The sequence below is a fragment of the Pleurodeles waltl genome, chromosome 3_1 (assembly GCF_031143425.1).
Source record: "Pleurodeles waltl isolate 20211129_DDA chromosome 3_1, aPleWal1.hap1.20221129, whole genome shotgun sequence".
In the NCBI taxonomy this organism is placed as follows: Eukaryota; Metazoa; Chordata; class Amphibia; order Caudata; family Salamandridae; genus Pleurodeles; species Pleurodeles waltl.
Window position 1 is genome coordinate 1,303,873,180 of NC_090440.1, and position 288,358 is coordinate 1,304,161,537.

Here is a 288,358-nt window from a genome sequence, read left to right on the forward strand (position 1 = left end):
ACCTGCACAAAATGGATCCAGTGAGCCACTAACACAGTTTAACATATCCACATATTTCTTGCTCTGTGATGACAACAAAGGGGTAAAGCACATATGATAGCCTCAATGCTTACACCTAAGAGATCCTAAATTACCAAAATTATGCATGCACTGACAATATGCAAATACTAATGCCCAGAGTCCTTCCGATTTAGCATCATACCTATGACACTCAAAGATGTAGAACCTCAGTGCAACACACTGAATGTTAGTATGCATGAAATGAAAGTAATAAGTATTTGTGGTCCTGCGTCAAAAGATAAATGGTGTTGAAAGGCACCCTCAGATATTTAGAGTCAATTAGTACCTCTGCCCCTGAGAGACCTCACATGCATTGTGTGAGTGTAGCCACCCATGACATCAATTGTACAGCATACACACATATCACTAATTAGGAGCAAGAGCACACACCCAGAAACAAAGCTATACATTCCCAGGATAAGAGGAAATGTTAGACTTATGATATTCACACTTAGCAAGTAGTCTGCCAAAGTCTTATGCATGAAGTGCCATACTATGCAAGTACTCAATCCCTAGAATGATTGAGATTATCCAGGCAGGTGGGGACCACATTCATGATTTCCAAACAGCTAACACATATAACCTATTAGTGCAATGGTGCAAGGGTGAGTGCACAAGAGGCAGGCACCACTGTGTGTTTCAGCACAGCCAGGAATGGGTAATCTGGAGTGACAGAACCATCCATACTATACATGCAACATCTTGTACACACCCAGTACAACAGCAGGTGACTGTGTTGGGCAGTGCGTCAATTCACATGAAGAGGACCACTCACAGTGCCTAAAGAATGGTGAAGAGCACTTAAGGGTGATAAAGAATGTCTCTTATCCATAGGCCTCACACAAAGTAACATATCAACAAACAATGAGGTGAATAGCTGCATCATGTACTTAATGCACTCTAAGCATGAATGACAATTCTTAAACATGACATGATTATGAAGTTGTGAAAGTAGTAACATATTTATATAATAAAATATTATCCTTATCAAATAAAACAATATATCCTACACTAAATTACAATATCTAATCTAAGCCTAAACTACCTTAATTTACCTATCCTACACTTATTTACACAATCTATTCTAAGCCTAACCTACCATAATCTACCTATCCTACACCTACTACCTTACCCCTACCTTAAAACTTATCTTATCTTAAACTAGCCTATTAATTTACCACAGATGACATCTTATGCTTCAACCCCCCACCACACTTAACCCACAAACACTGGCACAATACTAACATCAACTACATCTAAACATAAACTACCTATACATACTAACCTAAACAATTATGTATTATTTTGGTATTTTTTTGCTTTATATATTTTTAACATATCCTACACATCAACTCCCTACCCATCAAAATCCTGATAAAAATAGTAAAGTAGTAAAATATATTAAAACATCTAAAAGAGGAAACCTACCTACACCAAAAATATCCTAAACACTAACTCTATGCCTAACTAATCAAAATATTAACTAAATCTTCCCCCCCAAAAAATAGTCCAAAACAAAAGTCATACAAGTTGTGGGATCAGGACCAGGACCTCCACAATTGTGTGCTGCCATTTGTGCAGACTGGCCTCTTCCTCTTGATTTCATCAAGGTTTCAGGTTATTTTTTTGTAAGTTCCCACAAGATAATGGGGCATATTTACAAGAAAGTGGTGGATCACCTATGATGTGCCACTTTCCTTGCACTCCCCCATGTCACCAAAGTAGCACTGTATGAACATTATGGTACAACATGGCACAGATTAGCACAAAAGTGCCAACACTTTGATGATATTGTGGTGCATTGGTCCAACAGCATCAAAAATGAGTGCGCTAGTCCAGCAATGAGTCGAGAAGCCCATTGGAAACAGTGGAAGCAACACTTTACAGGCGTTAAAAATGACAGGAAAAATGGCACATTGAAATCTCATAAATTTTACTGCAGCATTTCTCTGGACCTCCTAATAGGAACGCCCCCCTTGCATAGATTATGCTTGGCGCAGGCATAATGTGGCGCAAAGGAATACAAAGTTGCTCCACTTTCTAAATCTGGTGCAGGGAAAAAGACTCTTTGACGCCGCCTTGGCATTATAAAAAAAGACGCTGCAAGGAGGAGCAGGGCTTATAAATATGCCACAAAGCACTTAAACAGGGAGCCACTTCTATTCCTGACCCATGTGGTTGCCTTCTGTGTTGCTGCAGATGTAGCTGCTGGGACCTGGGCTGTGGTGCCCTGTCACTGGCTTGCACCCCGCTGTGGTTGGTGTTGTTGGGGTGGTTCTGGCTGCTGATGCTCTTCTTGTTTGAAGGACATTCCATGACCCCAGGACTTGGCCTGTCTGTAGTATTATTGCATTTTTCTGTAACCTTTCGCAACAAATTTCATATGACGGTACCAGTCTCTGTGCATTTCAAAGGTCTTGAGATCGTCTGCCATCATGTTATCTAGGGTGGCACTGGAAAAACCTTTTTAGCATAAGCTGAACATGTACATGATGCGTGTGAAAATCGTTCTATATTATGAAACAATCATATGTACCTTACCAGACCAACTCACAAAATTTAAATGGATATATTCCCAATATACTGTCACTACGTGGACATCCCTGACTTGAGCAAGGAAAACATAGGTCCTCATTACAACATTGGCGGTAAGTGCCGCTTACCGCCATGCTGACTGCCGCCAACATACCGTGACTGCGGTGGTATACTGCTACCCGTATTATCATCCACACATAGAAATCCACCACTATACAGGCACACACACAAGTCCGCCAGCCAAAAGGTCAGTGATAAAATGGCGGTAGCAAAACCCACACCGTTACGCCAACAGATATACGCCCACAGCATAATGACCCACGAATTACCACAGCGGTCAATCAACCACAGTAAACCATTGGCGGTACACACCGCCGCGCTCAAAATACACACACGCTAACAAAACAACACCACATTGGACAATTCAAAATACACACACCTGACACGCATACACACACCACACCGATACACCCACACCAATATAAAACACACACACTACCCACAAACCTTTATGACCCAAAGATTTTGGCAACTGAGAGACAAGCCAGGAGCAACCACTGAATCTGAGCCACAAAACACCATCACCCCACAGCCCCGCACACATACCACTCACATTACATCCATGGCACCACAAAGACACCCAGGTTCTCAGAGGAGGAGCTAAGGGTCACGGTGGAGGAAATCGTCATAGGTAGAGCCACAGCTATTCGGATCACAGGTGCAACAGACATCTATTGCAAGGAAGATGGAGCTATGTCAGAGAGTCGAGGACAGGGTCAAGGCTGTGGGACAGCACCCAAAAACAAGGGATAACATCAGAAGGAGGTGGAACAACCAATGGGGGAAGGTATGTTCTGTGGTAGCAAGGCACCAGATAGCAGTACAGAGGACTGGCGGGGTACCACCACCCATCCCCCACAACTAACAACATGGGTGTAAACATCTGGACAGTGCACGTGACTGGGTGTGGTTTGTGGGCTGGGCCAGACTCTATATAAGGGAGCCAGCCCAGCTCCACATGCTCACTATTCAGAGGTCCCGGTGCAGAGCAGCAGCAACTTCCTGAGCTCATGTTCCGGAGGCCTACCTTGATGTTCCAGGCCTGCCCCGCATTATATTGGTGATCCTTGAGCAGGTTGGTAAGGCAGAGGTCGGGCTGGGCCCCCGACCCCGTTCTCAAAGACTCTTGAGTTTTGGGCCTACTTGTGAAACTTTCAGAGTACGCGATTCATTGCTCTCATGTAAAACTTGGTGTTCAGATCGGCAACAGCTTGCGCGATCATTTAATGGCATTTGCATATTCTTGTTCGAATCCGCAGTGTGTGCGATTCATTGCTCTCATGTAAAACTTGGTGTTCAGATCGGCAACAGCTTGCGCGATCATTTAATGGCATTTGCATATTCTTGTTCGAATCAGCAGTGTGTGCGATTCATTTCCCGCATGTATAACTTGGTGTTCAGATCGGCAACAGCTTGCGCGATCATTTCATGGCATTTGCTTATTCTTGTTATAATCGGCAGTGTGCGTGATTCATTTCCCGCATGTAAAACTTGGGCCCATGGTTATACTTTTTTAGCGCTGCATTTGTGCCGCTTTTTGACGCAAAAACGGCGCAAACGTACAAAATACAATTGTATTTTGTAAGTTTGCGCCGTTTTTGTGTTGAAAAGCAGCACTAATGCAGCACTAAAAAAGTATAAATATGGGTCTTGGTGTTCAGATCGGCAACAACTTCCGCGATCATATCATGGCATTTGCATATTCTTGTTCGAATCGGCAGTGTGCGCGATTCATTTCCCGCATGTAAAACTTGGTGTTCAGATCGGCAACAGCTTGCGTGATCATTTCATGGCATTTGCATATTCTTGTTCTAATCAGCAGTGTGCGCGATTCATTTCCCGCATGTTAAACTTAGTGTTCAGATCGGCAACAGCTTGCGCGATCATTTCATGGCATTTGCATATTCTTGTTCGAATCGGCAGTGTGCGCAATGCATTTCCCGCATGTAAAACTTGGTATTCAGATCGGCAACAGCTTGCACGGTCATTTCCTGGCATTTGCATATTCTTGTTCGAATCGGCAGTGTGCGCAATTCATTTCCTGCATGTAAAACTTGATGTTCAGATCTGCAACAGTGTGCGCGATCATTTCATGGCATTCGCATATTCTTGCTAGAATCAACAGTGTGCGCAATTCATTTCCATCATGTAAAACTTGATGTTCAGATCGGCAATAGTGTGCGCGATCATTTCGTGCAATTCAAACTTTGATGTGTAGTGTTTGTTGACGTGCACACATTTATCCTGGGCTTTTGGATTTTCTGTGAAGATGCTAAATTCAAAATGTGACATTCTTTGTGCATATTAAGTCCCTAGTACAATTCCTATTGTTTTCCAGGGAATGTTTCAGATTGCCTTTTGTCCTCATGTAAAGACGCAATGTTTGTTCTGAAACATTATTCTTGAAGGTTCTTGTATTCCTAGACAGTATGTGACATTTCATGAAAAGCTCATATGAAACATTGTATTAACCATTCTTGATTTTTTCCAGGTACCCAGAGTTCTTGAGGTCTAGTTATAGTCACTTCTTAGGTTATCCATGGTTACAGTATGCGAATGCTTAGAACCATAGTCTAGTGAAAGTCAATGTGATTATATCTTGATATTGTGTTGTTTAACCTTTTGCTTCCTACAGGTCTCCTTCTCAGCTGTTCCCTACCTAATCCCTTTTTCCCCCACTTGGACTCTCTCAGGCTCTGTGATATTTCTATCAGAGTTTTGGAGCTGTCTAGTGGTGGACATGTTGAGAACGTGCCCAGGGCCAGAGGATCTGGTCTCCCTGACAAAGGGAGGAGCAAGTCTTGGTGATCATGCATCCTGAGGGACTGGCAGGAGTAGCAAGAGGACTAGATTCGGGTAAGTCAAATCTTTACTACTTTATCCCCTACCCTAACTGCATGCCATCACAAACAACAACCCCTGCCCTCACCCCCACCACCTCACATATACCCCACCATCACAACCCACCCATACCAATACCAAGTCCTGCATACAACACCAATGCATGGACCCCCATCACAGACCTGCATGTACACCCATCACCACAGCATGCACACTAGTGACAATCACTTAGCCAAACCTAGCACAACCCACACAAGCCAAAGCTGATTTGCTAATAACAACCATAAAGGGAAACATATCCATGCACAAGATGACACACGCAGATACACTAACACTGCATTTACATCCCCACAGGACGCCCACTCAACGTCAACAGAGAGGAGGTGCCAGCAAAGAGCCAAAGTGCATTGCCAAGACCCCCGCCAGGAAATAAGACTCTCCTGATTGCCACCCTCTGTCCCACTCTGTCACCGTGTCCACCTTGAACTGCCATTGATCCCCTTCCTATGCCCCCTTGGACAATGCCCCTGTGATACAAATAGACTGGACTCTACCCTGGACTTTCCTCCATCAGCAATCCAGCCCATTGCAATATCCCCTACACTTATTATCACAGAAATAAACACCCTTGGAACAAAATCAAATATGGAGTCCGGCAACTGTTTGTTAAATGTATTAGTTTCACAAACTGTAAACATTGCAATTCAAATGTACTGTAATAATTACATAGGTGTGACCTGTAGTGGGCAGCAGTAAACACACCAGGAGCCAGAGTGGGGCACAAAGATCTCAAAATAGAGATGCCAAAGGGTACAGTAAGTGGCCATAGAAATAGGGAAATCAGGCTGCCATGTTCAATGTCAAACACAAACTGCAATGGAAGGTGAAGTTACAGTGTCTTACCTGTGTGTCACCGGAAGTACTGTTGAATTAGTGTAGTTCTGTTGTCCACATCTTCTTCCTCTGCCTCCTCTTCGTCACTGTCCACAGGCTCCACCACCGCCACATGACCATCCCCAGGCTCATCCTCCTGCAGAAAAGGCACCTGGCGTCTCAAGGCCAGGTTGTGCAACATGCAGCATGCAATGATGATTTGGCACACCTTCTTAGGTGAGTAGTACAGGGATACACCTGTCAGATGGAGGCACCGGAATCTGGCCTTCAGGAGGCCAATGGTCCTCTCAGTGATCCTCGTTGTTCTCCCATGTGCCTCATTGTAACATTCCTCTGCCCTCACTGGGGTCATTAGTCATGAGAGGTTGGGGTAACCAGAGTCACCTGCAAATATTCGAGGGATACCTGTTAGCCACACATTCACCCTTAGGGCCCAACCCACACTCATATACCTACATCAACTGGGTGGGGACCATGGGCTCACTTGTTAGCCACACCCGGTGCCTCTGGAGTTGAGACATCATATATGGGATGCTGCTGTTCCTCAAGATAAAGGTATCATGCACAGAGCCAGGATACTTGGCATTGACATGGAAGATGTACTGGTCCGCCAAACACACCATCTGCACATTCAGAGAGTGAAAGCTTTTCCTATTTCTGAACACTTGTTCATTTCTCCGGCGGGGGGGGGACAAATGCAATATGTGTACCATTAATGGCACCAATGATGTTGGGGATATGTCCCAGTGCATAAAAGTCAGCCTTCACTGTGGCCAAATCCTCCACCTGGGGGAATATGATGTAGCTGTGCATGTGTTCCAGCAGGGCAGACAACACTCTGGTCAGCATGTTTGAGAACATAGGCTGTGACATCCCTGATGCCATGGCCACTGTAGTTTGGAAGGAACCACTTGCCATGAAATGGAGCACCGACAGGACCTGCACTAGAGGGGGTGAATTCCTGTGGGGTGTCAGATAGCTGAAATCAGGTCTGGCTCCAGTTGGGCCCCCAGTTCTTGGATTGTGGCCCTATCAAGTCTGTAGGTCAGATAATGTGCCTGTCCTCATTGTCGCCAGGTCCACCAGAGGTCTGTACACAGGGGGATGTCTCCATCTCCTATTCTTCCTCAGCGGTTAAACTATTGGGGGAAAAACGGTGAGCAGAACGTCATATTTACACATATGTCAAAATTAATATGCAATTTTTGCTTTACAGAAACAGTATGTGTACTCGTAAGTCAGTTGATGTGCCAATGTCTGCTGTGACACAGTTAGGTGCCATGGCCTGTGCCCCCCTAAAATGGCGGCTGCCTGACCTGTGAGGAGAGACAAGTGGAAATTAGGTAATTCTGCTGGCGTTGTGCGCCATTGCGGTCGGCGGTCAATGACTGCCGCGCAACACCGCATTGGTTATCATTGGGCCCTATGGGTTCCAGGAGCCAATGGCGATGTACGCTGGTGGTGACGGTCCACACTGCCGCGGACTTGACCGCCATTTTCTATCTGTGCACTCACTTGCTACCTGACCTTCAACAGGAGATTACCTACACAGCAAGTGCTGCTGTGACCTGTGTCTGGAAGCGACAATGGCTCCAGTGTCTGGGGAAAGGGCCCCTGCCGTCACTTCGGAGGAGTTGGAGAAACTGGTGGATGGGGTCCTACCCCAGTACACTTTACTCTATGGTCCTCCAGACAAACGGGTAAGTACACTGTGAGCATGATGGGTGGGGCATAAATGTATGGATTGATCTGTGTGTAAGCCTCATGTAGGGTGGGGTCTGAGTAGTCCTGGTCAGAATGCTGCATGTATGGTGGTCAATGTATGTGCGTAAGGGGATGGGGGATATGCTGGGCCATGAGTATAACAGTCAGGACGGTATGACTAATAGCTCTATCTGCTGTATTTTTTCTGCAGGCCAGCACCCATCAGAAAAAGGGTATTTGGCGTGCCATCGCCAAGGAGGTGTGGACCCTGGGGGCCTTTGACAGGCAGAGCACCCACTGCAGCGAACGGTGGGGGGACCTGCACCGCTGAGCAAGGAAGATGGCGGAGGGAGGAAGGAGTGGAAGGAGTGCCTGTTGTACCCTGATCCCCCTGATGTTCCGCATCCTGGCGGTGGCCTATCCGGAGTTGGATGGGCGCTTGAAGGCATCACAGCAGCCACAAGCAGGTGAGTACAGATTCAGAATCAGGACTTTGCGCACTTTAAGGTTTTTCCTGGGTGGGGGATGTGGGCTGTGGGTGCCCCTAGGCCAGGGCGATCATGGCAGGGTATGTTCATTGATGGGCAAGCTCAGATGCACTCCAACCCCAATAATGTTAGTGGGATTCTACTACTGGGCAGGGGCCTGCGGGTTTCAGGTGTGCAGCTAATGGCGTTAGGCATTGTACCCCATGGGCTAGTGACTAGCATTGTAACAGGTAGTGCATGGGCTAGTGCATAGGGCTGTTCCCTGTGAGTTGTGTACGCCAACGGTAGTGTTGTTGCTGGCATTGACCAAGTGTATACTCTGTCTCTCCCCCCCTTTTTGTTTTGTCACCCTGGGCTTGTGTGCATTAGCATCATCTGTCGGAGGAGCAGAGGCACCGGCGATGAAGGGAGCTGCATCCCACATGGGCCTGGAGGCCGAATCCACCGACGGTGAGGGCACGAGTGGGACGGAGGGCAAGGGGAGCACCATGATGGAGACAGGAGGGGACACTACCGACAGCGACACCTCCTCTGATGGCAGCTCCATGGAGGTGGCGGACACCTCTGTGGCCACCCCAACTACAGGTACAGCCGCCACCCCCGAACCAGCACTGCCCTCCCAGCAGCCCCTCAGCGTGTTTCCCGTGCCCTCTCACCCAGGAGGGTGGGCATCTCCTTCGTCCCAGGCACCTCAGACCCTGCCCCAGTCAGCCCTGCTGCCCTCAGTGAGGAGGCTATTGACCTCCTGAGATCCCTCTCTGTTGGGCAGTCAACCATACTGAATGCCATCCAAGGTGTAGCAGGGCATTTGCAACAAACAAATGCATACCTGGAGAGCATTTACTCTGGCGTGGCAGCCCAACAGAGAGCATTCCTGGCTCTGGCCAACGCACTGATGGCAGCCATTGTCCCTGTCTCCAGCCTCCCCCCTCCAACTTCCTCTACTCAGTCCCAATCCTCTCAACCCCAGCCTATCCCAAGCACACCTTCAGACCAGCAATCACCCAACTCAACACACAGAAGTGGGTAAGGCAAACACAAGCACCACACTTCATCTCACAGGCACGCACACAAGCACCATCCACATGCAGACACACCAACATTCACTGCCTCCACTGTGTCGTCCTCCTCCTCGTCATCCACCTCCCTCCCAGTAGTGTCTCCACTCACACCTGCATGCACTACATCCTCATCCACTACCTCCATCACCAGCACGCCTATCACTACATGTCCCTCACTGGCAGTCACCACCCCTACATCCATGAACACGTCCCCTGTGTCCTCTCCCACTGTGTCTGTGACCCCTCCTCCCAAAGTACACAAACGCAAGCACACAGACACCCAACAACCATCCACCTCACAACAGCATCCAGCCCATGCACCTGCACCCAAACATAGCAGACTGACACCTCCTACAACCACTCCCTCTTCCTCCACTCCCAAACCTTCACCCTCTTCTCTCCCCAGTGTCCCTAAGAAGCTTTTCATCGCCACCCTTGACCTATTCCCTCCCCCGTCCTTCACTTTGGGCCAGGGTGGCTAGAACCCAGCCCAGCACCTTAGCCACCCAGTCCATGGCCACTGTGGTTTCTGCAGCTACTGCAGGTGTGAGAGGCTCAGAGGAGGCACCTGTCATCCCAGCCAGTGTGCCAGCACCACCTGCCAAGGCCAAGAAGGGTCCGCCACCTAGCAAGGGCAAGAAGGGGACACCAACCAGCAAGGGGAAGGAGGCACCACCAGCCAGCAAGGGCAAGAAAAAGACACCAGCTGGCAGAAGCAAGGAGGCACCACCATCTGCTAAGGGCAGGAAAGGGCACACAACACCAGCCATGGCACTTCAGCCATCCGAGGCTGCAGGTGAAGGCCTGGAGGCAACCACCACCACTGCCAGCACTACCACCTGCACCCCGGCCAGCACCGCCACCTGCACCGCGGCCACCAGCACCACTGCCAGCAGCAGCAGCCCCAGTGGGCAGCCATCCGAGGTTGCAGGTGAAGGCCTGGAGGCTACCACTAACACTTCCAGCAACGCCACCTGCTGCACAACTGGCATCCACTGAACAGCCGTCACCGCCGGCGAGCAGAGTGTAGAGGTTACTACATGGACTGCAGTGCGTCCTGGCCCCACAACACCTGTCGGTGTGACACAGGTGAGAGACTGTGACCTTACCTCATCCTGGATGAAGCACACTGGGCAACAGGCCCCCTCCAGAATCAGTGTAAGAAGGCAACCACTCAGCCCCTCCTTGGCAGGATGAAGCACACTAGGCACCAAGCCCCCTCCAGAACCAGTGGAAGAAGGCATCCACTCAGCCCCTTCTTTGCAGTATGAAGCACACTGGGCACCAGGCCCCTTCCATAACCATTGGAAGAAGTCATCAACACAGCCCCTCCTTGGCAGGATGAAGCACACTGGGCACCAGGCCCCCTCCAGAACCAGTGGAAGAAAACATCCACTAGACTGTAGCTTTGCACTCCCCAGGACCAAGCAGTGGGAAACCCACCCACTAGAGAGACTGTGGCTTTGCACTCCCCAGGACCAAGCAGTGGGCAACCCACCCACTAGAGAGACTGTGCCTTTGCACTCCCCAGGACCAAGCAGTGGACATGGAGCCCCCTCCAGGCCAGTGGCGTTGTACCATCTTCCGGCTGAGGTGCTCCCCCATTCCCCGTCCCTCTGAGGTCCCTGTGTGTTTTCGACCTGATGCCCCTGCAGTGTTCTCTCTGTATTGAGGCAGGAGTGTGGCCTTGGCCTATGTGTTGTGGCCCAGTGGACCACGGACAATTGATACAGTGGGCATTGTCCTTCCTTTTGAATGTATTGTAAATATTGTACATACTGTTTATTGATTTAAGTACGTATTTTTCTAAAACTGTACTATTACACTCATTTTATTCCATTCCTTTTGTCCTTGCATTATTCCTGAGGGTTATGGGGTGTATATGTAATATTGTTGCATCTGTTTGTGTGTATGGTGTTGGGGGTGGGGGTGTTGCGTGTTGCGTGTGTGTCACTCTCTTCCCCCCCCTCCCTTGTGTGCTAGGTGCAGTACTCACCGTGGTCGTCTTCGCCGGCGTTCGTGTTCCTGGTATATGAGAAGGTACACCAGCATTGGGAAGAAGTGCAGCTCGGGCTCCATGGCGTTGTGGTTCTTCGTTGAGTGTCGAGAGGTGCGTCATTTCCCTTCAGTGTACTGTTTCTGCCGTGCTTTTGATGGCATTGGTTCCGCCCCGGAAAAGGTGTCGGATAAGTGTGTTGTAATGCAGTGGGCAGTACATTGTTTTCCACCTGGCTGTTGGCAGTTACCGCCGCGGTGTTTGTTGCTACCACCGTGGCGGTTGGAGTGTTAAAGTGGCTGTCTGTGTTGGCGGTTTCCGCCGTGGTCATGATTCCATTTTTGTTACCGCTGGCCTGTTGGCGGTATTACCGCTGCTTTATCACCGACTGCCAGGGTTGTAATGAGGGCTATAGTCTGTTGCTATCTGTATAGGTATACATTACGTAAATATGTTCACAATAAGATTACACCTGATCATATCTAACAATGGTTTATACTCATGATGATGTTTAGATTTTATATTGGACACATAGGCCCTCATTATGACATTTGCTGTAAATCCTACTTACTGCCACGCTGACGGCTGCCAACTTACTGCCGCGGTGGCAGATATCCGTTCACCATATTATGACACATACACACTAATCCGTCAGTATTCAGCCACATACACAAATCCACCACACCAAAGGTCAGTGATAAACTGGCGGTATCAAAACCTACACCGTTACAACAACAGAGCGCCCACCACATTATGAGCCACAAATCACCACAACGGGCATTCAACGGTGGTAAACCATGGGCGGTACATACCGCCGCGCTCACAATGGACACCCATATACAAAACAACACCACATTGGACAATTCAAACAACACACCTGACACTCATATACACACCACACCCACACCACTATAAAACACACACCCACATTACCCACAACCCTTTACAAACAACAATTACTGGCAGGAGATTGACACCAAGTCCACTGACACAACTAGAGCCACACACTATTCACACCTATACACCACTAACGCACTACACATCACACACCCCGAAATATCACCCAACACACCCTCACCAACACACCTCACAGAACACCCATGGCACCACAAAGACACCCCCGTTTCACAGAGGAGGAGCTAAGGGTCATGGTGGAGGAAATTGTCAGGGTAGAGCCACAGCTATTTGGAGCACAGGTGCAGCAGATATCAATAGCTGGGAAGATGGAGCTCTGGAGGAGAATCGTGGACAGGGTAATGCGAACGGGACAGCACCCAAAAACCAGGAATGACATCAGGAAGAGGTGGAACGACCTATGGTGGAAGGTACGTTCCATTGTAGCTAGACCCCAGCTTGCAGTACAGAGGACTGGTGGGGGCCCCCCACCTCCTCCCCCTCAACTCACAACATGGAGGAGCAAGTTTTGGCAATACTGCATCCTGAGGGCCTGGCCAGAGTCAGAGGAGGACTGGACTCTGGTAAGTCAACTCTCTACTACTATCATCCCCCTACCTGCATGCCATCACATATCCTCACCTTCACATCTCACTCATCCCAATGCCAAGCCCTGCATGCCATACCAATGCATGGACACCCCTCACAGCCCTGCATGGACACTCATCACTAAAGTATGCACACCACAGAGAACTAACCGGCCCACCATACACTAACAAACACAAGTGAAAGGTGCCAGGGCAAATCCAAACAAAGAGGGGAAGCCACGAATGTACAATATGTCAGAGACAGAAACCATAACACATCATTTACATCCCCACAGGTACCCCAGCCAATGTCAGAGGAGAGGAGGTGCCAGCACTATCCAGTCCCCCAACAGAAGAGGCCCACAGTGATGACAGTAACTCAGGTCTTCAGGATCTGGATGACCTACCTGGCCCATCAGGGACCACTGGAGAGACAGTTACCCAGGCCCAGACACACACCACCACAGAGCCTCCCCGATCAGGAAACATCACCACAGCACCCACCCAGCGTACCCATCCCTCTGTCCCCAGGACACGTCAATCAGCAGTGTGTCCACCTCTACAAGGACCCCAGGGCACATCTTGCCCCCAAGACAATCAGGGACCTGGGGTCAGTAGCAGTGGGCACACTGTTCAAGGGACAGAGGCATAGGCCAACAGGGAAACTGGGACGACTGCTTTGAGCCAGGGGGAGGACAGGCCCAGGGAACCAACTCTTCAGGAGGCTCTTGCAAAGTTCCTGGGAGCCTATCAACATTCCCAGGACACAATGGGCCAGATCCTGGACAATTTGCAGGAGAACAGGCAGCTGTAGGAGGGAGAGTACCAGGGGGTTAGGGAGGACTTGCGGGCCATCAACAACACTCTGATCTCCATTGCTGGGGTGCTGGCAGACATGGCCAACATTATGAGGGAGGCAGTCTCACACCAGCGGGCCCCTGCCACTAGCCAGACATCTGAACAGCCTTCCACATCCGCTGCCTCTAGTGGCCAGGAGGCCCTGCCAAGGGATGAACAGACCACCAGCACCCCTCCCCCTGCGGAAGGTGAACCAACCCCAACACGTTCCCTGTGATCCAGACAGAAGCCAGAGACACTTGCCAAGACCCCCACCAGGAAATGAGACTCCCGGTTGTCACCTTTGTGTCCTACTCTGTCACCCTGTCACCCTTGAACTGCCATCGCTCCCCTTCCTATGTCCCCATGGACAATGCACCTGTGCTACAAATAGACTGGAACACTACCCTGGACTTTCCTCCATCATCACCCCATCCCATTGCACTTGCCCCTCCATATATAAGCACTTCAATAAACACCCTTTGAAAAAAAAACATTTTGGAGTATGTCATGTATATCAAATATGTATTCATTGTAACAGGTACAAACATTGCAAATCAACTGTACAAAGAATGAGCATAGATTAATGACCTGTAGCTGGCTGTAGTGATCACACCAGGAGTATATATCAGGTCACCAACATCTGCAAAATGAATTGCCAGTGGGAACAGTAAGTGGGCATAGAAGTTGCAAATATCAGCATGCCATTGGCACACAAATTAAAACAAAAGTAATTAAATTGTAAAGTAACACTGTCCTACCTGTGTGTGTTATTGGAAGTATTGTCGGATAACATTTGTTCTGTTGTCCTCATCCTCTGCCTCCTCATCCTCACTGTCCACATGGTCTACTGCTGCCACACGGGTATCTCCAGCCTCCTCCTCCCACAGGAATGGGACATGGCACCTGAAGGCCAGGTTATGCAACCTGCAGCATGCCACCAGTATCTGGCAGACCTTCTTTGGTGAGTAGCACATGGATCCACTTGTTAGATGGAGGTATCGGAACATGGCCTTCAGGAGGCCAAAGGTCCTATCAATTATCCTTCTGGTTCGCCTATGTGCCTCAATATAACGTTCTTCTGCCCTTGTCCTGGCATTCCTCACAGGGGTCAGCAGCCATGATAAGTTGGGTAACCAGAGTCACCTGCAAATATTGAGGGACACGATTTAGCCACACACCATCCTATATGGCCCACACCATACCCATACACCAACATATACTGGGTGGGACCCATGGCTCACTTATTAGCCCACACCCTGTGCCTCTGTAGTTGGCCCATCACATTTGGGATGCTGCTATTCCTCAGGACAAAGGCATCATGCACCGACCCAGGATACTTAGCCTTGACGCAAGAGATGTACTGGTCCGCAAAGCACACAATCTGAACATTCATAGAGTGGAAACTCTCATGATTCCTGAACACCTGTTCATTCTGGCAGGGGGGGGGGCACAAATGCAATATGTGTTCCATCAATCACCCCAATTATGTTGGGGATATGTCCCATTGCATAAAACATGGCCTTCACAGTGCCCAAATCCTCAACCTGGGGGAAAACAATGTAGCTGCACATGTGTTTTATCAGGGCAGACAACACTCTTGTCAGCACTATTGAGAACATTGGCTGTGACATTCCTGCTGCCAAGCCCACTGTAACTTGGAAAGAATCAGTTGCCAGGAAATGGAGTACAGATAGCAACTGCACAAGGGGGGTGGATCCCAGTGGGGTGACGGATAGCAGATATCAGGTCATGCTCCAATTGGGCACACAGGTCAGTGATTGTGGCCCTGTCCAGTCTATAGGTGAGTATTATGTGCCTATCCTCCAGTGTAGCCAAGTCCACCAGGGGTCTGTACACGGGGGTAAGTCACCATCTCATATTCATCCGCAGCAATAGGTATCTAAGGGACACAAGAGTGAGGAGCCGGTCACAAACAGAACAATGGAACCAGAACAGAAATTTGCATCCTGTAAACATGAAATGGGTCATTGTGATTTGTCCAATATGTGCTAATACCTCCTGTGATGCAGCATTATTCCCGGCCCTGCCCCCTCCCCCCTGAAATGGCATCTCCCTGTCCTGTGTGGAGGGACAGGTGGAAGTGAGGAATTTCTGCTGACGTTGTGCGTCATTGCAGGAGTCGGTCGGGAACCGCCGTGCAACTCCTCATAGGCTAACATTGGGCCCTATGGGTTACAGTGGCCATTGGTGATCTACGCCAGCGGTGACGGTATGCATCACCTCGGACATGACTGCCATTTTCTATCTGATTCCTCACTTTTTAGCTGACCTTCCATAGAAGAGGACCTACACTGCATGTGCTGCTGTGACCTGTGTCTGGAACCTACCATGGCCCATGTGACCGGGAAAAGGGCCCATGCCTTCACTTCGGAGGAGTTGGAGAGACTGGTGGATGGGGTCCTATCCCAGTACGGACTGCTGTATGGGCCTCCAGACCAACAGGTGAGTACACTGTGAGCACGATGTATGTGGCATGAATGAATGGAGTTGTGTGTGTGATGGCCTTGTGTAAGGGGGTGGATGGATGTCCTCTTGGTGGCGTACAGGTTGTGTGCTGGGCCATGTGTGTGTAAATTGTGATGTGAAGGGGCATGGTGGGCCATATGTGTAACAGGCAGGACTGTTTGTCTAATTCTATTTTCCTGTGTGTATTGCCTCTGCAGGTCAGCACCTATCAAAAGACGGGTATAAAGGCTTGCCATCGCCAAGGAGGTGGGGACCCTAGTGGTCTATGGCAGGCGGAGCACCCACTGTCGCAAACGGTGGGAGGACCTGAGACGCTGGACACAGAAGACAGCGGAGGCCCAGATGGGGATGGCCTCCCAAAGAGGAAGGGGTGCCCGTCGAGCCTGACCCCCTTGGTGGCCAGCATACTGGCGGTGGCCTGTCCAGAGCTGGATGGGCACCTGAGGGCAACACAGCAGCCACAAAGGGGTGTGTACAATGCCCATCATTACAACTTACACATGGTAGAGTGGTATCCGGTTGGGGGATGTGTGTCAGTCGGTGCCCCTAGGCCGGGCCTCACATTGCAGCATAGGTCCCCTGGTGGCTAGGGTGCAGAAGGGCAAATTTAGCTACCTAGCTCATAGGCATCCACTACTGGTCAGGGCTGCGTGAGTCCCAGGTGTGGTGCATTTGGCGGTGGGTGCTCCTCCCCATGCCTTGGAGGCATGCTATTTCTTTGGTAGTGCAATGCATATTGCTTAGGCCTGTTCGCTGTGTGTGATGGTGCTGTGTACGCCAACGGTGGTGTTGGTGCAGCCACTGACCCAGTGTATCCTTTGTCTCTCTCCCCCCGTTCTTGTTTTGTCATCCTGTGGAGGAGCAGAGGCACCGGCGAAGGAGGGAGCTGCATCCCACAGGACCCAGAAGGCACAGTCCACTGACGCTGAGGGCACCAGTGGGACGGAGGGCGATGGGAGCACCACGGCAGAGACTGGAGGGGACAGTTCAGACACAGATACCTCCTCCGAGGGAAGCTTCCCGGTTGTGGCGGACACTTTTGTGACTACCCCAGCTAGAGGTACATCTGCCACCCCGTACCAGCACTGCCGTCCCAGCAGCCCCTCATCAAGTTGCCCGTGCCCGCTCACCCAGGAGGGTGGGCACCTCCTTCGCCCCAGGCACCTCAGGCCCTGTCCCAGTTAGCCCTGCTGCCCTCAGTGAGGAGGCTATTGACCTCCTGAGATCCATCTCTGTAGAGCAGTCAACCATTGTGAATGCCATCCAGGGTCTGGCAGCCCAGATGCAACATTCTAATGCATTCCTGGAGGGCATTCACACTGGATTGGCGGCCCAACAGAGATCGATCCAGGCTCTGGCCTCCTCTCTGATGCAGCGATTGTCCCTGTTTCTAAAGTCCCCTTCTAACTTCCACTGCCCAGTCCCACTCCCCTCAACCCCAACCTATCCCAAGTACACATACAGAGGAGCATGCACACAAGACAACACCCAAGAGTGTCACAGGCAAACAAAAGCACCACACTTCATCCCTCAGGCACTCACACAAACACCAACATCCACTGTCTCCCCCTACCACCTTCCTCCCAGCCACGTCCACACACACACCTTCATGCACTACATCATCATCCTCTACCAGCATCATCACCACACCAAGCAAAATACACACCTCACTGGCAGACCTCCACATCATCCATGCACTCGTCCCCTGTGTCCTCTCCCACTGTGTCTGTCCCCCCTCCTAAAGTACACAAACAGCATACAGCCCATACACCTGCACCCAGAAGCCGCAGACAGACACCCCCAACAACCACGCCCTCATCCTCCACTCCCATTCCTTCTACCTCTTCCCGCCCCAATGTCCCTAATCCACCATTGCCCTCTTTCCTACCCCTCCTCCTGTCCTGCACATATGGGCAAGGTATCAGGAACCCAGCCAAGCACCTCAGCCACACAGTCCACGGGCACAGTCCTAATCGCACCCCCTCGTGGTGGAAAGGGAACCAGGCCACATGTAATGAAGCGGAAGGAGCCTGCACCAGCCAGCCTCAAGGGGAGGGAGAAGCCGTCAAGAAGGGCAAGGAGCCTGCACCTGCCACAAAAAAGGCCAAGGATTCTGCCCAGCAGGCAGGAAAATCAAGGAACCTGCACCAGCAGGCAGGAAGATCAAGGTGCCTGCCCCAGCTGACAGGAAGGGCAAGGAGCCTGCACTAGCAGGCAGGAAGATCAAGGAGCCTGCACCAGCAGGCAGGAAGGGCAAGGAGCCTTGACCAGGAACTGTGACGGAGCCCCTAACAAAAACAATGGTTGTGCAGCCATCCGAGGTTGCAGGGGATGGGCAGGAGCCTCCCCCCGTCCAAGGTTGCAGGAGATGTGCAGGAGCCTTCCCCCACCAGGAGCACCACCACTGAGCAGCCGTCTGAGGTTGCAGGAAATGTGCAGGAGCCTTCCCCCACCTGCAGCACCACCACTATGCAGCTGTCCGAGGTTGCAGGGGTTGTGCAGGAGCCTCCCTCCCCCAGCAGCAACACCACTGTGCAGCCGTCTGAGGTTGCAGGGGATGTGCAGGAGCCTCCCCCCACCAGCACCACCACCACTGTGCAGCCTTGCGAGGTTGCAGGGGATGGGCAGGAGCCTCCCCTCACCACAGCACCTCCACTGTGCATCCATCACTGCCGGCGGACAATATGTAATCCTGCGTCCATGGGCTGCTGTGTGGCCTGTCCACTCCAGAACCAGTGGGTATTACACCCACCTTAGAGACTGTGGCCCATCACTCTCCAGGATCAAGCACAGGGCACATTGCCCCCTCCAGAACCAGTGGGTATGACACCCACCTTAGAGACTGTGGCCTATCACTCCCCAGGATCAAGCACAGGGCACGTTGCTCCCTCCAGAACCAGTGGGTATGACACCCACCTTAGAGATTGTGGCCCATCACTCCCCAGGATCAAGCACAGGGCACGTTCCCACCTCCAGAACCAGTGGTCTTGTTATATCTCCCGGCTGAGGTGCCCCCCCATCCCCCGTCCCCCTGAGGTGCCTGCCTATTTACCGACTGATGCCCCTGCAGTGTTCTCACTGTGTTGAAGCAGGTGACATGTGTGGCCTTGGATTTCGGCCTGTGGCCATTTGGCCTACGAAAATTGAGGACTGGGCTGTGTCCCTTTTTCTGTATATATGTATATATCTATTATCTTGCCTAACTTACTATTTCTACTTTGTTGATCTTATTACAAACACTTTTGCAAAATCGTTTTGTCCTTGCATTATTCAGCCGAGTTACGGGTTCATATTGTTTTTTAATGCATCTGGTTGTGTGTATGGTGTGTGTGTTGGGTGTGTGTTGTGTGTGTGTGTGTCACTGTCATTTTCCTCCTCCCCTCCCTTGTGTGCTAGGTGGCTGTACTTGCAATCGTCGTCTTCGCCGGCGTTGGTGTTCGTGGTGGGGCAGAACATAGAATAACATCAGGAACACATGCAGTTCTGGTTCCATGGTGGCGTGGTTCTTCCCTGTGTCTCCAATGGTGAGTCCTTTCTCTTCTGAGCTCAGTTTTCGTCAGGCTTTTGATGTCGTTGGTACCACCCCGGAAAAGGTGGCAGAATATCTGGTCATAATATGGTGGGCGGAACATTGACTTCTGCCTGGATATTGGCAGCTCCCGCCGTGGTGACTTGTTTTCACTCTGGTGGTCAGAGTGGTACATTGGCTGTCTTTCGGAGATCTTTCCGCCATGGTCATAATTTGGCAGTAAGTACCGCCAGCCTGTTGGCGGTATTACCGCCACTTTATCACCGGCCGCCAGGGTCGTAATGAAGGCCATAGTCCTGAGCATGTATATTGTGTTGAGGGATTGCATCATGCAAGTGGGCAGGGACTTTTACATACACATGTTAAAGTGGTTAAGGTGATATAATCCAGGTTAAGTGCCTCAATGTTGCATACCCCATCTGGAGTCACACAAGGCAGCTTGAATTGATGATTTCACTTAGTCAGTGTCAGGTAGCCCATACACGGATATGTGTTTGTCATTTGTCCCCTGCAAAACATTACTGGGATAGCTTTCAATTATGTACCCTCAAGCAAATGTTGAGAAATGAGAATGGTGGCTTCTGGTTGACACTTGCAGCCTAAAACATGCTGATTCATAGTTAAACATGTTTCAGTAAACAGATCACCCCAAGTCTGCATTTGGCTGCACGCAACATGATTTAGACAATGTTTCTCAGTACTGTGTGTATACATGCCGGAACACGCATCTGACCAAGAGCATTTTTGCATATAACACTGGCCCCCTTGAACCATGACTCTGAGGGAGGCTCAGGTATCCCTGAGGCTGCATTACAACAGCCACACCTCATGGTAGGCAAAGAAATAGATGATCTAAGCGTGTGGACTGTTGAGGGTGTTCCTCCTTCCCTCGCCTCCTTTGCTGAGTGTCCGAAGCCAGCTCCTGTGCCTCCCGTGGGGCTGGACGAGGACCGGGCAGCCTACAGAGTGCTAGGGCCTAATACCTCGTGATGATCCGCGGGCTCGATTACAACCTCAGCTGCAGGCACCAAAAAAAGGACTGTGGGTGCAGCCCTGCATGCAGCGTCATACTAGTTCGAATACGGACCATCCCTCCCTCATCCCCCCTGCTTTCCCCCAGGCCGACGGATCGGCAAAAGGCAAAATGGGGAACATGACTTACACCCACCCCCCCCCCCCCCCTAACGGGGAGCACTTTATTTTCCGGGGGTAGGTCACTGGATGGTACTAGCCCCCCCCACAAAAAAGGACACACAACAACAGTAACAGCAAGGCCACTACAACTTAGAGGGATGAGAAAGTCCACGAAGGTGACGTGCGCCACCTGCCACTTGCGAGAAGCCCCCTAGGGGACCAGGATACGGCTCAGTAGGGGGCCGGGGGGCGCTAACAGGTGTGTCTGTCTTGACGGAGATAGAGTGGGGAGTCCATTACTCTACGGACTGCGCATACCCCATACACGGGGTGGCAGAACATTTACAACCGCTGCCCTCATTGGATTTAGCTGTGACTGTGGACCACATCCTACATCTGCCCCGACGTCCCAATCCCTGGAGGCCTGCTCTGCATCCTCAAACGTGGACAGCGACCCTAGTGGGGAACCCTGCTGACTGAGTAACAACCCCTGGACCTGCACCATGGAACGGGGCCGCAAGTAGGCCCGGCACCACACAGCGCCACTGCACATTGCCACGGTGGGGCCTTGGAGGTAATCTGGGTCCCCCCTCTGCTTGGTGATGCTCACCGGCAAAACGACAGGTAAACATACCCGGCAACTACTGTTCTCAGAAGCTATCTCCCTACCTCCACCTATGGCTTCACCTGTGGCCCTTGTGGTTCCCAGCCCTGCGGCTGTCTCATCTGACGCACGCTCAGACACTGCCACGGAGTGCATACTCCAGGAAATCACTGCAGTAGGCTGGCGCCTGGAAGCCATGGACTCAAAGATCACGGCCTCAAACTCGATACGGTCGGACATAGCCAGCTTCCAAGATAAGGTCAGGAACCCAGACCATCGCCTCACAGATGTTGAAGGTCAACTTGCAATGCTTTCGGAATGGGATTCAGAGCTACAATTCCTTTGTGCTAAAATTACGGACCTAGAAGATAGGAGCTGGAGGGATAAACCCGTTTTTTGGAATACCGGAATGCAAGGAGGGCACAGATGTCAGAACCTATCTCAGGAAGCTTTACCTGAACTCACAGGCCTCATCTTCTCCCCGATACTAGAGTTCCAAAGGGCCCACAGACTTGGTCCCCCTGTAAAGCTGACTCGGGAACAGTGTCAGCCAGTAATTTTAGGAGGGAGGGGGGTGGGTGGGAAGCGCACTCATATTCATTCACACAGGCACGCACATCCATTCACAACACTCATCAACATTCAAACATACATACATGCACGCACCAAACATCCATTTAAAAAACACACACACTTACCTTCAGCTTGGAGGTCCCAGGAGGGTTGGGACTGCTGCCTTCCCTTTCTGGCTCAGCCAGTGAGGGAAGGCAGCAGTCCCAACTTTGTCACAGAGTAGGATGGGGTCAGTGAGACTTCTGACCCACCCCACTCTGTGACGAGGTGTCACTGATTGACACTCGCTCAGGAAGCGCCCAGGTTAGAGTCAATGGGTGATGCTTCCCCTCATCACCGAGAGGGAGGGCCTGGAGGCACCTTTGCTGAGCTGAGGAGGTCATGCCCAAAAGAGCTGTGACCTGTTCAGCCCAGCAAAGTTCAGCTCAGGTAGCCCAGAGTCTGAGCATATCATGCACATCCAGCTTTTCGCTGTCTGAGCTGAACATGAAGAGTGTCTGTCAGACTGACCTTTGTTCAGCGTGACAGACACTCTTCATAAAGGATGGACCACGGCTGCTCGAGAAAGCCCCACCCCATCATCGCATGCTTCTTACGCCATGAGCAAGCATGCCAGGTTATAGCTGCTGCCAGAACCCACGGTCCGTACACTGTAGAGGGGCATGAAATCCTCATGGCTGCAGATTTTTCACATAAAACCAATGAGAAACAGAAAGCGTTTCTGGCCCTCTGACCACAACTGACAAACATGAATATCAAATGCTGCCTTTTTGAGCCGGTTCGCATGTGGATCACACATGATGGCAGATCCAGAGACTTCTTCGACCCGGCGGAACTGTATTCTTTTCTGGACAGCCTCGCCACCCAGCCCATGGACCATGCATCTACACATTTGCTGTCAAGTCCTCCTGTTCTGGAGGACTGTTCCTCATACTCCGACCTTAACAGACAAAACACCAATCCTGCACAGCAGAAAAGAGGCAGGACATATGACCACCCACAGAGATCCCAGGGTGGACGGGATCATGCCTTTCAAGCCGTGATTGCTCTCATGGGACCTGAGTAGAGACAAATCCAGATCTCCCTTGAAAAAAACACACCCTGTTGATTGACTGGTGGACGCAATAGGGAACTATGGAAACAGCTGGGGTTTCTCGCATGGACGCCAGGGATGCACATTCACCAGATGGCTAAGTATCCTGCATACATCTCTTAGTTGATATTGATATTGATTTTTTACAAGGATAATGTTATTGTTACTGTTCTTACCTCTATGTACATGGTAGACATGCAGCGAGACTTTCACAATTTAGTCTGTTTATTTGATGGCATAACCACTATGATACTGCTCTTATGGTGGCTGTGTACGCAACTACTGTTTTCCAAGGTATGCATAATAATATTCGTGGAGATGTTGTAATGTTGTTTCGAATTTGTTTGATATGCAAGGTTCTGTCACTGTGTGCGTTCAGGTGCTGATCTCACTGCATTATGTTGCCTGTCTCTATGTCCCACCCGAACATAAGACGTGTGGGGTCATTCCATAAGAACAAGACCTTGGGCTACGATACTCCCCTATATCTAAACATTGTTATACAGCCTTAGGAGCTTACACAAATAGGTATACAGGCGGGTATGCTCCCACCACAGCTCCCCGACCAGGCGATCACCCTAATCTTACATTCTAACTTGAGCCCGTGGCTGTGTCCATGCACATCCGTGATTCGCTAATATCATACGAGGCTCAGCCATACTGGCTGACCCCATTAGTGGCCATCCCAACACTACCTCCCTAGCATGGCAAGGCCCCTCATAGTCCCCTTCCCGGTTGGATCCTTTGGGATTCTTATGAGTCTTGCTGCTATCGCTGCATGTCCCCCCCAGCAAGAGTCCAAGCAGTGACGTAGGGCAGAGGGTCAAAGCTGACGTTGATGCTGATACTTATGTCATTGTCAGTGCCATTGGCAACGCTGTCGGAATCAGTTTTCATGGCCCTCCGCCGGGAGGCACGGATATCAAGTATGCTTCTCCATCATAACCGCATCCCTATTTCAGTACACTATCTCCTGACAATCTCTCTCTCCATCCCAGCGCCAGCCCAGAAGAGACACAATCCACTGGGGTGCCCACATCGCCCACCCCCCCTTCTATCCTTCCTGCCCAGCCATCAGGGGATTGTGGGCCCCCTCCTTTTCAGTAACCTTCCCTTCTCCCCTCCCACCCCCATAGATATCCCTTGATCACTCCAGATATAGAGGTTTGTTTTGTTTTACTCTTGCTGCTTTTTCATCGGCTGCCCCTCCCTTCCCCCGTGCGCGTGCCTGGCCAGCGGGCTACACAGGTTCCGACCAGTAGTTTAACAGGACTTAGAAGCTGCGAGGTATTTGCCTCGGTCTCCAATTACCCCAGATCTAATTCTTCTTGTGATAGTTTTACCTCTCCTCTCCTCCTCTGTCCCTTTTCTTCTTTTGCCTTGTCTTACTTCTCCTTCTTTATTCTACCCTATTCTGCTTTCTCTACTCCTTCTACCCTTTCTGTTCCCCCCCTTCTCCTCTTTGATTGGTCAGCCCTTTTTCTTACCCGACCGGGGGTTCCCGTTCTCCCTCCCCCAGCATTTCCCTGTGCTTTGACCTTCCTACCGTACCCACCACTCATAGTTGCATTGGTGGGGTAGGGGATCACTGATGACAGTGACCCAACATGCCCGACTCTAGAATGGGGTCTACCCTTCCACTGACGGTCCTTTCCGGGAATGTGCATGGCCTCACACACTTCATCAACAGAAAGAAAGTTTTGACATACTTACAATCCAAACGAGCGGACATTGCCCTTTTGCAAGAAACACACCTTTTGCAAGAAACGACTGGGTGGGTCGTGTGCTCTTTAGTGGGGCCTCGCTGGCACAGCTTGGAGAATCCGGCCCCAGGAGAAAATGCGGGGTGGCGATCCTTACCCTCAGGTCTTTACAATTTAAGGTACTCATGACATGGACCGACCTGGACGTCTGGTACGTCCTCTCCAAACTCAGACTGGGTGCTCATACCATTTGCGTTGGTTCTATGTATGCCCCTACGGGTTTCAAACGCCTCTTCTTCCTTTCTCTCAATCGTCTTCTAACAGAGATTGGGGCGTTGCAATATCTACATGGTGGAAACTGGAATGTGGCACATGATGCTGTTCTTCATCGCACAAGCAGACTAGATGTAGACAACAATGAGGACAGAGTGCTGCTTGGGGATGTACGTTTGTTACCATAGTTTGGTAGATTATTGGCGTCTCTCCCATCCGCTTCACTGTGACTACACCTATGTCTCACCGGTCCATGGGATGCAATCTAGACTGGACTATTTCCTCACTACTCATAGACTGGTTCCATTGATCAGAGAGTCCCAGATACTGGCGGCTGCACTGTCAGACCACTCCCCGGTTTTACTGGCAGTAGATCTGGGCTTAGCTACCCCTGGACGCAAGCCATGGTGTCTGAACACCTTGCGATACTGTACGCCACAAGGGAAATAAAACAACCTAGTTCCCACATCGCTACTTACCTGACCAATAACAAAGGTTCGGTCTCTTCTCCACAAACCCCGTGGGCTGCGGCGAAAGCGACGATAAAGGGCCAGCTCATGAGCGATGCTGCCATTGGTAACGCTCAGAGATGTTCTTGCAAGCAAGCCTTAGAAGAACGTATAGCAATGTGCACCCGCAAATATACTGCAACACCCTCCCTCCCCATTCGCCACCGTCTTGACCTGGCCAAAATGGAACTGAATGCTCTTTATAACTCCCAGGCAGAATATGCGTTGCAGCAGATGAAAGGACGACATTATGAACACGGGGAAAAGGCAGGGCAACTATTGGCTGCCCAGCTTCGTCAGCGAGAAGCATCGCTGGCCATACCAGCCATATGAGACACTGACAACATGATTCTTACTCACCCCCAGGCAATCGCCAACATGTTAGGGTGATTTAATCAGACCCTCTATACTTCCGAAATGGAAGAGGATTGCAATAAACTGACTGCGTTCTTCGAGAAAGCATGTATTCTTAGACTTACGGAGGAAGGCAGGGGACTTTTGGAAGGAGAGATAAGTAAAACAGAGGTAGTGCAGGCTATTGCTAAACTTCCATACCATAAGGCCCCGGGGACAGTGGGTTTTTGGAGTAATTCAATAGATGGACAGGAGCAGAGACGGTGGACATCCTCTATGAAGCATTTTGCGGGGCGGGACACACGGGTTCTCTGAGCCCTATTACCTATAGGGCATCTATAGCAGTCTTACCTAAGCCAGGGAAGGACCCTCTCCTATGTGGCATCTACCGCCCCATCTCCCTCCTCAACAGGGATATCAAGATAATGGCAGGAATCCTGGTGGCCCGCCTTAAGAAAGTTATACCATCCCTTATCCATCCACACAAGTGGGTTTTGTACCCAGCCGCCCCTCCAGGAACCATCTACGTACCCTGTTGCATACCCTCTGGGCTGGCCAAGACTCATGGAAGGAGGTCCTCGCCCTCTCCCTGGATACTGAAAAGGCATTTGTATATCCTTGGAATGCTGCCCTTACAAGTACCTCTGCCTACACTCAGAGAGATGGATAGATGCATATGTGCCTTTGTATGGGGGTCAGTGTGGCCCAGGTTATCCAAGGCCACACTCCTAGCGCATTGTGATTGCAGGGGGTTGGGACTACCCTCGGTAGAACACTATGCCTTAGTATTACATCTCTCACAATTTGTTTTTCTACTCCCGGACCTATTGGACCCGCCGTTGTGGGTTAAAGCCGAATGCACGCTCTCTCACTCCCCACCTGGCCTCAACATGCTCTATGGTGCAGGAACTGCCCTACCCCGACCCGCCAGTCTCATGATCCAAGCCATGTTGAATTTTTGGAAAAAGGCACATCACTTGTTAGGGGTAGATTCACAGATCTAAGATCATGCTCCCCTGTGGGGGAATGCAAGTTTGTTAATGGGGGGAAAAACAGTTAACTGGGAGGAATGGCGGATTAAGGGCCTCTTATATATTGATCAACTTCTAGGCGCCGGGAATCTGAAGTAGTTTGAAGCCCTTGGGGAAGAATTTGACCTACCCGCCCATCATTTGTGGCGTTTCCTCCAGTTTCAACAATGCCTCCACCACTGCATTGGGACTTGTCCATGGATGCTTCACGGCTCCCCAGTGCTCAGTTATCTCGAAACCTGGAGCTCCTTCCACAGAGTCGTGTCTGGCATGCATACCATGCTAGACCGTCATTTATTCTCACTGCCCCTCTTAGTCGCTCTCAAAGCTAAGTGGCAGGCGCGCCTGCAGATGGAATATGAACTTGACGAGTGGGCTGACCTCTTCGAGGCAAGAGACCGGGGGGCCCGTGAGGCTCGCCTGAAATTATGTCTTTTCAAAACACTGCATGAATGGTACTGGACACCCCAGAAGCTTAGGGCTGCAGAGATGCTGCCCCATGCGATTTGCTGGAGTCCTCATCCCCGCTGTGATCTGTTTCATATACTTAATGATTGCCCAACCATCCAACCTTACTGGAAGGCACTGGGGGACAGACTACCAGACGTTTTACCGCTAGCACCCTCTCTTACCCGTCCCTTCCTCCTCTTGCATGACACAGGCGATATCCAAGGTCTCTCTCGCCTGCAACTATGCCTTTTGCACACAGCATTGGCAACAGCCAAATTCTGTATCCTCCGACACTGGCGTGTAGCAACACCTCTCACCCATGATGAGTGGCTTTCAGCCATGTACCAAACTGCCTCAGACGAGCAACTTATTTACAGCCTACAAGACAAGACAGATGTATTCCTCCAGACCTGGGCCCCTTTCCTTACTACCCCGGACAATTGATCGTTCATACTACTCCCCGATAATGGGTATAACCTTCAAATTTGAACACGTCTACACCTCCCTTCCCTCCCTCCTAGCTAGAATGTACACTCCTCCCTTCCAACACACTCACACCTGGGCCAAACAGGATCCCTCTTTCTTTGGACACTGACCTTCCTCCTTTCCCCCGCCTTCCTCCTTCATGATCATTTACTTTACCACATCTGATCGTATTCATTGATGTCACACCTCACCTCCCTCCCTCCTTCATACCTATGCCCCCTCCCCCACTCCCCCCTCCCCCTGCTCCCCCCCTCGGGTATCTTTGTTCTCACTGTTATTAGTGTTGTTACGGTTCCTATAATTTTTATTTACTGCTATTACGGTTTCTTAGATTGCTATTATCGTTATAGTCATTACTATTCTTCTTATCGTCATTGTCTATTTTTGTTATGATTGATGTGGCTGCTCCCCTTCTCTATTCTTCTTCTTTGTTCCCTTCCCCCTTCTATCCCCCTCTCCCTCCTTTTGTCCCCTCCTCTCCTCTTCCCCTTCTAATGCCTCTTTCTTCATTCCCACTCCTGCCTCTATGCTCCTTTCTCATGCTATGTTTCATGCCATCCCTTTTTATTTATTACCCCCCACATTTCCGTACTCACTCTGCCCTTCTATCTATATCCGATCTCTGCAGGTATCCTCTTTCACTTCCCACTTTGAGAGTTGGAGTCCCTCTCGATGACCAGGCACTCTACCTGACCCACCCCCCTTGCTACACCCTTGCCTCCTCTTCTTAACCTTCCCCACTGCCCTGATGCAGGCTTCGGCCCGTTGATAGCTCGGCAGGTAAGTGAAGGAAATATCCATTGCTTCCTCAATAGGCTCCTCCCTCACATGGATTTTCCTCATAGCTGTCCTTTGGTGGCCGTTGCTAGGGAAAAAAGCGGATATATTGTGCTGGACTTTGCTTTCACATATGGTACTAAGATTGCAGCACTGTATTCATGTACGGGTCTTTTTTGATGTTTTTTTATGTTTATCTTTGGGATTGCTTGCCCCATTGTATGGCTCTGTAAGATGCTTCTTTTGTTTACCAAATAAAGAATTGCAAAGTAAAAAAAGATTTATATATCCACATGATAATGTACAAACACATGAACATACACACATGTAGCCATGTAGTGTGTTGTCTGTCATGGATCATTTACATATGGAAGATTTATTTTTTACCATCTCAAAAACCAATTTTGCAAATATCCAAAACTAAATAGATTAATTTGTGATGATTAGACTGATAACACTCACATGTTTTAACAAATATGCATTGTATCTGGCATATTGCTACAGGGACAGGTGTGTTGCCAACAAACCTATGAGGTGCAACACAGTAGGTATGTTTGCCCCCCTTTTTGGTCAGTCAAACATATATATGTTTAACTGGGGAGATCTAAAGTATGCAACATTTCCGAGCTACGTATGCTGCATGTTAATGGAACACATGTGCCATATTCAAGAACTGTGTGACTCTGATACCACCATAACTACCTTTACATGCTTACTAACAGTGTCTGTGTGAACATATTGCACACCATCTGTACCTGTGTTGAACACACTCTTGGACATATGGAATAGACCCCTAGCTACATATACTTAGCAACACGCATTTTACTGTGCTACTGTATACGTTGAAACTTAATTGTATAGCTAAGTGCTATTTTTTTCGTACCAGTTAATGTGTTTATGTTGAACACATGCAGATTCTGCAATAGGTGATGGTTAATGTGCCCAAGTGCCCAAAGCCTCATAATTATAGAGGTGCAAACATTAACAAAAATGTGAACATGCTTAAATTGTGTGCGCTTGCTTATATACTCCCTACATTTACAATGGAATCCTTCCTTGTTCATTCACATTTAATCTGTGGGCAGGTTCTATTGTGTTTCACATACTGACAGCAAATCTATAGTAGGTGATCAGTGTAGGAGGCTGGCCTGGTTTGTAGTGGGGACCCAGGGTACTAACACCTTACACCAGGTCCAGTTATCCCTTGTTAGTGAATGTAGCAGTGTTCTAGCAGCTTAGGCTGATAGAGGTAGCTATAGCAGAGCAGCTTAGGCTGAACTAGGAGACATGCAAAGCTCATGCAATACCACTTATAGTTACACAGTACTTATACACAAGTAAAGACAATACTCTGTGTTACCAAAAATAAAGGTATTTATTTGGGTGACACAGTACCAAAAATATCTTAGAGACAATACTCCTTCTGGAGGTAAATCTTATACACAATATATACACTAGACACCAAAATTAGACAAGTAAATGGTCATAGAACAATGCAAACAGTAGGAAATCCTATAGAATGCAATGGGAGAAAATAGGTCTAGGGGCAACAAACACCCTATACTAAAAAAGTGGAATGTGAATCACAAATTCCCCCCTAGACAGGTGTAGTGTGTGCAGAATCCCTGGGAGAGTAAGAATACAGTAAAGGTAAGTAAATTACCCTCCACAGAGCCCAGAAAAGCAGGAGTAAAATACTGCAAGTTTCCTAGGACACACTACACCTCATTTTATGGATTTTGCAGCAGCCAACCAAGTCTGCAAAGAACAACTGCTGGAATATTGGACCCGAAGACCTGCAAAGGAAGGGGACCAAGTCCAGAAGCTGAAAGGTGTACCAGGAAGGACAGGAGCCCCTGCCAACCCAGAAGAGGGTGCAAAAGAAGAGTCCCTGGTTAGTCGAAGACTGCAGAAATGCACCCTAGGAAGACGCCAGCAGGTTCCTGCATAATGCAAAAAATGTCCCAGGGCGTGAAAATCATTGCAGATGAGATTTCGTGTTGGAAGGCATCAACCAGCCTTGGCTACGATAAAAGTGAATTTTTTGTCAAAATGGCACTGGATGGATCCAGGGCGGGCCTGTGGGCCTCAATTCTGTGTGAAGAGGAAGAGGGGGCTCTCAGCCCTTTAGAGAGCCCTCAGGATGCCAGCCAGCACCCCCAGAAGGCACAGGATCTTGTTTCAAAGGAGGTGCAAAATGTGGTTGATGCAGCACAACAAAAGAAGGTCCCATGCCGCTGAAGAACAACTCAGTGAGTTGAGTGTCACAGGGTGGAGTGCTGGGGACCTGGGCCAAGCTGTGCATGAAGGAATTTTGCAAAGAGTGCACAGAGGCCTCGGGAGGTGAAGAAGACACAGTACACAGGGTACCGTCGTTCTTGGGGAAGGCAAGGTCTTACCTCCTCCAAATTGCGTCATCAGGACCTCAGGACAGTCTATGTTGATGATGTCCACCTTCTCTGTCCTTAGGAGCAAGCTCGTTGTTGTGAGAGGAGTTCCAGTGTACCAGTCGTCGTCTTGGAAGGTGCCTGCTTGGAGCAGGGGAGTGACTCAGTCATTCCACTGGAGATTTCTTCGGTTCTTCTGGTGTAGGATGAAGACAGGGAGTCCCCAGAGGGTGCACACCATGGAAACTGTTGCAGTTGCTGACTTGGAGCTAAGGTTGCTGAAGAAAAGTGTCTCTTGTAAACACTTTGTTGCAGTTACAGCGTTTCTTGGAGCAGGCTGCGGTTGATCGGAGATCAGAAGAGGCTGAAGTTGTTGCAGAGGATTCCTGAAGGAAACTTGCAAGGAGAATCTGAAGAGAACCCACAGGAGAGACCCAAGATAGCCCTGACAGGCGGATTGGCTACCTTATCAGGTATGGACCTATCAGGAGGGGTCTCTGATGTCACCTGCTGGCACTGGCCACTCTGAGCCCTCCAGAGTGGCCCAACACCTTGCAAAGCAAGATGGCTGAAGTCTGGGACACACTGGAGGAGCTCTGGGCACCACCCCTGGGGTGGTGATGGACAGGGGATTGGTCACTCCCCTTTCCTTTGTCCAGTTTCCCACCACAGCAGGGGAGAAGGGGTCCCTCAACCGGTGTAGACTGGTTTATGCATGGAGGGCACCATCTGTGCCCTTCAAAGCATTTCCAGAGACTGCGGGAGGCTACCGCTCCCCAGCCTGTAACACCTATTTCCAAAGGGAGAGGGTGTAACACCCTGCTCTCAGAGGAAATGCTTTGTTCTGCCTTCATGGGACTGGGCTGCCCAGACCCCAGGAGGGCAGAACCCTGTCTGTGAGGTGGCAGCAGATGTAGCTGCAATACAAGCCTCAGAGAGGCTGGTTTGGCAGTACTGGGGGGTCCATGGTGGAGCCCCCAGGATGCATGGAATCGGCTCCCCAATACCAGATTTGGTTACCATTGTGAAGCTACATATAGGTATTGACCTATATGTAGTGCACGCGTGTAATGGCGTCCCCGCCTTCACAAAGTTCGGGAAAATGGCCCTGAACTATGTGGGGGCACCTTTGCTAGTGCAAGGGTGCCCTCACACTTAGGGGGTTATTCTAACTTTGGAGGAGTGTTAATCCGTCCCAAAAGTGACGGTAAAGTGACTGATATACCACCAGCCGTATTACGAGTTCCATAGGATATAATGGACTCGTAATACGGCTGGTGGTAAATCCGTCACTTTTGGGACGGATTAACACCTCCTCCAAAGTTAGAATAACCCCCTTAGTAACTTTGCCCCTAACCTTCAGAAAGTGAAGGTTAGACATATAGGTGACTTATACGTTACATAAGTGCAGTGAAAATGGCTGTGAAATAGTGTGTGCACTATTTCACGCAGGCTGCAATGGCAGTCCTGAGTAAGGGTTTGTCTGAGCTCCTTATGGGTGGCAAAAGAAATGCTGCAGCCCATATGAATCTCCTGGAACCCCAATGCCTTGGGTACCTAGGTACCGTATACTAAGGACTTATAAGGGGGTCCAGTGTGCCAATTGAAATTGGTAAATGAAGTCACTGGCCTACAGTGACAAATTTAAAAGCAGAGAGAGCATAAGCACTGAGGTTCTGGTTAGCAGAGCCTCAGTGACACAGTTAGGCACTACACAGGCATACACATTAGGCCACAGACTATGAGCACTGGGGTCCTGGCTAGCAGGATCCCAGTGAAACAGGCAAAACACACTGACATACAGGTTTTTATCTATGAGCACTGGGGTCCTGGCTAGCAGGATCCCAGTGACACAGTAAAAACACACTGACACACAGTCCAAAAGTGGGCGTAACCATGCTGGAAAGAAGCCTTTTTCTCACAATCAGGACCTCCCAAAACACATCACAATGTTACATGTCACTTAGATCACACTCAGATTAACAAATACGACATACATGTACTCATGACACTGACCAGTAGCATTGGAGTCATGGAACGAGTCTATCTCTCCTCGGGTGAATGGTCTATGTCCCCCTAGAAAACATGATTTGGAAAATAGCATTGTAAGTGATGCTTTAACATATGCTTATAAGTACATCTTATAAACTATGCTAGTCCCGTTTTTCATATTTACAAACCATCTTAAAGAAAAATATCGGATTATGCCAAAATCATTGGACGCAGCTAGTCAGCATGGAGGCCTGAACTGGCTGGAGGATGTAGTTCAGATGTATCCACTATCACATGCCTGAAGCATGCCTCAGGCATATGATGCATTTAGTTATGCTGGGCAGCATCATGCTAGACTACATTGTACTATGACACCTAGCTGCACTGCTCTAGTCTACGTAAAAGTGAAAGGGCAGGAATGTGCCACATGAATAGCATACAGCACATTCCTTTTCTTTACCCGTGTAAATTTCGGCAGACTAGCGCCAATGCAGGCACACTTGCACCATTGTACAGTGCCGCAAGCCTTTCTGCTGCACTGCCCTTCACCAATTTGAAAGGGCTGAAATGCACTGTATTTACAAGATACGGTTCAATTCTGTCCTTCCCCCCTGCGCTGATGCACAAATTGCTGTCTAGGACCAACCCAGGCACTTTTGCACCATGGTGCAAGGGTATCTGTGTTGCTGGTAGGATTGTGTTGGTGCAGGAAGGGGCACCTTGCTGCACAAAAACAATCCTGGGAGGCTTTTTCCTATTTCTACGTGTGCTGCAGAATGCAGCACACGTAGACAGAGGCAAGAACAAGAAGGAATAAAGATAAATTTCCTTGTTGCGCCTCCCAGCCATGGAGCAGCATAGTAAGCCAATGCAGCAGTTTGCACAGCCTTGCCTTACTCCATACCTATGAGGCCGTTCTAAGCCATGCAAAGTGGCACAGTGTGGACTCATAGATGTGGGTGAGAGGTTTGCGCCATTGCTGCATCACTAAAAGTGATACAATGGCCACACAAGGCTCTCATAATTATGTCCCAAAGTTCACTTCATTTCATTCCTTCCCTTATATCCTCACATTTTGAATTACATCTTGGATGTTGCAATCAGTAATAATACATTGAAAAACGATATACAGTCCATGTGTATGTTTTGAATTAATTAAATACCTACATCACAAACATCAGAAGGAAGATCACACATATCGACAGGTCCCCCAATTTCCAGTCCAGGGAGGTCAATTAGATCGGCCTCTCATGCCACCACATCATCCCACCTATGTTTCCTCTATCTGGAGGTCCGATGTACCTTAAGAGTTTTCGGGTTATGCCAGTGGACACGCTCCCACCTATCTTTTTAATCTTTTGCAGGGCATCCCCGGCTCACCCTGCCCCCAAATACAACCATCCTGGGAAGGTAGTACATCACTTACCAGATAAGTCCTCCCAACTCCTGCTCAGTAAAGTTGTCCCCTTCCCAGACATGTCTTTATCCCTCCCAGAAATATTATACAAAAAAGAATAAATATCCTGACTACTGTAACTACACCTACAAGATTATACCCCAAAAAGACAGATTCCCAATAATACAGTGACAATAACTATACAAAACTATACAAAATGACATGATACAATATAGACACAGAGCACACACAGACAGGACCAAACATCCACCAGTCTTAAAGCCACTCTCAAACACTACCAGCACCCAGCTCGGACTAAGGTGGTCATTACAACCCTGGCGGACGGTGTTAAAGCGGCGGTAAGACCGGCAACAGGCCGGTGGTAAAAAAATTGCAATTACGACTGTGGCAGAAACTGCCAACAAAGACAGCCACTTTAACACTCCGACCGCCACGGCGGTACAAACAAACATCGCAGCAGTCACCACCAACAGACAGGTGGAGGACAAAGTACTGCCCACAGTATCACAACCTACCAATCAGCCACCTTTTCTGGGGCAGATTCACTGCGGACAAAAACACGGCGGAAACAGGACTTCGAAGGGAAAACGCTCACCTCTACACACCCCATGAGCAATCCGGATGCCATGGAACCAGAGCTGCAGATCCTGCCAGCCCTTATCTTCTTGCTCCTCTACCAGGAGCACGAACGCTGGCGGCGAAGACAACGGTGAGTACTGCACCTACAACACAGGGGAGGGGAGAGGGAAAAAATAGGGACACACACACGCAACACACAACACCCCCACCCCCACCCTCACCCACGACAACACACACACTAATACAGCATGATACATTATAGTTACACCCTCCAACCCCCCCCGGAAGAATGCAAAGACAAAAGAAAATGAGTGTAACCATTGTAATATATTAAAATCAAGTACGCAAAAATATATATATACACTATAAACAAAATATACACCAAGTTTAGTACTCCAGGTAGTGCTCCAATGAAGTCCGTGGAACACTGGGCCCACACGGTATGGGCGAGGCCCACATAAGATCCCCAACCATGACGGAGAGAACACTGCAGGGGCATCGTAGAGCAAGAAAACAGGCACCTCAGGGGGAGGAAAAGGGGGGGACCTCAGCCGCTTGAGTGCACGACGCCAAATCCACGAGAGGGCCACATGCCCACTGTTCCATCCTGGGGAGTGCAAAGCCACAGTGTCGCAAGTCTCTACAGTGGGTGGGTTGCCCACTGTTCCATCCTGGGGAGTGCAAAGCCACAGTCTCTCAAGTCTGTACAGTGGGTGGTTTGCCCACTGTTCCATCCTGGGGAGTGCAAAGCCACAGTCTCTTGAGTCTCTACAGTGGGTGGTTTGCCCACTGTCCATCCTGGGGAGTGCAAAGCCACAGTCTCTCAAGTCTCAACAGTGGGTGGTTTGCCCACTGTTCCATCCTGGGGAGTGCAAAGCCACAGTCTCTTGAGTCTCTACAGTGGGTGGTTTGCCCACTGTTCCATCCTGGGGAGTGCAAAGGTGGCCGGTGCACTCCAGATTCCGGTGACTACAGGCACCACTGGTCACGGAGATGTTGTGGCTGAGGTGCTAGGTTGGGACCTGGAGAGTCGGGCCCTAGGAGGCGGACGGGGTGGGGGAGGTGTGGGAAAGAGGTCAAGGTTGGACAGGAAAAGTTTTTGGGAAACACTGGGATGGGTAGCTGGAGGGGGTTTGGGAGTGGAGGAAGAGGTTGTGGTTGTAGGAGGTGTTGGTTTGGTGACTTTGGGTGAAGGTGCATGCGTTGGAGGCTGTCGTGAGGTGGATGGCTGTTGGGTGGGTGTGTGCCTGCGTTTGTGTATCTTGGGAGGTGGCGTCACAGACACACTGGGAGAGGACACAGGGGAAGTGTGAATGGCACGTGAGCGGGGTGTGGTGGCGTGTGTGCTGGTGATGGCAGTAGTGGCTGTAGATGTAGTGCATGCAGGTGTGAGTGGAGACGAGACTGGGAGGGAGGAGGGAGACGAGGAGGAGGGGGACACAGTGGAGGCAATGGATGTTGGTATGTCTGCATGTGTGTGATGCTTGCGTGAGTGCCTGTGGGATGTGTGGTGCTTATGTTTGCCTGAGCTTCCTTTGTGTGTTGAGGTGTGTGCATGCTGGTCTGAAAGTATGCTTGGGATAGGCTGAGGTACAGGGGATTGAGTCTGGGTGGAGGAAGTTGGAGGGGGGAGGCTAGAGACAGGGACAATGGCTGCCATCAGTGCTGAGGTCAGAGTCTGAAAAGCTCGCTGAAGGGCCGCCTGACCAGAATGAATGCGCTCCAGGAATGCATTTGTTTGTTGCAACTGCCTTTCAACACCCTGGATGGCATTCAAAATGGTAGACTGCCCAACAGTGAGGGACCTGAGGAGGTCAATGGCCTCCTCACTGAGGGCAGCAGGGGTGACTGGGGCAGGGCCTGAGGTGGCTGGGGCGAAGGTCATGCCCACCCTCCTGGGTCAGCGGGCACAGGGCAAAGGCTGAGGGGCTGCTGGGAGGGCGGTGCTAGTAGGGGGGGTGGCAGCTGTACCTGTAGATGCGGGGGGCACAGATGTTGCCGCCACCACAAGAGAGCTCCCATCAGAGGACGAGTCCGTGTCCTCCTAAACTCGCCCTGGCCTAGGGAAACCCACAGCCCACCTCCCCACCCAGACACCTCCACTGCATGCAAAATCAGCAGAATGCGAGTTTACTCACCCCCTTGTGGCTGCTGTGATGGTCCCAAGTGCCCATCCAACTCCGGGTATGCCACTGCCAGGATCCGGAACATCAGGGGGGGTCTGGTGCCACGGGCACCCCTCCCACGTTGGGAGGCCATCCCCAGCTGGGCCTCCGCCGTCTTCTTGCTCCAGCGGCGAATGTCCTCCCATCTTTTACGGCAGTGGGTGCTCCATCTGTGGTAGACCCCCAGGGTCCGGACGTCCTAGGCGATGGCACACGAAATATCTATTTTCTGGTGGGCGCTGACCTACATGAATTGCACAGGGGGAAAAGAAAAGTTATTACCAACTGTGCCGTCACAGTCATTGGCCCCCATCCCTAACCTTGCCATGTTGAACAGATAGAAAATGGCGGTCACGTCCGTGGCGGTGCATACCGTCACCGCCGGCGTACATGGTCATTGGCTCCTGGGACCCATAGGGTCCAATGTTAACCAATGCAGGATTGCGCTGCGATGTTCGACCGCCTACCGCGACAGTGTACAACGCCAGCGCAGTTACCTCACATCCCATTGTCCCACTTTACAGGTCAGGCAGCCGCCACTTCAGGGGCCCACATGGCTTAATTTTTAACTGCGTCACACATACCTAGGCCTAGCCTCAACACACACACAGGCCAAATATCGGATTATGAATCGTGTTCGGTGTAAGCTGTGTTTACGTACCTCTGAGTTGTTTGACTCTGTGCTCGCTGTTGTCCTTCATAGGCACCGTCCGCTGGGACATGTGAGGAGATGGCGGCATCCTCCGGTGTACAGACCGCTGGTGGACCTGTCGACAATGGAGGAAAGACATGTGATCATCACCTACAGGCTTGACCGTGCCACAATCTAGGAACTGTGTGCCCAGTTGGAGCCAGACCTGATGTCAGCTATCTGTCATCCCACAGGAATCCCCCCTCAAGTGCAGGTGCGGTCAGTACTCCATTTCCTTGCAAGTGGGTCATTTCAAACAACAGTGGCCATAGCATCAGGGATGTCCCAGCCTATGTTTTCAAACGTGTTGTCCAGATTGTAGTCTGCCCTGCTGAAACACATGCGGAGCTACATCGTTTTCCCTCAGGTGGAGGTTTTGCTTACAGTGAAAGGAGACTTCTATGCCCTGGGACATATCCCCAACATCATAGGTGCCATTGATGGGACACATGTCCCTCCCCGCAGGAGTGAAGAGGTGTGCAGAAACCGGAAGAGTTTTCATTCCATGAATGTGCAGATGGTGTGTTTGGGAGACCAGTACATCTCCCATGTTAATGCCAAATTCCCTGGCTCAGTGCATGGCGCTTACATCCTGCAGAATAGCAGCATTCCTTATGTGATGGGTCAACTCCAGAGGCACCGTGTGTGGCTATTAGGTGAGCACCTGGAAGCCAGTCAGTGGGAATGGTTGTCTGAGTCTAGGGATATCCCTACAGGTTAGTGTGTGTCTAACAGTTGTCCCTTGCCATTTGCAGGTGACTCTGGTTACCCCAACCTGTCATGGCTACTGACCCCAGTGAGGAATCCCAGGACAAGGGCAGAGGAATGCTACAATGAGGCCCATGGGCGAACTCTGCAGATAATAGAGCGGACCTTCGGCCTCCTGAAGGCCAGGTTCAGGTGCCTACATATGACAGGTGGATCCCTATTCTACTCACCAAAGAAGGTGTGCCAGATCATCGTGGCCTGCTGTATGCCTCACAACTTAGCTTTGCGACGACAGGTGCCTTTTCTGCAGGAGGATGGTCCAGATGGCGGTGTTGTTGTAGCTGTGGAGCCTGTGGACAGTGAAGACGAGGAAGCAGAAGAAGAGGACATGGACAACAGGAACTCGGTGATCCAGCAATATTTCCAGTGAGACACAGGTAAGAATACAAACCTGCCTACTACATGTACTTTCACACTACTACCTCTCTACTGTCTGTTGTTTTCACCCAGTGTATGGTCACTGAGTTGTCACTTTCCCTTACAATTTCACAGATGTGGGTCCCACTGTGTGACATCTGCTTTGATTCCTCATGGACCACAGCTGAGTGACATAGGTATGTTGACATTACAATTGAAATAGCATTTTGCCACAGTAATTGCTAATACACTATTCCGAAATCACAGACTTACTCCAGATTGTTTTGTGCTTCAAGGGTGTTTATTTAAGTGTTCAATATTGGAGGGAGTTGCAAAACGGTGAGGGTTGATGGTGGAGGAATGTCCATGGCAGAGTCCAGTCTATTAGTCTCACAGGTACATTGCCCAAATGGGCATAGGAAGTGGAGCTGGGGCAGTTTAAGGATGGATAGGGTGACAAAGTGGGACAGAAGGATGACATTCAGGGTGGTCTCATTTCTTGGCGCGGGTCTTGGCATCGTTCTCTGTCTTTGTCCTGGATCTCAGGGACCATTTGCGGGATGGTTCTCACTCTGCAGGGTGTGGGGTGCTGGTGTGGTGGTCCTGTGGCGGGTCCTCCTGTCCACTAGTGCCGGCAGAGGTGGTGGGCAGTTCATCGTCCATGCTAGTGTCAGGGGCCTCTTGTTGTGCCACGGTGTCCCTCCTGGTGTTGAGTACTTCCTTCAGCACCCCTACGATGGTGCCCAGGGTGGAATTGATGGTTTTGAGTTCCTCCCTGAAGCCCAAATACTGTTCCTCCTGCAGGCGCTGGGTCTCCTGAAACTTGGCCAGTACCGTTGCCATTGTCTCCTTGGAGTGGTGGTAGGCTCACACGATGGAGGAGAGGGCCTCGTGGAGAGTGGGGTCCCTGGGCCTGTCCTCCCCCTGTCACACAGCAGCCCCGCAGTTCCCCTGTGTTTTCTGAACCTTTGTCCCCTGGACCGTGTGCCCACTACCACTGCCCCCAGGTTCCCTGTTGTTGTTGGGGTGGTGGGTTAGCCTGGGTTCCCTGTAGTGGTGGACACACTGCTGATTGACGTGTCCTGGGGACAGTGGTATGGCCCGCTGGGTGGGTGCTGTGCTTGTGTTTCCAGAGGGGGGAAGCTCTGTGGTGGCCTGTAACTGTGTGAGGGGAACCGACTGTCCAGAGGTCCCCGATGGGCCGGGCTGGTCATCTAGATCAAGTTGGACAGAGCTGCTGTCATCACTGTGGGCCTCTTCCGTTGGTGGTGTGGACATGTGTGGACCCTCCTGTCCGGTGACGTTGGGTAGGGGTCCTGCAGGGGTATAAAAGGATGTTTATTACATCTGTGTGTGCCATGGTGTGCAATGGGTGGGTGTCCGTGTACCCCAGTGCTTGCATTCCTGTGTAGGACCTTGTGTGATGATGGTTTAGGGGGGCGTATGGGTATGTGCAGTGGCCATGCTTTGGTGATGGGTGTCCATGCTTTGTTGTTGCATGCAGGGCTTGGTGTTGGGATGTGTGGGTTGTGATAGTGGAACATTTGTGAGGAGTAGGAGTGATGGGGGTGAGGGTGGGGGTATGTGATGGAATGCAGTTAGGGTGGGGGATGTAATAGTTAAGATTTGACTTACCAGAGTCCATTCCTCCATCTACTTCTTCGAGGCCCTCAGGATGCAGAATCGCCAAGACCTGCTCCTCCCATGTTGCTAGTTGTGGGGGAGGAGGTGGGGGTGTGCTGAACCGCAAGGTGGTGTCTTGAGACCACGGAACGCACCTTCCCCGTATGTCGTTCCACCTCTTCCTGATGTCATCCCTATTTCTTGGGTGCTGTCCCACTGCGTTGACCCTGTCCACGATTCTTCGCCATTGCTCCATCTTCCTAGCAATGGAGGTGATCCGAATAGCTGTGGCTCTACCCGGACGATTTCCTCCACCATGACCCTGAGCTCCTCCTCCGAGAACCTTGGGTGTCTTTGCCGTGCCATGGGGTGGTGTGGGTGATGTGTGGGGTGGTGTGTGTGGTGATAGGTGGGGTGATATTAGTGGTGTGTTGTGTGAGGTGCATGGAAGTTCTGTGGGTGATGGTATTGTGTGCCTGTGGATGCTTGGTAGTTGTTTGTGGTGTCTCTCTCTGGCCTTCGTTCGGGTTTTTTGGTCGTAGGGGTTTGTGGGTGATGTGGGTGTGTGTTTTATATTGTAATGGGTGTGTGGGAGTGGTGTGTGTATGTGTATCAGGTGTGTGTATTTGGAATTGTCCAATGTGGTTGTGTTTTGTAAATGTGTGCGTGGATTCGTGTGTCGTGATAGTGTGGGCGTATTTCTGTTGGCGTGACGGTGGAAGTTTTGTTTTTGACAGTTTATCACTGACCGTTGGTGCGGCGGACTTGTGTGGGTATCTGAATTTTGGCAGATTCCGTGCTGTGGGTCATAATAGCTGTGGCGGAGTTCCACGGCGGTGTGTTGGCGGTCTTCTGCACGGCGGTAAGCGGCTTTTACCGCCAATGTTGTAATGAGGGCCTAAGAGAGTAAGAGAAAGTGAAAGTAACTTCACAATTCCTAGTATGCAGCTTGGCACACACAACGGGGCATATGTACAAGCCCCTTGAGCCACCTTAGCACTGCCATAGTGTAATTTTTTTGTTTGATGGGAAGGCAGCGGTAAGGTGGCTTTTCTGCTGCGCCATATTTACAAAGTGGTGTGATGCTTGCATTGCACCACTTTGTGACCCCTTGCACCATATTATGCCTGGCTCAGGCATAAAATACTCAAGGGGGCATTCCGGCACAGGGAGTTCCAACAAAATGTCACAGTGAGTTTTGCAGCATATCACTGAGCCATTTGTTTCAGCATTTTTAACACCTGTGCAGAGCAGGTGTTAAAATGAAGAACCTATTATATTCAATGGTCCTCCCGATGCTTTGTTGCACTAGCATCAAAATTATTGTCGCTAGTGTAGCAAAGTGCCACAATAGTATCAAAAATGTTGACTCTATTGTGCTAACAACCACCATGGTTCTCCATATTGTAAATATGGTGCAACCATGGTGTCGTTAGGTGCCAGTAGGAGGTGCAAGGAAACTGGCACATCATCTATGATGCACCACTTTCTTGTAAGTATGCCCCATTGTGTAATTTCCTGGCTGAGTTCCCGCCTGTTCTTGACAAATGCGTTGTTTCATCTGGCACAGCGGTACTGAAATAACTACTGTATGAGGAACCCACAGTGCCCTGGCACTTATGCTGTTATGTACATGCATTGGCCTTTATCCACAGATTACAACCGAAGCAACTGGTGAAATGCGCCATGCAACAATAGCAACACATGGTTCCTGACCCATGCTACTGGCCTAATTTTGGGGATCTAATGTAGATGACAGAGAAAAAGAAGATATTGCAGCTCGTGCACACTTTCATTGAGCCTACAGTTATAGCAAACAGGTTCAACGGTTGGTTATGTGTGACATTTCACTGGTCATAGTGTGCTTATGTGTGACATAAAACCATCTTACATGTGACATCTTGAGTGACAATTTATTGTAAGTGTAACAACATAATTATTGTAATGTATTAAGGCATTTACTAAATTATCTTCATTTAGTGGTTTGAATGAGGCTTGGGGTGACCGATAGTTGCAGTGATGCTGCAGTTATATAATGTATGCGCTAATACATTGTTTTGAATGGTACTTCGCATAGCTATGGACTGACTGGGTTGTTACCACTTGACAGGTCTGTGTGACAGAGGGCAGTATTAAGGTGGTGATTATTGCTGGGTCAGCTGGTGTAGGCGTGAAAAGTGTCATTAATACAGAGTGACACAATGTTTTGCAAATCACTGCATTGGCTCTTTCTGCATGAGAGATACACTCCTTGAACTTTGCATAGGGGTACCCATGAACACACAATGGTTACATATTCATTCTCAAACATAGCAAACCAGGTAAAGTGGGAAATGTTTTACATTAAGTAATACATCCCCAGGAGTGAAATTACAAAGACTTGGACCACAAATCTCCTAGGCATTTTATTTCTGTTTGTGAGCTGCCTTCTGCATCACACATAGATGGTGGAATTTGGCTCACATTATATTTTCCTTAGCAAGAAGATGCCCCTTCATGCAAAATCCTGCATGTGATATTTGCATCCCGGCTCTATGGTACAAGTGTGCCTGCTGAGGCAGTAGCCAGGCAAAACAGCAGTGGGACAGGGGAGAAGGCATGATTGTTTTGTATTCAGTTAGGAATAGCTTATTACTTGCAATGTCCTTTCACACAAAGCCATGCATTAGGGAGAATATCAGTGCTGCGCTGTGTGGCTATGCACACTCTCTGTCCCTCTGTTTACTATCACAGGCTATAAGGGGAACTCTACTGTGATCCACGTGTCGGACATAAACAAACATCATGACGTGCAGCACACACACTCAGTCAGCTCAAAATGTTTGGATCTATACTGCCTAGGAGCTGTGCTTGAGTGTCAGAGGTGAACACACTCTTTCAGCACACACTCTCAGAATGTGCACACTGTTCCACATTCCTTGATGTCTATTGTGTATGTCTTGCACAGGCACATCTGTTCTGCACAGTGTTACCATGCACACGTCGTTTCATATACATGCAGTTGAGCAAGCGTGAGTGTGCCATACTGTAACACAACTTTTGAATAGGTGTGTAAGCCATTAGGCCTCACTGCAATGAACCAGGGACACATGGTATGGTACACTACTGATGTTCAATGTGCACCATTATGCCAATCACACATGATCTCTGTCTCACTCCTGCCACAGGCAGTTTCAGCATATGTACTCTGAGGGCCAGGGTTTGTGTGGGTCTCATGGTCCATGAATACAGCATTCCCTGGCACAGCCCTATGTAATGGCCCACTCTAAAATGCAATTTTCCCATTGGGATGTTACAAGATTAGTGGTCTCCTCAACTTTGCACTTATACACTCAGAGCAGATGTAAACTACTCTAGCCATGCAGGGGTAAATGTTAATCCTATTTCCGCCATCAAACCAATAATAAATGTGTGTGTGTGTAACCATATGTTTTTGACAGACTGTTTCACATGGGCATATCACACTCTTGGCATTTCTGTATTCTTCAGGTGCTATAATGTTTAATAAACACATCTCTATTATCATACCTCCCTGGGTAATTACTCACAATGTAAATTCATCTGCTCGTATTGGTGTGTCACAGGATTTCGACTCTCATCACCTGACTGTGCAAGGCTTGTGAGTTGTGTTTACTGATACCTGTGGCCTGCAGTGGTCAATAACAATTAGGTTAGAAACTGAGTCACATGTGCGGTGTTGTGAGGTTCCCAGACATGCATGTATGCATTCTGTAATAACTCAATTACATCTTATAAATATCATACTTGTCCTTTGTCCATTACAACTGTCACTCATGATTTGTGAAGGTATGTGCTACAACAATTGCTCCTGCAAAGTGCTGCCATTGTGCATTCTACTACACTGGTGAGACACACTATGCTGGATTGATTGTTTCAGGTATGGACCTATTTTGTGGTTTGTGTTCCAACACTCACAGAGTGCCATTGAAACACACTTTGCTGCTGCAGAATACAGCAAGACTGCTAGCTGTGCAGCACAACACTGCTCAAGTTTGTGAGGACAGGAATGACAAATTTTAGTGTGGATATTTGGCATGCCTGAACTGTCCCATTACTGCAGTGCACTGCATCACATGCCATTTCTGTATAAGGGATCTGAATGAGAGGATCCTGGTCTCTTGTTGCTCAACCGCTCTGACAATATGATTGTTGTCTGTTGAGGCCTAATTCAAGTAGAGATGTGAGTGAGGTAATGTTTGCAATGACTGTGACATAATATTTCAAACACAAAGATTGTGTATATACATTTATTTACTTTTTGCACAAATCCGTTCATATCTGAGATTTAGTCCATCCAGTAAAATAAAATGTACACAAAGAAATTATGCACAATGTGGTCTCGTCCCCACCTACCAGCCATTGTGGGTTCTCATCCACATCCTCCTTCATTGTTTCCTGCTCCTTATGGTCTACGCACCATGGGACATTTATCTGTACAGAAATGTATGTAGGATGCATCATACAAGGAGTATTTTGCACACCATAGTGTGGGAGTACAGCAATCTCCCCCCTGACATGTTCAAGGAGTGGAAGCAAGACACCAGCACACCAAACATGTGTTCGACAATGCCCCTGGTCTTGGCCAATGCCTGGTTGTACTGCTGTTCCCCCTCTCTTTGGGGAAATCCAATTGGGGTGATGACCCATGGCTGCAGTCCATATCCTTGGTCATCTGAAATTAGAAAAAAAAATCAGTCAGTGATTATGGTGATTGTTTCACCCACATTCCTTTATATGTCTGTTATGTGTACCAGTATTTGACAATATTTATTACATATACATTTGCCTATTTTAATACACGTCTCTTCCAGTTCTCTATGTCATTGCACAATATGCGCATGCCCTGATACTCCAGACATTTCCACATGCAGACATTAATATTTATGCAGTAGCTTGCTGCGATCTATTTTTTCAGAGGTTCATTACCACCCTAGGTTATGTGCACTAGGAATAGCTATGAATTAGGTTATGTGCACTCACTGCATGTGCAAAGTGGTAGTAGGTTAATTTGATATTTGCCCTTTTGGTCATCCATAAGTAGGCTGTGACAGTGTCAACCTGTTTTGCACTCACACATACATATATCTGTGGCACCACTGATGTTGTTTCTGCACTACCTGACGATGACTCAGCCTTTGAATTGTTCACTTACTTTGGCATGTGATTTTGGTGCATACATGTGGTGCATTCCAAGCATGTTCCATTGATAGTTGCACAATTTATTGTCAGCCTTCAGCTGTTGCTTTTCTTCAGTCAGTTTGTCATGGTGCACTGGGATTGACACATAGGTATCACAATGTGGGGCATCTCTATGTAGGATACACTGATGTTGTAACAAATCTCTGCCTGCCACAGACCTGGACACAATACGTTGGTCTTCACATGGATGTGTTTTACAGTAACTTGTAGGGGATTGGGTACCGGTATACCATGATTCTGTTATCATTGCTGTGACAAATGAATATTGAGATTAGCATACTGAGTACTGTGGTGCCTTGTCCAGGTTGCATTATATTCTATGTTTATGACTGATGTATGTCATGTTTGCCACCATTGTGTTAGACTTTGCGAGCTTCACATTGCTGGATTCATATGCTTTTCATTTGGGCAACTTACAACACGGAACAGGTGGGTTATCACATTGGATACATGTGTCAATGTGGCTGCAAATCTATGTGTATGTCTGTAAGTAGACTGTCAGTATGGCTGAGACATATGTGTGTTTTGTACTGTTGGTGCCACATTGTTATCAAGTATTGACTTGTACACATTTCTGGGGCCTACACTGACATAGCATGCTGCACATGGCCTTTCAAAAGACTGTGTTGCTTCTGACACTTGCATCAATATACAAGTATGCTGCCATGTGTGACACACTTAGGGCCTCACTACGACCTTGGCAGTCTTTTCATAAGACAACTGCGGTGACGGCTGCCAAAATACTGCCATGTTGGCTGTCATCCAACCACCATATTAAGAGTCACATAGTGAACACCGACCAAAAACAGCCACAAATCCGACACCACCGGCACACTGCAGGGTGGGAAACAGGTGGTTTTACCACTAGCACCACCAGCCAGACAATTTTCCACCCACCAGATTATGACCCACAATTCACCACAGTGGTTCTTCCATGGCAGATAACCATTGGCAGTCCGAACTGCTGAGCTCAAAATTTCAACTCAGACAGAACACAACACCATATTGGACAGTTCGAATACCCCACACCTGACACACATATACACAACAGACACACCTACTCACAGAACTGTATAACCCACCCCCACACAACCCACAATCCTTTGCGACAAAAAACACATACACAGACAGCAAGGACTCACAAACTCATTACTTAGCGCATATACACCATAGGAATGTATACACTTCACACTCAGTACACACCACACACCACACAACTGCACAGTCAACACTATACATACATCCCAACTTCACACAAGCACCACATCCAACCACCACTCACACTCAAACATCCCCACCCCACCAAGCACCCTACACTTCACCCTGACACATTCAACACCCACCCCCAAACACAGTCACCATGTCCCATCAAAAGCACCCATGCTTCACATATGATGAGTTTAGGGTCATGGTCGATGAAATTGTCAGGGTAGAGCCACAACTGTTTGGAGCACAGGTACAGCAAACATCCATTGCCAGGAAAATTGAGTTATGGCAGAGAATAGTTGACAGGGTCAACTGAGTGGGCAACCATCCATGTACAAGAGAGGGCATCAGAAAAAGGTGGAACGACCTATAGGGGAAGGTGCGTTCCATGACATCGAGACACCAAATTGCCGCGCTGAAGACTGGCGGTGGGCCCCCGCGTCCTCCCCCAGAGTTCAAATTGTGAGAGGAGAAGGTCTTGGATATTCTGCATCCAGAGAGCCTGACTGGAATACCCAGAGGACTGGATTCAAATAAGTAACTAACACTTCCCTGGCACTAAATTGTATGGTCCAGCATGCCTCCTCACCACCCACTCACTCCCCAATACACCCTATCTTCCACTACACCTCCCATATAATCACCTAATGGCCCCCTCCTGCATGTCACAGCACCACCCAGCCCTAATTCCCACACAGTCCCTGCCAAGTGCACAGATAGCACTGCCAATCACAATCACTGCAACTCCCACAATACACCTGCCCATCTCCATCAAAACCTGCAATGTGCACCTCACATCACATCTCTTGCATGTATGACTATTGCACCAGCAACACTAACTGGATCCTTCGACTGAGGACCACTACATGGCAATGATAGTAAGGCTATGTCACAACACAATGCCAAACAATGCCAAACACAGACACAGCACTGTCACTAATCCAGATCAACTCCCCAGAAACGGGCTGAACATGGGTTGTAGGTAAGAAGGGATACGCCATGCACAACATGCACAGACAGGACATGCAATCTTGCATACACATGGTAGGAGGCTGGCATGGCTTATAGTGGGTACCAATGGTACTTACACCTTGTGCCAGGTCCATTTATCCTTTATTAGTAGATAAGTAGTGTTCTAGCAGCTTAGGCTGATAGAGGTAGCGATAGCAGAGCAGCTTAGAATGAACTAGGAGACATGCAAAGCTCCTACTATACCACTTATATCATATACATAATATATCATAAGAAAGACAATACTCAGGGTTACTAAAAATAAAGGTACTTTATTTTAGTGACAATGTGTCAAAAATATCTCAGAGGATATACTCCCTTAGGAGGTAAGTAAAATACACAAAATATACACACAAACCAAAATCAGGTAAGTAATACAGTCAGAAAGTAGTGCAAACACTGTAGAATACAATAGGATGCAATAGGGGTAGGGGCAACACAAACCATACACTAAGAAAGTGAAATGCGAACCACAAATTGATCCCGAGGCTAGTGTAGTGTGCAGAGGGTCACTGGGAGTGTAAGAAAACACTAAGGGTGTCCAAGACACCCCACCCCAAGTCCCTGGAAAGTAGGAGTAAAGTACTACTATTTCCCCAGAAACACACCAAAGTCATGATAGAGGATTTTGCAAAGACCACAACAGACTGCAAAGCACTGAAGACGGATTCCTGGATCTGAGGACCTGCAAAGGAAGGGGACCAAGTCCAAGAGTCGCGAAATTGTCCAGGGGAGGCAGGAGCCCACTAAACCCTGGATGAAGGTGCAAAATGGCTGCCTCCAGATGGAAGAAGCTGAAGATTCTGCAACAACAAAAAGAGCTAGGAAGTTCTCCTTCATGCAGAAGATGTCCCACGGAGTGCTGGAGGATGCAGAGTTGTTTCCTTGGCAAAATACCACAAACAAGCCTTGCTATCTGCAAGAGTCACAGTTGAAGAAAAAGGGAGCTGCCTGGGCCCAGAAAGGACCAGGATGTCGCCACTTGGGAGAGGAGACAGAGGGGGCCCTCAGCAACATTGAGAGCCCACACACAAGAAGGTAGCACCCGCAGAGGTCCTTGAACATGGGATCAAGAAGTCTGAACATGGCAGTCATCTCAACACTGCAAAAGAGGGTCCCACGACACCGGAGATCAACTCAGGGAGCTGAGCATCACAGGACAGAGTGCTGGGACCTAGGCTTGGCTGTGCATGCAGGATTTTGTGGAAATGTGCACAGAAGCCCTTGTAGCTGCAGTTCATGTGGTGCACAGGATTACTGTCTGGAAAGGGGGGGCAAGGACTTACTACCTCCAAATTTGGACAGTTGGACCACTGGACAGTCTGGGTCACTTGGGTCCTCCACCTGTGTTCCAGGGGCCATGCTCGTCAGGATGAGAGGGGTCCCAGAGTACCATTGACGTTGAAGTTTGGTGCCAGAAGATTTCTTCGTGGCTTCCAGTGCAGGATAAAGGCAGGCAGCCCCCAAAGTATGCACCACCAGGAAACAGTTGAGAAAGCTGGCAGGATTAGGCACTACAATGTTGCTGGTAGTCTTCTTGCTACTTTGTTGCAGTTTTGCAGGTGTCCTGGAACAGTCAGAAGTCGAAGAGAGAGGGGCTTAGGAACTCTGGTAAATTCTTGCAAGTTATCTGAGGAAAAGCCCACTGGGGAGACCCTAAATAGCCCTCAGAGAAGGATTGGCCACCTAGTCAGGTAAGCACCTATCAGAAGGGGTCTCTGACGTCCCCTGCTGGCACTGGCCACTCAGAGCTGTCCATTGTGCCCTCACACCTCTGCATCCAAGATGGCAGAGGTTTGGGACACACTGGAGGAGCTCTGGGCATCACCCCTGGGGTGGTAATGGACAGGGGAGTGGTCACTCCCCTTTCTTTTGTCCAGTTTCGCGCCAGAGCACCAAACCAGTGTAGACTGGCTTATGCAAGGAGGGCACCATCTGTGCCCTTCAAAACATTTCCAGAGGCTCTGAGAGGCTACCCCTCCCCAGCCTTTAACACCTATTTCCAAAGGAGGAGGGTGTAACACCCTCTCTCAGAGGAAATTCTTTGTTCTGCCTTCCTAGAACTGGGCTACCCAGACCCCAGGAGGGCAGAACCCTGTCTGTGGGGTGGCAGCAGCAGTAGCTGCAGAGAAAACCTCAGAGAGCTGGTTTGGCAGTACCCAGTGTCCATAGTGGAGCCCCGGGGGTGTATGGAATTGGCACCCCAATACCAGATTTGGTAGACATGTTACATGGCCATATTCAGAGGACCTAAATGTAGTGCACACGTGTAATGGTATCCCCGCACTCACAAAGTCCGGGGAAATGGCCCTGAACTATGTGGGGGAGCCTTTGCTAGTGCAAGGGAGCCTTCACACTTAGTAACTTTGCACCAGACCTTCAGCAAGTGAAGGTTAGACATATAGGTGACTTATAAGTTACCTAAGTGCAGTGAAAATGGCTGTGAAATAATGTGTGCGTTATTTCACTCAGGCTGCAGTGGCAGTCCTGTGTAAAGGTTTGTCTGAGCTCCCTATGGGTGGCAAAAGAAATGCTGCAGCCCATAGGGATCTCCTGGAACCCCAATACCCTGGGTACCATGGTATCATATACTAGGGAATTATAAGGGTGTTCCAGTGTACCAATTGTAATTGGTAAAAGTGGTCACTAGCCTATAGTGACAAATTTCAAGGCAGAGAGAGCATAAGCACTGAGGTTTTAATTAGCAGAGCCTCAGTGACACAGTTAGTAACTACACAGGTATACACATTCAGGCCACAAACTATGAGCTCTGGGGTCCTGGCTAGCAGGATCCCAGTGAGACTGGCAAAAACAAACTGACATACTTGTAAAAATGGGGGTAACATGCCAGGCAAGATGGTACTTTCCTTTACACATATATACCCTCCTCCCACTTGGACACTGTGCTCCAATGTACAGCCATGCCCACTCACAACTAGCAAGCCACACGCTAACAGGCCACACCTGTCATGTGAACCATCACACAGGAACAGAACTCACCCACCGACCTAAAGTTAACAAGTCTGACTGACAACAACCCCTATGGAGCATGGAACATATGTAACAATCCAACATCAACAACCTGTGTTAGCAGCGCTGCACCTGTCATTGCCATTGCTGGGAATCAAGTCAAGCCATTGTATGCATCAGACAAAGACACAACCATTCACACCTCCACCATTTAACCCTCCCTCACTTCATCCACGGCTACCCCTGTCAGTGCCACCATGGAGAAGATACCAGAGACTGCCAGCCCTCCTCAGGACGAAGGCCCCAGTAAGGACAACACTGATGGATGTCTGGACAGTGACAACCTACATTGCTTATCTAGGACCCTTGTTCAGTCTACCCCACCCTGCCCACATCAACCTCCCCCCATCCTGTGGGACCAACATCACAACGAAGCCTTTGTTCCCAAACAAGTGTCCCATGGAGTGTTCAAGCAGTAGTGTGCCCCAAAGTACATGGACCTGAGTCGACCCCTCACACCCCAGACAATGAAAGTCCTGATGACACTGGGAGTGGGCACACTGTGCCAGGGGCACAGGCACATGGGGGCAGGGGGCATGGGAGGGAACCTGTGGGCCAGAAGAATGAGCACCCAAGACAGTCACCTGACCAGGAAGCCATCTCCCAGGACCTGGGAGCATACCATCCATCCCAGGACTGGATAGGCCAGATCATCAACATGTTGAGGGAAAACCACAAGCTGCAGAGGGGATACCACCAGGAGGTCATGCAGCAGTGGCAGGCCCAGAGTGCCAACATGGCCTCCATTGCAAGGGTCTTCAAGGACATCAACACCACCCTGTGTGCTTCCCTCACCCACCAGCAGGCCCCTTTCACTAGCCACATCACATCTGAGTCCTCAACATCTGCGGCAGCTAGTGGAATGTAGGCCCTCCCAGGGGAACCACAGGCCACAGGCACTCCTTCCTCTGTAGCTGAAGAACCCTCTGCAAATATGCACGTCCACCCAGATATCCGGCTGCAGCAGATGCCAAGACAAAACCGACTGCCAGGAAGTGACCCTCTCCTGATTTGTTATCCCTTGTGTGCCACTGAGAGACTCTGTTGACTGTTGAATAACATTTCTCCATTTTCCCATGGCCCTTGGACAATGGACCTGTGCTACCTACAGCTGTGCCATCTACTCTGATGATTTCAACCACCATGACCCCACTCATCCCCTGTGTGACAATTAATGCACAATAAACACTGTAGATCACAGCAAATGCATACCTATCTTTGTACATATAAAAAGTCTGTTCAGAAATATGTCATGTTGGTATGCCCCCTAAACCAACAGGCAGTGTAATGGACAGCAGAGGGAGGCATTCTCTGCAGGAGACACAGAACAACAGACATGTTGAAGGCCAGATGTGAGGGAGTCACTTGTCTAGCCACACACCAGAGCATATCTACTGATCCAACCTACAAAAACACCATGACAGAGACTTCCATCAGGATAGTAGGCATGGTAGCACACAAAGCACATATGCAGTTCATAGTTGTCACGTCCAGTGTGGATTGCCAACTAAACAGGGCACAACAGATGTCACTTCTACATCACCTGCCTCAGGGAATACATCATAAAACACTATAGCTAGCATCTGTCATGGGCTAATCTCTACTCGGTAATCAGTTACCAAAGGTTAATGAACACAAATGCCTCAAGCTAAATGTAGGTGAGGCAAAGCTTCACAGTACATAGGGGCATATTTATACTTGATTTGCGCCAAATTTGCGTCATTTATTATTTAAGCAAATTTGGTGCAAAATTAACTCCATAGTTACACTTTGGTGCTAAACCCGTCTAGGACCAAATTTATGGAGTTAAAGTCATTTTATGGACGTGGAAACCTACTTTGTGTCAATGAAATGCAAAGTAGGCATTCCCGTGCAAAAAATGGCTCTATGGCTTTAGCGCCATATTGATCCCCCGTGCTAAAATCACGCACGGGAGGGAGGAGGGGTCAAAAAATTGTGCCAAGCTTGCTTTGCACCATTATTTAATGCCTGGGTCAGGGCAGGCATTAGGGGACCTGTTGGCCTATTTCCATGGTGGAACACCATGGAATAAGCCCATAGGTGCCCTCCCAGGCCCCAGGGACACCCCCACTTACACCAGAGGGACAGCGGAGGAAGGGGGACCCCCATCCCAGGTAAGTACAGGTGAGTATTTTAATAATTTATTAAAGTGCCATTGGGGGCCCTGAAATGGGCCCCTACATGGCACTGGGTGCAGCGGCCATGCCCAGGGGACCCTGGTCCCCTGTGCTGGCCACTGGGGTGGTGGGCATGACTCCTGTATTTTCTAAGATGGTATTGCATCAGAAAATGACTCTAGGCAGGTTAGAGTCATTTTTTTTTCACTCTAACCTGCCTAATGTCGTTTTTTGGTGAAAAACCCCCTTCTTCCATAACGCCAGCCCCACCCGACTAACGTTATTTTTGTAATGCTAGCCTACCCTTTGCACCGGCTTGCACCATTCCATAAATATTGTGCCCGGCTGGTGCACAGAAATAGCGCAAGCCTGTGCTAAACATTTTAGTGCAAAACTGCATTAGTGCAGTTTTGCACCAAAAAGTATAAATCAGCGTCATAGTTACTTGCTGGATGACATGAGAACAGGAGAAAGCTGGACACTTAGCACAAAACAGGCCTGTTCATAGGAGATGTGATACTTGCAACCTGCATAAAGTACATGTTAGAGAATAGACATTGTAGCTCTGCACCTTTCATGCAATCAGTCACCTCCCACAACACACACATAGGGATAGGAACACATTACACCACCACTGATGATTCTAATCAGGAGGACCATTGACCCCAAACAGTGTGGAAATACAACACTTGCGAGTACACACACAACAAACCTGTATGTTACTGGAAGTTCTGAATGATGAACTCTGTTCTACAGTCAGCTGAACCTCATCTGCTTCCTCATCAATTTCCATGTCTGCATCACCAGCCACTGGTCCAGCTGCCTCCTCCTTATCAGCTAGTAATGGTGTCTGATATCTCAGGGCTACATTTTGGAGCATGCAACAGGGAGCTATGATCTGGCATGCCTCTTGGGGAGAGTAGAGGAGGGTACCTCCAGAGAAGTCCAGGCGGTAGGCCAAATGTCTTTGCAATTACATCCCTCGTCCTGCCATGGGAACGGAGTTCCATTCGTGGCAAGTTACCTCACTGGTGTCTACAGCCAGGGAAGGTTAGGCTAGCCAGAGTCACCTGTGTGCACAGAGGTGGGACCTGTTACAATACAGGTACAGACACAGGGAAAATTGTGATGACAGGTGCCAAAACAGAAACACTCATCCAAATGCATACATACCAATGAGCCAGGCTCTTTCTCTCTGTAGCAGTGCCACCATGTGTGGGTCTTTGCTATTCCTCAGAATGAAGGAGTCGTGCACTGATCCTGGAAACATGACTGTCACTTGGGAGATGTACTGGTCTGCCACACACACCACCTTAACACTGATGGAGTGGTAGTTTTCCCTGCTTCTAAACACCTGTTCATTGGCACCAGGAGAACCAAAGCTATAAGGGTGCCATCTATGGCCCCTATCACATGAGGGATGTGTCCCATCTCATAGAAGTCTGCCTTCACATAGGCCAAATCCGCATGTTGGGGGAACCTGATGTAGCTGTCCAAGTGTTTCAAGAAAGAACACAAAATATCTTTCAAAACAAGACTGAACATGGGCTGTGACATCCCTGCTGCCAAGCCCACTGTATTCTGAAAGGAGCCTGTGGCAAGAAAGTGCAGCATGGACAGGACTTGGACAGTGGGAGGGATGGCATAAGGATTACATATGGCAGGCAAGAGTTCTGGCTCCAACTAGGCACAAAGATCCATGATGGTGTGACAATTCAGACAATAGGTCTGGATGATATGCCTCTCCTCTAGGGTTGCAAGGTCGACTAGCGGGTGGTACACTGGTGCATGTCTTAATCTCCTCCTGAAATGCCGTCTAGGATAGAGAGGAGAGAATGTACAATGTGAGAAGCACTCCACACATATCAGTTGAACATGTCCTCATCACACACACCTAACACTGTAGATATGCCTTGCCCGGCTGACACACACTATATTGGGCATGCTGTGCGGCATGGACACCATCTTTGCTGCACATTGCTGCCTCTGATCAATACCTTGTGACACACATGACTTGTGTAATGTTCCATATCTGGTACACAGAGCTGTTCTGCACTGAGCATGTATGTAGTCATGCTATATACCTATATGGTTACACCGGGTATGAGGATTTGAGTATCTGGACATGCACGTCATGTCACAACCGGCCATATGACATCAGTGTGTCATGTTTGTCACGTGTAAAAGCCTAACCATGATGGCACAACACTGGCCTGCTATGCATTTAGGTCAATAAACATGTATGGCGCACTTATGTAGCTGCAGCAAGGCATGATATGTGCATAAAATGTCAGCCGCCTGTTCTGCTGCACAGGACAGTTGGAAGTGACCTAAGTCTGCCGGTGTATGTCGTCATGGCAGTTGGCGGTTTCAACCACCAAAAAACTTCTCATTGGTTAACATTGCTGCCTATGGGGGACTGGGGCCAATGGCGATCAAAGCTGTTGGTGACTGTCCTATACACGGCGGCTGTGACTGCCATTTTCTGCAGCCTTGTTCACTTGACTCCTGACACTCTTGCAAGCAAGACCTCCACAACGTGAGCTGCTGTGTACTGTCTTTGGGAGCCATCATGCCATGTCCTGCAGGTAAAAGGGCCCGAGCCTTCACCCAAGAAGAGTTGGAGAAGCTGGTGGAAGGGTTCCTACCCCTGTATGGACACCTGTGTGGGGTACCAGAGGAGCAGGTGAGCCAAATGCTATAGTCATCCATGATAGGGGTGTGTGTGTGAGGGTGAATGGCAGAAGTGTACCGGTCAGGGAGTACGTGCATGCAGGGGGCATGTAGTTAAGACGTGTGAACCGCGACGATAGGTATCTGTGGGCATTTAGTGAGTCTGATGTTTATAGTCCACTGCTGTTGGTATGGTGCCACTCTACATGATTCTCTCCTTCTGTCTGTGTCACCAATGCAGGTAAACGCCCATCAGAAGACAGGGATATGGTATTCCATCGCCAAGCAAGTGCAAACCCTGGTGGTCCATAGCCGGCGGAGCACCTGAGATAGCGGTGGGAGGATCTGAGATGCTGAGCCTGGAAGACCATGGAGTCCCAGCTGGGGATGTCCTCCCAAAGAAGGAGGGGTGCCTGTTTGATCCTGACCCGCCCCCAATTGCCCGCATATTGGTGGTGACCTACCCTGAGGTGGATGGGTGTCTGAGGGCAGCACAGCAGCCACAAGGGGATGAGTACTGACTGTATTCTGGGACTTGGCTGGCCTTAGGTGGGATTGGGTGCCTCACAGGAGGCAAAATGACATTGTTGTTTATGCTACATGTAATTCGTCAATTGGTAATAGGTATTAGGCACAGTGTCAATGTCAAGAAGCCGCACTGCGTGGGGGCTTGCGTTGTTAGCAGCCGCTGCGGGTGTTGCACATCGTTTCTCCAGCCGCATTGCATCAATCTCCCAGCTGCGATGCAGGTGAGCGTTGGTTTTAGTTGCGAGGCCGGCGGCTCGTCGTTTAGCAGCAGGTGGTGCGACGAACGTTTCCCTGCAAAGCGTTTTTTGCGTGGATTTCTGTCCTTTTTCACCCGCTGCACCTTTCAAGGGCCCAGAGACAGGTTTGGGCACCACTTGATAGGCAGGACTCTCAGCAGAAAGCCAAAGTGCTGGCAGAGAGAAGCCTATGTTGTCCCTGAGACTTCAACAACAGGAGGAAAGCTCAGTTCAAGCCCTTTGAGATTCTTCACCAGTGGGAAGTCACACAAAAGTCAGTCTTTTCTCTCTCGCAGGCAGAAGCAGTTACTGCAGGCCAACCCAGCAAAGCACAGTCACAGGCAAAGGGGCAGTACTCCTCATCCAGTTTCTCCAGCTCTTCTCCTTGGCAGAGGTTCCTCTTGGTTCCAGAAGTAATCTGATTTTAAGGGGTTTTGGGTGCTCTTCTGATACCCCATTCTGCCTTTGAAGTAGACCTACTTCAAAGAGAAGTCTCTGTTGTTTTCAATATCCTGCCTTGCTTAGGCCCGGCCCCAGACACACACCAGGGGTTTTGAGACTGCGTTGAGTGAGGACAGGCACAGCCCTTTCAGGTGTAAGTGACCACTCCTCCCCTCAGCCCAGATGGTCCATCAAGATATGCAGGGTACACCCCAGCTCCCTTTGTGTCACTGCCTAGAGGAGAGGTGCAAACAGCCCATCTGTCAAACTGACCCAGACAGGGAATCCACAAACAAGCAGAATGGTTTAAGCAACAAAATGCCTACTTTCTAAAAGTGGCATTTTCAAACACACAATCTGAAAACCAACGTCCCTAAAAGAGGTATTTTTAAATTGTGGGTTCAGAGACCCCATGTTCTACCTATCTATCCGCTCCCAAAGGAAACCTGCACTTTAATCATATTTAAAGGCAACCCCATGTTAACCTATGCGAGAGATAGGCTTGGCAACATTGAAAACTGGATTTGGCAGTATCTCACTGTCAAGACATATAAAAACACATAAGGACATGTCCCACCTTTAACATACACTGCACTCTGACCACGGGGCTACCTAGGGCCTACCTTAGGGGTGCCTTACATGTATGAAAAGGGAAAGTTTAGTCCTGGCAAGTGGTTACACTTGCCAAGTCGAATTTGTAGTTTAAAACTGCACTCACAGACACTGCAGTGGCAGGTTTAAACCATGTTTACTCGAGTAGCGCTGTCCTACTTAGGTATTGATGTGGGTGTGAGGGTTGGCATACAGGTGTGGATGGTGGTGACATGTAAAGACATGATGTAGATAATTAGATAATGTGTAATGGCAATTGCCATTGCCTAGCTATGATAGGTAATTTCACAGATTAACATGTTGAGCTGTGTCTATGGGAGGTATATGTTGACCCTTTCCCCCCATCTGTTTCTCTCCCCTCCTTCTCTCACATTGTGTGCATCAGCATCATCTGGTAAAGGAGAAGGGGCACAGGTGAGTGGGGAAGCAGCAGCCCACAGGACCCATGAAGCTGGCACCAGCGAGAGTGAGGGACCCAGTGGGACGGAGGGCGGGGGGAGTGCCACGGAGGAGACCGGATCTACCACCTCCTCTTCGGAATGCTCCTCCGGTGGACACTCCCTGGTGGTGGCGGACCCATCTGGGACCACCCCAGCACCATCTTTGTCCTTCACCCCCTTTACTACCACCACCCTTCCAATTGCTCCTCACCCAGTTGACTGTGCCTGCTCACCTAGGAGGGTGGCCGTCTCCTTCACCCCAGGCACCTCTGCCCCTGCCCTAGTCAGGCCTGCTGCATTCGGTGAGGAGGCTATTGACCTCCTGTGGTCCTTCTCTGTGGGTCAGTTGATCATCATGAATGCCATCCAGGGACTGGCAGCTCAAGTCCAACAGAGCAATGGGTTCCTGGGGGCATTTGCGGTGCCATGGCTGGCCTACAGAGATCCTTTCAGGCTCTGGCCTCCATTCTGATGGCAGCCAGTCTCCCTTTGTCTTCTGTCCCCCCTCCAACTCCCTCTTCCCAATCCCAAACCCCTCTCCACATACCCATCCAAAGCACACGTACACACAATCATGCATCCACCTCAACAGACAAGGGTAGCTCAGAAAAACACAAGCACCACAAGACCCACCAACAGCATGCACACAAGCAACACCCACCTGCAGACACAGCAACATTCACTTCCTGCACTGACTCCCCCTCCAACCACTCCTTTACAGACAATACACCAGACACACCTGCAGCCACCAGACCACTATCTTACTCACAGTCAGCACAATAGCAGACCCGCAAACATCCACCGTAGTCACCACAGCCGCACCCACCACAGTCACAGACACCCCCACATACAGCACATGTACTATATCTGCAGACACCACGCCAACAGACAGTAACCCATCCACCATGCCATCTCCCAGCACCACTTCCCCCCTCCTCCCAAGCACCTAAACACCCGCACTCACCCACCCAAAAGACACCTAACACCCACAAGTATTCCACGTATGCACCTGCACCCAAGACATCAACCAAGACCCATCTCACAACCACTCCCTTTCCCTCCACTCCCAAACCCTTTTGCCATGACTTCCCCTGTGTGTCTAAAAAACATTTCCTCTTGGAGTTTCCCATGTTCCCTACACCTCTCCCACCCCGTGAAACCCCCAAGCTCTCTGTTACCTCCCCAAGCCCAGCCCTTCCCCATTCAAGTCCTCCACTGCCCCCTGGTAGTGCCCATGCCCCTTTCCTGTCAAGAAGTCAGCCCCTTCCATGCCCAAGGACCCCTCTCCCAAGCCCAAACCCAAGCCCAAGGACCCCCTCCCAAGCCCAACCCCCCACATCCTTCCCCTCCCCCTTGATGTGCCTGCCTGTCCCCTTGATACCCCTATCCTGTGGAGGTCATTTTGTAGGCAGGAGTCAAGTAGGAGCACATTGAAGTACCATTTGTGGCTTTGGCGGAATGAACATTGGACTGGCCAATGGCTTTATGATTGTAAATAGTTATTTATTTTTATTCCATTTCACCTTCTGAATACATCTGGGCCAGCCTGGTGTTGGATTAGATGGAAACATAGTTATCCTGCCTTTCTTTCTACATGGCTGTTTGGTGTTTGTGTGCTTTGGTTTGTGTGTGTGTGACTTGTTTGCGTGTGTTGGTTGTACTAGCTGTTGTGCCTGGCTGCATGTGTGTGTGTGGCCCTGCCATTAATCCCGCTGCCATTGCTGTGTATTGTGTGTAGGATATGTTTGTGTTTGGTACATGCATGTGTGTAGCTAAATTGTGTATTGTTTGTATTGTCATGTGTTATGGTGGTGTTGTGTATCCTGGTGTGGTTGTTGTGTGTGCGTCCGTGTGTGTGGTGATGGCTCTCTCATATGCGTTGTGTGTTGTGTAGTCGTGCTGTGACATATGGAAAGTTCTATGGCAGTGTGTTAGTGTTGATTGGTTGTGTGGTGGTGGTACGGGTTGTTGTCAGAATGTGTTGTCACGTGTAGGTGTGCAGTGTAATTACTTGGTGAAGCGTTTGTAAAGTTACAGTTGTGATGTAGTTGTGTGACTTGATGGTGATGTGTATGACTGTGTTGGGGAGTGGCGGTGATGTGTGTGTGCGGGCTGGTCGGTGTATGGCACTTGTGTATGTAGTTTGTGTGTGCGTTTGTGTAGTATGTGTGTGTGTATGTAGGTGTGTGTGTTTGTATGGGTGTGTGGTTACATGTGTGTGTGGCCGTCGGAGGCCGTCCCGGGTGTGTATGTCAAGTGTCTGTTTGTTCTAATGCCTTTCACTCCAGTGTGTGCTAGATGGGTGTACTTACGGTTGTTGTCTTCGTCGCTGGTTCCGGAGTTGTTGTGCGAGAAGCAGCAGTGGGAGGACTTCGAGTTCAGGTTCCATCGCGGCTCCAAATGGGTATAGCTTCCTGAAGATGAGTGTCTCCTTTTATTCTGTTTGTATTTTTGGTGGCGGTGCGACCGCGGCAGAAACCTTGGTGTTGTGCAGCCTCGTAATGTGTCCGGGGGAAGCATGGTCCCAGCCGGTCTGAAGGTGCTTACTGTCACCCGTGGGTGTACTGGCGGTAGTTTGGCTGTGTTCTGTTGGGAACACCACCATGGTCATAATATGGCAGTCTTCACAACTGCCCAGGCGGCAGTACGATCGCCACCACCAACATGGTGGTCCTGAGACCGCCAAACTCGTAATGACCCCCTTAGTCATTTCCACAATACTTGTTCTCACTCCCTTGAAATTGTTGATCCTTGGCTGACATGGAGAGTAGGTACTCGATTGAGAACACACTTATCTCACAGTTCTCTCTTGCTTCACCTTTGTACTCATATTGGCTTGTCTGGGATACCACAGGGTTTTAATCGTTATTCGTTACCTGGTGCAGATTATGTGGTTCCATTAATTCACACATAGCGAAATGACACATTTCTAGTCACTGATGTCCTGTATCTACTGCCATTTACAGATTAGTGAGTGTGTGTCAATGTGAGACATCATTGTCTACACGTTGCTGTGTGTTGGGCCCACTATGCGCCCAAGATACAAGGGCCCAGATATTTGGGAATATGCACTGTGCAGTGCACTGAGGCACTGAGAAATGGCAGTAGTGCACAATATTTAGGCCATGCAGCACATCCCTGACCCTTCACCCTGCACCAGAACACAATGGGCTTTCTAGAGCAGATACAGGCACAGTTGCAATATGATGCTTGTTACAGCATTCAAAGGCACACAAAGTGGCTTTGCCTGTCTTAACATTTGTGACTTGGGGCTTTGCATTACACATGAGCCATGACCCATGGTGCAAGTATGAGGCATACCCCATATACATATGGCACTGTTTCAGTCGAAGTATACAGAGATGGCTATTATGTCATACATTATTTACTGTTTGTAGGTCTGTTGTGTACTTCATATCTGCTTACCAAGTATATTTGCACTCACAAGTTGGCTATTCCTATGTCGCCTATTCTGGAAGCGCTCATTGATGATGGAGTGCCTGAAGATGTAGGCATCATGTGTACTCCCCTGGTATTTTTCCGGCACATTATCAACATACCCAGGTAGCCCATGACGGCCTGGACACTGATGTAGTATGTGTGCTTCCGGTTCCTGCACAGGTGTGATATATATGCAAGGGGAACCAGTTGCACATGTGTCCAGTCCATAGCATCTAGCACGTGAAAATCCTGCAATGGCATAGACACCTTGGCCCATATTTATACTTTTTGACGCAAACCAGCGCCGGTGCTGGTTTGCGTAATTTTTTTTTACCTCTGGCTAACGCCATTCCTACGCACCATGTGGGCGCCTTATTTAAGGATTGAGGTTAGCGGGCGCTGTGGGCTGGTCAGAGTAAAAAAAAAAATGACTCTAACCAGGTAGCGCCGGCGTAGGGGAAAATGGGGGTTGTGCGTCATAAAATGGTGCAAGTCAGGTTAGAGTAAAAAATTATGGCTCAAACCGGACTTGCGCCATTTTTTGACGCACAACCCCCATTGAAATGACTCCTGTTTTAGCAAAGACAGTAGTCATGCCCCCTTGCCCAATGACTATGCCCAGGGGACGTTTGTCCCCTGGGCATGGGCATTGGGCACAGTGGCGTGTAGGGGGGGCCAAGTTAGGCCCCTATGCCACATAATTTTTTTTTTAAAAAAACAACTTACCTGTACCTACCTGGGATGGGTCCCCCCATCCATGGGTGTCCTCCAGGGGTGGGCGAGGGTGGCTAGGGTGTCCCTGGGGGCAGGGGAGGGCACCTGTGGACTGCTTCCATGGTCAGAGACCATGGAAGTGAGCCCACAAGTCCCTTAACGCCTGACCCAGACGTTAAAAAACAGCGCACATCAAGCTGGGTGCTGTTTTTTAACACCCGCCCCTCCTGTGCGTTAAAATGACGGAGGAGTATAAATAAGGCGCACTGTCCTTAAAGTCATTTTTTGGACGGGAACGCCTACCTTGCATGCCATTAACGCAAGGCGGTTTCCCTCATCCTAAAAATGCACACAGAGGTTTTTTGACGTCCGCGGGGTCGGGCGTCATAGTTTAAATATGGGGCAAGGTTTGCGGCCAATGTGCGTCAACATTTTTGACGCATATTCAGCGCAAACAGAGTATAAATACGCCCCCTTGCTTGGTGTTCAGCTGCTGTTGTTGTGTCTTGGGGAAGAGTAGATCTAGGGGTGCGAGGCTGGTGATTGCATCCAGGACAGAGGGTAGGAAGGCTGAAAAACATGGCTGCGATATTCCTGCCACTCTGGCTGTTGTGATCTGGAATGAACCAGATGGCAGCATATTGAGGATTGCCATCAGTTTGACCTGCGGAGGGATTTTGGTGGGCCTGCAGTTGGTGGCTGCAGCTTTGGCGCTATCTGGTCCAGCAGTTTAATGATGGTCTCCCTCCTGAGTCTGTAGTATCATGCTGACCTTACCCTTTCTGAGGTCAATGAGGGAAACCTGCTGCCAAGAAACACGCTCTCTTCTCCTGTGCTGCCTATGTGGTGGTGGTGAAGGTGGTGGTGGTCTCCTCCCATCTCCCAGCTCTAGAATGAGCACCTAAATGGCATAGTTGAGCTTGCCAAACTGTTTTGTGTGGGTTGTGTTAATGTACCACATCCACTGAGTCATTTCCTATGCCTGAACTGCAGATGCACTGGACTTTGTATGCATTTAAAGGCTCTGCGCATCGCTTGCTTATGACTCATCACACATACAGAAAACCATACATATCACTGCATCAGTTTTGCAGTAGAAGTTACGAAGGAACGGCTGCCTTGCATATTTTAATCTCTACGTGATGAAGCTCGTCCTGGCTCAGGTATTTTTTGACGCAGGCCTACTAAAACTGACACATTTGGCCATATGCGTGGACTTGTAAATATGGGGTACTGCCTGCACCGCTGTTGCGTCAAAATGAATGATGTACCGGCAGTGCCCTTGAGTGTGAAAAAACCTTCTGTAAGAAAGGTGAGTTGAAACAACTTTGAAGAAAGCATTTTTGATTCGCTGTACACTCAAGGTACTGAATGCTTTCTACATGTTGTAAATTAAAATCTAAACAAGGAACAAATTACAAGAAAATGTAGATGTTAAAACGTTTTTAAGCAGCCATTGTAAAAATAGAATTTCAGCAACAGATAGTTTACTAAATAAGAATGGCTGGGTCAGTAAGTCAATAGATAGCATTAGAAATAGAAAAGTGACAGCCACAAACCAGAATCTTCCTTAACACGAATAAAGATAATGTGTATGATAATGTTTACCATGTTGAACGACATGGAGCACTACTGTGAATAAATATTATCAAGAGAAGGACAATGGTGCTACGTGAACTTAACCTCAGGTTAAAAAATGCCTCTGTAAATTCAGAAAAATCCTAAGCATGTATCTAGTCTGTTTTAGGGGTAGACCTGTCTCCCAGTGATCACTCATTTGCTCCAGTCACATTGCCTGTTGAAAGGCAACTGATTATATTTCTTCAGGCCCGGAAAAAGACATATGGAGGCATGTAGGATGCCTTTAAAGTTGCCACTATAGAATCGGGGAGGCTGTGGAGCAGGATTTTACTACCATTCAGATGCAAGGGTACGAAGGGATGAACATTATTTCTGAATTCGCATTCTGGAGGAAACAGTTTCATTTTCTTTAAAAGATAAAGCAGATAATAAGCATCTTTTTTATTTTTCAGGCAATGTTTTCCTTGTGGCTGAGGCTGCTGTCCAATGTGAAACCAACTGGCTTGTCAGTGAATAGATTTTAAAAATGGGTGCATTACATGTTCTAAAGACGGAATCCATAATTTGTGGAGACTAAAATTAGTTCATAACATGTAGACATCAACTTTTTCCGTGTTTGGTGTATGGCTAGAAGTGTCAGAGGTATGCCCAGAGGTGGGGTCCATGCTCTCCTTTCCACTGGAACCCAGCTACACCCAACTGATAAGTCCCATTAAGGATGAAACTACTCTTGCGTTGCTTGTGTTCTAGTAATTTGCATATGGCTGAATCCAAACTGAGGTGGCATGGCGGCCAAAAGAATGATGGTTTGGAATATCACCAGAGGAATTGCCAGTCATTCGAAACTTGAAAGCATTCCTCCTATCACCTCCTGTGTGTTTGATATGGCTGAAGTCTGATTTACTTGTAATAGAAATGACAAAGCTTTTTTTAAACTTAAATTTGAATCCCCTCCAACCGAACTCTTGGAGATTAAGGCACCTAGTCGTCAGAAAGTTCACTTTTTCCTCCACAGTGCATGGACCAGGGTCATGAACCCACAGAACTATTGATGGGTTGCTAGATAAAAGGATGTCTATAATTCCTTGCTGTGGGGTGACATTATTGGACATTTATTTGGTATGAGGCAAATATTAAATCAGGCCTCAAGTCCAGGCTGTGAAAAATTGAGAAAATTGAGACTATGAAAGTACTCAACTGATACTAACTAACTCCTTGGGCACTTGTATCACCTTCATAATTATTAAATGCAATAAACCAGTGATAGAGAAAGCACAGAAATTGCAGCTTAAGTTCAAAGTCAAGCATTATGGGGTGATGGAGTCTATAAATAAGGGAACATTTTAGCTAATTACCTGAAGGTAGGAAAAGTATATCTGCATTCACATTGGAGAGAGACATAATACTGATCACCTCCTCCCAAATATCCCTGTATATCAACAACAAAGTGACCAGTATTAACCATAAGAATTAGGGAAAAACCTTCAAAGGTTCCAGTTTTAACCTACAACTAGTTACTAACTACCTATTAAATTCTGTACAAGAGGGAAAACATTCACTTTGTTGCTTACGGTCCTTGAGTTTTTACTAATATTGCATTTGAGAGAGCATCCCTATGAAAGCATTTTTGTGAATACTACTAGTATTGCAGCTAATGACTTATGGTTGCCAACTGTACTTTCCATTTGTTTACTTCTTACTATCTTATAGACAGTATATGTGCCCAGTAGAAGAGGTAGCACAGTAATCACTCGCCTGGATTAAGTGGATGACAAGTTGGCCTGCAAAGTGGACCACATCAATGCACATCCCTGCATGATCATATACTGTCAATAAAATAGTAAGGAGTTATGCAATGACAAGATAAATACTTCTGTAAAATGACACCCCCCACAAAACTATTGGTCATTCAGAGTTGCCCACTCACATGGTGCCACCATGTGAAACACAATGTTGGCTCACTCCATGTGATAACACTGTGAAGAGCTGATACCACATGGTGGCAGGGAACACAAGCTAGAAGCCCCTAGTCTTTTTCCTTCCAGTACTATACTGTTATTCAACCTACATTTGTTGACCTAAATACCTGTTGTCGCGCATGCCACCATTTCTTTGGTGGAAGCTACACCACTTTCTAAGTTATGTTTGACGTTCCTCAAGTGGACTCTCCAGAAGGGTTACTCTATGGTGATGCCAAGGAAAGTTTGTGTGGCAATAGCTTCTTTCTCACAGTCCTTAGTATATGAGACAATGGTGTTCCTAGCACCTCTAACCATTGTCCTAACCCTGAGCCACAACTTACTTTTGTTGACCTATGATGATGACAACTTTGTGATTTATTTTGAAGATACATCATACTTTCCCTCTCTTTTCCTTAAAGCCATACAGATGTACTCTGCTAGAGCAGGAGTTTTAATAAAAATAATAATGAGTTTTCATGTATTCTGAGTAATGGATTTGCGTAGAAAATGTAATAATATAGAGAAAAATAATGCACACATTTGAAATTGGGTCCACGTTAGTGGCCGCCAATGTTCACAAAGTATACTTATTAATGGCTTATTACTATGAAATATAGAGTTTTTGTATGATTAATGTAGTAATACATCATATCGAGGGTTGTGCATTATGTATTAGCTTTACTAATTGCAGGCCTTAATTTAGCGGAGGTCTTCGCCTAGATGCACGGCCTCATGTAAAGGTGTATTTCTAAACCGATCAATAAAAATGTTTGCTTAGCAAATTAAATTGTGATTTTCCACTGTGCTGACCAAATGTGCCCATAGCTAAAAGTCTTTTCTTATGAGAACCAATTGCTAGAAGATGATGTTCTTGCTAAATGTAACATTATGAGTGTAATATATGTAAGACTGACTCTCTTAGGAGGAGAACAGTGGAGACACTGACTAGAATATAAGCTGCAACAATATTGTTACCTGATGAGCCGGACGCTGAGGACATTACAAGAGAAGCCAATGAGGAACATGTGAACCGAGTACTAGTAGAAATTATAGATTTGAAGTTTTAGTTTTATTGGACAAAGTGTGAACATGCGATCACTTGACCAACAGGGACTTGGGAAGTAGTTTTAGGAAATCAAACTTAGCCGGACTATACTGAGAAGAAGCTGCCATTGTGCATTTGTCTTTTGCCTAGAGCATTTTGCCCATTTTCTTCTTGCCAAAAGGCCATTACTTTACTAAGAGTCTAGAGACGTGCTTTACTTAATGCTTAAAGACTTTACGTTTTCCTGAACTTGATGCTGCATCCTGATGCCTTGCTGATTGAACTGATGTCCTGATGAAGAAGACTATCTTAGCTTGCCGATCCATTTGAGGAGAGGTATATTATCACTTATGTGTTTCCTAAGTCTATTTGCTTTTTCTTTCTAGGTACCAACAGCGCTATTTTGATACAGCCATAGTTAGATGTTTTCCAAATTTGTGTTTACTAAATTGTTTTGCATGAAGCCCAACATGCTGATGCTAATCTGGTGTTAGATAAGGATTCCTCACTAATGAAGTTCACTATATGGAGTAACTTTAGATGTATTTGCTGAATTGCACTATAACTTTAGAATGCGAAGTGGCTCAAGCTTTGATTAGATTACGCTTCTTTTGCTGCTTTGGACAGCCAGTGATATTTCTGTATGCTTATCCTTTGAAATTAGATTACTTTACATGACATTAGCATTGTTAATCTAGGGAAATAAATATTCTAACTTTTACTAAAGGTGTAGTTATTCGTGACTGAAAGGTCATGGTGTGTGAGAATTACTGACTCCATTGATTATTAATTCTATTGATTATCATTGATGTTATTGATTAATAATTGATTATTGATCTGCATGTACTGGAGTTATGGTGGGAACATCTTAATTGCGAGTCAAAAGGTTCATTGACCTATTCGCGTCCCCTTGTAAGTTTACCTATTAAGGTCTGACGCGCTAACAACTCTGAAGCTCTTAGTTACAAGTGGAATACTCACAAAACTAAGGAGGAGACCTTTACTGGCTTGTACACTAATGCAGACTTGCAGGTGTGGTTAAGTGTCACCTAAAGAAATTAAAATACATTGTTATTCCATTTGCTTGCAATGTGCATACAATTATCATCTTGAATTTGAAGGTTTCTGAAAAGAGAGGAAATGAAGGCCATCAAGAGTAGTTTACATGTTTGCTCTAATGATGGGATCGATATGGTTCCTCAAGGAGGACTGGCTTTCCAGCACCCCTTTATCCTCATTCCTGTTTTGCTTAAAATGACTTCTCAAACAATGACAGGGAAGCTAGAATCACCGTCAACCGATAATAACACGCTATTCAGTGCCGGCAAGTCTTACGTTCCTCGTGACTTACCACGCTTACCGCACAAAACAAAGATGTCTTTGGTTTGAGGTGACTACCTAGTCTGTTGCCGTCATGAGTACATTCAGAAGCTGCCTTCGTAAGACCAATTCACACTGTCCCACTTTATAGATATGTCCATTTAACTAGGTTCCAGCTGTATGATGGCCTTTGCGGAATACCCTACTGGCCGCTGGTCGCATGTAGGACCATCAGTATGAAAAGAAATTAAAATACAGGTAATCATGTTTCCTATGTTGCCATCAAATTGGAATACAAGGTGAGTACATCATACTAACCAGTCGTTTCTGCAGGGTTTCTCATTCACAAAAATGACCTCAGTGTGTGGGGACTACACAGCAACCAGGGAAACCTTTGCATCTTAGATTTACAACTTCCGAGGTCACAGCAACAACACTAGGCAAAAACTTAAACAATGGTGTTTTTTTGGACAATGCGTGTGAAAAACTTCTGCAATATGTGGAGTACGCTCTCAGTGAAATGAAATCTCTCTCTCTTCTACCCCCCCATCTGCCAAGTAAGTTGAGCCTTCTACAAGTCTTAACGCTCATGTCTATTGAAACTGTCTACGACCTGAATTCCTGTGAGTATGCTGCTGTTTAAAAGTGAGCTTTGCTTTCCTAGTCATTTCAATCGTAATTAAGGCATACAGGCTAATCACAGCCGCGGAAAATGGAAAAGAGCGGAAATTGTATTCTTGCAGATCTCAATATACCATTCTTTTCGAATTTTTTTGCCAGAGCTGTCAATCTGAAAGACCAAAAAAACACAAAAGCAAGGGAGAACTGTTTTTCAACTTTGAACTACCTGCCTCACAAAGTTGATTCAGTAACTACGGTTCTTCCAGATGTGAGGCTCAGTGCTTAATTTGAGCAGGTGGTTTCCGGTGTGGGGCACCGGCACTTATTTTTCTGCCTCAAGCATTTGGGGCATATTTATAAGCCCTTAGCGCCACCTTGCTCTACATTCGAGTCATTTTCTTTACACTAATGAGGCCCAACGAGGCCAAAATCCTTGTGCCACATTTACAAAGAGGCTTAATGCATTGCGCCACTTAGTAACCCTTTGTGCTACATTATGCCTGCGTCAGGTATAATGTATGCAAAGGGGGCGTTCCCCCGTGAGGGGGGCCGAATAAATGGCATAAGGAAATCTAACAGATTTCATTACATCATTTTGGACGGCATCTTTAACTCCTGCTCAGTGCAGGAGTTAAAAGGGGGCTTCCATTATTTATAATGGGCCCCTATGTGCTCTACAGGAGTAGTGCCAATATTTTGGAGCTACTACTGCAGAGTACATCATTAGAGTCATGAAAAATGATGCTATTGCCCCCTACCCTGCGCCATGGTATGCCATACTTTAATGGTGCACACATGGTGGCGGTAGAAGGTCGGTAAAGGGTGCAAGAAAAGTGCCTCTGCACACAGTGCAGCACCACTTTTCTTAAATATGCCCCTTACTGTGAGTAAATGCCACACATGGGAAGACGGAGGAAGACAAAAACGAAAAAGGGAGAAAGCAGAAACCTGCAAGAGTGAGCTGAAGAGGCAGGGAGTGACTGTAAATGGATTAAAGAGGCTTGAGATGCCTTCAGGATTACAGTGCCTCAGTATTCCAGCGTCGCAAATTTAGGGGCATATTTATAAGCCCCTAGCTCCAATCTTGCGCCACCTTGCACCACATTAGCATAATTATTTTTTACCCTAATGTGGCCCAATGAGGCCAAAATCCTCATGCCATATTTACAAAGTGGTGCAATGCATGCATTGTGCCACTTTGTAACCCTTTGCGCTACATTATGCCTACGCCAGGCATAAAGTATACAAAGGGGGTGTTCCCCCGTAAGGGGGGCTGAAAAAATGGCACAAGGAAATCTAAGAGATTTCCTTGCGTCATTTTTTACAACACTTTTAACACCTGCTCAGAGCAGGCATTAAAAGGGGGCTTCCATTATTTATAATGGGCCTCAATATACTCTGCAGTAGTAGAGCCAATATTTTGGTGCTACTCCTACAGAGTACCTCAATAGCATCAATAAAAAGGACGCTATTGCCCATACCATGTGCCATGTACGCCCTATCTTGATACGGAGCACACATGGTAGCAGTAGGGGTGTGCTAAGGGGTCCAAAGAAAGTGGAGCTGCACTAAGTGCCCCTTAATTGCAGCAGCCACAGAGGAGAGCTTTGGGCACCGGCACGTTTTTCTTTACAAATTAATCATTGGTTAGGCTCATAGCGTAATCAGAAAAGGATGCTACAAAATACTGACTTGCATCAGCCTGCTGCTATTAGAATCAGTTAAGGAGCAAATGATTCTCTGCACAGCAAATGGATATATCTCAATACATGTTACTTCCCGGCACCATTTTTTTGTCTGGCCATTCACCTCTAAGAGACACATGATTTTAAAAACAAATGCTCACATGAAGGAATGATATCTGTAAAGCATACAGTGGTCCCCTGAATCACTGTTTGCTTCCCCCCAAGGTAGCCGATGTGATTCTGAAAGGGGAAGTTGTCAGTCCCTTCTCAGGAGTCAGCAAACCACTGATATGTATTATTGTGACTTGCAAACAGGAGGGGAGGCCTATTAAACACCCTCTTCTTGTGATTTGCACTAGGCTACAAAGCTCAGCCTTTGGAACCACAAAAATAACTTTGCAGATTGGACCCCTCCATTTCTTGTTTAGGTAACCGAGTGGGAAATTGAATCTGCCTCAGTAATGATGTAGAGAAACATGAGGCACATTGAGGTAATGAAGTAACAATGTTGTTGACTGTAAAGAAATGGCTCCCTGTTGCAGTTACCCCCCACTTTTTGCCTGATACTGATGCTGACTTGACTGAGAAGTGTGCTGGGACCCTGCTAACCAGGCCCCAGCACCAGTGTTCTTTCACCTAAAATGTACCATTGTTTCCACAATTGGCACACCCTGGCATCCAGATAAGTCCCTTGTAACTGGTACCTCTGGTACCAAGGGCCCTGATGCCAGGAAAGGTCTCTAAGGGCTGTAGCATGTATTATGCCACCCTAGAGACCCCTCACTCAGCACAGACACACTGCTTACAAGCCTGTGTGTGCTGGTGAGAACAAAATGAGTATGTCGACATGGCACTCCCCTCAGGGTGCCATGCCAGCCTCTCACTGCCTATGCAGTATAGGTAAGACACCCCTCTAGCAGGCCTTACAGCCCTAAGGCAGGGTGCACTATACCATAGGTGAGGGTACCAGTGCATGAGCACTGTGCCCCTACAGTGTCTAAGCAAAACCTTAGACATTGTAAGTGCAGGGTAGCCATAAGAGTATATGGTCTGGGAGTCTGTTTTACACGAACTCCACAGCACCATAATGGCTACACTGAAAACTGGGAAGTTTGGTATCAAACTTCTCAGCACAATAAATGCACACTGATGCCAGTGTACATTTTATTGTAAAATACACCACAGAGGGCACCTTAGAGGTGCCCCCTGAAACTTAACCGACTGTCTGTGTAGGCTGACTAGTTCCAGCAGCCTGCCACACCAGAGACATGTTGCTGGCCCCATGGGGAGAGTGCCTTTGTCACTCTGAGGCCAGTAACAAAGCCTGCACTGGGTGGAGATGCTAACACCTCCCCCAGGCAGGAGCTGTGACACCTGGCGGTGAGCCTCAAAGGCTCACCCCTTTGTCACAGCCCAGCAGGGCACTCCAGCTTAGTGGAGTTGCCCGCCCCCTCCGGCCACGGCCCCCACTTTTGGCGGCAAGGCTGGAGGGAACAAAGAAAGCAACAAGGAGGAGTCACTGGCCAGTCAGGACAGCCCCTAAGGTGTCCTGAGCTGAGGTGACTCTGACTTTTAGAAATCCTCCATCTTGCAGATGGAGGATTCCCCCAATAGGGTTAGGATTGTGACCCCCTCCCCTTGGGAGGAGGCACAAAGAGGGTGTACCCACCCTCAGGGCTAGTAGCCATTGGCTACTGACCCCCCAGACCTAAACAAGCCCTTAAAATTTAGTATTTAAGGGCTACCCTGAACCCTAGAAAATTAGATTCCTGCAACTACAAGAAGAAGGACTGCCTAGCTGAAAACCCCCGCAGCGGAAGACCAGAAGACGACAACTGCCTTGGCTCCAGAAACTCACCGGCCTGTCTCCTGCCTTCCAAAGATCCTGCTCCAGCGACGCCTTCCAAAGGGACCAGCGACCTCGACATCCTCTGAGGACTGCCCCTGCTTCGAAAAGACAAGAAACTCCCGAGGACAGCGGACCTGCTCCAAGAAAAGCTGCAACTTTGTTTCCAGCAGCTTTAAAGAACTCTGCAAGCTCCCCGCAAGAAGCGTGAGACTTGCAACACTGCACCCGGCGACCCCGACTCGGCTGGTGGCGATCCAACACCTCAGGAGGGACCCCAGGACTACTCTGATACTGTGAGTACCAAAACCTGTCCCCCCTGAGCCCCCACAGCGCCGCCTGCAGAGGGAATCCCGAGGCTTCCCCTGACCGCGACTCTTTGAACCTAAAGTCCCGACGCCTGGGAGAGACCCTGCACCCGCAGCCCCCAGGACCTGAAGGACCGGACTTTCACTGGAGAAGTGACCCCCAGGAGTCCCTCTCCCTTGCCCAAGTGGAGGTTTCCCCGAGGAATCCCCCCCTTGCCTGCCTGCAGCGCTGAAGAGATCCCGAGATCTCTCATAGACTAACACTGAAAACCCGACGCTTGTTTCTACACTGCACCCGGCCGCCCCCGCGCTGCTGAGGGTGAAATTTCTGTGTGGGCTTGTGTCCCCCCCGGTGCCCTACAAAACCCCCCTGGTCTGCCCTCCGAAGACGCGGGTACTTACCTGCAAGCAGACCGGAACCGGGGCACCCCCTTCTCTCCATTCTAGCCTATGTGTTTTGGGCACCACTTTGAACTCTGCACCTGACCGGCCCTGAGCTGCTGGTGTGGTGACTTTGGGGTTGCTCTGAACCCCCCAACGGTGGGCTACCTTGGACCAAGAACTAAGCCCTGTAAGTGTCTTACTTACCTGGTTAACCTAACAAATACTTACCTCCCCTAGGAACTGTGAAAATTGCACTGTGTCCACTTTTAAAACAGCTATTTGTGAATAACTTGAAAAGTATACATGCAATTTTGATGATTTGAAGTTCCTAAAGTACTCACCTGCAATACCTTTCGAATTAGATATTACATGTAGAATTTGAACCTGTGGTTCTTAAAATAAACTAAGAAAAGATATTTTCTATATAAAAACCCATTGGCTGGATTTGTCTCTGAGTGTGTGTACCTCATTTATTGTCTATGTGTATGTACAACAAATGCTTAACACTACTCCTTGGATAAGCCTACTGCTCGACCACACTACCACAAAATAGAGCATTAGTATTATCTATTTTTACCACTATTTTACCTCTAAGGGGAACCCTTGGACTCTGTGCATGCTATTCCTTACTTTGAAATAGCACATACAGAGCCAACTTCCTACATTGACATAATTGTAAATGTCACCATTCATGAAAAGACTTGGGCAAAATTTCAAATATGCTGGGAAAGATGGCGTAATCTTGGTATCTTTGTGTAATGAAATATACATGAAATTACTGAGGTTAATCCATTATACCACATCAAGTAATTTCGGGGAGAAATTCTAACACGATATGTACCTTTTGGGTAATTTTTTTTAACACATGCAGCATTTCAGGTAAAAGTTTCACAAAACTTGACTGTTCAGGTCATTTTTGCAGTTTTTTAAGTACGAGCGGCAGTACCTTTAACTTGGACGGTCAACAGAATTTAGGTAGATTTTTTTACCCTAGTGGAACATTTGATCAATTGCTGACCACAAAACTACAAATCCGAGCACGAGCTCCAGTGTTTTTTCAGTAAAAACCTGAAATCAAATCGAACTTACATTGTAGACTTGACTTTTTACCTGACCGGACTGATAGGTAATTTTTGGAGTGCAAGATGTTTACAAATAATTATGTGTAATTTACATAATTCATGCAATTTTTTGGTAATTTCGTGCTCATACACTAAAGCAAACTACACGAGTTTCACACACCCCTATTTATGATCCCTGGTACAGTACGAAATAGTGATGTATCAATATTATGAAATGTTATGTTAGTCCATGATGACTTTTGAATTGCTTCCAAATGTAATATATGAATACAAGTTAACTTAATTATGGTTTGCCATTGCTGAAAATCAGCAAAATAAGGCGAAAGCTTGGTACTCTGCCTTGTCATGTGCAGTGCCTGTGTAGCATTTTTCTTCTTACTTCAGGCAGGTATAACTTCTCAGGCTGTGGCCTGAGGTTTACTGAGGTAGGTGTCAAGGAGAGCTCTTATATGTAAACGCCATGGGCTTTAGTTACTCTGGAGCGGACCTTTTATTCCAGGGCACCCTATGCTGGTCAGCTGAGCACTGTGCCTATAAACTCTGAACAATGACTCCATAAAGGTTCACCATCACTGACTAAAGGTGAAGTTCTAGGTGATTTGATGATTTACATTTCTAGCAAATCTGCAGCTAATCAAATGCCGGCTTTTTGTTAGGCCTTAATAAAACGCTAGACAATTACTATCTGTTTACTTACATTGGTATGTATGTGTATAGTATTTCTACAGTGCATGCCTAGCCAAAAGGCATCAGAGCTCTGTACAGGGTCAAAAACAAGCAGAAACTCAACGAACGACAGAGGAGGCAGCTGGTTGTAAACTGTTAATGTTTTGTGGTATAGTGTTGTTTAAAGAGGTGATTCTTCAACTCTTTCTTAAATTGCAGTAGCATTGGGGAGGTCCTGAGGGAAACAGAAATGTTGTGCCAGATCTCGGGTGCATACATATTTAAGGCCTGCTGCCTTGTTTTCTCTTTTCTACACTTCTTAGTCTGCAGTCTAATGGTGTCCTGACTGCGAGTGTGCTGAGAACTACCAGCGATGGTGAACTTCACTAAAAATAAGCAGGAGTGCTGTGCTTGATGGCTTTGTAAATGATGCAGCTGGTTTTGAAGATGGTGTAGGACAGCAAGGTGAGCCAATGGAGCTCCATCAGTACGGGGTTATATAATCATATTTCTTCAAGCCCTGAATGAGATGTGTTGCAGCTTGTATGATGTCCCTAAGGGGTGCCAGTATGAAGCCTGTGCAGTTATGGAGCAAGGTGTTACCGCTATACAGATGTGAGAATACAATCCCTTGAACAACAGTTCTGAAGTTGCTTTTGGGAAGAAACCATTTCACTTTCTTTAGAAGAGAGCTCTGGGACCACACCATCTTAGGCTCATATTTATGAAAAATGGCACACAAGTCCGCTAACATAGTTGTGCGTAATTTTTTTAACGCCGGGTAATGCCATTCCTTAAAGCCATCCATGCGCCATATTTATGAAATGATGCACGATAGTGCTACAGAATGGCTACCTTAAAAAAAAAGACGCTAATCCGGGGTTGGCGTTAGGCGAATGGCGCTAGAGGGTCAGTAATGACATAAGGCTGCTTAGAGGCAACATTTCTGCCGCTAATCAGCCTAGTGTCATTTTTTGATGCACAAGCAGCCAAAAAATGATTCTCTGTCTAACTATAGAGAGGAGTCATGCCCACCATACCAATGCCCACCACAGGGGACCAGTGTCCCCTGGGAAAGCCCTACATACCCAGTACCAGGCAGGGGTCCCCATGTAAGGGGCCCCCTTTTGCACACCACACACATACACAAACACTTACCTGCAACTTACCTGGGATGGGCTCCCTCCTCCTGTAGTGTCCCCGTGGTGTGGGTGGTGGTGTTGCTGGAGCTTGTGGTGGACATCTTTGTGCCCATTCCATGGTGTTTATCCATGGAAATGGGCCTACCTGCACTCTAATGCCTGGTCTGACTAAGGTGTTAAATAATGGCACTAAGCAGGCTTAGCGCCATTATTTAGGTCCGCTCCCCAACCCGTGTGTTGTTTCTGCGCCGGGAGTTAAATATGGCGCTGGGGGCTAGCATCATTTTTAGGATGGAAATTCCTCCCTTGCATTTCAGTGATGCAAGGTGGGTTTGTGTAGCCTAGAAATTGCACTAACTCTAATATTTTGACAGTAGACGGGTATAGCATCAAAATATAAATATGGAGTGATGTTAGTGACGCTTTAGAGCCAAAATAAATGGCACTAAGGTGACGCTAAGGTTCCATAAGTAGGGGCCTAAGGCCCATGTTTATGAAAAATGACACAAAACTGCGCTAACGTCAGCTAACGCCATTTCGTCCACCTTCTCCTTGCGCGTTGTCTCTGCATCTGGAGATAAATATGGGGCTGGGGGTTAGTGTTGTGTTTAGGACGGGAACGCCTATCTTGCATCTCATTGACGCAAGGTGGTATTGTGCATCCTTAACGTGGCGTTAACTCCAATATTTTGACGCTAGATGGGTCTAGCATCAAAATATAAATATGGAGTTAGGTTATCGCCATTTTAGCACCAAAATTAATGGCGCTGAAGTGACGATAACCATCCATAAATATGGGCCTTAGTTTTTAGCAGTTTGTTCCTTGGGGATGAGGTTTGTGCCCTGGGTTAATCCAAGTGACTTAGCTGTGAATGGAAGTTGAGTAACAGTCAATGTTCATGTCATTGATTCAGGTTTGTACTGTTTGTTGTTTCTGATACTTCTGTGAAAAAAGTTGCAGTTGCATTTACCTTCTCAGAAGAAAGCAAGAGATTCCTTGTAACCAAATTAACTCTGCACAGCAGCATTTCTGAGTAGTCACTGCACTTGACTTTCCTCGTGACACTTAACCACAGGAGGATTGGTTAGGCTCCTTTCTTTATTCTCCACTCTGCGAAACCAGTGGCACTTATACGGCTCTGAGGACTACTGGAATTATACCTGGGGTCCTGAAACCTTGGAATCACATCATAATGGTGCATGGAAGAACATTTCTCAAAAGACCCTTCATCTTCCAAGCAAGTTTAATGTATGGACGTAAACCTCACATCATAGTAAGTGAATCTGACAGGTGAGGGGGAGCGAGAGTACCCAAGATATTCCAGCCAAATATGTGAAACTTCATACTGGCAAAAATGAAATCTTAGCATTGTACATGGACAATTCTTATTCTGACACCAGACAATGACTGAAAGTACAGAATTGTGATGATGTAAGACTAAATATGTAAATTCATAGCGATAGTAACTTCTTAGTACCCTAATTCCCCGCAGTTCCATTAAGGACATTGGGTCCATATCTTCATAGCAGGATTTTCATTGTTTCTGTTTAACTCTAGTTACATTTCAAGTTTCTCCAGCGGTGAAAATAGAAGTTTATGATATTTTATTGGTTCTTATATACCCTTCAGTTTTAATGTTGTCTTTTGCTCAGTATTGCAGAGCAATCAATTTGCTACCATAAATATTTTAGCACGAAGAGAGGAGTTTTTTTGTATTACGGTGGGTTTATTTCAAACGTATAAGACTACAATGAGAAACAGATTTGTGTTATTTGTATCAAGACTAGATCGTGCTGGCTAGCACACTTATTTTGTGGGAATTTTATGTGTTGTGTTATATAAAGGTTTTGAGTAGATATACTGGTCTTCATTGTGGCGTTTGGGCGACTTTTAAAGCACATGGAGATCGTACACAGAAATATAATAATGGAAGTGAATAATTAATTCTCCATATTGGAATGTATTGCCGTACACGTGGAATGAAATACATTGAAACTCTCTGTTCTATATATAGTCAGCCCAGATTTTTACATGGACCCAGTGTCCTGTAATTTCATGAAGCGCCGAATATTGATGAATTAATTAAAGCCTGATTTTAAAAAACAGAGAATCTGTAACAAAGAAAATACTGTTGATTTTGATATTATCGAAGGTCTTAGCTCAGATTTGTATCCATGTCAATTTTCTATGTTTATTTTTAGCATCGGAACATCTGACATTTATTGAAAAACTTTTGACATGATTACTAAATTGCCCTTTCCTAATGATTAATATTGGCGTTTTAACATTCATAAGCCTAGTTCAATTTACAGTTTCATATAGCATGCTGATGTTTCAGAATGGCTTTTATATTTCTGCTGCGATTGCGTGTTTGTGCCCATACATCTCTGAGTCTAGTCTGAGGGCTTTAAGTAGCATCATTATACAAGCGAAGACAGTAAGTAGCACCATTATATGGGCAAGGCGAAAGCCACTCAATTAGTGATACTATAGAAGAAGGGTTGCTTTCACCTCACTTCTGACAAGCCTAACAAACCTACTTGACACAATAAAGTGGAAACAAAATCTAAGAATCCAAGAACACGTAAGAGCATCAAATTAACCCCTTCGCTGCCAGGCCTTTTCACCCGCAGGTGCCAAGCCTTTTTTGGGCTGTTTGGGGCAGTTTGCGCTTAGGCCCTCATAACTTTTTGTCCACATAAGCTATCCACGTCAAAATTGCGTCCTTTTTTCCAACAACCTAGGGATTCTAGAGGTACCCAGACTCTGTGGGATCCCCTGAAGTGGACCAAGAAATTAGCCAAAATACAGCGAACATTTCATTTTCTTTAAATGGGAAAAAGGGCTGCAGAAGAAGGCTTTTGGTTTTTTTTCCCTGAAAATGGCATTAACAAAGGGTTTGCAGTGCTAAAATCACCATCTTCCCAGCTTTCAGGAACAGGCAGACTTGAATTAGAAAACCCAATTTTTCAACACAATTTTGGCATTTTACTGGGACATACCCCATTTTTACTATTTTTGTGCTTTCAGCCTTCTTCCAGTTAGTGACAGAAATATGTGTGAAACCAATGCTGGATCCCAGAAACATTTCCGAAAAGTAGACAAAATTCTGAATTCAGCAAGGGGCAATTTGTGTAGATCCTACAAGGGGTTCCTACAGAAAATAACAGCTAAAATAAAAAAAATATTGAAATTGATGTAAAAAAACAGCCATTTTCCCCACGTTTTACTCTGTAACTTCTTCCTGCGATGTCAGATTTTTAAAAGCAATATACCGTTACATCTGCTGGATTCTTCTGGTTGCGGGGATATATAGGGCTTGTAGGTTCATCAAGAGCCCTAGGTACCCAGAGCCAATAAATGAACTGCAGCTTGCAGTGAGTTTTCATTCTATACAGAAATGTATTTGCTGAAATATAAAGAGTGAAAAATAGGTATCAAGAAACTCTTTGTATTTCCAAAATGGGCACAAGATGACGTGTTGAGAAGCAGTGGTTATTTGCACATCTCTGAATTCTGATGTGAATTACAGGGCATTTCTCAAATAGACGTCTTTTTTACACACTGTCTTACATTTGGAAGAAAAAATGTAGGGAAAGACAAGGGGCAATAACACTTGTTTTGCTATTATGTGTTCCCCTAAGCCTCGCAATAAATATGGTACCTCACTTGCGTGGGTAGGCCTAATGCGTGCGACAGGAATCGCAACATGGACACATCACATTTTTACATTGAAATCTGACATCTTTTTGCAAAGTGCCCAGCTGTAGGTTTTGGCCTCTAGCTCAGCCGGCACCTAAGTAAACCTACCAAAACTGTGCATTTTTGAAAACTAGACCCTAGGGGAATCCAAGATGGGGTGACTTGTGAGGGCTCTCACCAGGTTCTGTTACCCAGAATCCATTGCAAACCTAAAATTTGGCCAAAAAACACTTTTTTCTCACATTTCAGTGACAGAAAGTTCTGGAATCTGAGAGGAGCCACAAATTTCCTTCCACCCAGCGTTTCCCCAAGTCTTCTGATAAAAATGGTACCTCACTTGTGTGGGTAGGCCTAGCGCCAGCGACAGGAAATGCCCCAAAACACAATGTGGACACTTCACATTTTCCAAAAGAAAACAGAGCTGTTTTTTGCAAAGTGCCTAGCTGTGGATTTTGGCCTCTAGCTTAGCCAGCACTTAGGGAAACCTACCAAACCTGTGAATTTTTGAAAACTAGACACCTAGGGGAGTTCAAGATGGAGTGACTTGTGGGGCTCTCACCAGGTTCTGTTACCCAGAAACCTTGACAAACCTCACAATTTGGGCAAAAAACACTTTTTCCTCACATTTCGGTGACAGAAAGTTCTGGAATCAGAGAGGGGCCACAAATTTCCTTCCACCCAGCGTGGGAAATAAGCAAAAAGAAAATTATCACTGGTGTCTAGGGGTTTTCTGCCCCCCCCCCCCCACGGGGGCAGAAATGGCCTAAAAATATTTCCCCCCCCTGAGGAGTGGCCCTTGCCCTAGGGGCCACTCCCCTTCTGCGTAAGTATGAGAAAATGAAAATTCCTTGGTGTCTAGTGGTTTCTGCCTCTCCTGGGGGCAGAAATGGCCTAAAAATGATTTGGCCCCCTGGGAAGCAGCCCTTGCCCAAGCGGCCGCTCCCCTTTTGGCAATTACCTAAAATAAAAAAATTACCTGGTGTCTAGTGGGCATTCCTGCTTGCAGAGAAATGAAAGGAAAGGCCTTTCCTTTCCTTTCATGCCTCTGCCGGCCCCCTCCTCCTCTCCACCCACAGAGTAATGTAATGGGATTACTCTGATGTTGGTAGGTGACAGTCTTCTCAAACCTGTCTTACGCCTTCCTCCCTCATGCCATCAGTTTTAACTCTGCACCTTCATCCCACCCACACTCCCAAGTCTCACCCACATTTACTAGTAATATGTGCTGAGATGCCACAGTCAGAGCGGAGAAGTCCACACATATAAATATCAATCAATCAATCAGGCATTGCTTATATAGTGCAGCTACTCACCCGTAAGGGTGTCAAGGCGCTGGAGGAGGTGGGGTTACGTAGCTACCATCAGTGATGTGGTTCTTCAAAAAGCCATGTCTTCAGTTCCTTCGTGAAGTGGAGGAGGGAGGTAGTGTGAGGTGAAGTGGGAGGGTGTTTCAGGCCGTGGCTGCGATGTGGGAGAAGAAGCATTCCCTTGCGGGGTACTTCTGAGAGGGAGAGCTGGGCTGATAGGAGGGTCCTGTGGGGTACGTGGAAATTTAGTCAGCTGTTCAGGTAGGCTGGTCTGGTGTCATGGAGGGCTTTGTGCGCGTGGATGAGGATCTTGAAGGCGATTCTTTTTTCTATTGGAAACCAGTGAAGTGTTCGCAGGTGGTGAGAGATGTGGCAGTGTCGGAGCAGGTGGACGACCAGTTTGACACAGGCATTCTGGCTGTTCTGTTGTCTGTGGGTGTATGGTCACACGTGAGACATCATACTGCTGTGGACCATGATCCGCTACTTCCTTAAAAGGATTCTCACGCCTGGCTGACGCACTAGATGGCCATATGTGTGGCCTACATATATGTATTGCACAAATTGGGCATGTTTGGCATCAGGAGAGGATAGCAAGGTGATGCACATAAGTACAATACCTCAATGCCTATGGCTCAATGTGTGTGCATTGGCTACTAATGTAGTTGTCGACCCAGTGTGTGTGCATCACAAGATTCATTATTGAAAATATGCTTGTATGAATGAGAAGTCAATGTGTCCAAACCTTAGATGCAAGTCAGTGTGGAAATGAGAGAGGACATGTGCTAGTCATACATGTAGCAACATCTGTTGTGTGCACTTCCAAGATTTTGGGTAACATAGACACCACAAATGACAAAGCATGCACCGGATAGATGGCAGTCGTTTGTTCATGTCAATGGTCCACAAGTTGCCCATCCCATGTCCTAGAAATTTGGTAACTGCTTCCTAGGCACTTGTTGGTGAACCCACCGTGAATCTGGCAAATGTACAGACTAAGTGGGTACCATGTTATTGGCACAGACAGCCAAAGGTGACCCCCAACTGTTATATCACGCCACAGTGGTGGTCATATGACTGAGCCACAACTCTCCAGTGGCAGTGGTGGACCAGCAGACGAGGCAGCACATGGCCACATATTTCCTGTGGTGAATTGCACAGAGGTGTCTGGTTCATGTGTGTAGTCCAATGTTGATCCAGTATATTTTTAGGGGTGTATGTTGTCACAGTTATGTCCAGGTCTCATCATGAGTCAGTTGTGCCTATTCTGGTATCTACCGAGTTACCTTCAGAGATCAATGTGAGTAAAGTCGATGAGGACATGTGAACCTACATGGGGATGGTCCCACCCTGTCACTGCAGACGTGTTATGAGACTGTCAACAGGGCAACCTTGGTGTGCTGAGTGAGATCATATGTCAGGAGTCAGGAGTCAGGTTCCGGCAGGTGTCATTACAACATTTGTACACAGGTTGGCCTGTAAAGTTCCCACTGCATCTGGGAACATCATAGCCTCTGTGTTGATTAATCTTGCAGCTGTTCACCACCCACAGCCCATCAATGAGTTGTGAGCAATGTGATTCTGCGTGTGAACTGTCGGGTTCCTAACATGTGTGGACTTTTCAAGCACATTATCAAGGGTAGCTGGTTCTGCTGGAGGCACCATACCCAGTCCCTGCATACGGCCCTGGTACACTGTCACACCTTGTCGTTCATGCATACATGAGACCCAGACAAGGGATAGGCCATGATGTTGGTATTCAAAGACAATTTTACTAATATGGTACAATTAAAAAGCAGATGATGCTATACAATGTGTTTGGGTATGCAGTGAGGAAGCACCTGACAAAATACCCCCTGAGGAATGTGAGGTTTGGTAACGCAAGTGTGGTACATATTTAGCCACAAGGGACCTTTAGGGTAAAGCACAGACAGGTGCAAGTCAGGCTGACAGGATGCAGGGTCAATCAGGATTCTGCAATTTCACAAGGTACATACTCAGTGGTCTGACTAAGAATAGTCGGAGGAAGAACAAGACAGTTAACAAGGAAAACTGTGTATGTCCTGTGTTTTTGAAGGTGACACATAAAAACAAGGGCTGTGTCACATGGCTTAAATACTAGCAATGCATAACAGTGTATTTGACTAAATGTCAAATTCTATGCTGTTCCAACCATCTGCATGGGCAGTGCATGTTGAAATGGGTGGTGTGCATGGAGGTGATCACAGGTGTGTGCTGCATCAGTTTCTCAGAAGTCCTGTAGGTGAGATCCGAGTTCAAATGGCCAACAGTACCTTTCACACAGGAAGCATTCTGCAGGTGATAACAGGGCTTAGAAACTACAAGCCAGTGTATTAATTTACTGGACGTCCATGCAGTCAGGTGTACTATGACAATGGCATAACATAGGAAAGGGTGTAGCACACTGGATGACTATTGTTAGTCTGTGTGTGTAGAGGAGGGGAAATCGGGGTACACATATTACCATTCCAGGGACCTCTTCAGACAGGTGGGTTGAGACCAGGGGCATGGGTGTGTCAGGAGTTAGGAAATGGGCTAACATGTACATGGAATGTCATGTGCACAGTGCTTGTCATAGGTGTGACACTTGTGCTGTCTATGTTCTGCTTCTATGGAACTCTAGTCACAAATAGTCCTTGCAAAGATAGGTGCTGTACGACTTACTGCTGTGAAGGGTCTGGTCATACATTCCTGTTACCGATGCAATTGCACATCCACTGCGTCATGTATGAGGCATTTTTCCCCTTAGTGACTGATGGTGTCTTAGTTGTGTGCCATATGCTGCGATGAACCATGTTGCCAACATGTATGTGTGAAATAGGTGTGGTCCTCTGCTATTGCCCTTCAAAGGTGAAAAATACAGGATATATGTCATTTACATTGTGTGTGTATGTGACTGTTGTATGATACGCATCACAATTGCTCAGGAAATTTCTGGGTCATGATCGGTATATCAGCAATGCTCCATGAGGCTACACTATTATTCTGATAGTTGGAGATAAAGGTGAGCAAAAATGATTACCCAGACCATGGTATGGTGATTATTAACAGTGTTTATTTACATTAGTTAATACAGTGGTGATGGTGAGTTGGTTGAAAAGAAATTGTTCACAATATGTTGGCGCCTAAGAACTCCAGCAGCTGTGTTTTGTTGTTCCCCCTCATGTTGCAGGCAAGCATCCTCCTCTTCCTCCTCTTAAGGCATGTGTGTCTCTGGTTCTAAGAGGGGAATGTTCCTTCATATGCAAATGTTGTGCAGGATGGCACATGTAAAAATGATCTTACAGACCAGTTCTTGGGAATATAGGAGGCTGCCACCAGTGATGTTGAGGCACCTGAATCTCGACTTGAGGATGCCGAAAGTCCTCTCGACTATGTTGCGTGTCATCCTATGTGCGTCATTGTAGGCACGCTCTGTTGCAGTGCTTGGGTTGCCAAATGGTGTCATAATCCATGGCTGGATCCCATACCCCTGATCAGCTGAAAAAGAAAATAATTGGGATCATATTGATGTAGCTTGCCCCATTGATATCAGCTTGCATGGCAGTAGTTGTCTTGGGTTTTCTGTGGCTCTTTTGTATTATTGTGTTTCTTCCTAGGCTTGTAGGATGTACCATCTGCATTGGGTTGTTTCCTTGGCTGAACAAGTGTTTGCCTGCTGACCGGTTGTCAGCAGTATGTTTGGGTATTTGCAGTAGTGTGCACTCCCTAGCATTGTGACTTGTGATACAGGTGTCCCTGTGTCTTCACTGGGGGTGAGATGATAGTTCCATACACAGATTCATTTTTACAGTGGTGGTAACACGTTAGCATTTATGTACCCTGGACATCCCATACCTTTAGACTTATGCAATGGATTAATTTAAACATCAGTGAGCCGCTTACATTTTACAAGGTGACAATTGGCCAAACCTCTCCATACGTTGTGATTATTGACGTCTTAACGGTAGACTGCACACTAATTTCAGATGTGTGACAGGTTCACTGCAGACCTATGAAACATGGCTAGTGATGTCACAACCTCAGTGTGTTGCTGTCGTGGTGTATGTGTTGTGTGTCCTAGAGGGTTGCTGTGCAGTGTGTATATAAGTAGGTTTCTGTACTTACCAACAAGTAGTCCATTGCCATATTGTCCATCCTGGAAGTGTTTATTGATGGTAGAGTGACGGAAGATGAATGAGTCATGGACACTCCCAGGATACTTTGCCACGATGTTGGTGAACAATCCTTGGTGATCGACAATGGCCTGCACATTGATGGACTGTGTGTGTTTCCTGTTGCGGTGGAGTTGTTCAGTTGTGGGAAGCCACTAATGAGGTAAAACCCCTGTTTAGTCTCCTGCTGCTTCTGCAGTGTGTTTGGGAAGCAGATGTGGCGGGGTGTGAGTCCAGTGATGGCATCCAGTACTCTGGGCAAGAAGGCAGAAAATTATGGCTGTGATATTCCGGCAACCAGGGCGCCAGTGCTTTGAAGTCATTTTTTGGATGGGAACACCTACCTTGCATACGATTAACGCAAGGCGGGTTCCCGCATCCAAAAAATTACGCACACGGCGGGATTTTGACGTCCGCGGGCTCGGGCGTCAAAGTTTAAATATGGGGCAAGGTTTGCGCTGAATATGCGTCAAAAGTTTTGACGCACAGTCGGCACAGACGGAGTATAAATATGCCCCTTAGCGCCACCTTGCTCTACGTTAGAGTCATTTTTTTTACACTAATGTGGCCCAATGCAGCCAAAATCCTTGTGCCACATTTACAAAGAGGCGTAATGCATTGCGCCAATAAGTAACCCTTTGCCCTGCATTTTGCCTGCGTCAGGTATAATGTATGCAAAGGGGGCGTTCCCCCGTTAGGGGGGGGCAAATAAATGGCATAAGGAAATCTAACAGATTTCATTGCATCATTTTGTACTGCACTTTTAACTCCTGCTCAGAGCAGGCATTAAAAGGGGGCTTCCATTATTTATAATGGGCTTCAATATACTCTGCAGGAGTAGAGACAATATTTTGGTGCTACTCCTACAGAGTACCTCATTAGCATCAATAAAAATGACGCTATTGCCACATACCATGTGCCATATGCGCCCTATCTTGATACAGCGCACAGATGGTGGCAGTAGGGGTGTGCTAAGGGGTGCAAAGAAAGTGGAGCTGCACTAAGTGCAGCACCGCTTTCCTTAAATATGCCCCTTAATTGCAGCAGCCACAGAGGAGAGCTTTGGGCACTGGCACGTTTTTATTTACAAATTAATCATTGGTTAGGCTCATAGCGTAATCAGAGAAGGATGCTACAAAATACTGACTTGCATCAGCCTGCTGCTATTAGAATCAGTTAAGGAGCAAATGATTCTCTGCACAGCAAATAGATATATCTCAATACATGTTACTTCCCGGCACCATTTTTTTGTCTGGCCATTCACCTCTAAGAGACACATGATGATTTTAAAAACAAATGCTCACATGAAGGAATGATATCTGTAAAGCATACAGTGGCCCCCTGAATCACTGTTTGTTCCTCCCAAGGTAGCCGACGTGATTCCGAAAGGGGAAGTTGTCAGTAACGAATCATTTACCAGCCCAACTCAGGAGTCACCAAACGACTGATATGTATTATTGTGACTTGCAAACAGGAGGGGAGGCCTATTGAACACACTCTTCTTGTGATTTGCGGTAGGCTACAAAGCTCAGCCTTTGTAACCACAAAAATACCTTTGCAGATTGGACCCCTACATTTCTTGTTTAGGTAACCGAGTGGGAAATTGAATCTGCCTCAGTAATGATGTAGAGAAACATGAGGCACATTGAGGTAATGAAGTAACAATGTTGTTGACATAATTGTAAATGTCACCATTCATGAAAAGACTTGGGCAAAATTTCAAATATGCTGGGAAAGATGGCGTAATCTTGGTATCTTTGTGTAATGAAATATACATGAAATTACTGAGGTTAATCCATTATACCACATCAAGTAATTTCGGGGAGAAATTCTAACACGATATGTACCTTTTGGGTAATTTTTTTTAACACATGCAGCATTTCAGGTAGATTTTTCACAAGAGTTGACTGTTCAGGTCATTTTTGAGCACCAAGCTAAAAACTCCGAACTGCAGTTTTTTAAGTACGAGCGGCAGTACCTTTAACTTGGGCGGTCAACAAACTTTAGGTAGATTTTTTTACCCTAGTGGAACATTTGAGCAATTGCTGACCACAAAACTACAAATCCGAGCACGTGCTCCAGTGTTTTTTCAGTAAAAACCTGAAATCAAATCGAATTTACATTGTCGACTTGACTTTTTACCTAACCGGACTGATGGGTAATTTTTGGAGTTGAAGATGTTTACAAATAATTATGTGTAATTTACATAATTCATGCAATTTTGTGGTAATTTCGTGCTCATACACTAAAGCAAACTACACGAGTTTCACACACCCCTATTTATGACTCCTGATCCTTGCTCCCTGGTACAGTACGAAATAGTGATGTACCAATATTATGTAATTTTATAATCTTAGTCCATGATGATTTTTGAATTGCTTCCAAATGTAATATATGAATACACGTTAACCTAATTATGGTTTGCCATTGCTGAAAATCAGCAAAATAAGGTGAAAGCTTGGTACTCTGCCTTGTCATGTGCAGTGCCTGTGTAGCATTTTTCTTCTTACTTCAGGCAGGTATAACTTCTCAGGCTGTGGCCTGAGGTTTACTGAGGTAGGTGACAAGGAGAGCTCTTATATGTAAACGCCATGGGCTTTAGTTACTCTGGAGCGGACCTTTTATTCAAGGGCACCCTATGCTGGTCAGCTGAGCGCTGTGCCTATAAACTCTGAACAATGACTCCACAAAGGTTCACCATCACTGACTAAAGGTGAGGTTCTAGGTGATTTGATGATTTACATTTCTTGCAAATCTGCAGCTAATCAAATGCTGTCTTTTTATTAGGCCTTAATAAAACGCTAGACAATTACTATCTGTTTACACATTGGTATGTATGTGTATAGTATTTCTACAGTGCATGCCTAGCCAAAAGGCATCAGAGCTCTGTACAGGGTCAAAAACAAGCAGAAACTCAACGAACGATAGAGGAGGCAGCTGGTTGTGGTATAGTGTTGTTTAAAGAGGTGATTCTTCAACTCTTTCTTAAATTGCAGTAGCATTGGGGAGGTCCTGAGGGAAACAGAAATGTTGTGCCAGATCTCGGGTGCATACATATTTAAGGCCTGCTGCCTTGCTTTCTCTTTTCTACACTTCTTAGTCTGCAGTCTAATGGTGTCCTGACTGCGAGTGTGCTGAGAACTACCAGCGATGGTGAACTTCACTAAAAATAAGCAGGAGTGCTGTGCTTGATGGCTATGTAAATGATGCAGCTGGTTTTGAAGATGGTGTAGGACAGCAAGGTGAGCCAATGGAGCTCCACCAGTACGGGGTTATATAATCATATTTCTTCAAGCCCTGAATGAGATGTGCTGCAGCTTGTATGATATCCCTAAGGGGTGCCAGTATGAAGCCTGTGCAGTTATGGAGCAAGGTGTTACCGCTATACAGATGTGAGAATACAATCCCTTGAACAACAGTTCTGAAGTTGCTTTTGGGAAGAAACCATTTCACTTTCTTTAGTAGAGAGCTCTGGGACCACACCATCTTAGGCTCATATTTATGAAAAATGGCACACAACTCTGCTAACATAGTTGCGCATCATTTTGTTAACGCCGGGTAACGCCATTCCTTAAAGCCATCCGTGCGCCATATTTATGAAATGATGCACGATGACACTACAGAATGGCTAGCTTAAAAAAAAAGACGCTAGTCCGGGATGGCGTTAGGCGAATGGCGCTAGTGGGTCAGAAATGACATAAGGCTGCTTAGAGGCAACATTTCTGCTGCTAATCAGCCTAGTGTCTTTTTTTGATGCACAAGCAGCCAAAAAATGATTATCTGTCTAACTATAGACAGGAGTCATGCCCACCATACCAATGCCCACCACAGGGGACCAGTGTCCCCTGGGCAAGCCCTACATACCCAGTACCAGGCAGGGGTCCCCATGTAAGGGCCCCCCAGTAGCACACCACACTCATACACAAAGACTTACCTGCAACTTACCTGGGATGGGCTCCCTCCTCCTGTAGTGTCCCCGTGGTGTGGGTGGTGGTGTTGCTGGGGCTTGAGGTGGACATCTTTTTGCCCGTCCCATGGTGTTTATCCATGGAAATGGGCCTACCTGCATTCTAATGCCTGGTCTGACTGACGTGTTAAATAATGACACTAAGCGGGCTTAGCGCCATTATTTAAGTCCGCCCCCCATCCGTGTGTTGTTTCTGCACTGGGAGTTAAATATGGCGCTGGGGGGCTAGCATCATTTTTAGGATGGAAATTCCTCCCTTGCATCTCAGTGACGCAAGGTGGGTTTGTGCAGCCTAGAACTCTAATATTTTGACAGTAGACAGGTATAGCATCAAAATATAAATATGGAGTGATGTTAGTGCCGCTTTAGTGCAAAATAAATGGCACTAAGGTGATGCTAAGGTTCCATAAATATGGGCCTGAGGCCCATGTTTATGAAAAATGACACAAAACTGTGCCAACACCATTTCTTAGAGCCATCATAGCGCCATATTTATTAAAAGATGCAAGATGACGTTAAGGAATCGCAAAAAAAGATGCTAGCTCGTCAAGGATGGCATCAGGGAAAATGGCGCTACTGGGTCTGAAATGACGTGAGGCTGGTTAGCAGCAAAAAATATGCCGCTAACCAGCCTAGCGTCATTTTTTTGACGGCCAAGCAGGCAAAAAATGACTCCTGTCTAAGTGTAGACAGGAGTCATTACCACCGCTCCAATGTCCACCACAGGGGACTGGTATCCCCTGGGCAAGCTCAAAATACCCAGTGCCAGGCTATTTACTCAAACTTACCTGGGATGGGGGTCCCCCTCCTGTAGTGTCGCTGTGGTGTGGATGGTGGTGTTCCAGAAATTTGGGTGGGTATCTTTGTGCCCATTCCATGGTGTTACATGGAAACGGGTCCCTCTGCACCCTAAGCGGGTTTTGCACCCTTATTAAGGTCCACCTTATCCTTGCGCGTTGTCTCTGCACCTGGAGATAAATATGGGGCTGGGGGTTAGTGTTGTGTTTAGGACGGGAACGCCTATCTTGCATCTCATTGACATAAGGTGGTATTGTGCATCCTAAACGTGGCGCTAACTCCAATATTTTGACGCTAGATGGGTCTTTCATCAAAATATAAATATGGAGTTAGGTTAGCGCCTTTTTAGCACCACAATTAACGGCTCTGAAGTGACCATAACCATCCATAAATATGGCCTTAGTTTTTAGCAGTTTGTTCCATGGGGGTGAGGTTTGTGCCCTTGGTTAATCCAAGTGATTTAGCTGTGAATGGAAGTTGAGTAGCAGTCAATGTTCATGTCATTGATTCAGGTTTGTACTGTTTGTTGTTTCTAATACTTCTGTGAAAAAAGTTGCAGTTGCATTTACCTTCTCAGAAGAAAGCAAGAGATTCCTTGTAACCAAATTAACTCTGCACAGCAGCATTTCTGAGTAGTCACTGCACTTGACTTTCCTCGTGACACTTAACCACAGGAGGATTGGTTAGGCTCCTTTCTTTATTCTCCACTCTGCGAAACCAGTGGCACTTATGAGGAGGACTACTGGAATTATACCTGGGGTCCTGAAAACCTTGGAATCACATCATAATGGTGCATGGAAGAACATTTCTCAAAAGACCCTTCATCCTCCAAGCATGTTTAATGTATGGACGTAAACCTCACATCATAGTAAGTGAATCTGACAGGTGAGGGGGAGCGAGAGTACCCAAGATATTCCAGCCAAATATGTGAAACTTCATACTGGCAAAAATGAAATCTTAGCATTGTACATGGACAATTCTTATTCTGACACCAGACAATGACTGAAAGTACAGAATTGTGATGATGTAAGACTAAATATGTAAATTCATAGCGATAGTAACTTCTTAGTAGCCTAATTCCCCGCAGTTCCATTGAGGACATTGGGTCCATATCTTCATAGCAGGATTTTCATTGTTTCTGTTTAACTCTAGTTACATTTCAAGTTTCTCCAGCGGTGAAAATAGAAGTTTATGATATTTTATTGGTTCTTATATACCCTTCAGTTTTAATGTTGTCTTTTGCTCAGTATTGCAGAGCAATCAATTTGCTACCATAAATATTTTAGCACGAAGAGAGGAGTTTTTTTGTATTACGGTGGGTTTATTTCAAACGTATAAGACTGCAATGAGAAACAGATTTGTGTTATTTGTATCAAGACTAGATCGTGCTGGCTAGCACACTTATTTTGTGGGAATTTTATGTGTTGTGTTGTATAAAGGTTTTGAGTAGATATTATGGTCTTCATTGTGGCGTTTGGGCGACTTTTAAAGCACATGGAGGTCGTACACAGAAATATAATAATGGAAGTGAATAATTAATTCTCCATATTGGAATGTATTGCCGTACACGTGGAATGAAATACATTGAAACTCTCTGTTCTATATATAGTCAGCCCAGATTTTTACATGGACCCAGGGTCCTGTAATTTCATGAAGCGCTGAATATTGATGAATTAATTAAAGCCTGATTTAAAAAAAACAGAGAATCTGTAACAAAGAAAATACTGTTGATTTTGATATTATCGAAGGTCTTAGCTCAGATTTGTATTCATGTCAATTTTCTATGTTTATTTTTAGCATCGGAACATCTGACATTTATTGAAAAACTTTTGACATGATTACTAAATTGCCCTTTCCTACTGATTAATATTGGCGTTTTAACATTCATAAACCAAGTTCAATTTACAGTTTCATATAGCATGCTGATGTTTCAGAATGGCTTTTATATTTCTGCTGCAATTGCGTGTTTGTGCCCATACCTCTCTGAGTCTAGTCTGAGGGCTTTAAGTAGCATCATTATACAAGCAAAGACAGTAAGTAGCACCATTATATGGGCAAGGCGAAAGCCACTCAATTAGAGATACTATAGAAGAAGGGTTGCTTTCACCCCACTTCTGACAAGCCTAACAAATCTACTTGACACAATAAAGTGGAAACAAAATCTAAGAATCCAAGAACACGCAAGAGCATCAAATTAACCCCTTCGCTGCCAGGCCTTTTCACCCACAGGTGCCAAGCCTTTTTTTGGCTGTTTGGGGCAGTTTTGCGCTTAGGCCCTCATAACTTTTTGTCCACATAAGCTACCCACGTCAAAATTGCGTCCTTTTTTCCCAACATCCTAGGGATTGTAGAGGTACCCAGACTCTGTGCGTTCCCCTGAAGTGGACGAAGAAATTAGCCAAAATACAGCAAACATTTCATTTTCTTTAAATGGGAAAAAGGGCTGCAGAAGAAGGCTTGTGTTTTTTTCCCCCTGAAAATGGCTTTAACAAAGGTTTTGCGGTGCTAAAATCACCATCTTCCCAGCTTTCAGGAACAGGCAGACTTGAATCAGAAAACCCAATTTTTCAACACAATTTTGGCATTTTACTGGGACATACCCCATTTTTACTATTTTTGTGCTTTCAGCCTTCTTCCAGTTAGTGACAGAAATATGTGTGAAACCAATGCTGGATACCAGAAACATTTCCGAAAAGTAGACAAAATTCTGAATTCAGCAAGGGGCAATTTGTGTAGATCCTACAAGGGTTTCCTACAGAAAATAACAGCTAAAATAAAAAAATATTGAAATTGATGTGAAAAAAACAGCCCTTTTTCCCCATGTTTTACTCTGTAACTTCTTCCTGCGATGTCAGATTTTTGAAAGCAATATACTGTTACATCTGCTGGATTCTGCTGGTTGCGGGGATATATAGGGCTTGTAGGTTCATCAAGAACCCTAGGTACCCAGAGCCAATAAATGAGCTGCAGCTAGCAGTGGGTTTTCATTCTATACAGACATTTATTTGCTGAAATATAAAGTGTGAAAAATAGGTATCAAGAAACTATTTGTATTTCCAAAATGGGCACAAGATAAGGTGTTGAGAAGCAGTGGTTATTTTCACATCTCTGAATTCCGAGTTGCCAATACTAGCATGTGAATTACAGGGCATTTCTCAAACAGACGTCTTTTTTACACATTGTCTTACATTTGGAAGAAAAAATATAGAGAAAGACAAGGGGCAATAACACTTGTTTTGCTATTCTGTGTTCCCCTAAGTCTCCCGATAATTATGGTACCTCACTTGCGTGGGTAGGCCTAATGCGTGTGACAGGAATCGCAACATGGACACATCACATTTTTACATTGAAATCTGACATCTTTTTGCAAAGCGCCCCGATGTAGGTTTTGGCCTCTAGCTCAGCCGGCACCTAGGTAAACCTACCAAACCTGTGCATTTTTTAAAACTAGAAACCTAGGGGAATCCAAGATGGGGTGATTTGTGAGGGCTCTCACCAGGTTCTGTTACCCAGAATCCTTTGCAAGCCTAAAATTTGTCCATAAAAACACTTTTTTCTCACATTTCGGTGAGAGAAAGTTCTGGAATCTGAGAGGAGCCAAAAATGTCCTTCCACCCAGCGTTTCCCCAAGTCTTCTGATAAAAATGGTACCTCACTTGTGTGGGTAGACCTAGCGCCCGCAACAGGAAATGCCCCAAAACACAACGTGGACACTTCACATTTTCCAAAAGAAAACAGAGCTGTTTTTTGCAAAGTGCTTAGCTGTAGATTTTGGCCTCTAGCTTAGCCAGCATTTATAGAAACCTAACAAACCTTCGAATTTTTGAAAACTAGACACCTAGGGGAATTCAAGATGGGGTGACTTGTGGGGCTCTGACCAGGTTCTGTTACCCAGAATCCTTTGCAAACCTCATAATTTGGCCCAAAAACACTTTTTCCTCACATTTCGGTGACAGAAAATTCTGGAAACAGAGAGGGGCCACAAATTTCCTTCCACCCAGCATGGGAAATAAGCAAAAAGAAAATTATCCCTGGTGTCTAGGGGTTTTCTGCCCCCCCGGCGGCAGAAATGGCCTAAATATATTCCCCCCCCCCCGGGGAGTGGCCCTTGCCCTTCTGCGTAAGTATAAAAAAATGAAAATTCCTTGGTTTCTGCCTCTCCTGGGGGCAGATCTGCCTAACTATATCAGGCCGATCTGCACCCAGGGGGGCAGAAATGGCCTAAAAATAATTTTACCCTTGACTAAGGGGTTGCTCCCCACACATAGAAGAAAAAAATAAACACTTTATTTTTTTATCCCTGGTGTCTAGGGATTTTCTGCCCCCCCCCGGGGGCAGTTCGGTCTAATTATATTATTGGCCTAAAAATGATTTGGCCTCCTGGGAAGCAGCCCTTGCCCAAGCGGCCGCTCCCCTTTTGACAATTACCTAAAATAAAAAAACTACCAGGTGTCTAGTGGGCATTTCTGCTTGCAGAGACATGAAAGGAAAGGAAAGGCCTTTCCTTTCCTTTCATGCCTCTGCCGGCCCCCTTCTCCGCTCCACCCACAGAGTAATGTAATGGGATTACTCTGATGTTGGTAGGTGACAGTCTTCTCAAACCTGTCTTACGCCTTCCTCCCTCATGCCATCAGTTTTAACTCTGCACCTTCTCCCACCCACACTCCCAAGTCCCACCCACATTTACTAGTAATATGTGCTGAGATGCCACAGTCAGAGCGGAGAAGTCCACACATATAAATATCAATCAATCATTCAGGCATTGCTTAAATAGTGCAGCTACTCACCCGTAAGGGTGTCAAGGCGCTGGAGGAGGGGGGGTTACATAGCTACCATCAGTGATGTGGTTCTTCAAAAAGCCATGTCTTCAGTTCCTTCGTGAAGTTGAGGAGGGAGGTAGTGTGAGGTGAAGCAGGAGGGTGTTTCAGGCCGTGGCTGCGATGTGGGAGAAGAAGCGTTCCCTTGGGGGGTACTTCTGCAAGGGAGAGCTGGGCTGATAGGAGGGTCCATGGGGTAAGTGGAAATTTAGTCGGCTGTTCATGCAGGCTGGTCTGGTGTCATGGAGGGCTTTGTACGCGTGGATTAGGATCTTGAAGGTGATTCTTTTTTCTATTGGAAGCCAGTGAAGTGTTCGCAGGTGCTGAGAGATGTGGCAGTGTCAGGGCAGGTGGACGACCAGTTTGATACAGGCATTCTGGATGTTCTGTTGTCTGTGGGTGAGCTTCTTGTTGATCCCGGAGTAGAGAGCGTTGCCTTAGTCCAGTCTGCTGGTGATAAGGGCGTGTGTGATGGTCTTTCTGTGTTCCATGGGGATCCATTTCAAGGTCTTGCATAGGAGGCGGAGGGTGTGAAACAGGTGGATCTTACTGAGCTGATTTGGTGGCCCATGTTGAGATCCCCAAGGTTTTGGGCTTGGTTCGTGGGGGTGAGTGGGTTTCCGAGGGTAGGTGGCCACCATGAGTCATTCGATGCGGCAGGTTGTGGGCCCATGATGAGAAATTCTGTCTTGTTTGCGTAGAGTTTGAGGCAGCTGTTTTTCATCCAGTTGGCTGCTGCTCTCATGCCTTCGTGGAAGTTGTGTCTGGCTGTGTTGGGTTAGTTGGATAGGGAGAGGATGAGTTGGGTGTCATCGGCATAGGAGACGATGTTGATTCCGTAGCTCCTGACGATGGCGGCCAGAAGGGTCATGTAGCTTTTGAACAGAATAAGGCAGAGGGAGGATCCCTTGGGGACTCCACAGGTGGTGTGGGACCCGAGATAAAGGAGGCGAGTCTCGCTCGTTGGGTTCTGCCGGAGAGGAAGGAGTGGATCCAGTCGAGTGCCTTGTCTCTGATGCTGGCTTCGTGAAGTGTGCGTATCAGGGTGTGGTGGGAGACTGTGACGAAGGCCGCCAATAGGTCTAGCAGGATGAGTGGTGCCGTCTCTCCCTTGTCTAGCAGGGAGCGATGTCGTCGGTTGCGGCCATGAGGGATGTTTCGGTGCTGTGTTTTTTTCTGAATCCGGATTGGGAGGCGTCAAGGATGTTGTGGAATTCGATGAAAGTGGCGAGTTGGCTGTTGATGGCTTTCTCGATGACTTTTGCTGGGAAAGGGAGTAGTGAGATGGGCCTGAAGTTTTTGAGGTTGGTGGGGTCTGTCAGGGGTTTCTTGAGTAGGGGGTTGATCTTGGCGTGTTTCCAGTTGGGGAAGGAGGTGTCAGCTAGCGAGCGATTGATGGTGAGGCAGAACTTGGGGGCGATGATTTCAGCGGCTCTGTTGAAGATGTGGTGGGGGCATGGATCCGTGGGGGCCCCGGGGTGTATGGACTTCATCGTATTCAGAGTGGCTTCAGTGATGAGGGGAGTCAGGTTAGTGATCGTTGGTTTGTTGGTTTTGGGTTCCGGTGGAGGGGTTTCTGCATGTGAGTTGTCCTTGTTGAAGCTTTCATAGATGGTCTTGATTTTGTGGTGGAATTAGGTGTTGAATTTGTCGCAGAGGTTTTGTGAGGGTGGGATGTCTGTTGTTTCACTGTTGAGTTGGGCGAACTCGTTAATGATGCTGAAAAGTTCCTTGTTGTTGTGTGAGGAGATTCTGTCTTGTATTGCTTTTCTTTTGGTGCTTCTGATGAGTTGGTGGTGTGTTGTGGTGACTGTTATGAAGTTGTTTTGGGCTTCTGTGGTTTTGGTGTTTCTCCAGATTTTCTTGAGTCGACAACAGGTGCGTCTGCATCCAGTTCTTCGGTGAACCAGCTGGCTTTCTTGGCGTTGGTGCCGCTGTTTTTCTGGAGGGGGGCTATGTTGTTGGCGCAGTTGGTGATCCATTTGTGCAAAGTGCGTGCTGCGGTGTTCAGGTTGTTGTTGTGTGCGGAGGAGGGGGCGGAGTTAGTGAGGGTGTTGGTGAGCTGGTCGTCAGTGACTCTTGCCTAGTCTCTGGGAAATGGTCGGTGCCAAGGTCTGAGGATGTTGAAAGTGAAGTGGATGCGACGGTGGTCTGTCCATGGAAGTTCGGAGGTGTGGCTGAAGGTGACTGCTGTTCCTGTTGTGAAAATGGGGTTGAGGGTGTGCCTTGCTGAGTGCGTTGGTTCTGTCACGATCTGTCGGAGCCCTAGGCTATGGAGGTTTTCTAAGATGGATGTGGTGTTGGGGTCTTGTAGGTTGTCGAGGTGGAAGTTCAGGTCTCCTAGCAGGGTGTAGTTGGTGGCTGCAATGGCTTGTGTGGTGATGCAGTCTGTGATGGATTTGGAGAAGGGTGTGTGGGGTCCTGGTGGGTGGTAGATCAGAGTTCCTGTGAGGGTGAATGTAGGGCTGGTCTGTAGTTTGAAATGGAGGTGTTCCATCAGGCTGGTGGGGTCTTCAGAGTGTGTGTTCAGCCGGATGTTGGATTTGTGGCTGACGCGATACCCCCCCCCCCACCTGGGGCGGCTGGGGCAGTCCTTCCAGGTGATCTTGAATCCTTGAGGAATGGCAATGGAGATGTTCGGGCCTGAGGGGGTGTTGGTCCAGGTCTCGGTGAGGAAGGCGACGTCTGGGTTGGTGCTGTTAAGGAGGTCCCAGGTTTCGGTGGCATGTTTGTGGAGGGAACGGACGTTAAGGAGGATGCACTTCAGAGTTTTCGGAGTCGGTGTGTTGTTGCAAATGGGTTGCACTGGGCCCAAGATCTTGGTGGAGTTGTGGGTTTGGCGCCAGTGGAGGCATCTGAAAGGTCCGAGGGTGTCCACTGTTGATGCCTGCTTACAGTTGTTGTTGCGTCCTAGGTTGAGTGTGATGAGTGCTGCTGGCATGTAGCAGAGGCTTGTGGCAGGTCCGGGGTCCTGGCGCTGGTTGTGGTCGGGTCACGGACAAGCGCAGACGGGCTTGTATTAGGTGCGCCTTTGGCGTGTGGCCTCGCAGCAGCTCCCATTAAGTAGGGAGGCGGGAGCAGAATGGGAAATGGCATGAAAAGGGGAGGGCTGCGGGGGCAGCAGCGGCGGGGAGAGTGAGAAAGAGAAGAGAGAGAGAGAAGTGAGTATGAGAGGAGTGATGAGAAAAGCAAGGAAAAGATAGAGGAAAGTACAGAAAGCGAGAGGCACAAAAACAGCACACTAAAAGAAAAACGAGGAGAAAAAAGAAAAGAGGCAGAGGGCAGCCCAGTAGCAGAGCAGAGCTCTCCCACTAGACACCAGGGATGAGGTGCAGGCAGAAGCCTGTGGGTGGAGGAGGGCTTTGAACTTCTGACCGAGGTTAGATTTCAAGTCAGAGGGGCTTTACTTGCTGGTGGAGCTACACAGTGGCAGAGCAGTTCACAGACTTAGGTCAGTGAGGTTGCTCTTCCTCCCGCGCAGCGGCTGCCATTAAGTAGGGAGGGGGGAGAGAGGACAGCTGGGAGGTGGGAGCGGTAAACATCGCGAAAAGGGGGGCGGGGCTGCGGGGGCAGCAGCAGCAGTGAGAGTGATAAAGAAGAGAGAGCGAGAGAAGCGAGAATGAGAGGAGTGACGAGAAAAACAAGGAAAAGATACAGGAAAGCGCAGAAAGCGAGAGGCACAAAAACAGCACACTAAAAGTAAAACGAGGAGAAAAGAGAAAAGAGGCAGAGGGCAGCTGAGTAGAAGAGCAGAGCTCCCCCACTAGACACCAGGGATGAGGCGCAGGCAGAAGCCTGCGTGTGGAGGAGGACCTTGAACTTCTGACTGAGGTCAGAGTTCAAGTCAGAAGGGCTTCACTTGCTAGTGGAGCTATGTGCTGGCAGAGCAGTTCACTGACTAGGTCAGTGAGGTTGCTCTTCCTCCCGCACAGCGGCTGCCATTAAGTAGGGAGGGGGGAGGAGAGGACAGCTGGGAGGCGGGGAACGGGAAATGGCATGAAAAGGGGGGTGGGGCTGCGGGGGCAGCAGCAATGCAGAGTCGTAAAACTCTGCAAGTAGTTTGTGAATTGCAATTTGTAGTACATTTTGCGGTTCTTTAAAACATGCTAAAAATTTCAGTTATTTTTAATCCTGTTAGGATAGCCCAAAATAAATTCACAGTTGGGCTCTCGTCTTAGACTACTTTAACCTCTGATGCTTTTCTGATCCCTAATTTAAATATTACATGCTCACTCTCAGTGTTAGAGCCAATCCAAACATTATTATGTGTTTTAGATATCCCATCTTCTGCTTTGGTTCATATCCTGTACCAGTTTTGTATGACCACTACTAATTATGTGTGCTAGTGATGAGGAATCTACATTGGAGAGTCTTATGGAAGCAATGGAGAAGATCCAGATTGCACTACAACAGAATGTAAATGTGATGGAAGAAAAACAGGGTAAGACTAATACAGTAATCATTTTAAGGAGGACTGTACTGTGTTGCAACAAGGCAACAAAGGAATATCCATAATAGAGTGTACAAATAAAGTCTGTTGCCAGGTGCATGCTCTACACTGTTGGAAAATGGGTAATTGGTAAGGGCTGGTAAGTACCTACACTTAGCAATAGGCCACTAACCTCCACTTAGGTCCAGTCAGGTCTCAGTAAATTAAACCTAGCTCAACCCTTGGTAGCTTGCAACGAGCGGCAAGGCTTAACGTAGGAGACAAAGCGTAAAGCATTCCAATATCATAAAACAGTAATTAAATAAAACACAGGAAACAGTTGAAAAATCCAAAATCAATTTATAAAAATAGATTATATTTTTATTTTTAAAATGACATCAAAACAAATAAAATTGGATAAGGGGAAACGGAGATATGATTTTTTTAAGAATTAATGCTTTCTAGTGCATAGAAGCAACTAACGCTCAAAGGGTTAAAAAAAAAGTCACACTGGAAAGGAACAAAGTCCAGAGTTTAGGCCACCCATGAGGTAACACTGTCACACTTACTTTCAGAAGTGTTTGATTCAGGAAAGTGGTCCACAGCACCAACCAAGGGTTCAGAGGCTCTGGTGTGCCTCTTGGTGTCTGGGACTACAACTCCCACAATGCACCTCTTCAACTTATAGAGTTGCTCCAAACGTCTCCAAACTTCTGGATCTTCTTCCAGAGGTCCTTTTTGTGTCCTTGAAGTGTCCACAACTTGATCCAAGGTTCCAGAAGCTCTGAGTTGCTCCTTGGGAGTTGGGACTCCAATTCCCAGAATGCACCTGGTCAGAATCCTCAAATGTCCACTGGACGCTGGTCAGCTGGGCTCTGCTTGTAGGACTTGATGCAGGGGACTCTGGGCAGCTCCTTTATACCTGTAGCAAACAGGGAGTCCCTTCTTGAAACAGTAGAAGACAGGCAAAGTCCTTTTAGTGGTGAAGCCCAAGTGTGCAGCTGGTGCAGTCCTCCAGAGTGCAGTGTCCAGGTCAGGGGTCCAGCATGGCAGTCCTTCTTCTCCTGTAGCTCTTCCTTGTTGGAATCTGATAGGGGTCTGGTAGGGAACTGAGGTGTGGATGCAGGTCTGCCAGTTTTATCCCCACTCCTGTGTGAAAAACAGGGGGGTCCTGGGTCTCCAATCAGGTGCAGGGTCCTTCCCCCCGTGATGACCACTTCCTGGGAAGTGTGGCAAGAATCAGTCCCAGGGGGCACATTCCTCAAAAATCTATCATGGCTGAAAGTGATTTTTGGAGGTTACATCTAGCTGAGCCCAATCACTGGTGTGGCTAAAAATCCTTAACACACCCCTCTCCTGTCCTCTCCTAATCTAATCAAGGAGGCACCTAATTGTCTGGGTTTGCAGGATGTGAGAGTGTTGCTGGGTTGCTCCAAATGTCCTTCTCTGCCTTTGAAGACCAGTTTGGCAGCCCTCCCCCTTCCTGCTTCACCATATGCTGAGGGGAGATCTCCTCTCACAGGCACATCTCTTTGTGTGGAGCCAGGCCACTTCACACCTCATCAAAGCAGCCTGGCCAGGCTGCCAGAGGCTGGCCAATCAGAGCACAGCAGCAAAAACACTGCAGGGCTGAAGCTGGCAACTTTTCAGGTAAAGATTAAAACTCTTTACCTGAACAAGTTATATTAAATCCCACAACTGGAAGTTGTGGGATTTATTATAACAATTAATTTGATACCAAACTCTTTGTATCTGTTACTTAAGGGGACTTTTAAAATTAAAATAAAGTCTCCCCTTTCTAGCCTATGGAGGCCATTCACTACAATGAAGGAAAAACGGAATTGGCGGTTTTTACCTTACCAGGGCTTATACAACTATTTTTATAAGGTCCCTGCTTATAGTTACATGGCACCCAGCCCTAGGGGCACATAGGGCACCCCTTAGGGGTGACCTATATGTAAAAATAAGGTAGTTTAAGACTTTGGAACTACTTTTAATTCCAAAGTCGAATTTTCATATACATTTAATTTAAAAGCAGCCAGCAAGGCAGGCCTGCCTTTAAAATGACACTGGGCACCTCAGCAGTGCACATATGGGTGCACTACCTGTGCTGGGGTCCCTAAACCTACATGCCCTACCATATAATAGGGACTTATAGGTAGGTTGACTTAGCCAAATATAATTAGCCTAATTTGCATACTGATTTTACACAGAATACAGGCCCTGGGACTGGTTAGCATTACCCAGGGCACCATCAGAGTCAGGAAAACACCAGCAAAAAGTGGAAAATGGGGGCAAAAAGTTAGGGGGCCTCTGTAAACAGCTGTGTTCTCTCACATACACCTAAGGAATCTGGTATATAGTGCAGAAATTCAAGCAACGCAAAATAAAGTACTATAGTACTCAGTGGAAAGGTTGGAAAATCATTCAAAATCACACAATGTTAGGATTATTGGCCTCCCTGAGGAACAAAATATTGATGAAAATTAAAATGCAGTTAGCATTGACTTTCTGAGAGTGTGGTGTTAGTGCTGTTATTGTTTGTCCTGGGGGCTGAAATTCAGCATCTACACTATGAACCTGTGGTCATTGCAAAGACAGTTGTACACAACTTCAGGTCTTGGTGAACTTTCTGACCTACTGAATTATGAATATAATTCTTCAGGGTACTCAGAAATCATTATGGAAAAATAAATATCTGTATTCTCCCTGTTTACCCTGCTGTATAGATAGGTACAGATAGAGCTAGTGTACCACATAGGTAAATTAAAATCAGGGGTGGCTAAGACTTATCTCCAGCATCTATTTAAATTAAAGGTCATGATTAAGGGTTCCCCCCCAGCTCATATTTTATATGTGGGAAGCAGACCCTCTTTATTCAGATTGTCTGGTCATCTTAACAGTTCATCATAGAGAATTATTGCTCAGTGATTATGTTACAATTATACCACCCTAATCTACTGTTATAGGAGTTTACAAATTACACAAGTTGTTTAATTGGATGGATTCATCATTACTAATTAGAATTCTCCCATTTTACACTTTCATACTTCCCCTTTGATTAGTTCTTATATAGGCTGTGTCCTTATGACATGGGGTAACAACAAAAGATTAATACTTTTGTGGAGAATTCGAATAGCAGGTTTCTTAGCATCCCATCTATTACATATGGAACTGCAAATGCATGTGTAAGCATGAAGAGGACTCTAAATTGGAGTCAAATTAATTGCAGAAAAAGAGCTTCCTCATGGTTGGAATGGGTGATTTTCAAGAGATCACTATTAGGAGGTGCAGGGGCAAAAACAATTAGCATTCCTAAATATTACACATGGTCTGTCTAGGATCAAGAAAGCAACGTTTATTTTAGACCTTTGGTGGTGGCTGGGGAACTAAAAATAAATTCAAGAATGTCAATGCCTTTACCATATTGGCCATTTTTATTTCTTTGAGGCCTCTAGAATAGACATTGCAATTCTAGAAACATGTTTAGTTATTAAAACATATCTCTTTAACACACACTAAGCTACATTAGTTATAACCTCTAAAGAGAAAGTCACTACTTCGGGTAAAGAAATAGTGCTAAAGAGTTTGTTGAGTATTATTATCTTAACATCTGAAGTGGATGGTTCGGGTAGATGGGAAGCCGCCACTTTGAAGATGCACATGCTTTAAGTCACTTTCCCAATTCAGATGACCTCAGCATTATTGAAACAAAGAGGTTAACATTGATGAAAATGCCACCACTTTTGTATGTAGGAGTGGGCTGAAACCTTGTTTTGAATTCCATACACTAGTCATTTAAAGTGAAGGACCTGCTGTAACCTTAGGTACTGGAGTCAACAAAGACCTCCATGTGAGAGACTTTGGTTTATATGATAGATGGTGGGGGATATTTTCTGATGACCTAGGTGTCTCATTCCTTCCACCCCTGGTTAAGTCCTTTCCCAGATTGACTATTTCTACTATCAAAAGTATTTCCATAAAACAGAATTTCAAATCCGAGGTGTAGCTCTAAAAAATGAAAGGTAAGCTTAAGGAAACAAAAACTTTTAATAAAAAATAAAAAATAAAAATTTTGAATCCAGTCTGGCAAAGCTCTGGGAAGACCCCGGTCCACGAATAGCTCATTTATGGTATCAAGAATGAAAAGTGCTAAATGCCCATCATGATATACACTCAGGCCCATATTTATACTTTTTTAGCGCCGCATTTGCGTCATTTTTGGGCGACTATTTGTGGCCAGTTTGGGACAAATCCTGATTCCATGCCGGCATGATAAATATATAGACCACTTTAATGTTAAGTCTGATGTCTCCTTGATCGTTAAGCAGCCTATTACTGCTTTTGGTATTTATTAAGCTAAAGCCTTAAACTTGAGAGATTTGTTTTAGAAACTAGTCTAAAATAGCTTGTGGCACATACCATATAAGATGGGATACACAGTGTTACTTTCATTACTCAAGGTATGGAATAAGGACCACATTATAGGGGAATATGGATTTTCCAACCCTAAAAATCCACTCTAATTCTTAAATCCTAAACAATGTCAAATAATTGCAAACTGAAAATCCTTCCAACTTTTTAGAGAGAATCATAATTCTGTTATCAAGTAGAATGTAAAGTACATTCTCCCAAATCAAACTATTTGTTCCACAAGACTCATTTGGGGTAAATAAGTGTGTGCAAGCTGAAGATCCCAATGTCAGATTAGTAGAGCAGATCAAATTGGGAGGAGGCATGCAAGTACAGCAAATTTGTCTTCTGAACCTCAGAAGAGTTTACCTTTTACTAACCTGGATACATGATTTCATGAGCTGTGATTGGGACATGTTCCCTCATTTCTACATTACACTGGAGACAGAATTGAGGCTAGGTATAGGTTTGGTGCACTCATTAATAGTAAATAAGGAAATTGTCTTTATTAAAAGTGAACCTATTTTATGCCAATGATGCATGTATGCTGACAGCTCCTGAACAAAATTGTGTGTTGGACCCTACAGTATAGACATTCCCTGCACTTCCAAAGCACTCGCAATGGTCATGTGCAATGTCTGGCAATGGAGAAGTAACTGTTGTGTGCTGCTGTGGTGCCTCCTCCAAACCCCCCTGTGTTGCAGCAGAAGACTCGCTCACTCAGGCCCAAAAGGTGTGATGGTCCGGCAAATGGCACAATCATGTCAGCCACACAGTGACATCATTTGCGGGACCGACACCCAGGAAACAGTTACTAGTGTCCCTGCAAGTACAGAGGAGGCTGAATGAACCCCTTTTTCTGTGGTCACAGGGTATTGTGCAAAAAGGGTAGTATCTCTAGAATGGGCCCAACACACGAAAGCCCCCAAAATGCAATGTGCATCAATCTACAATAGGTGTAACTACGGTATTTGGGCTTGGGCTCAGCCCCCATCCAGGTAAGCCTACCAAACCCAGACAGTTTTTAAAACTAGGCACCAAGCGGAGTTTAATGTGATGTGCCTTATGTGGATCCCACAATCTTTTCCCATTTCCCAGTGAACCTCAACCTTTGCCTTAAATCACACATTTCCCCTTGCTTCTGTGACAGAAACTTCTGAATTCTGCAGGGATTCACAAATTTCCCATCACTCATTGTTCCCTACATGTCTCAATAAATACTGTACTCCACTTTTCCTAGCGCCCTAGTTTAAAATTGTGTTTTATCTTACCAGAATACACAGAAACAATGTTAAGTAGAGACGTATTACATTTTAGAACATATAATAACATGCATCTAAATAAAAATAATAAAAATAATCCACATAAAGTGGAATTATTATATATTAATACATACAATACAAATGAATAACAAATGTAAATATTCTTCTCAATAATGTGTTAATAGATATTTCATGTTCACTATGCATAGAACGAAAGGAGAATGTACTGGCAGAAGAAAAGGGGAGCCTAAATGAAACTCCTTCCCTCTTTCTCTTTCTCATTCCTTTCTTTTTTGTTAAGTGATTGTTGAAGAATCTTTATTTATAAAAGGTTATTAAACATTGCCTACCCAAACAACTACGTGGGTTACCTTTGTTTTCTGGAACTGGATGCAGAAAGGTATTCATGTGCTGATGAACTTCCTTGGGAAAGGTCCTCCATACATCACGCGTTTAGACCGTCTCCATAGAAAGTACATTGCACAAATGAGCAAAGTGAGTCATTATTTGTTCTCACCGTGAACAAGTCTGCACTGTTGACTCCACATCTAGCACAGGCCATGTGTTCCTCATTACTGTAGGTGATATATTTGAAGTCAAGGGCCAATCATAACAAGCACTGGCAAAACCAATCTGTCTGACCTTGGCGAGCTATTTCAATGGTAAATTGTATTTCTATTTTTCAGTGCAAAAATATGAAACCATCTACATGTGGTCGTCGTATGCTTGCAATAAATGTGTAAATTGCTTTACTAGTTATATTTGTAACTAAAAAGGCCTTTCTTCTGTGTTATCACAACCTAAGTAAGCACTCTTATTGCAGGCAGCTACAAAGTTGCAATGCCACAGTAAACCAGCAACTATAGAAAAGAGTTGGAAATACATTACATGGCACATGAAATACATGCACAATAAATAAACTGTATGTAAAGTTAAAATAAAGAACATACTGAAACATACTTTGAGTCAGCTTTGTTATTGAAGAGAAAAGAACCATTTTAGGTAGAAGTGACCAATGTGCACAGGGCTTGTGTAGTCATTGAAAGTGAAAGGAGCCAAGGAGTAAAGTGGGGTAACCCACCCATGTTGTTGGCTGTGTTGGGCAGAAAAGGAATTTCTGTTTTTTTAAACAGTGGGGCATATCCACAAGTTTTTAGTGCAGGGCAGCACCGCAAGCCTTCTTGCTGCACTGCCTTGCCCTGCCTCAAAATAAAAGGGCAGGAATGCGCTGTATCTATAAGCTACAGTTCATTCCTATCCTTAGGCCTCCTCTGGGGAGGCGTAGGCCTTGGCACATTCTGAGATTTATGAAATCTCGTAAATCTGGGAATGTGCCAAATGCCATGGGTGTTGCGTGGGAAACACCCACCATAACGTCCATGGCACGCCTCCCTGTCGCAATGTGAGTACAACAGGGGGTGCTTTGAGTGATCTCCAGTGCATGACCAGGGTCCGCCTGGCAAGAGCCAGGGCCAATCACCTGCTCCCTTTGCTTGTGGGGTAGGGGACAGTCTAAGAAAGCCCACTTCAGCTTTAGGAGGTCTGTCCGAGGCAATGCATGGTCCTGATCTATCCTCACCCCCTTCCAGTAACAGGTTATCTTAGGGCAGGACCATGTCATATGTATAAAGTTGGCGTCTAGAGTGTTGCATCTAGGACACAATTTACCTGCCGTTCCCTTGCATTGAGTGTGTGTGGGGTAAGGAATGCCATATGAAGGTATTCAAACAAGGTATTGCTGAATCTGGTTTTACATAATGCAGTATAAACGTTCTGGTAACCTGGGCAAAGGGCCGGCTTTAGCGCTGATGGTGCTAGATGGAACAATCTTTTTTGGCACCCACTCAAGACCTCTTCCTCGAATTCCCTCACTAACCCCTGGCAAAAGTGCCCCTCATCTCTCCAAAGCACTCCTCTCACAAACATTTCACTTGTTTTAAAGCACTGGCAAAGGCTGGCTTTACTAATCCACTCAGTCAACCACATAAAAAACGGATCTGTTTTTCCAGCAGGCATATTACCCATCTGTGCTACTTTATGGTGAGTCAAAACTGCCACTAGACAAAACTCAGATCTCTCTCTCTCTCTCTCTCTCTCGCAGGAACATTAATCACAAGAGTTAGTTTGACATTTTTATTGCTGTCTGTCAGCTGGATGCACAAGAAGTTCTGCATCAGGTGCTTTTGAAACGTACATTATTGCTCCACACAGTACCCCTGCCCCCTACATCCACCCCATGTTAGTGTCCCCTCCAGGTCAGTGCCTAATGCGGCTGCACCGGGCACACATCCCTAAAACCGGCCCTGCCTGGTCCATCTTTGTTATTGAGGTCCCTATTCAACTTAGCCACCCACCTCCGATGAAGGGGCACCAGATTAGTAAGCAAGGCTGACTTGTAAGACCAGGAGAGGTGGCTAGGTTCTGTAGGGGCGCAATCTCATTTGTGCCTCATTAATCAGGTAAAGTCCAATCAGATGTGATGCTCGAAAGGTGGAGAAGTGGCCACCATAAGCTTCATCTGGAAGCACTGGGCTTCCAACAATAATTGCACAGCCCCCTGAGCATCCAGAAATATCAAATTCAGTGTAAAAAGTTCAAGGGAATGAACAGTTCTTTAATTTCATCCTTCACAATATTTCAACGATTCTGACGAATCTTGTAGCCGTAGCCAACACGTTTCGTTGTTATGGTATGACCACCATCGACTTCATTATGGCTAATAGCAGTAAATTACCCCAATTCTGACCAATATATCTACAAATAAAAACAGCTTTCAAACTCCTAACAGGGAAAAATGAATATCTGTATTCACATAAGATCTGCCAGAAAGTGAGTAGATCCGTAATGTAAAGTATGTACACACAGAGAGTACTCCAACACCAACGTGCCACCCACATCGCCGGACACACGCTTGACCCCATCTTCTCCGCCAGCAAACACGTCTTCTTCAGCCACGCCTCCGCCCTACACTGGACCGACCACAGCTGCGTCCACTTCACATTCCGACGCGAGACCCGCCACCTCCGCACCCAACCCATCCCTCGTCGACAGTGGAACAAGATCCCCGAAGAGCAACTCTTCTCCGCACTCCCCGCCATCCAACCCACCCTCACCACCGACCCCAACGATGCAGCCCTCAACCTTACAAACTGGATCTCCAACTGCGCAGACATCCTTGCTCCCCTCAAACGCACGCATCGACAGACCAACACCAAAAAACCTCTCTGGTTCTCTGACACCCTCAAAGAATCAAAGAAAACTTGTCGCGCCCTTGAGAAAGCCTGGCGCAAGGACCGCACCGCTGACAACATGACCGCCCTCAAGAACGCTACCCGCGAACACCACCACCTGATCCGCGCTGCCAAAAGGAACTTCTTCACCGACAGACTGGACAAAAACAGACACAACAGCAGAGAACTCTTCAGCATCGTCAAGGAGTTCTCCAACCCCAGCGCCAACGCCAACGCCGTCACGCCCTCACAGGATCTGTGCGAATCCCTCGCCACTTTCTTCCATCGCAAGATTAGCGACCTCCACGACAGCTTCGGACACCAGACCCAACCAAACACCACCGAACCGGCATCCACGGCCATCACCCTCAACAACTGGTCCCACATCAACACGGAAGAAACCAAATCCATCATGAACTCTATCCACTCCGGCGCCCCTTCGGACCCCTGCCCGCACTTCATCTTTAACAAACCCAACGACATCATCGCCCCGCACCTCCAGACCGTCATCAACTCTTCTTTTTCTTCTGCTACCTTCCCCGAATGCTAGAAACACGCCGAAGTCAACGCCCTACTAAAGAAACCTACGGCTGACCCGAGCGACCTGAAAAACTTCTGCCCTATCTTTCTTCTGCCTTTCCCAGCCAAAGTAATAGAGAAGACCGTCAACAAACAGCTGACCACCTTCCTGGAAGACAACAACCTGCTCGACCCCTCACAAACCGGATTCCGAACCAACCACAGCTCTGAAACCGCTCTCATCTCAGTCACTGACGACATCAGAACCCTGATGGACAACGGTGAAACAGTCGCCCTCATTCTGCTCGACCTCTCGGCTGCCTTTGACACCGTCTGTCACCGCACCCTAATCACCCGCCCCCGCTCCACCGGAATCCAAGGCCAGGCCCTGGACTGGATCGCCTCCTTCCTCTCAAACCGTTCCCAAAGAGTTTACCTCCCTCCGTTTCGCTCAGAACCCACCGAGATCATCTGCGGCGTACCCCAAGGCTCATCACTCAGCCCGACACTCTTCAATGTCTACATGAGCCCCCTCGCCAACATCGTACGCAAGCACGACATCATCATCACCTCCTACGCCGACGACACCCAACTTATACTCTCCCTCACCAAGGACCCCGCCAGCGCCAAGACCAACCTACACGAGGGAATGAAGGACGTCGCAGATTGGATGAGGCTCAGCCGCCTAAAGCTGAACTCTGAAAAAACGGAAGTCCTCATCCTCGCCAACACCCCATCCGCCTGGGACGACTCCTGGTGGCCCACGGCCCTCTGCACTGCACCGACCCCCACAGACCACGCCCGCAACCTCGGCTTCATCTTGGACCCTCTTCTCACCATGACCAAGCAAGTCAACGCCGTGTCCTCCGCCTGCTTCCTCACCCTCCGCATGCTCCGCAAGATCTTCCGCTGGATCCCCGCCGACACCAGAAAAACCGTGACCCACGCCCTTGTCACGAGCCGCCTGGACTACGGCAACACCCTCTACGCCAGGACCACAGCCAAACTCCAAAATCGCCTGCAACGCATTCAAAACACCTCGGCCCGCCTCATCCTCGACATACCCCGCAGCAGCCACATCTCCGCACACCTGAGACACCTGCATTGGCTCCCAGTCAGCAAAAGGATCACCTTCCGACTTGTCACCCACGCACACAAAGCCCTCCACGACAAGGGACCGGAATACCTCAACAGACACCTCAGCTTCTACGTCCCCACCCGCCTCCTCCACTCCTCTGGCCTCGCACTCGCTGCTGTCCCTCGCATCCGCCGCTCCACGGCGGGTGGGAGATCTTTCTCCTTCCTGGCGGCCAAGACCTGGAACTCCCTCCCCACCAGCCTCAGGACCACCCAGGACCACTCCGCTTTTCGGAGACTCCTAAAGACCTGGCTGTTCGAGCAGCGATAACCCCCCTTTTTCCCCTAGCGCCTTGAGACCCGCACGGGTGAGTAGCGCGCTTTATAAATGTTAATGATTTGATTTGATTTGATTTCTCGGAGTGTAGGTCACTAAAGAAACACGTAAGATTCGTCAGAATTGCTGGAAGCTTGTGAAGTTTGAAAATAAAGAACTACTGATTACCTTGGACTGTTTACACTGAACTTTGGCCCATATTTATTGTAAAATGACGGCGCGCGACGCTGCACCAAAACTGGCAGCACCGCACTCTGTCATTCTCACAACGCAGGGATGCACCGTATTTAATTGAATATTGCATCCCTGTGTTTTCCCCTGCACTGGTGCTAAATTTAGCTGCCAGCGCCAACACAGGAATCCTTGCACCATTGTGCTGGGATGTCTGCGTTGAGAGGTCTGATTGTTTATGTGCAGGAAAGTATCCCTTCCTGCACATAAAGAATCACTAATTGTGATTTAGCACTTCTGTGTGTGCTGCAGAATCCAGAATGCAGCACACACAGAAGTGCCAAAGCGTCATTTTCAAATGATTTTTTATGTGTAGGAAAGGACACCTTCCTGCACATAAACAATAATTTCTGCCATTTTGCTCTTTCTATGTGTGCTGAAGAATGCAGCACACATAGGAAAAGCAAAAAATGAGGAGGAATAAAAGTATTCCTCCTTGTTGCGCCTTGCTAACCCACCTGTCACAGTGTTTTTATCGCCATTGATTATTGTCTCATGCGTAAGGAATTGTGAGGCAGGTAGGCTAGAATCCGCTATTAGTACCTCCAGTGATCTTAGTCTACCCTTATCAATACAGGGGCAAACTGTAAGTAGGTCCGCAGCAATCCATGTGGCTAGTCTCATTGTGAAGAACGCACCTTGTTACGTGGGGAGGCCAACAAAGGAGGATGCCAGGGAATAAGGTTGGGGAAATCCTGCAAGCTTAGTAAATTTCCTCCAGCTTCCCAGAGCTATCGGAAGCAGTTTAGGGACTGGGCCCAAGAAGTGACGCTCCCCCAATGAGAGGGATATCAACACCCTATCCCTTTTTGGCGTGGGGGTACCATAGTAGCGAGCCTCGCCATCCATCTAGCCAACCACTGAGTCTGAGCCATGCTGTGATACTATACGAAGTTTGGGACTCTGAGGCCACCCTCTCCCATTGTACATTGAATGATGCGTAAGGAGGTTCTACTCCTGCCCCTATACCATATGAGTTTGGTACCATGCTGTCCAAAATCCGGAACCAAGATTCACCCAAAAATATATTACTCCACGAAATACGATCATCTCTATGAGTGCTATTCTCTCCATTATGGAAAGTTTCAGTGTGTGCCAAAATGATACGCAACTGTGCAACAAATAAAAGCACTCCGCCAAGCTTTCTATACCATCCACATCCCAGTGGTGAATTCTGACCCTGAGATATTGGAGCACCTGGGGTTCCCATGGAATCGCACTTGTCTCCACACCGGAAAGGCTCATGTCTTCTCCCAATTTGTGTATATGCCTTTTACCTCTCCCAAAAGATGCAGCAAGTGGGCACCCCAGGGCACACCCCTCTCTGAATCATGTGGCAATACGAGCATTTCATCCATTTAGAGAGAAATGTTCTGTTGCCTGTCATGCACTGGTAGGTATGCCCTTACCCAGACCCTCTGCTCCACTAATACTAGCAAAGGGTTCAATGGCTACTACAAACAACAGAGGGGACAAAGGGCATTCCTGCCTGGTGCTCATTTGTATGACAAAGAGTTCTGAAGTACTGTGTCCCATTTTCAACCTAGTTTTTGCTCTGTTGTACAATATAATAATCCATTTATCTCATTCAGGGCCTAAATTCAAGCATCACATCACTGCGCACATATAGCGGTATTCTAGAGTTTTAAAGGCTATTTCTAAATCCACTGAAAGAACACCGCCATTGAGGCAGGTCTTCAGAGGGATCTCATCTAGCTCTCAGCAGAAGCACTGGGGCCCGTATTTATACTTTTTTTAGCGCCGCATTTGCGCCGCTTTTTGACGCAAAACGGCGCAAACCTACAAATTACAATGGCATTTTGCAAGTTTGCGCCATTTTTGCGTCAAAAAACGACACAAATGCGGCGCAAAAAAAGTATAAATACGAGTCTGGATGTTTAAGGTTATTTAAGGAAGTGTTTTGGTGTGGGATAAAACCATTTTGATCTATGTGTATTAATAGGTATAAATGGGGTAGCAGCCGACATGCCAGGATTTTACTATAAGTATTTTATAGTCAATGTTCAACATTGACAGAGTCTGAGAGGAGGCGGTCTCATCCGGCTTCCAAACTGTGAAGGTGTGTGCAGAGGATGAGGATTTGTGGTGCTGAAAGTACTTTCTGATGGCATTCCCGGGGAATCTCAAAATGCTGGGTCATGAAACAGTTTGGGGTAGCAACGGTCAGGCGCCCAAAACTCTGCAAACCGATAACCTGGATACAACTCTGCTCTAGCGCCAAACACGCTCCACGGAGCACCAGTGGAGGGCGGCTAATTGCCGTGCACTCAGGTGAGAGCAAACTGCCACTCACCTCTCATCCCAAAACTCAGGAGCATATTTGTAGGGCAATGGCTTAGGTCAGCACTGCAAGCCTTTCTGCTCTGCTGCCCTACACCAAATAGAAAGGGCAGAAATGCACCGTATTTACAAGATACAGTGCATTTCTGTCCTTTCTCCCTGCGCTGATGCACAAATTGCTGCCTAGGGCCAATGCAGGTACCGTTGCAATGGTGTCTGCGTTGTTGGAAGGATTGTTTTTGTGCATGAAGGGCAACCTTCATGCACGAAAACAATCCAGACAGGCAATTTCCTCTTTCTTTGTGTGCTGCAGAAGGCAGCATACATAGAAAGATGTAAAAACTAGGAGAAATAAGGATATTTCTCCTTGTTGCGTCTGGTCTGGGGAGGCATACAGTTTTGACACATTCCCAGGTTCACTGATTCTTGTAAATCTGTGACTGCATCAAAACCCATGGGTGTTGCGTGCGAACACCCACTACAATGCCCATGATACACCTCCCTGATGCAGTGGAAGGCAAGACAGCGACTTTTTCTGTGTCAAGGCCAGTAAAAGCCTCGTAAAGTGGCTTTGCGTTGCCTTGTAGACATGGGTCTGCTCTATACACCAGTGATGCATCAGCAGTGCACAGGGCTTGTAAATATTACCCTCAGTTTATTGTTCAGTGCCCTGTACCATCTACTACAGGTGCAGGATTAGAGTCCAGAAACGTCTCAAGTCCGTACCAGTCTTTTAGGATCCAAAATGAGAGTGGCAAAGGGCACCTGGAAGAGGTGAGTTAAAGGTTGTTTGCCATGTGTGCGGTCAGGCGTGGGCCCTCCGAAGCTAGGTCTGACAGGTATCCCCCCGGAGTCATGTAGGGTGGGCTACTTAGATGGCTTGCGGCCTCCAGGACTGCCACTCCACCAAGCTCCATCTGTGTCCTAGCCCCTCCACCCGCGCAGATTGTGTTCTATGGTGTCATTTACGCCTCTGTGGTTTTTGCAGGTGACAAGCAGGGACATCAGCCCGACCCCTCTGGTTTTTCTCAATCCAATCCCATGCCTCTGCAGGATTGTAGAAAAACATGAGCAATTATCAACAATGAGTTGAAGCCGGTGGGGTCCAGCAACATGTTTGGGATGTCCAGCTCTCTAAGGGCTCATGTTGCCTCTACGAATGAGGCTGTTATGCACTGTACAAAAAGCGTATAGTGCAGGTAGACGGCAACTGAGCTGTTGTCTAACTTGTTTGGCCGATGAGGAATATTCTTGACAATTTAATAGAACAATGGATAACGCCTGTTGACGAAAACCCTCTCTAATCATGTTTATTATGTATGACTTTGTTGGGAAAAAGAATGGCAAGAAAAGTAAAGCTTTTTGCAAATGTCAGGCCCAAAAAAGGAACACAAGAGGTTGTGCTCGCGAGCTGATTCTGATTCCATTTTGGGTTTCCTGTGAGAAAGAAAGCCATAAATAAGTTATCTTTTGCAGCAGATAACTAAACTAGTACACTTTTATGCGATGTTGTTTTTTAAATGCTCATTTTTTAGGAGAAAGCTAACATTAAAAAATGTTGCTGGATATACTTTATTATTTTTTTGTCACTGTGACAAGACACCGTTGGTGAACTGAAGTTATTTGTTTAGTTGGTGTTGTCATTGCATCCTCATCATATGGCCAGTATAAATATTGACAGTGAGTTTGAGCACTCTTCTATTTAGACCACACTATTTTCTCATGCGGTGTAGTTCGTGACACTGTATGGATAGGTATTGATTGTTTAGCTTTTAGCATGTTTGGTATCTTGGTTGCTGAGTAATTTTTATGTTTACTGAAATTTTCAGGGTGCTCCAAGTCTCTCTATAAGATTACCCACCCTATTTCTGAGGCATGTCCCTCAAGAAACAATAATACAGGCAAGATTCCTAGACAGAATAGTTTTCAAGAGTTTGTGGCTTTTGTCCTCTGGGTGACGATTACAATCGATTCAGAAGCGTATGTCACTGGCAGATGTCACAAACACATAGAAACTGGTAGAATAATGAACAGTTCAATTGCTCTTCTTGATGAGTGGCCAAATGAACTGACTCTCCTCTACTTCCAGCTAGTTCAGAATATTGGGGTTTAGTCTTGATCATGCAGAGTTTTATCTTCTCCTTTTTTGATTAAGGAAAGTTTTGTTCCTATAGAACGTCATAAAACTGTATTTCAATCCATGTTCATGTCTTAGCTCAACTATGAGAATTCACTATATCAGCGACTTCCTAACTCTCTCATTCACAGACCGCAGCTTATTTAAAACAAGGCTGCTAAACTGCTCTTTGAGCTCAATTTTTGAAGTTCTCTGCAGTTTCATCAACCTCTTTATTAGGCGGTTTCACTGTTTATGCAGCAATGAGCCTCATTTTCCTTCCAAAGAACGTAGATCATCTTGTGCACATATGGAAGAAAGCATATACAATGTAGATTTTCCTAGTCTATGACGGAAAGTCTTAATTTTATTAAAGACACGGAGGCGAGTATTATGCGTTTCTTTTCTTGCTTTATTCAATGAGCAGCAGTCAAGAAACTACAAATCCCATAAGGCTTAACATCTGTAGCCAATGGGATTAAAAATGTAGTTCAAAACACACAGAACCAATAGTAATTACGATATGCCATTATGACGTCACTTGACTGCAAGCAGCCCTCTTTTCTTGCAAATGAAGTCAGTTAACTGTGAACAAAGGGAGTAATAAACAAAGAATAAACAGAGCCATGAGGAAAGCAAAGACATCAGAGAAAAAGTCCAGGAGCTTGCAGAGGCAAGGGTAGTCCGGCCAAACCGACAGGGATGATCCAAATCCTGAAGGAAACTAAATGATAGGATGATCCGACGGGATCTGATTAGGACGTTGTCTGAGTGGTTGAAGCCGAAACTAGAGAAAGGGAGGGATAAACAAAGTTATACAAGAGGTGGGATAATACTCACCTCCGTGTCTTTAATAAAATTAAGACTTTCCGTCATAGACTAGGAAAATCTACATTTTATGGCAAGACCAGAGGCTCCTATTATGCGAGTTTAAAGCATATTAATCACATTCAAAGAAGCATTATCAATCGGTTTGCAATAAAATACTCTAAAAGTATTGTCATTGGACCAATCCGCAGATTTTAGAATATCCTCCAAACGGGATCCCGCCCAGAAAGCTTTGGAAGCCATAGCCCCCCTAGAGGAATGAGCTCCAAACTTGGAAACATCAATACCAGCCAAGGACATAATCAGCCTGACCCAACGGGCTAATGTAGCAGAAGAAACAGGCTTATGGGGTTTCCTGAAAGATATGAGAAGTTGGGAGGAGGATGTTCTCAAATCTGCGGTCCTATGCTCATAAACTTTGAGACATTGTCCTACACACAATTTTGGTTGAAGCGGGAAATAAGGATAAAAAACTGACGACAAATTGGTCTTGGTACGTCTTACAACCGAAAACAGCACCCCCGACGGAGTGAATTGGCAGTTGGAGACGTCCAAAGCCTTAACATCTGATAAACGTTTAATAGAAACTAAACATAATAACATTGTTAATTTAGCAGATAAAAGCTTTAATGATAACTTTGAATTATCTGGTAATGCAATCAAATATTTCAAAACAATATTAACATCCCACAAATGATTGTATTTTGGTAACGGAGGTTTAGAAAATTTTACTCCCTTTAATAATTTACATACCAACAGGTGCTCGCCTACTGGTTTACCGTGAACATGAATATGGTTGGAAAAGATAGCAGATCTGTAAAGATTGATAGTGCGAAATGCTTTACCTTTGCTGGCTTCCGCGGCTAAAAAATTTACGACAAAAATTACATCTGCTGAAAAGGGATTAATTTGTCTTCCCATACACCAGCAATCCCATAGAGACCAGGCTGCCTTGTAGGCTTTTTTGGTGCCTGGGGCCCAGGAGTTTGAGATATAATGGGAAGCTTCTGCCGAAATGACAGGGGAAGATTGGGAACTCCTGAGATTTTCCAAGCGGATAGGGTTAGGATATTGTTCAGAATAAGGGGATGAGAACGGTGAAGAGGGTCTAGTAGCAGATCCGGAAAGGATGGAATTAGCAATGGAAAATCTATTGACAGTTCTAAAAGAGTGGGGAACCAAATTTGGGATTGCCAAAACGGGACGATAAGAGAGAGAGAAGCGTGTTGACGTCTGGCCTGAGCCAGAACCCTGTTGATCATTATGAAAGGGGGAAAGGCATATTTGAGGGAAAACGACCAGTCTTGTGAGAAAGCATCTGATGCTAAGGCTAAGGGATCTGGGCGCCAACTGTAAAATTGGGGAAGTTGTGTGTTGAGTCGGGATGCAAAAAGGTCTATGGAGAAGGGGCCCCATAAGGATTGGATGTTGTGAAACACGGAAGGATGAAGGCCCATATTTATACTTTTTGACGCTAAACTGCGCTAACGCAGTTTAGCGTCAAAAAATTTTGCGCCGTCTAACGCCATTCTGAAGCGCCATGCGGGCGCCGTATTTATGGAATGGCGTTAGCCGGCGCAAGCAGACCGGCGCTGCCTGGTTTGCGTGGAAAAAAGCCACGTACACCAGACAGCGCCGGCGTAGGGGGAAAATGGCGTATGGGCGTCTTAAAATGGGGCAAGTCAGGTTACGTCGAAAAAATCGTCGTAACCCGACTTGCGCCATTTTTTTTCGACGCCCATCCCCCATCAACATGACTCCTATCATTGTAAAGATAGGAGTCATGCCCCCTTGCCCAATGGCCATGCCCAGGGGACTTCTGTCCCCTGGGCATGGTCATTGGGCATAGTGGCATGTAGGGGGGCACAAATCAGGCCCCCCTATGCCACAAAAAAAAAAAAAAAAAAAAACTTACCTGAACTTACCTTAATGTCCATGGGATGGGTCCCTCCATCCTTGGGTGTCCTCCTGGGGTGGCCAAGGGTGGCAGGGGGGGTCCCTGGGGGCAGGGGAGGGCACTCTGGGCTCATTTTGAGCCCACTTGTCCCTTAACGCCATGCCTGACCCAGGCGTTAAAAAGCGGCGCAAATGCGCCGTTTTTGGCCACGCCCACTCCCGGGCGTCATTTTTGCCCGGGAGTATAAATACCACGTAAAGGCCTGGGAGTCATTTTTTAAGACGGGAACGCCTCCCTTGCATATCATTAACGCAAGGAAGGGGTTCACGCTAAAAAATGACGCACACTCCGGGCACTTTGGCGCCCGAAGCGTCTAACGCCATAGTATAAATATGGCGTTAGTTGGCGTTAGTTTAGCGTCGAATTTGCGTCGAAAAAAACGACGCAAATTCGACGCAACCAGAGTATAAATACGGCCCGAAGTCTCCAATCGCTGGAGTCTCTTAGGTGACGAGAATGCCAATCTGCCACTGTGTTGAGAGTTCCAGGAAGATACTCTGCATGTACCGAAAGATGGTTTGAGAGGCAAAACTCCCAAAAGCTCTTGGCTAGATCTGCCAAAGGTTTGGATCGTGTGCCCCCAAGATGGTTTATATATCTGACCGCAGATATATTGTCTATCCTGAGCAGGATTGCACAATGTACTTTGTTCTTTGCTAGACTTCTGATTGCAAAGGAGCCTGCAAGCATCTCTAAACAATTGATGTGCAATTTGGACTCCTCGCTTGACCATGTACCCCCAGTCGAGATGGGTCCACAACGGGCTCCCCAGCCTTGATGGCTTGCATCGGATTCTGACACAAGATCTGGGGCTGATGGAAAGATACTTTTCCCGTTCCAAGCATCTAAATGGTCTATCCACCATTGAAGCTCTGTACGAGACTCTATGTCTAAAGGAACGAGATCGGAATACGAAAGCCCCTTTCTGAGGTGTTGAATCTTTAATCTTTGAAGAGCACGATAGTGAAGGGGACCCGGAAAGATTGCTTGGATAGAGGAGGAGAGAAGACCTACAACTCGGGCTAGACCTCGGAGGGAAATGTGGGACTTTCTGAGAATTTGCAAAATTTCCGATTTTATGGATTTTAATTTTGACGATGGTAGAAGAAGGGTCGCTGAGAGGGAATTGATTTGAAATCCCAGAAATTCTACGATTTGGGAGGGTAGAAGAAGGGATTTTTCCCTGTTTATTATGAAACCCAATTGTTCTAACAGAGAGCAAGTCGTTTGTAGGTGGAGTAGGAGAGTCTGAGACGACTGACTTAGGATGAGGATATCGTCTAGATAAATTAATAATCTTATCCCTTGAGCTCTTAGAAAAGCTACCACGGGTTTCATGAGTTTTGTAAAACACCATGGGGCTGACGATAGACCGAAGGGCAGAGAGGTAAAGTGATACATTTTGTCTAACCACTGGAATTGAAGACATTTTCTGCATTCTGGATGAACAGGAACAACTAAGTAAGCGTCCTGTAGATCCAATCTGACCATCCAGTCGTTCTGGAGGAGAATGTCTCTGAGATGAAGAATAGTTTCCATTTTGAAATGCCGGTATACTACAAAACGGTTGAAATGTTTTAGATTGATGACTGGACGCATCTTTTTGTTTTTCTTTTGAACAAGAAAAATCGGGCTGATAAAACCCGAAGAAAGGGGAAGAGTGGGCGCAATCGCTTGTTTGCGTAACAATGTGTCTACCTCTAGGGAAATTAGATGAACCATTTCTGTGGAAAAATGGGGAGGAGGTTGGAAAAAAGTTTGCACCGGAGTAGAATAAAGTTCTATTTTGTAGCCTAGAACTGTGTTTAACACCCAAGCATCTGTTGTTATTGCATGCCAATTTGACAGAAAATGGGAAATACGACCTCCTGTCGGGAAAGAATCGACAAGGAGGCTTACCTGTTGGGTTGGCGGCTCTGGAATGTCTGGCTGACCTGGCACGGTATCCTCTGCCACGTTGGGGATAGAACTGAGGCCTGAAGTCCTGCTGATAGGAGCTGTAATAGCCTCTGGAGCCTTGATTGGAGAATCCGCGGCCGGTAAAGCGACCCCTACCTCTACCGGCCCTGGCAAAAACCCGATGGTGGAACATTTTTCTCATGGACTGTTGGGCTTTGGTTAATGAGGTGAAAGTAGCAACATATTTGCCGAGGTCCTTGATAAAGGAATCTCCAAAAAGCTGTCCATCTGATTGGAGCTGAGGTTGAACGGTTGCCAAATTTACAAGTTTGGGATCAAGTTTGATAAGTAGGCCTTTACGCCTTTCGTGAATAAAGGAAGAATTTGCATTTCCCAACAGGCAAAAACAACGCTGAACCCATAAAGATAACTCCTCTGGGTCGAGGAAGGAACCGTCTAGTCTGGCTGATTCGACAAGATCAAAAATCCTAGTAAGGGGCCCTGTAATGTCTAAAAGTTTGTCCTGACAGGAGGACCAAGCTTTATCCACGCCCTTGCGCGGGTCCTTTCCTTGTTTGGTGAAGAAAGTCAACATTTGTTCATCAATAGTAGGGGTAATAGTGGCTTTGTTAGAGAGTACGGGACGAGGACATTCGGATTTTAATTTAGATCTCGTTTGTTTGTCTAGGGGTGAAAAAAGTTTTTGTGCCACATAACAACCCACATGGTCAGCTGGAAACCACTCAGTAGAATTGGGATGATGAATTTGAGAGGGATCGAACATAGGAAACCCTTCTGAGTCGAAAAGAGAAGGGGTAGCAGAGGTTATTTTTGCTTTCTTTGGAGGAGGAATGGAAAAGGACTCATCATCGTCTTTGTCAGATAAATATGCATCTGAATCTACATCAGGCATATCTTCGTCTGTATCCTGAATTACTGGAGAAATAACAGGGAGAACATTGCGCTCTTTAGATTTTCGTTTTAAAGAAGATTTTGGAGCCATATTGTTATACTCCTTGGCAGGAGCCTTGTGAGGAACCGCGTCCTCTGGCGTATGTGAGATGGACTCACCTTCCTTTTGCGTCCCCATACCTGGCTTCACTGGCGGACGCGTACTGCTTTCCCCCGCAGTCTGGGCCGATTTGGAAATTAAGTTAGAAAGGTTATTCTCCAGATTTTTTGATAATTTTTGTAATGAGGAAGATACTGCCTGATGCACAGAACTTCTAATGAAATCACAGAGTTCATGTCTCATCTCTTCCAGTTCAGTGGAAACACCCTGTTCCAAAGAGGAAGTGCTAGGTTCCATTGTGTCTTAATTTCAATAAAAATATTTAAACTAGAAATAGGTTTGTATATTTAATCTTGGAATTTAAGGAGACCAAACTGAGAAAAAACGGAGTCTTTTTGTAAAAACAGGGAATAGAAGGGGTTAATAATATGACAGAGGTCTAAATAAAGCCACTAAAGTTGCTCTAGGTAATAAATAAATAATGCTGTGAGAAGCGCTCTGTCATGCGACGTCTCTGCCTCAGGAGCAAACCGAATGACGGTTGCTGCCTGAGGCAAAGGAATGCCAGGAATTTAGAACACGCGCGATGCACGTGTAAAATAAACAAAAACGACGTCAGAGCTGAAACGTTCCGCTAGGAACCTCTCTGAAAGGGAGGTCGGAGCGAAATAAACACACGGCAGCTTGCCGTCGACTGTAGAAAATAGAAAGAATGCCTATGAACTCACGCGACGCGCTCTAATACCAATAGAATAAAGACAGAGGTGACGAACTCAGCTATAAATAACAGAAATGCAGTGTACGAGTGGCCGGAGTCACAAATAAACATGCGGCAACTTGCCGTCTAACATAACAAAGGCAATAAAACTGTATATTTATAAAAAACAACAATATGAAAATATTGCATAATGTAATTGACGTGGGTAAAAGAAAATGCGACTTATCTCGACTGCAGCAGCAAGAAAAGAGGGCTGCTTGCAGTCAAGTGACGTCATAATGGCATATCGTAATTACTATTGGTTCTGTGTGTTTTGAACTACATTTTAAATCCCATTGGCTACAGATGTTAAGCCTTATGGGATTTGTAGTTTCTTGACTGCTGCTCATTGAATAAAGCAAGAAAAGAAACGCATAATAGGAGCCTCCGGTCTTGCCATAAAATTCATACACTGCATTCATAAAGATTGCCCAGATTTCAGAGCCGACGGAAATACGGGTAAATCATGAAATAACAAACTTAGAAAAAGTATCCCCAGTAAAATACTAGTAGTGTATTTCGATACAGGCAGAACATTGATGAAACCAAAGAACGGGGCTTTTAGGAGCAGGTAATAGCAACAATAATCATTAGCCTGCTGCAATGAGAGGGCAAGCTTGTTTGAATAGTCTACCAGACATCACATAGTCTGTAAATTCATAAAAGAGAACTAAAATCAATGCAAAAATAAAATAAATGGGCTTTTAACTTTCTGAATGGCCAACAACAAGCAGGGTACTAAGGCCTAAATGCAGGGCCATCGTTTGTGCACGTTTTGCATTTTGCCCACGCCAAAATAAGCTTGATTTACCGCTACTGCTGTTCTTCAATTATTTTAGAGCCAATATTCTTTTACTCTTTTTTACAGGTCTACAACTTCATCGAGTTCTACCATTTGATCTATAGAATTATAGCAATTGATTAATCTTTTGGGACCTTTACATTGCTGCGTCTTGATTGGGGATTTGATTTAATGTGTTAAGGTTGAGTCGAAAAGAAAAGATAAAATTAAATATTAGAGAAAAGCAACATCCATCTAGAGTGTCATCCATTCATTTTACTGTGCACGGTGCTATTGTGGCTGTTAATGATTTCAATGATAATTTTATGTAGAATTTCTTTAACTTTTAAGTTTTGCCTGAAATAATTTCATGCTTCTTTTACTACCAGATGTTGTGTGATTACATGCAGCAGTTTTCCATTCTTCATAAATAAATGCTCCCATATGCTTATTAGTATCTCGTGTGTGTAACGTTAGTTTCCCAAACAGTATATTACAACCATCTTTTTCCAAATGTCACCCAGCAGCACTGTTTGAATTTTATTTCTTCATCCCCACACTGAGGAAAAAGGGTCATAATACCAGCAACAATTGAACAGATTGCAATGTTGGGGTCATATTTATAATGCCCTAGCGCCACCTTGCGCCACATAAATGTCATTATTTTTTACGTTAATGTGGCCCAACAAGGCTGAAATCCCCACGCCGTATTTAAAGAGTGGCGCAATGCATGCATTGTGCCACTATGTAACCCTTTGCGCTACATTGTGCCTGCACCAGTCATAATGTATGCAAAGGGGGCGTTCCCCCCATTAGGGGTAGCAGAAAAATGGCGTAAGGAAATCTATAAGATTTCCTTGTGCCTTTTTTTACAGAACTTATAATGCCTGCTCAAGAGCAGACATTAAAATGGGGCTTCCATTCTTTAGAATGGGACCCTATGCGCACTCTGTAAGAAGTAGAGCCAATATTTTGGTGCTACCCCTGCAGGGTGAACCAATAGCATCATGAGAAATTACGCTAATGCCCCCTTATGGTGTGCCATGGTGCGCCGTATTTCAAATACGTTGCACACATGGTGGTGGTAGGGGGGTGCCGAGGGGCGCAGGAAAAGTGGTGCTGCACTAGGTGCAGCGCACTTTCCATAAATGTTCCCCTTCGATTGCAAAAATGTGCTTTCCCTTGCTGGCAAGACCCTCCGATCCTGCAAACCATGAAGTTCCATTCTTTTGCCGTATCAGTGGTGATTGCATTAACCTTCCACCTCATATACTAATATATAGATGATTGAAGTTGCTGCTTAATTTAAAAGATATACAGTACGTGTACAGCTCATTTGGCCCTTGTGCCCTTTCAGTCTCGATTAATTAATGCAAAATATACATATTTAAGCACATATGAGCAGTTTTACGCAGCGTAATATTGGGTTTGCAGATTGATGCATACTTTGGCAATCCAACCCCAGCTTCTCGAGTTTTGTAATGCAGGATCCTAAGCTTTTTAAATATATATGCCCTTCAAACCAGCAACCACTGGTGGATGCCGAGAACCTAGTTGCCTGGCTTCATTTAAGAATTTAGAAATACCCTGCCGACGCCTGAAATATGAATACTCCAAAAATTCTCTGCATCCTTCAGAACTGGGCCCATAACAAAAACTAAGGGGCATATTTATACTCTGTTTGCACCGAATTAGTGTCATTTTTTTTTACTCTAATTCGGTGCAAAACTAACTCCATATTTATACTTTGGTGCTAGACCCCTCTAGCGGCAAATTTATGGAGTTAAAGTCATTTTTTTAAAGTGGAGACCTACTTTGCCTTAATGAGATGCAAGGTAGGCGTTCCCGTTCAAAAAATGACTCTATGGTCTTAACGCCATATTTAGGAGCATATTTATACTCTATTTGCACCCCGAATTAGCGTAGTTTGTTTTACTCTAATTCGGTGCAAATCTAACTCCATATTTATACTTTGGTGCTAGACCCGTCTAGTACCAAGGCCCTGATTTATACCTTTTTTGCACCGCATTAACGTCATTTTTTGACGCAAAAGTGGTGCAAACTCACAAAATATTGGCCCTTATTTATACTTTTTGCTGCAAAACTGCACTAACTCAGTTTTGCACCAAAAAGTTTAGCACCGGCTTGCACCAGCCAGGCACCATATTTATGGAATGGTGCAAGCCGGTGCAAAGGGTAGGCTAGAGTAAAAAAAATGACTTTAGTCGGGTGGGGCTGGAAGTATAGAAGAAGAGGGTTTAGCACCAAAAAATGACTTTAGGCAGGTTAGAGTAAAAAAAAATTACTCTAACCAGATTAGCGTAATTTTATGGTTCTAAACTTACCATGCCACATGACTCCTGCCTTAGAAAAGGCAGGAGTCATGCCCACCACCCCAATGGCCAGCACAGAGGACAAGGGTCCCCTGGGCATGGTCATTGCACCCTGTGCCATGCATGGGGGCCCATTTCAGGGTCCCCTCTGGCACTTTCAAAAATAAAATGCAATCTTACCTGTACTTACATGGGATGGGGTCCCCCATCCTCGGCAGTCCCTCTAGTGTGGGTGGGAGTGCCCCTGGGGCCTGGGGATGGCACCTGTGGGCTCATTCCATAGTGTTCCACCATGGAAATAGGCCCACAGGTCCTATAACGCCTGCCCTCAGCCAGGCTTTAAAAAATGGGGCAAAGCAAGCTTTGCCCAATTTTTTGACCCATCGTCCCTTCCTTGCACCATTTTTGCATGGGAGTACAAATATGGCATTAAGGCCATAGAGTCATTTTTTGCACGGGAACGCCTACCTTGCATCTCATTAAGGCAAGGTAGGTTTCCACTTCCAAAAAATGACTTTAACTCCATAAATTTGGCACTAGAAGGGTCTAGCACCAAAGTATAAATATGGAGTTAGTTTTGCACTGAATTAGAGTTAAAAAAAAATGACGCTAATTCAGTGCAAACAGAGCATAAATATGCCCCTTCGCGTCAAAAAATGATGCTAATCTGGTCAGAATCATTTATTTTGACTCAAACCTGCATAACATCATTTTTTTTAAGCTAGCCTACCCTTTGCACCAGCTTGCACCATTCCATAAATATGGTGCCCAGCTGGTGCTAAAAAATGGTGCAAACCGGTGCAAAACGTTTTGGTGCAAAACTGCGTTAGTGCAGTTTTGCACCACAAAGTATAAATAAGGTCCTAAGGCCCTCTAATCTCTGCATGTGTCAACCAGCGTCTATGCCCCCATTGCCCTACGCCAGTTTGATGTAACACGGTTTCAGAAATGAATTCAGTTCAATCTGCCGCCCTCATTAATTTTATTCTAAACATTTCTTCTGTGGCTTTGCCATAAGTAGGGTGTCACTTAAATTTATGCAGGCACCCAGACTGGGTGCCAATTCATTCCATAAATAACAACGAATCTCCAGCTCAGTTTCTAAACCATTACGAAAAGATTGGCAATCTAACCCAAACTTCCTCTTCTATTTAATGAAAGAGTTGATAACATCAGGAGCCATTCAAATATGCCCTTCAAATTCTAGCAACCATTGAGCGGTGACGAAAACCCAATTCCCTTGCTTCATTAAAATATTTAGAAGCTAACTAACCTGAAATAAGAATACCCTACAAATATATCTCATGCTTCAATATTAGGTCTATAATCACAGCCAAGGCTCTCAAATCTGTCGACGCATCAACCAATGTTATATCCAGAGGATAGAAGGTGCAGCCAGCCTCACCGGGCACTAGCAAGAGATAAGACATTTGAAGGTCTGTCTTTGCAAAACGCCTGTGTTATAACTATGTACCATCACATTCCTGTGCCCACTACGCCCAGGGCACTGCTCAATGTTGTTGCAGTTTACTAAATATACCTACAGTTTCCTTCAGGTTCAGGACCAGACACTGATTCTTCGTTGTGCAAACTGCATCAACAGGCTGCAAGTGTCTGTTTCTTCAGGTCTGGCTTTGAGACAGCTGCAGTTTTATCGTTAACTTGAAATTAGCCACGTAATATTCATTGTAATATGGCACATTGACCCACTGTTTTCTTGAAAATTTACACATAAGATTTAGAGTAATAAGACATGGAGAAACAACCTTTTGCCTTAGTTAATTGAAAACTAATCCACTTGTTTCATCAGCTCACAGAACAGCATACATAAAAGGAGGAAATGGATTAGCACTCTTCGACCTTTGTTGCTTTTTTGCTCTATGTTTTGGAGCAACCCACATTTTGGTTAGGCCACAAGAGAAGCAATCAGGGTCTTTAATGTTAAGCTCTGAGTGCTGGCATTTGCCTGATTTCCTGCAGGGAGTTGCTTGATAAGGGTGAGGACCGACAGGCTCAAGCTGACTGGGAATGGGAAAGCCACCGAAACCTGAGCAGGAAAGCGAGATAGACAATAAAACCACATAATCACAGGTAATGGGTTGGCCCAAAGCCTCCTCTATGTATTGTATTCTTCACAATAGTTCTGGGTGAACCGTAAGCTAAAGTGATCCGCAACACCTAAACATTCCTTAAAATAGGTTTCTAATGGTCCCTCTACGTCTGGCTTTTACTCAATGCCAAAAAAAAGATGCCATTTGAAAAAATGATTATCTATTTAGGTCAAGCATGCATCTTTCCACTCATGTCAAGCATGTCCTAACCCCCAATACCAGCTATCTTGAAACTGCACTCTTTGAGAAATTGGGCTCTTAGTTCAGCATGGTGTATACACTTCTCAAGCTAGAACCACAATCACTGTCAAGGGGAACCACAAAAAGTCACCAAATTACCTTGTGCTCAACCATCTAAAAGCTTGGCACAAACACAGTCAGTAATGTGTAATGTATTTACGCAGCACACAAACAGTATTAAAGTGATAAGACTAGAAAAATCCCACACCAATTTAGACAAATACAGTAAAATGTAATTAATAAAATGAGATCAAAAAGCCTCCCATTGCCTAAAATCACAAAGCACCACTCATAGCTGTCTGGTCATGCTAGACCGGGGAAAGTCACAAGTTTAGGCCCATCGTGATGGAGGGTGGGCTGGATACAGGGCACAGGTTAGTTCTGCTGAAAAAGTTACCTTCTCAAAGTCCAGTATGAAGAGTCTAGTTCGCTGTGGAAGAGTCTGCGAGGAGCAAGTAGAGTGGTGTGAATGGTCGTCTCTGTAGAGCAAAGAGAAGGCCAGGCATTGCGGTTGGTCATCACTGGAGCTTCGCATTGACAGTCACCATGGGCTGTTTATGCTGTAGTGTGAAGGGCAGATTTCGGGTTGACGGACATTGCCAGTGGTCACTGTTGCACAAAGAGCTGGGTTCAACTGAGCTTCACATTAGCGTTTGGTGCAGACTCCTAGATCTCAGCGTGGTAGGGCCCATACGCAGTCAGAAAGTCCCCAAAACTTCAAGATTTCTCCTGTTTCTACAGAAGAGTTCACTCTGATGCCAACCAAAGGCCCCGGACCTGGGGAGGCATCTCTTGGGGATCAGGAACTTATTTTAGTAGAAGGCAGCAAGGCTCAGGCAGGTCCATGCACGTCCATTTGCAGCAGGCCAGCTAGGCAGTTGCAGGGCAGCTTTTGAAGGTTGTTGTGTCCCTGTAGCTCAGAACAGGAGATCAGCCAACTGATCCTTGGAGTCACCCTGCCTGAGATGAAGGGAGCTGGTTCAGACATCCTTCTCAGAGTGTAGGACAGGCATTAAGCAGCAGGGAATTCTTCCTTCTGTAGTATTCACAGGTCCAGGACTGTACTGAAGAGTGGGTATGGGGGTCCTATTTTTATACCTGGTGCCAGCTTTGAAGTGGAAAAAGCTTCTGAGCGTTTCCCCTCCATGGATGATTCTGGAATTTTCTTCCTCCCTGCCCTAGTTCCAAGACGCTTGGGTTGACGACTAGCTAGTGTGAAGTCATTTGTGAGAGTGCAAAGGCATCTCCTTTGAAATCTTAGCAGGCTGCGCACAGCACCGCCCCTCTTATCCTGGCAGGATGGTCCATCCTGCTAACAGCTAGTTCCCATTTGTGTCACTGTCTGGCAGAAATGCTTAAAAGCCAATTGCCAACTATACCTAGCCATGTGACCTAGGATACAAACTACAGGCACTCAACATTTAGGTCAAAAAATGGCAACTTTCTAAAACTGGCATTTTCAGAGGACTTCACTGTTAAAGAATAATTTACATTACAATTCATTTGAGTGTATACACAAACTTTACAATTCCACCTGTTCCCAAGCAAAAGTTATCACTTATTAAATATTAAAAAGGTAACCAAATGGTATCCTTTGAGAGAGGTAGAACTTGCAGTGGAACATGTCCAACTTAAAATTACATGTCCAATTTCTTTTTAAATACACTGCCCCCTGTCATAAGGGCTTTTTAGGCCCTAACATAGGGGTGTCATATGTATTAAAAAGGAAGCTTTAGGCCTGGTAAAAGGTTTATTTTTCTAGGTCAAAATGGCAGTTTAAAATTGCACACAGGCTGCAAAGGCAGGCCTGAGATGTGCTTTAAAAGGTATACTTAAGTATGTGGCACAATAAGTGCTGCAAGTATACTAGTAGCATTTCATTACAGGTCCTTGGTAAATGTAGTACCACTTTGATGGGAACTTATAAGTAAATGAAATGTATGAATTGGGTGCAAACCAAATTTACCATGTTTAAAGGGCTGGTCATAAGCACTTTAGCATTGGTTAGCGGTGGCACAGAGTCCTAAAGCCAACAAAAACTAATGCCAGCAAAACAGCAGGCGTGAATGCACAAAGTTTGGGGGAAGACCACCCAAAGGCTGTCAGGTGTAACAGACTTCAAACCTAGGCCTAGATGTATACTTTTTCACGCAAAACTGCGCTAATGCAGTTTTGTGTAAAAAAGAATACTGCCGGCTAGCGCCTTCCCAAGACACTGGCCAGGCGTCATAATTATGGTATGAAGGTAGTAGGCGGTAAGGTCCGGATAGCGTCATAAAAAAGGACGCTAGCCGGGTGGGGAAGGCGTAGGGGGAACAGGAGGTTGTGCGTCAAAGGATGACGCTGAATAATGCCTCTAACCAGATTAGCAACATCCTTTGGCGCATAACCCCTGTGGACATGATTCCTGTCTTGGTAAAGACAGGAGTCATGTCCACCACCCCAATGGCCATTCCCAGGGGACATATGTCCTCTGGGTGTGGCCATTGGGCCCAATGCAATGTAGGGGTGCCCAAGTTAGGACCCTCTATGGCACTCCTTAAAAAAATATATACTTACCTGTACTTACCTTACTTGCCAAAGGATGGGGTCCCCGATCCTCTGGCATCCCTATGGTGTGGGTGGGGGTGTCCCTGGGGCTAGGGAAGGGCACCTGTGGGCCCATTCCATAGTCTCTGACCATAGAAATAGGCCCACAGGTCCCCTAACGCCTGCTCTGAAACAGGCATTAAATAATGCGCTAAGCAAGCTTAGTGACTATATTGAAGGCCCCTTTCCCCCCATGCTTGATTTTAGCATGGGGGATAGATATGGCGCTAAGGCCATATCGTCATGTTTTGCCTGGGAACGTCTACCTTGCATCTCATTGACGCAAGGTAGTTTCCCGCAGTCAGAAAATTACTTTGACTCCAAAACTTTGGGGCTAGATGGGTCTAGCGCCAAAGTATAAATTTGAAGTTAGGTTTGAGTCGAATTTGCATAAAAAAAGACGCTAATTCGGCTACTGTGTTGCTGCTGCAGCTTAGTGTTATAAAGCGTTGCATTAAGACCAAACATAATCTGATGTGTATGTACGAACACCCATCATCAGATTTTTTTTTTGTGTCCTACCAGCTTCACATTGCTTGCATTGATTTTCTTATTATGTACTACTGGACATTCTATTTTAAACCTCATTGCACGTAAGATTGTGTTGTGAGTGATATTAATTAATACAGTAAACAAAGCAAGACTTCCTTTCACATCCAAAATGTCATGGTAATCCTTGTGACCTTGGCAAACAAGTAAGCACCACTTGAATGTTTGGCCATGCAGAGTGATAACTGCAGCTAAAGTTTTGGTTTGCCTGGTGTATCTGCTCAAATTCACAAAGGCTGAAAAACAATATGACATGTTCTGACATAATATTGCTGCTCACTATGGGACATATTTATACTTTTTGGTGAAAAACTGCGCTAATGCAGTTTTGTGTTAAAACGTTTACCACTGGCTTGCGTCATTCCAAAGCCCCAGCCGGGAACCAAATTTATGGAATGCCGCAAGCTGGTGCTAAGCTTGGGCTAGCGTAGAAAAAAAAGATGCTAGCCGGGTGGGTGTGCGGTAAAGGAGATGGAGGTTGAGCGTCAAAAAATGAATATAGGTTGGTTAGAGGCAAAAAAATGCCTCTAACCAGCCTAGCATCATTTCTTGATGCACAACCATCCATAAAACATGACTCCTGTCTTACAAAGGACAGGAGTCATACCCAGCTCCCCAATGGCCAGCACACAGCACAGGGTACCAGTGTCCCCTGGGCATGGCCATTGCACCAAGTGCCATGCAGGGGGCCCCCTGTCAGACTCTCAATGGCACTTACATTTTTTTTTTTTTTCAAAAACTTACCTATACTTACCCTACTTACCTGGGATGGGGTACCCCATCCTCTGGTGTCCCTCTGGTGTGGGTGTTCCTGGGGCTTGAGGTGTGCACCTGTGGGCCCATTCCATGGCATTTAGCCATGGGAATGGGTCAACAGGTCCCCTAGTGCTTGGTCTGACCCAGGTGTTAAATAATGTCGCTAAGAAAGCTTAGCGCCATTATTTGGGTCTGGCTCCCACCCCTGCATCATTTTAGCACGGGGATACATATGTTGCTATGGGGATAGCATCATGTTTTGGATGGGAACGACTACCTTGCATCTCATTGAAGCAAGGTGGGTTCACGCATCCAATAAATGGCGCTAACTCCAATATTTTGACGCTAGATGAGTCTAGCATCAAAATATAAATATGGAGTTAAGTTTGCTTCATTTTAGCGTGAAAAATGATGCTAAAATAGCACAAAAAGAATATAAATATGCCCTTATATTTGGGGAATTGGAGGTGGCACCTAGTTCGGCAGCATTTTGTTGAACCATTTTTTTCATTGAACATGTGCGCTGAGTCATCATATACTTTTTTATAAAGAATCTTTATTGATTTTTAGGGAGAACGAAAAGGGAAAACATAAATGCAAATACAAACGAAAATAACATGGCACCTTTAACCTGAATACTTCTATCGCCCTGTCGGTCCCCGTGGGTTTAATAAACACTGTGTATACACACTCAAAGAGATCGAAGTCAGTAGTCCTCAGTGTTGCAATGATTGAGAGAAATTGTCTGAATGATAAAATAATTAAAGCACGGTTCCTTTAACACATGATGTTGTATCTCTGAACAGCCTTCCCTCCCCCCCCTTCCACAGGTTTTTGTTCAGGAATGAGGTGTTTTTCGGTGAGTTCAACTATTGCAAACAGGCTAGTTAACCATTGTGTTCTCCCATTTCCCCCACACTCTTTTGTACTTGTTAGGGCATCCTCTCGCTTCATACACTAGTTTTTCGCATTGTGCACACCAGTCTACACCATGCCTCCATTTGGTGAGGGCCGGTGCTCTCTGTTTTCCACTCTGTCATAATGTCTCTTTTTGCCACTAGGCACACCACTCCAAAAAAGGTCCGGTCTGCTCTATTCATCCCTGTCTCCCCGGTGGCCCCCAGCAGGATCGATACAGGGGACACCTCCACTACTGTTTGGAAGACCTCTGAGAGCTCCTCTACAATCGTTCTCTAGTATAGCTCTATAGTTGGGCAGGACCAGACCATGTGAAAGAAGTCAGCTTCTGGGTCTGAGCATCGAAGACAATTTGCTGTGGGTCGGAGACCGGCCTGGAAGAGCCTTTTGGGGGTAAGGTATGCTGTATGCAGATAAAGGATTTGTAGTAGTTGGAATCGAGAGGTTATGGCCATTGACCGGGGAGCCATTAATACTTCCCTCCAGATTGTATCATCTATGGGGCCAACCCACCCTTCCCATTTTTGATGGAGTCCCTCGAGGGAGGGGGATGTGTTAGTGAGGATGGAGCGATATATTTGGGAGAATCCCCCTTTACCCAGGTTTCCCATCAGGACCTTCGCTTCCAGAGGGCCGTGTTCAGGAACGTTGTCCCCTGGTCGTATGTGTATTAGCAGAGCGTGTCTGAGTTGTAGGTACTTATGGAATTGGGTATTGTTCAGTGAGTAAATTCCCTGGAGCTCCTCAAAGGATCGCATATGTGACCAACCCCAGATGTCCCAGAGGGTGGATATCCCGATGTTATCCCATTTCCTGAAACCTTCCAGTGCGGAGACTTCACCCAGCCACTTCCCCTGCCAAAGAGGGGTCTGTTGAGTGAGGCGGTTCCACCAACCCGTTATCCTCTGGGCCGCTCGCCACCCTAAAAGAATCATTCTAGTCACCTCTGGGATATTTTGTGGGGTCGAGCCCCCATATAGTGCGTTAAAAATTCCGTTATAGCCCATTACTTGGAGTTCTAATCTGTATGTTGGGTCTGTCCATCCTCCAGCCAGCCAATCATTAACCAATAGCAGGTGCTTAGCCAAATAATAAAAGTAAATGTTAGACATCCCCAGCCCCCATCGTGGACATCCCTTTGGCATGTGGCGAAGGATACTTTGGGGCGGGAGCCGTGCCACAAAAATTGGCGCGCTGCCACCTCCACTTCTTTGAACCATTTCCGGGGGACTGGGAGTGGGAAGTTCTGTAATTGGTATAGAAATCTGGGGAGTATCATCATTTTATATAGTGCTATTCTGCCCAATAGGTTGAGAGGTAGATTCCGCCAGCGTGTGAGATCTTTCTTGGTGTTCTTAAGGAGAGGGGTAATATTTAGCTCCCATGCTAGTTCAGGTAGCATAGCTATATGGACACCTAGGTATTTAAAACTATTTCGACGGATTGGGATATTTTGTTGCCAGTCGACACAGTCTCTGAAAGGGTGTAAAGGGACCAGTAGGGATTTGCTCGGATTTAAAGTCAGACCAGAGGCTTGAGAGAAAAGGTCTAGAAATTGCAAGATTCATGGGCCACTTGTGGCCGGGTTAGAAAAGTAAGTGAGGATGTTGTCCGCGTACAAAGCTACCCGGTCTTCTGGGCCCATAGGCCATGACCAGCCCTCTAACAGGGGGTCCTCCCTCAACAGCTTCGCCAGTGGTTCAATCGCAAGGGCAAACAGCAACGGGGACAATGGGCATCCCTGCCGAGTACCACGACGAATGGGGAATGGTTCGGATGCTACCCCGTTCACTTGAATACGTGCGGTTGGATTGGAGTAGAGAAGCCTAACAAGGCCGTGGAGTTTGGGTCCGATTCTATTATGTCTTAGGACTTGCTCCAGGTAGGACCAGTCCACAGTATCAAAGGCTTTTTCAAAGTCAAGTAGGAGAAGGGCCAGAGGGGACCGAGTCAGAATGCTGCGGTGCACCACTGCGACGTTCAACTGTCTAATGCAGTGTCTGGTACTACGTGACGGCATGAATCCACACTGGTCTGGGAGTACCAGCGAGGGAAGTGCTGCCTTCAACCTGGTCACGAGAACAGTTGATAACACCTTAATCTTGGTGTTCAGGAGTGAGATGGGTCTATACACCGAGCGGTTACGCGACAGCGGTTGGGTCTTCGGGATTACTACTATTGTAGCTTGATCGATCCCAGCAGGGAAACAGCTGGTCCTCTCAGCATCGTCATACATGTTAAGCAGGTGGGGGCCCAAAATGTCTCTGCATCTGTTGTAAAGTTCCGATAGGAAGCCATCTGGGCCGGGCGTTTTGCCCGAGTACAGGCTGGATATTGCTGCTGTAATTTCGGCCAGCGTTAAGGATTCATCTAGGTTCTCCCTGGTCGCTAGTGATATCTTAGGAAGGACAATGTCGTCTAAGATGGGGGACTTGTAGGAGGCTGGACTGGCTTGTAGTGAGTACCAAGGGGTACTTGCACCTTGCACCAGGTCCAGTTATCCCTTATTAGTGTATAGGGTGTCTAGCAGCTTAGGCTGATAGATAATGGTAGCTTAGCAGAGCAGCTTAGGCTGAACTAGGAGACGTGTGAAGCTACTACAGTACCACTTAGTGTCATATGCACAATATCATAAGAAAACACAATACACAGTTATACTAAAAATAAAGGTACTTTATTTTTATGACAATATGCCAAAGTATCTTAGAGTGTACCCTCAGTGAGAGGATAGGAAATATACACAAGATATATATACACAATAGCAAAAATATGCAGTATAGTCTTAGAAAACAGTGCAAACAATGTATAGTTACAATAGGATGCAATGGGGAAACATAGGGATAGGGGCAACACAAACCATATACTCCAAAAGTGGAATGCGAACCACGAATGGACCCCAAACCTATGTGACCTTGTAGAGGGTCGCTGGGACTATTAGAAAATAGTGAGAGTTAGCAAAATAACCCTCGCCAAGACCCTGAAAAGTGAGTGCAAAGTGCACTAAAATTCCCCTAAGGACAAAGTAGTCGTGTTAGAGGAATAATGCAGGAAAGACACAAACCAGCAATGCAACAACTGTGGATTTCCAATCTAGGGTACCTGTGGAACAAGGGGACCAAGTCCAAAAGTCACAAGCAAGTCGGAGATGGGCAGATGCCCAGGAAATGCCAGCTGCGGGTGCAAAGAAGCTTCGACTGGACAGAAGAAGCTGAGGTTTCTGCAGGAACAAAAAGGGCTAGAGACTTCCCCTTTGGTGGACGGATTTCTCTCGCCTTGGAGAGTCGTGCAGAAGTGTTTTCCTGCCAAAAGGACGCCAACAAGCCTTGCTAGGCGCAAATCGGGCATTTGGCGTTTTTGGACGCTGCTGGGGCCCAGGAGGGACCAGGAGGTCGCAAATTGGACCTGAAGAGAGAGGGGACGTCGAGCAAGACAAAGAGCCCTCACAAAAGCAGGTAGCACCCGGAGAAGTGCCAGAAACAGGCACTACAAGGATGTGTGAAACGGTGCTCGCCGAAGTTGCACAAAGGAGTCCCACGTCGCCGGAGACCAACTTAGAAAGTCGTGCAATGCAGGTTAGAGTGCCGTGGACCCAGGCTTGGCTGTGCACAAAGGATTTCCGCCGGAAGTGCACAGGGGCCGGAGTAGCTGGAAAGTCGCGGTTCCCAGCAATGCAGCCCAGCGAGGTGAGGCAAGGACTTACCTCCACCAAACTTGGACTGAAGAGTCACTGGACTGTGGGGGTCACTTGGACAGAGTCGCTGCATTCGAGGGACCTCGCTCGTTGTGCTGAGAGGAGACCCAAGGGACCGGTAATGCAGCTTTTTGGTGCCTGCGGTTGCAGGGGGAAGATTCCGTCGACCCACGGGAGATTTCTTCGGAGCTTCTGGTGCAGAGAGGAGGCAGGCTACCCCCACAGCATGCACAAGCAGGAAAACAGTCGAGAAGGCGGCAGGATCAGCGTTACAGAGTTGCAGTAGTCGTCTTTGCTACTATGTTGCAGGTTTGCAGGCTTCCAGCGCGGTCAGCAGTCGATTCCTTATCAGAAGGTGAAGAGGGAGATGCAGATGAACTCGGATGAGCTCTTGCATTCGTTATCTAAAGTTTCCCAAGAGACAGAGACCCTAAATAGCCAGAAAAGAGGGTTTGGCTACCTAGGAGAGAAGATAGGCTACTAACACCTGAAGGAGCCTATCAGCAGGAGTCTCTGACGTCACCTGGTGGCACTGGCCACTCAGAGCAGTCCAGTGTGCCAGCAGCACCTCTGTTTCCAAGATGGCAGAGGTCTGGAGCACACTGGAGGAGCTCTGGACACCTCCCAGGGGAGGTGCAGGTCAGGGGAGTGGTCACTCCCCTTTCCTTTGTCCAGTTTCGCGCCAGAGCAGGGGCTAAGGGGTCCCTGAACCGGTGTAGACTGGCTTATGCAGAATTGGGCACATCTGTGCCCAAGAAAGCATTTCCAGAGGCTGGGGGAGGCTACTCCACCCCTGCCTTCACACCATTTTCCAAAGGGAGAGGGTGTCACACCCTCTCTCAGAGGAAGTTCTTTGTTCTGCCATCCTGGGCCAGGCCTGGCTGGACCCCAGGAGGGCAGATGCCTGTCTGAGGGGTTGGCAGCAGCTGCAGTGAAACCCCAGGAAGGGCAGTTTGGCAGTACCAGGGTCTGTGCTACAGACCACTGGGATCATGGAATTGTACCAACAATGCCAGGATGGCATAGAGGGGGCAATTCCATGATCATAGACATGTTACATGGCCATATTCGGAGTTACCATGGTGAAGCTACATATAGGTAGTGACCTATATGTAGTGCACGCGTGTAATGGTGTCCCCGCACTCACAAAGTTCAGGGAATTGGCTCTGAACAATGTGGGGGCACCTTGGCTAGTGCCAGGGTGCCCTCACACTAAGTAACTTTGCACCTAACCTTTACCAGGTAAAGGTTAGACATATAGGTGACTTATAAGTTACTTAAGTGCAGTGTAAAATGGCTGTGAAATAACGTGGACGTTATTTCACTCAGGCTGCAGTGGCAGGCCTGTGTAAGAATTGTCAGAGCTCCCTATGGGTGGCAAAAGAAATGCTGCAGCCCATAGGGATCTCCTGGAACCCCAATACCCTGGGTACCTCAGTACCATATACTAGGGAATTATAAGGGTGTTCCAGTAAGCCAATGTAAATTGGTAAAAATGGTCACTAGCCTGTCAGTGACAATTTGGAAAGAAATGAGAGAGCATAACCACTGAGGTTCTGGTTAGCAGAGCCTCAGTGAGACAGTTAGGCACCACACAGGGAACATATACATGCACACCTATGAGCACTGGGGCCCTGTGTGACAGGGTCCCAGTGACACATACATATAGGCCACAAACCTATGAGCACTGGGGTCCTGACCAGCAGGATCCCAGTGACACATAACAAACATACTGAAAACATAGTGTTTTCACTATGAGCACTGAGGCCTGGCTATCAGGATCCCAGTGAGACAGTGAAAACAGTGACAAACACCCTGACATACACTCACAAACAGGCCAAAAGTGGGGGTAACAAGGCTAGAAAGAGGCTACCTTCTCACACAACCCCCCCCAAACGAAGGACAATAAGGCTAACCTTGGCCAGTTGAGACTTTATTGTCTAAGTGGTGATAAGTAGAGAGTAGCTCTGCAATAGACTGGTTACTCCCTTTATCATCCACTATATGGTTACTTCCCTGTGGGGATGTAAACCACCCTGTTTGAAGTTTTTTAGCTAAGCAACAATGTGAAGATGTATTTTCAGAGTTTCTATCAGTAAGTTTTAGTTTAGAGCAGTGGGAATTGTCCACTGAACCTATTTGTAGTGATGGAACTGCCAGACAGGGATGCTGTCTCAGAAAAGCCATAGCTGGGCAAAAACTTTGTCCATCTGGCTGAAAGAGAGAACAGGGATGCTGTTTCTCTTGAGTTGGAGCAGGGCAGGGATGCTGTCCTATGAGCTCCACACTAGGGCAGGGATGCTGTCCTAAGTGTTGTGAGGTAGTGCAGGGTTTCTGCACTAAAGTTTCTCTGGGAGGGTTGGAGGGATGCTCCATGTTAACTAAAATGGTGCTGTTTTTCTCACCAATGTTAGTTATCCCACAGAGAGGTACTTCCACCTCAGGGAGTCCAGCTTTGCCAGCTGATGATTCCCTTGGAACAGGTGCCACCCCAGGAGAGGTTTCTCCCACCACAGGAATAGTATCCTGAATGGTAGGGTGGTTAGGGGATACTGTGATACCCTTTTTACCTGTTGATGGAGAGGGATCCTGAGTTTTCAGGCCTTCTCTCCTTTGCTTTTTCATTTCACTTGAAATGAGAGGGAACAATTCCTCAGGGATGCCCAGCATGGCTGCATGGGCATAAAACTCTACATCAGCCCAACCTGAGGTCTCTAGGTCATTACCTAAGAGACAGTCTACAGGTAAGCTAGGTGATACCACCACCTGCTTAGGGCCAGTAACTCCACCCCAACTAAACTGAATTATAGCTAAGGGAAGAAACTTAGTGGAGTTATGGACATCAATAATCTTATACTGTTGTCCAATGATGTGTTGTTCAGGAGGCACTAGGTTTTCAGTCACCAAAGTGAAACTGGCACCTGTGTCCCTGTAGGCCAAGGCCTCAACACCATTTATTGAAACTGTCTGCCTGTACTTATCCATTGTAAGGGGACAAGCAGCCAGTGTGGCAAGGCCAGTGCCACTAGGTGTGACAGAAACTGTCTTGGGACTGATTACATCAGTTTTCACTATAGACCCATAAGTGAACCCAACTACACCCTTTGCTTGACTGTTGCCAGCAGTCCCACCACTAGTACCACTACTGCTAGGGGCACTAGAGCTTGATGTATTAGTGGTGGTAGGCTCAGGGGGTTTACCTGGACAGGACTTATCCCCTGGCCTATGGCCTCTATTTTTACACACAAAGCACCAAGGGCCATATTTATACTCCGGTTGCGCCGAATGTGCGTCATAAATTTTGACGCACATTCAGCGCAAACGATGCCCCATATTTATACCCTGACGCCCGATGCGGCGCACAAGGGGAATGGCGCTATGTGCGTGAGTTTTTGGAAGCGGCACCCCGCCCTGCGTTAATGACATGCAGGGTAGGCGTTCCCGTCCAAAAACCCACGCATACAGCGGTGCGTCGTATTTATGCTTCCGGGCAAAAATGTCTCCCGGGCCGTAGGCGGCGCAAAAAAATGACGCAAAGCACGAATAGCGTTAAATTTTAACGCCTGGGTCAGGGCAGGCGTTAAAATGGGGCAAACACACCTGTACTTAAGCAGAACACACAGAACAAACAACAGAGCAGCAGAGCAGCAACAGGGAGCTATGGAGGTGCTTTTTCTTCAACGTGCACGTAGACGCAGAGCCCTGCAGCAACAACAGCAGCTACAACAACAACAGCAGGGACCCCAAAGACAGCGCAGAAGGCAGGACAGGATATTCCGCCCAAGAACAACCCTGCATGGCCTGAGGGAACGGGACATCATCCAGAGGTACCGGTTGAACTGGCAGGCCATTCAGCAGCTGCTGGCAAATATCGAACAATAGTTGGCCCCCACTTTAGTGACACCCCGCACTATCCCAACTGAAACAAAGCTGCTTGCCGTACTACACCTGCTGGCAAGTGGCTCCTTTCAGACAACTGGTGCCCTGGTTGGTGGAATATCCCAACCATCATTCTCTGCATTCCTGCCTAAAGTCCTGGATGCCATCATTCGCCTGACACCCCGCCACATCTGCTTCCCTAACACACTGCAGAAGCAGCAGGAAATTAAACAGGGGTTCTACGCCATCAGTGGCTTCCCGCACGTCCTTGGTGCAATCGACTGCACACACGTACGCCTTGTGCCACCTGCTGATTCAGAACACCTCTACCGCAACAGGAAGCACACACATTCAATCAACGTGCAGGCCATAGTCGATCACCAAGGACTGATCACCAACATCGTGGCCAAATATCCTGGGAGTGTACATGACGCATTCATCTTCCGTCACTCCACCATCAACCAACACTTCCAGGATGGACGCTATGGCAATGGACTACTTGTTGGTAAGGACAAAAAACAAACCCATACACACACCGCACACAAACCCTCTAGGACAAACAACACATACACCACAATAGCAACACCTAGCCAGGAACACACTGAGGTACTCACATCACTAGCCATGTGTCAGAAGTCAACATTTAACCTGTCACACATTGGAATTTAATCCACAGCCTAATGTGAAGACATCAATGAGTGTGGTTGGCCAAATGTCACTTTACAGATTGGAAGTCTCAAAATAACCTGTACACTAATACAATGCATAAGTCAAAAGGTATGGGATGGCCTGGGCTCATACACATGAAGGTGTCAAATACACTTTCACGTTTTAACTCGGCATGGAACTAACATCACACCCCCAGTGAGGACACACAGACAACTGTATCACTAGTCACAATGCTAGGGAGGGAACACTCTACTGCAACAACAAAAACAGTCCTTCTGACAAACGGTTAGCCAACAAACACTTGCTCAGCCAAGGGAAAATATATCAAAGCAAAGTTTTCAATAACAACCATAGGTTGGAACATTAGTACACAAAAGAGTCACAGACAACACAAGACAACTACAGCCATCAAAGATCCGTACAACACTGCCTCCTACATCTAATTCAATCCATTCTCTTTCTCTTTCAGCTGATCAGGGGTATGGCATCCAGCCTTGGGTGATGACACCATTCGGGAACCCAATCACTGCTGCAGAGCGGGCATACAATGACGCCCACAAGAGGACCCGCAGCATTGTGGAGAGGACCTTTGGGATCCTAAAGTCTAGGTTCCGCTGCCTTGACATCACTGGTGGGAGCCTACTCTATTCCCCAGAGATGGTGTGCAAAATCATCCTCACTTGTGCCATATTGCACAATATATGTGTGCAGAGGAACATTCCCCTCCTTGAACTGGACCCAGGCATGCCTGAGGATGACGAAGAGGAGGATGCTGGGCCGCAACAGGAGGGGGGACAACCCAACACGGCAGCAGGACAGCGTAGGCGCCAGCAGCTTGTAAATCATTTTTTTGCTTAATGTATAATAATCACCTGTATTACACTATTGTAAATAAACACAGATATCAAACACCACATCATGCTTTGGTCCATGCATTACTGAGCACCTTTACTTATAAAATGCTGAAGAAGAATGTGGTCTCCTTGACCAACAATGCCATAACAATCATCACAACAAAAAAGAACATTTCAATTGTATGCACAGAGGGTAGGATGTGACATGATACATTGCCATACACAGAGGCCCACATGAGTACAAATGTGGCAAATCCACATGCTACATCAAAACACCTGAGACAGTCTTGCACCCAGACAAAAAAAGTAGATCATGTGAAAGTCACATCACATGTGGTCAGAGACAGGGTGGGACCATCCATGTGTACGTCACCATGTCATCAATGGCTTCTCTCCAGTGGGTGATATGAGCAAAACACAATTGGGACAACATTAGCTGCCACTAACTCAGGAGGAGACCTGGATGTCACAGTGACAACATACACCCAGACAGGTGATAGTGGATCCACATACCAACACACATGTACACATATGTCATACAATCAACCAAATTATTGAAAGTAGACCATCACAGTCGGGTCCCAGTTTGAACCTAGCAGGAAGAATGTGACATGCCACTTAACCAGTTAATGCAGAAAGGGACACAGACACCCACTAAAGAATATTCCCCAGAACATCAGGAACGCTCAGAGTCTTCCAAACATAGTCAATGGGAAATGGTAGGCATGTCAGCTCAAAATCATCATTACTGCAAACTTCTAATGGGCTAATGAGATGAATGAATGCTCAACAGTCATACATACCATATGGCCTTACATTAGCCTGCTGCTGCAGGTTTCCCATAAAATATTAAGCCAAGCCATGGATACTGTAACTAATCAGGATGGTCAAATCCTAGGGTGCTGGGGGCCTAAGTCCACTTCTACGGTCCCACAAACATACACAAATCCTGTACTTGTGAGCCAAACACATGCATAAGGTACATGTGTGGCCTACATGTCAAGAGTAGAACACAAAGCACAAACACAAAATGAGGCTAGGACATGGTTAGCCCCATAATAACTGTAAGTGACCATTGCACTCCCTGTTAGGGCTCCAGATAAAAGCATCACCATCATAAGTGTGGACCAAATTTGGAGAAGGAATACATCATGGTATCCCATCCATCATTTCCAAACAGCCATCAGCAATTGCCACAAATATGTTGACAAATATGGAAAAGACATTATGTAACGTATCCACACCATTACTGTGTGAATGCCTGCCATACATACAACAATGGACATGTGGCATATCCAAACACAAATGTGTATCACATTGCCCCATTTGACCCTGACAAATCACCTTCCCCAAGTTAAAAACATGAAGACGTAACAAAAAGATTTGATCATAATTCTACGCATACAGCATGGGTGTCATATTTTGGTCACGTACATGAGTGCACAGAATGCAGAGTCAAATCTGAATGTATACAAAAATTTCACAGATTTAGACAGCAAAATATAAGTTACATCATATTTCAGATTTGACTCAGCAGCATGTGCATTCCTGTACGTTTCAAAAATATGACGCCCATCATGTATGCGTCGGAAAAAATGACGCAACATGCACATATTTTCGTACATCTCGTACAGTAAATGAAGATTAATATTCATATCATATTTTTTCACTCAGCAGCATTAGCACTCCTGTAGGTGGATAAAATATGACGCCCATCATGTATGCGTCGGAAAAAATGACGCAACATGCACATATTTTCGGACATCTCGTACAGTAAATGAATATTAATATTCATATCATATTTTTTCACTCAGCAGCATTAGCACTCCTGTAGGTGGATAAAATATGACGCCCATCATGTATGCGTCGGAAAAAATGACGCAACATGCACATATTTTTGGACATCTCGTACAGTAAATAAATATTAATCTTCATATCATATTTTTACACTCAGCAGCATGTGCAATATTATGCGTCATAAAAAATGACGCGAAATTATGTATGCGTGAAAATACGACGCAAACCGCGATTAAAAAACGGCGGCCATTTTATGCAGGAAGTGATGTAATAGGATATCCTGTTTGCCAAATCTGTATTGGAAGTTGACTTTCACTTTCACTTTTCAGTCTCAGATTTTTCTAGACTGTGTGGTTCAGTGAAGAGTGTTGTCCTGTGAATTACTGCTTTGTTGTCCTGTGTAGCTTGTCTTTTGTACTTTGTTCAGTCTAATATTGTTGTGTATCATTGTCTCAGTCTGTTAAGTCTAGTTTTGTCCATTCCTGTATTTGTTTGTATTGTCTGTGGGAGTCTGTTGTGGCTAGGGTAGTTATTGGGGTTAGTTGGGCTATTTTCTCCTTTTCTTAACTTCACACCTCTACCTTTCCCCATTTCCTACTTTATTTTTTCTGTTAGTCATCAGTCAGAATGTCAGGGAGGCCTCGCCTGTCCAGGATGGGCGAAGATGAATTGGGGGGATTTATCTGGCTAGTGTGCCATTTCCTCCCGCTGATGCTGGAGGCTGGGGGCCGTGTGATACAGGGGTATCACACGGAGGCCCGGAAAATTCGCTGGGAGAAGGTGCGCCATCACATGGTCCGGGTCCATGGGACCATGCGGAATGTCCATCAGTTGAAACACCGCTGGGCCGATCTGATCACGAGGGAACAGGACCTGCTGGACCACCTGGGAGTCAGGATTGGTGGCCCTGTTGGTGAGTAGCAATCAATTACATGGACATGATAGTAATCTGTGTGTGAACATGTGATGAATGTTACCCAATCTGCTAGATAAGGAGCTGCCTATGTGTAATGCTAGGGAAACCTAGGCCCTTGTCAATATATATTGATATCCCCAAATTGGCTACACTTTTTCTCCCTCAAACAGCAGAAACTTAATACATATATCTGTATTTGGCAGGTGTGGCCCATCTCTGCGTGATGCAATGATGCAAATGCTGCCTTACTAATGTTTACATATGTGCCCTAATGTGTACGTGTTGCAGAATGTGTATGAAGACCTATGCTAGCAGTCAGATGGCTCAGTTGTTCTACACATACCAGATGGCTGTAGCTGTATGTAATGTAGTGTAGCATTTGTGTCAGACAAGCAACACGTTAATGGCTCTATTTGTACTCTACATGTCATAATGGGCAATGAGTAAGTCATGTCGAAACAACATACCTACATATGGAGACCCCATCGCTCGAAATCTGATTTGAATCCCATGATGATGATATACATGTGTGTTTTATACACGTCACATGAAGTCAGATATGTTTTCCACAGATATGTCACATGTGTGTGTGGTTGCTGTGTGTTGAACATGTCCACATAGGCTGTTTGACTGTGAGTGGTCATGCAGTCCTCATGGAACAAGTGTCTGAATGTCTCTCTGGAATGCACATGCTGAGATGTTTGGATAACAATATTGTCGGGGCATAATTATTGTGAGTAAACTTGGACGACACCTGACTGTCCTGGCCACTGCATGTGTGTAGTAGGGTGTGTAACTGTAGCAGGAGAATCATCCAATGTTAATGTTGAATACAAACTCATCCATGCAGTATGAGCATGTGTGAAAGTGTATCATTACCATGTCATATTCTCACAGTGTCATTGTAACAGAATTATTTTGTCAGTCCACCCAGTCTGAGTACATTCTTCCTGTCATGCTTTACAGGTGGACCAGAGCCTTACACCGTGGGAGAGGTGGCACACTTCGACGACCCCGATACCTACAGTGAGTGTTGCCTGAGTGCTATTTGATATATTTATTTGCCAATGACGCAAAATGGACTACTGTGTGTTCAAGAGAAATCATGATGTGATGCGCTGGCCGTTCATTGCCATTGTCGTGTTAGTGTGATATCAAATTGGACTTATCTTTCTGTTAAGCAACACCTAGCCATCTCTGAGATTGAGGGGCTGTAGGACATTACAGTTGGGCCGCAATGGGGAATGGGATGAGTTACTTAGAATACACTGGTCAAAGTAAGACTTGGTCGGGGACTTGACATGAACTGAGTCTGCATATCAGACTGACATTCTCCCATATAGCTTAGGCACATGGCTGTGATGAAAAGTGCATCTTCCTAGTTGAGGATGGACTGTGCACACTGTAGGTTGGATCTTCCGGGGGCATGTACTTACACAAGCTGAACTAGGAGTGTGTGTGACTTGAGTGCAATGGCCTATGTGTTCTGTTGAATCATGAGAATGGGTGTTCCACCTCCTCTGTGTGTGTAGTAAAACATGCCTCACTGATAGTATGTCATGTTTGCAAAAGTCATATCATTGTGACATGTGTGGTCCATGGATGTCACAATGTTTGCCTAAGTCCAACGTGTTGCTAGCCATTCATAGGTCTTGTGTGTGAAGGCACATACTTGGTGAACGTTCAATACACTCCTGGGTGTGCATTTCACATGGGATTGGTGGTTGTTCTTCCCACACCACCCTCAACGACTGGGATGTTAATGTGAAACAGGCTACCTTGGACTGTAGCAACCAGTATCTCACACTTACTTGACACCTTTTGTGTCGTGAGTCAGAACCTAGGGCCAGATGTGCCAAACTGTGTACAAGTTGATAAACTCATAATTATTGTGTGTGAGTTGCAAACATCAGTTTACTAATCCGAAATGTATTAGGTGATCATGAAAATATATGGGAGATTTTATTCCTAATCCTAAATATGAAGGCTTTTTCCAGTCCTATTTGCAACTGACAGTGGTATGCAAGTCCATTTGCAATGGAGTTTGTGGTTGCTAAGTGAGTCGCAGTTATCATCCACTTGAAGTGGATGGTAACCCACTTGCTAGCTGTAAGGGGTCCCCATTGTAACCCATCACCTTTCCGAGTGTACCAAAATAATCCTGTACAAAACAGGCAGTGGTCCAAGGGACCACTGCGGCCCGTATTTATAATTTTTTTGCACCACATTTGCGCAGCTTTTTGACGCCAAAACGGCGCAAACTTACAAATTACAATTGGAATTTGCAAGTTTGCGCGGCTTTTGCGTCAACAAGTGACGCAAATGCGGCGCAACAACAAATATAAATACGGGCCTAAGTGCCTTAAATTATTCAATATTGAAATTGTCGTAATTTATTTCTAAGTGCTGCTCATTTCCCGTTGAGGTAAACGGCCTACACTTGGGGAACATGTTCTGCGTTATTTCCAAGCGGTCACGGACATGGAGGTCTGCTGTTCCCAGCAGGCCTCCATCCCCGTGAGTGCCCATAGTTGCAAAGGTGGAGCAACTTGCAACCCACATCATTGATGTAAATGAGGTGGCTCTTAGCAACCCCATAGCAACTCACAGACGGTGTCAGATACCCCATTCTGCATTGCAGATTGTTCGTCCCATTTCCCATCTTCCTACATCTGGTCCCTAGTGTAGACATTGGGTTATAGCCCATTGGTTCAATCTTAGCACACAACCAATTCCAGATGGCTTAGAGTGAGGAGTGTGATAGTTATCACATATAGTGACATATGTAGTGAAGTAAGTATGCGGAAGAGGTGCAGCCATGATGTACAAAACCGTAGGGATGATTAGGATGAGTAGTGTAGGGTGATGTCATCCATCATGTAGAGACCTGGATATTCTAGGTGTGATATGCCCTTATGTATGCATGCTTCACATGTACTTCCTCTGAGCCCTTCTGTGAACTATGTTGTGACAATTGCTGCAACCTATACATTTCTAGTAATGTACAAATAACCCATTGTGCTATCCCACCCAATGCAAAGCCAAAGGTAAATATCTGCCTTTTCTCTTCACAGCTGCTAACATGAGGGCGGCCGATCGCATCCATTTTGAGCGGCGTGCCATCCGTTACAGGCACATCCTGCAGGTGCAGTCTGGGTATCGGCGGATGGGCCGCAGGTATCACTCCGAAAGGGCCTCCGGGGCGTGGTGGGCCACACCACAGCCTCCAACAAGTGTGCCACCTACAGCCACCAACGACACAGCCACCAGGTCTGGCCCAGTGGTCCCATCTACTTCGGCTGCCATGGACCCGCCGCATGCAGCACGACCTGGACCCAGCCGTGTGCTGGCAGCAGGACAGTCACATGTCCCACCAACAGCTGCCACTAGCTCGACCTCTGCTGGCACACAAACCCTCCCCACAGACCCTCCCGTGGACCCTGCAGCCTTCCAGGCATTGTCCCAGAAAGTGGACAAACTTTTGAGGAAGGTGGACAACCTGACTGATGACATGAACTATGTAAAGACCCGGGTCCGCGACATCAGGCGCACACTAAGGAGTGCAAACGTCTAGTTCGTTTGCCCTCTTAAACTTTTATCCCTCCCCTCTCCCCTCTCACCTCTTTCCTTTTTTTCTCCTGTTAGTTGGGCTTTAGGGATTAGTATTAGGATTAGGATAGGTATGTAGCTTAGTTAGTGTTAGGGAAGAGGGTGGGGGGTCCTTGTTATTTTTCTCAAATATTTGTGTGTGGGTGGGTGGGTGGGGGGCAATGTTGGGATTCATGTTTAATAAAAAAAAAAAAAAAAAAAAAAAAAAATATATATATATATATCTGCTTGTTTAGGATAGTGTAGTATGTGTGTAGGTTAGTATGTTTTGTCCTGCATGTGTCCTGTCTCATAATGGTGGGTGGGGGGTTGATGTTTAGATCGTTTCGTTACATGTGTAGAGTAAGTTTAGCTTAGGTTAGATAGGGACAGTTGTGGGTTATTAGTAGTCAGGTTAGATTAGTGTAGGTGTACCTTTCCCTTAGTTGCCTCTTGTAGTACTAGATATAAATAAATATTTTGTTAACCCTTTACTTGATGCGTTAGGTGCTACTTTATCATGGCCTTGACATCCATGTTGCAGAATGATTTAGTGTGACATTTGTGTCCTATGCTCAGCATCCCCTGGGAATGGATGTTTAACATCCCATCTACCCGTGTGCTCACTTGTTAAGTATCCTCAAATTGGGAGACTCCCCATTGGTAGTGTGCATTGTACACCAAGCTTTTGTTATGATATGTGTCCAACTTCACAAAGAGTGCTTCATTACATGTCAATGTGGGTTAATTGTTAGGTCGGACAGCAGTGTGAAGCTCAGGGAGATCTTTGTAGATGAGGAGTTGTTCACACTCATGTATTGCTGCTTTCATTGCTGAGCTACATCATGTGTGTACTGAAGCAGCATGAATTTCCTTCATGGAAGCCTACTCTGTAAGGGAAGTTAATGCAGTGTGATTTGTACCCGATTCATTACATTAAGCGGCATCCATTCTTATTTAAGTCTTGCATGGAGCCTACATTTCCCAGCCACCATTTGCTCTCTGGAATAGCGATAGATGGTGCATCATTCTGACCAACACAGCATGATTGTGTGTGCTTAGTTCCTTCCTCAGTTATTTCCCTCAGTATGGTAGGGCTATGATGCAATCCTGGCCAATGCACAGATGGATCTGAATATATGACATCAGGACAGTAGTATAGAGATTCAACAGGGTTGCCACACAGCCACTTTGGAGTTAGGTACTGCACAGTTGAAGTGTGAAATGACACAGAGACACAATAGGTGAGCAAGTGCGATTTATTTACAGGTGTTGTAGTGCAAATTGTCCATTCAACATTTTGGCTGAGTCCGTTCTGGGGCATCATTTCTTGGTGAGCCTATAGAAGGTGTCAGTGCAGAGGGACAGGATTACCAAATTGTAGGAGAGAGACATTCACTGGCAATGTGGACAAGTCAAACAGTGGATTGCCAAACAGTCATTGAGTGTAGGTGTTCAGAAACTGGGCTTTGACTAAACGCAGGACCTTGGTCAGAGTAGGCCATGGTGCAGGGACTAGGGCTTCCGGGTACTCCTCCGTGTGAAGGTTATCTGTTCCACGTCTTCTTCTTCTGATGTGTGTGTTGCCTCCTCTGTCCTTGTTGTTGTTGGTTGTGAAGGGGCAACACACACCTCAGTGTTAGAAGACATGGAGGCAGACATCCCGGGGGCTAGTCCCTGTGGACTTAGGAAGGGCAATACTGCAGCAAGGAGGGCCTGCTGGTTTCTCAGAATGGCAGCCACATCCCGATGGTAGGCAGCCAGGTCAGCCCTGAGGGGTTCCATGTTGCATTCGTGCACCCGTTGACTGGCTTGCATTCTTAGTTGTTCCGTCAACTGGATGACAGCTGTGGCGATTTGCTTTTGTGTTTCTACAAGTTCCTGCATGTGCGATGTTAGTGCTTGCATCACAGCTGTCTGATCAGCAGGAGGGATCATGCACGAACGCACCCTCTCAAGGCTGGCTGCCATAGTTTGCATCCCCACCCGCACCTCCTTGGCCAGCTCCCGCTGGACCCCAACGACGGTTCTTTCAAAGCTGGTTCCAGTGTCGTCGGAGTCCTCAGCTGTGTTGGAGCTGGCAGGTATTACATTTGGGGTGGCAGGTGGGTCTACTGGGGTGGCTGCTTCTTCTGGGCTCCTCCTTGGGACTGAAGGTGGGGTTTGGAGGCTTCCTAAGACCATGTTGAGGGTTTGTGGGGAGAGGTTGATGGGGTCGTCATCGATGTCATCAGGGAAATCAGGGTCAGGCATATCGGCAGGAGATCCATGTTCCTCTGCAATGAAACAGGGTACAATTAGTGTGTCTGTGTTGTAACAAGTTTGCAAACAGTTACAGGCGTTTGGATGCCTTATCTTTGGTGTCTGTTTTTTTCTGGGTATCTGCTGTCCTTCATATGGGCATTGTTGTAGGCCTATGGCCCACCTGTGTGTCACATGTGTGATGTGGAGCTACCAGACTTGTCTGCCTAATTGCCGCTAGGTGTTGCTTTGTAACATTTTGTGAATAGGCATCTTTGTGTCCTACTAGTCCCTCCGTGATTAACTATTCTTATGTAGAGACATTTTCGAGGGTGTGTTCTCATTATCCGACCTGAGCTGACTTGCTTACGAGGCAGCAGGATAGCTAATGGTGTGATGGACTGAGTCTGACCCACTTTTAATTGACTCTGTCACCCTGATTCTTTCATTTTGCTCTAGCTAACTAGCATTGGCTCATGTCTCCCACAGCAAAGGAATGATTATACATCCGAGCGCATGACATCTTTGGAACTTTTCAGGGAAGTTGTGGTCACTCAGATCCCAACATCTTCACTCTTTTCCAGTATGAACTCATACACAAAAGTCAAAGACAGTATTTGTTTCATATGATGATCTCTTTGAACAACTGACTTGTCTATATTTAGGTGTGAGCCACAATAACCCAAATACTTCAACATGGTAGACTTGAAATAGTCAGCAGGAGAGTAAGACATTGGTCGAAAGCTATCATGGTGCCTAACAGTTTGTACTCTCCCTCTGCTTGTTCTATTTATAGCACAGCATGTTAAGCTTCTAGCCTGCCTGTCTGAATCACTGGGGAGACTTCATCCGTCATATCTGAGCAATGGCCTGTGATCTGTTTTTGCATCTGCAGCAAGGCAGGCAGCGTCTGGTGTTTCTCTGTTTGGAGACTCCCTCTTGTGTGTCTTGGGACAAGGAAGTGATTTTATAAGTCATAAGTCATGGTGATGAGATAGTTTCCCTACGCAGGAATGCCAAATCAGAACCCCTACCCCATCTATCCGCAAAGTACCAGACTGTATCCTTGACTGGGGCACAGAGTGTATCTGTTCTGGCACACTCCAGTGCAGATGTAGGCAAAACAGTGTGATTGGACTTATTAACAACACCCTAGGACTGGCTATTTGGTATATTTCCTGATAGGAAGGCCAATGAGAAGCATGTAGTGCAAAGTGCTCAGAGGCTCTTAGATGTGAGCATATGCGTAAGAGTACATTCAGGGTAAGGTGCAGAAAGGCCTACAGCCTGAGGCTAATGCGCAAAGTATACATTACACTTGCCAGAATACACATTGACTGACTGTGGGTGTTGTGAGTGCCCTGCCAACACACTTGCCTCTCAGGACCTGCCCCATTCACTTTTGATTCACATTGCATGCAGTGTACATGTTCCGTGCCATTTCCTATGCATGTTCATGTTTGGATGTGGTGTGGATGTAAACATTGTTGATGTTTGAAGATGAAGGTGGGTCATGTGTGTTTGATTGTATAAGCCTGTTTATCGTATGAAGGTCCGATTTGTTTGTCAGACTTTGCAGGTGTGTTTGAGTGACCAGTTGCCTATGTCTCCTCCTCAGGTGTTGTCTGAGCAGTATGACATTAGTGATGTAGCCTTGTTATCCAGGCATGTGAGGGACCCTGACGTATGCAGCATGTGTGTGTGGTTGGTGCTGTGTGGGTCCTATTGCTGTTTACTTTGGCTTATGTATGTGTCAGGTATGGACATTGGGCATTTGAGTGTACTGGTGCGTTTGTATTTTTACACTGACTTGTTGCGGATGTCAATGTCACCCCCTAATTTGTGTATGTATATTCCATGGGGAGGTTGCTGCCATTTGGTACTGTAGCTGCACAGAGATGAGAGGCGTTATTGTAAGGTGTTGTGGCAGTTACATTGCAGTTGTTGCTTTGCCTACTGGGTTACTGATAGGGACCTAGTTGCTGTAGGATAGATTTTACAAAACAAGTGCCTGGATGTGAGTTTGCTGTAGTGGCCTTCCTACCTGTCGCTGCTTTCCCTTGGCTCTATTGTTGTACTTACAGGATGTCCCCATGGGGCTGTACTTGTTGCTGTGTTTGGTGGTGCCCCAGCTTCAGTGTGTGCTAGGCATGCCCCCCTACTGTGCTCCTTTACCCATGCCACTCTATGTATATGCTGACTTACATGCATTGTGTAGTAGGTATTCCCCCCCTGGTTGCAGTTAACATTAGTGCATTATAATTCCCCATGCGACTTACCCTGCATGTGCATTGTGTCTTGGTAGTCTGCACTGTCCTGCCCTTGAATCCCTGTGACGATCTCCTCGGGGATGGCGGCTGCAACCATCTCCTCCATGTGGTCCAGGGCCTCCTGTTGTGCTGGACTCCCACCTCCAGTCTGCATTGCTGCCTTCCTGTTCCTGGCCATTTTCTCTTTGGTCCTGCGTTTACAGTCATGCCAGCGTTTCTTACACTCAGTGACTGTGCGGCGTTCTTCAGCCACACTGTTGATCTTGTCCACTATTTGCTTCCATATGGCCTCTCTCCTACTGAGTGGCAATTTGGATGTAATGAAAAGTTGGTGCTGGTGTTCCGTCACCTCTCTCACCAGGATTTCCTGCTCCTCTTCACTGAAGCGACACTTTCTTTTCTTTTTTTGGTTATCCTGGTTTGTTTGTGGGACCTCTTGGCTGGTTCCTGGTCTGCTGTCATCATCCTGGGCTCTGTTGTGTCCACTGGGATCCATGTTGGCTCTCTGGTAACACTGCAGTTTTCGCGCTAGAATTTGACGCAATTGCGTGAGAAAAACCAGCGCTTTCACGATTGCGCTGTCGTAAATCGGGCCACGGTGATGTGCGTCGCCTTTACGTGGTTTTTCCTTACGACTTGACGCCGCTGTGTGCGTCACAATATCCTGACGCCCACCTGTTGGTTGCGCCGCCGTACGTCAAAGTATAAATTTGACGCCCGCACGGCGCATCCAAATGGCGTTAGACAGCGCAAAATTTTTTGACGCAAAACTGCGTTAGCGCAGTTTTGCGTCAAAAAGTATAAATATGGGCCCAAGGCTTTTTAATGTGTGCAGGTTGGGAAGAAGAGGAAGAATTTGTTTTATCCCCACCCTCTGAAGAGTGTTTAAGATTTGAGGTGGGATCTTTGGTTTTACCCTTATCCCCATGCTTATCTTGAGATTTTTCACCATCTTTCTTCTTATTGCCATCTTTGTCACCCCCTGTATGAACTTTTCTGTTCACCCTTGTTCTGACCCATTTGTCTGCCTTCTTTCCCAATTCTTGGGGAGAGGTCAGATCAGAGTCTACCAGGTACTGGTGCAACAAATCAGACACACAATTATTAAGTATATGCTCTCTCAGGATTGTGTTATACAGGCTTTCATAATCAGTAACTTTACTGCCATGTAACCACCCCTCCAAGGCCTTCACTGAATGGTCAATGAAATCAACCCAGTCTTGTGAAGACTCCTTTTTGGTCTCTCTGAACTTTATCCTGTACTGTTCAGTGGTTAAGCCATAACCATCCAGGAGTGCATTCTTAAGAACTTGGAAATTATTAGCATCATTTTCTTTCACAGTAAGGAGCCTATCCCTACCTTTTCCACTAAATGATAGCCATAGGATAGCAGCCCACTGCCTTTGAGGGACATCCTGTACAACACAGGCCCTCTCAAGTGCAGCAAACCACTTGTTAATGTTATCCCCCTCCTTATAAGGGGGAACTATCTTGTGCAGATTCCTGGAATCATGCTCTTTTGCAGGATGACTATGGGGAATACTGCTGCTGCCACCATGGGTATCTAAACCCAACTTCTGTCTTTCCTTCTCTAATTCAAAAGACTGTCTATCCAAATCCAGCTGTTGCTTTTTAAGCTTCAGTCTGGTTTGTTCCACCCTCAACTTATTGAGTTCCCTCTCTAACATTCTGTCATCAGGGTTGGTGGGAGGGACATTTCTAGAAACAGAGCTATGATGGGAATGAACAGAAGGAGACCTGTCCCTTACAGAAGCCACCCTAACAGCTTGGTTTACAGAAACATTACTACCAGTATGGTGAGAATAAATGCTTTTGCTATGATGTGAGACAACACTATTTATTTGGTGTGGCTCATCATCATTACCATCTATGCTAGATTGTCTAGTAATGGGCAGGCTAGGAAGTTTCTTTCCTGAATCTTTTCCTGGGGGAGTCCCTGAATCAGATTGGGAACTATTAGGTACTTTTTCAACAGATGGGGCACCTATGGCCTTATCCTGTTCTCTAAGCATGTTAAGTAACAGTTCCAAGGAAGGATTTTTCCCTACACTCAAACCTCTCTCTATACAGAGACTCCTTGCTCTTTTCCAGCTAAGGTTGTCATATGCAAGTTTGGACAGATCAACACTTTGGCCTGTGCCAGACATTTTTTTAGAGAGAGTTAAAGTGATAGGAAAAGAGAAAAAAGTTTTCAGAACTTTTTGGAAAGACAGAAAAAAACTTTTTAAACTTTTAAGAACTTTTTGAAAGTTTAGGAGTACTTTTCAGCACTTAGAAAAGAGTGAAAAGAGGAAATGCAAAACTGTTTGGCTATGTGTATATACACTGACCTTGTTTTGTATATTTTTCTCTTATGAAAAGTACAATGACAAGAGTGGTAAGTAGTCTCAAGCACTTATCCCACCACTGCACAACCAATGTAGGAGGCTGGACTGGCTTGTAGTGAGTACCAAGGGGTACTTGCACCTTGCACCAGGTCCAGTTATCCCTTATTAGTGTATAGGGTGTCTAGCAGCTTAGGCTGATAGATAATGGTAGCTTAGCAGAGCAGCTTAGGCTGAACTAGGAGACGTGTGAAGCTACTACAGTACCACTTAGTGTCATATGCACAATATCATAAGAAAACACAATACACAGTTATACTAAAAATAAAGGTACTTTATTTTTATGACAATATGCCAAAGTATCTTAGAGTGTACCCTCAGTGAGAGGATAGGAAATATACACAAGATATATATACACAATAGCAAAAATATGCAGTATAGTCTTAGAAAACAGTGCAAACAATGTATAGTTACAATAGGATGCAATGGGGAAACATAGGGATAGGGGCAACACAAACCATATACTCCAAAAGTGGAATGCGAACCACAAATGGACCCCAAATCTATGTGACCTTGTAGAGGGTCGCTGGGACTATTAGAAAATAGTGAGAGTTAGCAAAATAACCCTCCCCAAGACCCTGAAAAGTGAGTGCAAAGTGCACTAAAATTCCCCTAAGGACAAAGTAGTCGTGTTAGAGGAATAATGCAGGAAAGACACAAACCAGCAATGCAACAACTGTGGATTTCCAATCTAGGGTACCTGTGGAACAAGGGGACCAAGTCCAAAAGTCACAAGCAAGTCGGAGATGGGCAGATGCCCAGGAAATGCCAGCTGCGGGTGCAAAGAAGCTTCGACTGGACAGAAGAAGCTGAGGTTTCTGCAGGAACGAAAAGGGCTAGAGACTTCCCCTTTGGTGGACGGATCCCTCTTGCCTTGGAGAGTCGTGCAGAAGTGTTTTCCCGCCGAAAGAACGCCAACAAGCCTTGCTAGGCGCAAATCATGCGTTTGGCGTTTTTGGACGCTGCTGGGGCCCAGGAGGGACCAGGAGGTCGCAAATTGGACCTGAAGAGAGAAGGGACGTCGAGCAAGACAAAGAGCCCTCACTGAAGCAGATAGCACCCGGAGAAGTGCCAGAAACAGGCACTACAAGGATGCGTGAAACAGTGCTCGCCGAAGTTGCACAAAGGAGTCCCACGTCGCCGTAGACCAACTTAGAAAGTCGTGCAATGCAGGTTAGAGTGCCGTGGACCCAGGCTTGGCTGTGCACAAAGGATTTCTGCCGGAAGTGCACAGGGGCCGGAGTAGCTGCAAAGTCGCGGTTCCCAGCAATGCAGCCCAGCGAGGTGAGGCAAGGACTTACCTCCACCAAACTTGGACTGAAGAGTCACTGGACTGTGGGGGTCACTTGGACAGAGTCGCTGGATTCGAGGGACCTCGCTCGTCGTGCTGAGAGGAGACCCAAGGGACCGGTAATGCAGCTTTTTGGTGCCTGCGGTTGCAGGGGGAAGATTCCGTCGACCCACGGGAGATTTCTTCGGAGCTTCTGGTGCAGAGAGGAGGCAGGCTACCCCCACAGCATGCACAAGCAGGAAAACAGTCGAGAAGGCGGCAGGATCAGCGTTACAGAGTTGCAGTAGTCGTCTTTGCTACTATGTTGCAGGTTTGCAGGCTTCCAGCGCGGTCAGCAGTCGATTCCTTATCAGAAGGTGAAGAGGGAGATGCAGAGGAACTCGCATGAGCTCTTGCATTCGTTATCTAAAGTTTCCCCAGAGACAGAGACCCTAAATAGCCAGAAAAGAGGGTTTGGCTACCTAGGAGAGAGGATAGGCTACTAACACCTGAAGGAGCCTATCAGCAGGAGTCTCTGACGTCACCTGGTGGCACTGGCCACTCAGAGCAGTCCAGTGTGCCAGCAGCACCTCTGTTTCCAAGATGGCAGAGGTCTGGAGCACACTGGAGGAGCTCTGGACACCTCCCAGGGGAGGTGCAGGTCAGGGGAGTGGTCACTCCCCTTTCCTTTGTCCAGTTTCGCGCCAGAGCAGGGGCTAAGGGGTCCCTGAACCGGTGTAGACTGGCTTATGCAGAATTGGGCACATCTGTGCCCAAGAAAGCATTTCCAGAGGCTGGGGGAGGCTACTCCTCCCCTGCCTTCACACCATTTTCCAAAGGGAGAGGGTGTCACACCCTCTCTCAGAGGAAGTTCTTTGTTCTGCCATCCTGGGCCAGGCCTGGCTGGACCCCAGGAGGGCAGATGCCTGTCTGAGGGGTTGGCAGCAGCAGCAGCTGCAGTGAAACCCCAGGAAGGGCAGTTTGGCAGTACCAGGGTCTGTGCTACAGACCACTGGGATCATGGAATTGTACCAACAATGCCAGGATGGCATAGAGGGGGCAATTCCATGATCATAGACATGTTACATGGCCATATTCGGAGTTACCATGGTGAAGCTACATATAGGTAGTGACCTATATGTAGTGCACGCGTGTAATGGTGTCCCCGCACTCACAAAGTTCAGGGAATTGGCTCTGAACAATGTGGGGGCACCTTGGCTAGTGCCAGGGTGCCCTCACACTAAGTAACTTTGCACCTAACCTTTACCAGGTAAAGGTTAGACATATAGGTGACTTATAAGTTACTTAAGTGCAGTGTAAAATGGCTGTGAAATAACGTGGACGTTATTTCACTCAGGCTGCAGTGGCAGGCCTGTGTAAGAATTGTCAGAGCTCCCTATGGGTGGCAAAAGAAATGCTGCAGCCCATAGGGATCTCCTGGAACCCCAATACCCTGGGTACCTCAGTACCATATACTAGGGAATTATAAGGGTGTTCCAGTAAGCCAATGTAAATTGGTAAGAATGGTCACTAGCCTGTCAGTGACAATTTGGAAAGAAATGAGAGAGCATAACCACTGAGGTTCTGGTTAGCAGAGCCTCAGTGAGACAGTTAGGCACCACACAGGGAACATATACATGCACACCTATGAGCACTGGGGCCCTGTGTGACAGGGTCCCAGTGACACATACATATAGGCCACAAACCTATGAGCACTGGGGTCCTGACCAGCAGGATCCCAGTGACACATAACAAACATACTGAAAACATAGTGTTTTCACTATGAGCACTGAGGCCTGGCTATCAGGATCCCAGTGAGACAGTGAAAACAGTGACAAACACCCTGACATACACTCACAAACAGGCCAAAAGTGGGGGTAACAAGGCTAGAAAGAGGCTACCTTCTCACAGGACTCCTTCTCAGCCGGAGGCCCAGGAAGTTCTGCGTATAATTGTGCGTAGTAGGAGGCAAAACTCTGAGCGATTTCGGTGGGAGTCTTTGCGAGTGAGCCCATCTCGTCCACAACCTCAGGGATAACTCTGTCGGCTAGTGGGCGTGAGGCTAACCAATGCAAGAGTTTGCCGTTCTTGTTTCCCCAGCTGTACACGTGAGCTGCTGATGCTCTCCAGGCATGTTTTGCGGAATCTAGTACCAGTTGTTTTATTTCCTCGCTAACCATGGTAAGGCGTCTCAGGACTGATGCTGAGGCGGAGGAGGTTTCCAGTCAATCAAGGTCTGATGCCTTGGCTTCGAGATCTGCCACCTGTGAGTTGCGCGCACGTTCCCGGGCACGCACACGGTGTTTAGCGTAGCCTCTAACTGTGGCCTTACAGGCCGCCCATATCATGCCCGGGGACTTCACGGACCCTAAGTTCTGCTCAAAATATTGGGTAAGATGGTCCCTTATCTCGAGGGTATAGTCATTGTCTTGCAAGTACCACGCGTTCATGCGTTGGGCGTTGGGTCGGGTCAACGTCATCCAACCGGATTCGTACTGGGGAGTGGTCTGAGACACCGCAAGGTAATATCTCTGCGCCGGTGACCCTAGAAATATCCAGCGCGGGCATAAACACGAGATCGATCCTGGCCTGTGAGTGGTGGGCAGCCGAGGTGTGTGTGTATTGTCTCGATCTGGGGTGCCAGGTCCTCCACACTTCGCAGAGGCCCAGACCCGTAGCCCACCCGTTCAAGCTTGATGCCCTCCCAGAGCGAGTGACGGATATAGGCCCAGACACATCGAGTTTTGGGTCCAGGACAGAATTGAAGTCCACCCCAATTAGTGTAATTCCCTGGGGGAGGCCTGCCAGTACCCGGCGGAGAGCGAGTAAAAAGGTGTCAAAGCCCGCTGGTGGTGCATAGGCACACACAAGATTAAACGGTGATCCCTGCAGCGTGCCGGTCACCGTTACAAACCTACCTTGTGGGTCTGATTGTGTGGCGGTAACCACTATGGGTAGTGAACGGTGTAATAGAATAGTTACTCCCCTAGAGCCTCTTGCGAATCCTGCTTGGAAAACCTTGTCAAAGCCCCCGTGCCAACATGGGGCATCATCATATACTTTTAGCCATAAATATTTCTTTGCTGAGGTATAATTTAAGAATTAGAACACAGGACAGCAAGTTTTTATTGTTGTATCTTATTCATTGTTTGTTGCGGTTGACCGGTAGGGGGGGATATCCCTAGAATTTGCATACGAGTCCCTCAGAGGCATTTGGAATTACGTTTGGTTAAAATATAACAGTATATAAGTGGTTTAAGAACAAGTTTTTTGGAAGGGCCTTCAGTCTCGTCTTTGTGTACAGTTCAGGAATAAAATTAAGGAGTTGTGCAGAGATACACACAGCCCGTACAGAAAAGTGTTAAATTACCAGAAAAACATTCTTTATAGTGAGGGATGTTTGGGCTGTGGACTAGTCTCTCTTCAGTTGACGTCTCTTGGGTATTTCATGTCATCAGCACGGCAGACTTAAGAAATACAGAACAACACCTAAAGCTTGAGAATTAAAAAAGGTCACAAATGTACAGGACACTAAAAGCCACATACAAATAATCTATGTGCATTTGTGTATACCTCTGTTTGCGTACACCAGCACATTAAAGCAAGATCTGCTGGCTTTGCCACTATTGAAGAGACACACACTGTACGCTGATGACCTCACCATCTACTGGCTCTTCACTCATATACCCTTCATCTGAAAGATCAATGAGAAAGCAGTCCATACACTACTAATCGCAAGATCAAATAAATGCCAACAATCTCCTGAGTAACAGCAAATCAAACATTTTATATAATTTTTATGCAAGATTTTTGAATTCTACTAAGGACACAGATTTGAGTTCTAAGCAGTTTTCTCTTCACTTTTTATTCTCAGCAGCCAACATTAAAATGTGTATAAGAAAAATATTCATGGTGTAAAGCTACAATATCCATCAGTACAAATAACTACAGGTTCCAACAGTGCACCAACATACAGCCAATCAGCATTGAACATAGTAGACATATGATGTCCAATAGAAATCATCCTCTTCTTTCTGCAAGGTTGCAGAGACATCCGAAAATTCAAGACACCAGACTTATTTTTGTTTTTGGTCTGAAACTAAAAAATACATAATGTTAAGCAAAAAGAACAAATATGTATTATTCATCTTACAATAGAGAAGGTTAACAAAAAGTTTTTCATTTGCAGTTGTTCAAGGATAACATTCAAACATAGAGGAAAATACGGGTGGTATAAACTTTGCCTCTGTGTCCTTAAAATAATTGAAATTTCTATTGCGCAAATGCAGTTTTGCTGCAAAAAGTATAGCGCCGGCTTGCGCCATTCCAGAGCGCCAGCTGGGCACCATATTAAAGGAATGGCGCAAGACAGTGCTAAACGTGGGCTAGCGTCTAAAAGAAGACGCTAGCCGGTTGGGGGTGGCGTTGGGAAGGAGGGTGATGTGCGTAAAAAAATGACGCTAGTCTGGTTAGAGCCAAAAAAATGCCTCTAACCAGACTAGTGCCATTTTCTGATGCACACCCACTAAAAACATGACTCATGCCCACCACCCCAATGCCCAGCACAGGGGACAAGTGTCGCCTGGGCATGGCCATTGCACCCTGTGCCATGCAGGGGGTCCCAAGTTTGGGCCGATGGCACATTAAAAAAAAAATAATAATACTTACCTATACTTACCCTACTCACCTGGGATTGGGTCCCCCATCCCCTGGTGTCCCTCTGGTGTGGGTGGGGGTGTTCCTGGGGCTTGGGGAGGGCATCTGTGGACCCATTCCAAGGTGTTTAACCATGGAAATTGGTCCACAGGTCCCCTAACGCCTGGTCTGACCCAGGGGCTTGGGGAGGGTACCTGTGGACCCATTCCAAGGTGTTTAACCATGGAAATTGGTCCACAGGTCCCCTAACGCCTGGTCTGACCCAGGCGTTAAATAATGGGAATTAGCCCCTCCTCCCGTCATTTTAGCACTGGGGAAAAATATGGGGATAGCACCATTTTTTAGATGGGAATGCCTGCCTTGCATCTCATTGACGCAAGGTAGGTGCATGCATCCAAAAAATGGTGCAATCTCCTATATTTTGACCCTAGACTTGACTAATAACAAAATATAAATACGGAGTTATGTTTGTGCCGAATTTGCGTAAACAAAATGGCGCAATTTCAGGGCAACTGAAGTATAAATATAAGCCATATAGCTTTGCAGATAACAGTTTATTGAAAATATATTTATTATCTGTTGGACTTTTTTTTCTTATGCAGGGTCATCCCCAATCTTTTTGCCTCCTGCCTCGTATTTTTTCTGACCTGTTGCTCTTGGCTTTTGAACTCTGAGCACTTTACCACTGCTAACCAGTGCTAAAGTGCATATGCTCTCTGTGTAAATTTTAGGTAATTGGTTTATCCATGATTGGCATATTTGATTTACTAGTAAGTCCCTAGTAAAGTGCACAAGAGGTGCCAGGGCCTGTAAACCAAATGCTACTACTGGGCCTGTAGCACTGGTTGTGCCACCCACATAAGTAGCTCTGTAATCATGTCTCAGACCTGCCATTGTGTGCAGTTTTAACTGTAAATTTGACTTGGCAAGTGTACCCACTTGCCAGGCCTAAACCTTCCCTTTTCCTACATGGCAGACACCCCTAAGGTAGGCCCTATGTAGCCCCAAGGGCCGGGTGCAGTGTATGGTTAAGGTAGGACATATAGGGGGTCATTCTGACCCCGGCAGTCGGCGGCGGGAGCACCGCCAACAAGCTGGCGGTGCCCCGCAGGGCATTCTGACCGCGGCGGTTTGGCCGCGGTCAGAAGAGGAAAACCGGCGGTCTCCCGCCGGTTTTCCGCTGCCCACATGAATCCTCCATGGCGGCGCAGCTTGCTGCGCCGCCATGGGGATTCAGACACCCCATACCGCCATCCTGTTCCTGGCGGTTCGCCCGCCAGGAACAGGATGGCGGTATGGGGTGTCGTGGGGCCCCTGGGGGCCCCGCAAAGAATTTCAGTGTCTGCTTTGCAGACACTGAAATTCGCGACGGGTGCAACTGCACCCGTCGCACCTTCCCACTCCGCCGGCTCCATTCGGAGCCGGCTTCCTCATGGGAAGGGTGTTTCCCACTGGGCTGGCGGGCGGCCTTTTGGCGGTCGCCCGCCAGCCCAGTGGGAAACCCAGAATAACCGCAGCGGTCTTCCGACCGCGGTGCTGTATTCTGGAGGGGGGAACTCTGGCGGGCGGCCTCCGCCGCCCGCCAGGGTTAGAATGACCCCATAGTAATGCGTTTTATATGTCCTGACAGTGAATATTGCTAAATTCGTTTTTCACTGTTGCAAGGCCTGTCCCTCTCATAGGTTAACATGGGGGCTACCTTTAAATCTGATTAAAGTGTACATTCCCTTTGGGAGCGGATGGACATGTGGAGTTTGGGGTCTCTGAGCTCACAATTTAAAAATACATCTTTTAGTAAAGTTGATTTTAAGATTGTGTGTTTGAAAATGCCACTTTTAGAAAGTCAGCATTTTCTTGCTTATACCATTTCTGTGACTCTGCCTGTTTGTGGATTCCCTGTCTGGGTCAGTTTGACAGTTGGGCTAGTCGCACCTCACACTAGACAGTGACACAAAGGGAGCTGGGGTGTAGTCTGCATTTCCTGGTGAGCCATCTGTGCTAGGAGGGAGAAGAGGAGTGGTTACTTACACCTGAAAGGGCAGTGCCTGTCCTCACACAATGCAGTCTCTGACCCCCTGGTGAGTGTCTGGGGCCTGGCCTGGGCAAGGCAGGATTTCACCTTCAAAAGAGACTTTACTTTGAAGTATGCCTACTTCAAAGGAGAAATTGGGTATAAGAAGGGCACCCAAAACCACAGACTTTAGAACACTTCTGGAAACAAGAGGAACGTCTGCCTGGAGAAGAGCTGAAGAGCTGAGGAGAAGTGCTGCCCTGTCTGTGACTGTGCTTTGTGGAGCTATCCTGCAGTTGCTGCTTCTGCCAGAGTAAGAGGGCAAAGACTGGACTTTGTGTGCCTTCCATCTTGTGAAGAAATCTCCAAGGGCTTGATTTAGAGCTTGCCTCCTGTTGTTTGAAGTCTCAGGGACAGCAAAGACTTCTCTCTGCCAGCACCTGGAGTCTCTGGAGAGACTCCTGCTCTGACAAGTGGTGCCCTATCCAGTCTCTGGGCCCTTGAAAGAAAATTGACTTTGGACGACTTCGGACCGATGCCGCGGCTGAATCCGGTGACGCCGCCTGCACCCGACTCCGTGATCTTCTTCACCAAAGGTACTGTACTTGGGGGTCTACGCGACTCCGTGTCTGGCGCCGCTGGTGTCGGACTGCGTCACGACGCCGTGTTAAAACCTCATCGAAGCATTTTTGTGTTTCTAAGCGCTATTTTTGAGTTTAATCTTTAAAAAGTCATAACTTGACTTGTGTATGTCGGATTTATGTCGTTTTGGCCTTGTTTTGTTTAGATAAATATTTCCTATTGTTCTAAACTGGTGTTGTGTCATTTTGTAGTGTTTTCATTAAGTTACTGTGTGTGTTGGTACAAATACTTTACACCTAGCACTCTGAAGTTAAGCCTACTGCTCTGCCAAGCTACCAAGTGGGTAAGCAGGGGTTACCTGAGGGTGATTCTCTTTTACCCTGACTAGAGTGAGAGTCCTGACTGTCAGCCAAAGACCCCATTTCTAACATTATCCGACCAATTCTGAAGGAATCTTAAAATGATAGAAACATCCCATAATGAATAATATTTGGGACAAGGAAAAGAAGAAAATCTTTTACCTCTTAAAAGTTTAGAAATAAGAGGATGTTCACCTGAAGGATGATCAGCAACTGGAATATGATCTGCTTATGTGGCAGAACAAGAAGAATTTATTGTCCTATTTGAATGTTCTTCTGAAGTTAAAGAAGCCAAAATATAAACTACTGAGATGACATCCCCTGCCATGGGAGTCAAACTCCATTCCCAGCACCAGCTAGACCATCTAATCCATGCTGATCGATACCTTTTATGTGTTGAATCTGACCAGGCTTTGGTAATGAAATCCTGGCACTTGTCAACTTCTCCAGAAAATCTCCAAGCTACCAAACACAGAAGATGTTTAATGACTAATAGATGGGGTTGATTCAGTTGATCCAGGAGAAGAGATCGAAATGTTTGAAGAATGCAAGGAGGTTGGCAAGACAGTTGCAGAAGAATGGGAACTCAACGTTCTGTTCTCCATAACTGTGCTATTAATATTAGATTACATTTCTGTTTCCTGATTTGTAAAGCAACTCTCAGAGTCAGAGAATGGAGGGAAAGCCTAATTCAATTCCTTCCATTTTTTAAGAAAATCATCCGTTGCATGAGCTAAGGGATCTGGCCTCCAGCTGAAAAATATAGGGATTTGAAAAGATAGATGGGTGGCAAAAAGATCTATTTGACAAGGAGCCCATTTTTGTATTATCTTAGCAAATAATGTAGAATTCAATTTCCATTCGCTGGAATCTTGATGGGTCTAGAATTCCAATCAGCAACTTTGTTCATTTTTCCTGGAAGATAGTCTGCCAGAATGGAGATTAAGTGGGGCATATTTATACTCCGATTGCGCCGATTGTGCCTCAAAAATTTTGACGTACAATCAGCGCAAACGTTGCCCCGTATTTAAACTTTGACGCCCGAGCCCACGGACGACAAAATTCCGCCGTGTGCGTCATTTTTTGGATGCGGCAACCCGCCCTGCGTTAATGATATGCAGGGTAGGCGTTCCCATCCAAAAAATGACTTAAACGGGCGTGCGTCGTATTTATGCTTTCGGGCAAAAATTACGCACGGCCGGGAGGCGGAGCGAGAAAATGACGCACAGCCCGATTTGCATCAAAATTTAACGCCTGGGTCAGGGCAGGCGTTAAAATGGGGCAAACACACCTGTATTTAATCAGAACACACAGAACAAACAGCAGAGCAGCAGCAACAGGGAGCCATGGAGGTGATTCTAATCCAGTGTGCACGCAGACGCAGAGCCCAGCAGCAACAACAGCAGCTACAACAACACCAGCAGGGACCCCAAAGGCAGCGCAGGAGGCAGGAGAGGATATTCCGCCCAAGAACCACCCTTCAGGGCCTCAGGGAACACGACATCATACAGAGGTACCGGTTGAACTGGCAGGCCATTCAGCAGCTACCTCGCAACATTGAACAGCAGTTGGCCCCCACTTTAGTGACACCCCACACCATACCAACAGAAACAAAGCTGCTTGCCGTACTCCACATGCTGGCAAGTGGCTCTTTTCAAACAACTGGTGCCCTGGTAGGCGGAATATCACAACCATCATTCTCCGCATTTCTGCCCAAAGTGCTGGATGCCATCATTCGCCTGACACCCCGCCACAGCTGCTTCCCTAACACACTGCAGAAGCAGCAGGAAACTAAACAGGGGTTCTACGCAATCAGTGGCTTCCCACACGTCTTTGGTGAAATCGACTGCACACATGTATGCCTTGTGCCACCTGCTGCAACTGAACACCTCTACTGCAACAGGAAGCACACACATTCAATCAACGTGCAGGCCATAGTCGATCACCAGGGATTGCTCACCAACATCGTGGCTAAATATCCTGGGAGTGTCCATGACTCATATATCTTCTGTCACTGCACCATCAACCAACACTTCCAGGATGGACGGTATGGCAATGGACTACTTGTTGGTAAGTACAAAAACCTACTTATTTACACACTGCACAACAACCCTCTAGGACACACAACACATACACCACAACAGCAACATCTAGACAGGAACACACTGAGGTCCTGACATCACTAGCCATGTTTCTTAAGTCAACATTGAACCTGTCACACATCTGAAATAAGTGTACAGCCTAATGTGAAGACATTAATGAGTGTGGTAGCCGAAATGTCATCTTGCAAATTGTAAGTGTCCCAATGACCTTTACATTAATACACTGCCTCAGTCTAAAGGTATGGGATGTCCAGGGTACTTTCATATGAACGTGCTAACAACACTTAGAAATTAAACTCTACATTGAACTATCTACTCACCCCAAGTGAAGACACAAGGACACCTGTATCACAAGTCACAATGCTAGGGAGGACACACTGCACTGAAAATCCCAAAACATACTGCTGACAAACGGTTAGCAGACAAACACTTGCTCAGCCAAGGAAACAACACAATGCAGATGGTATAGCCTACAAGTATAGGATGTCACATCAGTACACAAAAGAGTCACAGACAACACAAGACAACTACTGCCATTAAAGGTCTTTTCAATAGTGCCAGCTACATCAACATGATCCCATTCTTTTTCTCTTTCAGCTGATCAGGGGTATGGCATCCAGCCATGGATAATGACACCATTTGGCAACCCGAGTACTGCTGCAGAGCGGGCATACAACGAGGCCCATAAGAGGACACGCAGCATTGTCGAGCGGACCTTCGGCATCCTCAAGTCAAGGTTCCGCTGCCTCGACATCACTGGTGGTAGCCTACTATATTCCCCTGAGATGGTCTGTAGGATCATCCTCACATGTGCAATATTGCACAACATTTGTGTCAAAAGGAACATTCCCCTCCTTGAACCAGACCCATACATCCCTGAAGACGAGGAAGAGGAGGATGCTGCCCTGCAACAGGAGGGGGAACAACCAAACACGGCTGCTGGAGTGCGTAGGCGCCAACACATTGTGAACAATTTCTTTTAATTATTATCACCATCACCACTTAATGAACTATTGTAAATAAACACTGATAAGAAACACCACATCATGGGCTGGCTATTCATTTCTGCCCACCTTTAGCTCTAAATATCAGAAGAAGAATGTCGTCTCATGGAGCCTTAATGATATAACAATCAGGACACAGAAAAATACACTACAAATGTAATGCCTATCATACAACGGTCACATACACACACAATGTAAATGACTGACATCCTGTATAGTTCACCTTTGAAGGGCAATAGCTGAGGACCACACCTATTACACACATAAATGTAGGAAACATGGTTCATCGCAGCAGATGGCACACAACTAAAACACTATCACTCAACTAGGGGAAAAAGGCCTCATACATCAGGCAGTTGACATGCTTTTGCTTCAGGAACAGGAATGTATTACCAGACTCTTGGCAGCAGTAATTCCAACTACGTACAATCTTTGCAATGACTATCTGTCACTAGAGTTACACATAAGCAGAACATACACAGCACAAGTGCCACACATATGACAAGCATCCAGCACATCACATCCCATCTACATGTCAGCCCTTTTCTAAAAACCTTACACACCCATGCGCCTGGTCAGACCCCACCTGTCTGAAGAGGTCTCTGGAATGCTGATATGTGTACCCTGAGATTCCCTCATCTACATACACACACTCACAAGAGTCATCCAGTGTGCCACACCCTTTCCTATGCCTACCATTGTCATAGTACCATCTCACTGCATGGAACTCAGCTCATATAATACACTGGCTTGGAGTTTTTAAGGCCTGGTATCACATGTAGATTGATTCTCGGTTGAAAGGTACTGTAGGACATTTTAAAGCAAATCTCATCCAACAGGACTAGTGAGACACTGATGGAGGCCACTCCAGTGATCCCCTCCATGCACACCACCCACATTTACATGCCCCGTCCCTGCTGATGCCTCCTACAGCATAGATGTAGACATTTGGGCAATTACACCATTAAGCATTGCTACTAATGTTGCCGTGTAACACTTTATCAGGGTTCATGTGTCACCTTCAAAACAACACAGGACATACACAGTGTGACATGTCAACTGTCTACTCCTCCCTCTGACCAGTCCTAGTCAGACCACTGATCATGTAATTTGTGAAAGAGCTGGCTCCTGATTGACCCAGCATCCTGTCAGCCTGACTGGCACCTGTCCGTGGGTCACCCTAAAGATACCCGGTGGCCACCTATGGACCACACTTGCTGTCCAAAACCTCTCTTTCCTCAGAGGCTAATTTGTCATTTGCCTCATCAATGTATACTCAAATACATTGTATTGCATCATCTGACTTTTCTTTGTATCATATTTGTGACAGTGCCCTTGAATAGCTAAATCATGGCCCATCCGTTGTCTGGGCCTCATTAATGCCTAAACTACAAAGTGTGACAGTGTACCTGGCCCATAGCCTTTGATGGTGTACGTGGCCTCCAGCAGAACCAGCAACCTCAGATAATGTCCATGAAAAGTCAACACATATGAGGACCCTGACAGTTCACACGCTGAGTAACATTGTTCAAATAATAGAGATGGCTCGTGTGTGCTGAATACCAGCCATTTACTTCTGCACAGAGGCTATGATGTTTCCTGATGCATTTCCATCCACAGAGGCCAACTTGAGTACAAATGTTGCAATGACACATGCCAGATCCAGACACCTGAGACATTCTCTCACTCAGCACACCACGGTTGCCCAGTTGAAAGTCTCATTACAGGTCTTCAGTGACAGGGTGGGACCATCCACGTGTAGGTTACCATGTCCTCAATGACTTTAGTCACATTTAGCTACAAACGATACTCATTAGATACACGATTAGCTGCCAATAACTCATGATGAGACCTGGACGTTACAGTGACAACATACACCTTAACAGTTGATACTGGATCAACATTGGACCACACACATGTACATGTACCATCCAATCAACAAAATGGTTGCAAGCAGCCTATCACAGTAGTGTCCCAGTTGTAACCTAGCAGGAAGAATGAAACATGCCACTAAACCAGGTAATGCATAAAGGGCCACATACATCAACAACCTATTTGCTATCATGACATAAGGAACGTTGAGAATTTGCTATTAAATCAATGCTAAATGGTATGTCAGAAGTCTCCAAAGAATTAATAGGGCAAACGTCAAATGGGCAAATGGGATTACAGATTAGCAAACAGAGAATCATACTCAATTTGCATCTATGGGCCTGCTGCCAATGGTATAGCATTACTGAATTTGGGAAAACCTTGGATAAAGTTGCATGTCAGGAACAGCAAACCCCAGGGTGCTGGGGGCCTAAGTCCCCCTCTGCTGCACCCCAAATATACATTTGTAATGCACATGTGAAGCACACACATGCATAAGGGGCATGTGTGCCCTACATGTCAATAGTGAAACATATTTTAGCTACATTAACTCGTAATTAGCACATGGTTACCCCCAAAAAAGGTTTAGGTGACAATTGCATTACCTAATTGGCCTTTATGCTATTTGGAATAGCTTGATACATGTGCTTACAAATTTGCTAAGGAATACATCATGGTATCTCTTTCATATTTTGAAATTTGCAATCAGCAATTACCTACATATGTGCGCAATTATGAGTAATATCCATTCTGGCCAATCATTACTATTTCACTGTGAATACCTTCTATACATCCTATAAGGGACATTTGCTATAGCTAACCCCAAAGTTTATCACTTAGCACCGTTTGGTCATGCAAAATTCCATTACTCATTTGGACAAATGAAATACATATTTGTCATAATGCGTCATATTTTCACGCATACAGCTTGTGCGTCATAATTTTTGACGCACAGGAGTGCAAATAATGCAGAGTCAAAAATATTTTTCATAAATAGATATCATATTTGGCTGCGGCTTAATTTTCACCTCTAGAACTGTAAATTATGCCGCAAACAAATATTAATTACCAATTATGAAAAATATTTTGACTCTGCATTATCTGCACTCCTGTGCGTCAAACAATATGACGCACAACCTGTATGCGTGAAAATATGACGCATAATGGAAAAAAACGGCGGCCATGTTATGCAGGATGAGATGTAATAGGATATCCTGTTTACAGATTCTGTACAGTGGGTGTACTTTCACTTTCACTTTGCAGTCTCTGATTATTCTAGACTGTATGGCTGTGTGCAAAGTGTTGTCCTGTGTATTAGTGCTTTTATGTCCAGAGTGCCATCTTACTTGTTGTTTTGTCATCAATATATTGTTGTAGAATACTGTCTGAGCGTGTGTTGTATAAATTTGTCCAGTCCAGTGTTGTATTTATTGTCTGTGGGAGTCTGTTGTGGGTACTGTTATATAGGGGATAGTTGGGCTCTTCTATTTGTTAAGTTTTCTTTGTATTTCCTCACTCTAACTTTCCCCATTTCCCCCTTTTCTTTTTTTCTACTACTTTTTCCCCTTTTTCTGTGCTTAAATGTCTGGTAGGCCACAGCTTTCCAGGGTGGGTGAGGAGGAATTTGGGGGGTTCATATGGCTGGTTTGCCATTTCCTCCCACTGATGCTGGAGGCTGGGGGTAGGGTGATATAGGGGTATCACACGGAGGCCCGAAAAGTCCGGTGGGGGAAGGTGCGCCATCACTTGGTGAGTCTGTATGGGAGCCTACGGAATGCTGGGCTGACCTGATCTCCAGGGAGCAAGATCTTCTGGACCACCTGGGAATCATGATTGGTGGCCATGTTGGTGAGTACAGATCATGTAAATGTGCACAATTTAAAGCTGTGTAGTGACATGAGATGATTGGTACCCAATCTGCCAGCTAAGTAGCTGACTGTGTGTAATGCTAGGGAAACATACAGGGTAATTGATGCACTATGTGAAGGATGACAAATGCTAGCAGGCAGCTCATGTTTTCCACACATACAGGTTGCTTGTAGCAGAATGTAATGTAGTGCCGCCTTTGTGTCAGACAAGCGACACATTAATGACGCAATCAGGACTCTACAGGTCACAATTACCAGTGAAGTATGGATGTAGTAACATCATACCTACATATGTTGACGCTATAGCTAGACTGACATTGGAAACCCTACATGATGTAGAAAATGAGTGCTGCCTTCACGTCAATTGATGATAGCAATGTGGCCCAGACATATGTCTGATGTGTGTCTGGTTAGTGTGTAGGGAAAGTGTTCACGGAAGTGCCATCCCTGTTCGGGATAAATGTGCTGCTTCACATTTTATTGATACATGCCAGATCTGAACATGAACCATATTTGTAAAGGACTCAGGTGCCCTCAGCTAACATATTAGACAGGTATTTATTGTCACTTGTGCCAAAATCCGATTAGGGATGGCAGTCCAAAGGTATGGACGAGTGTACAAACATCTATGTTTGGTGCCAATCACCATTGTTTGGACACATCAATTTAGGAAACTGTAACAACATGAGGTATTGCCAAAGTACCTGGCCCTCTGTACCATGTACCTAACTGTCACAAATGTGTCATGACCACATAGGCTGCTTGATAGGTCATGCAGTCCTCAATTAACCAGCTTTTGGATGTCTCTCTTGGATGCACATGATGAGATGAATACACACCTATATTGTTGCTGCACACTAATGGAGGTGCATGTTTGCCACCACATGACAGTCCGGGCCACTGCATGTGTGTAGAAGTGTGTGTAACTGTAGCAGGAGACCCATCCTATGTAAATGTTGCACAGGAATTATTCCATGCAGTATGAGCATGTCTGAAAGTGTTTCATTACTCATGTCAGATTATCACATTGTGTTTGTATTTGAAATTGTTTGTCAGTGCACGGATTCTGAGCATATTCTTCCTTCCATGCTTTACAGGTGGACCTGCACCGTACACAGTGGGAGAGGTGGCTCGTTTTGAGGACCCCGACACCTACAGTGAGTGTTGACATGTGTGGTATGTTTTGTGTTTGCTGGTGATGTGTTATGGACTACTGTGTGTTGAAAAGATTGCAAGGTGTGATGCGCTGCCCAATCATTAGTCTTGTTCCATTAGTGGGGTTTCAGTTATCACTTTATTTTGAGTTGACCAATGCTTATCCATTTGTCTGATCTTGGGTCTGTAGGCCATTCCTGTAGGGCCCGCTATGGGAAATGGGGTGAGTCATGTGGAATACACTAGTTACATTAAGAGTTGCATTGGGACTCGTCTCGGACTGAGTCTGCATGTCAGACTGACATTCTCCCAGATAGCTTCTGCAAATGGCTTGTCTGAAAACTGCTGCTTCCCTATTAACCGATGTACTGAGTACACTGTAGGTTGGATCTTCCGGGAGCATGTACTTCCACAAGTTGTACTAGAAGTGTGTGGGACTAGAGTGCAACGGCCTAGGTGTGCATGCTATTCATGATCATGGGTGTTCTTGCTCCTCTGTGTCTGTTGAAAAATATGCCTCACTGGAAGTATGTGATGTTGGCCTAGGTCAGTACATTTTGACATGTGTGGACCTTGGATAGGACAAGGTTTAGCTGACTCCAATTTGTTGATAGCCCTTACTTGTGGTGTGTGTGTGGAGGCAAAAACATGTTGAGCTTTCTATACACTCCTGGGTGTGCATCTATTTTGGGATTGTTTGTTGTTCTTCCCACCCCCCCCCCCCTCAAAGACAGGCATGGTTTTGTGAATAGGGTACCTAGGACTGAAGCAACCAGTATGTTACACATAATTGTGATTATATGAAATATGGTTTTGAACCTAGTGTACACACTCAGTTATGGCACATGAGTTCTATACTAGCAAATCCCATTACAAATTGCAGACCTTGAAGTTTGTGATTGTTATCACATACACTGACATATGTAGTCCATGCAATAGGCGGAGGAGGTGCAGCATGATTGTTAGCTGCAACTGTAAGTACTTTGATGACAAGTTATTGCCAGTTGTTACCCATCATGTAGATTATTGTATATGCCATGTGTGAGATGACCTTTGTATGCAGGCTTCCCATGTACTTCCTCTGAGACTTTCAATGATCTGTATGGTGATATGAGCTGTTACAAGTACAGCAAATGTATTGTCAGATTGACCACTTGTGCTATTCCACACAATGCAGTTCCTATGGTAAATAGTTGCCCTTTGTCTTCACAGCTGCAAACATGAGTGCCGCACAGAGGCATGAATTTGAGAGGCGGGCCATGAGGTACCGAGACATCCTGCAGGTGCAGTCGGGGTTCCGACGGATGGCCCATAAATACCAGTCAGATCGGGCCTCCGGAGCATGGTGGGCTTCACCACAGGGTGGCCCAAGGTTGCCCACTACAGCCACCACCACCACAACCACCGGTTCTCCCCAAGTGGCCCCAGCCACAGCGGGGACAGTTGTCCCTGCCTCTGCAGCACACCCAGGCCCCAGCAGTGTGACAGTTGCAGGACAGTCCAGTGGGCTAGGCTCAACACGCACACAGAGCACCTCTGCCGGGACCCAAACAGCAGCAGCATCTCCAATCAACCCTGCGGCATTCCAGGCTTTGGAACGCAAAATGGACAAATTTATAAGGAAGGTGGACAAGCTTAGCCAGGATGTGGCCTACATCAAGAAGCGGGTCAGGTCTATCAGGCGGACCCTCCGGAGGGCCAACCTCTAGGACTGATATATTCAATGGACATGATTCCCTCCCCTCCCTCCTCTTTCCTTGTTATCATGATTAGTGGGCTTGGGGGATTAGTGTTAGGTTAGTATAGGTTGTTAGCTTAGTTAGTGTTAGGGAGGAGTGTGGGGGGTCCTGATTCTTTCTACTTTTCCTTATTAAGTGTGTGGGTGGGGGTCAATGTTGGGGTTCCTGTGTGTTTAAAAAAAAAAATATATATATAGATTTTTTTTTTTTTAAATAACAAAAAAAAATATGATTGTTTAGGATAGTATAGTATGTGTGTAGGTTAGTATGTGTTGTCCTGCATGTGTCCTGTCTCATAATGGTGGGTGGGGGGTTGATGTTTAGATCGATTCTTTATATGTGAAGAGTAAGTTTATCTTAGGTTAGTTAGGGACAGTTGTGGGTAATGAGTAGTCAGGTTAGATTAGTGTAGGTATGACTTTTCCCTTAGTTGCCTCTGGTGTGATTAGTTATGAATAAATATATAGATAACCCTTTGCATTATGTGTTAACTGCTACTTGATCATGGCCTTGCCATCAGTGTAGATGATTGTTGTTCTATGACATTTGTGTCCTATGCTACAAACAAAAACAAATTGAGGTGTAAAATGGCAGCTACCCCTGTGCTACCTTGGTAAGTATCCACCATTTGTTAGAACCACCAATCGGAGTTGACATGGATCACAAAGGATTTGTGTTGATGAGTATGTTTTCTACGTCACAAAGTGTGCTTCCAGACTTGGTATTGTGGGGACATTTTTAGGTCGGACTGCAGTGTGATGTTCAGGGACATCTTTGAAGATGAGGTCTTGTTAACATTCTTGTCTTCTTGTCTTCATAACTGACATTGATCATTTGTGCTAAATTTCAGCATGATTACCTATTTGGATGTTTACTCAGGAAGGTTGATTGATGCTGTGTTTTGTAGTGTTTGCTTAGATTAGACTGCATAGTTCAATGTGTTAGTATTGCATGGTGACAACATTTATCAGCCACTATTAGTTGACTTTGATTTCTCTTGATGAAGCATTTTTCTGTACAACACAGCATGATGGTGTGTGGTTTCTCCCTTCATCAGTTATTCTCCTCAGGATGGGCAGGCTATGATGCAATCCTGGCCACTGCACAGATGTATCTGACTACATGATGTCAGGACAGTTGTATTGACAAGCAACATGATTGTCACACAGGCACATTTGTGTTATCTACTGCACAGTTGATGTGTCAAATTACACAGAGACATATTTGGTGTGCAAGTGCAATTATTGATAGGTGCTGTAGTGCAATATGTACATTGTCCATGTTTGCTGAGTCCGTTCTAGTGCAATCTTACATGGTGATCCTACAGAAGGGGTGTGGATAATGCTCCTGACATGCTGGGGTGATGTTACAGACAGTGCAGAGGGACGGGATGTGCCGATTAGTAGGAGAGAGACATTCACTGGCAATGCTGACAAGTTATACAGTGGTTAGCAGAACAGTCATTGAGTATAGTTGTTGTAAGACTGGCATTTGACAAAACGTAGGACCTTGGTCAAAGTAGGCCATGGTGCAGGGACTAGTGCTTCCGGGTACTCTTCCGTGTGAATGTGATCTGTTCCATGTCTTCTTCTTCTGATGTGTATGTTGCCTGCTTCGTCTTTGTTGTTATTGGTTGTGAAGGGGCAACACACACCTCAGTGTTAGAAGACGTGGAGTCAGACATCCCGGTCGCTGCTCCTTGTGAAGGTCTTAAGGGCAGTACTGCAGCAAGGAGGGTCTGCTGGTTTTTGAGAATAGCAGCTACATCACGATGGTAGGCAGCCAGGTCAGCCCTGAGGGAGTCATGATTGCATTCGTGCATGCAGTGGAATGTTTGGGGTGCGAGGTGTTGTGGCAACTCCCTTACTGCAGTGGTGAATTCCTTGACAGTTTCTTGTAGTCCTTGCAGTATGAATGTTAGGGCTTGCATAGCTGCTGCCTGATCTGCAGATGACATCATGCACGAGCGCACCCCCTCAAGGCTGGCTGCCAAAGTTTGCATCCCCACCCGCACCTCCTTGGCCAGCTCCCGCTGTACTCCAACTACAGTTCTTTCAAAGCTGGTGCCAGTGTCGTCAGAGTCCTCAGCTGTATTGGAGCTGGCAGGTCTTGCAATTGGGGTGGTGGGTGGTTCCTCTGCACTGGCTGCTTTTTCTGTGCTCCTCCTTGTAACTGAAGGTGGGGTCTGGAGGGTTTCAAGGATCTTTTGGATGGTCTCCTGGGGAATGTTTATCAGCTCGTCATCCATGTCATCATGGAAATCTGGGACAGGCATATCGGCGGGAGATCCATCTTCTTCTGCAATGAAACAGGGTACAATTAGTGTGTCTGTGTTGTGACAATTTTGACGTGACGTGCCTGCCTTTTGATGAATTCACTTTGTGATCTTGTTTTGTATTGATATCTGCTGTCCTTCAGATGGGCATTGTTATAGGCCTATGGCCCACCTGTGTGTCACATGTATGTTATTGAGTTATCAGACTTGTCAGCCTCATCCCCTCTAGGTGTTGCTTTATGCCAAATAGAGAATAGCCACCTTTTTGTCCTACTCAACCCTCCGTGTGTATCCATTCTCATGGTGAGACCTTTCACTGGCTGTGGGTGTTCTGATGGTCCTGGCAGCACACTTGACTCTCAGGACCTGCCCCAATCCCTGATCGTTCACATTGACTTAATTGTAATTGACATATAGCATATCCTATGCATGGCAATGTTATGATGTGATATGGATGTTGATATTGTTAATGTGTCCTGCTGATGTTGAGTAATGTGTGTTACATTCGATTGCCCTGATAGTCGTATCAGTGTCCTATTTCCCCCTCTGACTGTGCAGGTGTATTTCAGTGACCAGTTCCATGTGTCCCCTCCTCAATGCTTTTGTCTGAGCATTATGACTTTTGTGATGTTGCCTTGTTTGCCAGGCACGGGAAGGACCCTGACATATGCAGCATGGGTGTGTCCTTAGTGCTGTGTCACTCCTATTGTTGTTTACATTGGCTGATGTTTGTGACACCTATGGGCATTGACATTTGCGTGTACTGGGGCCTTTGTCTTGTTTCAGGAGATTGTTGCAGATGTCATCCTCACCCCCTAATTTAGGTATGTATTTTCCATGGGGAGGTTACTGCCATTGGCTACTATAGCTGCACACAGATCAGAGGTGGTAGTGTCAACTGTTGTGGCAGTTACATTGCAGTTGTCGTTTTGGCTAGAGGATTGCTAATAGGGCCCTAGTTAATGTAGGAGATATGTTGGCTGACGAGTGCCAGGATGTAAGTTTGACGTAGTGGCCTTCCCTCCTGTCGAGGCTTTCCCTTTGCTCCATGGTTGGCATGACAGCATGCCCCCATGGGACTGTTGTTGGTGTAGTGTAATGTTGTGCCCCAGCTTCTGTCTGTGCAGGTCATGCCCCCCTGCCGTGCCCCTTTACTCATGCCACTCGATGTATATGATGACTTACATGCAATGTGTAGTAGTTATTCCCCCCTGCTCACAGTCGACAATATTGCATTATAATTCCCCATGCGACTTACCCTGCATGTGCGTTGTCTCCTGGTAGTCTGCGCTGTCCTGTCCCTGAATCCCTGTGACAATCTCCTCAGGGATGACGGCTGCGACCATCTCCTCCATGTGGTCCAGGGCCTCCTGGTGTGCTGGACTCCCACCTCCAGTCTGCAGTGCTGCCTTCCTGTTCCTGGCCATTTTTTCCTTTGTCCTGCGTTTGCAGTCATGCCAGCCTTTCTTACACTCGGTGACTGTCTTGCGTACTTCACCCACACTGTTAATCTTGTCAACAATTTGTTGCCATATGGCCTCTCTCCTACTGATTGGCAACTTTGAGGTGATAAACAGTTGGTGCTGGTGTTCCGTCACCTCTTTAACCAGGATTTCCTGCTCCTCTGCACTGAAGCGACACTTTCTTTTCTTTCTATAAATGTCCTGGTTCTTGTATGGATCGTCCTGGCTGGTTCCTGGTCTGCTGTCATCTTCCTGAGGTCTGTAGTGGCATCTGGGATCCATTTTGCCTCTCCTCTGGTGCACTTGCAGTGTTCGCGTTTTTTTTTTACGCTATTGCGTCAAAAAACGGCGCATATCCGGGTTGCGGTGTCGTAAATCGACCCACAGTCATTTCCGCCGCGTTAACGTCGTTTTCCTTTACGACTTGACGCCGCGATGTGCGTCAAAAATAATGACTCCCACCTGTTGATTGTACCACTGTGTGTCAAAGTATAAATTTGACGCCCGCACGGCGCTACGAAATGGCGTTAGCCGGTGGTAAATTTTTTGACGCAAAACGGCGGCGGCGCAGTTTTGCATCAAAAAGTATAAATATGGCCGTGTGAGAGAGGCAGTAATTAAAAAAGTTCTTGGCTATTTCAGCTAATAAGTGCGATTTTGTTCCTCCAAGGTGGTTTACATATTGAACCGCAGAAACGTCCATTTTCAAAATGTACATAATAGGATCTGTGAGGCACAAAAGAATGAATTGCAAAAGATCCTGCCAGGAGATCTAAATAATTTATGTGAAGAAAAGACTCCTGAAAGGACCCTCTGCCGTCCATAGTGAAATCTCTGCATCTTTCACCCCAGACGAAATTACTGGTGCCCGATTCAATCACCATGTACGGAATGAGACAGACAATGGCTCTACCATTCCAAGCTTCCATTTGATCGAGCCACAATTGCAACTCTTGACAAAACTCTATGGAAAGTTGAATTAAAATCCTCTTCAGTAACGACCGTTTGGGATGTGCATGGGGCTATTGCAAGAGATGGTGTTGAGGAAAGTTCCCGGGTCTGAGTTGGGGCATAGACATTCACAATAGAGATGTCCCTGCCCTCCAAACGGCCACTAAGTATGGTGTGTCACCTTTACTCTTCTATTTTCTTGTAGAGGATCTAAAATGGTGCCCTAGGCTTCACCCAAATCAATGTCTGCCTAGGAAAGGCTGATGGTAAGGGGGGAGCGGGAACCTGCCCAACATCCCTAATACTGCAGACAGTGGCTGCTGCTTGCACCTGTAGACCCCTGAATCCAAGAACCCAGGGGAATTCTCTGCAAAGGATGGCGGGAGAGTGTAGGGTGTGCCAGTGCAGGTGAAGGGGAGTCCTTTCCTCTCTTCTCTGGCCACACAGCTGTCCACTCCCCAAGGCTCAACTCATAGCTCCTGGCACCCCAGGGTCAGCAGTCACTGTTCTTCCCCTGGTTAGCTCTCCAGTGCTTCCGTGCAGCTTGTATCACTGGGAACTCGGCTGGGAAATCGCCTCCTCCTCAGCAGTCCTGGTTACTCTAAATCAGTGCTCCGGTCTGGCCCGGTCTTCTGCCTGACAGATGGCAACCCCAGGAGTGGCAGCTATGTCTGTGCAGATGAGGAAGGTGTTGAGGCGCTGGCAGGTGCTCGGCTCTGTCTAAAGAGAATTTTGTCCTACCTCATCCTAGTCGATCTGGGGGGCCCACTCCTGTGGCCGCAAGCCATGCTTTGAGGGGCTAGCCAGAGTCTCCGTCAGGGAGCTTGGCTGTCCACCAGGCTAGGGCCAATGTCCATCACAGTGCCCCATCCCGCACTGGGAAAGCGCTACTCGCTTCCTGGCCGATGTCACAACTGCACCCGAGGAAGGCAAGAGGGGCTGCCCCAGGGCCTCCTCAGCCAGTCCAAGGTGAACAGGAGCCCACAAGATGCCCTGAGAATTCCAGTGCATGCCCGTCATCTCCAGTTGACAGTGCAATTCCCTCACCACTGATACCCAAGTTGTGCCGCCAGCTGCTCTCAAAGGAATACAGCTAGGAATATAATGTGCCTGGACCCCCACAGGTGGGGGGTGGGATCCAGTTCACCAATCTCAGTCAGGAAGGTACCGGTTGTAAAGGCTTCACCAGGAACTTGGTGGTTCAGCTGCCTACTCCATCTGCATTAGACCACAGCCCATACCTGAAAAACTTTCTTTAAAGCTGATTGTGCTTTGTCAAGAGATGTCAAAGTATTCACAAATTGAGGCCCAGATTTCTACTTGCTTTGCGCTGAATTATAATTATTTTTTTACTTTTATTCAGCGCATACTTAACTCCATATATTTATATTTTGAAGCTAGACCCGTCTATCGTCAAAATCCTGGAGTTAACATCATTTTTTTGTTGCGTGAAACCACCTTGCACCAATGAGATGCAAGGTAGGCGTTTGTAGGAGGCTGGCCTCGTTTGTAGTGAGTACCAAGGGGTACTTACACTCTGCACCAGGTCCAGGTACCCCTTATTAGTGTAGAAGAGGTGTTCTAGCAGCTTAGGCTGATAGAAAAGGTAGCTTAGCAGAGCAGCTTAGGCTGAACTAGGAGACATGCAAAGCTCCCATTATACCACTGGTGTCATATGCACAATATCATAAGAAAACACAATACACAGATATACTAAAAATAAAGGTACTTTATTTTTATGACAAGATGCCAAAAGTATCTCAGTGAGTACCCTCAGCATGAGGATAGCAAATATACACAAGATATATGTACACAATACCAAAAATATGCAGTAATAGCAATAGAAAGCAATGAAAGCAATGTACAGTCACAATAGATTGCAATGAGAGCACATAGGTATAGGGGCAACACAAACCATATACTCCAAAAGTGGAATGCGAACCACGAATGGACCCCAAACCTATGTGAGCTTGTAGAGGGTCGCTGGGACTGTAAGAAAACAGTGAGGGTTAGAAAAATAGCCCACCCCAAGACCCTGAAAAGTAGGTGTAAAGTGCACCTAAGTTCCCCAGAGAGCACAGAAGTCGTGATAGGGGAATTCTGCAAGGAAGACCAACACCAGCAATGCAACAAAGGTGGATTTCCAGCCGAGAGTACCTGTGGAACAAGGGGATCAAGTCCAAGTGTCACGACAAAGTCGAGATTGGGCAGATGCCCAGGAAATGCCAGCTGAGGATGCAAAGAAGCTGCCACGGATGGTAGAAGCTGTGGATTCTGCAAGAACGAAGAGGACTAGGAACTTCCCCTTTGGAGGATGGATGTCCCACGTCGTGAAGAAGCTTGCAGAGGTGTTCCCACGCAGAAAGACCGCAAGCAAGCCTTGCTAGCTGCAAGGGTCACGGTTAGGGTTTTTGGATGCTGCTGTGGCCCAGGAGGGACTAGGATGTCGCCAATTGCGTGAGGAGACAGAGGGGGCGCCCAGCAAGACAAGGAGCCCTCTCAGAAGCAGGCAGCACCCGCAGAAGTGCCGGAACAAGCACTAGGAAGAGGAGTGAACTGGAGCTCACCCAAAGTCACAAAAGAAGATCCCACGACACCGGAGGACATCTCAGGAGGTTGTGCACTGCAGGTTAGAGTGTCGGGACCCAGGCTTGGCTGTGCACAAAGGAAATCCTGGAAGAGTGCACAGGATCCGGAGCAGCTGCAAATCACGCGTTACCCAGCAATGCAGTCTAGCGTGGGAAGGCAAGGACTTACCTCCACCAAACTTGGACTGAAGAGTCACTGGACTGTGGGAGTCACTTGGACAGAGTTGCTGAGTTCCAGGGACCACGCTCGTCGTGCTGAGAGGGGACCAAGAGGACCGGTGATGCAGTCTTTTGGTGCCTGCGGTTGCAGGGGGAAGATTCCGTCGACCCACGGGAGATTTCTTCGGAGCTTCTAGTGCAGAGAGGAGGCAGACTACCCCCACAGCATGCACCACCAGGAAAACAGTAGAGAAGGCGGCCGGATCAGCGATACAAGGTTGCAGTAGTCTTCTTTGCTACTTTGTTGCGGTTTTGCAGGCGTCCAGAGCAGTCAGCGGTCGATTCCTTGGCAGAAGGTGAAGAGAGAGATGCAGAGGAACTCTGATGAGCTCTTGCATTCGTTATCTAAAGAATTCCCCAAAGCAGAGACCCTAAATAGCCAGAAGAGGAGGTTTGGCTACCTAGGAAGGAGGATAGGCTAGCAACACAGGTAAGAGCCTATCAGAAGGAGTCTCTGACGTCACCTGCTGGCACTGGCCACTCAGAGCAGTCCAGTGTGCCAGCAGCACCTCTGTTTCCAAGATGGCAGAGGTCTGGAGCACACTGGAGGAGCTTGGGCACCTCCCAGGGGAGGTGCAGGTCAGGGGAGTGGTCACTCCCCTTTCCTTTGTCCAGTTTCGCGCCAGAGCAGGGCTGGGGGATCCCTGAACCGGTGTAGACTGGCTTATGCAGAGATGGGCACCATCTGTGCCCTTCAAAGCATTTCCAGAGGCTGGGGGAGGCTACTCCTCCCAGCCCTGATACCTTTTTCCAAAGGGAGAGGGTGTAACCCCTCTCTCTGAGGAAGTCCTTTGTTCTGCCTTCCTGGGCCAAGCCTGGCTGGACCCCAGGAGGGCAGAAACCTGTCTGAGGGGTTGGCAGCAGCAGCTGCAGTGAAACCCCGGGAAAGGTAGTTTGGCAGTACCCGGGTCTGTGATAGAGACTCGGGGGATCATGGAATTGTCTCCCCAATGCCAGAATGGCATTTGGGTAACAATTCCATGATCTAAGACATGTTACATGGCCATGTTTGGAGTTACCATTGTGACTTATGTATAGTGCACACGTGTAATGGTGTCCCCGCACTCACAAAGTCCGGGGAATTTGCCCTGAACGATGTGGGGGCACCTTGGCTAGTGCCAGGGTGCCCACACACTAAGTAACTTAGCACCCAACCTTTACCAGGTAAAGGTTAGACATATAGGTGACTTATAAGTTACTTAAGTGCAGTGGTAAATGGCTGTGAAATAACGTGGACGTTATATCACTCAGGCTGCAGTGGCAGGCCTGTGTAAGAATTGTCAGAGCTCCCTATGGGTGGCAAAAGAAATGCTGCAGCCCATAGGAATCTCCTGGAACCCCAATACCCTGGGTACCTCAGTACCATATACTAGGGGATTATAAGAGTGTTCCAGTATGCCAATGTGAATTGGTGAATTTGGTCACTAGCCTGTTAGTGACAATTTGGAAAGCAAAGAGAGAGCATAACCACTGAGGTTCTGGTTAGCAGAGCCTCAGTGAGACAGTTAGGCATCACATAGGGAACACATACATATAGGTCACAAACATATGAGCACTGGGGTCCTGGCTAGCAGGGTCCCAGTGACACATAACAAACATAGTGAAAACATAGGGTTTTCACTATGAGCACTGGGCCCTGGCTGGCAGGATCCCAGTGAGACAGTGAAAACACCCTGACATACACTCACAAACAGGCCAAAAGTGGGAGTAACAAGGCTAGAAAGAGGCTACTTTCTCACAGCGTTCCCGTCCCTAAAAATGACTCTAAGCCCCTAGTGCCATATTTATCCACCCAGGCAAAAATGATACTGGTGGGAGGCAAAACCAAAAAATGACGTAAACTCCGATTTGTGTAAAATTCTAACACCTGGGTCAGACCAGGTGTTAAATGAGGCAAACACATCACTACTTAAGGAAAACACACAGAAGCAATATTACCAACCCACAGCACAACATGGAAGTGCTACTGCTCCAGCTTGCGAGACGAAGCAGAGGACAGCAACAACAACTGCAACCACTTCCAACACAACGGGGTCCACAAAGGCAACGCAGAAGGCAGGACAACCCTCCTTGGCCTCAGGGAACAAGACATTATAAGAACATACAGACTCAACCAGCAAGCCATACTCAACCTACTGCACCAAAATGAGACACAGGTCACAGCCAGCCTGCAGACCCAACATGATATACCACCTGTTACAAAGCTGCTAGCTGTCCTGCACATGCTGGCAAGTGTCTCAGTTCAAACAACGGGTGCCCTGGTTGCTGGTGTGTCACAGCCGTCATTCTCGGTGTTCCTGCAAAAGGTTTTAGATGCAATTATCTCTCTGACACCCGCCACATCTGCTTTCTCTACACCCAACAAATGCAGCTGGAGATAAAATAGGGGTTCTACCAATTTTATGGCTTCCTTCATGTGCTCAGTGCAATTGACTGCACCCATGTCCGATTTGTTACACCTGCAGCAACAGAGCATTTATACCAGAATCACAAACACATGCATTCCATAAATGTGCTGGCCATAGTGGGACACCGGGGACTATCCACAAACATTTTGGCCAAGTGTCCTGGGTGTGACTATGATGCCTACATATTCACGAACAGCAGGATCAACTAACACTTCCAGGATGGACAATATGGAAATGGCCTACTTGTGGGCAAGTCAACAAACCTAGCAATTTACACACAACACACCAACCCTGTAGGACACACAAGACATACACAACTCCAAAAACACATGCCCTGGGTAACACCGATGTGCAGGTAACAACACATATGTACCATGCTGCAGTACAGCACAATCAGTGCACATCACAAACACATACACCACGTGAAGGACAGGTGCAGGTATGTACTCTTTGCAAACAGAAGATGCACACAAACCACTACAAGTGCCCACAGGTTGCCTACTACATACATTTCACACACACAGTTCACCAAACAAAGAATAGCACAGCAATGTCAATGGCATACACCATGCTCATGTAGCGCAAGTCACACATAGGCCCAGATCACTCAAATCATGCTGTGCAAATCTCTCCCAGAACAAACATATGATGGCAGAAAAGTGGTGTCAATACCAACTACATCTCATCAACACATACCTGACGTACATGCAGTGTGAATATATATCTGCCTGATGCATTAGGTCACACACATAGGAATACAAAATTAATGGCCATCACATACCATGTGCCACATTTGTGGGAGGTGGCACTACGTGGCACAACACCTACTGTAGTGCCACCTCCCATGCACCACTTACTGACCCACAACACCATCATGCCTGTATCGTAAACAATAAATGGCCCACCATGAGGCAGAGCCACTGCTAGGCAGTGCAGATCATGGATGCCATAGTGGGACCCTGTAAGAGTATAGAGGACATCACTGACCTTACATGCACTGTGCTAAGGGACACATTTGCTAAGCAGCTAGGCTCATCCCATGGCCTGCACTGTGCATGTGTTGAGAGTGCAAATGCTTAATCATGTTTTGGAATTTAGGAGAGACACCGGCAGTGATGTTGATCATCCTGAAAGAATGAGATACACACCCTTGGACGCCTGATGCCTGGCACACACATCAGCTGCCACTTAAGATCACTAAGAGGCCTATCTAAGAGCCCCCAGTGCCGTTGTCATAGCCTTCACTTTATGTACAAGTTTGTGGATGACCCCTCTATTGTGACTTGAAGCCACATTAGAAATCGGCCACCGTCCCACGAAGCACTTAGCGTGGAAGGTGGATGCAATGTGTGTAGCTGCAGGTCTGTCACCACAAGATACATAGCATTATGATGCTGACACAGATGTAGGTGTCACCTAAGGCCTGAGGTATCACCAATATCAAACACCACGCCAGGGGTGCTGTTTACAGGTTGCAATAATGAAATAGACTGTGATTTTACCTCATATGAATGTGCCACCTATGCATGCTGCATACTACTGCACAGAGAGTAACAGCCAATTACCCATCAAAATTGTATATGAATAGGAAGGTGTCCCTTCCTGCATAGATACATCCACCTCCACAGGCTAGCTAGCCAAGCATCCTGGCTCAAGGTTGGTAGTCTTGGTGCACGGCTGCATATTAGGTGCCAGCGCAGGGGCAACAAAAGATTGCCTAGTAACATGTCACACATGGTGCATTCCAGCACAGTCAAAATGTTGCAGCACAGTGCTGCCAATGTTGGAGTTGTGTTGTGCATTGTCACTTTCTTATTAAAATGAGCCTAAGTATTACACTTCATGTGTGATGACACATGTCCAAATGTCTAGAATGTCAAGGCTCCCTCCAGTGATAGCACACTGATACAAAGGTGCACTACACAACACATGGTACATACATACTGAGCATTAGTTAGGAGTCCAAAATATATGCCTGTGTCCTTGAGCCAATACCCACGATTGTCATGTTCAACAACACAATGCTAAGAAAACTTTGCACAAGGCCAGGAACTCCATACCGCAAACACATATGAGTCACAACCAAATCAAAATAACAACTGCCATGCTACATGACAAACCTGTTGCAAGCCTAAACAACAACTTACACCTTTTATCATTTGCAAGGGATCAGGGCTATGGCATACAGCCGTGGATGATGACCCCATTTGCAAAGCCAAGCACAGCAGCAGAGCGTGCATACAATAAGGGACACCGTAAGACAAGCAATATTTTGGAAAGGACTGAAAATAAGATTCAGGTGCCTGGACCTCACAGGAGGCAGCCTTCTATGTGCCCCACACATTGTGTGCAAATTCACCCTGACGTGCTATCCTGCACAGCATATGTGTGCAGATGAATGTTCCGATGTATGACCAGGTAGATGACCTGCCTGAGGAGGAGGAGGAGGTTGACGGTGACGATAGGGAGAGGGAACAGCATAACACAGCTGCTGGGGTACGCAGGAGACAACACACAGTTCACAACTTTTAGTCTATGAACCACTGAATTCACCTTGTCAATTTTGTAAATAAACACTTCACTAATACAACCAATCCGGCTTTGATCTTTTCAATCTCCACAACACATAGCATAGGAATGTGAGTCAAAGGTCAGGAATCATGTTATAAATAGGAATCTGGCAAGTACTGTTGCAACATCATATGTGATGCATAAGATTGTACTGCCACCATGACACACACAACTAACAGCCTCATGACTGGTATGTGACAATAGAAGAACACAATCTATGGACCACTACATATTTTGTACATATGTGGATACATTGTTACCACACATGCATAAATATGCACAACGTGCAACAATTGGCATGCTGTTGACTCTGTAACACACGCATTGGTGGAACAGACCAATCACACCCTAGTCACATTGTTGCATGAACTACCACATGTGGCCATACTCAAAATGTCACACTGCAGCACAGCCCAGGTCATATGTATGTTGATTCAGGGTGCATCTAAGGACAATGCAAAAAATCACGCAATCAGGAATTGAGTAAACAAATATGACGCAAATGCATCGAAAGCATCCGCAAACCCAAAGTAAATGACACAAGGGCCCTTAGCATGAATTCCACCTTTGAACTACTCTCAATGCTGCCTTCAGTGAAATTGACGCATAAGCATCATGCGTCTATATAAACGACACATGTGCATTATGCGTCTTAAAAACTTTAAAAAACCTACGCACATGTCAAATGCGGCAAGTAAGTACACACATAACTGAAAAACATGAAGCACAGGGACAGGAAGTGATGAAATAGGAAATCCTGTCTACTAGCATGGTACAGTGGGTGTAGTTTCAGTTTCTCTTTATAGTCTGTGTCTTTCTGACTGTGTGGTTGTGTATTGGAGCTGTGGTTGTGTCTTGGTAGTGTTTTGAAGTTTGTGGGGTCCTGTCATATTTTGTGTGCATTTTGTCCCAGTAGTTGTGTTTTGTATGTTTTTTGTCTACATTTGTATTTGTACTGTGGGGTGTCTGTCTGGGGTAGATAAGCATTTGGGATAGTTGGGATTAGTTAGTGGGGTTAAGTTTCCATTTATTTAAATTTTTTCTTGGTATTTGGGGTCAACCTTGACCATTTTCAACATGTCTGGTAGAGGGAGGCTGACGAGGATGGCAGAGGATGAGTTGGGTGGATTTGTGTGGCTGGTATGCCACTTCCTACCTATGATGCTGGAGATTGGTGGCCGGGTCATTCATGGATACCGGATCGAGGACAGGCAGCTGTGGTGGGGCAAAGTGCTCCACCACCTGAAGAGAGTCTACAGTAGCAGCAGGAATGAGCACCAGCTCAAGCATTGCTGGGCAGATCTGGTAGCCAGGGAGCAGGATCTGCTTGATCACCTTGGTGTTGAGATCAGCGGACCTGTTGGTGAGTCTCCCATTGGCATACTATTTACTGTTCACTGCTCTTGAATGACAGTAGCAGATGAGTTGGAATGCTGCATGCAATGCTTGCTGACAGGTTGAATGCATCCAGAATGAAGTATATCTGTGCCAGTCTAGGCCTGGAGTTCACATGTCCAACCATGATACCAGTGCAGGTCAGATGTCTGGTGAGTCCTGCACAACCATCACGTAGGCACACATTTCAGAGGCCATGGCGACACCTGTGCCCAGGCAGAGTGTCATGCATGAAACGCCAAGACACCGGAGGCTGGCCTGGTTTGTAGTGGGTAGCTTGGGTACTTACACCAGGTCCAGTTATCCTTATTAGTGAAATGTAGTATTGTTCTAGTGCCTTAGGCTGATAGAGGTAGCTATAGCAGAGCAGCTTATGCTGAACTAGGAGACATGTAAAGCTCCTGCAATACCACTTATAGTCACACAGTACTTACACACAAGTAAAGACAATACTCAGTTTTACAAAGATTAAAGCTATTTATTTGGGTGACACAAGGCCAAAAATATCTTAGAGACAATACTCCTTCTGGAGGTAAGTATTATACACAATTTATACACTAGACACCAACAAAAGGTAAGTAATTAGACATAGGATAGTGCAAACAATAGGAAATGCTATAGAATGCAATGGGAGAAAACAGGTCTAGGGGCAACACAAACCATATACTAAGAAAGTGGAATGCAAATCACAAATTCCCCCCTAGACAAGTGTAGTGTTTACAGAATTGGAGAGAGAGTAAGAATACAGTAAAGATAAGTAAATTACCCGATCACAGGCCCCAGAAAAGCAGGAGTAAAGTATTGTAAGTTTCCTTAGGACACACTACAAGTCGTGATTACAGTTATTGCAAGAACCAACCAAGTCTGCAAACAACAAATGGTGGATTCCTGGACCTGAAGACCTGCAAAGGAAGGAGACCAAGTCCAGAAGTCGAAAGAAGTTCCAGGAAGGATAGAAGCCCCTGCCAACCCAGAAGAGGGTGCAAAAGAAGAGTCCCCAGATGGGCAAAGACTGCAGAAATGCACCCTAGGAAGATGCCAGCGGGTTCCTGCATGATGCACTGCATGTCCCACTTTGTGAAGTTGGATGCAGGCAAGTTTTGGCACTGAATTCCTCCAACAAGCCTTTTTCCGGCAAAGTTGCGTTTTGCATCAAGTAGGTACTATCTGGACCCAGGATGGACCTGGGGGCCTCAACTCTGTGTGAGGAGGAAGAGGGAGCTTGCAGCACTTGAGAGCCCTAAGAGCACCAGATAGTCCCCAGGAATGGGGACAAAGGAGGTGCAAAATGCAGTTGATGCAGCACTACAAAGGAAGGGCCCACACCTCCAGAGAACACCTCAGTGAATTGAGTGTCGCAGGATAGAGTGCTGGGGACCTGGGCCAGCCTGTGCCCGAAGGAATTTTGCAAATAGTGCACAGAGGCCTCAGGAGGTGAAGAAGACATGGTGCACAAGGGTACTGTTGTTCAGAGGTAAGGCAAGGTCTTAGCTCCTCCACATTGGGACAGTAGGACCTCAGGACAGGCTGTATGGATGGGTTCCACCCTCTGTGTTTCAAGGAGCATGCTCGTCGCCAGGAGAGGAGTCCAAGTGACCCGGTCATCGACTTAGAAGGTGCCTGCGTGAGCAGGGAAGTGACTCTGTTACTTCACAGGAGATTTATTCGGTTCTCCTGGTACAGGGTAAAGACAGGGAGTCCTCAGAGCGTGCACACCGTGGAAACTGTTGCTGCCTGGAGCTGAAGTTGCAGAGGAAAAGTAGCCCTTCTGGATACTTTGTTGCTGTTATAGTGATTCCTGGAGCAAGCTGCGGTTGATCCGAGGTCAGAGGATGAAGTAGTAGTTGCAGAGGATTCCTGCTGGCAACTTGCAAGTAGAATCTGAAGAGAACCCAGAGGAGAGATCCTAAATAGCCCTGAGAGGGGGATTGGCTACCTATCAGGAGGGGTCTCTGACATCACCTGCTGGCACTGGCCACTCAGAGCCCTCCAGAGTGTCCCCACACCTTGCAAAGCAAGATGGCTGAAGTCTGGGATACACTGGAGGAGCTCTGGGCCCCATCTGGGGTGGTGATGGACAGGGGAGTGGTCACTCCCCTTTCCTTTGTCCAGTTTTGCGCCAGAGCAGGGACAACGGGCCCCTGAACCGGTGTAGACTGGCTTATGCAAGGAGGGCACCATCTGTGCCCTTCAAAGAATTTCCAGAGGCTAACCCTCCCCAGCCTGTAACACCTATTTCCAAAGGGAGAGGGTGTAACACCCTGCTCCCAAAGGAAATGCTTTGTTCTGCCTTCCTGGGACTGAGCTGCTCAGACCCAAGGAGGGCAGAACCATATCTGTGAGGTGGCAGCAGCTGTATTGCAAGCCTCAGAGAGCTGGATTGGCAGTACTTGAGGTCCATGGTGGAGTCCCCAGGATGCATGGAATTGGCTCCCCAATACCAGATTTGGAATGAGGGGGACAATTCCATAATCTTAGACACCTTACATGGCCATATTCGCAGTTACCATTGTGAAGCTACAAATAGGTATTGACCTATATGTAGTGCACGCATGTAATGGCGTCCCTGCACTCACAAACTCCCGGGAATGGGCCTTGAACTATGTGGGGCACCTTTGCTAGTGCAAGGGTGCCCTCACACTTAGTAACTTTGCACCTAGCCTTCATTAAATGAAGGTTAGACATATAGGTGACTTATAAGTTACTTACGTGCAGTGAAAATGGCTGTGAAATAAAGTATGCACTATTTCACGCAGGCTGCAATGGCAGGCCTGTGGAAGGGTTTGTCGGAGCTCCGAATGGGTGGCAAAAGAAATGCTGCAGCCCATTAGGAACTCCTGGCACCCCAATGTCCTGGGTACCTAGGTACCATACACTAGGGACTTATAAGGGGGGTCCAGTGTGCCAATTGAAATTGGTAAATGAAGTCACTAGCCTATAGTGACAAATTTAAATGCAGAGAGAGCTTAAGCACTGAGGTTCTGGTTAGCAGAGCCTCAGTGACACAGCTAAGCACATCTGACAACACACACATTAGGCCACAAACTATGAGCACTGGGGTCCTGGCTAGCAGGATCCCAGTGAGACAGGCAAAACACACTGACATATAGGTTTTTATCTACGAGCACTGGGGTCCTGGCTAGCAGGATCCCAGTGACACAGTAAAAACACACTGACACACACTCACAAACAGGCCAAAAGTGGGGGTAACCATGCTAGAAAGAGGCTACTTTCTCACAACCACCAGCCTACCTAATATATTATTCCTGGATTATGTCAACAAAGTTGGGCAATGCATGTATAGCTCAACTTTGTCAACTTCCCCTTACACCATGTTGTTCTGTCTTCTATAGATGACCCACATATGGTTGTTGCAGGGTGTAGCACCACATGAGTCCCTGGACCAGTGTTATTGTTGAGATGTGTGGCTCTTACTCACCTGAGTGTCTGTGTCATTGTGTGATCATAGTGGTGTGTCTGTTTCACTGTTTTCCAGTAGGATAACTAGCTTACTCTTCACAACTAGTTCACAGTGAAATCTGTTGTCCACTCACAGTGACTGTGATATGACACTAAGCATGGTTTTCCATTCACGTCTTACAGGTGGACCTGCCCCCTGCACAATCAGTGAAGTGGTGTGATATGAGGAACCAGATGTATCCAGTAAGTGTGATAATGTGTGTCCTTTGAAGTAATCCAGGGTTTGATGTGAGTGCGTCCTGTGTGTTGAATACAATGCCAGATGTGATAAGCTGCCCAATGATCAGATAACAAAGTAGGCTGAATGTTGACATTATAGCCCATTCAAAGGATCCCCATGCACCAGCAGAGGGTCACATCTTGTGGAGCTCATGGTGCACAATGGCCAGCATCGTGTACACAAGCCACATGTAGGGCCAATTGTGACTGAGAATGACAGAGTGCAACATTGTGAGAATATTGGGTGTGGCGCACTCCATCATTCTCACAACACAGGGATGCACCACATTGAACCTAATTTGGTTCATCCCTGTATTGTCATGAAGATGGAGGACTGGGTTGGCAATCATCCCCCAACACGGCGCTCCACCTTTCGCACTCCATGTATGTTACACTTATGTGGAATGTAATTGGCTTGCATGCAGGTCAAGGCCAAACGGGTACTGACAGGGAAATGTGTGTGTGAGGAATAGTTGGGGCAGATTAGGTTTTGTTGGGTGTCCACACCTGGACACATGAATGTAGATGTGCTAGTCTTATGGATGCCAGCTTCCTAGTTGTCAGCCCTCCTAACATATGGCCCACTCCTTGACTCCATGTATGAATGGACATGCCTTGGTGGATGACCAGGACAGTTGAAATGACGGATTGCATGGCCATCCCCCCTTAGGCTCAGGGGAAGTTGAATACCAAATGTGTAGGTAGATGTGATGCTTACAGTGTAGGTGACAGTCATATTGATCAGGCTTGCATGTGTACCTATCAGCTCTGACCCCTCATGGTTACCAACAGCATCCTCTCATGAACATGTCCAAGTTCCTGGTGATGTATGGTTGTAAATAGACACATGTGATGGGGAAGTTTGGGCCTGATTTATGAAAAGTTTTCACTGCCCTTGCATTATTCTTTATAATATAATATAATATATTCTTCCATATGTTTAGTTCATTTTCGCTTTTTTCGTCGCTTAAGTGTCAATAAAATGATGCTAAGGCAGCGTTGTCCTTACATTTCGCAGGGCCATTGTTTTTCTGGAATGTGAGTTGGGGTGCATGTGTATTTAGATGTAGCAGTATAAGCTACTAATCTGTACAGACTCCACACAATGCTGACACTGATGGGTGCCTGTCTCTATTTCAGAGCTGCCAACATGAGGAATGATGAGATACACGCTTTTCAAAAGAGGGCAGTGAGGTACCGCCATATCCTGGCAGTGGTAGCTGGTTTTCTGTAGCATGGCTCGCTGCTACCGTGCTGAGAAGGCAATAGGGCAATGCAGCATTCCCACAAGGGGCCCCCAAAGTGGCAAAGAAGGCACTGCAGACACAGAGCTCCTCAGCAGTGCAGTGGGGCACATCTGGCACCACTCCCACAACCCCGGCTGCAACTAATTTGACAACAACAGTGCAACAGCCCACACCACCTGCTGCCATGGACATGCAATTGTTGCAGGATCTGAAGAGGGACGTTTCCCTAGTCCTTACACATATGGACAGTTTGGAGAAGGAGGTGGCCGCCAACACCAAGCTGCTGAAGTTCATTAAAAAAAAACTGAAGAAGGCCAAACTCTGAGTGACTTCTGAACTGCAACCTCCAAGTTCTGTCCCCTCCCTTCTGCTTTTAAGTTATGTTTTATTGTGGGTTTTAGGAGGATAGTGTTAGGTTAGTGTAGGTATGTAGTTTAGTTAGGTTAAGTAGATTGGGGGGGTTTACTTATTACCTTTTACTTGGTGGGTCGGGGGGTCATGTTGGGGTGTCTATGTGTTGAATAAAAAAATATATATTTAGAAAAATACAAAAAATATATATTTGTTTAGGCCTAGTATATGTGTAGCATTAACATATGTTGTCCTACATGTGTCCTGTAACTTAAGTTAGCTTTAGTTGTTGGTTAAGTATAGTTAGAATAGGTTAATTTCGGTTAGGGTAGGTTTTGTGAATTTTTTAGTTCAGTTTAAAACTTAATAAATATTCTTGCGTACTCCTATACATTTTGTGTTAAATGATAGTGTCTCAGGGTCTTCCCATGAGTGCACAGTTGAAATTGTGTGTTGGGCTAGGGATTCCGTCCTGCCTCCAAATACCTCTCTTGACATTACATCACCTTTTGACAAATGAGCTGTCACATTGGCAGCAACGACACATCTACTTGTCCATGCATCTGCCATCCAGTGTACCCACCATTCAAGGTGACTATGTTAACTTTGTATTGGACAGGTAGGTATGGTAATTCAGCTGTCAGTGTTGGGGTCCGGTGTAGGAATGCTAGGGACTGTGGCACATCTGACAACAGCCTACATTTGAACTCTATCCTACAAAAGTGAGCAGTAGCAATCACTTATGAGGTTAGGTATCTCTGTTTCACCCCAATGAGCTCTACTTGTACTCCCAGCTGACATTATTTCCCGAGAACTGTTTCACAGCCATTTCTGCCATATGTAGTGAGTGAAGCATACATGTGTTCTTCATTTTTGACATACTCAGTGAATTGCTTGTAGGGGATGCGACCAGCATTGACATTTATCATGTTGGAACCTTGTGTGTAGGTATGTTCCACCATATTCCTGCACTCTTGTACTGACACTCTGTGACTAATGACATGGCTACACACAGCACAATTCCTAAGCATAGTAGATGTGTCACAATACACAAAGACATGCTGTTTGTGTAGGAGGTGTTTATTTACAAGTGTTGTAGTACAATATTTACAATGTCCAGGTCAGTGACCCCATTTGTGAAATCCATACAATTGTGACACAACACAAGTCCAGGGTTGGAGAACATGTCATGGGACATGCTTGATTCAAGTGTCGTTAAGTGCGGAGGAACATGATTTGCCAGTTTGTAAGTTAGAGACAACGACAGTCCATAGCAGACAGGTCAGCAGTGCTTCTTTGAAGAGTGCACATATCCAACTATGCTAACACTGGCATGATCTCAAGCACAGGACAAAGAAAAACACTGCACATGTGGCATGAGATGGTGCTATCAGGAACTCTTATGAGTGAAGATGATCTGTTCCACATCTTCATCCTCCAATGTGTGTGGTGTCTCCTTTGTCCTTGATGGTGGTGGTGGGGAGGGTGAGCGGGCCACATACACTTCAGTGGTTGGAGATATGGAGTCAGAATTCCTGGCAGTTTCCATGTGTGGCACTACATATGGCATCACTGTAGCAAGGATTTTTTTAGGATAGCAGCAACATCCCAGTGGTAGGCGGCCATGTCTGCCCTAAGGGAGGCCAGTTACCGGTGCATGGAGTCCATCTTGTTCTCAAGCACGCTGCTGCCTGTTTGGGAGGACATTTGTTGTGCCCTCTCCCTCATGGCAGCAGCTATGTCCCTCAGACACTGCTGGACTCCATACAGTGGGGAGTGTGTGCCTTGTTTGGCTGCAGTGTGTTCATTGGCCGTGATGAGGCACGTGTGCATACCCTCTAGGCTGGCTGTCACAGTCTCCATTCCACCTGCATCTCTTTGGCCAGCTCCTGCTGTCCTCTCAAAGCTGGTCCCTGGGTCCTCGGTGTCCTCAGCTGTGTTGGTGCTGGCAGGTCGTTCTATTGGGGTGTTGAATGGGGCATCTGGAATGGTTGCTATATTATTTGTCCTCCTTGCGACTGGAGGTGGTGTCTGAAGGGATACAAGGACTTCTTGGAGGGTCTCTTGGCTGATGGTTGTCAGCTGGTCATCCAGGTCATCTGGGAACACCAGCACAGGCAGATTAGCAGGAGAACCATCATCCTCTGCAATGAGGTGGTGTAAAATCAATCTTTCTGTGTTGTAGCAGTTGACATGTCACATCACTGACTTTCTATTAGAGGCTTCTTGTCATCTTAATTCCCAAACATTGTTCCTGTACATCATGGTGGCAGTCTATCAGACCTTTGCCCCATTACGGGAAGCTCAGGACACTATGATGTTGTTTCCTTTAATAGCTCCTTATGTTGATGTATGTGTATGTGTGCAAACATTGCACAGCACACATGGACCTAGCAGATTTCCATTTTGGTGTGCCTTCCTACACAACTATGATCTCCCCCTTAATGCAGCCATCCTTGCACTATGATGCAAGGGATGCAGCATTTTGGCAGTGCAGCTAAATTGACACAGGCACAGGGATAGACCCAGGGATGGCCAGCATGGGTATCATTGTTTTTGCTGTGCACATCATTTTGTATATGACAGTGCCTGATGCTAGCTTAGTTCATGGACATAGCCCGTTAACTGGAGTTGAATTTAGGTCAGGGCCTCACGCTAGTTTGATTGTGATTTTGCAGGAAGTCATACTGGTCCCTCATTATAAGTGTGGCAGTCCTATGACCACCTGACTGCCATTGTCTAAATGACCAACCCAACAGTGTAGGTGGCAGTGGCACATGTTGTCAATGGGGTGGTCCCATGCCCTGCCCTTTTGCCCATACCACTGCCTGATTTACAGGGCTAAGAGCAGCGTGTTTTGTCACACCCAATGCACCCCAAGACTGGCACTGACTCTATTTGATCCATCAACATTGTTGTGCTAAGTGCCCCACAGAGCTACCATGAGCAGACAGATTTTCACCCGCCATCCCAACATGTGACACATACTGACAAACGCAAAGGGTACACTGCACTGGCAGTCTTACCAACACCAGACTTGCCCATGCACCACTCCCCGCTCATCAATATGGAAATATATACCATTATTTTCATAGTCATACACCATGTGTTGTATGTTTGTGTTTATTTCCCCATTCCTATGTGTCTCACATGGTTGTGTCAGAGTAGTTGTGGGCTCAGCCTGTATTTGTTGTGACCTACAGTTTGCTATCTGTGGTACATATTTTCTTTAGTGGCACATTTCTGATCAACATCAAGATGTATGGTTCTGCACTACACCAGGTTAGTTGCTCTGGGTAGTGGCATGTTTTCAGTGATACAGGACCAGCCTGCTATTCCTCCAGCACCTGCTCAGATTATTTTTCCCTGTACAAGGGGATCCTCACTGCATGATGGAGTGGTGGCTGCCTTATGTGGATGTGTTGTCAATGTGCGGGTGATGGTGCTACCGGCACATGTCTGGGTACTGTTGGGACGGTTAAAATGAATTGTGTGCTGTGAGATTCAGCACACATGTGTTTGGGCAATGAGGCAAGGTAGTTGTAAGGTGTTACTGCAAGGGACACCACCATGACATAACCCAAGGAATGGTATTGACTGACTACCTAGTCTCTGAAGTCTTGGTCATGTTGGTAGAGTTAATTTGACTATATGCGAGGGATGTTGTGATGACACAACCAGAGGCACAGTCATTAGATATGCCATCTATCCAATGTGCTACATATGTACATGAAGATATTTAGCCCTGGTGATTGACAAATGTCCAGGCTGTGTAAGTGTTGTGGTGCATGGCTCTACCAAGACATAAGTACATGTGTAGATTACATCAGCATGGTGCAACTTGCTTCATGTGCAATACATCCCTCTGCACTCCTTTGACAGGCATTGTGTGAGTCCCATGTGCCTCCCCCTTCTTGCACTTGACAATTTAGCATTAATTTCCCCCCGGCAATTTACGCTGCATTTATGGTGTTTCCTGGTAGTCTGCGCTGTCCTATCCTGCGATTCCAGTGACCAGTTCCTCCGGGATGACTGCTGAAACCATCTCCTCCCTCTCGTCCAGGTCCTCTTGTAGTGCTGGACTACCACCTCCAGTTTGCAGTGCTACTTTCCTGTTCCTTGTCATTTTTTCATTTGCCCTTCGCTTACAATCATGCCAGTGTTTCTTGCACTCAGTTATGGTTCTTCTCACTTCTGCCACACAGTTACTCTTGTCTACTATCTGCTGCCAGATTGCCACTCTCCTGCCAATTGGCAATTTGGAGGTGACAAAGAGTTGATGTTGATGCTCCGTCACTTCTCTCACGAGTAGTTCATGATCCTCCGCACTGAAACAACACTTTCTCTTTTTCTTCTCCCTCCCCTGGGTCTTGTCTGTGTCCCCCTGACTGGTTCCTGGTTGATAGGGTCTCCCCTGGCTTTCTGGGTCCATTTTGCCTCTCCTTTGCACTGTTTCTCCATTAGCATCTGTACTTGACGCTGAAGCGGGTTAAAATGATGCATTTCTGTTTTGCAGCATGTTTACATATCGTAAAACAGGTTAGAGTCAATTTTCCGGCATTAACGTTATTTTACCTTATGACAAAGTGCAATGGTTAATGTCAGAAATTTTGTGCATCAAAAAGTATAAATCTGGCCCTCAGTCACCTATTTGACAAAAGAATCACTGAAAAGGAGACCATCAGCTGAATGAACTGCCTCATTAGGGACTAAATAACATAGTCTATTCATAAAAATGTGGACCTCCTTCATTCTGTTGAAATTTCACAAGTTGCACTGCCTAAAAGACATATGGCCCTTTGAGCCCATCCAGCTAGAATATCCAGATCGACTGAACTACCTTTGTCTTTGGCTGAAAATGTAAGATCTGGGCCCATATTTATGAAAAGTTAGCACCACCTTAGCATCATTTTATTTTTTATGCTAAAGCGGAGCTAACTTAACTCTATTTATATTTGGATGATAGACACGTCTAGCATCAAAATATCTGAGTTTGCCTCATTTTCTGGAAGTTCCAACCCTTCTTGGTCGTTTTAAGACAATGATATGCAAGGTAAGCGTTCCCTTTAAAAAAATTACGCTAGCTCTCTAGCGCCATATCTACCTCCAGATGCAAAAAAGACGCATACTAAGCAAGCGGATGCGAAAAAATATACACAGCCCGATTTGCGTCAGATGGTAATGCCTGGTCTGACCAGGCATTAAAAAGAGACCGACACACCACCACTTAAGGAAAACACACAGAAGGAGCATTTGCAACCTCCAGGACAACATGGAAGTGGTACTGCTCCAGCTTGACACATGCCACAGACGTCAGCAAAGATAGCAGGTCCCTCCACCACCACCACCACAGCAACCCCAAACACCATCACAGCAGCCACAAAAGCAGGACAGAAGGTGGGAGAGAATCTTCAGACAGCGTACGACCATCCTTGGGCTCAGGGAACAAGATGTGATCAGGTCGTACTGAATGAACCGGGAGTCCATTGTACACCTGCTGCACTACATTGCTCTAGACATCACTGCAAGGATGGAAACTCCAACTATTCCACCCATAACCAAACTCCTTACTTTCCTCCATATGCTGGCATCTGGATCTTTTCAGACAGGGGGCGTACAAGTGGGTCATATCTCCCAGCTATCTTTCTCGGTCTTCCTTCCTAAGGTCCTGGAAACAATCATACGCCCCACATCCCACTACATCTGCTTCCCAAACACACAGTAACTGCAGCAGGAGACCAACCAAGGATTCTATCTAATTGCTGGGTTCCCGCATGTGCTGGGTGTGATGGACTGCACCCATGTCCAACTGGTGCCACCTGCAGCAACTGTACATCTGTACAGAAACCACAAGCACACCCATTCAATCACTGTGCAGGCAATTGTGGACCACCGTGGACTCTTCACTAACATCATAGCCAAATATCCTGGCAGTGTCAATGATGCCTACATATTCTGCCATTCCACTATCAACAAGCGGTTCCAGGATGGGCAATATGGCAATGGGCTACTCATAGGTAAGCCACCATACCAAGCGGTACACACAACATACCAACCATGTAAGACAAACAAGACATACACCACACTAAATACACATGGGCAGGGGAACATAGATGTACAGACAACAACACGTATGCAACATGCCACACTACACCGCAATCACTGCACATCACACACACACATACACCCACATGTACATAACACAGCCATAACCTGACTGACACACCACGTGATGACAGGTGGAGCTATATCCCCTTTGCATACAGAAGCTGGCCACAAAACACTACAAGTGTCCACTGGTTGACAACTAAATTCAGATCCCACACACATTATACCAAAAAATGAATAGCTCAGCTATGTGAATGGCATAGGGCATGACCATGTAAAGAAAGTCACACATAGGCACAGCCCTACATTAATCATGGTGTGCAAGCCTCTGGCTGTACCAATATCAAATGCCACTCAATTGGTGCAATTACCAACTACATATCACCTACACATACCTGACATACCTGACATACCTGTAGTGTGCACATTCACCTGTCTCCTGCATTGTGTCACACACATAGGAATACAAATTAACCTGCCATGAAAGACCATAGGGTAGAATAATGAGAAATGGTGCAGCATCTACTCCAGTGCCACCTCACATGCGCCCGTAGCGCCCCCTAACACCCCCATGTGTGTTCCATATACAAGAAACAGTCCGCCATGGTGCAAACTGTAAAGATAATAGTTGCCATACTAGGACTCTGTAGGAGTATAGAAAACATATCTGACACTTCATGCACTGTACATAGGTACCCATGTAAAAATGGTGTTCCCCTCCCAAAGCCTGTACTGTGCATGTGCTGAAAGTGCCTGTGATAAATCATATATTGGAAGTTAGGAGATTCCACTGCACCAAATGTGATCATCCTACAAATGTGTGATTCACACCCTCATACACTTGATGGCTGGCACAACCATCATCTGAAACAAAGGGTCAAAAGTGTTGCACTGCATGCGTAGTGCCACATGGTAACATGGAGGTCAGAGTTTGGCTTTACATATGACACCAAGGAGGTGTTAGGTTCCATCCAACAATAGGACACTGTCTCAAATATGGACTACACAACACATCTTTGCAATGGTTTAACCATAAGTTTGAATTTAATTTGACAATTCCCAGTTCCCTGAGCCACAACCCAAGATTGTCAGGTCCAACAACACAGACCTATTAAAATTAAAACATTTCACAAAACAGGAACATACACTATACCAGAAGCAAGTCTGAGTCACCACTTCATCTACAACTAACAACTGCTATGGTATATTCCAAACCAATATCAAGCTTTACCAATGCGTCTTCTCTCATTCCTTTGCATGCGATCAAGGTTACGGCATACAGCCATGGGTCATGACTCCATTTGCAAATCCAACACCGGTGGAATAGCGTGCATATAATGAAGGGCACAGAAGAACACGCAATGTGGTGGAGAGGACATTTGGACTTCTGAAGTCAAGGTTCAGGTGCATGGCCCTGCCAGGAGGAAGCCTGTTGTATGCTCCACCACTGGTATGTAAAATCATACTGGCGTGTGCAATCCTGCAGAATAAATATATAAGGACAAATGTTCCCTGGGATGAATTGGTTGATGTCCCCAACGAGGATGATGATGATGATGATGACAATGGTGCAGCACAGTTGAAGAGGGAATGTCATAACACTGCTGCAAAAGTTCACAGGTGACTCTACATAGTATAGAACTTTTACACATAGTGACTGTACAATCATCATCACATTGTAAATAGCACCAATAAAATACTTTGCACCTGAATTTCCTTGGTCTACTCGTTTTCCACTACATATACGATTGGAATGTAACAAACCTCAAAGAGAGCAGGAAAGAAACACAATAGTTACAAGTATGGTAGCAGCATTGTTTGTGATGGAAGAGGGTCTACTGCCTCCATTTCACGTATCAGTGACACCCAATTCACGGGCATGTGACTCATGAAGGCCTAGATGCGTGCACCACAACATATAATGTGCCTTCAAGTGGGCAATGTGCCCTATCCCCACATCATTACCACGCATGCAGGATATATGCAAAGGGGGCATACATAAGGTAGGGGCTGTGATCAAATAGTGTTTAAGTAATGTGGGCATTGAACACTGTCACATCTCAGGGGGATTGCTGCTTCACCTGCACTGTGCATGTGTGACAAGGGGGGGACATCATTGGTAACTATCGACCTTAAATAACTGTACAGGGTTTGTAACCAATGTTAGAGGCAGAGCCTGCACTGTGTATCCATGGAATTATGTCCTGGTACTGCCATTGGGCACAACCCTGACACATGCTGGACTCTACCTCAGTAATGGCACACACTCGTTGGCTGTGGAGTGCGCTAAGGGTTGCCACACAAATGAAGGAGCAATGGGTGCTGATTCACTATCCAAACATATGACCCATTGTCAGGATCAAAGAATAAAATGGGACAATGCACCACCAAATTATTGTGGGGGTGGAATGTGGGCAGAGTGTGTTCACTCCCTATGTACATAAGATGCACACTTGTCACACAAATATTCTGTCTTGACACATGCCTAAAGAAATTCCAGATATACATGTGAAGACGGATGTACAGGTGCATGTGCTAGGTAGGAAAGGGTTTGCTCGTACCAACAATGGTTGACATATGTCAGCATGGTTACCTAGTATGCTTTGTATAATAACATCACACAGCACATAGCAATACACAACACTCTTTGTCACTCACATGCCAGACCAAGAGCAAGGTACTAACAGTTACAAATTTTTCCAAAACGATCTGGGCTCCAACATGGCAGTCAGGTGTAGGAAGTGCAACATTATGTCCAGCAATGTCCAGAAATGTCAGAGACCCATCCCAAAAATGAATGGAAGTAGAAGTAGCCATATCTGGTGCATTTGGATAATGAAACAAGCAGCACAGAATGTTTCACACATCAACATCATTCAGACATGGTAAGAGTTACATAAGTTGTGGCAAGCAGGAATAAATGCATACCTATGTTCAACGGAGGATGTGGAAGGACAGCTGAGAGACTCCCACAGATACTTAGAAGTACAGCAGGAGAGGTCACTTTGAGGTGACACTAGTGCTGAGACTGGTGTAATGTCATGTGTGTGTGCCACTCATTACATCTCACAAATACCGGCAATGTGGCAGTAACTATCAGGTAGCCAGTAGTAGAAGATGTGTTCATCTACAATTTACACAAGTCGCATGTTGCATCCTGTCCATGTGTGACCAGACAATGTTGCTGTACAAATACAGATTGTGGAACACACCAATGTCTACATGTGAACACCCAACATATGTACACAGAGGGTGGCTAGGTCAGTACATAACCCACTCATGTTTGCCACTACCATAACCTACTAGTTGCCCACCACATGCCCATATGACAGGAGGCAGTGACAGATAACAACATCTGCCCCCTGGCACGTTCCCAAAATAGAAGTCACAAAAGAGATACAACCCTTAACCAAGCTGCTCATGGAAATTACTAAGGACATCAAATGATGCGACATGTCCAACACGTGCAAGTAGCCAGTCTTCTGTACATGAAAGGGGAAGACTGACATCAAGTACCGTAGAGGAAAATATTATATCCCAGTCCGTTGGACCACAATTGTGCATGTGTCTGTCTGCAGGGCTCTGCTGATTAGCAATTATGAAGATGCTAGATCCCTGCTCAAAACACCCTAACACCACTGCTCTAGCTACATAAACTGATGAGATTGTCAGGGGCCTGATGCATGTGCACAGTGGAATGAGTAATCTGGAGCTCCATAACCCTGCCCCTTCACATGTAACCATGGGTTTGTGTTTGCATAAAAAATCCCACAGTAGTGATGAAGAGTAGGCTGCCATCTACGGCAGACTACAGCATGATGTGGATGAATGTGAGTGCCTAGTTGGTGGCATGCACACACATACCAGATATCTCAGCACACATGTACCACTGAAATGGCTCAGGCAGGGTAACTTGTATTGGAGTTTGAACAAACAGCAACGTACCACATATGCAAGTGAATATGTAACACAAGTTCATTGACAGAAATAAATGACCCTCATATGTGTCCGACATATGGAAACATAGGCTGCACTGATGTGACTATACAGGCATTTGTCGAAGTCCAACATGTGTCCATGCAGGAAGATAGATAGGTGAGGTTTCATATCCCATGAACAAACCACTGTGGTCATATGTTATAGAAATAACACTACACATATTTTTACACACACATGGCATGTAGCAACCTTTACGGACACATGTGTTTATACCATCTCCTGCAGCTAAGATGCATGGGAAACTATATATCACATGTGTAGCAGAGCATCATGAAGGCTAAACCAATAACACACCACAGAGTGCACACACATGCACAAGCAAATTGCCTGGGGTTACGTGATGTCAACCCAGTCCTAGTCCACTGCATCCTCTGCGTACAAATTGTCATGGCTGTCACATGCTTTACCATGTTTTGGACATAGGCCATCTTATCTATTGTGTTGTTGGTATGTGTAAATTTGTATATCACACATAACAATGTGGTTCACCCACAAATAAGTGTTCAAACACATATGTACACTCATAGTACACATGTGCTAACATGTATTTGGACACAGTGTAGCTACACATGCACATATGCACAAGGTATAAGTGATCACATGCAGCAGACACATAAACAAACATATAGGTTGAACATACCAATGTCACAGTAAAGGTATGACTGGATAGTCATACATATGTAGTCATACCCAATAATGACATTATTCATAGCCCATGTGACACGGTATGTGAATCCGGGTGCACGCAAGGCCTACATAACAAATTTCCACGCATTCCCGTCATGTGTCCAAAATTTATGAAGCAAATGGTCCAACTCTATACTCTGCAATGCCAGAAAAATGACGCCTGGTCCCTGAGCGTCTATCGCAAGTCCACATGCCTTTTCACGCACAGTGGGACAAAATTGAGACATGACCATCAGGCATCAAAAATTTTGATGCTAACGCCTAAACTTCATACTTTTCTCTTCAGCAAAAAGACACCTGGCTCCTGAGCATCTATCGCATGTCCACACGCACAATGGGAAAATTACGACACATGACCGTCATGCGTTAAAAAAAAAGACGCATAACTGAAAACATGACGCACAGCCCAGGAAGTGATGAAACATGCCATCCTGCTTGCATACGTGATACAGTGAGTCTTATTGTCTGTGACTGTGTGAGGGTGTGTGGCGCTAGTGTTGTTGGTGAATTGGAGTTATTGGCGTGTTTTTGTGCAGTGTCCTGTTGCTATTGTATATTTTTGTCTTTTAACCAGTCTTTTGTATTTTATTTGTTCTGCATTTCTCACTGTACTGTGGGGTGTCTGTCTAGAGGTAGGATCTTTTTTTGGGTAGTTGGGGTACTGTTAGGTTTAATTATTTTTCCTGCAACTGCATTTGCAGATATTTTACACTGCATTATGTCAGGGAAAGGGAGGGTGGTCAAGATGTTGGCAGATGAGCTGGGGGCTTCATTTGGCTTTTCGAGCATTACCTTCATATGATGCTTGTACTAGGTGGCCATGTAATGGAGGGCTACCCCACAGAGGCTGGAAGCTGTGGTGGGGCAAGGTACTCCACCATCTGACCCGAGTATTTGGCACAGGATGCAATGACGACTAACTAAAACACTGTTGGGCTGACCTTATCGCAAGTGAGCAAGATCTACTGGATCACCTGGAGATTGAGATTGGTGGAGCGATTGGTAAGTATCCCATTTCCATGCCAGCACCATTATTTGCATGACAGCTACTGATACAGTTGAGTGCAGCATTTTTTGTCTAAGGATCTGGACATGTTGTATGCTGCCTGTATTATAAACCCCAGCGCCACCTTAGGGCTGCCATTGTAATATACATTTATGAAGCAGAGGCAGGGCAGAAGTGCCATCTTCCCTGCACAACAATAACAAAGTGTTGTGATGCATGCATAGCGCAACTCTGTTTTGAGCAGCACAATGTGAGGCCTGCACCATGCATCATGTATGGGAGGCAGGCCCAAAGACTGTTTGTGGGGGAAAATGTACAAGCCTCTGGGAAATATGAGAAATAACTTATAGACATTTTTCATGCACTTTGAACGGCTGCTGAGAGCAGATGTTATAAGGGGGCATATAAAATTATATGACGGGCCCCTATGTACTCAGCAGAAGTCGTGATGATTGGTTTTGTTGCTACTCCTGCTGAGTACATCATTTGCATCTATATAAATAGATACAGTTGGACCCTACCTGCAACATGCTGTGCCTTATTTCTCATTAGGCGCACACATGGCAGAGGAAAGGGGTGCACTGAGGGCCATAAGGACTGTAGTAATACACTTGGTAAAACACAACTTTCCTTCAATCTGCCCCTTTGTGTCATTGGCCAAGGCTATGTAAGGGAGATTGACTATGCATTGGATCCAGACTACTACCACTTTCCTCTTACTGTACATTGTGTATCACATACACTCCTAACTTTGTCTATTACCCCACACACATATGCTGATTTAGTGTCACAGGCTTGCCGCATCTTACTGACAGTATGGGTCTGCCCTGCATCTGCACCATCACAGACACATTACTCAGAAGCCTGCACCAACACATGCATCCTTGGACCACAGAGCTAGTGTGTCTGTATTAAGGCATATGTCTATGTGCATGTTCTAATTCCTTCCTGGGCAAATACTGGATGGCCACACAGTATTGGCAGTATTCCTGGACAAATACAATGGATGGCCACACAGTATTGTCAATACATCTGTAATTTCAATCAGCAATGTGCAGGTAGGTACAACTAAATGAACATAAGTAAACTCCCATGGCATTATTGCTTGTGTGTATGCCTTGTGATGGCACACACATATTAGTAACTATAAACAAGGATGTATCAAAGCATTCCTCAACACTTTGGAATACTCACAAAACCCCTGGGCAGTTCTTCATCAGTTTGCGATGACAATGAGGTAGATGTCTTCAACATGTGGGGCAGCCTCAAACGCTATGGATGTCACAATGGGATGGTCACCTCAACAACCATCGCATGTCCCTCTGATGCAGTATACAGTGTCATGAAGTCCCATATGGTCATGGAGGTGTAAAGCTAAAAACCACCTGCACGACAATGCCATGTATATATGGTGCATTGAAAAGCAGTACAGGAGCGTCTGGGAAAGTGATGGTTTGCAGGTGGCAGGGTGTAGGAAATGGGGTCTTTGGTTGACAGTCAGGTTACCTCCTGTTCAAGCAAGGACCCTCACTCTAGTCAGGGTAAAAGAGAATCACCCTCAGCTAACCCCTGTTTACCCCCCTTGGTAGCTTGGCAGAGCAGTAGGCTTAACTTCAGAGTGCTAGGTGCAAAGTATTTGTCCCAACACACACAGTAACTTAATAAAAACACTACAAAATGACACAACACAGGTTTAGAAAAATAGGAAATATTTATCTAAACAAAACAAGACCAAAACGACAAAAATCAACCATACACAAGTCAAGAAGTTATCAATTAAAAATCAAAAAGAGTCTCCTGCTCCGTGCGTCAATTCTTCGGTCACATTTCCTGCGAGCATTGTTTCTCAGCTGCGGAGCCAGCGGCGCGTCATTTTTCTCAGCTGCAGATCGGATTTGCGTCAATCGTTTCCCCGCACGGCGCACTGTGCATGGATTTTCTTGTCTTTAGGCTGCCAGCTTCTCCTTTCAGGGTCCCAGGAACCGGATGGGCACCACAGGGCAGAGTAGGAGTCTCTCCAGAGACTCCAGGTGCTGGCAGAGAGAAGTCTTTGCTGTCCCTGAGACTTCAAACAACAGGAGGCAAGCTCTAGATCAAGCTCTTGGAGATTTCTTCTCAAGATGGAAGGCACACAAAGTCGAGTCTTTGCCCTCTTACTCTGGCAGAAGCAGGAACTGCAGGATAGCTCCACAAAGCACAGTCACAGGCAGGGCAGCTCTTCTTCCTCAGCTATTCAGCTCTTCTCCAGGCAGAGGTTCCTATTGGTTCCAGAAGTGTTTCTAAAGTCTGTGGTTTTGGGTGACCTTCTTCTACCCAATTTCTCCTTTGAAGTAGGCCTACTTCAAAGTAAAGTCTCTTTGGGACGTGAAATCCTGCCTTGCCCAGGCCAGGCCCCAGACCACCAGGGGGTTGGAGACTGCATTGTGTGAGGGCAGGCACAGCCCTTTCAGGTGTGAATAACCACTCCTCCCCTCCCTCCTAGCACAGATGGCTCATCAGGATATGCAGGCTACACCCCAGCTCCCTTTGTGTCACTGTCTAGTGTGAGGTGCAACCAGCCCAACTGTCAAACTGACCCAGACTGGGAATCCACAAACAGGCAGAGTCACAGAAATGGTATAAGCAAGAAAATGCTCACTTTCTAAAAGTGGCATTTTCAAACATACAATCTTCAAATCAACTTTACTAAAAGATGTATTTTTAAATTGTGAGCTCAGAGACCCCAAACTCCACATGTCCATCCATGTCTATCCGCTTCCAAGGGGAATCTACACTTTAATCAGATTTAAAGGTAGCCCCCATGTTAACCTATGAGAGGGACAGGCCTTGCAACAGTGAAAAACGAATTTAGCAATATTTCACTGTCAGGACACATAAAACACATTACTATATGTCCTACCTTAACCATACACTGCACCCTGCCCTTGGGGCTACCTAGGGCCTACCTTAGGGGTGTCTTACATGTAAGAAAAGGGAGGGTTTAGGCCTGGCAAGTGGGTACACTTGCCAAGTCGAATTTACAGTTAAAATTGCACACACAGACACTGCAGTGCCAGGTCTTAGACATGATTACAGAGCTACTTATGTGGGTGACACAACCAGTGCTGCAGGCCCACTAGTAGCATTTGATTTACAGGCCCTGGGCACCTCTAGTGCACTGTACTAGGGACTCACTAATAAATCAAATATGCCAATCATGGATAAACCATTCACATACACATTTTGTAAAGGAGCACTTGCGCTTTAGCACTGGTTAGCAGTGGTAAAGTGCCCAGAGTAAAAACAACAGTAAAATCAGAGTCCAGCACACATCAACAACCTGGGGATCAGAGGCAAAAAGTTAAGGGAGACCACGCCAAGGATGAAAAGTCTAACACGTGTCCCCCCCAGTTGAAAGTGGGGAGCAACTACCCAACCTCATGGGAGTTCTCATCACTAAGGCGGAAGAACCTGGACAGACCATCAGCATTGGCGTGTTCTGGACCAGGACGGTGTTCCACCATAAAGTCCATCCCCTGTAGGGAAATGGACCACCTCAACAGTTTTGGATTCTCACCCCTCATCTGCATTAACCATCTGTGGGGCCTGTGGTCGGTCTGAACTCGGAAGTGAGTCCCAAACAAGTAGGGTCTTAGCTTCTTCAGTGCCCAGACTACAGCAAACGCTTCACGTTCTATGGCACTCCACCTACGTTCCCTGGGTAGTAACCTCCTGCTAATGAAGGCTACGGGTTGATCTAGGCCCTCTTCATTAAGCTGTGAGAGTACTGCTCCAATACCATGCTCTGAGGCGTCTGTTTGCCCAACAAACTCCTTGGAGTAGTCAGGTGCCTTCAGCACAGGTGCTGTGCACACGGCAGCCTTCAGGGCATCAAAAGCGTTCTGGCAAGCCTCTGTCCAGATCACTTTCCTGGGTTGCTTCTTAGAAGTCAGCTCAGTTAAGGGGGTAACAATGGTACCATATCCCTTAACGCACCTCCTGTAATATCCTGTGAGACCTAAAAAGGCTCTCACTTCAGTCTGGGTCTTGGGAGGCTCCCAAGCCAGAATCGTGTCAATCTTAGGCTGTAGGGGTGCCACCTGGCCACTCCCCACCTGGTGTCCTAAGTACACCACAGAACCCTGCCCTATTTGGCATTTGCTTGCCTTAATAGTGAGGCCTGCCTTCTGCAGGGCCTCTAACACTCTCCAGAGGTGTTGCAGGTGTTCCTCCCATGTGGAACTAAACACAGCACTGTCATCCAGGTAGGCAGCACTGAACTCATCCAGTCCTGCCAACACCTGGTTGACCAACCTCTGAAAGGTGGCAGGGGCATTCTTCATCCCAAATGGCATCACTTTAAATTGAAAGTGTCCATCTGGTGTAGAGAATGCTGACCTCTCCTTGGCCCCCTCAGTTAAGGCAATCTGCCAGTACCCAGATGTTAAATCAAACGTACTGAGGTACTTAGCAGCTCCTAACCGGTCAATTAGCTCATCAGCTCGGGGATGGGGTGGGCATCAGTCTTGCTGACCACATGGAGTCCCCGGTAGTCCACACAGAACCTGAGTTCTGGGGTGGCACCAGGTGCAGCAGCCTTTGGGACCAATACCACTGGGCTGTCCCAAGGACTGCTGGAGTGCTCAATAACCCCTAGGGTAAGCATGTTGGATACCTCATCCTTAATGCATGCCCTGATCCTGTCAGTCACCCTGTAAACCTTCTGTTTAATAGGTGTACTGTCCCCAGTGTCCACATCATGTGTGCACAAGTGTGTGACTCCTGGGATCAGGGAAAACAGTGAGGAAAACTGTCCCAACACGTGGCGACAGTCACCTTGCTGCTCCTCAGTCAGGGAGGGGGAGAGGATCACTCCCTCCACTGACCCATCTTTTTCTCCTGCAGACAGGAGGTCAGGAAGAGGCTCACTCTCCTCCTCTACCCCATCATCTGTCGCAAGGAGCATGGACAGTTCAGTCTGCTCAAAGTGAGGTTTGAGGCGGTTGACATGCAGAACCCTTAAAGGGTTCCTTGGAGACTGCAAGTCTACCAGGTAGGTGACTTCACTCTTGCGCTCCATCATCTCAAATGGCCCAGTCCACTTATCCTGGAGCGCCCTAGGCTCCACTGGTGCCATCACCCACACTTTTTGACCAGGTTGAAACTCGACCAGAGTGGCATTCTGGTCATACCATTGTTTCATATCCTCCTGGCTTGCTTACAGGTTCTCCTGAGCGAGACTCCTGAAGCGGGCAGTCTGGTTTCTCAAAGCCAGCATGTAACTGAATACATCCTGGGGGGGTTTACTAGGAGCTTTCTCCAAAGCTTCCTTAACCAGACTCAAAGGTCCCCTCACAGGGTGGCCATAAATCAGCTCAAAGGGGCTAAACCCAAGTCCCTTTTGAGGCACCTCCCTGTAGGCGAACAGAAGGCATGGCAAGAGGACGTCCCACTTCCGCCTCAAGGGCTCTGACAGGCCCATGATCATGCCTTTTAAGGTGCGGTTGAATCTCTCAATCAGACCATTACTTTGGGGGTGGTAAGGGGTGGTGAACTTGTAGGTTACCTCACACTCCTTCCACAAAGACTTCATATACGTGGATATGAAGTTGGTACCCCTATCAGATACTACTTCCTTGGGGAACCCCATGCGGGTAAAAACCCCCATCAATGCACGACCCACCACAGGGGAAGTGATTGATCTCAAAGGAATGGCTTCTGGGTACCAGGTGGTGTGGTCCACCAAGACCAGGATAAACCTGTTGCCCATGGCTGTCTTGGGATCCAGAGGCCCCACAATGTCAATGCCTACCCTCTCAAAGGGAATACTGACAACAGGCAAAGTCTGGAGGGGAGCTTTACATTTCTTCCCACTCTTGCCACTTGCCTGACAAGTCTGACCAGACCTGCAATGTGCATCTGAGGGCCTGCACATTAGGGGCCAGTAAAAGTGGGTGACAAGCCTCTCAAAAGTCTTGTCCTGCCCCAAATGTCCAGCTAAAGGCACATCATGAGCCAACTCCAGTAGGAAGGCCCTGAAGCACTGGGGTACCACCAGCACACGGGCTGACCCAGGCTCAGGAACCTTAGGCTCGCTATACAGGGGGTCATCCTCCCAATAAATCAGGTGTGATCCTGGCTCCTTGCCAGCCGCCTGCTGCCGCAAACCCTCCAAAGTAGGGCATGACTTCTGTGCTGCACAGAACGCTTCCCTGGTGGGCCCCCCTTCCTGCTGCCACTGCGACAGCTCAGGGACCTCCCCCAGTTCAGCCACCTGTTCCCCTGTAGGCTCCGGGGCGTCACCCTCAGGCTCCGCCTCCTCCCGGACTGTGGGAACTTCTGGGGCCGGTTTCCCACGCCCCCTGCCCTTCCTCTTCTTGGCGGTCCCCTGGGCCACTGTTTTAGGCTCCAGGGGCTTTTGATTACCCTGACAGGCTGCCATTGACCGGGTGGATACGCATACCCAACCAGGCAGACCCAACATCTCCAAGTGAGACCTGTGTTCCACCTCCTTCCAAGGGGAATCCTCCATGTCATTGCCTAGCAAACAATCAACAGGCATGGTTGGACTCACAGCTACCTTCAAGGAACCTGAGACCCCCCCCCCCATTCAAATGGAACCTGCGCCACTCTGCACAGGCGCTCTGAGTTGTCCACTGCAACTACTTGGTGAAGTACCCGGAGATCAATCTGCTCTTCAGACACCAGCTGACTCCTCACTGTAGTCACACTGGCTCCTGTGTCTCTCAGAGCCTCCACCCTCTGTCCATTAATGGCCACCCACTGCCTGTACTTCTTAGTGTTTTCAGGCATTAGGGTTCTCTGGACCATCTCACTGTCTCCTAGTGAGACAAGGGTCATCTCAGCTGGTTCCCACCCACCTGAAACCAAGTCCTCCCCAAGCGCTACACTGGCCAAACCGTGGGACGGCGCACCAGTGGGTGCTGGTGTACTTTTGGGGCATTTGGGGTCCCCCCTCACATGATCCACCTGGTCACATGCATAACACTTACGTGGGGGACCACCTGCCACTGGCTTCCCTTTGGAGAACCATGGCTTCTTTTCACTGGGGGGTTGGGAATCCTTACCCTGGGAATCAGTTTGGGGCCCTTTAGAGAACTCCCCCTGTTTACCTTTACCCCCCCCTTTCTTCTGAGAGGGACCCTGCCCACCCTTGGCGTGGTCTCCCCCATACCTCTTTTGGGCCCTGGTGCTCTCCCAGCCGTCTGCTTCCTGCGCAAGCTTCCTGGGGTCAGTCAGCTTGCTGTCAATGAGGTGCTGGCGCAGCTCTGGAAAACATAAACTGTACAAGTGCTCCCAAGCAACAACATTGTAAAGCCCCTCATACATAGTTACCTTACTGCCCTTCACCCAACCATCCAGTGACCTGCAATAAGAATCAACGCATTCCAACCATGTTTGGGATTCCTTCTTCTTGTAGGACCTAAACTTATCCTCGTACTGCTCAGGGGTAAGACCATACCTTGTAAGCAAGGCATCCTTCATTTTAGAGTAGGTGAGATTCTGAGCATCCCCTAAGGCTGTCAGTGTATCCCTCCCCTCTGCCTCAAAGTGCTTCCACAGAGCCGCCCTCCAATGAGCTTCAGGGACCAGATTCAGGTGGAGAGCAGACTCATACCCCTTGAACCACAAGTATATGTCATCCTCTCTCTTGTAATCTTTCACAAGGTCTTTAGGAATGTGCACCCTCCTCTCAGGCTGCACTGTAGGGTTGCTGCCACCATCTTTTTTTATTTTTTTTATTTTTTTTTATTTTTATTAATATGTCAGAAAAGGAGGACTATACAAACGAAAGATGTAATATATCCACAAAAAAAAAGACCTGGAAGGAGACAAATATATACATCACATATCAAAGCAACTAACATCCTCTATGGTATATCTTGATTTTCCAGCCATTTGGTCAGTGGTGGCCAAATTCGTTCCCCCCTATGTCTCTTCTTATAGCCCTTTAGTTTGTAAAGGCTTAATTCAATATTATAGATGGCAAGTAGTCTAGATCGCCATTCCTCAAACGTAGGGGGTTCTTTTCTGATCCAGTCTGTTGCAATACAAAGAATAAAAATCGCCTTATTTTATACAATGCAGGCTCCATACTTTCAGATGAATCCATAACCCCAAGTACTGCCAGCATAACAGATAACTGAACATTACAGCCCGTAATCTTCTTGAGGAATACCTCTATCTCATTCAAAATTCCCCGCAACATTGGACATACATAAAACATATGCAGTATCTCAGCTTCCTCCTCCCCACAACGAGTACAAATCCCAGAGGATTTCTCCCACTTTTTCAGCTTAGCAGGTGTATAATATAAGTCCACCAATGTCTTATAATGCTGGGGTTTCAGATTAGCTGAGAGAAGTGTTGTATCAGCCATAGCTAAAGATTGATCCATCCATTCCCCAGCCAAACCAAACTGTGCAGTCCATCTCTCATTCTGATGTGCTATATCATCTGATTGTAAATCAGCTAGCAAAGTCTATATGCCAATCTTTGTACCACGTTTAATAGCGTCAATGAAAGGAATCGCCGTCATTCCTGACATGTCATACTTCTGACAGTAAAAAAAAATTCTTATTTGCAAAAACTTAAAGAAGTGGGTCTTAGGTAAGCCGTATTGAGATTGCAACTCCGTAAAAGATTTACATCCAGATTTACAATACATGTCTCCAACCTTCTTTATTCCTCTAGAACGCCAAAACGCTTGTATAGGATCTTTAAAAATATAATTAGGAATAGCCAAAAAATTCATTGGCGTATAAATTGTAATCTTTCCCAATCCCATACTCCGTTTTACCTGAGTCCAAACCTTGAAAGGCTTAAATCTTACTTTTTTTAAATAACTTGGTTCCTCAAATTTCGACAACCACCCACTTGCCTCCCCACCCGCCATCATATTATAGATAGAGGTTTGATTTACTTCTATAACTCCTCTGGGACTTCCCCTTATAGGTTCGTCCATGTGATGGAGACAACAAGCATAATAATATAGTGTAAAATTAGGAACTGACCAGCTGCCACGATCTTTAGGAAGTGTCAAATACTTCATTGACCTTCTAGTTTTAGCGTATCCCCACAAGAAGTTATTCCCCATTTTTTCCAATCTTTTAAGCCACTTTTTGGTAACCTCGAGGGGAATAGCCCGAAATAAGTATAATATTTTCGGAAGAACCATCATTTTCAAAACATTACAATGACCCTCCAATGATAAGTGCAAGTTATGCATTCTATCTAAATCCTTCTTTATTCTACTTAACAGTGGAACTAAATTAATTTCCACCAATCGATTACCGCAGAAGTGATTTTGACCCCCAAATACACCGCATCAGATACCAACCGCATACGTATTAGCGAGGTATGCTCAGAACATACTATCTGCGTCTTGTCGGAATTCAACTTGTATCCGGAGTATCTTCCAAACTCTCTTGCCTTTATTTCTACTGCCTTAATGGCATCCTCCGGACTACTTGTCACTATGGCTACATCATCAGCATAAGCGAACACCTTATATGCTTCTCCATGATATAATAATGGTTTGATATTTTTGCATTCTTCTAATCTTAATAAAAAAGGGTCAATATATAAAGCAAAGAGCAAGGGGGAGCAGGGACACCCCTGTCTGGTCCCCCTTGAAATTGAAATAATACCTGACTCCAAACCTGCGATACAAATTCTAGCTTTAGGAGCTGCATATAAGGCTTTTTTGACTGTGATATACCCACTCCCTATACTCTTCCAAGGCAGAAAACCTTACCCATAAAAACTTCCATGATACTCGGTCAAATGCCTTCTCGGCATCTAATAGTAATAGCCCAAGAGTTGTTCGATGCAGCTCTGCAAGATCAAACATAGATATTCTTCTTCTTATATGATCGACTGTATCTCTACCGGGAATAAATCCATGTTGTTGTTTCCTTACCAAACTAACTATTACATTTGCCAATCTACTAGCCAAAACCTTTGCATAGATCTGTCCATCTACATTCAGCAAAGAAATAGGTCTATATGAACTGGGAAGCTCTGCTGGTTTATCCTTTTTTTTAACACTATAATATTAGCGTGTTCCCAAGATGGGGGCGCTTGACCTGCCTGTGCTATACAAAAAGTAATATGCATGTCCCTTTTTATGTCTTCCAAAAAAAACTTATAGAATTCAAGTGGTATGGCATCAGGCCCAGCCGCCTTCCCCGTTGCCAGGGAGCTCACGGCCTCAATTATTTCTTCAATTTGAATTGGTGCATCTAATATACCTTTTATTCTCAAGTGAGAGCCTAGTACTTTTTAATTCACCCAAAAGTCCGCTGGCCTCTTTTGGAAGCTGTTCAGAGTGATTTACATCTTCTCTGTACAGATCCTGATAGTAGCCCTTAAAAACCTTCTAGCTCTCCATGTTTCTGCCCGTTACTATCAGTGATATTTAAGATATTCTGCTTAACAGCCTTTTGCCTTACCCGCCTAGCTAAGACTTTTCCTGTTGTTTCGCCATATTCATAATATTCAGACCGATGACTTTGATAATCAGCTGCAACTGCGTTGTTCAAGTGAGCATTTATTTTAGCCTTAAGGATCATCGTCTGAGTCTGTATAAAAGTAAAATCTTCCTTACTAATAATTTTAAAAGCTAATTCCCTCTCTTTTGTTATTAATCTTTGCTGAAGCTCTGCAATTTCTTTCCCCCTAGCTGCCTGTACTCCCAAACTATAACTGAGGGTTTCACCCCTTACAGCGGCTTTAAATGAGTCCCATACCATTCCAGGATCTGCCGTATTTCTATTAATTTCAAAGAATTGATGAATCCACACTCTCATATAAGATATATATCCTGGGTCAACCAACAATTTCCTATTAAATGTCAATCAATCAATCAATCATAGTATTTATAAAGCGCGCTATGTACCCGTCAGGGTTTCGAGGCGCTGAGGGGGGGGGGGGGAGGGGAGCGCTGCTGGTTTATCGGTCGAAGAGCCAGGTCTTGAGGAGCCTTCTGAATGCGAGGAGGTCCTGGGTCTGGCGAAGGGATGTGGGGAGAGAGTTCCAGGTCTTGGCGGCGAGGAAGGAGAAGGATCTGCCGCCGGATGTCTTGCGCTGGATTCGGGGTACGATGGCGAGGGCGAGGTTGGCGGATCGGAGTTGACGTGTTGGGGTGTAGAAGTGAAGTCTGGTTTTGAGGTAGGAGGGTCCGGTGTTGTGAAGTGCCTTGTGAGCGTGGGTCAGGAGTTTGAAGGTGATCCTCTTGTCTACCGGGAGCCAGTGGAGTTCCTTTAGGTGAGGGGAGATGTGACTTAGGCGGGGTATGTTGAGGATCAGTCGGGCGGAGGCATTTTGGATACGTTGGAGGCGTTTGATGTCTTTGGTTGGGATGCCTGTGTAGAGTGCGTTGCCGTAGTCAAGTCTGCTGCTGACGAGGGCCTGGGTCACCATCTTTCTGGTTTCTGTTGGAATCCACTTGAAAATTCTGCGGAGCATTCGGAGGGTGTTGAAACAGGAGGAGGAGACGGCGCTGACCTGTTTGGACATGGTGAGGGCGGAGTCCAGGATGAAGCCGAGGTTTCTTGCGTGGCTGGCAGGGGTGGGTGGGGGTCCGAGGACGGAGGGCCACCATGAGTCGTTCCAGGCCGAGGGAGTGCGTCCGAGGATGAGGACTTCCGTCTTGTCGGAGTTGAGTTTCAGGCGACTGTTGTTCATCCAATCGGCGATGGATTTTAGTCCCTCGTGGAGGTTTGTTTTGGCGGTGAGCGGGTCTTTGGTCAGGGAGAGGACGAGCTGGGTATCGTCGGCGTAGGAGATGATGCTGAGATGATGTTGGCGGGCCAGTTGAGCGAGGGGGGCCATGTAGATGTTGAACAACGTGGGGCTGAGGGAGGATCCTTGGGGGACGCCGCAGATGAGGTTGGTGGCTTTGGAGCGGAAAGGGGAGAGACGGACTCTCTGCGTTCTGTCGGAGAGGAAGGATGAGATCCAGTGGAGGGCTTTATCTTGGATGCCGGCTTCCTGGAGGCGGGTCAGTAGGGTGCGGTGGCAGACGGTGTCAAAAGCGGCTGATAGGTCGAGGAGGATGAGGGCTGAGGTTTCGCCGTTGTCCATTTGATGTCTGATGTCATCTGTGGCGGCGAGGAGGGCGGTCTCAGTGCTGTGGTTTCGTCTGAATCCGGATTGTGAGGGGTCCAGGATGGAATTGTCTTCGAGGAAGTGGGTGAGCTGAGTGTTGACGATCTTCTCGATGACTTTCGCTGGAAAAGGGAGGAGAGAGATCGGACGGAAGTTTTTGAGGTCGTTGGGGTCAGCCTTGGGTTTTTTGAGGAGGGGTTGGATTTCTGCGTGTTTCCAGCTGTCCGGGAAGGTGGCAGAAGTGAAGGAGAGGTTGATGATCTTGCGGAGTTCGGGGGCGATGGTGGCGTTTGCTGAGTTGAAAACATGATGGGGGCAGGGGTCCGTGGGGGAGCCTGAGTGGATGGTGTTCATGGTTGCTATGGTTTCTGCCTCGTCCACGTGGGTCCAGGCGGTGAGGCGGCAGTCGCGGGAGGAGACGTCGGGGTGGGGTCTGGCGGTGGACCGGTGATGAAGCTGTCGTGGATGGTGGTGATTTTCTGGTGGAACAAGGTGGAGAGGTCGTCGCAGAGTTTCTGGGAGGGCGGGATGTCGTTGGAGTTGGCTTTCGGGTTGGAGAGTTCCTTCACGATGCCGAAGAGTTCTTTGCAGTCGTGGGCGTTGTTGTTGATGCGTTCGGTGAAGTGGGCGCGCTTGGCGGTGCGGATCCGTTGGTGGTGTTCGCGGTTGGCGTTTTTGAGGGCGGCGAGGTTGTCGGGTGTGCGTTCTTGGATCCATTTCTTTTTGAGTTTCTGGCAGTTGCTTTTGGAGGTGGTGAGATCGTCTGTGAACCAGGCTGGTTTTCTCTTTCCTTGGGTGGTGGTGGGTTTCTTGAGAGGGGCAAGGGTGTTGGCGCAGTCGAGGATCCATTGATGGAGGTTGATGGCGGCTGTGCTCGGGTCGATTGCGTCGGGTGGAAGGTTGTTGACGAGGGTGTTGGTCAGTTGTTCTTGGGTGATTTTGCCCCAGCGGCGGTGGGGAGGAAGCTGGATGCGGTGTTGCTCTGTGGTTTTCTTATAGGTGAAATGGACACAGTGATGGTCAGTCCAGTGGAGTTCGGAGGTGTGGCTGAAGGAAATGTGGTTGCTAGAGGTGAAGAGGGGGTCAAGGGTGTGTCCGGCGATGTGGGTAGGTGTGTTGACTAGCTGGCGGAGACCGAGGTTGAGGAGGTTGGAGGTCAGTGACGCGGTGTTGACGTCGTTGGCATTTTCCAGATGGTAGTTCAGATCTCCCAGGAGGATGTAATCCGGGGAAGCGAGGGCGTGGGTGCTTGCAAGGTCGGCGATGGTGTCGTTGAAGGGGGGTCTTGGTCCTGGAGGGCGGTAAATGAGGGTTCCTCTGAGGGTCGTGTTGGGGTCCGTGTGGATCTGGAAGTGGAGGTGTTCGGCTGTCCTGAGGGTGTCGTCTGAGTGGGTGTGGATTTTGAGGGTAGCTTTGTGAGCGATGGCTATTCCGCCGCCGATTCCGTTGGTTCGATCTCGTCTGGTGATTTTGTATCCGTCCGGTATGGCGATGGCGATGTCAGGAGACGAGGAGTCGTTCCACCAGGTTTCGGTCAGGAAAGCCACGTCAGGAGCAGTGGTGTCGAGCAAATCCCAGAGCTCGATGGCGTGTTTCCGTGCGGAGCGGGTGTTGATGAGGATGCAGTTCAGGTGGTTGGGGTTGGATGTTTTCGTAGTTGGAATGGTCGTTCTGATGCAGGAGAAGTTGCAGGTACGGCAGGAAAAAGGTCCTTTAGTGTGCTTCGGGGATGCCCGGTAGCATTCAGTGGAGGGGCCGGGGTTGAAGGCGCGGAGTTCGTTGATCGAGTAGCGGATGCGGGGGGCGCAAGGGCCAAGGGGTGTGGCGCTGGGCGCGGTCCAGGCGCGGACGGGCGCAGACGGGCTTGCCTCTGGCGCGCCTCCGGCGCGCCAGCGGCGCGCCCGCTGCGCAGACGCGCAGCGCCAGCCATTAAGAAGGGAGGGGGGAGGGAGGAGCAGCTGGGAGGCGGGAGGCGGGAGGGAGCGGCAAATGGGGGCGCGAGGGGGGCGGGGCCGCAGGGAGGCAGCGGCAGGGAACGGGGAGCGCACAAGGGGCAAAAACAATGAAAACGAGCAAAAAACAGCAGTTACAATAAGAAAAGCACACAATCAGAAAAAACAAAATGGCACAATATACGATCAGGGAGACAGCAATCAGGGGGGCACAAAGGGGGCAGAAGCGCCAGCGGCGAGGCGCTGAAAAAAGCGAGAAAAACGAGAAACACTTACGGGACGGCGGAAAGCGGCACACGGGTCAAGTGAAGCTAGTCAGAGCCCACTAGACCCCAGGGATGAGGCGCAGGAGGATGCCTGCGGGTGGAGGAGGGCCTCGAACACGCAAACAGCAGCGTGGTCAGGGGACCGAGGCAGGAGGCAGCAGGTTGGTGCTGCGGTCGTGGGGGGCGAGCTCAGGACCTGAAACAGGTCAGAGGTCGCTCACTCGCGACGCGCAGCGCCAGCCATTAAGAAGGGAGGGGGGAGGGAGGAGCAGCTGGGAGGCGGGAGGGAGCGGCAAATGGGGGCGCGAGGGGGGCGGGGCCGCAGGGAGGCAGCGGCAGGGAACGGGGAGCGCACAAGGGGCAAAAACACTGAAAACGAGCAAAAAACAGCAGTTACAATAAGAAAAGCACACAATCAGAAAAAACAAAATGGCACAATATACGATCGGGGAGACAGCAATCAGGGGGGCACAAAGGGGGCAGAAGCGCCGGCGGCGAGGCGCTGAAAAAAGCGAGAAAAACGAGAAACACTTACGGGACGGCGGAAAGCGGCACACGGGTCAAGTGAAGCTAGTCAGAGCCCACTAGACCCCAGGGATGAGGCGCAGGAGGATGCCTGCGGGTGGAGGAGGGCCTCGAACACGCAAACAGCAGCGTGGTCAGGGGACCGAGGCAGGAGGCAGCAGGTTGGTGCTGCGGTCGTGGGGGGCGAGCTCAGGACCTGAAACAAAATGTCCACACATGCCGTGGACTAGGTAGCCCCATTACTGCTATAGACAAGATTAGCGGATTATGATCTGATAAAAATCTGGGCTTACATTCTATTCCAACCCCTTGAATTAGACTTTGTGAAATAAAAAAATAATCCAGCCGTACTAATTTCGCGTGAGGGAAAGGGTAATAGGTATACCCTGGTGTTGGAGCTTTAATATTTTCCCAAACATCCGCCAACCCGTGATCCATCACTAACCTTCTTAAAGCCTTCCATACTTTAGGCTTTCGGCCCTGATATAGACTCTGAGCACCCATACTGTTACTACCTACCTCTAAATGAATATTTAAATCACCACATACAATTAATGGTAAGGGCCATCCAGTTAATTCTACATTCAGCGTATCCAGAAGCTCAGCCTCATCAAAAACTGACCCATATATAGTACAGAGAGTACATTTAAATGTGTTCACAGAGAGTTCTGCGAGAGCCCAGCGCCCATCACTGCTTGCTAGAGATCGACAAACATGAACATTACCCATTCTAGCAAATATCGCCACACCACGTGTCGACACCTCCTGTCGGGTATAAACCACAGGCGTTAACCCAAGCTCTCTCAGAAACTCACGTCTGCTCCATGAAATATGTGTTTCTTATAAACAATATAAATCTGATTTAATCAGTTTAAGACCAGCTGCCACTCTTTTCCTTTTTTGAGGGCTATTAAGACCACAGATATTCACCGTGCAGATCCTTAGTCTATTTGCCATATCGCTCAATTTGTTGTACCGATCTCACATCGCTGCTCCTCCCTCTGAACAAATCTACTTGTTGGTTTTGAGCCCTAGTAATCCTCTTCTTCTGGCATGTCTCCATTAGCTTATTTCTTACATTACTGCCTATATAAGTGCTCCCCCACCCCCCACCACCCCTCCTCCACCCACCCACCCCTTGCCACCCAACCCTACTACCAACCACATCCCCCCCACCTGTACCCCCGTACCCTTACCCTTATCCTTACACCCAGTTTATGGAAAGTATGGGACCCCACTGTCCCTAATGATGGTAGCACAACTGCTCCGACCGTCCCACCCAATGTATTTTTTGAACTTTTTATACCGAGCCACAAAACTATCATATAGTATCATAACCTTCGCATTTTATCTCTATCTATCTGAGCACTATCTGTGTCTAAATTTTATAGTTGAAAAAAAAAAGAAAATAGCTGTGGGGGGGGGGGGGAGAAGCACAAAGGATTATTTACCACCACCTCATCCTCCCAACTCTCAACACCTTACCCTATCTGCTTTCCCCACCCCCCACATTAATCAAAAACCCTACATCAAGAGCCCTGACCACTTAGTCCACCCAAAAAGGCTCTTGCTTTCACCTCTGATGTGAAATATTGGGTCCTATTATCCATTACTACTTTCAATTTAGCAGGGTTTAGTAAAAAAGCCTGTGCCCCCTTATTTTGAAGTGGTTGAATTAACTGACGGAGCCTCCATCTTTTTTCAACAGTAGTGTGACAGAAATCTGGCCTCACAAAAAACTCACACCCTTTAGCCTTGCTTCTAGAATTGGGTCGGGCACGGTCATATACAGCCTGTCTTGCCTGAAAATTAAGCAGAGAGATTAGCATCGCTCTTGGTCTCCCACTTACTCCTACTGAGTTTCACCCTGCTCTATTAAAAAGAAATCGGTGGGCTCTTTGAATCTCTCTGTCCCAATCCCATTGCTGTAAGTCAGGAAAGGCCTCCTTAAAGAGCGCAACCATAAAGCTATGTGTATCAGATCCTTCAACTCCCTCTGGTATACCCAGTACTCGCAAATTATTACGCCTTAGTCTGTCCTCTAAATCTGTCAATTTCCACTGAGTATCCTCAAGTTGTTTCTCTATAGCTTCTCGAGTCACTTGCTGGGATCCGGCCTCATCCTCCAGATGAGAAATACGAGTCTCCACTTCTTCCATCCGTGTAGCAAACTCCGAACATGTCTTAGCCACCCGACGAATTTGGATTTGAATCTTTTGGCAAGCTAATTGAGTCCTGCGGCTCTCAGATTTGGACTCTTCTCGATGTTCCATAATACTTTGATATATGGTTTCCAGCGACACGGGATTAGGCTGTTTTTCAGTATTATCATATAGGGTTAAGTCATCCTTAGAATAATCCCACTGAAGACCCTTAGTATCCAGGGAGTTAGTAGAATGCTTATTAGGCCCTAATTGTTCACTTATTTTCCTCTGTTTCTTCCTAACCGTGGCATTCTTGCTACTTTCATGTATTTCCTTCCCCAGCACCGATGAAGACACTTCAGAATCAAGCTCTGAAGAAGTCTTATCAGCCTCTAAATCCGATTGATCATTGCTTGACCAGCTTGAATGATCCGATAATGAGAAGAACTTATCTCCTTGCATTGTCTCATAACACCATAGGACCCTGCTTTAACGAACTTGTCCCAGCAAGTTGTAACAAGTCCTCTTCTGGGCCATCAATCCTGTTAGCTCCGTCACTACCAAAGACGTTTTGTTGTAGCTGTTGTTGACCCACCACCTCTACCTGTGACAATGTCATATCATCTTGAGAGTTATTCATCTGATCCACCTGATTACCAGCAGCATACTTTTTTAAGGCCACCACGTCTGAAGCGTGACCCTGCCCCCCCCCTTACTGCGGGGGGAGCCCATCCTCAGCCACTTTCTCAATAGTTGTTAACCTCTTAAGTGCAGGCGTCGGCCACTGGCCGACGCCCACACACCCTCCCTGGTGCGGGTCACGACCAGTGGCCGACACCAGGAAGGGCATTAATAAATCCTCGGGTGCGTCGCACCCGAGGATTTATTATTTATTTTTTTACTCCCCCCGGGAGACACGGAAGATACCGTGTCTCCCCCCACCCCCCACCCCCCACCCGCCCCTGTGTGACGTCAGCGCGCCGCGAGGCGCGCTGACGTTGCAAAGGTGTTTTCCCCATGAAAGCAGGAAGCAGCCTTGCGGCCGCTTCCTGCTTTCATGGGGAAAACGGCCTTTTACACGTTCGGGAAGGCCTCGTAAGAAAGGGGAGTGTCTCCCCTTTCTTACGAGGCCTTCCTGAAAGTGTTTCCTGGCCCCCGGTCGCAGGGGGGGTCAGGAAACATTTTGAAAAGGCCTCGTAAGAAAGGGGAGACTCTCCCCTTTCTTACGAGGCCTTCTGAAACTGTTTCTGGCCCCCGATCGCAGCTGTGCTGCGATCGGGGGCCAGAAACAGTTTCAGAAGGCCTCGTAAGAAAGGGGAGAGTCTCCCCTTTCTTACGAGGCCTTCTGAAATGGTTTCCTGGCCCCCGATCGCAGCACAGCTGCGATCGGGGGCCAGGAAACCCCACTAGACACCAGGGATTTCACTTTTGGGGGGCGGCCCCCCCCCGGAAAACAGGCCGCCCCCCCCCCCCACCGGCATAATTTTCTTCCAAAAAAAAAAAGGTAGGTGCCCCCAGGGGAATTTTTTTTTTTCAAAAAAATAAAAAAATAATGAAATGACAGGGGGTCGCCTGTGGGAAGGGTGACCCCCTGTGGGGGCAATTTTTTTTTTTTAGATGTTGTAGGGTTTCCCTGGGGGCCATTTTGGCCCCCAAGGAAACCATACAACAACTAAAAAAAAATATATGTATATATCTATATATATATATCTATGTAGATAAATATATCTAGGTACATGGATATATCTATAGATATATCTATGTAGATATATATATATATATATATATATATATATAGGTAGATCTGTATCAAAGAGATTTATAAAGCGCGCTACTCACCTGTGAGGGTCTCAAGGCGCTGGGGGGGACGGAGGGAGGGAAGGGGCTAGGAGGTTCACTGTTCAAAAAGCCAGGTTTTGATGCCCTTCCTGAAAAGAAGTAGGTTTTGGGTCTTGCGAATGTGGGTTGTGAGTGCGTTCCATGTTTTGGGTGCAATGTAGGAGAAGGATCTGCCCCCGGTGGTGGTGTGTTTGATGCGGGGGACAGAGGCGAGAGAGAGGTCAGCTGAACGGACGTTTCGTGTGGGGGTGTGGAAGGTGACTCTCGTTGAGGTAGGCAGGGCCTGTGTTGTGGAGTGATTTGTGTGCGAGGATGAGGATCTTGAAGGTGATCCTTTTGTCAATGGGGAGCCAGTGGAGGGATTTGAGGTGTGGAGAGATGTGTTCGTGTCGGCGGAGGTCGAGGATGAGTCGTGCTGCTGAGTTCTGGATGCGTGTAGTTTGCACTTGAGTTTTAGAGCGTGCCGGCGTAGAGGGCGTTTCTGTAATCAAGCCTGCTGCTGATGAGTGCGTGAGTGACAGTTTTTCTGGTCTCTGTGGGGATCCATTTGAATGTTTTTCAGTATACGGAGTTTGTTGAAGCATGAGGAGGTAAGAGCGTTGATTTGTTGGGTCATAGAGAGGGAGGAGTCTAGGATGATGCTGAGGTTGCGTGCGTAGTTGGCGGGGGTGGGTGCAGGGCCTAGCGTGGTGGGCCACCATGGGGGGTCCCAGGTTTTTTTGGTGAGGGCCAAAGAGGATTATTTCGGTTTTGCTTGAGTTGAGTTTCAGGTGGTTGGCTGTCATATATACATCACTTTTGTCAATATGTGTGTGGTTTCCCTGGGGGGAAAAGGGTCCGACTTGTCTAGTGGCAGTTTTAGTGCCATAAAGAAGCGCAGAAGGTTTATATGCCTACTGCAAAGAGCACATCTGTATTTTATGTAAATAGCTGAGTACATTAGTAAAGTCTATGGAGAGATGAAGGGCACTTTTGCTGGGTGGTAATGAGGGAATCCGAGGAGGAGGGAGTGGGAGCACCAATAATGATTGTTGGACTGGGCGCAGGAGGTGCTAAAGACTGTGACGAATGGTATGTGACAAGGTGTTTTTTGAGTGTCTTGAAAGTACGTGCTGATTGAGGGAAGAAGCGCAGGTAAGGTGGCCTCTACTGTTGCACGTATCTCACACACACCATCGATTTTGTGACTGTCTACGTAGGCTAGTGTTTTAGAGCAACAGTTTAGCCAATAGCAGAGATGGCATCTTGATGGATGACTGCTGCCTGCACTCGGGTTATAGAGGACCGCTCTGACATAGGATCAGAGACTGAGACATCAGATACTGAGACAGCATCTGAGGGATAGGACAATGGCGCAGACTCTGGGAGTGATTTTTCAGTCAGAGGAGTCCCATTCGAAAACTCCTCTTCCAGTACATTATGAGGGAGGTGATGAGGACAGTCCTGCTGTCCCTTCGCAAGCTGTTCGTGCAACTGGGTAATAGTGGGTTAGGCCAACCCAGAGAGCAGGTGAATGCGGCGGCAAGCAGAGAAAGAGTGCTCTCTTGGGAGCTCACCAATTTAGTTCACCCCAAATTCCACCACCCAAATCATATTGTGGAGACATCAAAATTGTCTATGGAAAAAAAAACTGGTTTTGTAAGGCAGGCACCTGTGTTTTTGGTCCTGGATTCGGCGGCCATATAGAGAAACACACTAAACCCAAACATTTCTGGAAACTAGACATTCGGGGGAGTCCACAGAGGTGTGACTTGTGTGGATTCCCCAAAGTTTTCTTACCCAGAATACCCTGCAAAGCTGAAATGTTGAAAAAAAACTCTATTTTTCTCGCATTTCTGTCACACAAACTACAGGAATATGCTGGGATCCACAACATTCCTACCACCCAGTGACTCCTCACCTGTCCTGATAAAAACACTACCCCACTTGAGTGCCTACACCTAGTGCCTGTGTCAGGAATGGATCACCCCAGGGTCAACAGCTGCCTCACGTAAGGACCAACATTGACCGTTGTGTGATCTATTCCTGTCGCAGGCACCAGGCCTAACCACACAAGTGAGGTATCATATTTATCGGGAGACTTGAGGGAACGCTGGGAGTAAGGAAATTTGTGGCTCCTCTCAGATTCCAGAACTTTCTGTCACCGAAATGTGAGGAAAACGTGGTATTTTAGCCACATTTTGAGGTTTGCAAAGGATTCTGGGTAACAGAACCTGGTCCGAGCCCCACAAGTCACCTCATCTTGGATTCCCCTGGGTTTCTAGTTTTCAAAAATGTGCTGGTTTGCTAGGTTTCCCCAGGTGCTGGCTGAGCTAGAGGCCAAAATCCACAGGTAGGCACTGTTTTCTATGAAAAAATTTGATGTGTCCACGTTCTGTTTTGGGGCATTTCCTGTCGCGGGCGCTAGGCCTACCCACACAAGTGAAGTATCATTTTTATCGGGAGACTTAGGGGAACGCCGGGTGGAAGGAAATTTGTGGCTCCTCTCAGATTCCAGAACTTTCTGTCACCGAAATGTGAGGAAAACTTGTTTTTTTAGTCACTTTTTGAGGTTTGCAAAGGATTCTGGGTAACAGAACCTGTCCGAGCCCTGCAAGTCACCCCTCCTTGGATTCCCCTAGGTCTCTAGTTTTCAGAAATGCACAGGTTTGGTAGGTTTCCCTAGGTGCCGGCTGAGCTAGAGGCCAAAATCTACAGGTAGGCACTTCTCAAAAAACACCTCTGTTTTCTTCCAAAAATTTGGATGTGTCCACGTTGCGCTTTGGGGCGTTTCCTGTCGCGGGCGCTAGGCCTACCCACACAAGTGAGGTATCATTTTTATCGGGAGACTTGGAGGAACGCCGGGTGGAAGGAAATTTGTGGCTCCTCTCAGATTCCAGAACTTTCTGTCACCGAAATGTGAGGAAAACTTGTTTTTTTAGCCACTTTTTGAGGTTTGCAAAGGATTCTGGGTAACAGAACCTGGTCCGAGCCCCGCGAGTCACCCCTCCTTGGATTGCCCTAGGTCTCTAGTTTTCAGAAATGCACAGGTTTGGTAGGTTTCCCTAGGTGCCGGCTGAGCTAGAGGCCAAAATCTACAGGTAGGCACTTCTCAAAAAACACCTCTGTTTTCTTCCAAAAATTTGGATGTGTCCACGTTGCGCTTTGGGGCGTTTCCTGTCGCGGGCGCTAGGCCTACCCACACAAGTGAGGTATCATTTTTATCGGGAGACTTGGGGGAACGCCGGGTGGAAGGAAATTTGTGGCTCCTCTCAGATTCCAGAACTTTCTGTCACCGAAATGGGAGGAAAACTTGTTTTTTTAGCCACTTTTTGAGGTTTGCAAAGGATTCTGGGTAACAGAACCTGGTCCGAGCCCCGCAAGTCACCCCTCCTTGGATTCCCCTAGGTCTCTAGTTTTCAGAAATGCACAGGTTTGGTAGGTTTCCCTATGTGCCGGCTGAGCTAGAGGCCAAAATCTACAGGTAGGCACTTTGGAAAAAACAGCTGTGTTTTCTATAAAAAAAATAGGATGTGTCCATGTTGTGTTTTGGGGCATTTCCTGTCGCGGGCACTAGGCCTACCCACACAAGTGAGGTATCATTTTTATCGGGAGACTTGGGGGAACACAGAATAGCAAAACAAGTGTTATTGCCCCTTATCTTTCTCTACATTTTTTCCTTCCAAATATAAGAGAGTGTGTAAAAAAGACGTCTATTTGAGAAATGCCCTGCAATTCACATGCTAGTATGGGCACCTCGGAATTCAGCGATGTGCAAATAACCACTGCTCCTCAAAACCTTATCTTGATCCCATTTTGGAAATGCAAAGGTTTTCTTGATACCTCTTTTTCACTCTTCATATTTCAGCAAATGAATTGCTGTATACCCAGTATAGAATGAAAACCAACTGCAGGGTGCAGCTCATTTATTGGCTCTGGGTACCTAGGGTTCTTGATGAACCTACAAGCCCTTTATATCCCCGCAACCAGAAGAGTCCAGCAGACAAAACGGTATATTGCTTTCAGAAATCTGACATCGCAGGAAAAAGTTACAGAGTAAAACATAAAGAAAAATGGCTGTTGTTTTCAGCTCAATTTCAATATTTTTTTATTTCAGCTGTTATTTTCTGTAGGAAAACCTTGTAGGATCTACACAAATGACCCCTTGCTGAATTCAGAATTTTGTCTAGTTTTCAGAAATGTTTAGCATTCCGGGATCCAGCATTGGTTTCACACCCATTCCTGTCACTAACTGGAAGGAGGCTGAAAGCACCAAATATAGTAGAAATGGGGTATGTCCCAGTAAAATGCCAAATTTGTGTTGAAATATTTGGTTTTCTGATTCAAGTCTGCCCGTTCCTGAAAGGTGGGAAGATAGGGATTTCAGCACCAGAAACCCTTTGTTGATGGCATTTTCAGGGAAAAAACCACAAGCCTTCTTCGGCAGCCCTTTTTTCCCATTTTTTTGGAAAAAACTAAATTTTCACTGTATTTTGGCTATTTTCTTGGTCTCCTCCAGGGGAAACCACCAACTCTGGGTACCATTAGAATCCCTAGGATGTTGGAAAAAAAGGACACAAATTTGGCGTGGTTAGCTTATGTGGACAAAAAGTTATGAAGCCCTAAGCGCGAACTACCCCAAATAGCCAAAAAAGGGCCCAGCACTGGGGGGGGAAAGGCCCAGCAGCTAAGGGGTTAATTGGTCAGCCACCACCACAGCAGAGAGGGCATCTATACCCCCTAACGGTGTATCCTTCCCTCTCTCAAGAAACCTATCCAACGAAGCATTCTTAATTTTAGGGTACATCTTCTCCCCTGAACCATGTTTTATATCCACTGTTGCCCCCTGTCGAGTCGACGTGCTAACCCTTAATGGTTTTCCCTGTCCAGTCAAAGTCATATTTTTCACCCCATTTGGCGGCATTTTTACCTTCTTCGCTCTCCAAAGCACAGATGCGTTATTGCAGTAAATACCAAATGCCAAGCGTCGGTAATAGAAAAAGATTCTAACCGTTTTGTGAATCCGCGCCTGAAGCTTTCCAAAATTAGCGTCCATAAACACAAAACAGCCGTTGCCCTCAAGCAGAAACGGGAGCGAGCCAGAGCACATTCCTCGAAGGGGGCGTGTAATCCTTCGGCAACAGCAACAGTATCCACAATATTTTTTTAATGTAGCAGCCCGCCGCTACAATGTTTCCAGTGTATCCGACCGCTAGAGGTGAAGACACCGCTACAATGTATCCAACGTGAGGACGCCGCTGCCACAGAGATGACTGATTTCCCCTAGGCCGTGGAGAGAGCTGCTTCCGCTACACTGAAGGGGTTCTGGCCGGAGCAGACGTTCACGCCTGAATCACGCAACCGCCATCTTGCTTTCTCCCTAGATAGCGGTAAACGCTGCCACCATCTCTACTGGACGGGCTTCTATGATCCATCTCTTTCAAGCTAAGCTCATGAGTCATCTGTATCTTCCTCTCCTCAAGAGCTAGCCTTCTCTGCTCCAATTGGTACTCCCTTTCTGCCTGTCTGTCCTGCAACTCTTCAGGTGTCAGACCGTTGGATGAGACACTGCTACCTGCCCTGGAGACCTTCTCCCTGGACAAAACAGGCCCACACACAAAACCATTGTGTACTGAACACTCTTCCTCCTCCTCCTTATCTCCCTCATCCTCTGTGTGCCCTTCAGTGCTCTTAGCTGTCACCCAGGCCCTCAGCGCCTTTAGCAGCTCCTCCTTCCTGGATGAGCTCTTAATGGGACAGTCAAAACTTTTACAGAACTGCTTCAACTGAGCCTTGGTATAACCCTCCAATTTATCAAGGTCAAAGTCAGCTCTAACTGATGCATTTCCAGCTTGGGACATGATGAAGATTCAAAAACAAGTGCAAGGTTCCAAAGGCAGAAAAACAAGTTCCCAAAATCAAGGACTCAGCAATAAAAAATGGAGTAGAATTAAAACAGTCCCAACGAGAAAAATCAAAAGATCACCAAACAAGTAGTATGTGGTCACGTAGTGGTCTGAGATCACAACAGTAGTGTACACTTAATCACTGTATGTCAAGTACAAATACAAGTCCAAATCCCAACCGCTGATCACCAATGTTAGAAATGGGGTCTTTGGTTGACAGTCAGGTTACCCCCTGTTCAAGCAAGGACCCTCACTCTAGTCAGGGTAAAAGAGACTCACCCTCAGCTAACCCCTGCTTACCCCCTTGGTAGCTTGGCAGAGCAGTAGGCTTAACTTCAGAGTGCTAGGTGTAAAGTATTTGTACCAACACACACAGTAACTTAATGAAAACACTACAAAATGACACAACACAGGTTTAGAAAAATAGGAAATATTTATCTAAACAAAACAAGACCAAAACGACAAAAATCCACCATACACAAGTCAAGTTATCAATTAAAAATCAGAAAGAGTCTTTAAGTAGTTTTAAATACACACTAGTGCTGCTAGAGTGAAAATATACCTGGTGTGCGTCAAAAATAACCCCGCACAGGCGGGTGTGCGTCAAAAATAACTTTGACGCGAGTCAAAAATCCAGCCGCACGATGATCCAAAAATCCTGCAGCGCAGGTTGTGATCTCCCATCCTCCGTCAGCGATGGTGCGCTTAGTTTCTCCTGCTCCGTGCGTCAATTCTTCGGTCGCGTTTCCTGCGAGCATTGTTTCTCAGCTGCGGAGCCGGCGGCGCGTCGTTTTTCTCAGTCGCAGATCGGATCCGCGTCAATCTTTTCCCCGCACGGCGCTCTGTGTGTGGATTTTCTTGTCTTTAGGCTGCCAGCTTCTCCTTTCAGGGTCCTAGGAACTGGATAGGCACCACAGGGCAGAGGAGGAGTCTCTCCAGAGACTCCAGGTGCTGGCAGAGAGAAGTCTTTGCTGTCCCTGAGACTTCAAACAACAGAAGGCAAGCTCTAGATCAAGCCCTTGGAGATTTCTTCTCAAGATGGAAGGTATACAAAGTCCAGTCTTTGCCCTCTTACTCTGGCAGAAGCAGGAACTGCAGGATAGCTCCACAAAGCACAGTCACAGGCAGGGCAGCTCTTCTTCCTCAGCTATTCAGCTCTTCTCCAGGCAGAGGTTCCTCTTGGTTCCAGAAGTGTTTCTAAAGTCTGTGGTTTTGGGGTGCCCTTCTTATACCCAATTTCTCCTTTGAAGTAGGCATACTTCAAAGTAAAGTCTCTTTGAAATGTGAAATCCTGCCTAGCCCAGGCCAGGCCCCAGACACTCACCAGGGGGTTGGAGACTGCATTGTGTGAGGGCAGGCACAGGCCTTTCAGGCATGAATAACCACTCCTCCCCTCCCTCCTAGCACAGATGGCTCATCAGGATATGCAGGCTACACCCCAGCTCCCTTTGTGTCACTGTCTAGTGTGAGGTGCAACCAGCCCAACTGTCAAACTGACCCAGACTGGGAATCCACAAACAGGCAGAGTCACAGAAATGGTATAAGCAAGAAAATGCTCACTTTCTAAAAGTGGCATTTTCAAACACACAATCTTCAAATCAACTTTACTAAAATATGTATTTTTAAATTGTGAGCTCAGAGACCCCAAACTCCACATGTCCATCTCCTCCCAAGGGGAATCTACACTTTAATCAGATTTAAAGGTAGCCCCCATGTTAACCTATGAGAGGGACAGGCCTTGCAACAGTGAAAAACGAATTTAGCAATATTTCACTGTCAGGACATATAAAACACATTACTATATGTCCTACCTTAACCATACACTGCACCCTGCCCTTGGGGCTACCTAGGGCCTACCTTAGGAGTGTCGTATATGTAAGAAAAGGGAAGGTTTAGGCCTGGTAAGTGGGTACACTTGCCAAGTCGAATTTACAGTTAAAATTGCACACACAGACACTGCAGTGGCAGGTCTAAGACATGATTACAGAGTTACTTATGTGGGTGGCACAACCAGTGCTGCAGGCCCACTAGTAGCATTTGATTTACAGGCCCTGGGCACCTCTAGTGCACTGTACTAGGGACTTACTATTAAATCAAATATGCCAATCATGGATAAACCAATCACATACACATTTTGTAAAGGAGCACTTCACTTTAACACTGGTTAGCAGTGGTAAAGTGCCCAGAGAAAAAAAAAAAATATCAGAGTCCAGCACACATCAACAACCTGGGGAACAGAGGCAAAAAGTTAAGCGAGACCACGCCAAGGATGAGAAGTCTAACACAGGGCCTCCATTATCTGAGACTATGGCCCTCATTACGAACATGGCGGTTTGGCCCGCCATGCCGGCATCTGCGGCTGAAGCCGCCAGCCGGCTTGGCGGGCCAAACTGCCATATTCTGAACATGGTGAGGGCACGCCCTCACCCACCGCCAGGCTCCCACCATCAGGCAGTCTGGCGGTGAGTTGAAACACTATCCGCCAGGGTAGCTGCGCTACCCTGCGGATAATGTTTCATTTTTTGCCAGCATTTTGCTGGCGGGATATTCCGCCAGGGAAAGGCTGGCAGAGGGGGTGCCCCTGCACTGCCCATGGGCAGTGCAGGGGCGCCGGTGCAGAGCCCCGTCGCGCAGCTCGCTGCCTGATTTTCGGGCAGTGATCTGTGTGACAGGTGCAACTGCACCTGCCGCACAGAGACATTGATGGCGGCTCCATGTGGAGCCTCCGTCAATGTCCCAGCCGGCCCACAGAAATGTTCATAATGTGGCCAGCGGGGTCGCTGGCGGTCAGTGTTTTGGCCGCCAGCATGAACACAGCAGTTGTTACCGCTGTGTTCATAATGACCCCCTATGTGTGATTGACTGATCATAGATGTTTGATAGTTGGTCTGATCTACCACTAGGTTGACTTGCTCACTCATCCTACCAAGTAAATATTAAACAATGTTGTCCTTTAACAGAAATGTCCAAATATAACAAAGCAATGCTTTCCTTTCATGTATTGTAGGTGGACCTCCACCTCACACTGTTGGAGATTTGGCCAGAGTTGAAGACCCCAATGCAGCCAATAAGTGTCACCTTGTCCGTCGTGTGCCAATCCGGGGTTTGGTGCGAGTCAGTCTGATGTGTGCAATGATATGAATAATAGTTTTGCCTGACCAGTGCTCTGATATCATTGAAGTTAGGATGGTGACATCATGTCTATTGGAATGTTGAGCATTGAGATTGGCTTGATTGTAGCACAACTGGCAATGTGTGGTGGTATGGAATTGTGAGTATTGGGAAATGGAATGCATGGCCACATATTCATTGATGTCTATCATAATAGCTGTCAGAGAAGCTGTTAGTGTATTTATCGTGCCTGTTGAAAACAACTTTGCCATAGCACTATTGACAACACTGTATTCCACACATAGCTTACACTTACTCACAAAACTATACAGAAGAAGGAAATGTGTAGAGGTTTCTAGGGGGCTTATGTAGGACACACTTGTACCACAGGTGCCTCAGTACCCTTCAGATATAAATTGAAGCCACAATACTGCAAGGAGCCATATTGTGCTGGACAACAGTCAGTAATAATCACATTCATAGACAACTCAGCTCCAGATGGTTGTGGGAAAAGTCTATGGATTGTCCCAAGCTAGATCTCAGCAGAATTACCAACATACTGCTGCCACCATGATATTTGTGAGTGATCTTGGTCACATCACATGTGCATATGATGTGAAAGCTGAGTGAGCACCTGGTCCTTTGATGATGTTTGTCATGAATGTGCACATGATGTTCAGTATATAAGAATACTGTAGCAGCACCCAGTGCAGTGCCATACTCACTGTGGCCCTAAGGGCACCCATACAGCCACCATGTGTCTTCCACTTTACACATTAAGCACAACATAGCACAGAGTAGGGGGCATAAGTTACTTAAATTGTAGCCACTTTTGTTGTGTTGGTTATGCTTTGGCCAAACTTAATGGGGATATAGCATCATTTGTACATGTGGGCACATCATGAGCCATGGTGTGCCCCCTTGTAACGTATGCTCAGACCAGATCTTAAACCAGGACACCTGAATGAAGCTTTACAAAACATTACATTAGCTTGTGGAAACTTTCCAGAAGCCATATCTGAAGTCCTCCACCTTGCATGCATGATGCCTAGGCAAGCCCTGATGTAGCACCAGGGTAGATGGCTGGTAGGAAATAGTATTGGATTAGGAGTAAGTCACTGTTGATGAATGTGTTGTGGACTGCATGTGTCATCTGCAGATGCAGTGTACATTTTTAAATGTCTGTTCTACCTCCACCCAATGCTTTAGTTAAAGCTTGATTCTCCTCATTTTTCAGCTGCCAATATGACACTTGAGCAACGCCATACTTTACACAAAAGGGCAGACAGGTACCGCCACATTATGGATGTTGATGCAGGTATCAGCTGATGGCAAGGCGGTACCAGAAGGAAAAGGCCACAGAGGCATGGCGTGTATTCCCACACAGGGGACCTCCGCAGCAGCCACCACATAAGCAGCAAACATTGCCAACACCATCAGGAGTCCAGGGGGCCTAGGCGGGTCCAACCCCATCTGCAGCTCCTGTCATGAGCCAGGCACCTGTGCAGTCACCTGCTGCAGTTTTGAGTGCAAACTTTGAAAGAGACATGAGAAGGGACATGGCCGCAATGATGGCCAGATTAGACAGGCTAGAGAAGGAAAGTACTCAAAATCTCAGACTTTTGAAGAACTGCAAACAAAATCTTACAAATTGTGATGTGGCACAGACACTACCTCACAGTTACTTACTTCTCCCTTTTACTGTTGTAAATAGATTTAGATTGGGTTTTAGATGGGTAGTGTTAGGTTAGTGTAGTAGTATGGGGTAGGCATAGATTAGATTAGGTATAGTTGGGGTGGGTTTTAGTACTTATTTTTTTATTGAGGTGGCTGGGGGTCATGTTGGGGTATTTATGTAAAAAAAAAAAAAAAAAATACAAAGTTTCCATTTGTGGGAACACATAAGGCATCCCTGCAGCACGGAGGAACTGCTGTTCTTTCAACACTGCAGCAACATCACAGTGGTAGGCAGCTATGTTTTCCCTGAAGGAGGCCACTTCCCACTGTATGGACTCCAGGGTATTCTGCATAGCCCCCTGCCTGTTGTCTGTCATGCTGCTGCGAGTTTGGGAGGGCAATTGTTGTAGTCTCTGCCTCATGAAAGCAGCTATGTCGGCCAGGGACTGCTGGAGTCCACGTAACAGGGAGTGGGTGCCTCTGATGGAAGCTGAGTTGTCCTTAATTGGACTGAGGTACTTCTGCACTCCCTCTAGGCTGCCTGCTATCGTCACCATCCCCGCCCACACCTGCTTGGTCAGCTTCCTACCACTGTCCTCTGAAAGATGCTCTCTGGGTCCTCAGAGTTCAGGGCTGTGTCAGTACTGGCTGGTGGTGTGTGTTGGTAGCTGGGTGGTTCTTGTAGAGACCCTGCAACGCTGTGTGTCCTCCCTGTGACAAGAAGTGGTGTCTCGAGGGATTTGAGGACATCCTGGAGAGTCTCTTAATTGATGTTCGGCAGCTGGTCATCCATGTCATCAGTAAAATCCAGGACAGGCAGGTTGGCAAGAGGTAAGACATCATCCTCTGCAATGATATAGTGTAAAATCAACCTTAGATTGTTGTGGCTGTTGACATGGCACATCATTTATTTATCAGTGACATGTTACAGACCCAAGACTGTATTTGTGCATTATGTGTAGCATTGTGCATTACACATGGGTCAAGCTCACAAGGTATTTTGGGGCAAATGTAGGTGCCCCTAGCGCCACCTGAGTGTAATTTTTCTTGACGCTCTGGTGACACTAAGCACTGCTCCTTATTTACAAGGAGGTGTAACTGCACTTTTTTTGTGGTGTTCCACCTCCTTGTAAATATGGGCACCTCCGACACAGTTTTCTGCGTCAGAGGGGCACGCAATGGGTGTTGAGGTGGGCATTCCACCGCAACACACATTGATTTTGCGAGTTGTCGTATACCTAAGGCAGCGCCAAAAACAAACCCCACCCCATGGGTGGCATTAGCATGGCAAAACGAGTAGGAATGATTTTATCCCTCCTCATTATTTGCTTTTTCCATGTGTGCTGCATTCTGCAGCACACATAGAAGAAGCAAAATACCATGGACGATTGTTTACATGCAGTAAGTGACACCTTTCGGCATATAAACAATCTATCCTCTCAACGCAGGCACCATTTCACTATGATGCAAGGCTTGCTGCTTTGGCCCACGTCAGCTAATTTAACCCTGGGACAGGGACACAGGGGTGCCCCAAGTGACAACTGGCCATCGGTGTGTTTTGAAAATGAATGTGTGCAACACTGCCACATTCGGGGTAGCGTGGAACACTATCATTTCCTATGACATCTGGGCCTTTGTGATATTATCCCACACCACCTACTTCCTTGCAGGCTCCTTGTCCTTGCCACTGACACAATAGTGGCATGTGATTAGTCTTCCTATTCACAATGGTGGACATTGCCACAGTAGTGCAATGTGCACTGTCACTCTTTTGGTGCAATGATGCAATGGTACCATGAATAATGGGGCTAGTACAGCATAGCTCAGTTAGATCCATTGCATGCAATGCTTTTGTTACATTCTCAACTGCCTGTAGCAGGCACCACATGTGCTAATAGGAGGTGACAGTATAACCATTATGAATTGTCTTCCCCATTATACTGTCCCTCTCTAACCTTTTGACATTTCCTTGCACACAAGATATCAGCTACAGGCATGTGTTGGTGTAAGGATGTTGAATGTGGATCACTGCATTCATGTTGTGACTTTGTAGATGTGGCACTGGGGAATGTGCAGCTTAGTTCCATGTGGGCTATTATTCAAATGATGATACAGTTGCATTACAAGTTAGTGACATTGTGGCTGTGGTGCAACATTGATGCCACGTGTGCCAGTTATCAAGTTATCACGTATGTTGAATGTGCCATTAAGCAGTAGATCAACCTTCCACACAAGACACTCTATCTTGTCAGATGGTGAGTTTGCAGCTACTTGTACAGCTGCACACATGATGTTCACAAGCATGCTCCATGTGTTGAATGTGTTTTCTTTTTGGCCATTCCCATATGGTGCATTGAGTTGTGTTTTGAGTTGTGGGTTCACCCTGTGTAGGCTGTGTTCTACATGTTGCATGCTTTAGGGCTCATTTTTTCTCAAGCGGCACAGCCCAGTGCAGCAGCAATATGTGTTGCACGACACTGCACCAGTTTAGATCCGCAGAGATGTGCCATGTTTATTGGCATATAGTACACCCCTGCAATTCCCCCTGTTCCTGCACAGAGTTGTTCTCCCTACATCAACACAGTCATTGTTGCAGCATGATGAAGGGATGCCTGCCTTGAGGGGATAATTTGTTAATGTGCAGGAAGGTGTCCCTTCCTGCACATGTCAAAGCTATTTTTTGCTAAGGTGGCATTTCAGTATGTGCTGCAAGATGCAGCACACAAGAGAAGGGCAATGAGACAAGAAGGAAGAGAAGCATTTTGGCCAGTTACTCCACCCTTGACGTCATTCCTCATCTCTGATGTGTAAGTTGTGTAGGTACAGGGGCTTTGACAAAATTCAGTGGGTGTTTTTGTGGCACAGCCACAGCCACGCTATTTGCACGCCCCTTCCAGGCAATGTGCTGTATATTTACATAGTGGAGTATAGCCATAGTGAGTGGCTTATGTTCATGTTGTGTATATGTTGGAGTACATTGCACAACCAAAGCGTCAGTACATGTGTGGCTTGGGTGGGGATGGTGTGTTTTGTTTCAGTGCCTATGTGTCCCAATGCAACCCTTTACTATGTCTTTGTTTGTGTGTGCTGTAGGGTCGTATACCATAGTGTTGCATTGCAGGGTTGTGTGCCCTAGCGTTGTGATGCAGGGTCGTGTACCCTAGTGTTGCTTTGCATGTCTGTGAACCCTAGTGTTAGGTTGCAGGGATCAGTACCCAAATGCTGCATTGCAGGGTTGTGTAACCTAATGTTTCTTTGCAGGACTGTGTACCCTGGTGTTGCAAGGTTTAGTACCCTAGTGTTGTATTGCACGTTTGTGTACCCTAAAGTGCATTGCAGGGTTGAGCACCCTAGTGTGCATTGCCGGGTTGTGTACCCTAGTGTTGCGTTGAAGGGTTGAGTACCCAAATGTTGCATTACAGGGTTGAGTATCCTAGTGTTGTGTTGCAGAGTTGTGCACCCTAGTGTTGCATTGATGTGTGGTGTGTTAATGAGTAGTTGAACCCCTTGTTATAGTGTGTTGCAGAAGGGGGTGAGTGTGGTGTTGTGTTGTTGAGTATGTTTCACCTCCTTGTTATAGTGTGTGCAGAAGGAGGTGAGAATAATTGAATTGCATTATGTGATTATTACTGTATCTGATCATTTATTTCCATCTGCAGTTCTTTTTATTTATTGATTTGTTCAGTTTGAATTTGATGTACCATCTATTTGTCCTTATGTTGAAGGATGATGCTATTTCCATAATTTGTTTTCTCTAAGAAGAGATGTGTTGTAACTTGAATTGTTGCTATGCATCCTCTCCTTAGTTACCAGTTCCATGTTGTTCAGCCAGTGTATGTGTGAGGTCACGGAATGTTGTTAAGTGCTTGTTAGTGGGAATGGTCAGTTGGTGAGAGTGGGCTGAGCAGCAGGGATGCTGCTCCTAGGAGGTGTGTTGTGACTTGTATTATTCCTATGCATTCTTTCCTTAGTTCCCAGTTCCCTGCTGCGCAGCCAGCGTGTGTGTGAGGTCACAGAATGTTGATAAGTGCCTGGTTGCTGTGAATAGTCAGTTGGTGAGAGTGGATTGAGCAGCAGGGATGCTTCACCTGGTGGAGCAATACCTGAGTAACTAAGCAGAATAAACCTACATCATATAACCTACAAAGGATCTGTCCCTTATTTACAACAGAAAACGTATGCAGATAAGAGGCGACATGCAAAGAACATCACATTTAAGAGAGGAGATTAAGCGATCGCCCAACAGATGTTAAGAAGGATATCTGATGCTTAATATAATACTGATGCTTTCCATGTGTTTTCTAGCAAGGGACAAATGGTGACCTCCCAGCGCTCCGGGAAGTCTATTACCAGAGACTTTTCTCACTTTAGGCCATTGACTTATCGATCTTCAAATCGAGATGGTGAAGCAAAGACAGAACCCGATAACTCAATGACCTATATTACCTACTAACCATCTTTGAAAATCTCTGACACTGAAGATAACAGCTCCCAGCAACCAGATCAGGTTGAATATTCAAACACCAAAAAAGTTGAATGAAGAGATACATTTTTGGCCCTGAACGGACTCCAACGCAGTGTGATGTATTCAGTAGTGGAATATAATAAATGCTTGGTTTAGAATGTTGAGTTCACAGGTACACACAGGAGAGTAAAGGCATGTAATATTCAGTTCCATGTGCAGGTAATCATTGGTGGGCACCCAGTATGGGGAGAACGCTCCATGAATCATCTAATAATTATTTTTGTTTCTTTGACATTGGTCCCCAAGACCTGTCATCATTATCATAAGATGGAAATGCATTATGTTCATGGGTATTGTAATTTCATATCATAGATACCTTTTGCCATGTACATTTTAATGCTGACTGCTGAGAATAAAAGGTGACGATGAGACTACTTAATCTGAAGCCTCGAGCCCTGACATAAAATCTGGTTTCCAGATCCACTGCAGCGGGGAGAACGTTACAATATAAATCATAGCTGAAGCGATCCTGACCATGTATAAAGGTGACATCTGCCTCCTGATATTGCTGGACCTCTTGTTCACATGGGCACCACCATCTCACAGAAGATTTCTATCACCTGCAGGCCCCCTCAGGATTCCACTTGTCCCGCTGACAGCCACCATCTTAAACCTCTAGATGGCCCTTTAGAAATCTGCTCAATGATGACTGCTTCAAAATCCACCCACTTGCATACAACACATAATTGTGCTTCAGAATGTTCCCCAGTACCTCACAGACTACTTGCACATCATTCAACGTTGTTGTCCAGCACCTACAAAAAGCATAACTCAACAAGTCTTACTCCCTCCTATTCACAAGGAACATCAAGCAACAACTAGTTCACACCTGGCTCAACAAGAACCTGGACAGCTTTGAACCCCAACTTTTAAGCAATTGTAAATCATTAGGATTATGCATATGTATATGCACCTCACCCTCAAAGAATACATTGCTAAGAAAAGTAAGAATGTCTAGTACCAGAGCTGTTTACCAAAGAAAGAATGTGAAACCTTTCTCCATTGAAAGTATCTTCCGAACAATCTTTCAAATCTTTGTACTTTCGATTTGTGTTGTGACTTGTATTATTCCTATGCATTCTTTCCTTAGTGGCCTCTTAGCCACTGAGACTTCACACTGCCCCCCAACCCTTAAGGACATCCTACATACCACTGTTTGCCTTATCCTGGGCCTGCAGCAATATGCCCCAGTTACACTGACCTTAATTGAACTCCATTGGTTGTCCTTGCTAGCCTGCACCATCCTCAAAAACGAGCTGCATCGTCTACAAAGCTATAATGACCATTACCCATGCAAAGCTGGCTGACAAGCTCACCATCTTCGGTGCCTATTAGCACACCCACAGTCATGACACCATCAGACTGAAGGTGAGACAGCCCAATAAAATAAAAATCAAGGCAACTGCATTCTTAATCTATGTAGCCCCAGGACATGCAACGACCTACATGCATCCATCAGGCCCATCCCAGCCACGTCCCAATTCAGGAAAGAGACGAAGATATAAGGGCATATTTAAGACAATGCAGTGCCACTTTTCTTGCGCACCTTAGGGCCCTGGTAAGCAGGTGGTAAAAGTGCCGAAATAAATGGTGCAGGAAAATCTCTTTGATTTCTTGTGCCATTTTTCTGCCCCCCCCCCCCCCCAAACGGCGGAACACCCCCTTCGCTTACATTCAGCCTGACGCAGGCGTAATGTAGCGCAAAGGTTACTAAGTGGCACAATGCATGCATTGTGCCACTTTGTAAATATGGTTGGCATTTGTGGCCTTCTAACACCACATTAGCGTCAAAAAAACACTACATTATGAGGAGGTAACAGTCCACCTCTCTCAGAATCCAGTTTCCTCCCAATCATTTATTGACTGCATTCTTGCTTTGGGTCCTCTTTAGCGTTTTGCTGCTTTTTATCAGGTTTGCGCTATTTAAATGCAACATATCTGCATGCCAATGCTCCCTGCACACGGTGCTCACTCATACATCATTTTACCAGTTATTTTCCCCAGTTCTTCCTGTTCAGGACCAGGCTGAAGCGCCTTAGTACATTTAAAACGCAGTTCAGTCTCTCATTAAGAAAACACATTTCTAAGAGCATGTTCTGACTATCTGCTTGAAATCTCGTGCCTCATTCATCAGGCGAATGTTGTGCTTTGCTGATTAAATACAGGACGCTTTTTTATTTGATGTTGGTATCCAATAAAACAGGCCATAATAAACATTCAACGCATTGTTGTTTGTGCGGTCTCGTGTTTTCATTCCTCTCACACATTTCCCTATTTGGCGAAGAATGTGAACGACGCCTAGGGCGAAGCAGAGCGCTGCCCGTTCCACTCTCGGTCAAACTTCCTCAGAAAGGTTGACGTTTGGACTTCCTGTTGTGCAGAATTTGAAGATGACATCATTTGAAAAATGAAAAAGTATTTTTGTCCGCACTGCATTCCATGTAGCAAAGGCCAGAGGAGATTACTCTAATCACATGAGTATTTGAAATAAAAATAAAACGTCTAAGAGATAAAGGCTCAAGGCAGTGCTTCGTTTCAGCAATGCCTGTGTGACGGGAGCAGACGTACTGCCCTAGGTCCTAACTCGCTTAATAGCAGAAGTCCCTTTACACTTCACTTCTCTTTCTACTTTTCTACTCTACTGTGCCATTTTGAAATCGTGAAGTCACTTTAAAAAAAAAAAAGTAAACTATTTAATTGTCTTTTTTTAAATACCTCTGGAATATATATGTAATTTACAAGATATTGAAAAGCATTCAATCAGCAGACTACTATTTAATTGATAAAATATGCAACAATAATCGGAATGCGTTGGAATATTGGCCCCAATATTTTAGGTTTATCTACACCGAGCTCTGTTGAGTTTGGATTTACATTCCAAAGCAGGAAACTTTTACCTTTCTCTCAGTAGATATGGATTTAGGGGCATGTTTATACTTTCTTTGTGCTGAATTAGCGTCATTTTTGTCAGCGCAAACTTAACTCCAGATTTATATTTTGACGCTAGATCTGTCTAGCGCAAAAATATTGGAGTTGAAGTCATTTTTTGGATGCGTGAACCTACCCTGCGTCAATGTGATGTAAGGTAGGTGTTCCCGTCCAAAAAATGACTCAAAGCCTCTAGCGCTTTATCTTCCCATGCAAAAATTTTGCACGGGGGAGAGGTGGGCCTAAATAATGGAGCTAAGGGGCAGGCCAGGGCAGGCGTTAGGGGACCTGAGGACCCATTTCCATGGTCAAACACAATGGAAAGAGCCCATAGGTGCCCACCTCAAGCCCCAGGAACACCCCCACCTACACCAAAGGGGCACCAGATGGTAGGGGGAGCCCATCCAAGCTAAGTAAGGTAAGTAGAGGTAAGTATTTTAAATTGTTTTGTAAAGTGCCATAGGGGGCCCTGAAATGGGCCCCCCTACATGGCACTGGGTGCAATGGCCATGCCCAGGGGTCCCTTGTCCCCTGTGCTGGCTATTGGAGTGGTGGGCATGACTGTATGGTATGTATGTGTGCTATGGATAGTTTTGCGTCAGGAAATGACGCTAGGCTGGTTAAAGGCATTTTCTGTGCCTATAGCCAGCCTAGCATCATTTTTTGATGAAAAACCTTCTTCCCCCATACTCCCACCCCCACCCGGCTAACGTCATTTTCCCAGACACGAGCCCACCCTTTGCCCTGGCTTGCAGGCTTTCATAAATTTGGTGCCCGGCTGGTGCTCTGGAATGACGCAAGCCAGCGCTATACTTTTTGGCACAAAACTGCATTTGTGCAGTTTTGTGTCAAAAAGTATAAATATTGGCTTTAATCTTTGCCAGGTTCCACAAAATTTTTGCTGCTTCCAGGGACATCAATTGACCTTTCCATTTTTAGAACGAAGCCTACTGGGTGCTAACAACATCTTGGGGACATTCAGAAATCTTCAGTGAATGTATCCAACCTATTGCTTACCATTGGCTTTATGGTTTGTAATGAACATTTGCTTTCTTTCTATTTGTTGGCTTTATTTGTTTTATGCTGTACTGCTTTAGTTTGTCCCTTTCGTGGCCCACACCCTTGTCATTTTTCCACCAGTACTCGCTTTCTGTAAACAGGCCTTTAAATCTTCTTCTTATCTAGTCGTATTTGCTGTGCATTCGAAGACAGAGGTCAAATATCAGTCTCTGTCTTCTGAGGGAGCATGGTATTTTCTTTTCTTTCTCTGACTTCAAAGTGAGCGGATTTCTATGACAATCTTACAGGCCACACCCTTGAACTCCTATAGTGCTGGAACAAATCATTTAAAATTCCTGTCCTGGAATATTGCCGGCATTAGCTCTAAGTTGGATTAAAAAAACTGGTTATAGTTAATTAATAAGTTTGATATTGCTTGTTGGAGACTTGGGCCCTTGCAGAATTCTATGTGGATGGGTTTTAATCATTTTGTACAGCCGCTCTTCCTCAACTTCTGGTAGACCCAAAGGAGTTTTAAGGGTGCTTATTTCACTAAGAAAAGATTTCCCCGAAAGTAGAGAAGCTTATTTGTACTCCTTGTTCCCAAATCCTTCGATTAACATACCAGGCTTTTTTAATGTTCTCTTGTTTAATGTTTATTTCAATTATTTTTCCATCATCCAAATGATTTGATAATTGAAGCTGATCAAATAATTTCGGATTACTGCCAGGAATATCCGGATCGAGGTGGTATTTTATGGGCAGGTGATTTTAATGTTGCCATTTGTCCTCTGGGAGATAGGGCTTGTGGAATAACAGCCTGGCATGAGGAACCTTTAACACACTTTAGCCACTCTCATTATGGGTCTTCTTTAAACTAATGCATCATGAATGAGACACAGTCTCCTTTATCACACTGATTTGTTTAAGGATGAAATTGAAACCCCACCAACATTTATAGGCAGCGGAAAAGGTTCTACCATTGATTTAGTTTTGTTTTCACCACATTTTGTGCCACTCATACAGGGCTCGCATATCTTACCTTCTACGCTTAGTGATCGTATCTCGCAGGCACTCAATATTACAGGCCTGTATGGTTGCTCACATACACACTGCTCTCAAGCTGATTTACGTTTCTTAAAAAATAGTGGAGTTCATTTAAAATGGGAGAATGTTGACCAAGAGAAGTTTTAACAGTCTTATTCTGGTTAAAAACAAAGAAATTTTGACCTGTTTATCAGAGGAGGCACAACCTAACACGGTGTTGACCAGCTTTGAGCACCTTTGTTGTTCGGCCTCAAGCTTGCTGATTAGACAGCCAAAATGCAAAGAACCACACCTCTATAAGTGGTTCGATCATGCTTGCACCACTGCACTCCAGCCCCTTCAGGAGTCCTTGAAGGCATCTCCTTGAACTACTGGAATCATTAAGTAATGAAGGTCCACTCATAAACTTGTGTTTAGAGCGGTGAAACAGGACATCAGAGTCCAAGCCTGGGAAGATCTGCAGGCAGCTACGCAAACCAGAGATTCGATGGCTTTTTGGGAAGTGATTCATAGACCATATTTTGCAGAGGATACCCGTCCTAAAATCGAACGTCATATCCCTCCTGAGGAACATTTTTTCACAGGAACCAACGCATAAGTTGGCAATAGAGATTCTGATTGCCACAAGCTCAGATATTACAGCACTTGATTCTATTGAAGTCAATAATGTTACAAGAGCCATTCTATGTTCCGCTGCTGGTAAGGCCCCTGGTCAGAATGGGTTTACCATGGATGTTTACAGGCTGAATCCTGACTTCTGAGCATTTCTTCTAACTAATGTTTCCCGCTCGGCAACTAGAGGTTAGATTCCAGACTCTTGGAAGGAGTCTACCATTGTTCCTATATTGAAAAAGAAGACAGAAGCCAACCCTCTTGTTACCATACCTTTTCCCTTTCAGACTGGTCTGTTAAGATCTTAGGGCGAGTCAATTAAGATCTCAGGGCGCAGCACACCTCCTTTTCACGACTGGTTGTGGAAAAGTGTCTAAAACAAGACCGAGCCTTTACCATCCCTTGGCTCTCGTATGTGAAAAGGGGCTTTCTAGATATTGGCTTGCCACATCTTTTCGACTCCTCCAAAGAATTACATAACAAGACCAAGCATTCAGTGAGATCTCTCTTTAAATAACATAAACAAGTCAGAGTTTCCAAAACATACTGTATGAGTTCAGTCTCCAGTCATTTAGAGCTCAATCATGTCGAAAGGCCAAAACCCTACCTAATATAGGTTGTGAATGCTGTTCATAGAAGTTTGTCTGAGTAGGTTCAGACTCAGCACCCAGCACTTTATGGCAGCCTTCCCCGATCAAGATGCTTAGTTTCACTCTTTACCGCCCTGTCCCCATGACAACATTTCTCAGCAATCTCCTGCATATTTTGTGTTCTTTTGTAAATTCTATGAGCAGTCAAGGCTAATAAACGTATGTCCTTTATTGCGCCCCATTGGCCTAAGATCATATGAATAATGTTTACAGTATCTTCAGATCTTAGCTATAGGCTATTGTTGTGCATGTGTCATAAAAAATGTTTGGCATGCCTTTAAACTTAGAAAAGTGATGTATCTTGCTAACCCTGATGAAACTCAAATTGCCTTACAATAGTGTCTTATCTATATGTTATCGGATTCATTTTTGAAAGCTATGTCTGAATGAATTATGTTTTAGAATGTTATCCATCCTTTTTAATTCACACACGTATGTTTTTTATCTCTGATGTTATTTATTATTACGGTGTTTTTAATATCATTTATGTACGTGTATTATTATTGTAATTGTGTGTATTATCCTTAAATGGCCTAAAAACCGAATAAAGGCTTTTGACTGTCTAACTGACTGCTGGGGGTGTGCTGGAGGAAGGCTGTACATTGTTTTTTTAGAACACAACAAAATGTAAATGTCTGTTTACGAACTGTACAGTTATTTCACAATATATCAGATTTAGGAAAGCACAAATGAAGCACATTTTGGTAATTCTGAAGTGTGGCAGAAACAAATATCAACCTCCTATCACAACAAATCAATAACATTTCCACACATTATCGTTGGTGCGCTGTATAGATTTCTCAGTAACTCTGTATGTCGATGCAAATTTAATGGTCATTTCAATTGAAGGTATGTTGTCTGTGATGGTAGTCCACTTCCGCATTGTGCATACTTCATTTTACCCCACTCTACTCTGCACCACTCCATGCCACTGCACTTTGCACCACTCCACACTATCACTCAACACTGTGCCACTGCACTGTAGTCTGCACCATTGCACTCACGCCTCTACTCTACACCACTTTACTCTATGCTTATATACTTTACACTACTCTCCTCCACTACGCACCACTGCACTTTTCGCCACTCCAGTCTAGACCTCTCCACTCTACTCTGCAATGCTGCAGTCTACTCTGCACCACACCAGTCAATGACAATCCACTCTATGCCACTCTAATCTACTCTGCACTCTACCACGCAGCACTCCACTTTATCACACTTTACACTACTCTGAAACAGTCTACTCTACACCACTCCACTCAGTGCCACTGCAATGTATGCTGCACAACTCCAAACCACCCTAATCTACTGCACTCTACATCACTTCACTCTACTCTGAAACAATCTACACTGTGCCACTGCACTCTACCCCACTCTATTCCACCCTGCTCGACTCCACTGCAATCTACCCTGAAAATGCCACCTGACTCAACTCTGCACCACTGTACGCTGCTGCACTCTATGCCACTGTACTCTATAATACTTTACTCACAGTCATTAGACTGTACACCACTGCACTCTACACCAATCTACTCTGTACGACTGCACACTATGCCATGCTCCACCACTACACGCTGCACCACTCTGCTCTGCAACAACGCATACTCTACCACTGAACACTATGCCACCCGCCTATTTATTGTGCACCACTGCATTCTATGTTTCTCTACTCTATGCCACTCCAATCTGCAACACTTCACTCTAACCCACTTTGCTCTAAGCCACTACTCTATTCCACTGCACCCTGCCCTGCACCATTCCACTCTACACCACTTCACTCTACTCTGAAACAATCTATTCTACACCACACCACTCTATGCCATTGCAATCTATGTCACTTAACTCCACTCTGCACCACTCTATGCCACTGCACTGTTCTCCACTGAAACCTATGCTGCCCCACTCTACTCTGCACCACTCTGTGCCGCTGTGCTCTACGCCACTTTGCTCAAAACCAGTGCACTCTACACCATTGCTCTCTATGTCACTGCCCTCTATGCCACTGTATTCTAATCTGCATCACTGTACTCTACATCACTGCTCTCTACATCACTCTACTCTGTGTCACTCTATGCCAATGCACTCTGCTCTACTCCACCAAACTCGATTCCACTCTATGCCAATAAACGCTAGGCCACTACACTCTACGCCATTCTATTCTGCACACTGCACTCTACTTACCTCTGCACCATGCCACACAACTGTAGTCTTCACTGCACCACTATACACCACCCTACTTTGCACCTCTTTACCCTACAGCACTGTGTTCTGTGCGACTGCACTCTACGTCACTGCACTCAAAACCAATGCACTCTTTGCCACTGTGTACTACACCAATCTACTCTACATATCTGCAATCTACCATGCACCACTCTACTTTACGCCACTTCACTCCACCCTGAAACAATCTACACTATGCTACTTCTTCATTCTACGCCATGCCACTTTGCTCTATTACACTCTACACCAGTGGTTCCCAACCTGTGATCCAGGGACCGCTGGGGGTCTGCAAAGCCTCCTCAAGGGGTCCTTGACTGCCCACAAAATTAACTAATGTTAACAGATTAATAAAGTGTATATAAATAAAATGGCTAAATGTAATAATTGAAAATTTTAAAACGTATTGTGAATGTCAATGAATTTGAAATTGGAGGATAAAAATTAAATTAGTGTCTTCAGAATGATTTGTGGGAGCAGCGAAGGTACTCAGAACAAAATATAGTATTGACAATTGTAGGAGGCTGGCCTGGCTTGCAGTGGGTACCTAAGGTCCTTACATCTTCTACTAGGTCCAGTTATCCCTTATTAGTGAAATGTAGGCAGCGTCTAGCAGCTTAGGCTATCTAGGGGTAGCTGCAGCAGAGCAGCCAAGGCTGAACTAGGAGACATGCAAAGCTCTTGAAATACCACTATAGTCACACAGTACTTATACACAATAAAAGACAATACTCAATGTTACCAAAAAATAAAGTTACTCTATTTTAGTGACACAAGGCCAAAAATATCTTCGAGGCAATACTCCTTCTGGTGGTAAGTATTATACACAATATATACACTAATAACCTGTTAGACTTGGCATCCTTCGTGTGGTCTCCCCTAACTTCTTGCCTCTGTTTCCCAGGTTGTTGATGTGTGCTGGATTCTGTTTTTGTTACTCTGGGCAAAGTGCGCGTGCTCCTATGTAAAACGTATGTGTAATTGGATTTCCATGATTGGCATATTTGATTTACTGGTAAGTCCCTAGTACAGTGCACTAGAGGTGCCCAGGGTCTGTAAATCAAATGCTACTATTGGGGCTGCAGCACTGGCTGTGCCACCCACATTAGTAGCTCTGTAAACATGGCTCAGACCTGACACTGCAGTGTCTGTGTGTGCAGATTTTAACTGCCAATTCGACTTGGCAAGTGTACCCACTTTCCAGGCCTAAACCTTCCCTTTTCTGACATGTAAGACACCGCTAAAGTAAGCCCTAGGTAGCCCCATGGGCAGGGTGCAGTGTATGTTTAAGGTAGGACATATACTAATATGTTTTATTTGTCCTGACAGTGAAATACTGCCAAACTCGTCTTTCACTGTTGCAAGGCCTATCTCTCTCATAGGTTAACATGGAGGCTGCCTTTAAAAATGATTAAAGTGTAGATTCCCTTTGGGAGCAGACAGACATGTGGAGTTTGGGGTCTTTGAGCTCACAATTTAAAAATACATATTTTAGTAAAGTTGGTTTTGAGCTTGTATGTTTGAAAATGCCACTTTTAGAAAATGGGCATTTTCTTGCTTAAACCATTCTGTGATTCTGTCTGTTTGTGGATTCCCTGTCTGGGTTAGTTTGACAGTTGGGCTGTTTGCACCTCTCTCTAGACAGTGACACAAAGGGATCTGGGGTGTAGCCTGCATATCTTGATGAGCCATCTGTGCTAGGAGGGATGGGAGGAGTGGTCACTTACACCTGAAAGGGCTGTGCCTGCCTTCACACAATGCAGTCTCCAACCCCCTGTTGTGTGTCTGGGGCCTGTCCTGGGCCAGGTAGGGTTTCACAAACAAGAGGGACTTTTCTTTGAAGTAGGCCTACTTCAAAGGCCTAAATGGGTATAAGAAGGGCACCCAAAACCAGAGACTTTAGATTACTTCTGGACATCAAAAGGAACCTCTACCTGGAGAAGAGCTGAAGAGCTGAGGAGAAGTGCTGCCCTGCCTGTGTTTTGTGGAGCTATCCTGCAGTTGCTGCTTCTGCCTGTGCAAGGGGACAAAGACTGGACGTTGTTGTGCATTCCTGCTTGTGAAGAAATCTCCAAGGGCTTGTACTGAGCTTGCCTCCTGTGTTGAAGTCTCAGGCCCATCAAAGACTTCTCCTGCCAGTCCCTGGACTCCCTGCTGAGACAAGTGGTGCCCTATGCAGTTCCTGGGGCCTTGGAAGGTGAAGCTGTCAGGCCAAGCCTGAAAATCCACAAACAGACGCCGTGCGGGGAAAACTGCGATGCACCTTCCGAGACGCGGCTGAGAAACAACGCGCCGCCGGCTTCGTGGCTGAAATTGACGCCCCATGTTAATCGCAGCTGGAAGATCTGCGCACACAGCTGGAGAAACGACGTGCAACACCCGCTGACGGATGCTGATAACGTCGCAACCCACATAGCACGGTTTAGCTGATACCGTGCAGCAGGATTTTTGACGCAAACCTTGCTGGGTGCGGAAAAACGACACAAAGCCTGCCCTGGCCCGAGTGCTTGCCCAGATCGACGCATCGCTCTCCTGCGGAGAGGAAAAACGACACCCGCCGACCTGACTGGAGGAGAAATGACGCACGGTCTCGCTTGCGGGTGAGACATCGACGCATCGCTAGCCTTTTCCAACGCACACTCGCCAGTGCGTGTTATTATGATGCTACCCAGGTACTTTTCAGCAGTAACAGTGTTTTTACTGTTTTCTCAAGGATTTAAGACTCTTTCTTGCTTTTTAATTCATAACTTGACTTTTGTATGGTGGATTTTTGTCGTTTTGGTCTTGTTTTGTTTAGATAAATATTTCCTGTTTTTCTGAACCTGTGTTGTGTCATTTTGTAGTGTTTTCACTGAGTTACTGTGTGTGTTGGTACAAATACTTTACACCTATACTCTGAAGTTAAGCCTGCCTGCTTGTGCCAAGCTACCGAGGAGGTGAGTGTGGGTTAACTGAGGGTGGATCTCTTTTACCGTGACTAGAGTGAGGGTCCTTGCCAACAAAAGACCCCATTTCTAACACTGGTGATCAGCGGTTGGGATTGGACTTGTATTTGTACCTGACATACAGTGATTAAGTGTACACTAACTGTTTTCAGTGCAGACCACTACGTGACCACATACTACTTGTCGTGATTTTGTTGCTTTTTCTCTTTTTTTGGATTTTTCCCTACTTCCATTTTGTGGTAATCCTTGATTGACTTTTGAACTTCATTGGGAACCTGTTTTCTGCCTTTGGAACTTAGCACTTCTGTTGACTTTTCATCATGTCTCAGTCTGGAGATGTATCAGCTGGAGCTGCTTTTGATTTAGGGAAACTGGAGAGTTACACAGTGGCCCAATTGAAACAGTTCTGTAAGGATGATCTTGCCTGCCCCATGAAGAGCTCCACTAGGAAGGCAGAGCTGCAAAAGGCACTGAGGGCCTGGGTGGCAGCCAGGGAAGCTGAAGGGCACATAGAAGATGACGATGAGGGTGAGTAGGGGGAGGAGGAGCAGAGTATTCACAATGGTATTGTGGGTGGCCCTGTTCTGTCCGGGGGGAGGGTCTCCAGGGCAGGTAGCAGTGTCTCATCTAAGGGTCTGACTCCTGACGAGTTGCAGGACAGACAGGCAGTGAGGGCTCACCAGTTGGAGTTGGAGAAAATGAGGATGGCAATAGAGGAGAAAAAGTTACTGTTGACTCATGAGCTCAGCTCGAGGGAGCTGGATCAGAGGAGCCAGTCCAGTAGGGATGGTGGCAGCAACATCACAGTGCAGCCTGAGAGGAGGGTGCACATTCCTAAGGACCTTGTGAAGGATTACAAGAGGGAGGATGATATACTGCTGTGGTTTAAGGGGTAGAGTCTGCTCTCCCGATGAATCTGGTCCCTGAAGCTCATTGGGGGGGCGGGTCTGTGGAAGCACTTTGAGGTAGAGGGAAGAGATACTCTGACATCTTTATGGGTTCCCCAGGGGCTGACCTACCCTATCATGAAGGACGACCTGATCACTAGGTATGGTCTCACCCCTGATCAGTATAAGGACAAGTTTAGGTCCCATAAGAAGAAGGAATCCAAAACCTGGTTGGAATGTATTGATTCATTCTGCAGGTCATTGGATGGTTGGGTGAAGGGCAGTAAAGTGACATATGGTAATGTATGAGGGGCTTTACAAACTGATTGCTTGGGAGCACTTGTACAGTTTATGTTTTCCAGAGCTGCACCAGCACCAGCACCTGATTGACAGCAAGCTGACGGACCCCAGGAAGCTTGCGCAGGAAGCGGACCCCTGGGAGAGCACCAGGGTCCAGAAGAGGTATGGGGAAGACCACGCCAAGGGTGGGCAGTGTCCCTCTCAGAAGGGGGGGGTTAAGGGTAAACAGGGGGAGTTCTCTAAAGGGCCCCAATCTGATTCCCAGGGTAAGGATTCCCAGCCCCCCAGTGAAAAGAAGCCATGGTTCTCCAAAGGGAAACCTGTGGCAGGGACTCCCCCACGTAAGTGCTATGCATGTGACCAAGTGGGTCATGTGAGGGAGGACCTCAAATGCCCCAAGAGTACACCGACACCCACTGGTGCGCAGACTCAGGGTTTGGCTAGTGTTGCGCTTGGGGAGTAGTTGGCTCCAGGTGGGTGGGAGCCAGCTGAGATGACCCTTGTCTCACTAGGGGACAGTGAGATGGTCCAGAGAACGCTAGTGCCTCAGAACACTAAGAAGTACACGCAGTGGGTGACAATCAATGGACAGAGGGTGGAGGCTCTGAGAGACACATGAGCCAGTGGGACTACAGTGAGGAGTCAGCTGGTACCTGAAGAGCAGATAGATCCCAGTGTACTTCACCAAGTAGTTGCAGTGGACAACTCAGAGCGCCTGTGCAGAGTGGCGCAGGTTCTCTTTGAATGGGGGGGGGCTCATGTTCCTGGAAGGTAGCTGTGAATCCAGCCATGCCTGTAGATTGTTTGCTTGGTAATGACCTGGAGGATTCCCCTTGGCAGGAGGTGGAATGCAGGCCACACTTGGAAATGTTGGGTCTGCCTGAGTGGGCCTGTGTGTCTACCCAGTCTATGGCAGGCCGTGAGGGTGATCAGGAGAACCTGGAGCCTGAGAGAGTGGCCCAGGTGTCTGCCAGAAGGAGGAAGGGCAAGGGGCACGGAAAACCGTCCCCAGAAGTTCCCACGGTCCAGGAGGAGGCTGAACCTGAGGGGGAGGCCCTGGAGCCTACAGGGGAAAAGGTGGCTGAACTGGGTTAGGTCCCTGAGCTGTCACAGTGGCAGCAGGAAGTGGGGCCCACAAGGGAAGTGTTAGACCTGACATGCCTTGGGGTGGTCACCCCTAACTTTTTGCCTGCCTCCCTCCACTTTTTGGACCCTGTTTTGCTGGCTTTTAGACTCTGCGCACTTTACCACTGCTAACCAGTGCTAAAGTGCATATGCTCTCTTCCTTTTTAAACATGGTAACTCTGGATCATACCTGATTGGACTATTTAATCTACTTATAAGTCCCTAGTAATGTGCACTACATGTGTCTAGGGCCTGTAGATTAAATGCTACTAGTGGACCTGCAGCACTGGTTGTGCCACCCACTTAAGTAGCCCCCTTAACCTTGTCTCAGGCTTGCCATTGCAAGGCCTGTGTATGCAGTTTCACTGCCACCTCGACTTGGCATTTAAAAGTACTTGCCAAGCCTAGAACTCCCCTTTTTCTACATATAAGTCACCCTTAATGTGTGCCCTAGGTAACCCCTAGGGCAGGCTGCGGTGTAGGTAAAAGGCAGGACATGTACCTGGGTAGTTATATGTCCTGGTAGTGTAAAGCTCCTAAATTCGTTTTTACACTACTGTGAGGCCTGCTCCCTTCATAGGCTAACATTGGGGCTGCCCTCATACACTGTTGAAGTGGCAGCTGCTGATCTGAAAAGGAGCAGGGAGGTCATATTTAGTATGGCCAGAATGGTAATACAAAATCCTGCTGACTGGTGAAGTCGGATTTAATATTACTATTCTAGAAATGCCACTTTTAGAAAGTGAGCATTTCTTTGCACTTAAATCTTTCTGTGCCTTACAATCCACTTCTGGCTGGGCTTGGTTGACAGCTCCTTGTGCATTCACTCAGACACACCCCAAACACAGGGTACTCAGCCTCACTTGCATACATCTGCATTTTGAATGGGTCTTCCTGGGCTGGGAGGGTGGAGGGCCTGCTCTCACACAAAGGACTGCCACACCCCCTACTGGGACCCTGGCAGACAGGATTGAACTGAAAGGGGACCTGGTGCACTTCTTAGCCACTCTTTGAAGTCTCCCCCACTTCAAAGGCACATTTGGGTATAAAACAGGGCCTCTGCCCTACCTCATCAGACACTTGCTGGAGAAGAAACCTGAACCAGAAACTACATCCTGCCAAGAAGAACTGCCTGGCTGCTCAAAGGACTCACCTGTCTGCTTTCTACAAAGGACTGCTGCCTTGCTGTTGCCCTGCTGCCTTGCTGAACTCTTGTCTGGCTGTGAAAGTGCTCTCTAAGGGCTTGGATAGAGCTTGCCTCCTGTTCCCTGAAGTCTCAGGACCAAAAAGACTTCTCTTTTTCACTTGGACGCTCCGTGCGCCGAAAATTTCGACGCACAACTTGTTCCACGGGGAGAAAAACGCCGCACACCGACGCTGATCGACGCGACGCTCTTGGGACGACCGAAAATCTGACGCACGGCTTCGCAAGGACAACGCCGCCCGACCTCTAGAGGAGAAATTGACGCGACGCCTGCCGTGAGATCGTAATTTCAACGCGCAGCCCCACTGACCGACGTCTAGAGGAGAAATCGACGCAACGCCTGCCGTGAGATCGTAATTTCGACGCGCAGCCCCGCAGACCGACGCGCAGCCAGAGAACAAGCAGGAAAATCCACGCACAGACCCGGGACATCTGGTAATCCCAGCGATCCACAGAAAGACTGTCCGCGCGCTGGAAAACGACGCACGACTTCCCCGCGTGGAAAATAACGACGCAAGTCCCGTGTGCTGGCGAGAAATCGACGCACACACCCTTTTTCCACGCACCTCTTCCTCTGTGGCCCTCTGAGGAGATTTTACCACTCTAAACAAGGTACTTGTGCTTGAAAGAGACTTTGTTTATATTCTAAAGACTTAAGACACTTTATATCACTTTTCAGTGATATCTCTACAATTTCCCATTGCAACTTTATTCTTTTTGACCTACAATTATCCTGATAAATATTATATATTTTTCTAAACACTGTGTAGTGTATTTTTGTGGTGCTATATGGTGGTATTGTATGATTTATTGCATAAATACTTTACACATTGCCTTCTAAGTTAAGCCTGACTGCTCGTGCCAAGCTACCAGAGGGTGGGCACAGGATAATCTTGGATTGTGTGTGACTTACCCTGACTAGAGTGAGGGCTTTTGCTTGGACAGGGGGTAACCTGACTGCCAAACAAAAACCCCATTTCTAACAGGAAGCATTCTGTGAGGCACAGAAAACATGCAGTACTCTGGAGGGTTTGCGGCGGCAGGCTGCAGACCAGGCATCTGGCAAGGAGCCTGGCTCACATTTGATTTACTGGGAGGATGGCCTCCTATATAGCGGGCTTAAGGTTCCTGAACCTGGGTCAGCCAGTGTGCTGGTGACACCCCAGTGCTTCAGAGCCTTCCTACTGGGTCTGGCTCATGATCTGCCTTTAGCTGGACATTTGAGGCAGAAAAGGCCTTTGAACAGCTTGTCACCCACTTTTACTGGCCCCTAATGCGCAGGCACTTGGATGCTTATTGTAAGGCTTGCACAACTTGTCAGGCAATTGGCAAGAGTGGGGGGAAATATAACACTCCCCTCCAACCTTTTCCTGTTGTTAGTACCCCCTTTGAAAGGGTTGGTATTGACATCATGGGGCCTCTGGATCCCAAGACAGCCATGGGCAACAGGTTTATCCTGGTCTTGGTGGACCATGCCACCCGGTACCCAGAAGCCATTCCTTTAAGATCAATCACTGACCCTGTGGTGGGTCGTGTCTTGATGGGAGTTTTTACTCGCATGGGGTTCCCCAAGGAAGTGGTGTCCGATAGGGGTACCCACTTCATATCAACATATATGAAGTCTCTGTGAAAGATGTGTGGAGTAACCTACAAGTTCACCATACCTTACCACCCCCAAAGCAATAGTCTGGTTGAGAGATTCAACCGCACCTTGAAAGGCATGATTATGGGCCTGTCAGAGCCCCTGAGGCAGAAGTGGGATGTCCTCTTGCCATGCCTTCTGTTCGTTTACAGGGAGGTGCCTCAAAAGGGACTTGGCTTTAGACCTTTTGAGCTGATCTATGGCCACCCTGTGAGGGGATCTTTAAGTCTGGTAAAGGAGGCTTTGGAAAAAGCTCCTAGCAACCCCCCGCCCCCTAGGATGTATTAAGTTACATGTCGGCTTTGAGAAACCAGACTGCCCGCTTCAGGAATCTCACACAGGAGAACCTAAAAGCAAGCCAGGAGGATATGAAATGCTGGTATGACCAGAATGCCACTCTGGTCAAGTTTCAACCTGGTCAAAAAGTGTGGGTGATGGCACCAGTGGAGCGTAGAGTGCTCCAGGACAAGTGGACTGGGCCATTTGAGGTGGTGGAGCGCAACAGTGAAGTCCCCTACCTGGTGGACTTGCAGACTCAAAGGAACCCTTTGAGGGTCTTGCTTGTGAACCGGCTCAAGCCACCGTTTGAGCAGACTGAATTGTCCATGCTCCTAGCGACAGATGACGGGGTGGAGGAGGAGAGTGAACCTCTTCCTGACCTCCTGTCTGCAGGAGGGAAAGATGGGTCTGTGGAGGGAGTGAACATCTCCCCCTCCCTGACTGCAGAGCAGCAGAGGGACTGTCCCCAGGTGCTGGGACAGTTCACCTCACTGTTCTCCTTGATTCCCGGGGTCACACACTTGTGCACACATGATGTGGACACTGGGGACAGTACACCCATTAAACAAAAGGTTTACATGGTGACTGACAAGGTCAGGGCTAGCATCAAGGATGAAGTATCCAAGATGTGAACCCTAGGGGCTATTGCACATTCCAGCAGTCTTTGGGCCAGCCCAGTGGTTTTGGTCCCAAAGGCTGCTGCTCCTGGTGCCACCCCAGAACTCAGGTTCTGCGTGGACTACCAGGGTCTCAATGCAGTCACTAAAACTGAAGCGCACCCCATCCCCAAAGCTGATGAGCTCATAGATTGGTTGGGAGCTGCCAATACCTCAGCACGTTTGATTTAACGTCTGGGTAATGACAGATTGCCTTGACTGAGGGGGCCAAGGAGAGGTCTGCATTTTTTTACCCCAGATGGGCACTTTCAGTTTAAGATGATGCCATTTAGGATGAAAAATGCCCCTGCTACCTTTCAGAGGTTGGTCAACCAGGTGTTGGCTGGGCTGGATGAGTTCAGCGCCGCCTACCTGGATGACACTGCTGTCTTCAGACCCACATGGGAGGAACATTTGCAACACCTCCGCAGAAGTGTTGGAGGCCTTTTAGAAGGCAGGCCTCATAATTAAGGCAAGCAAATGCCAAATAGGGCAGGGTTATGTGGTGTACTTGGGACACCAGGCGGGAAGTGGCCGGGTCGCACCCCTGCAGCCAAAGATTGATACCATTCTGGCTTGGGAGCCTCCGAAGACCCAGACTGAAGTGAAAGCTGTTATAGGTCTCACTGGATACTATAAGAGGTTTGTCAAGGGGTATGGCACAATTGTTGCTCCCTTGACTGAGTTGACTTCCAAAAAGCAGCCCAGAAATGTGATATGGACTGATTTTTGTCAGATGGCTTTTGATGCCCTTAAGGCTGCCATGTGCACAGCACTTGTGCTGAAGGCACCTGACTATTCCAAGGAGTTTGTTGTGCAAACAGATGCCTCAGAGCATGGTATTGGAGCAGTACTCTCACAACATAATGAAGAGGGCCTAGATCAACCTGTAGCCTTCATTAGCAGGAGGTTACTTCCCAGGGAACTTAGGTGGAGTGCCATAGAGCGTCTAGGCACTGAACAAGCTAAGACCCTACTTGTTTGGGACTCACTTCCGGGTTCAGACCGACCACAGGCCCCTCAGATGGTTAATGTAGATGAGGGTTGAGAATCCAAAACTGTTGAGGTGGTCCATTTCCCTACAGGGGATGGGCTTCACGGTGGAACACTGCCGTGGCACAGAACACGCCAATGCTGATGTCTGTCCAGATCTTTCCGCCTTAGTGATGAGAACCCCCATGAGGTTGGGTAGTTGCTCCCCACTTTCAGCTGGGAGGACACATGTTAGACTTGGCATCCTTGGTGTGGTCTCCTCTAACGTTTTGCCTCTGTTTCTTAGGTTGTTGATGTGTGCTGGTCTCTGCTTTTTTCTGTTTTTGTTACTTTGGGCACTTTACCACTGCTATCTAGTGCTACAGTGCAAGGGTACTTATGTAAAATGTATGTGTAATGGGATTTCCATGATAGGCATATTTGATTTACTGGTAAGTCCCTAGTACAGTGCACTAGAGGTGCCCACGGCCTGTAAATCAAATGCTACTAGTGAGCCTGCAGCACTGGTTGTGCCACCCACATTAGTAGCCCTGTAAACATGGCTCAGACCTGCCACTGCAGTGTCTGTGTGAGCAGATTTTAACTGCCCATTCGACTTGGCTAGTGTACTCACTTGCCAGGCCTAAACCTTCCCTTTTCTTACATGTCAGACACCCCTAAGGTAGGCCTTAGGTAGCCCCAAGGGCAGGGAGCAGTGTATGGTGAAGGTAGGACATATAGTAATGTGTTCTATATGTCCTGACAGTGAAATATTACTAAATTCGTTTTTCACTGTTGCAAGGCCTGCCTCTCTCATAGGTTAACATGGGGGCTCCCTTTAAACCTGATTAAAGTGTAGATTCCATTTGGGAGCGGATGGACATGTGGAGTTTGGGGTCTCTGAGCTCACAATTTAAAAATAAATCTTTTAGTAAAGTTGACTTTAAGACTGTGTGTTTGAAAATGGCACTTTTAGAAAGTGAGCATTTTCTTGCTTAAACCATTTCTGTGACTCTGTCTGTTTGTAGATTCCCTGTCTGGATCAGTTTGACAGTTGGGCTGGTTGCACCTCACACTAGACAGTGACATAAAGGGAGATGGGGTGTAGCCTGCATATCCTGATGAGCCATCTGTGCTAGGAGGGAGGGGAGGAGTGGTCACTTATACCTGAGAGGGCTGTGCCTGCCCTCACACAATGCAGCCTCCAACCCCCTGGTGAGTGTCTGGCCTGGCCTGGGCAAGGCAGGATTTCACATTCAAAAGAGACTTTACATTGAAGTAGGCCTACATCAAAGGAGAAAATGGGTATGAGATGGGCACCCAAGACCACAGACTTTAGAACACTTGTTGAAACCAAGAGAAACCTCTGCCTGGAGAAGAGCTGAAGAGCTGAGGAAGAAGAGCTGTCCTGCCTGTGACTGTGCTTTGTGAAGCTATCCTGCAGTTGCTGCTTCTGCCAAAGTGAGGGGGCAAAGACTGGACCTTGTGTGCCTTCCATCTTGAGAAGATCTCCAAGAGCTTGATTTAGAGCTTGCCTCCTGTTGTTTGAAGTCTCAGGGACCGCAAAGACTTCTCTCTGCCAGCACCTGGAGTCTCTGGAGAGACTCCTACTCTGACCTGTGGTACCCCTCCAGTTCCTGTGACCCTGAAAGGAGAAGCTGGCAGCCTAAGAGGAAGAAATCCATGCACAGAATGCCGTGCGGGGAAAAGATCAACGTGACTGCGATCTGTGGCTGGGAAATCGACAGACCGCCAGCTTCACGGCTGAAAATCGACGCTCGCCTGTAACGCGACCGAAGAATCGACGCATGGAGCTGATGAAATGAGGCGCAGCATAGCTGACGGAGGCTGGGAGATCGCAACCCGCGCTGTGTGGTTTTCGGATCATTGTGCGGCTGGATTTCCGACGCAAACACTGCTTGGTGTGTAAACACAACGCAAGGCCTGCCCGGACCTGAGAGTGCTGACCGGATCAACACATCACTCTCCTGTGGAGAGAAGAAACGACGCGCCCTACCCGACGAAAAGAGAAACAACGCAAGGTCTCCCTCGTGAGTGAAATCGACGCATCGCAAGCCCTTTTTGACACACACTCACCTGTGCAGGGTTATTTTTGACACACCCAAGGTACATTTTCATGCTAACAGTGTTAGTGTGTGTTTAAAACTACATGAAGATTCTCTTTGCTTTTTAATTGATAACTTGACTTGTGTATTGTGGATTTTTGTCATTTTGGTCTTGTTTTGTTTAGATAAATATTCGCTAATTTTCTAAACCTGGGTTGTGTCATTTTGTAGTGTTTTTCTTAAGTTACTGTGTGTGTTGGTACAAATACTTTACACCTAACACTCTGAAGTTAAGCCTACTGCTCGTTCCATGGTACCAAGGGGGTAAGCAGGGGTTAGCTGAGGGTGATTCTCTTTTACCCTGACTAGAGTGAGGGTCCTTGCTTGGACAGGGGGTAACCTGACTGCCAACCAAAGACCCCATTTCTAACAGTGGTCATAAATGTAAAACAACTCAAAGTCTCCTTAAATACTGATATAGTAGTTTTGGCTCTGCTAAACTGGGTTATAACCATTCAAGAAAAACCTATGAAGAAAAACTTCTGCTTCCTCTGGAGAAAACTTACACAGGGATGTGGAATTCCTATCGCCCGACGCCCGGGACATCTTGTTTGGGGTCAAGGGCAACAAGTTTTTATGTTTACTTTGTCCTTGGGACAAGTAGGCCCAACCCCCTGCAGCACAAACCCTTTGGCTGCCTGTTTACAGAGAGTTGAACTCTCTGCAGTTGAGGTAATGTGTTTCCAAAGGATAATGCTGTTCGAACTTGTATTTATGGTTCATTATTTGAAAGCCTTCATTATTAGGGTGCGTGCTGTAAATAAATGTTTTAAGGTCACACTTCACTACTGACATTGGTTCCAGTACAAAAAAAAAAAACGTGTACACACATGTTTGAAAAGTTTAGGCTAAGAGGCTAAGTATAATGCTCCCAGAATGCTCTCTGATTATATGCAAATGAAGTGTCATTTAGTAAAATGTGTTGATGCATGCTAGTATTTCCCAAAAATATTTCTAATGGAAAATCAGTGTAACCATTTTCAACACGATTATGGGAAGCATGAAAATAAACAAACGCTGACAAAGCCAACTGATCTGACATATTTTTATAAGTCTTTTAGTTTCATCAATGCGTGTCTTGTTTTGACATAGCTTTTGTGACACTTTATTGTTGTGGGAGCTACCAGGCCCTCAACATTGTAACAAACATTGGCAAAACCCCCCCAAAAAGTTTTCGAACTCTTAAAGGCCCCGCAGCCGCCCTCCAGGGGGCCCCGTCAGCACAGCACCTGCCCTGAGTGAGTCTGGAGAGGGGGCTCCTCCATGTTCTTTGCAAAGGGGCACCCTCCAGTTTCGTTACGTCACTGATTGCCACTGTAGTTCCTGACACTGAACAAAACTACTTTGTGTGGCAATATGCTTCTTGTGGAAGAGCAGAATGCGATCTCTCACAGTAAAGCCAGCCGAAAGAGAGAGAAATAGAAGTTTAATAAAAACAAAATGTCTTTGTTAACACCAGACCTAATTAGGGACCAAGACCCACATGTAGGTAGCTTTTTGCATGTCGCAAACAGCGACTTTCGCTGTTTGCGACGTGCAAAAAGCACATTGCGATGCACAAACCCAGTTTTGCGATTCAGTAACCTGGTTACCGAATCACAAAACGGGTTTGCGATTCGCAATTAGTAAGGGGTGTTCCCTTCCTAATTGCAACTCGCAGTGCAATGTAGGATTGTTTTGTGACCGCGGGCGCAAACCAATCGCAGTTTGCACCCATTTCAAATGGGTGCTAACACTTTCGCAAAAGGGAAGGGATCCCCATGGGACCCCTTTCCCATTGTGAATGTCACTGTAAACATTTTTTCAGAGCAGGCAGTGGTCCTCTGGACCACTGCCTGCTCTGAAAAAATGAAACGAAAACGTTTCATTTTTCGTTTTTGTTATGCATCTCGTTTTCCTTTAAGGAAAACGGGCTGCATTACAAAAAAAACTGCTTTATTGAAAAGCAGTCACAGACATGTTGGTCTGCTGTCTCCAGCAGGCCACCATTCGTGAGGGGGTCGCAAATTGCGACCCACCTCATGATTATTCATGATGTGGGCATTTGCGAAGCCCTTGCGAATCACAGATGGTGTCAAGGACACCATCCTACATTCGGATTTGCGACTCGCAATTTGCAGGTCACAAATCGGAACCTACCTACTTGTGGCCCGAAATTCTTAAAGAAAGTCACAAAAGTGCACCCTTGGTATATGTCGTACCCCTATAAAATATTTGTGAACTGTATTTTAGCGTGGGTAAATACGATGTGTAGATTTGCTCATGTGAAAATCTATTGAGCATTTGCAAGTTCATTTTCCCTCCAGCCACTTTCTTCCCAACCCTGGAAGAAGTTCTAATTCTGCCATTGTCAGGAGTAAATGTCCAACCTTTCTTATTATGGGAAAATATTAGAGAGAAGCTGGTAAAAATCTTTAAAACATGCAGGTTAGTAGGTTTGCAGACTCAAAGGCATTCCAGCCCTGGAACTATTGCTTACTGCTTCCTCCAGCCCCAGTATGCAGATCTGCAGAAAGGTGGCAAAATAAGGAAATTGCTACAGTAGGGATAGAAACTCCAAGTATTCAAGCCCTACTATGGTAGTAGCCCTGGCATAATCAGAGAGGCTATTAATTGCTGCCATAATTTGTCGCCACACTACATGGCACCAAAGGGACAAGTAGATCTTTTTACAGGACAAGTAGATTTGAGAAGCAACCTGTCCCCTGGACAAGTAGATATTTTAATAAATTCCACACCCTTGCTTACAGGTTTGTTGTGTACAACATAGAAGAATCCAAGGGGCTCATTTAACTTGAAACCTGTCCCTTTCCCCCATTAATGACTTTGGGCCTTCACTAGAAGGGCTAGCATTCCTCCTAAACTTGCTTGATTTTATAAAGCTTAGTGATACCAGTAGCTGTATTCTCGGTGGTCTACACAATCCACCTTATCTCTTCACTGCATGAGAAAGACTGGTTCCTCCGAGTTGACTCTCAGGCCAAATTACCTGTTGATAAAATCCATCACAAAAGGCATTACAACACCATACCAATGTCAGAATACGTGCTACACATAGGTTTATTAATCTTAGCAGTCACCACTGTAGATTTCTCTGCTAGAGCACCGTGACATCATGCTAAACGTATCTTCAGTCCACTTTACCCAAAGGGCACTTGAATTTTGGCAACTTACCTTGCTTCCTCTAATTGCCGTGCTACCTCCAAGTACAGACTACTATGTAGCATGCCAATCTGCCTTACTTTGACAATACTTCTGCAAACTGGCCTTATCTCTCCTCGTCACTCACCTCTTCCTCTCTGTAATCTTTCCTTGCAATATAACAACATATAACTTTATTTAGCTTATCCTCTAATCTCGTATTCCATTTGGAAGAAATCACAGTAATGATTAGAACTAACATTCTCTGATTCTACCTATGACAGCGAAACTAGAGGAAATGCATGGAACGGTTTCCTGAGAAGACAAAAAGAATCCCAATAACCAAGGATAAGCATCATTAACTACCACCAGCCTTGGATTCTGGGGTACGTAGCTAACTAGCAAAAAGTGCTTCAATGCCTCATTAGGGTTAGAACGCGTTATAAAAATGCATTTGCAATACAAGATAGCATCTTTTCGTATCCATTCTCCCACTGATGCTACGATCAGAACTGAGGCCCTCATTATGACAATGGCGGTAAATCCTGCTTACCGCCACGGTGATGGCCGCCAACATACCGCTGCAGTGGCGGATATCTATGCACCATAATATGACACACACTCACCAAACCGATAGAATACAGCCACATACACAAATCCGCCAGCCCAAAGGTCAGTGGTAAATTGGCAGTACCAACGCCCATACCGTTACGCCAACAAAACAACATCCACCACATCATGACCCACGAATCACCACGGCGGACATTAAACAGCGGTAAACCATTGGCGGCACACACCGCCGCGCTCAGAATGGACACCTAAATACTAAACTACACAACATTGGCCAATTAAAATAAAACACACATGAAACCCATACACACACCACACCTACCCACTCACACCAGTATTAACCACACACCCACATTACCCACAAACCTTCACGAATACAAATCATTTCCACCAGACAGACATCAAGACCACTGCGACAACTACACACACAAACCCATACATCCCTCACGCGCTACACTACGCACAACTAATCTCACTACCCAACACCCACACTTACACACATCACACGACACCCATGGCCCCACAAAGGCACCCCTGTTTCATAGATGAGGAGTTGCGGGTCACAGTGGAGGAAATAGTCAGGGTAGAGCCACAGCTGTTTGGAGCACAGGTACAGCAGATATCCATTGCAAGAAGATGGAGCTATGGCGGAGAACTGTGGACGGGGTGAACGCTGTGGGACAGCATCCAAGAACAAGGGACGACATCAGGAAGAGGTGGAACGACCTACGGGGGAAGGTAGGTTCCTTGGCAGCAAGGCACCAGCTCGTCATACAGAGGACTGGTGGTGGACCCCCACCTCCTCCCCCACAGCTCACAGCATGGGAGGAGCAAGTCTTGGCATTACTGCATCCTGAGGGACTCACTGGAGTAGCCAGAGGACTGGACACTGGTAAATCAACATTTACCACTTATCACCCCCCATACCTGCATGCAATCTCACACCCTCACCCTCACTCCCATCACTAAACTCCATCCCACACACTGCACCAACGCAGATGACTAACCCCAATGCCAAGCCCTGCCTACCATACAAATGCATGGACAGCCTTCCCAGCCCTGCATGGACACCCATCACTAAAGCATGCACAGCATAGGGGAACTAACAATCCCACAATACATCACCATACACATTGAAAAGTGGCACTGCAACAGCACCTTGTCCACTTTGAACTGCCTTTGCTCCCCTTCCTATGGCCCCTGGGACACTGGACCTGTGCTACAAACAGACTGGAACAATACCCTGGACTTTCCTCCATCATCACCCCATTCCATTGCACTTTTCAGTCACTTATTTGCACTATAATATACACCCTTGAACACAATTTGAGTGACACTGTTTTATGTGTTGATGACCTGTAACACTGTCTGTAGTGATCACATCAGGACATTGTTGTCATATAACCAACATCTGGAAAATGAGAACCCATAGGTGACACTAAGTTAAGATGCAAAGGAAGTGAATGCCGTAATGCTACAGTCACACAGAAAACATCAACAGTCAGAGTAATGGTCAGTTCCACTGTCTCACCTGTGTGTCATTGGAAGTATTGACGTATAACTGATGTTCTCTTGTCTTCGTCCTCATCCTCTGCCTCCTCATCCTCACTGACCTCAGGGTCCACTGCTGCCACAGGGGCGTCTCCAGTCTCCTCCTCCTGAAGAAAAGGCACATGTCATCTGAGGGCCAGGTTGTGCAACATGCAGCATGCCATTACTATCTGGCAGACCTTTCTGGGTGAGTGGCACAGGGATCCACCTGTCAGATGGAGGCACCTGAATCTGGCCTTCAGGAGCCCGAATGTCCTCTCGATTATTCTTCTGGTTCACCCATGTGCCTCGTTATAATGGTCCTCAGCCCCTGTTCTGGCATTCCTCCCAGGGGTCTGGAGCCATGATAGGTTTGTGTAGCCAGAGTCACCTGCAAGTATTGAGGGACAACATTTAGCCTTTCACAATGTACGGGGATAACACCTGAAGTCATACACTGACATACAGTGGGTGGGGACTCTGGCTCACCTATTAGCCACTCCCTTTGTCTCTTTAGTTGGGCCATCTCATTTGGGATCCTGCTATCCCTCAGGACAAAAGAATCATGCACCAACCCAGGATACTTGGCAGTGACGTGTGAGATGTACTGGTCCGCCAGGCACACCATTTGCACATTCAGAGAGTGGAAGCTCTTACGATTCCTGAACACCTGTTCATTCTGGCTCAGGGGTGGACAAACGCTATATGTGTACCGTCAATTACCCCAATAATATTGGGGATATGCCCTATTGCATAGAATCCTGCCTTCACAGTGGCCTAATCTTCCACCTGAGTGAAAGCAATGTAGCTGCACATGTGTTTCACCAGGGCAGACAAAACCCTTGCCAGAACGATTTAAAACATTGGCTGTGACATGCCTGCTGCCAAGGCCACTGTCACTTGGAAAGAACCAGTTGCCAGGAAATGTAGCACTGATAGCACTTGCATAAGAGGGGGGATCCGAATGGGATGACAGATATCTGATATCAGGTCAGGCTCCAATTGGGCACACAGCTCTGTGATTGTGGCCCTGTCCAGTCTATAAGTCAGTATAATGTGCCTGTCCTCCAGTGTTGCCAGGTTCACAAGGCGTCTGTACACAGGGTTTGTCTTCTCCTTCCATTCATCCACAGCAGTAGGTATCTAAGGGACACAAGAGTGAGTAGGCTGTCACAATTTGAACAAGGTGTACATAGTGCATTAGGTGACTTCCCACATAGTAAATTTATGACAGATCATTGGCAGAATGCTTCAAAAATTATTTTATTTCATTGTAGGATAGAAATTCAGTTACAAAGAAATTTAGTTCAGAAAGCAAAGTTGAAAATGAGGAATGCTTCACTAATCAGTAAAATTAATAATCCAGTCCGGAGAGTTGGAAAAGAGGTCAGGTAGAGTTGTGCGGTGGTATAACAGCCAATTCAGTTACAAAGAAATTTAGTTCAGAAAGCGAAGTTGAAAATAAGGAATGCTTCACTAATCAGCAAATTTAATAATCCAGTCCGGAGAGTTGGAAAAGAGGTCAGGTAGAGTTGTGCGGTGGTATAACAGCCAACACGTGTTTCGCCCCTTGAGCGAGTAGGCGGGGGCTTTCTCAAGGCCAATTCAGAACAATATGCAAAACTTGTAAATTTTTTAGAGGAAGCCCGGTGATTCCACCTAGGATCTTTACAAGAAACTCGCACAAAATTACCAGATACATCAACGGTCACTCCGGGCACCTCAGGTATACAAACACGGGCCCGCAGCAAGAATCTTCGGCCTCTAAATACAATGACCAACTAGTAGTTAATCTTTCAGATTATTCTCTTTCTTCATCTGAACTATACATCCTAAACAAAGGTCTGTCTTACTGCCCTACAAACATGTGGAATATAACTCAAACCAAAATTGACTTTTTCAAATTTATACGTCAACTTAAACTAAAGTCATTTTTCTCTACATTTTCTTCTCCTCCCTCCCAGCCTTCGCTCTCATTACCCTCCCAAGATCTTTCTGTTCGGGACCTGGAAGACAATGGACTTCTTTGCAATTTAGCAAATATTACTGAACCAGATCTCCCCCTTAGCACATTAGCCGAACAACTCGAGCTTAATACTAACCAGTATCATCCTTCGGGAATGAGACCAAAATCTACCTTTACTCCTTCCCTTCCAGCAGGGAATTCTATCGATCTTTTCGCCTGCACAGTTTTAAAAGACCTTGATAAGGAGTATAAACGTTACTGTGACAAACGCAAATTTCTTCCCTCAAATGTTACTCGTCAACAAAGATTAGCTTTGTCCAATCTAAGAATGAATCCCAATATTATCATCAAGGAAGCAGATAAGGGAGGTAATATCGTTATTCTAAACACCTCAGATTACCTAAAGGAGGCTTATCGTCAATTACATAACACTAAGTGCTATAAACGCTTAGATTCTAATCCCACAGCACATATTCAACAACAACTTTCAGAACTTCTCGATTATTGGTTTTCACGGCAAGTCATCTCACATCAAGAAAGAACTGCCTTATTTCTCTCTCATCCAACCGTGCCAACACTGTATCTTCTTCCTAAAATTCATAAAAAAAGATTTTCCTCCCAAAGGCAGGCCCATAATATCGGGTGTAAATTCTATCTGCTCCAAATTAGGGACTCTAATTGACCAAGTACTTCAGCCCCTAATGACTAATCTACCTTCCTTTGTGAGGGATACAAAAGACATCATTCGTAAACTCCAAGAAATAGATTGGCAGCCTGATTATCTCTTAGTGACCATTGATATAGTCAGCCTCTATACCTCCATTAAACACCAGGATGGTCTAGAGGCTGTTAGATTAGCACTCTCGACCAAATCAGTGTCCTTCTCTACTCATAATAGTATGATATTGAACATGTTACAATTTTGCCTGGAGAATAATTATTTTCTCTTTGACGGACAGTTCTATTTACAGCTTCAGGGTACGGCGATGGGGGCCAAATTTGCGCCTTCATATGCCTGTATACTCATGGGAGCGGTAGAACGGGAGTGGCTGTGGAGTGACCACAATGAAGAGTTTTCTCACAATATCATTTTTTGGGGACGCTATATCGATGATATCCTGTTGATCTGGCAAGGAAACAGAACATTACTAACTCTGTTTCTTCAGTCCCTAGTACCAAACAAATGGGACATTGATATCACATATAATATTTCAGATACACAGGTAGAGTATCTTGACCTGTTGATCTATGTGGAAAACTATAAATTACAGACTAAATTCTACAGAAAATCCACAGCTGCTAATTCTATTCTGCATGCTTTGAGCTGTCACCCCCCTAGTATAATCAAAAACATCCCACAAGGCGAGTACAGAAGAGCCAAACTTAACTGTTCAAAACCCAGCGACTATGACCTGTTCTCTTCACAAATTACTGAGAGACTTTTGATTAGGGGCTACAAACAATTCTCATTGACCACTTCCCATAACAACATGGGTAAAATGGATCGTAACAAGATGATCAACTCAACACGACGACGTCAAGTAGACACCACTATTCGATTTATCACCCAATTTCACAATGGACATTATTTAATACGAAAACACCTTCGTAAACACTGGCATCTTATTAGTAATAATCCCTCTATTCAACCATTTATTACTCAATATCCACAAATAGGGTTCCGACGGGCCCCTAACCTTCGTGACAAACTCTGTCCTTCCTTTTTTCAACAAACAGTTTCGGAACCTTACTTTCCCAAACCAAAGGGATTTTTTACTTGTACAAAGTGTTCAATATGTAAATTGGGTCTCAATCGAACCACTTCATTGCACATTAATGATCAAGAACTTCTAATCAAGGACTTTATTAATTGTGAAAGTAGAAACGTGGTGTATTTGATATTTTGTCCATGTCAAAAGGCTTATATTGGCAGCACGATCCGCCCCCTAAAACTTCGAATCCAAGAACATTTCCGGAACATTTTGAAACTGGAGACCAAGGCACCTTTAGTGGAGCACTATAAAACTTTTCATCATAATGCACGTTCCTTTAAATTTATTGGAATTGACCGCATCACTCCGTCTCCACGGGGTGGTAACTTATACTTACGTTTACGTCAACAAGAAAGCAGGATGATTATTCAATATGATACAGTGAACAATGGTTTGAACGAGGATCATGAATGGCACTATTGGTTATTGTAAATGATGTACTGTTAATACAGTTTTTGTTGGCTGACAGTTCATAACGCTCTATTCGAGCCACGTCTTCTTCTTCATCTGTTCTATCTGATGGTTTACACTATAATTCCTTAATTTGTCCTTTCTTTTCTTTTTTACAATTTCCTCGTTTCTATTGATAATTTTCTTTACTAATGAGTTTCCTTTTAGTTAAATTTTTTCACCATTGAATTGTTTAGGTCTGCAGTTCGTATTTTTTCTCTTTGAGTCTTACTATTACCAGGTAGGGTTTCTACCTGTTCAAATATGGCTACCATTATTCCCCCTTTCTCACTTGTCTTGTTGTATGGAGTGTCCCTTCTCTGTTTCGCTTTTGCGAGGCAGAGAAGGGACGCGCACCTATGTAAATCATGCTCAGCAGCCCGTCGGAGCCAATGCGATTTACCGCGGGACGCCGGCACATTTTCTTTAACTTTAAACACCGAACAAGGTAAAAATTCATTCCGCTTTGCTGTATTTTATGCGTCTCCCCTCACAGGGAGGCTGGATTTTAGTTACAGTGCTACGATGTATCCTCAACTGCGACAATTTAATGTCAGAAGTGTTTTGCATATTGTTCTGAATTGGCCTTGAGAAAGCCCCCGCCTACTCGCTCAAGGGGCGAAACACGTGTTGGCTGTTATACCACCGCACAACTCTACCTGACCTCTTTTCCAACTCTCCGGACTGGATTATTAAATTTGCTGATTAGTGAAGCATTCCTTATTTTCAACTTCGCTTTCTGAACTAAATTTCTTTGTAACTGAATTGGCTGTTATACCACCGCACAACTCTACCTGACCTCTTTTCCAACTCTCCGGACTGGATTATTAATTTTACTGATTAGTGAAGCATTCCTCATTTTCAACTTTGCTTTCTGAACTAAATTTCTTTGTAACTGAATTTCTATCCTACAATGAAATAAAATAATTTTTGAAGCATTCTGCCAATGATCTGTCATAAATTTACTATGTGGGAAGTCACCTTTTCATTAATTCAGGACTGCAACTTTTGGGAGGCTTAGGGTCCAGGCCTCCTGCATTTCCCACACCTCGTTTTATATATTCAGCAATACAAAACAGGCATTTTAAGGAAGTCGTCAGGCTGGACTTTTCTTTTTCTCTGGTACAACTAGTTGTAACGTACAGACTTCCTGCTTAAGCCTTGCTTCATGATGTCCTTCACTCTTAATAGAAGGGAACAACGAAATGTCAAACTGGATCAAGTCTTTAATACATCGGATACTGGCACTCTCAACTCGGGCAATACCAACTTGGCATCGGCAAGAAGTATCTTTCTAGCCTTGGAAAAGGCACTTAAAAAAGAAACAGCCAAATGGTGGGAGGTGGCTTCTCTCAAGAAATATCTGGAACACGATCGTATTCCTCGGGGGCTACGTATTTTGATCTTTCCACCGACAGATACCACCTCCCAAGAGAGCCTTCAGAAATCGGAAGCTAATTTAAAAATGGCTTCAATGAATATGATTCATCAACTCATTGATATATCCCAGGAACAGTATGAGCATCATAAACAAGAAGTTGATCAACTTACCCAAAGAATTGATCAGGCTAACTGGGGTGACATCTCAACAAAAAATTATGCAATTCTTAACAACATCATAGATAACTATGAGGCCGATATCATCCAGCGTAAAAACCGGAAATTCAGACGAGACCTTCGTGATTATCAGCAGGGGAGAGTATACACCTTCAGTAAGAAATATGATCATGTTCAGGACTCTAATCCCCCTGTAGATACACATAGCTGTCCAGACACTATTCCCTCCTCTGAAGTAGAAACATCTGATAACTCTGATAAGGATTCTTCCACCAGGCCTAGGGTAAATTTTTTAGAGGAAGCCCGGCGATTCCGCCTAGGATCTTTACAAGAAACTCGCACAAAATTACCAGATACATCAACGGTCACTCCGGGCACCTCAGGTATACAAACACGGGCCCGCAGCAAGAATCTTCGGCCTCTAAATACAATGACCAACTAGTAGTTAATCTTTCAGATTATTCTCTTTCTTCATCTGAACTATACATCCTAAACAAAGGTCTGTCTTACCGCCCTACAAACATGTGGAATATAACTCAAACCAAAATTGACTTTTTCAAATTTATACGTCAACTTAAACTAAAGTCATTTTTCTCTACATTTTCTTCTCCTCCCTCCCAGCCTTCGCTCTCATTACCCTCCCAAGATCTTTCTGTTCGGGACCTGGAAGACATTGGACTTCTTTGCAATTTAGCAAATATTACTGAACCAGATCTCCCCCTTAGCACATTAGCCGAACAACTCGAGCTTAATACTAACCAGTATCATCCTTCGGGAATGAGACCAAAATCTACCTTTACTCCTTCCCTTCCAGCAGGGAATTCTATCGATCTTTTCGCCTGCACAGTTTTAAAAGACCTTGATAAGGAGTATAAACGTTACTGTGACAAACGCAAATTTCTTCCCTCAAATGTTACTCGTCAACAAAGATTAGCTTTGTCCAATCTAAGAATGAATCCCAATATTATCATCAAGGAAGCAGATAAGGGAGGTAATATCGTTATTCTAAACACCTCAGATTACCTAAAGGAGGCTTATCGTCAATTACATAACACTAAATGCTATAAACGCTTAGATTCTAATCCCACAGCACATATTCAACAACAACTTTCAGAACTTCTCGATTATTGGTTTTCACGGCAAGTCATCTCACATCAAGAAAGAACTGCCTTATTTCTCTCTCATCCAACCGTGCCAACACTGTATCCTCTTCCTAAAATTCATAAAAAAGATTTTCCTCCCAAAGGCAGGCCCATAATATCGGGTGTAAATTCTATCTGCTCCAAATTAGGGACTCTAATTGACCAAGTACTTCAGCCCCTAATGACTAATCTACCTTCCTTTGTGAGGGATACAAAAGACATCATTCGTAAACTCCAAGAAATAGATTGGCAGCCTGATTATCTCTTAGTGACCATTGATATAGTCAGCCTCTATACCTCCATTAAACACCAGGATGGTCTAGAGGCTGTTAGATTAGCACTCTCGACCAAATCAGTGTCCTTCTCTACTCATAATAGTATGATATTGAACATGTTACAATTTTGCCTGGAGAATAATTATTTTCTCTTTGACGGACAGTTCTATTTACAGCTTCAGGGTACGGCGATGGGGGCCAAATTTGCGCCTTCATATGCCTGTATACTCATGGGAGCGGTAGAACGGGAGTGGCTGTGGAGTGACCACAATGAAGAGTTTTCTCACAATATCATTTTTTGGGGACGCTATATCGATGATATCCTGTTGATCTGGCAAGGAAACAGAACATTACTAACTCTGTTTCTTCAGTCCCTAGTACCAAACAAATGGGACATTGATATCACATATAATATTTCAGATACACAGGTAGAGTATCTTGACCTGTTGATCTATGTGGAAAACTATAAATTACAGACTAAATTCTACAGAAAATCCACAGCTGCTAATTCTATTCTGCATGCTTTGAGCTGTCACCCCCCTAGTATAATCAAAAACATCCCACAAGGCGAGTACAGAAGAGCCAAACTTAACTGTTCAAAACCCAGCGACTATGACCTGTTCTCTTCACAAATTACTGAGAGACTTTTGATTAGGGGCTACAAACAATTCTCATTGACCACTTCCCATAACAACATGGGTAAAATGGATCGTAACAAGATGATCAACTCAACACGACGACGTCAAGTAGACACCACTATTCGATTTATCACCCAATTTCACAATGGACATTATTTAATACGAAAACACCTTCGTAAACACTGGCATCTTATTAGTAATAATCCCTCTATTCAACCATTTATTACTCAATATCCACAAATAGGGTTCCGACGGGCCCCTAACCTTCGTGACAAACTCTGTCCTTCCTTTTTTCAACAAACAGTTTCGGAACCTTACTTTCCCAAACCAAAGGGATTTTTTACTTGTACAAAGTGTTCAATATGTAAATTGGGTCTCAATCGAACCACTTCATTGCACATTAATGATCAAGAACTTCTAATCAAGGACTTTATTAATTGTGAAAGTAGAAACGTGGTGTATTTGATATTTTGTCCATGTCAAAAGGCTTATATTGGCAGCACGATCCGCCCCCTTAAACTTCGAATCCAAGAACATTTCCGGAACATTTTGAAACTGGAGACCAAGGCACCTTTAGTGGAGCACTATAAAACTTTTCATCATAATGCACGTTCCTTTAAATTTATTGGAATTGACCGCATCACTCCGTCTCCACGGGGTGGTAACTTATACTTACGTTTACGTCAACAAGAAAGCAGGATGATTATTCAATATGATACAGTGAACAATGGTTGGAACCAGGATCATGAATGGCACTATTGGTTATTGTAAATGATGTACTGTTAATACAGTTTTTGTTGGCTGACAGTTCATAACGCTCTATTCGAGCCACGTCTTCTTCTTCATCTGTTCTAGCTGATGGTTTACACTATAATTCCTTAATTTGTCCTTTCTTTTCTTTTTTACAATTTCCTCGTTTCTATTGATAATTTTCTTTACTAATGAGTTTCCTTTTAGTTAAATTTTTTCACCATTGAATTGTTTAGGTCTGCAGTTCGTATTTTTTCTCTTTGAGTCTTACTATTACCAGGTAGGGTTTCTACCTGTTCAAATATGGCCGCCATTATTCCCCCTTTCTCACTTGTCTTGTTGTATGGAGTGTCCCTTCTCTGTTTCGCTTTTGCGAGGCAGAGAAGGGACGCGCACCTATGTAAATCATGCTCAGCAGCCCGTCGGAGCCAATGCGATTTACCGCGGGACGCCAGCACATTTTCTTTAACTTTAAACACCGAACAAGGTAAAAATTCATTCCGCTTTGCTGTATTTTATGCGTCTCCCCTCACAGGGAGGCTGGATTTTAGTTACAGTGCTACGATGTATCCTCAACTGCAACAATTTAATGTCAGAAGTGTTTTGCATATTGTTCTGAATTGGCCTTGAGAAAGCCCCCGCCTACTCGCTCAAGGGGCGAAACACGTGTTGGCTGTTATACCACCGCACAACTCTACCTGACCTCTTTTCCAACTCTCTGGACTGGATTATTAAATTTGCTGATTAGTGAAGCATTCCTTATTTTCAACTTCGCTTTCTGAACTAAATTTCTTTGTAACTGAATTGGCTGTTATACCACCGCACAACTCTACCTGACCTCTTTTCCAACTCTCCGGACTGGATTATTAATTTTACTGATTAGTGAAGCATTCCTCATTTTCAACTTTGCTTTCTGAACTAAATTTCTTTGTAACTGAATTTCTATCCTACAATGAAATAAAATAATTTTTGAAGCATTCTGCCAATGATCTGTCATAAATTTACTATGTGGGAAGTCACCTTTTCATTAATTCAGGACTGCAACTTTTGGGAGGCTTAGGGTCCAGGCCTCCTGCATTTCCCACATCTCGTTTTATATATTCAGCAATACAAAACAGGCATTTTAAGGAAGTCGTCAGGCTGGACTCTTCTTTTTCTCTGGTACATAGTGCATTATGTGATGGGACAGTGGGAATGGCAAGGTATGTGCAAATCTAGGCAGTGACACAGTTAAGGTTAATCTGATCATTGTCCACCACCATGAAATGACGACTGCCTGTCCTGTATGTAGGGACAAGTGGAAGTGAGGTAACTCCGCCGACGTTGGGCATCATAGCGGAAGGCGGTCTTGCACCGCCGTGCAATTCATGATTGGATAATTTGAGGATCTATGGAGTACAGTGGCCAATGGGGATCAGCGTGGGCAGTGACGGTGCACACCACCGCGGACGTGGCCACCATTTTCTATCTTATTCTTCACTTGTCTCCTGACCTTCAACAGGAGAACACCTACACTGTGTGTTCTGCTGTGACCTGTGTTTGGAACCTACCATGGCCCATGTGACTAGGGGGAAATGGCTCCTGCCTTCACTGCGCAGGAGTTGAAGCGATTGGTGGATGGGGTCCTACCCCAGTAGGGACTGCTGTATGGACCTCCAGACCAACAGGTGAGTACACCTTGGGCATGATGCATGTGGGAAGGATGCACAGAGATGTGTGTGCAAGCATCGTGTTATCGGGGGTGATGTCTTGTGGTGGTGTACATGGTGTGTGCTGGGTGATGTGTGGGCCAATGGTGATGGAAATAGGTTGGTGGGCCATATGTGTTACAGTCTGGATTGTATGTGTAATGGTGTCGTCCTGTCTGAATCACCTCTGCAGGTCAGCGCCCACCAAATGAAGGGATTATGGCATGCCATTGCCAAGGACCTGAAGACCCTGTGGGTCTATGGTAGGCGGAGCACCCACTGTTGGAAATGGTGGAAGGACCTGAGATGCTGGGCATGGAAGACTGCGGGGGCCCAGCTGGGGACAGCCTCCCAACGAGAAAGGGATGCCCATCGGAACATGAACCCCTCGATGGCCCACATACTGGCGGTGGCCTACCCAGAGCTGGATGGGCGCTTGAGGGCATCACAGCAGCCACAAGGGGGTGAGTACAGGAGGCGTTACAACAATAATTTGTAGGTGGCATGGGCTCCAGGTGGTGGGTGTCAGTTAGTGGGTGCCTTTTAATGCCAGGCCAGACACTGCAGCGTGATCTAGTTCAAGGGTAATGGTTGAAAGGGAAAACAAGGTAACCTAGCTAAGTTGCATTCCATGTCAGACAGGGCTTAGTGGGTCCCAGGAGTTGCCCGTGCCCACTCTCCCAGGAGAGTGGGCATCTCCTTCATCCCTGGCACTTCAGGCCCTGCCCTAGTGAGCCCTGCTGCCCTGAGTGAGGAGGCTATTGACCTCCTGAGATCCATCTCTGTCTGCAGCAATGCAATGCATTCCTGGAGAGCATCCACAGTGAATTGGAGGCCAAACAGAGATCGATTCAGACTCTGGCCTACTCTCTAATGGCAGCCATAGTCCCTGTACCTACTATCTCCCCTCCAACTACCACTTCCCAGTCCTAGTCTCCTGAACCCCAATGCATCCCCTGCACACATACAGACGAGCATGCACACAAGACATCACACAAGACTGGCACAGTTAAACACAGGCACCACACTTTAGCCCATAAGCACTCACGCAAACACCAGACAGTTACAGGCACAACCACATCCACTGCCTCCACTGTCTCCCCCTCCTCCTTCCTCATAGTCACGTCCACACTCACACCTGCATGCACTGCATCAACATCCACCACCATCACCACACCAAGCAACACACACACACACCTCACTAGCAGACACCTCCACAACATCCATCCACGCATCTCTTGGATCCTCTCCCACCCTGTCTGTCTCCCTCAAGGACACAAACGCAAGCACTCAGACACCCAACAGCCATCCACCTCATACATGCACACTGCCCATGCACCTGCACCCAAGTCCAGCAGACCTACACCTCCAACAACTACTCCCTCAACCTCCATTCCCATCCCTCCTCTCTCTGCCCACCCCACCGTCCTAAGAAGCTTTTCCTTGCCAAACTTGATCGCTTCCCTCCACCACCCCCACCCGTCCTGCCCGTAAGAGCAGGGTCCCAACGGCCCGGCCCAGCACATCAGCCAGTCCAACCAGACAGTGGAGGCACCACCTGGTCATGGAGACAATACACTGAAGGATCCCACTCTACCAGCCAGGAAGGGCAAGGATCCCACACCTCCTGCCATGAAGAGGAAGAAGCCCTTAACTCCTGCCATGAAGGAGAAGGAGCCCGCACCTCCTGCCATGAAGGGGAAGAAGCTCTCAACTCCTGCCACGAAGGGGAAGAAGCCCGCACCTGCTACCATGAAGGGGAAGAAGCCCCCGACTCCTGCCATGAAGGGGAAGAAGCCCTCAACTCCTGCCATGAAGAGGAAGAAGCCCTCGACTCCGGCAAAGGCTAGCAGGGTGACACCACCAGTGGTCACAGAGCCCTCACCTCCAGCTGAGGCAGTGCAGCCCACTCCTCCTGCAGAGGCTGCACCTTCACCTACTGTGAGAAAGTAGCCTCTTTCTAGCATGGTTACCCCCACTTTTGGCCTGTTTGTGAGTGTGTGTCAGTGTGTTTTTACTGTCTCACTGGGATCCTGCTAGCCAGAACCCCAGTGCTCATAGTTAAAACCCTATTTGTCAATGTGTTTTGCCTGTCTCACTGGGATCCTGCTCGCCAGGACCCCAGTGCTCATAGTTTGTTGACCTAATGTGTGTGTTGTCAATAGTGCTTAACTGTGTCACTAAAGTTCTGCTAACCAGAACTTCAGTGCCTATGCTCTCTCTGCTTCCAAATTAGTCACTATAGTTTAGTGACCTCATTTACCAATTCCAATTGGCACACTGGACCCCCCTTATAAGTCCTTAGTATATGGTACCTAGGTACCCAGGGCATTGGGGTTCCAGAAGATTCATATCGGCTGCACCATTTTTTTTGCCACCCATAAGTAGCTCAGACACACCCTTCCACAGGCCTGCCACTGCAGCCTGTGTGAAATAGTTCACACACTATTTCACAGCCATTTTCACAGCACTTAAGTAACTTATAAGTTACCTATATGTCTAACCTTCACTTGCTGAAGGTTAGGTGCAAAGTTACTAAGGCCCATATTTATACTTTTTGACGCAAACCAGCAACGGCGCTGGTTTGCGTCAAAAATGTTATCGCCGGCTAACGCCATTCCTACGCACCATGCGGGCGCCTTATTTAAGGAATGACGTTAGCCAGAGCTGCGGACTGGTCAGAGTAAAAAAAAAGACTCAAACCAGGCAGCGCCGGCGTGGGAGAAAATGGGGGTTGTGAGTCAAAAAAGGGTGCAAGTCAGGTTTGAGGCAAAAATCATGCCTCAAACTGGACATGCGCCATTTTTTGACGCACAAACCCCCATTGAAATGACTCCTGTCTTAGCAAAGACAGGAGCTATGCCCCCTTGCCCAATGGCCATGCCCAGGGGACTTCTGTCCCCTGGGCATGGTCATTGGGCACAGTGGCATGTAGGGGGGCGCAAATTAGGCCCCCCTATGCCACTTTAAAAAAATAAAATACTTACCTCAACTTACCTGTACTTACCTGGGATGGGTCCCCCCATCCATGGGTGTCCTCCAGGGCCGGGTGAGGGTGGCAGGGGGTGTCCCAGGGGACAGGGAAAGGCACCTCTGGACTCCTTCCATGGTCAGAGACCATGGAAGTGAGCCCACAGGTCCCTTAACACCTGCCCTCACCCAGGCGTTAAAAAATGGCGCAATTTTTTAAGGCCCGCCCCCTCCTGTGCGTCAAAATGACACAGGAGTATAAATAAGGCGCACAGGCCTTAAAGTCATTTTTTGGGCAGGAACGCCTACTTTGCATGTCATTTACGCAAGGCGGTTTCCCGCATCCAAAAAATTACGCACACTGAGGTTTTTTGACGTCCGTGGGGTCGGGCGTCATAGTTTAAATATGGGGCAAGGTTTCCGCCGAATGTGCGTTAAAATGTTTGACACACATTCGGCGCAAACAGAGTATAAATATTCCCCTAAGTGTGAGGGCACCCTTGCACTAGCAAAGGTGCCCCCACATAGTTCAGGGCCATTTCCCAGGACTTTGTGAGTGCGGGGACGCAATTTCACGTGTGCGCTACATATAAGTCAATACCTATATGTAGCTTCACAATGGTAACTCCGAATATGGCCATGTAACATGTCTAAGAATTGTCCCCCACATTCCAAATCCGGTATTGGGGAGCCAATTCCATGCATCCTGGGGGCTCCGCTATGGACCCCCAGTACTGCCAAACCAGCTCTCGGAGGCTTGCACTGCAGCTACAACTGCTGCCACCTCACAGACAGGGTTCTGCCCTCCTGGGGTCTGGGCAGCCCAGTCCCAGAAAGGCAGAACAAAGCATTTCCTCTGAGAGCAGGGTGTTACACCCTCTCCCTTTGGAAATAGGTGTTACAGGCTGGGGAGGGGTAGTCTACCCCAGCCTCTGGAAATGCTTTGAAGGGCAGAGATGGTGCCCTCATTGCATAAACCAGTCTACACCGGTTCAGGGACCCTTTATCCCCTGCTCTAGAGCGAAACTGAACAAAGGAAAGGTAATGACCATTCCCCTGTCCATCACCACCCTAGGGGTGGTGCCCAGATCTCCTCCATTGTGTCCCAGCTTCAGCCATCTTGCTTTGCAAAGTGTGGGGGCACTCTGGAGGGCTCTGAGTGGCCAGTTCCAGCAGGTGACATCAGAAACCCCTCCTGATAGGTCCTTACCTGATAAGGTAGCCAATCCACCTCTCAGGGCTATTAGGGTCTCTCTTGTGGGTTCTCTTCAGATTCTGCTTGCAAATTTCCTTCAGGAATCCTCTGGAACTACTACTTTATCCTCGGACTTCGGATCAACCGCAGCCTGCTCCAGGAACCGCTGTAACAGCAACAAAGTATCCACAAGGGATACTTTTCCTCTGCAACTTCAGCTTCAGGCAGCAACTGCAACAGTTTCCACTGTGTGCACGCTCTGGGGACTCCCTGTCTTAATTCTGCACCAGAAGGACCTAAGAAATCTCCTGTGGGGTGACGGAGTCTCTCCTCTGCTCACGCAGGCACCTTCCAAGATGATGACCGGTACCCTTGGACTCCTCTCACAGCGAGGAGCATGCTCCTAAGGACACAGAGGGTGGACCCCATCGACATAGACTGTCCTAAGGTCCTGCTGACCCAATTTAGAGGAGGTAAGAACTTGCCTTCCCTGAGAGTGACAGTACCCATGTGTACTGCATCTTCTTCACTTCCTGAGGCCTCTGTGCACTATTTACAAAATTCCTTTGTGCACAGCCTGGCCCATGTCCCCAGCACTCCATCCTGTGATGCTCAACTTGCTGAGTTGTTCTCTGGTGGCGCGGGACCTTCCTTTGTTGTGCTGCACCAACAACATTTTACACCTACTTTGTCGCCATGTCCTGGGACTCCCGTGGGTGCTGCCTGGCATCCTGAGGTCTCTCTAAAGTGCTGAGAGCCCCCTCTTCCTCCTCAGGTCTCTCCTGTGACCAGCAAGCGACATTTTGATGCAAAACACACTTTTGTCGTAACCAAGGCTTCTTGGCGACTTCCAACACGAAATCACGTTCGCATCCATCTTCATGTCGTGGGACATCTTCTGCATCATGCAGGAACCCGCTGGCATCTTCCTCGGGTGCATTCCTGCAGTCTTCGTCCAAATGGGGACTCTTCTTTTGCACCCTCTTTTGGGTTGGCAGGGGCTCCTGCCCTTCCTGGAACTTCTTTCGACTTCTGGACTTGGTCTCCTTCTTTTGCAGGGGTTGAGGTCCAGGAATCCAGCAGTTGTTGTTTGCAGACTTGGTTGGTTACTGCAAAATCCCAATCACGAGGTGTAGTTTGGCCTAAGGAAACTTGCAGTACTTTACTCCTGCTTTTCTGGGCTCTGAGGTGGGGTAATTTACTTACCTTTACTGTATTCCTACTCTCGCAGCGATTCTGCATACACTACACTTATCTAGGAGGGAATTTGGGATTCACATTCCATTTTCTTAGTATATGGTTTGTGTTGCCCCTAGACCTATTTTCTCCCATTGCATTCTATAACATTTCCTATTGTTTTACTATCCTATGTCTAATTACTTACCTTATTTTGGTTTCTAGTGTATATATTGTGTATGATACTTACCTCCAGAAGGAGTATTGCCTCTAAGATATTTTTGGTACTATGTGACCCAAATAAACTATGACAAAACCACAGCTGTCAGGGCACCCATGAATATATAATTCCAAGTAAGTAATGTATCAATATGTAATGTATAATGGCATTAATACCATGGAGAGTTTCAAGCTCAATTTATTCTTCAACAGAAAAGTTCATCATAGTAACCACAGAATTGTCCTTTGACATCCATGTTCATGTAGTAAACACAGTATTGAAGTCAGTATCCATGTAGCACATACAGCCACAGCCAGTTTCAAGCTCAATTTATTCTTCAACAGAAAAGTTCATCATAGTAACCACAGAATTGTCCTTTGACATCCATGTTCATGTAGTAAACACAGTATTGAAGTCAGTATCCATGTAGCACATACAGCCACAGCCAACACGTGTTTCGTCCTATGAGAACAGTACTCTCACGGACTTCATCAGGGCTTAACTCAAATTATATCTACATGTATAACCAGTATCATTAAGAACCGTCCAGAGTCTGAGTAAAATATATATAATATCCAACATTAGGATGCAAAGGAAGTATTCAAGAACCGTTTCCTATCGTATACGTAAGTAGCCATCATCAAGAAAGGCAACGACCGCGGTCGAAATCCCCCCGCGGCGTCCTCTGTATCGGTAATTAATCTCGAATGTTAAAATTGGAATGTTAATGCTATTATATTGACTCACTGTGAGCGCCCATATCCTATGACTTGCTTCCTATGTGCTCTCAATTTTCTTTGACCCAAATAAACTACCTTCATTTTTGGTAACACTGAGTATTGTCTTTACTTGTGTATAAGTACTGTGTAACTATAAGTGGTATTGCATCAGCTTTGCATGTCTCCTAGTTCAGCCTAAGCTGCTCTGCTATAACGACCTCTATCAGCCTAAGCTGCTAGAACACTACTACTTCACTAATAAGGGATAACTGGACCTGTTATAAGGGGCAAGTACCCAAGGTACCCACTACAAACCAGGCCAGCCTCCTACATGGAGTGACAGAGTCATTTTCCTGCTCCAGCAGGAACCTTCTAAGACACCAACTAGTTCTCCTGGACTCCTTTTCTGATGACGAGCATGCTCCCATGAACACAGGTGGTGGACCACTATGACACAGACTGTCCTGAGGTCCAGTTGTCCAAAGTTTGGAGGAGGTAAGAGCTTGCCTTTCCCGTTTGCGACAGTACTGCTGTGCACCGCGTCATCTTCACCTCCTGAGGCCTCTGTGCAATATTTGGAAGACCCCTTTGGGCACAGCCTGGCCCAGGCCCCCAGCACTCTATCCTGCAACACACAACTCGCTGAGTTGTCCTCGGTTGGCGTGGGACCTTCTTTTGTAGTGCTGCAGCAACTGCAATTTGCACCTTGTTTGTCCCCATGTCCTGGGACATCCGTGGGTGCTGCCTGGTCATCTGTGGGTTCTCTCTAGTGTTGGGAGCCCCCTCTGCCTTCTCAGTCCAGATTGAGGCCCCCAGGTCCCTCCTGGGTCAAGGCAGCACCATTTTGACGCAATCCGCAACATTGCTTAAACAAAGGCTTGTTGGACGAATCCAGCGCTGCAACTCACCTGCAACCAACATCTTCACGTGGGACATCCTTTGCATCATGCAGGAACCCACAGCCATCTTCTTTGGTGCTCTTCTGCAGTCTTCTTCCAACTGGAGAATCCTCTTTTGCACCATCTTCTAGTTTGGCAGGGGCTCTGTCCTTCCTGGAATCTTCTGCGACTTCTGGACTTGGTCTCCTCTCTTTACAGGTCTTCAGGTCCAGGAATCCAACATTTGTTGCTTGCAGTCTTGCTTGGTTCTTGTAATAACTCTAATCACGACTTGTAGTGCGTCCTGAGGAAACCTGTAGTACTTTACTCCTGCTTACATGGACTCTGGGCTGGGGTATTTTACTCACCTTTGTGGTTTTCTTACACTCCAGCGACCCTCTAGACACTACACTTGCCTAGGGGTGATTTCGTGATTTTCATTCCACTTTCTTAGTATATGGTTTGTGTTGCCCCTAGGCCTATTTCTTCTTATTGCATTCTATGGTATTTTGTATTGTTTGCACTATCCTATGACTATTTACTTACCTGATTTTGGTGTCTATTGTATATATTGTGTATAATACTTACCTCCAGAAGGAGTATTGCCTCTAAGATATTTTTGGCCTTGTGTCACCTTTATTTTTGGTAACACTGAGTATTGTCTTTTATTGTGTATACGTACTACTTTAGTGGTATTGTAGGAGCTTTGCATGTCTCCTAGTTCAGCCTAAGCTGCTCTGCTACAGCTACCTCTATCAACCTAAGCTGTTGGAACACTACTACATTTCACTAATAAGGGATAACTGGACCTGGTATAAGGTGTAAGTACCTGAGGCACCCACTACAAACCAAGCCAGCCTCCTACACCTGCTGAGACAGTGCAGCCCTCACCTCCAGCAGTGGCTTCCCAGGAGGCACCTTCACCTGCTGACACAGTGCAGGCCTCACCTCCAAATGAGACAGTGCAGCCCTCACCTCCAGCAGAGGGCATGTAGGCCACTCTCCTGGGACTGCTGTACAAGGAGCCCCCTCCAGAACCAGTGGGCAAGTCTCCCACCCAAGAGACTGTGACCTTGCACTCCCTGGCACAGAGAAATGGGCATTGAGCCCCCTCCAGACCCAGTGCGCAAGTTGCCGAATTCGGCTGAGGTGCCTGTCTACTTGCAAACTAATTTCTGTGCGGATGATATCAGGAAACAAGTTGGGCCTTGGACTGTGCCCTGTGGCCATGTGCGCCCTTTGTACTTTGGACTGGGCATTGGCCCTTTGTGGACATTTGTACACATCTCTTCTCACCGTCATCGTCTTTGTCTGCGTTGGTGTTCTAGGTGGAGCACGGCAGAGAAGAGCATCGGGAAGACTTGCAGTTCCGGTTCCATGGCGGCGTTGTCCTTCTCTGCGCCCCTGATGGTGAGTCTTTCTTCTTCTGTGCAGTGTTTCCGCCAGGCTTATGATGGCGTTGGTTCTGCCCCGGAAATCGTTGCGGTGTGCTGTGCCATGATATGGTGGGCAGTACTTTGTCTTCCGCCTAGCTGTTGATGACGACTGCCGGTGTGTGTGGTATTAGCTCCCTGGCGGATGGTGTGGTATATTGGCTGTCTATGGGAGTTCTCACCACCATGGTCATAGTTTGGCGGTAATTACAGCTGGCCTGTTGGCGGTATTCCCGCCACTTTATCATTCACTGCCAATGTCATAATGACCACCTGAATGCCTTACCTCGTACTCCAGTTAATAAGGACGATTTTTATTGAGACCATATTTTATCCAACCTGTTCCACCTCTTCTTGTATATTTTGGCCCAATGAAGGAATGTAAGCCTTTAATTTGTGTTTTTTAATGAAACTTGTATCCTCACTCCAGTGATTTTCATTGTCAAACATTATAATGGCTATGCATCATTCAATCTCACAGACATCTTCAGGATGTTCTGCAGGCTTCTAAAATTACCTATTGTTGACCTAGTGCACATAAAGAGTTTCTGATCTTGATGCACTGATATTTTCCATCACCAGCAATATTGTAGCAAGTAGTTTGATCATGGAGCTTAGTGAAATTGATGCAGATTCATCAGTAAGCCTTCGTGCTTCTGGAGTCACTGAAGTCCATGCCCCTCTTTGGCTGTTTGAAAGTGGTCCCTTATCATAACACTCTTTGTATATCTGAAATATACTTTGAGTAGTCTCCCTGATCATTTTCTCAACAATTCCACTGGAATCCTTTTCGGCAAGATGCCTTCCTCATGTGCATCTGTAGCTAATTTACCTCCATATAATCTAGGGGAATATCTACATCTAACCAATGCCCTCTCTGCTATGTGTCACGCACTAATCTGGTACTGACTGTGGAGGGAATGCTGAACCTCATCCCTCCAGAGGGCAGCCCACGTTCATGGATACCTAAACACTTAAATCCTACACTGCCCTCGAGTGGAAGGGGGTTGGGACAAAATAAGAAAAGATAGACTTGTGGCACAGATCCTGCTCTGCTGCCTTAAAACATTGCGTAAGAGGTTCTGCACTCCCTGGACCTTTTGTGTTGGTGTGGATGTAGTGCACTGGAAATAAGAATAGTTTACCAACAGTTCTCAGCATACAAAGATTATGTAGTTATTCACAATATTGTACACTTACAGGCTTTACCACAAGTATTGCATGATGGCAGGCACAAATAAAGATTTAGGGCTGGAGTTTCTGGCACTCCTAATAATCATTTTACATTCAGTTCTCTGTACAAGTTTGTATACATCTATAGTGCGCTCTCATAAGTCCTCTCTCATTCTTATTATAACAATTTGTCAGGAATTACTGGTGGGCAGATTTCAGTTCTGATATAATTCAAGTCTGGAGTGACCACTCTGTAAAGGAGTTCAGAGGGCTAAAGCTATTGAAACAAAGGTAGTCTCTGATTTCCAGAAAGCAAGCTTTCTCAAATCAGAGCTCAGTCGTGTAGATAGTGTTAGGCTTAATGTTAGGATTAGTGCTCACTAACCTGTGATCAAGTACTTAGCCTTGTCTGTCCTACTTAAAGTTAGAATCCAGAGGAAGTCTTTGTAACTGTAGCACAGTGAGCCAAAGAGGAATCACCACACTGGAAGCGAAGACAATGGAAGCGTTGACAGCGTTAGTATCACAGGAGCTACAGGGATGCTTGGCCTGAGGAAGACTAGAGCGTTGGAGGAACCTGGTCAACTCAGGAGGTAAGTCCAGGAATGATACTTGCTCAGGACAGGAACGAGGCCCAGCGCCAACTCGAATTTCGGGTGTGGTTTAAAAACGCTATGGGTGTGGCTCATATGGGAGACAGGAAGGTTCCATCAGGCCCTGGGAGAGAACACCTGTCAGCCTAATGGTTTTGACCTTTAATGCAAACAGGTGCAATCAATAAACATTAGCAGGTTGAGTCAATAGGTCACGGCAGTTGGAACTAATAAACAGGAAACACCCATTCATCCCAAAGTGTGCAAACCGAAAAATGAATTGAGCAATGGGACCAGAATCTTCTAATGGTCTGGGAAGAGCCTGCTAAGGGGTTAAATGTAGTGGGATCATGGGGATTAAGGGGTGTTTATCCTGGTTTCACAGGAGGCCATGCAGTGCTACAGACGAAATACAACATGAGCCCTGTGTGCCAGACCCAGTTTACAGAGGGCACAAGAGAAGGATAGGACACACTATGTCATGAACAAACTATCTGAAATGTAACCTTAACATATGCTCCTTGAAAAGCCAGGATAAATTGAGTTAGTCCACTTTCTTTTTCAGTGAGTTTATTAATTTCTATCCCCAAGTATATAGGGAAGACTCCGGAAGGCCATCTCGTTTGCCTTGCCAGGGTAATTTTTTAGATTTCAATGTTTTTTTTCTTACCTCTCACCGTTTCTCAGTGTAGTTTGTCTCTAGGGTAATTTAAATATTTTTCTTTAGCTCAGGAAGATTGCTATCTAGCTCTTGTTTCTTTTAGTGTCATAATTCTTCCTTGAAGTGTTGGTTTATGTGCCTATCTGAGCATTAGCGGTGAAGGCACAGACGTTTTGTTGGCTTTATTGTATTCTTTTATGTTGGTGGCATTATAATAAACCAACTCTTTATCTACCAGTTGTTGGCTTTTAGCCGCCACATGTCCTACTGAAGTGAGTTGAAATAAACCCAGATTCTCCAAAATATATATATTTTTATCTCTGGATTCTCATTAGCCTCCGTAGGGGTTTAGGGCTGGGTGTACCAAGAATCGAGCAGGTAAAGTGACCGCAAACTGCATAACCAGATTTCTCTGATTCCATTCTGATTTTCCAAAATAATCTATGTACTTTGCAAAAAAAACTATTGTAGTGGGTTGCAATTCGACCTACATCATGAATATTAATGAACCCACTACAGTTAGCTATCATCAAGGCAATGATGGCCAGATGGGGTCAGCAGACCACCATGTCTGTGATTGCTTTATTTACAAACAATCTGTTTTAACTCCTTCCCCGCCACGGATGTAACGGTTACGTCCTTGGCTGCGGCGCCAAAGGACGTAACCATTGCGTCCATGGACTGGCTCATGGGGGGAGCGCTATCGCTCCCCACATGAGCCTCCCACTCCCATCCCATGGGCAGCGATGGAAGAGGAATCGCTTCCCCTTCCATCCCCAACCCCTCTCTACTGACATCATCAGAGGGTGCTGTACGGCCTGGAAGCCATTTGCTTCCAGCGCGTTGAGGAGTAAACAGGTGAGTTTCTACTCCGGTCCGGGGGAGGTGTTGGGGGGTTTGCCGCACAAGAGGCCTCAGGGGAAGGGAAAGGGTTTTCCTTTCCCTCGATGTCTCTTTTAGCATTCCTTCTGCCCAATCGCAATGTGATAAGGCAGCAGGAATGCCCACTAGGCACCAGGGATATTGTTTTTGTGTGTGTGTGTTTATGTGTCAGGGAGGGGCCACTTGGGCAAGGTTCGCTCCCATAAGGCGGCATAATATTTTCTGCCCCCCTTGGGGGCAGATCGGCCTCTTATATTGAGGCCAATCTGCCACTAGAAACCAGGGATTGTTTTTTGTGTTCTTTTTTGTGGGGAGCGGCCCCTTGGGCAGGGGTCTCCCCCCAAAGGGGACAAAGCACTATTTGGCAGTTCTTCCAAAAGGGGGAAATACATTTTATGGCATTTCTGTCCCACTTGGGGGCAGATCAGCCTCTCATTTTTAGGCCGATCTGTCCCCAAGGGGAGCAGAAGCCAGTAGAAACTGGGGATTGTTTTTTGTGCTTTCTTGGTGTGGGGTGTGGCCACTTGGGCAAAGGTCGCCCCCCAAAAGGGAAAAACGTTGTTGGGCTGTTCTGCCCCCCCATGGGGGCAGATCGGCCTATTTTTTTAGCCGCATCTTCTGCGAAGTCGGGCAGAGGCCACTTAGCGCCAGGAATATTGTGTGTGTTTTTTGTGGGGTCACCCCACCAAAGGGGGCAATGTATTTTATGCAATTCCAGCCCTTCCTTAGAGGCAAATCAGCCTATTTTTTTAGGCCAATCTGCCCCCAAGGGGGGCAGAAGCCACTGGAAGCCAATGAGTGCTTTTGTGTTTTTTTGTGTGTGGGGGGGGCATCCCCTTGGGCATGGGTCACCCTTCAAAGGGGGCAAAGCACTGTTGGGAAGATACAGCCCCAAAGGACAGATCAGCCTATTTCTTTAGGCACATCTGCCCCCAAGGGGGGCAGAATCCACTTAGCACCAGGGATCTTGGCTGTGTGTGTGTGCATACTTTGTGTGTGGGGGGCCCTAGGACAAGGGTGGCTCCCCAAGGGAGGGACAATATTATTTATACCACTTCTGGCCTATTATTATTTTTAAGCCCACCTGCCCCCAAGGAGGGCAGAAGCCACTAAGGCCGCAGAGATTTTTTTTTTTGTGTGGGGGTCGGTCCCTTGGGCAAGGGATTCAGCACAGTACTGGTGGCCCTTTCTGCCCCCCTTGGGGGCAGATCAGCCTAGTTTTTTTAGGTCCATCTGCCCCCAAGGGGGGCAGAGACCACTAGACACCAGGGATACTTTCTAAATGTTTGGTGGCAGGGTGTTTGTCAACTGACGAAGTGTTTGCATTTGTGATTATAACAGTTTATTTCTCCTTTTTGTTCCAGTTCAAAGGGTTTGCTTCCTTTGCTGTGGTTTGTTGCGGTTTTGGCAGTGGTTGACCTGCGGTTTGCGTAGTTGCATGTTTTAGGTAAGTAAAAACAATTTACTCCAAATTACTATTGTTGCCATACATGAATGACATTTTGTAAGCGGTGTACTAAATGCAGGATTGTGTGTGAAATTGTCATTAGATTGGTGCACAATGATATCTGTGTTGTCTTATGTGCAATTTTCTTTTCTTTTTAATAGGATATCATTGGTGATTGCTGTGGTTGTGCAGAATAGTTGCTGGTGAGTCTAGCTTGTTAAGGCAAGTGAGTGGTATAGTTTTTGAGTTTATAACTCTTAGTAATAAAGCCACACTTTGTTTATTACTTATCTTACACTGTGCTGGTTGTTGGTGGTGCATTTGTCCAATTACTTTTCATAGGAAGGATCATGGCTATCCGTAGGATGACCGCTCAGCAGGTTGTTGGTGTGCTTTTTGAGTCATCTTCTGACCATGAATATGAGACTGACTCTGCATCTGAGGCAGAGGAGGAAGTGCAAGATTCTGGAAGTTAATTTTCTGTCAGAAAGGAATCGTCTGATGATGAATCCACTCTCAGTGCTGATGAAGTGGCTGTTTTAGAGTAGGACACTGATGTGCCAATGGTGCAGCAGCCAGCGGCTGAAAGGCTTCCCATTGGAAGACCTGTACTCTGGGTTTCCCCAAATATGAAGCAGCCACAGTTGCCTGCCTTTGCTGGTCTCCCAGGGTGTAGAGCGATTACGGAAAACTTTTTGCCTGTCAATTTCTTTCAGTTGTTTATGGACAATGTATTTGTGGAAGAGATTGTTGAGCAGACTAATTTGTATGCGGGCAGTGTTTGAGGGACAAGGCTGACAGACTTAGGGCGCACTATAGAGCTAACCGGTGGATTCACACAAATCTGGAAGTGTTGAAAAAGTTCTTGGGTTTAACTTTTTTGTTGGGGCTGATAAGGAAGCCATCACTGTCTTCATATTGGTCTAGTAGTTGCTTGATGGCAAATGCTATATTTCCTGCAACCATGAGTCATAACCGAGTCTTCTTCAGATGCTTCATTTTGTTGATAATGCTTTAGCCTTGCCACAAGATCACCCTGATTCTGACCGTCTTTTTAAGATTAGACCTGTCCTTGATAATTTTGTAGATCTGTTTTTAAAGGTCTATGTTCCAGGCAAATAAATATCTGTAGATGAGGCTTTGGTCCTGTTAAAGGGTCGTTTGGTTTTTAGGCAGTACATTGCTAGCAAGAGGGCACGGTATGGAATTAAATTGTATATGCTGTCTGAAAGTAGTACAGGATATGTTTATAATTTCCAGGTCTACGCTGTTAGGGATTCCAGTATTGCCCCCTCCCCCCGGTTGTCCACCAACTTTTGGAGTTAGCG